Source organism: Podarcis cretensis (genome assembly GCF_951804945.1).
Source record: "Podarcis cretensis genome assembly, chromosome: 5".
NCBI lineage: Eukaryota > Metazoa > Chordata > Lepidosauria > Squamata > Lacertidae > Podarcis > Podarcis cretensis.
The window spans coordinates 29,998,305-30,284,352 of NC_137174.1; the positions used below are offsets into that span (position 1 = coordinate 29,998,305).

The following is a 286,048-nucleotide window of genomic DNA, read 5'->3' on the forward strand; positions in this document are numbered from 1 at the left end:
AGGGCTAGAAACTATTATTACTACTGATTTTCAGAAAGCTGAATTCTGTACTTTTCCTATGTGCTTACAAAAGAACAGGATCACTTTGGCTGTAAAGAGAAGCTGGACTCAAGGCATAGCGGCCCCTCAGCCTGGTTTTTTTTTTTGTTGTTTTTTGCAACATTGTGTGGACTTCTGAAACCATAACTGCTATGTGAACATCCAGTGGGCTAACCTGTGTTGAAAAGTTATGGAGCAACTTTCCCAATTTCCTGTTGCACTGTAACAGTGTAATAGCGCAGATGCATGCATGTAATTTTCTTAGAAGCAAGTCTCACCTGTGGTCAATGGGACTTACTCTCTAGTGAGCATGTTTAGGTTTGGAGTCTAATAAGACCATTGTCAGTTGAGCTGACTGCCAAAGTTAGGCATGGATGGCTGTAACGCTCCATAGCTTCCCAGGCAAGCTGTTCCGTTGTAAACCTTTGTGAGTGGTTGATGTGTTTGTTTATGTAAAATCTATCAATGAAAATAACGGTTTTATGTCCTTGGTCTGTTTTTCGGAGAATATTAGCAACAACATCTGCACATCCCAACCGCACAATTTCCTCTCCCAACTGGTAGTGATGTCAGTAAATGTTAGGTTTTGGTATGGAAATGCAATGCTGATAATCAAGTTTAATCTATTCACCGTGACCGCTGGCATACACATAGTTTTGCTGCTCTGAAGGAAAGGCTTTGTTTAATCAGGGCACAAGCCAGCCAAAGGTTATTTACCAATTAGTTGTATCAATTTCAATGAGAGAGTTATGGGGAAGAGGCTTTCTCAGTGACAGAGCACAAGGTCCCAGGTGTTCATCCCTGGAATCTTTAGGTAGGACTATGAAAGTTTTTCATTTGAAACCATGGTGAGATACTGCCAGTCAGTGCAGAGAATACACTGGTCTAACTTGGTATGGCAGCCTTCAATCATTTCTAGTATGCACATTTTTAGTATGCACCATTGAAATATAAAAAAGGATGCTTAGCTTTGGGTGGATGGTGTTGTAGATCTAATTGTTTATCAGAAAATAAGGCAAGGTTTCCTGGAGCATACCTCATCACATATCACCAAAAAACACACACTGCAAGTTACATGAAAGTTACAGCAAGAGGGTGGGGTTGGGGAGAGATAAGCGTGTTTGTTGATTAATGATCCTCGCTCTCCTTAATTGCCCCATTCTCCTAAATATGACGCAGTAATTTATAGGATCATGGTGTCTCCCCAACACAGCAGGAGTCATTGCTAGGCTGGCACGTTCTGTGTACAATTGCTGATGAGTAAAACCTGTTGAAAACATGCATAAGAGTGGGCTGCAAGTAGTTAAATTTGGTAGGGCTTCATATTGCATGGCTTTGCAACATACCTGCTCAACGTCTGTTGTAGCCTCAACATGAAGCAATTGCTGTGAGAAACCAGTAACTTGCACAAAAAACTCTCTCTAAGCCACAAAGCGACAAGAAGCATAGCCTATAACTATGGCCTTGTTCTTGGAAACAGCAGATGAGGTGATAACAGTTATCATGCCAGAACTGCAAAAGGGGCTCACATGACTAAATGATACTGCATACAATAAAAATCGGGGTCAGGCCAAGATGTTTTGTGACCTGAGGCACAGGAGAAGCTGGCATCCTCCAACGGGCAGAGGTCGGCCAGATTGGCAGTTGACTCTTTCTTCAACACTGACAATGAGACGGCAACATCCACCACCGCAGCCTGGATTGGTACACACAATTCTGTCCTCGAACACTTGGGCAACGTTCCCCACCTCCAGCTGCTGCCACCAGAGGCACCTGCCTCACCCTGCCTAGCAGAAGGGCCCTGGAAGACATTATTCCTGCACACAGAAAACTTGATACTGAGGGGAGAGCTTGGCCTTCTCCCTATCACAACCAGCTTTTTCCATGCAGAATTGTGTTTGCAAGAAAGAGCATTCCTTCACATAGTCAGGTGGGCGGGCTGGGGGAAGAGCGAGTTCCTTGCACAATATGTGTTATGTTCACTATGCATAGGATTGCCAGCACTTTAAATGGGGGAAAAAGCTGGTAACATGATGGGAGAGTGCTACTCAGGATGTAAGGCCGAGAACAGGCCCAGTGCTGGAGTCTAATGCAAATTTCTTGTCACAGGACAGAGCTCGGTGTTTAGGGGTGGGTCTGAGGGGGCCAGAGTCTCCCCCCCACCTCACCCCCATCCTGTTTATTTTGTTATCCCGTTCATTTTTGCTATTAAAGACCACTGATGGATGCCATTTTGCCACCATGACTATATGCACACAGTGCCTTGGAAACAATGCAAAGTCCCTAGGCAGTCTGGGTAAATAAAATGAAGGCCACCCTGTAACAGTTGTTGAGAGAAGAAGCTCTGCCACTGCTGGAGAAAGATGATCCCTCCTGCCCGCAAATGGTCAATAATAAAAAGTCAGTGTGGTGTGGTGCCATGCAAAGTGTTAAAACTAGGATTCAGGAGACCCAGGTTCAAACTGGCTAAAAAGCTCATTGGGTGACTTGGGCCTGTCCCTGCCTCTCAGCCTGACCTACCTCACAGGGTTGTTGTGGGGGATAAAAAGGGGAGGGGAGAACAATGCATATCTCCTTGAGAAACATGGAAGAAAGGTGGAGTATAAATGTAATAATAAAAAGTAAAAGTATTGACTTTGCTAGAGGGGCATGGGGTTGTTGGTTTGTGTTGTTTTTCTTCTTGTTTTTCTTAAGTGTTTTGTGTTTTTATTTTGTATTTTTAAACTGTGCACTACCCTGAGATCTACAGATGAAAGGCGGTATAAAAATTTAATTATTAATAAATTTGATTAATAATAATAATAGACGTGTATGATTTTAAATGGTCCCATTGTTGACTACAGATTTTCATTCATTTTGGAATGAATACTGACTGCACCCCTAGGATTTTTGGTTGCGTGGGTAGAATCTAGTAGTAGAGAGCAGAGGAAAAAGTAGTCTGTTCACCTAAATACTTTTGTTTGAACCATTAGAAGGCTTTTCTTTTTTTAACTGCTGCTGCTGGTGAAATGTGAACTTTGTCTTTTCTTTTCTTGGCAGCTGGGCAGAAAACTGAAATGTTATGGCTTGGTAAATTGATTGATTGACCGATTGACTGCTGGGTAGTTAGTTAGGCTTCTATAATGTGAATAAATTCTTAGAGGAAAAAAATATATCTGTCAATATATTAATTCTGGAGGAAGCAGGTGGGAATATGTTGACAGCTTTTGGCATCTCCCACGACAGTTTAACAGTTATACAGTCAAGACATGCAACTGAGGTAGCCTGTGTCCTCTGTCAGAAAGACATCTGTTCTATGATGTTTCATAGATTGGAACTGTGTGGAACAGCTGTTTGCTGTTGATTTTACAAATGTTTCCTAATTCATCTTACTTGTGGTTTTTAAATTTGCAGCTTTTTGAACTTTCTGCTTAAAACAATGTTGAGCTCCCCCCACCCCCAGTCATAGAGGATCATATGCTGAATTTCTGTTTAATATCTATAAGATAAGAGGGTCACAGTATGTATAGGCAGAATGGATGAATTTGTCAATTTCATTTTGTCTCTGTTTTTCATTCTTGCAATTATAAATTCAGTTTTCCACATTTCCACAGCAGCTTAATTTCCCCCCCTCAGTAAGTGCAAAGGACCACTCTGCAACCAGTTTGCACAAAAGATGCTTAGGCAAGCAATCACAAGAATCTGGCATCATGTATATGGAACTTTTTCTCCAAAACCCAAGTGTAGTGCAGGTAATGTTTTCTACATTTTTATTCCTCTGTGAAATGAACACCTCGTTCTCTGACCACCCGCAAGACTCCAACACAACAAAAAGCGTGCGTGTCCACCCACTCACTCAATAATGAGCATTTGGTTCAAACCTTTTTTTGCTTGGGTTTGCTAGGGGTGATATTGTAAGGGGCCACCAATTTGTGTCTTTGCCTTGGGTCAGGCTTAGCAGGATTGTAATGGGACACAGGACACACTGTCTTGGAACTGCAGTAGTTGACCTGCTTTTGACTGCAGATCAATAGCACTGATTCTAGCAAGGGAAGGGTCTCAATCTGCTGTTCATCCCTGCTTGTTCTAAATAACTTCAGCCTTTCCTTCTATTATCTGACAGACATTTCTGTGCTACAAGAATCATTGATCCGGATAATTTTGATGAACTTAGTCCGGAAGCAGGGCAAGTGTTGGATTTTACAAATCTCAGATGCTACCCCGACATTATCTATGGCTTTATGAAATACATAATACCCTTTGGCAACTCTTTACCCCCACCGTGCATGCAGTGACTACAGAATGCCTTTGTGTTATATCTGGCATATTTAACCTTCTGTATATAAATCATGGCAAACAAAATAAACCAAATAATTTTGTAAGCAGGGACCTGGATATTATTTCATAGGCAGGGAAACATTTTGAATCCGCAAATGCTTATTTGCTTATTATCAGCTACTTGCGAAATAACCCCAAGTATGCAGCAATAAGCTACATGTGCCTGCTTGGATAGGCAGAGTCAAAAGTATTCGCAGGAAAGAAATCTCTCTCCCAATTTTAATGCCTTGGAAGAATGCAAAGCTCTTAATCTACTTTCCATGTGGCTTGAAAATAGTGTATGCATGTTGGTCCAAAGTGTAAGAAAAAGTTACAGAAGAAAGTAGTATATTGGGCTAACCTAAATGTTGTGTTTCTCCTAGTAGGATACTGTGTACTACTAGATGATAATGACGGTGGTAATTTAGGAAAGATGATGAATATCTGGTTAGTTCCAATGCAACTTTAAGAAAAACAAAACAGCCAGTAGAGGCATGTGCTCATAGTTTGTAGACAGTATAATTTGAATTTGATATGACTGTATTTAATAATAATAATAATAATAATAATAATAATAATAGATAAAGCCATTTGATTAGGTGTGCCTTCCCCCAATGGGGAATGCAGTTAGTATGTAAATGACTTTGTCACTGAATAGTTGTGATTTGGGCCTCATTCTGTTCCAGGGATTTCCAGCCTCACACCCACAGGTGCCATGGAGCCTCATGCAGATGTCCCATACACTGAAAGTTTCTTCTTCTTTTTCTTTAAAAAAGGTAAGCCTCTAGCCATCCTAGAAAGAAAGTCACCCTTCTAAACAATTTATGTGAAATACGCAAGTCTGCCTGCTCCTGTCAGTGTTTTTAGCCAATGCAGGAAGTCAACACTGTGACTGATGAGTTGATTGGACCCCAGGCAATAGGAACTCCTAGAGACCTAAAGAGCTGCTGTTTCCCCTTCCACTTTAATGTTCTTTTTCCTGATTCCACCTTATTTTCTATGCAGAAATTGAATACGTTAAGCCTTTTATTGGATGGCAATACAACTGAGTGAGACAATACAGACAACCAGTTTATACCAAGTGGTTGAATATATACATCATGGTAATAATGAGTTAAAATTGCAAATGACCAAGCCATGTTTTGTTCTACAGATGAAACAGGCCTTCTTTTCTTTTGGTCATCATAATTATGACTTAGATACATGCTATAATGTGATAGCTTAGTTGGTAGAGCATGAGACTCTTAATGTCAGGGTCATGGGTTCGAGTCCCATATTGGGCAAAATATGACCCTTGTGGTCCCTTCCGACTCTATGTGTGCTTATGTTTTGATCTCTAAAGAAAGGGTTAAAGACAGGGAGGCAATTTATCCTTATGAAAAGATTACTGCTGTAGGATTACTGCTGTAGTGCAAGATAAGTTGTGAGGGATTTATCAACATCTTTGAGAAGAAGACACCGCTTTGAGGGAAGTGTTAAAATTAGATTTTGTCTGAGTGGCTATTTTGAACACACCTCCACCAGGAGCCTACTGTAGTACACATTTACAACTCATTTTTAAACTCTCTTTCTCCAAACTTAGGGCTATCTCATACATGACAGTTATGACTATGGCTTAAATTAGTATTCAGGAAAAATGTGCAACTTACATTGGCAATCATGCACATTAAATCTCTCTCCCACATCCTGGCCTGCTTGAATGACTTTTGCATTTGACCAAAGCAAAGCACAAGACATCTGGAAGCCCTTTTTAGGGCCAAATGACAAGATACTACTTGAATGTTTAGGATTGAAGTCTTGTGCCATAAAAGCTTTGAAACTGATGCTGTAAAAGTTGCTCGTGTGTGTGGTGTGTGTGTGTGTGTGTGTGTGTGTAAGAGAGAGAGAGAGAATTTGGGGTAACAAAAGAATGAGTGGGAAAGCCCCCTGCCACTTCTCTGTTCCCACTCACCTCCTCCTGAGGTGGCTTTTCCTGTGAAGTAAGAGCTACTTATTACACAAGTTCATGCCTAACGTACAGTTTGACGCTTAGTGTTTCATGTGAAAATGACTGTAGATTGGTTGGCAACCTTCTCTAACCTTGCTATACCCTTTATTGAGAATAGGGCCGTCAATGGCTACTATCCATGATTGATGTTCTCCTTTCCCTGGCAGACAGTATATGGTTGCTGGGGGTCACAAGTGGGGAGAGTGCAGTTGTGCTCATGTCATGCTTCTGTTCTGTTCTGATGTACTTGCAGCTCTGCCTCCTTATGAACAGTCTCTCTAATGGCTTCTTAATCATTTTCTCTCTTATTTGCCTTTCCGTCAAGATTATGTTCATCTACTCTTTGTACATGGGCATACAACCCCATGCTGCACTTTTGCATCCTATCACTGAGAGCACCTACGTAAGTGTAATTCTTGATGCATTTCCTGGTGACATGAAATTTATTGAAGACATCGTCATAACTTTATCGCTGCCCTCAAACATGTCATTCTGGTTGTTGTTATCATCATCATCATCATCATCATCATCATTTTAAAAGCCTTGTTTTGTTTCCCTCATTTGACTGCTTATATCTATGTTGAGAATTAATGGCTAAATAGAAAAAGGGAGGCAAGTTTTTAAACAATGGGACTTAGGTTGTGTGCACACTATACATTTAAAGCATATTTCTCCTCTCAAAGCAATCTAGGCACTGTAGATGGGTGACTGAGGCGAGGAATGAAAGGCAAACAAAGCACAACCCAGTCTGTCAAACTCTGCTCACTATTGTGAATGACCGCCAGAAGCAGAGTAGCAATGAATATCCAGGAAAAAACAGGAAACTGTGGAAGCTAAAGTGCCGAATGTACAGAGACATCAAAATCAGATCTTTATGACCCATTCACAATATAAAGCCTCCATATGGAAGCACCTTAAGAGTAGGTAATAGTGGGATTCATAGTCATACACAGGATAAGGCAGCTTCCTATGTGGTAATGATTTTGTGCCATTCTCTCTGACCAACCGGGATGTCCACAACATGCCCACTCCATTTTGAACCCTGGCTTCCTCTATTCTCAGCATTGCTTCTCCATAAAAAAAAAAAAAGCATTGCTTCTCCATTTGTTGGTTCCTATCCAGCCAACGCTTTAAGATCTTCAGTACCTCACAGGGAAAGATTTCTGGCACCCACCTATTTGTACGTGGGATAGAATATATGAGATGGAATATGGAGGTAGCTGTGAATTTGTTTTGTGACCTCATACTGGCCCAGAATATCACTCACATTTCCATATGCTGTAATGGAACACAGAGGATTTCAACTCTTCCCATCTCCTTGGGAATGTTCCTGTCCTCAGAATCAATGTGAAAGACTGTCTTGTTCAGTATTGTCTACACTGGCAGACAGTGGCTCTCGAGGGTTTGAGGCAGCGGACATTGTTTGGATGGAGTGACCAGCTTATTATTGGTAGGAAAGTTCTGTGTGGATTTTATTTCTTCAGTCATTTCAAAAGCTTCCATGGAAAGTTTGATAGTGATATAGTTAAAACACTTTCTGTGACATAAAGGAAGTTCCAGTAGATTGTGTCCTAAGTGCTCAGCCACAAAGTGATTCCATCAAACTAGCTACCCACTTAGGCTGATTATCGTGTTGTAACACGAAAGAACACCATAAAAATAGGAAACAGCAGGCACTCTTAACTGCTGAATGTATGGCCTGCCATTTCCTTGAGGTGTATCTGCTTGGTATTAACGTCACTTGTTAGAGGTTTTGACCATGATGCATGTTCAAATGTTTAGGAATTCAGATAAATGTGAAATTGCTTGGTGTGCAAAAGCATACTAGAATCATAGAGTTGGAAGGGACCACAAGGGTCATGTAGTCCAATGCCCTACAATGTAAGAATCTTTCACCCAACACGGGGATTGAACCCATGACCCTGAGATTAAGAGTCTCATGTTCTGCCAACTGAGCTATCCAGCTATCCCTTCACTTTCCTTAGAGTTTAATCTCTTAATCTTTACTGGAAAAGTTTGAAAAGAAGGAGGGGAGGTGGGAAGGTATTGATCACAGAGAAAACTCTTGAAATAAATGGTTGCTCCCATTCACATGTTCCTTGTGGCTTGCCAAAGAGTTGCTACGGTTTCTAATAATGGCTCGGGCTGGCTTTAACCCCCACCCTACAAAAAGAATGTTCCAGTTCATCTTATCAGCTATCCGGCAAGAAGTTTGTGCAGATCATTTGATTTGCTGCAGAAAGAATGACTGAAATTACTATGTGCTTCTGATGCTCTCTAAAAGTTAAAAGTATCTGTGAGGGGACAAATAGCTTTATACACCACTTTGAGGGGTTTTTTCTACAATCAAGCAGCATATAAATTTTATGAAATAAATAAATGCAACCAAAGATGGGTATTGTCAGACTTAATGAACAGTTTCCTGCGCAATCATTGGGTTCCCCACCCCCGCAAGCAGTGTTAGTACTGTATTCTGTTTTCCCAGTGTTTCCTTACCTAATAATTTCCCCGTCTTATATGATCTTTTACACAATGTGAACACCACTTCTATAAATGTGCAATCTAGTGCATGTCTAATGCTCACATCTGTTTTAATTGCTTCCAGACAAAACTCCATTGGCAACCCCGATAGCCCCAGAAAATTGTGGGGTGGAATTGGGGACCGTATCCTGGTTTTCTGCTCTTTCCCACGGTTTTTGTTGGTAAATAATGGGGAAACAAAACATATGTACATGTGCTTAAAGGGCGGGGAGTGGTGTATGATGATGTCACACCATGTCCACCAGTGTGAATGAAATTTAGTGTCTTATATAATTTAGTGACATGGTCAGATATCCATCAAAAAGCCACAGTTTCATAATGTGACAGGAACATTTGAAAGTGGGACAGATGAGCTGGCATTACAACTGTGCTAGCTCCCACCCTCAGACACAGTACTTGGACTCTCAGCTCAGGGAAACCAGAGAGCTTTATTCAATAAATCAGTATATGATATCAGCATTAGTTCAAAGTGCAGGACACATGATTCACAAGTCTATAAGCTTCTAAGATTCATGGCTAGGCAGCAGCTAAGATATTATCTCAACATTTGACATGTTCCTCCTGCTCAACTTTTGAAGTGGGGCAGGACGAGTAATTTGCATGGTTCTTGTCCCAGGCAAAAAAGACTACACTTGCAAGCATGCACTCCTGTGGGTGTGCTGGGTCTGTTCACACCAACACAATCATTGGCACATCTTTGACAATGGGGCCTGAGTTGGTTTCTCCAACTCAACTTCTGCCTCTGATTCAGCTGGCCCTATTCATTGGCCAGCAGCCTCCTTGGTTACCATGGGAACTTCACTCTCAAGGGTTGGGTAAGATTGACTTAGACAGTTTCCACTGCCCATCTCTGATGTCCAGTAACAAAGGGGTCAATCAATCAACTCACTGCTTGGCCTCTCCCCATCTCTGAACTCTGTATCCTTCTCCTTCTCTGCTACATCCTGCCCCAGTTAATGCCACAGTACCCATGACACTAACCTGGAAAACTAAAGTAATAAGATCCGTATGGTGCCAATATGGCCTGAGCTGCTTCTTGGAACTTTGGTTAGGTGTGTCTGCCCCATGGACAGTGCAGTAAATAGTGCAATACTATATATTTCTGTTCAGAAGCAGGCTCTATTGACTTTAATGGGACTTACTCTCGGGTAAGTGTTTATTGGATTGCAGATTAAATTACTGAAAAGATATACTCTCCCCTGTGAAGGAAACCAACCCTAGGAAGTTTTAGTAAGAAATAACTACTGCTCAGAAAAGAGAGAGAAGGATTTTAAAATATTTCTTTCTTTCTTTAAACCACCCATCATCTGAAACTCTTGTAGTCGCTTACAATATTTAAAACAAGCAACAGGATACTAATATTTAGTATTATTTATTATAGCTATATTATACTATAGTTATGGTATATAGACATTTAAAACATTATTGCTATTTGGTATTATTTATATATAATACTATAATTATGATATACTGTATGGCCATTATAAAACTGGTTGGTATAAAACTGGTTGGTAGATGCCCTTATCATTATAAAACTGCACCCTTAACTACTCTATATTGTATTGACTTGCTGTGTGCATAGATTCTGAAAATTATTTTTTTAAGGCTGCAATCCTTAATGCTAAAGACCCCCTGTAAGTTTTCTTAGAATGAAGCCTGCAATCCAGTGACTTTGGAGTAACTCCCGCTGAATTTGGTGGGACTTTACTTCTGGGTAGCCATGCACTGGATTGCGCTGTAACCTGTCAGTCTAGTTTGGGCAACTTCCTTCTTGTGCTGAGTGGTTTGAGAGCTGTAGAATTAGGGCTCCAGGTTTTGATGTTAGATGCGTCACTTTTCTGTGCTCAGGAAGTTGTGACGCAAGTCATGGGTTGGGTTTGAGGTTTTGGAAACCTTTTGTAAAGGCAAATCACTCTCCTTGCCCTTTTGCATTTGCAAAGTAGCAGTGACAGTTGGAGGATAACGGAGGCATGCAGGCCAAAATGCAGATGCTTGTCAGACATAACGGGAGGATTTTCGTGGCGCTTTGTGTAATCCTCTTTATGGGATGCACAGTACAAGGTAAAACCGCAAGTGGCTGTTTTCTCTTTTTTCTTTTTCTGTAATCTTCTTGTTGTGCTACGCAGCCTGATATAGGAAAAACAAGGCTAGTTAGTTGTGCAATCCTACACTTGTCTACTTGGAAACAAGTCCTACTGAATTCAATGGGACTTAACTCCCAAGTAACTGTGCAGAGGATTGCTGTCTAAAACAGAGCTGCTCCATGTCTTTCTCATGTGGATTTTAAGATTAGCATTATATACAACACCAGTCATGTGTTACTCCAACCCCACATATGAATGTGGAGGTAGCCATGCTACAGCAGAGCAATTTATTTGCATGGGTGGCTACACTGATGTGTTGCTTTTATTCTTTTGAAAAAGGAGAGGTGTCTGCTCCTGCTCCACAAACACAGGAGTACACTGCCTCTAAAGACTTAAATTAGAAAGGGCAGGGGGAAGGAAAATAAAAGTGACCTAAAGAAGGCTGACTGAGTTACTGGGCATTGCTTAAAAAAAAGGAAAAGGTTGTCTTCTTAATGCTCAATACTCCTTGTTTTGTTTTCAGTAGGCATGATGTGCTCTCCTATGCGTGAGTAGTGCAGTTGGGGAGCACGTGTATATGGGGAGCGGGGGGGGGGGGGAATATGGTCACTGAATGACATTGGTATGGTCTGTGGGGGGAAGTGTGTCACTTATTTCCAGTGATATCACAGACGCTAAAAAGTTCAACTATCCTCTACCCAGCACCTTACAATTGCAACGGCTATATGAGCTGTGTGCCTATGTGCACAAGTCAGTGAAGGGAATTCCATTTTTCACAACAATATATTATGGTTTGAGCACCTGGAAAATGCATTTGGCGTACTAGCTGGGAAAGCTGCTGTACTTGCACTTTTGTTATGCAGCAGCTAGTCATTAGGAACGTAGAACCTATTATAATTCGGCTATAAAGTACGGTAATCATAAGAAATACTTTCAACATCAACAAGTTCCAGTCTCTGTAAAGGTAGCAGAATAAGACACATATATTTGGAAATAAGTTTCATAAGTAAAGCTTAATAGTTTCCACCCTTACTTTAAAATGCTATTATAATTTTCAAATGATTGATGGTACAGTGGTACCTTGGTAGTTCAACGCCTTAGTTGTCGAACAAATCAGCTCCCGAATGTTGCAAACCCGGAAGAGGGGGTTCCGATTTGAGAACGTTTTTTGGAAGCCAAATGTCTGATGCTGCTTACGCGGCTTGCCTTTGTTTTTGAACTGTTTCTGGAGTTGAACGGAATAAATTTGAGAACCAAGGTACAACTGTAATTTAAAGCAACGTTTCCCAGGCTGTGGGTTGTGAGGCCTGTGCAAGTGGGCTTTAGAATCCTAAACGAGTATGATGAATGCCACTTACAACTTGTAACCAATCATGGGAAAGCCTCAAGTCTTACATTTGAACACTTGGGAAATGTTCTCTGTCGGTTGGCAATAGATGTGGTGACGGTTCACCACAAAGTGGTCATACAAGGAGTTGTTTTGAGTGACTATTACAGTTCCCCTCTGATGTGCAGGAAGATTCCCCCAATTAGGTGATATTGCAGTTAAAATACATGAAACTGACAGCTGCCAAATACCTAAGACCCAAAATTCATGTGACAGTAAATGGATGAGTCACCATACCAAGTACGTTTGGACTTAAGGGTTTGAAATTTGCTGTATTTGGTAAGTTATAGAAAATAATAATTAAAAATGATATCTTATTATTACTTTATAAATCAAATATTACCTTAGGTGTGTTTCACCTATGTTCTCTATATTATAATAACCAAATATGCACCAGGGAACCCAATTCTATGCAGGTCTATTCAGTAAAAAAGTCCCTCTGAGTTTAATGGGGCTTACTCTCAACCCTAAAGCTGCAACCATAAAGGGACTTAACCCAAGCAAACTTATTAAGGATTAAACTGTCAGTTCCACATACCGGTACTCATTTTTTAAGTCCTCTGAGCTGTTTCTAGTAACCTATTGTTATAGACAAAACAAAATAAAAAATTCCTTCCAGTAGCACCTTAAAGACCAACTAAGTTAGTTCTTGGTATGAGCTTTCGTGTGCATGCACACTTCTTCAGATACACACAAAAGCTCATACCAAGAACTAACTTAGTTGGTCTTTAAGGTGCTACTGGAAGGAATTTTTATTTTGTTTTGACTATGGCAGACCAACACGGCTACCTATCTGTAACTATTGTTATAGAGTTAGGGTAGAAGCCAACCCTGTGTTTGGTCCATCAGCACAAGGATTTCTGCTTGTGTAGTGGAATGTTCTCCCTTCTGATCCCCCATGTACCCCCTAAAATCTGTTTGAGGGGTCCCAATAACCACCTGCACCAGATTTGGGGGGCACCATTGGGAGGAACGAGAGAAGGGGAAATTCTATTGTAGAAATGGAAAGTTTGCACTGACAGGATGCGTTAGTATACTACCCTCGGCTGGAAAATGTAGACACTGTTTTTCTCTCAGCCAATTTCTAGGCGCCTTGTTGATTTTGTTTGATTGGTGTGTGGTATGAAAGAAAAAAACAAGCTGTTTGAAAAGGCATTCAGCTTCCTCTGTTAGGGCTTTAGGTTGTCTTGTGGTACAAGAGGAAATTTGTGTAAGTGTGAAGAAATTGAGGGCTCTGTACCTCAGGAGTTACCACACAGGATACATGAACAGCTAAAAAGAAATGCAATTCACAGTCCAATGATCTGGACGTATATATCCTCCCCCACACCATACATTTAAAGCACATGGCCTCCCCCAAAGATCCCTGGGAACTGTAGTTCTCAGGGTGCTGGGAATTGTAGCTCAGTGGGGGGGGGGTAAACTCTAGTTTCCAGGATTCTTTGGGAGAAGCCATGTGCCTTAAGCGTATAATGTAGATGTATAGCAAACTCATTCTATGAGTGATGGTGCTTATGTAGCCAACGGGGCACCATCCACACACAAGAGGGGAGGTATCAGCACTTAGGGGCAGAAATAATAAAAAAACCAAAATCTTCAGATTAAAAATCCCTAAGGGTGGATCCCTCACAAATGATTGACTGATGACTGAGCATGCTGTGTAGGCACAGAACACCGGCTGACTAGCTGACTTTTGGCAGGGAGAGGAAATGGAAATGGTGCAGAATGGAATAGAGTATTGCAAAGTACCATGTTCTGGAAGATGTCCTGAACAATGAGCACTTTACACTGCATCATTATGCTGTGAGACCTCTCATTTTCAAGTTTCCTTGGGATAATAACATAGTGCCACATGTCGAACTGTGGCTCATCTTTTGGCGTTTCACAGTAAGCATATATGGCAATATGTCCTCTTTGTATTCAAACCATTAAGCTCTCCATAGAAATGGCTAAATCTGTCAAATTCAGTTTATTCTCTGTTTCTCATTTACCTCATCATGAATTCAATTCTCCACATTTCCACATCCGTTTGTGGGAGAAATTGTCCTACTGAAAATTCACCAGCATTTTAGTGTGAATTTCTCCTAATTGACACCATTGTGCATGCAATTTTGCGTAATATACACCTTTTTGAAAAGCATTTCTCTCTATATATTGTTGTATGATAATTTCATCAATATATACTTTTTAATGCACACTTTACATGACTAAATGACTAAACAACAACAAACCCCAGTCCAATACAGTATATGTCTTTTTTCTTTTCAACACATTGCTTGATTGGAGAATCAATTCAGGAAAGTGTGATCTTTGAAGGATGCCTGTGTTTTCAGTTCATGTATTGTTTCGGAAAGGTTGAATTAGGTAGATTTGCCTTTAATGTTAATTTCTTCCACATTGCTAGCTCTGGCATCCAAAGAACTGATTTGGTTTACATAAGGGCACTAGCCCAGCGGATGTTTTGATTCTCTTTGAGTGGCAGGCAGCATGCCATACACACAAGCCGCTTTTGTAACACTCCTAGATTTAAAAACTGGCTGCTGTTTGAGCAAAAGAAGTGCAGAATCCCGCTTGGGCTGATGAAAAACAGTTTTCACGATTTTTTTATCTCCTTGTTAAACTGCTGCCTATGGCACTTTTTAAAAAATAGCTCAAATAAAATGCTGTTTGAAACTACTATACACAGGCTAAAGATAGCAATCCAAAAGTGTCAACAGGAAACAACTTTCAATAGCTACCCCCCCCAAAAAAAATTCCTTAATAAAACCAGTCTGTGCTTTTCAGAAGGCTAGGAAAATAACTTAGGCAAATTTTAAAGCAAGTATAACAGGAAAGACACTGCCATAACTTTAACTAAAGTTAAAAAGCAACAAAGGATGGACATAACTATAAAGCTTGCTATGTGATTAGTTAATACTATTAAAGAACAGGATGAAAGTTTAATTCCGCAAATTGAAATGCTTATTTCTGCTACTTTGATCTTTGGGTTGGGGGGAGGCCTGCACTGGAATGTGGTTAAGCTAAAACGGAAGGAGTTAAAGTCAGAAAGTATCTAGGAAACATCTGCAGTAACTATTTATCACAAGTGGTAAACAGGCCTTTATGAGGATTTAATCTATTCTTATTGCCTTTATCCAAACCACTTTCCTATCCTTTGTACTGTATTAATATACCTGTTGTTTCTGAACAGCGAAAACCCAGAAGTAAATGCTTCGGTTTTCAAATGTTTTTCGGAAGCCGAATGTCCGAAGCGGCTTCTGCTTGAGTCCAGGAGGCTCTTGCAGCTAATCGGACGCCATGCCTCAGTTGTTGAACATTTTGGAAGCCGAATGGGCTTCCGGAATGGATTATGTTCAACAACCGAGGTTTGACTGTATTCTGTATTCAGGCCCAGCTTACTAAGATTATTTTCAAACTGGTAAGTATGAGATTGTACCTGCCAATTCGAATATACTGAGGAAGAGGCTATGGAATTTTAAGGCTGATCTCTCTGTGTCTTCCATCAGCCACCAACTCTGCTTTGGTTACTCCCTGACTCGGAGCCTCCATATTTTTAAATGTTACTGTGCACATATGTTCAGTGGTGCCCATTTTAATATTAAGCTACTGATGGTTTTCCCATGAAGTGATATTTGTGAGAAGCTACTCATCCAGAGTAGGTTGCTAACCTTCAGACCTTGGCAAAAGACAACCCTGTTTGGAACTTGAATATTGAATTTTCTGTTCTGTTTTCCATAAAGTACAGTGATTGCATTAAATGTGAGGCGTCTGTATTAGTATTTAATGCAGGGTTATCTGTTGATATTTAATTGTTAAGGGTTATGAATACACCTGATTCTAACAAATGTACATTTTCACCAGGGGCTCCTGTTCAGTCCGGCCACTATGCGTGGGTCAGGTGCAGACCTGGTGCCAGTTCTGCAAATTGCATTGAAGAGCGAGGGCTAAGCTTTGTGATTCCTGATGGAAGTGCTAACATGATTCTCCCTCCCATGGCTGATCCAATGCTGTAAGGAAAAAAAAAACTTTTGTCTTTAGTACTTATTATGAGTTTTCACTAAGCAATGTTTACTAAGCAGTGTTTACAGGATGATGGTGCAAAACGCAATAGATTTTAGGCAGCTGTACTGATGCCATGAAATATTTTTCATTTAACCACTATACATCTGCATCCCCATTACTTGGATTCAAAAAAACCACAGGCAAATAGAATTGCTGCTCCTTTTCCCCCAGCAGGGTTCCTGTGCATTTTACAGCAGCCTGACAGATTACCCTCTGCTTCTTTTCCAAGCTCCTTTCACAGAGGTGTGTGTGGAGTGGGGACCTATTCTTTGCTAATGAAGCTCTGCAAAACACCATCTATTTTATTTCTTTATATCCTGCCTTTCTCCCATTATAGGAGCAAAGGTGACTCACAACATGAACAAAAACAGATACAGCTAAAAATATACAATCAATATACATATTTTAAGAAAATAAATAAAAAACAATTAGCCATATTAAGCACAGCACTGAAAATACTACAGTGGTGCCTCGCAAGACGAAATTAATTCGTTCCGCGAGTTTTTTCATCTTGCGAAGCACGGACTTTGGAAAAGCTTCAAAAATACCAAAGTCTTCAAAAACCTCAAAAAAGGCTACCACACTGCGTGCTATGAGTTGCTTCTCGAAGTGAATGCACGGTTTTAAGAAAAAGGAAACAAACTTGCAAGACAAAGGAAACAAACTTGCAAGACGTTTTCGTCTTGCAAAGCAAGCCCATAGGGAAATCCGTCTTGCGAAGCAACTCAAAAAACGAGTTTTGGGAGTTTTTCGTTTTACGAGGCATTCGTCTTGCGAGGTACCACTGTATAGCTATTTTAAAGCAAACACAAACACAAAAAGAATATTCAACACCCACCCTGCCTAGCCAAAGGTTTGTCTGAACATAAAACCCTTTGCCTACCAGTGAAAGGAAAGCAGAGAGGGTGCCAACTTAGCCACCCGTGAAAGAGAGTTCCACAATCTGGAAGCAGCCACTGAGAAGGCCCTCTCTTGTTTTCACCAAACGTGCCTGGGAAGGGACTAAGAGAAAGTCTTTCTCAAGATCTCAAAGCCTGGGAAGGCTCATATAAGGAGATACATCATATCTACTAGGGATGGGCAGGCATTAGACTTGTAGGATCTGCTTAATCTGCTTAATTTTAGAAGCCTGAGGTCAACTAAATAGAGGTGCAGCACAGTGTCTTGGATGTTATATGCAAGGAATAAAGGTTGCCTCTGGGTACATGCTCAGCCTAGGGCAAAAAACCCTAGTTTACTCCAGCTTTGTTCCAAAAGCCCAACTTAGAGTATGGAGGGGGGAGGTTGCTTTTAGTTGTTGCTATGTTTGGACTACTGGAAGTCAAACCCTAGCGGATATACTGCAAACCAGCCAGCAATCTTTCAGTAGATCCCGATCTACATTCTGCTCATACTTTATCTACGCATTGGTGGGGCTGTAAAGACCCCTGACCATTAGGTCTAGTCATGGCCGACTCTGGGGTTGCGGCGCTCATCTCGCTTTATTGGCCGAGGGAGCAGGCATACAGCTTCCGGGTCATGTGGCCAGCATGACTAAGCCGCTTCTGGCGAACCAGAACAGCGCACGGAAACACCGTTTACCTTCCCGCCGGAGCGGTACCTATTTATCTACGTGCACTTTGACGTGCTTTTGAACTGCTAGGTTGGCAGGAGCAGGGACCGAGCAATGGGAGCTCACCCCGTCGCGGGGATTCGAACCGCCAACCTTCTGATCATAAAGCCCTAGGCTCTGTGGTTTAACCCACAGCACCACCCGCGTCCCTTGGTGGGGCTGTATATGTAAACAATGAAGCAACCATGCCTCTCATTTATTACAGCAACCCTGTCAAGTTGCTTGGGCTCTGCCCTTAAGATTTTAGCTCAAATCCTCCAAAGTCTATGTTTCATCAATTCCATTTTCACATTTACTCCACCTTTCTATCAGAATCGACAACACCTGGAGTCCACCTCTCAGTTTCTTGGAAGAATACGACTCTCATCAGACTCTCCCTGATGTCTGGCTGTAAAAGGGCACTCTTCCCTAGCTACACAGCATATATTTCTGATGTAAATGGTCCAATCTCAGGGTTGGCCCACCCATGAGGCTAGGCCAAATGACTGCCTCAGATGGCAGGATGCGCTGGGGCAACAGATCCAGATGTAGATCTTTATTCTCCCCTTGTTGCCGATGTAGATCTTCACTCACCACTTCTTTCCTACTGGGGAGGGAGCACATCATTTTGTGCTTTGCCTCAGGTGTCCTGTCCTATCCTTCATTTCAACATCATTAAATTGGTTCAGTTCATTCCCAAGCTTAGTTCGGAGAATGAGGATTTCAAAGTTATATCCAAGGTTTAGAATAACTTCTTCTTCTTCTTCTTCTTCTTCTTCTTCTTCTTCTTCTTCTTCTTCTTCTTCTTATTTGGCTATCTTTCAGAATGAAGAAATTTCAAGACCACCCTGAACACTTTCTACTTTCTGGAGATGAGTATGGATCAGGAAATGAAATTGAAGAAGAATATGGGTCAGGCATCGAATTTGACACAGATGATGCCACTATTTCTGACCAGATCACACCTGATCCAAATCTGAAGTTTAAACTAAAAGATGAAGCTTTGTTTTTCCAAGATAACAGACTGTAATCTGTTATGGCAATTGCAATCTAATTTCTTGCATGCTTTTGTGTTTTATGATTAAGTGAAATGACACCCAGTCAAAAGTGTTATAAAAACTATCAAACAAACTATAAATGCCTTAATTTTTTAGTGCTTCTCTTTGGTATAAAATGTGCTGAATGCAAGCGCTCTCTTTTTTAAAGATGTAAACTCGCCTTCCAAAATTTGGAATTTCTTTTTAGTTGTCGTAAAATAGAATCTGAACATATCAACCATTTGTTCAAATAGCACTTGAGTTAGGGGGAAATACAATTTTTAAAAAGCAGCAACTTTGGTCACATCCACAACATATGTTTAAAGCACGTGACTATTCCCCAAAGATTATTGGGACCTATAGTTTTGTGAAGAGTGTTGAGAATTGCTGCTCTGTGAGGGGTAAACTACAGTTACCAGGATTCTTTGGGAAGCCTTGTGCTCTAAATGTCTGGTATGAATGTGAAACTGAATTAGGTAATGGAATGTGAGGTAAATTTCTTCCGAATGCCTCACTTCCTTTTACTTGGCTTTTGACTTAGGGATGGCTCACTCTTTTTAGCAGCCCAAGGCAAGCCAGCAAGAGTGTGCCCCATAGCCCTTGTGTGCTTCTCAATGATCTGGAGACACATTTTACATTTAGCCATGGAGTTATCCATGTAAGAAGCAGTGAAATAACCCAGACATTTCCACTGCTTCGGGTTTGGTGGACATCCTTTGAATTATACCATGCTACACAGTTTCCTAGGCTGTATAACACTTTTCAAAAGTTTCATTAGTTTGCTATTCTTTTAAAAAAAAGTTGACATTCCGGATAGTGGTGGAGAAATCTGTCAGTTTCTCATTCTTCCCATCTTAAATTCAGACCACCAAAATTCTGCCCCAGTTTGCATTAAAAAAGGGAAAAAACACTGTTACAAAATTTGTATGCATTTGCCCTAATGTGGTGTAAACGTTTTTTCTAATATACACATTTTTGCAAGCAATTTCACCTAATATAATGCATTTTGTATGCTATTTTCACTAATAAAATGTATATATTTTGGGGTACAGTACACCTTCCCTGGATATACACATTTTAAACATATTTTCGAGTTGGAGAACTGCATTGAAACATTTGGCGAAGTGGATAGGAAGTGAAGGATGGCTGTCTTTGCGTATTGTTTCAGGAAATACAAATTAGGTCGGTTCATATTCAAATGCAAACCAAACCAAACCAGATTTCTTCCCCATCCCTAATGCCAGACCACAAAATAATTATACTTATGTTCTATCCCTTCTGGAATTTGTTATTTGCAATCTGAGAAACTATACTGCTCTAATCACCCAAGTGTTCTTGTCCTGTTTCAGTTATATCATCATAATGTGGCCTTGTGTTTGCAAATCTGCACATCTTGAATCTTTTATTCATCTTAAAAGCAGCTACAGAACTTCTTTTATAGTACTTTAAACTGCTTTCTAACTTTGCCCTGATACTTGCATTTATTCAACTATTATTCTATTAAAATCTAGATGCAATGAAAGACTCTTTTATTTCTTCAGTAATAATCTAAATATTATTGGTTATACTGCCATAAATATGGTGCTAATGTTATCTAAGCTACAAGACTTGTGAAAATGTTAACGTAAAAGACACAAGAAAATCCACAAATTGGAGAATATACATATAAAATACATATTTCAGCAATGCTTTACATGAGAGAGGGGAAGTTTAGATTGTTAGATTATTATATGCTATAATGTTCTCTGGACAGTGTTACCACCCACCACTGCCCATTGCTCTGATTACCATTTGCTCTGTTTACCATAGGCGTATGGAGAACCTAAAAGCTTGCACACCGTTTTTTGATGTTCTGGTTGGCCTAATAAATATGGCTGCTGCAGAAGTGAAGAGTGATACTGGCTTAGTTTGAATATTTTTGCTATCCAAGACCTCTCTGATCTGGTCTGCCTCCCCCTTCAATGGTAGTGGCTGAGAAGCACTAACACTTGTGCTAAGCTAGAACTGTTCTAAGGAGCTGCCGCATGTACATACAATCTAGTGCCAATTTAGTGACTGTGGGTCCCTCCTCCAGCCACTTGACTGTAAGTAGGACAGTATATTTTGGAACCTTGTTGTGTTGCAGAAGTGCTGCCTGAGGTGAGACTTTCAGCCTGCATGACTCCCAGTACACACACTCTCTATCCCCACTTCCACCCATTCAGTAGATGCCCAGAACTGATGGCTTTTTACTGAAGAATAGGGATGCCCACTGTGCGTGCAGCAGGAGGTATATACTCTTTTCCATATCATTGTACAGTGGTACCTCGGGTTACATACGCTTCAGGTTACACACTCCACTAACCCAGAAATAGTGCTTCAGGTTAAGAACTTTGCTTCAGGATGAGAACAGAAATCGTGCGGCGGCAGCAGGAGGCTCCATTAGCTAAAGTATGCTTCAGGTTAAGAACAGTTTCAGGTTAAGAACGGACCTCCGGAACAAATTAAATACTTAACCTGAGGTACCACTGTACAGTCATACCTTGGAAAATGAACAGAATCCATTCCTGAAGTCTGTTTTACTTCCAAAATGTTCGGAAACCAAAGCTTCTGATTGGCTGCAGGAAGCCGCATCAGACATTCGGGTTCCAAAGAACATTTGCAAACCGGAACAGTCACTTCCAGGTTTGCAACATTCAGGAGCCAAAACATCTGAGTACCAAGGCGTTTGGGATCCAAGGTAAGACTGTACAGTGGTACCTTGGTTCTCGAATTTAATCCATTCTGGGAGTCTGTTTTACTCCTGAAACCGTTTTAAAACCAAGGCACGGCTTCCGATTGGCTGCAGGAGCTTCCTGCACTCGTGATAACTAGGGAAAGGGCCATAGTGCAGTTGCACAGTGTCTGCTCTGGCTGCATAAGGTCCCAGGTTTGATTTCTGGCATCTCCAAACTTCCTTTTTGAATCTCTGGAGAGCTACTGCCAGTCAATGTAGAAAATACTGAGTTAGATGCGCAAATGATATGACCCAGCACAAGGCAGCTTCCATCTTGCAAAAAAATTAATGAGAGATCCAGGTAGAGCTTCCATCATGCAGTGGACAAAACAGGTGAGAAATGCTTTAGTTTAGAGAGGACAAAGAAAAAATGGAGGGGAGACAGGGCAGAAGCAGGGACTTATGGCTTCCCTGAAATAATCTTGGGAACTGTAGTTTGTTAAGAGTGCTGGAAATTGCAGCTCTGTAAACTACCATTTCCCAGGATTATTTGGGGGGAACCCATGTGTTTTAAATTTTCTTTATATGTCCTGTGTGGATATTGCAGCCAGGCCTCATCTGCTGCACCCTTCTGATCAGGAACAAGAAACACAAGTTCCCCCGAGCATAGTAAGTAATATTTCTCAGTGCCCTCCTTTTGGCTACAATTGAGGTGCACCCACCATTTTGAGTTCACGGTTAGGAGGAGCAATAACATGGATGTGGTAGATGAGATTGGATTTCTGGTCCAAGGTCACCCAGACGTCCAGAACTCCTCTGTATTGTTATGTAATGTGGATAGCAAGCTTTTCTTCCCCTTCTCCTCCAAATCAGTGCGTTCCCACACTTTACCTTCTCCCAATCCAGATTTTTTCATACCCTTTCCTTTTTGAAATATACCCAGCATGCCCCCCGTTTCTCTGATGAAAATAGGGACGCCTCATTCCATAATGATAATTTTATTCTTTATACCCCACACATCTGACTGGGTTGCCCCAGCCACTCTGAGCGGCATCCAACATATATAAAAACATAAGAAAACATTAAACGTTTAAAGCAACCCTTCACTGTACAGGATTGCCTTCGGACGGCTCGGGAGTTGGATAACTCCATACCCCCCAACATTTCTCCATTGAAAATAGGGAGACCCTAAGAAAAAGAGATTGACAGTCATCCTTCTGGTTGGTTGATTGGTTTGGCTAGGAGTTGGATAATTGGTTAATTGGTGAGCTATGAGATGAAGGGGAGGGGCAGGTGCCTTGTCAATCCCAGAATGCCTTGTCAACCAGTCAGAGGCAGCTTTGTCAATCCCAGCAGCAGGTATAAAAGAGGAGGACCAGGCCCTAGTCTCCGGTTTTGGGGTTTTTTAAATTCCTTTACCACTCTTTCCTTCTTTCACTCTCTTCCAGATTGTGCAAAGTTTCCTCTTTCCTTCCAGCTCCTTTTGTCTCATGCTTTTACAGTTGTGAGCCCAAAAGGAGGAAGAGGAGGAGGATTTCTATATGGCAAATGCTTCAAAGTAGGGACTTCATCTGTAGTAAATCACAAATGGGACCTGCAACAAAAGGTTGCCGTGCATTCTGCTGCTTCTGTTTAGGGTTCCAGCCAGCTATTCCCTCCAAGTGCATTACACACAAACACACACACATCAAGTGCCAATGTATATTCCATGGTTTATTTAGCATTCTCAGTTGAATCATTATAGCTCTTGTCTCCCCGCCCCAAACATTTCTCTATGGAGGGCCTCAGTAAGAGAGGAGAAAGGAAAAATGGAGGTGAGGCAGGGCAGAGGCAGGGACTCATGGCTTCCCTGAAATAATCTTGGGAACTGTAGTTTGTTAAGAGTGCTGGAAATTGCAGCTCTGTAAACTACCATTTCCCAGGATTATTTGGAGGGAACCCATGTTTTCAATTTTCTTTATATGTCCTGTGTGGATATTGCAGCCAGGCCTCATCTGCTGCATCCTTCTGATCAGGAACAAGAAACACAAGTTCCCCCGAGCATAGTAAGTAATAGTTCTCAGTGTCCTCCTTTCGGCTACAATTGAGGTGCACTGTATGTTTTTAACATGTGCCAGAATATTGTTTCCACCTACCAAAATATATTTAATGGTATACATATTTTATTTATGTTGTTAAACTGTCTACAACGGGTACCAGCCCAAAAAGCAGGCAACGGGGAAGACGCCCGCGGCTACAACCCTTTATAAAAGTAGTTGGGAAGAAGCGCCATTGAACTCGGCGGGCCTTTCACTCCCAAATAAACATGCCTCGCATTGGGCGGCATGGTTAGCTCATTTGCAGAACGGAAGACGTCAGGAGAGGGCGGGACCAAACTTTCTGCTTCCGTGTGTGTTTTCAGCTTCGTTGAGAGAAGTAGCGCCCCCTAGCGACCATTGCCTCCCTGCCTGCCGGCGCCGTTCGCCTAGCCCGGCTTTCTCCGTCGCCGCCCGAGGGAGGGCTGGTCACGTGCTGGGGGCGTGGATCCGAACGGCGGCCTCTAAGGGTCACATGACAGGGGCGCGGGCCGGGGTTGCTACTGTTGCTTGGGGAGGGGGGCCGGAGTCCGACTGACCATGGTAAGTGAGCGGCTGCCGGGCTTAAGGCGGCGGCGGCGGCGGGGTGCGGGGAGGAGAGAAGCGGGGCTGTTCATGGCGGTGCGTCGCCTCGCCTGTCCGAGGCCTGCAGGACCGTTGTAGTATGAGCAGAGGCGGCGGCTTCCTCCTTCCTTCTCCTTGTGAGGCGGGTTGGGCCTTGGGGGGCTTTTGAGGCGAGGGAGGCCGGGCGAGCCGTTGGCCGTTCCCATGGATACGGCACTCTCGGCGCGAGGGGCTTCCATTCGATGCCGCCGCCGCCCCGCTTCCACCACGCGCTCCACCCCGCCTTTCTGGGTGACGCGGGCGGCGTGTGTTCCGCTGCTTCTTGAGGAGAAGGCAAAGTACGCGGGGAGGGGCGCTCTTGCCGCCGGTGCCCCGGGAAGATCAGGGTCTAGGTTTCTCACGGCGGGCTAAGCGAGCAGGGCGGGGTGGAGGGAGGGAGGGAAGTGGCTGGGATTTTCGTGGAGTGCGGGACACGTCAGTCACCTGGGCTGTCTCTGGTGGCAGTCCCGGGTTTGGCTTCTAAGAGGAGGAAATGTGGGGTGGGGGCGTAAACGTGTCTGCGGGTTTATATTCTCGGGGGATTTATTCACCTCTTCGCGTAGGGAGAGGAGACCCTCACCACACAGTTACTTACAGTGCGCTGTTACTTCACGTGTTGCCCAGCAGCACTGGCATGCAAAACCTAACCAGCCTAATTGGGTTGTTGTAGTTGTAAGGTTTAATTTGAAGAATGCTGTTAGTAATTACCAGTAGGAATGAAAGGTGTATAGGGAACCCAAGAAGGAGAACTGGGAGCAGGTTGTAAGGATTGGACTGTGAATGCTTCTTTGCTGATTGGTGTTTTTTTATTGGCTTTATGTCCTGCATTTCTGCCAAGACACTTGAAGTGGTTTACAAATTTAAAATACTATAATATAAAATGAAGAGTTGATAGAGCCCTTTCAGGCCGACTGGGAGTTGGTGGCGCAAGATCCCTGGCCACCTACCCTCCCTCAGGGCACACAGGTATTCCTGAAGCAACCCTAGGAAAGGTGTAGCAGGCACTATCCCAAATCTCTCAGGCCGCTGATGGTTCTATGAAGAACTGGGTGGTATGAAGACTTTGCCTGCACAACTGGTTGCAAGTGGTCAGGCTGAACCTGGAGTCTGCAGTACTCTAGGCATCACACTTTGAAGAAGGGCACTGACAAATGAGCATGTCCAGAGGAGGAGGGCATCTGAGATGGTGAGAGTTGTTGAAACAAAGTTATCTGAGGAATAGTTGAATGAAAAGGTAAAGGACCCCCGGACGGTTCAGTCCAGTAAAAGGTGACTATGGGGTTGCAGTGCTCATCTTGCTTTCAGTTCCGGGGAGCCTGTATTTATCCTCAAATAGGTTTCCAGGTCATGTGACCAGCATGACTAAACAGCTTCTGTTGCAGCGGAACACCATGACAGAAGCCAGAACGCATGGAAACTGTTTACCTTCCTGCCACAGCAGTACCTATTTATCTATTTGCACTGGCGTGCTTTTGAACTGCTAGGTTGGCAGGAGCTGGGACAGAGCAACGGGAGCTCACTCCGTCGCGAGGATTCGAACCTTCCGATCGCCAAGACCAAGAGGCTCAGTGGTTTAGACCACAGCGAGCCTATGTTTGGCTCACCAAAAGATTAAAGGGAGACATGAGAGTGGTCTTCAGATTTCTGACAGGTTTAATGAAGAAGATGGAGCAGGCTTGTTTTTTGTTTCTCCAAAGGGCAGGACTAGAACCAGTAGGTGGAAAGTGTAGGGAAGCAGATTTCAGCTAGGTTTAAGGAGAACATTCCTAATGCTAAGTACCATTTGACAGTGGAATAGACCACCTCCTTTGCTGGAGGTAGAAATCCTGTAGTTACTCCTTGCACTGGGCAGAGAGGGGGTTGGATTAGATTACCTCAAGGGTACTTTCCAAATTGCTAGTCATTTCATTCTAGCTAGTCATTTCATTCTAACATTTTTTTAAAATTTTGGCAGGGTACACTTTGTTCAGTGATTCCATCCAGGTGTGTACTGATAGGTAGCTTAATGGAACAGGTTGGGTATACTATATAGAATCCTTAGGAATTCTAGAACTGGTTTAAGACCTTCTTTATTACATATCCATCCATAACAATGCCTTAAAGAATCTGCATGTGGTCTTACACTCATGTAATAAAATGTAAATTGTTCAGGCAATATACTCTTGAGTCACTAGCAAAATAATATTTATATGAATCCTTAAGGTCAATTGATTAGAAGTGACTTATGTCTGTAAAAAGCCTATGGGGGTATTAGTGAGCTTTCAGGCAGTGGCTTAATATTGCAAATGGGTCATTCAGATCTGGTTTTTCTGTGAGCATGATTGGTATGAGTGTTGACACATATTTTCATAGGCATTATGTTTTTCCCCAACAGTGCTAGTGGGTGTTGGTGCCAGAATATTTCCCTGCTGTGTTTTCTTGTTCCTCCGCTGTATTAGTACTGCTTTGCTCTTCTACCTTTTCCAGTTTTAAATAGGTGCACAAGTATTTCTGTACCTGGGTACACACCTTTAATCCCCCCACTTGTAAATTCACAAAAGCAAACTTAAAAACCCTTAGTTATCATGTTTTATGACGTGTAAAATGGAGACTTTTGATTCTACAGGGTGACTCATTTCCATATTTTTTAAAAAAATATATAATAAGTCTTGTGCAAGACCACAGAGGAAAGTGGGAAGGTCTTGTGCAAGAAAGGTATTGCATAAGACCTCTATTTTTTTAAAGTCTCAATGCATGTACTACAGTTTGTCTCTGAGATATACCCTACATATACTGTGTGAAGATGTCTACCTTCTCTGAACTGGTTGGCTGAAATTTGAAGGTGTTCAGTGTATGGCAGTTGGTGGAAATAGGTAAATAGGCTGAGATAGTTTGGGTCGCAAGAAACAAAGTGACTAGGCTGTGTGCAGTTGAGAAAAAATGGAAGTAGGGGTGGCAGTAGAGACCACTCATCAAAACGTCACAACACATATGACTAAATTGCTTACCAAAAAAACAACATGGTAATAAGCGTCTGCACCAGGCGTGCCTGTAGCTGTATAATAGGTTGTTTCTACTTTCTTTTCTTTGCATAGTAAGGTGAAATTCAGATTAAACAGATTAAAAAGTCTTGTATTATGATACAGATGTCTTGTGGATGCTGTCAAATCTTGCATCCATGAACAGCACCTACTCCAGAATAAACTCCAGTCTGGAAGCACCCTGAGTCATTTACTTTTATATTTTAAGGTGGTGTGACAGTGCCTACAAGAATTATATATAGGGATTTCCTCAGTCTTCATAAGCTGTAGAAATCTTTGGTGTAGTTTGTAGGTCATAAAATAACTTTCAGGCATGGCTGGCTACCATTAGTAACACTTGGTCTGGACGAGCTGCTGTGAATTTAAACCCCATGACATGCCAAACCAATGTAACTCCCTCCCTCCTGGCCCCACATGCTGAACTTCTGCTTTTCATGCAGCTGTTAAAGGCAAATGAAGTCTTGTCAGACCCAAAGGTTGACAATGCTAATTTGCCTTTGCTTTACTAGCCTACTTATATTAATAAATTAATTATTGGATGGGTGGCAGATACTACCAGTACCTCTAAATGTTGAAATACTGAGGAGACATTTGCCATATATGCTCATCACTTGATGACTGCAACATCAATAATGTGTTGTGCACACTTACGAGTGTGCCAAGAGCCCAAACAGATAGATGTCTGAATAACTCTTCAAATACAGCCTTTACTCTGGGGGCCTTGCGCATATTCAGCTGACAGTCATTGAGATGGCTCAGATTTAATGCTAAGGTTTGCTATTAACGGGAATGAGCCTCCTAGGACCCTTGGGCTTACATGTTTCTTCCTCCCAGCACATGCTGTGATCCCCTTCCTCTTAGTATATGACAAATTTGCCATCTTGTCTAAAGTGACAAACTATGCTTTGTGATTGACTGCATCATGTTCAGTGCCTGGCTAATTTTGAACACTGCTGTACAAGCTGAATGGCCTCTGCGTTCCAAAGCAAGACAGGATAGACAAATTGTAGTTAGACTTAAAGTATGCGTGTGTGTGCAAATATAACAACTGTGTGTTGCAAACACACTCATTTTAGGTTTTGAAGGTCCCCCCCCTAAATTAATTCATTTTATTGTAGATCAGTTATGTAGTGTGTTAAGGCACTCAACAATGTTTTCAAGTTCAGTCAGAAAGTTCAGTTTGTTTTGCCTTTAATGGTGGCTTATTAAATTCTTGTAGGGCTCCTTTGAAGTCTGGACTTCCATTGTGCATATTGTTTGGATAGCTTGGTGTTTGCTTATTAGCAAGAATTGAATGCCATCTAGGTTTTCTTTTTTTACAGTGCTTTGAGGCACTGAGACAGGATACAGGTGGTCTGTTTTGCTTCTGTTCCTCCACAAGTCTCCTGGCCCACTCTCCTTCCCTGTTCGCTTTGGGGCCAAATTAAAGAGTCCTGCTGATTCCTGAAAGAAGGAAATAGGACAAAAGGGATCAGATAAGGAATGGGACAGAGGGCCTTCAGCTGAATCAGGCCTTTTAAGTACTTCAAGTATAGCCCAGGTGTGGGGACTGGGAACCTTTTGCCCTTGCTGTACTTAAGTTCCCATCAGATTCAACAAGCATGTTGATGGCTAGGGATGCTGGAAGATGCAGCTCAGCAACATCTGACAGGCCGAAGGTTTCCCGCACCTGGTAGGCAGAGAGTAGCTAACGTCTACTCAGAGTAGGCCCATTGAAGTTAAGAAATATGTGATCCATTAATTTGAGTGGGCCTGCTTTGAGTAAAACTTGGTTGAACGCCACCCATAGTCTCCGGACAATTCATTAGCAACTGAAATGCATTAAGCACTTTTTAAATGTTATTTGGATACCCGAAACCACTATTTCTAATAGTCTAATCCAGGCATGTCCAACTGGTCGCTTGCGGGGTGGGCGATCATGGTCGATCATGGGTTCCTGATCGATGGAAGTTGGTCGTGCTTGGTCTAATCTTTCCCTGAGTAGTGGTGCTTTTCTTAGATGAGGCACAAAAGATAGATGAGCAGCATCTGCAGCAATGGGACTAGGCTGCAAACTATTTGGGGGTTTAGGGCATGGGGCCTTAGCCTGTCATTTCCCCATTTTGTTCAAGTGGCCCTCAGACAAAACTAGTTGCTGATTAGATTTCTGTAATGTAGTTTTAATGTATTTTGTAGTATTTTTCCCTTCCATCAATGCAGAAACATATATGTAAGAATTGTTTTAAGTTGCTTAAACTTCACCCTTAAAATATTTTGATTTAAATTTATTCTTTAAGAAGTAAAGTTTTATAATTGTTATGGGGTAGCATGTGTGGTGGGGGGGCTACACTGGCACATAAGACATGGTGAACCTGTATGATGCTTGCTTTTCCCCAAATGTGACAATTCATAACCGTGTTCTGTTGCTATCTCACACCAGTTCAGTTTCTACATCTGAAATTTTTGGTAGAATTAATTTTTTTATATATGTTTAAAGGAGCAATTAAAACAAGGGCCAATCGAACCTTTTCTTCATTATTTAGCTACACTTTGTGGCCGCTATATTGAACTTGATAAAGTTGCTGTTTATTTTATCTAAGACTAAGTGAATTTGGTTTTTATTGCAGAGTTTTCTGGGAGGCTTGTTTGGTCCCATTTGTGAGATTGATGTTGTTCTTAATGACGCAGAATCACGAAAAACAGCTGAAATAAAAACAGAAGATGGTAAAATAGAAAAACATTATCTTTTCTATGATGGAGAATCGGTTTCAGGAAAGGTAAATTTTTTTTAAAAAAAGAAGTTTGTACTTTATGTAAGATATAGGGCAGAAACGGTATTAATGATATAACTGTTCCAGATAATCTCATAATAGAATCTAGATTCTAGTGTATAACAAATTGTTATTGTTGATGTTATCAAGTCAATATGTATATGTCAAAGAAGGACCAACACATTTATTTTGTTGCGGAGGAACCTCTTTCAGTGTTGGCACAGGAAATAATAAGTCATCTTCATTAATTTTTATTACACAAATGTTTGATAATGTCATATTAATGATCTATGGTCTAATGTTCTAAGAAGAGGCTTCTAGGATTAGGCCAAAGGCCTGTCTAGTCCAGCATTCTGTGGCACGGTTGTATTGAACTGTTTTATTCAGAGTAGACTCACTGAAATTAATGGACATAAGTTGGTCTTGTCTAGTCTAACACTGGATACAACCCAAAGACTCTTATGCTAGAGGTCATATATAACCATCACATAAAGTTGCCAAGGATGGGACGCAGGTGGTGCTGTGGTCTAAACCACAGAGCCTAGGGCCTGCTGATCAGAAGGTCAGCGGTTTGAATCCCCGTGACGGGGTGATCTGCCACTGCACGGTCCCTGCTCCTGCCAACCTAGCAGTTCGAAAGCACGTCAAGTGCAAGTAGATAAATAGGTACCGCTCTGGCAGGAAGGTAAACAGCGTTTCTGTGCGCTGCTCTGGTTCGCCAGAAACGGCTTAGTCATGCTGGCCACATGACCTGGAAGCTATCTGCGGACAAACACCGGCTCCCTTGGGCAGTAAAGCGAGATGAGCGCTGCAACCCCAGAGTCGTCCACAACGGGACCTAACTGTCGGGTCCCTTTACCTTTAAAGTTGCCAGGGATAGTTTTATCTTCTACAGTTTTTCTTAAACCCTTTATAACAATATCTTGAATCCAAAAATACTACCCCTGTTGTGATGGTTTTGAATTTGCCTTTAACACAATGCCTTCAATTCTGGCAAATGATTAGAAGGGAGTTCTGGTGCAATCCAGACCCACAGTAGGGGTTCTGATGTACAGAAGAAGTATTTGTAAAGCCTGAACCTGCCCCATCTTCTACATAGAATATTCTATTGGAATTCTCTTACTTATAAAATGGAAAAGGGCAGTGTCTGTGCACATTGCACATGGCCAGATCCAGCGCCTCTGTTCTTCCAACCTTCTGCTATTCATTGCCCCTTTAGAATGCTGGAATGGTGCCATATTTATCTCCATTCTTTGCTTTAAAACTTGTCTTTTCCTGCTTCTGTCATTTAATGAACTACTTTCACTCATTGCTAAACAGCTGCTTCACCAGTTTCTCTTCCCACAGTCCCATTTTTTTTTTTTAGTGTTGTAAATAATTGCATAAGGAGGAACTGGCAGGGCGCAGGGAGTGCTGGTGGCATCTAGCAAGTTTTAACCATTTTTGCTGTGAAAATTCAGTAAATAAGAGTTGGAAGAAGGAATGAAAATGCCATGTAGTCCAGCATTGTAACACAGGGCTGGAAAGGGGGCAATGAACCAGAACCACACTTCCTTTTGAAAAATACTGGTTTTATCAATTGCACCTATCTGTTTTTAACCGTTGTTTTATTTTGTTACTGATTATTTTTTATTGTTCTACATTGCATTAGCGTTGCAAATGCAGTGGAAAGGTGGAATATATATATATATATATATATATATATATATATATTGATCTAAAATAAGTTTTTGTACAAATGGATCATTACACTTACACCTTTTCATTGTGTTTTGACTTTTTCAGGTAAACATAGTCTTTAAACAACTTGGAAAGAGGCTAGAGCATCAAGGAATTAGAATTGAATTTGTAGGACAAATTGGTGAGTCTCTTAGAATTACCATTTGGTATGGATAGCTTTGAGTGCTCATAACCCTGATATAGGAATCGTAATCTGGACTGGTCTCTTGGTAGTTGAATACAGTGTTCAAAATTAGTCAGGCTCATTTTGCACCAGGCTTTTGACCTGGGCACCAGGATGTCACATGACATCTCCACCATCAGGAGGCACATTCTGGGGATCATTGTATCTGAACTGTTTTCACACATTATTACCACATCCTGTAGAATTCTATCAGTTAATTTTTATCTGCACAACCAGGAGCCAAAATTTTATTTCTATGCAGTCTGAGCAGGAGTGGTGAACAACATTATAGTGAATTGTTGCTTGTCTTCACTTACCCCATCCCACTGCCCTGCTCACAGTTGTAAAGAATATGGTTATGTTATGAATGGTCCATGTCACCATTAAGAAAAAGAGCTCAGAATAGGCCAGTATATATATGTGGACTGTCCCTGGGTCAAGTGACATTTCTTCTTTAAGTTCTCAAAGCTCTTAACCTAGCTCAAGGTTGTCATCTGAACTAGGCAGATGTTTAACTGAGAATCAATCACAGTCAGTCCATCATTTGAAGAATAAGACTTAAGAGCCATCTTGCCCCAAAATGGCAACCATTCTGTTTTGGCGACTATAACATTGGTTAAGGAGCCATTTGGTGCCTAGCTTATATATCTGAGTTTCCAACACTGGTTGTATAACAAGTATCCCGAAGATGTTTGTTTTGAAGTAAATAATGTTTGCTGTCTGTGATTCACATAAATTGTATCTGTGATATGTTGCCAAGCAGTAGTTACACAAACAGCATGCATCTTAAAAATAGTAACTATATTCTAGCTAGATCATATGTGGATCTTGAAGATTAAGATGCAACAAGTAAAGATGACGTAATTTATTGAGGCCACATCTTTGTATGTTCTGCTTTTGTTTTTTCTTGAAGAGCTTTTTCTTAAAGTTTGTATATTCTGTTTCATAAACCAAAATTTGTTCAGTAAATTCTCAGTAAAATTGTTCAGTAACATTTGTTCAGTAAATTCTCTCTCTCTGCTTATAATATGAGAATATAAAATAAAATGACACATTTTGGAAAACATTCTACTAACCTACCTTTTAAGTTATTGAATTTACTCCAACAAGTCATTTGCTTGTTTGTCAAACTGACTGTTGATATTAAACAATGGTGGGCTGTTCTGCAGTATAATTAACAAAACAGTTGTATTTTGTACTTGTATGGAGGATCTTTGCAATACAACTGACATACTGAAGGAGTTCTGAATTAGACCACACTGTAAAATAAAAATAATTTTTTTTTTAATTCACATGATTAAATGGAGATAGAAATAATGCCAATATTTTAATATCTTTCTATTTCTTTTCTTCTTTTCTTCTTTGACACTTGCAGCAGTCCCAAGTGTCAAGCCATTGTATACTCCTTAAGGAAAGCTTCTGTTACATTTCCTCTCTGATTCTATTCATTACTTTCTTAGAGCTTTTCAGTGACAAGAGCAATACTCATGAATTTGTAAACCTAGTGAAAGAACTGGCCTTACCTGGTGAATTAACACAAAGTAGAAGTTACGACTTTGAGTTTATGCAAGTTGAGAAGCCATATGAATCCTACATCGGTGCCAATGTCAGATTGAGGTATGGAAACTGAAAAGTACTATTTCTGCAGTTATGGTTATAATAGTTTTAAACTTATAGCATTATATAGGTATGTGTAAAAATATATTATAAATTGGTTGCATCAAAAGGGCCCATCTGTTTGTGGAAGGAATTTTGATCTAGCAGAGACATCCACAAAGAGGGAAGGGGTTCTTTTGCCAAATCCCCCCTGCAGCCTCTCTCATCCCTTAAATTGAAGGAAGGTGGTATGAGGGTTATAAGGGGAAAATGGTATCTGAGAAAGTCACCTCCCTTCGTTTCCGTGTGTAGGAACCTTTGCTGAATTGAAAGCTGTTACATTGCTGAAAGAACTGTTTCCATTAATGGAAGTGTACTTTTGAATCTAACCCATATGGATCCTTTTTCTTTCTGATCTGATGGCTTTGATGGATTTTTTTTCTTTTCTGGCCTTCAGAATCTAGATAAAATATCTTGTGAATCAAACTCCCTATATGCTCCTGCAGGCTGGTAGGCTATTCATCTGAGTAGTCTCCAAAGCTGAGATTTTATGCAACCTGTGCTCCAAAGACAAAGTGAGCAGTCTTGTGTATCAAACGTCACTCTATACTAAGAAACTTGTATCACTTGCTTAGAATAATTTCTTATAATAAAATCATTTTGCTCAAATCATTTTAAGTTGTTTAGAGTAATATCTGATTGTGGCAGGCCACTTTTACAACAGCTGTTTTGCTAGCCAGAGCCTTGTTTTGAGTGTAGCACAGCAGCTGAATCCAGTGAGAGAATTGTGCTTGTGAAACAAGTTGCAGAACTTCTTAGTGACAACTAAGCTTTTGCACTACTGATTGCAGAACAATGTTAATTCTCAAACTTATTCCACTAATGTTATGTTGGATGTTGCCCTTAGTTACATAGATTAATGTGCAGCTTTTGAGAGATAATTGGAAGGTATTTGAGCCAAAAGGCATGCAGTGATGGAAGACTCTGAATTTCTGTTCTTTAGTCATTATTAAAATACTTGATTACAGCATTGTTAATTTTAAGAAATACAAAAATGAAAACAAGTTGCAATAAAATGAAATAAATAAAAAATTCTACATAGTAAAAGTAATTAGCCATATAATAAATATGATTATAATAATGATAACAGGAAACTATATAGAAACGGTAAAAAAAGCTTTAGCAAGCAATCTGAAACACGAATTTGGATGTGCCTGCCTTAAAAATAATATGTAAACCTTAGATTTAAATGTAGGTGGGTCCTCAAAATATATTCCATCCTGTTTATAGAGCTGTAAAGAAATACTGGATTGAATCCTTTCAGTTTGCAGAAGGGATTCTGGTTCAGCAGAGACTCATGCTAGATTGAAGGAATAGATTTCCTCTGCAGCATCCCACCACATCTCCCATGCTGTACCAGAAGGACCTTCAATCATCTCAAGCCAATCTTCATGGAGAGCTGCAGGGGAGTGGGAATGAATTGCCTTTTCTCTTCTACCTGCTGAAGCTTTAGAGTTCTGCTGCAGGCATGTCTGGTTTCAACCCATTGTGCTAATAAAAGTTGGAATCACCTTCTCTCGCTTTAGGGAACACTCATTAAATTCTTATTTTGGCCTTGCAACAAAAGGAATTAGAATTGTGAGCATATTGTTTTAATTCAGATTTAACTGCTAATGCAGTTTATTAATCTCAATATAGTCTATTTCTGATGTTAGCTAATTTGATAAAGTTGGCCACTTCATGTATGTAAAATATTCTGTGTATACAATCTGTGCTAATTTCCTGTTTTGTAGGTATTTCCTTAAAGTTACGATAGTAAGAAGATTGTCAGACTTGGTAAAAGAGTATGACCTTATCGTTCACCAGCTTGCGACATACCCAGATGTTAACAACTCTATTAAAATGGAAGTCGGCATTGAAGATTGTCTGCATATAGAATTTGAATACAACAAATCCAAGTATGTACTATGAATAAGGGAATGTGTGACCTTGAAATGGGTAACCAGGGAAACTCCTTCAGGTTAAAAGTGTGGAACACATAGCAGTAATTAACTGGTTGCTAATGGACCATGTATAGGTATAGGTGGGTGAAGCTGATCTTCCAAAGTTGTTACACTTCAAGAGTATTATATTACTCTGTTCTTGAACCAACTGCCCACATGGAAACTTCATCTGATACAAAATGCTGCAGCTAAAATTATGATTACTATACCAGCTACTGGTACTGTACTGTGATTTTGATTACTGTACTATATTGGCTCCACTGACACCCAGTCTGTTTGTGAGCTCAGGTAGTTGGAGGAGACGCTGCTCTATGTCACATCAGTGTTTAAGATTGAGTTGCTGGGTATACATAAAAGGTCCTTTTTGAGAACTCTACCCAAACTTTGGAACTCCTTTCTCTGGGAGTCCAACTGGTGCCTCCTTGATGACATTTAGAAAGCAGGTGAAAACTATTCTGCTTTGGTGGCTTATGACGATTTCTTAGTCTTGCTTCCTTTAAAACTGTTTTGCTGGTGGCTGTTTTTCTGTGTTTCTTTTAATTTTGCTATTTTTAAAAAAATGTGCTCATTGTATGCCAATTGAGTGTTCTGTTACTATGAGTGGGATTCAAACTAAGTTAGTTGTACTTATCTAAAAGTTAGACATTACTGACTTTTCACATTGATTGCAGTGGACCTAAGTGCAAATAGCTTAGTCTGGATCCAATTCTACATGATGCAAAAGTAGGATACAATTTTTTTGATTTGTTATGGCATCAACATTTTGAAATCTCAACTTACCTTCAGTGCATATTGTGATAACTTGTAACAGTCTCTACTACTACTAGCACTTTCTGTTCATTGGGCTTTAAAGTGGCTTCTGAAAACAAACTGCCTGATTGAGGAATAAAACTGAGTAGCAGCTACAAACTTGAGTGTGGGTCTGCTCTTTGGTAAAATGAGTAACCCTGTTCAATATAGATAGTTCTGTTTTCTTATCCTTTTTCAGCAATATGAATACACAAAAGCATTGTAAAATGCTGTAAACTAGTTTTAAAATGTTAAATTCTGCAGTTTACAAGCCCCCTTCCTTTGTTTCTGTAAGGTATCATCTAAAGGATGTGATTGTTGGAAAAATTTACTTTCTCTTAGTAAGAATAAAAATTCAGCATATGGAATTACAACTGATCAAAAAAGAGATTACTGGAATTGGTAAGATGAATTTTGAAACTGTCATTAATATTTTTACTTTTAATTTGATGTGTTCTAGAACTATCTTTTCTGATATTTCCAATTTATAATAGTCTGTTCTATTTTGCATATGTATGTGTAGCTAGTTAGCTTCTTTTAGCTGTACATAGTAACCAATACTGGTTTGCAGGTAACTAGTTTATGCTTCACAGTGAATAGGTTCCTGAAACCTCTGCCTTCAACTGTGTATTTAGCAATATACATGGCAATCAGGCATTCTGTTCAACTACTTTTCAACTTCAAAGACCTTCTTGTACAATTGCTTTGCACTTCTAAATGTAGTAATATTTCATAATTGGTGTGGTGGGTAGGCTCCAAGTGGCAGATATGATTCACATTAAACTGGGGTAACCTGTTCAGATTTAAGACTTGGGTGACAGTTGTTTACTTTGACTAACTAATCATGTTGTTGGTCCTGATTAACAGCTGTAATCAGGGCTCATAATTCCTCTGAGATTCTGTTGTATTGGACTGAGCTGGGGAAGTACAAATATTGGATATTACTAAGAGGAGCTGTGTCTTGAAGAGCTGAGAAGTAGTGATATTTTCTCATTACCCGTGTAATTCAGTACCTATTCATGATCTGATAAGGTATAACTGCTAAGGAGCTTTAGTCCATAGAAATAAATGTATTCAACTAAATATGCAAAATTGAATTAAAGGACTTTTTAAAAAATATAATTGTTTAACCAGGACCTAGTACCACGACAGAGACAGAGACCATTGCAAAGTATGAAATAATGGATGGTGCACCAGTTAAAGGTGAGTTGGTGTTTGTTAACATTGTCAAAGCATTTTTATGTTAAAATATAGGTTGTTTCTCTAAATTGAGTGTTAATCCTATTATGGAATCCTATTATGGAATACATAATAATCCTATTATGGAATACATAAAAATTATCTCGAAGCCTAGACTGGTACAAAAAGAAAATCTAAAGCACTAAATACCAATTTTGCCTTATGCATCATTTAAGTGCCTTAAATGAATAAGGGGCTCCTAATCTGGGGCCTTCACTCCTTAATACCAATTGGATAGTATTAGTTGCTTTCATAAATTAGAAAACTGATTTCTGGTTTGTGCCAGGTCTATCATTACTTTTTCTTGTGTTCTTAAGAGTCAATAAAAAGAGTAGGGAAAACATGGACAAATGTGCTACCCCTGAACATAAGAAGAGCTCTATTGGATTGACTAGTTTAGTGTAGCATCCTCTCTCCCACAGTAGTCAACCAGATGCTTATCTTCTGCTGCTGTTCCCCAGCAATTGGTATTCAGTAGCAATTGGCTTGTCCCTTTAAAGCCATCTATTAATCACCCTGCATGTTGTGATAACAAATTCATATTTCAGCTTTGCGCTTTGTCTGTCCTGAATTGTGCTCCCCAGCTTGATTGGATGACAGAAATGGATGCAGAGCCATGCTCACATTTAAATATATAGCTGTTTTCCTTTTTAGAGGCTACTCCCGCCCAGATTAAAAGGCATGTTGAGATTTGGTGTGACTTGCTTAAGAAGAAATTCCCAGTCCCCTTCTTTTTAAATTGATGTCATGCCATTCCCTGTGACTCCAGATTATTCACTGTCGGGAACTATTCTAATCCTTTAAATGTTGAGGAAAGAAGCAAAACTAATGACAACTTCTTTTTATCTAAGGTGAATCTATTCCTATAAGACTCTTCTTGGCGGGCTATGATCCTACTCCTACAATGAGGGATGTGAATAAAAAGTTTTCAGTAAGATACTTCTTGAACCTAGTATTAGTTGATGAAGAGGACAGAAGGTACTTCAAGCAACAGGTATGACAGATTGTGCACTGAAGTATTGCAATGAGGTGGATTATTATTTATTTGTGTTGCCTTTTCTGTTAGAAAATATTCAGGGCAACTTTCAAAGTACTAAAGCCAACACCCAATAAAACAATAATTGGGATACTTAAGCAGAAAAAATGCAGTCCATTAAAACATCAGTAATAAAAGCAGAACAATGCTAATAAAAATCTTATCTCCCATTACCTGCTTAAGGGAAGGCTTTATGAAACAATGTTTTTATGTGCTGCCAAACTGTCTAGAGTAGGAGCAAAGGAGACCTCATGAAGAGAACTGTACAACATGGGCACCACTCCATGCTTCAGCATAACTTTCTGAAAAGGATTGTGGCTTTCAGTATCTAGGTTTTTTCAGAAGTTTATATGGAAATGCCAAAGGACGTGCGTGAGTGTTCTAGGAGAGATGCTTCTATCTGTGACATCAGTATGTTTAAAATATGAAGCCTCTAAACTGTACATTTTCTTTCACCTTAAACAGGAGATCATTCTTTGGAGAAAAGCTCCTGAGAAGCTGAGGAAACAACGAACCAACTTCCACCAGCGGTTTGAAAGTCCAGAACCACAGGCATCAGCAGAGCAGCCTGAAATGTGAACTGGGTGTTGGGAGTGAAAGAACTGTTGATAGATCAGCAGGTTAAAGGTGGCAACAGCCTGTAGGGAAGAAGGCCACCCATTTCAACAGTCTTCCTCATCTTACAGTGCTGCATTTCCCACACTACTAAAACATTCTTTAAGTAAACATTCAAGTGTGTACATACATTTAAAATAAGCGCTTTCTCAAACACTGGAACTTTCTAAAGCTATTTTATACTGCACATTTTACTTTTTGTCTGGTGTGATGCACTCAGATATATGCATAAAGCTTAAAAAAGTTACGTTTTCCCATGCATGTAGGCTGGTGCATTTAAGTTTTGCTTATCATCGATGGTAGACTAAAGCATTTCCTCTTCCTATACCACAGTCATATCATACATCCTTCCTCATCGTCTGCCTGTATCCTTCGAAACTAATAAATATATTGTTCTAAAATGACAAATTCAGGGTTTATAATGGGATTTTGTCCATACACTTGGAATAGTTCTCATGCCAGAGTTTTCAGACTTTGTCTCTTTCTGAGGAATGTATATAATAAAACAAGCTTCTTTCTCATACTAGCTTTATAAGAGGGGTGATGACTCTTCTAATTCTTTTCTTGGCACCTCCATCTTAATGATTCTATTATCAAATTGCAAAGCCCTTGAAGGCTTATATGCCCTTAGCGAAAATACAGAATTATCCCATTAAGCTGTGTTTCAGTGGCAAAGGTGTGTGAAAATGTAGCTTTTACTGATTACACTTTTGGAATTCGGGTCATAGGCACAAAATTCAGATCACTTTGCATTAAAATGCACACTTCATCTTACCACCTCAAACATTGGCTTGTAGGAAGGTCTGTGTATGTAAACCAAATTGAATTCTAAGTAGGCTTTGGAATTCTGTCTAGCAAAACACCCAGTCATTTTTAACTTTAGTGAATTTAGTCTTTGGACAACCCTTGTTAGCCTCCATCTATCCACAATTAAGCATGTAGTTTTCAGAAATGGAGTTTAACTACGGTCACAATATGGAACCTGCTGAATTAGATGGCTACTCATATTTGTAGTTCACTTGGCCTATCTACCAAGAATGTTTCTAAACTTCACTGCAAGTGTTATTGGTTACCTTACTTTATGAGTAAGTGAAATTCTCAAATTATACTTCTGTAAGAACTGTTTTACTACCATGGCACTTTGATAAAGCAGTCAAAGATGCTGCGTGCTGGGATATTTCTCTTTAGCATGGATGTCTATGACTGAGAGAACTTAACTCCCTCATGTAAGTGCCTATTCAGAATTTCAAACAAAAAATGCCAAATATTTTCATGGACACTTGCATGTTGTAATCTGGAAACTATTCCAATAAATTTTTGAAAACTGATTGTATTTAACCAGCCTCAAATTGTGCAACTATGTATAATAGACATAATAAACTGCTCTTTGAATTATTAAAAATAGCTGTATTCTCACTAAAATATCTAGATTGTGTCTTCAATTTTACATTGTGCTGTAGTGAATTTCACTTATAGAATTATTGAATATCTTAAAGTTAGACTTGGGATGTTCTTAAATAGCATTTAATGCATTGTTGGGGTGAAAGAAATTCTAGTTCATCTCAAGTTTTAGTGATCACGGACTACCAAAACAAAACTGGGATTCTCAATGGGTGGCATACTTTCCCTTTGAACCTGTTCATTTAGATATATTTCTTACACTGGCACAACAAATTTGGTTGAAGTGAATTGAACAGATCAGAGCATTGTAGGCAGCTAAGTGGTACCCTGGGTAGAAGTACTGAAATTAAGGGACCTGTTAGTCATGCCTATTAATTTCAGCGTAGGACTAATCCGTTTCTTTCAGTTAGACGTGTATTCTTGGAGATCAGCATTTAGTGCCATGGTGACTAATTATCTAGATAGAGACAATTTTCATATCTAAAACCAAGCCTTTATAGTTTGCAAGCCTATAAAGGAATATGCTGCCTTAGGATGTGGTTGATGTATTAAAAATAAGTGGCAGAATTATGTGGTTTTTAATCTAATTTGACTACACTTAAGAATATGTTTGAAGTCCTGCTCTCTAACACCATTTTTTTTTTTTTGTTCCAGCTTCTTGAAATTGATAAGGGCTTTTCTTTTGTATATGGATTTATAAAATGTTTTGAAGTGCAAAGCCCAGTCTCCTTCATTTTGTTGTTATCTTAAGGCTAGTTTAAGGTAGTAATTGGCCCCACCCACTCCTTAAAATTAGAATATGGCATACTAATTTAAGAAATAAATGAAAACCTTCTGGCCTTTTCTGAAAATATACTTTAAAAACACCTCAAATGCATCTACTCTGAGGCTTGGATGACAGTGCCAATAGACAATAATAACCTAATTACTGCAGCTTTATTCATGTGCAGATTTCTTTATGACCGACATCTATTTATGCAGACAGCTTTGATTATAAATGCTGGTGATCTGGGGTTTCCCAAGGCTGAGGGGAACGTTTATCCAACGGAGAAGGCTCAAAAGGCAGCGTCTGCCCTTAAGCGAAGGTCTGGAAGAACTTCTAATTCTTGAGGTGGAGCTTAATAATGAGATGGGGTGGAGACTAGAGAGCAGGACAGGCATTATACAGAGCAGCTGATAAAATTTTGAGCTTGGCGTGGCGAGCTTCGAGCATAAGGCGCTACCCGCATTAGCGCAGCATTATCACCACCATCCCCTCACGTGCTTACTGCACTTGCATTCTCGTGTAACGTCAATTCGCCCACAATCCTAGCAACCCAAGCCAATGCGCCTCACAGACACACCTCCGCCTAAACGCACGTGGCCGCCCGGGTGCTCGCTTGGCTGCCCTTCGTACTGCCTGCGAGGCTTCCCTTAGGGGCCCATGGCTTTGCGAGGAATATGGCGGTGCGGACGGCACTCCGAGTCCTTTCGCCTTCTAATAAAACTCCTCCTAAATTCACCTAGCCAACCAATGCCGTCTTTAGGCAGCTTTCCTCCGCACTGCTTTTCAGGCACTACGCCGGACTTCCCTGAAGACCTGGGCCGCTGTCGCGATGACGAAACAGGCGCGCGCCGGCGAGCTCAAGGTCCCCTCTTGCTCCGATGTCCGTGAGCCGGTGCGCGAGGCTGCTCTCTCGGTTGCCGGCTGCCCCGCTCCGCTATGGCGGCCTGTTTGCTCTCCGGAGCCGGCGCGGTGGGCCCAGCCGGGCAGCCCCAGCAGCGGGTTTCTTCTCCGACGGGGGCGGCAACGGCGCGGGCGCCAAAGCCCCGGACACTTCCTTGTTCGTGCCTCTGCCCGTGTCCCCTTCGTCGCCTGGCCCCGAGGGGGACGTTGGAGCCGAGCTCACGCGCCCGCTCAACAAGAGTAAGCGGCGGCGCCGCCGGGGGTGGGGGGTGGGACGGAAGGACAGGCGGGCCAACCGTGCGCGTTCGGCTAGGGGGCAACGGGAGTGCCCTTTCCTTGCCCGTTTCTTGGATTTCTCTGTCATCCAAACAGGTGTGGGCAGCGGGCAACTTGCGAGTCCCACCTGTCCCACAAGGGCAGTTTTAGTAGCCCTTCAAAATATACATTGAGGTAGCGCGTGAAAGGGAAGCTTCAACTTGCATAGTAAGCCCGTGAGAGTTACGTTCCGAGGATAGTGCCTAAAGCCAAAATTGCATATACAATGGTACCTTGGGTTACATATGCTTCAGGTTGCATACGCTTCAGGTTACAGACTCTGCTAACCCAGAAATAGTACCTCACGTTAAGAACTTTGCTTCAGGATAAGAACAGAAATCGTGCTCCGGTGGCGCGGTGGCAGCAGGAGGCCCCATTAGCTAAAGTGGTGCTTCAGGTTAAGAACAGTTTCAGGTTACGAACGGACCTCCGGAACAAATGAAGTACTTAACCCGAGGTACCACTGTACAGTGTCAGGGACGCAGGTGGCGCTGTGGGTTAAAGCCTCAGCGCCTAGGGCTTGCCGATCGAAAGGTCGGCGGTTCGAATCCCTGCGGCGGGGTGCGCTCCCGCTGCTCGGTCCCAGCGCCTGCCAACCTAGCAGTTCGAAAGCACCTCCGGGTGCAAGTAGATAAATAGGGACCGCTTACCAGCGGGAAGGTAAACGGCGTTTCCGTGTGCGGCTCTGGCTCTGGCTCTGGCCAGAGCAGCGATGTCACGCTGGCCACATGACCCGGAAGTGTCTCCGGACAGCGCTGGCCCCTGGCCTCTTAAGTGAGATGGGCGCACAACCCCAGAGTCTGTCAAGACTGGCCCGTACGGGCAGGGGTACCTTTACCTTTACCTTTTACCACTGTACAGTAGTCCAAACAGATTGGGGTGCACTTGTGGTGTTGTTGGGGGATTGCCAAAGGTCCCCCCCGACACCCGTCATTAAAAAAAATTTTTTGCCAAGCATGTAAAGCTGAGTGTGCACAAGTTAAATGGGCATATATTGTGAATGTACTGTGTAGAAAAGAAGCAATATTGGAGAACCATGTGCATTTTGTCATATTATGGCCTCCGCTAGTTTCTGGGAAATGAATGGGCCACAGATCTCTTGAGGGGATCGTTCAAGACACACGTTTATTCCACCCCTATGTCTGTGAACAACCTCTTATAATCTGTGATGCACTTTAGATCATGCAGAATTTATTGTACAACCTGACCATCCATGAGGTATCAGGCCCTCCCCTCACTCGCCCATCACTGTTTGGAGAACAGAAATTGACCATCCCTGATCAGATGGCAATTGTAAAGTTACCATAAAGGTAACTGTTGTTAAGATTGTTAGTCTCTATAGCAGATTTATAGAAGGTGGATTTCACAATATGTTTTTGGTGACTACTTTTTATTTTGGTGTATAACCCTTTCTTGATTAAATGCTTGAAGTGTATAAAGTATTTTTTTGCACAAGTAATTTGCCATTCCAGTTAGCTTGACAGTATCTGTATTTTGTCTTCTAGGCGAAGTCCTGAAAGTATTAAATAAATTTTACAAGAGAAAAGAAGTACAGAGACTGGGGGCAGAAAATGGACTAGATGGTATGCAATATGTGGTTCTAGGGATAATAGAATATTGGATGTTTCTACATGCTTTACGAGAAGCTCCTATCTGGACTTAATCTTTTTTTGACTCTTAAGTTTTTCTAATTCTACTTCTAAAACTTACTGCTTAAGTCAGTGCTTAATAAAATAGTGTGTTGTTATTATGATTTTTTTTGAATTTATATCCTCCCAAAAGAGCCCGGGCAGCAAACACATTCACTTTTTGTAAAGCACCCCAAAACAGGTTTATAAATACACTTACAATTAAAACATTTTAGAAACAGTTACAGTTAAAAACTTCAGTTCATCCAAGAGTTCATGGAAGTAGAATAGGCAGATTTTAGCTGATCACCCCTTTCCCTTGTCCCATTGAACAGCTTCTGAAAGTTGGAGACATTCTAGAATAGTGTGGGAAGCATTGCAGGGTTACATGGGGATTGTCAGGTATCTTAACATGATTTGAAATGTCTTGAGTGTTTCAGTGACCACATGCATGGGTATAATCCTACTGAAAACAAAGCACTCTGTAGTTTTCAAGCTAAAAATCTTGTTTTGTCATTAGATCTCTGGTCCAGTTTGTAGGAAGTGGAGTTTTGTGTGCAATACTGAACTTGCTTGTGTGTATTTTCCCCTCCTCTTTATAGCTCGTCTGTTTCATCAAGCATTCATAAGCTTTAGGAAATACATAATGGAATCAAGTTTCTTGGGTCCTGATGTGCACATTCTCCTAAATGATATATGTTGTGGTGCTGGTAAGTATATTGAACATTATTTCCCCCTCCCCTCCCCAATCATTCTTCTTAAAAAAGACGCTTAAATGTTATGGGTGATAAACTTATGGGTAAATAAAATTTGCTTTACCCTTATAAATAAGGAACTTAATGGGTTAGATTATAATATTTGCCAGTGTATCATAATGGCTAGGAGTGAGAGATGGGAGTGAGTGCTGTGAACCAGTAAATGGCCTTAGGCAACCCTTTGTTGAATATGTGACAGAGGTGTTAAGTGCTGTTGTTTAAACATCAGATACTGGTACATCACCAAGACAGAAGTGTGACTGCATTACTGTGTAGAACACAGATACAAACAAGTGAAAGATCCAAGAGTGGGTGTGCCCAGTTCCCAGGTAATGATGAATCAACAAAGCAAAATAAAGAGTATGCATTAAATCTTCAAATAAATTCCAACTGAGCAACTTCATGCTGAAGCCTCATTTTGAACCCATCTTAGACTCTCCTTGCTGGCTTCTGACTGTTGACATTTTAACATCTGGTTTGTATCCATTTATTCAGCTTGTTTCTGTTTTAGAGCTTATATCTCTACTTAAATGAATGGGCACAAGTGTGTACTTGTGTCTGCTGTGCACATCAACAACCTTCATAAGTTAATATTGTAATGAGAATGTTAGAAGATTATAGTAGGGACAACAAAGAGTGAAAATTATACTTTGTATTTGCTCTTATTTCTGGTACCAGTTCACTACACTGAGTTCATTAGAATTGACCCTAACCTAAAATACAGCAAATGGAAATGCCAAGAGTATAATCCTCCCCTTTACACAGAGGGCAAGGTGTGGATGCTCCTGATTAGCCTGCATTCAGCTGTTTCACAGGCCATGGCAAAGCAACCCAGGGGCCCTTTAGGACATTTAGATTTGCAGGTCCTGTACAAGGAGCAGAGTACAACATGCTAATGGGAACACCTTGGAGTCTCCCTGCTTCTTGCAAAGGAACAGAGACTAGGAAACTGGGCACCCAGAGAGCACTGAGAAGGGAGGCAGAGAAGGCTGCTCCAGGCTGCTCCTTCCTTCTTCCCTCCTGGCTCTCTTCCATGTCCACATGGGACATGGAATCCCTCTGCATGGGGAGAGCAGGACTCCAACCCAAATCTCATGGAAACCTCTTGATGGGGCTTCTTAATTTAAAACAAGGCATATGAGCTTTTGATTCTTGAGACCATGATTGAAGTTGTTTGTTTAGTGCAGTACTAGAGAAGAGCTGCTGCAAATGGGCCTGTAATACAGAAAAGTATGTGTAAATTCTCAAAGTATATTAGAAATTATTTAGTCCCCAAAAGACGATTAAAAAAATAATATTGTGAAATGATGCCAAATGTCTTAAGTTTAATTCTGAGTACTTGGGTTTTCTTGTAATTAAGAAGGTTATTCACAGCTAATAGGGTTTTAAGAATTGTCCACTGACATTATTTATATCACCAGACTTAGCAATATTATAATTATTCTGAATACATCACTGGGTGATGGTTTACTCCTTGTTGATTTTAATATACCTTTCTCCTTCCTTCTAGGGCACGTTGATGATCTGTTTCCATTTTTCATGAGACATGCTAAGCAGATTTTTCCTATGCTGGAGTGTATGGATGATCTGCGTAAAATCAGTGATTTGAGATTGCCACCCAACTGGTTAGCTTTATAAAATCACTTATATGTCTTCCTTATGATAATAACAATGTCAGTGCTGGGACAATGTGCATTTTATGTTCCTATCATGTCAGTTATTCTCACTGAAGTTGCCATCAGTGTCTTGTGTTACTTTTGAGTGTTTTTTTTTAATTGAAAAAATGTTATCAAAAATCACAGAAATTGAGGTGTGAGATTACATGGTTTGAAATCAACATATCTAAAGGTGTATTTAGTTTTCAGCTTATGTATATACTACGAAGTGAGGTGGTGTTTAAACAAACAGACTGCCAGGCTCAACTATGCATTTCTCTATGTATCGTTATAGGTATCAGGACGCCAGAGCTATCCAAAGAAAAATTGTATTTCATGCTGGTCCTACAAACAGTGGAAAAACCTACCATGCAATCCAGAGATATTTAGCAGCAAAATCAGGAATATACTGTGGCCCTTTGAAGCTTCTGGCACATGAGATCTTCCAGAAGAGTAACGATGCTGTCAGTATGTTAAATGTGTTTCCATGCTTCTGTGACCGTTACAGTCTGTGATGATGATTCATGATAAAGTATTGTCAGTGTACACAATATTTTTCACAGTCACATTAGCAAAAAAACAAAACAAGTACACCAGTAAGCGCATAATTATATTTTGACAGTGGGTGTGCACAATAGTGGAAGGGGAGAGAAGAAAGGAAGAGGTAAAAGAAAGAATAAGTGCAAATACAGTTTTACTAATATAACTGTAGCTATCTAGTGATCGTATATAAGTAGCTATCTAGTGATCGTTTTTGTTATGCTGCATTGACTACCTTTTTTTGCTTAAGACATTAGTAACTTCTGGAGTTCTGTAGCTGTCAAATGAGTAAACAGAATATCTGTAGCCGAGACAGCAGAATCCAGATCTTGCGGCTGCTGAATGAGTACCTCTGTCATATTTGAGTATGTGCTTTCTGCAACAATCTCAGTTAAAGGAAGCCAAAACAGTTATGAGCTGTTCAAAGCCTGTATTGTAAAGCTCAGCACACCCTAAACCAAATGCATTGAAGGCAGCAGCATTCAGTTACACTGCCGCACCAGTTAACATTACAGGTTCACGACCATTGCAGCCTTCTCCACCCATATAGATTTATTTGCCATCATATTTATGTATTTATCCATGATGGCTAGATAGGAACCTTTTTTTTTTTTTTGGTATTGTCGTATTTTCTGAGACTGAAAGGGCTATAATTCTTTGGTCAAGCACAAGGCTTGCTTTCAGAATACCCCAGGTTTGACCCCTGGCATCTCAAGGGAGGGCTGGGAAAGGCTGCCGTCTGCCACCCTCGTGACTTGCTGCCAATTGCTGTAGGCAGTTCTGAGCTTCTAGAACTTAAACAAATTAAATGTGTCTGTTAAGCCACAGGGACTACCTCTTAGAATATACTCTCCTGAAAAGTATGTCTATTCCAAGCTGCCTGTGGAGAGTTTGCCTTTCTCTGAAGCAAACCTGGGAATGTTAAGATGGCGGGGCACTGGCTGGAGAGTGACAGTGTGGGAGGGGTGGTTAACTTTGGCTGCTAGAGGCCTCCTTCAAGAACTTCTGCTTGGTTCCTCTTTCCTTGCTTTGGAGGGATGCTCTTTACATCTACCCTCTTCCTCTATTTGCATCCATTTTTTAGTAGCTCTTGTTTAAAACAAAAATGGGGGTGCTCAAGATTTGTTTTCTAAGATTTTGATTTCTGCACAAGATGCTTTATTGGGCTGTATGTTGTCTGTTTTCATATTTCAGTGTACAGTAGTATCCTTTGGGAGCTTAGGTTGGATTTCTCTTCCTAGAAAAACCACCTGTATCTTCTCTCTCTTTAAACCTTATAGAACGTGCCATGTGACTTGGTAACCGGAGAAGAACGTGTTTGTGTTGATCCTGAAGGCAGGCAGGCTGCCCATGTTGCTTGCACTATTGAGATGTGCAGCGTCACTACACCCTGTATGTAAATTTCTTTCTTTTTTGTGTGTTCTTCAAGGGTATTGAAGCATATCATGTTCTATTTTAAAAATTTGCCTCTGTAGTGTTCTGATATATTTCAATGTAGAATTTTTTCTCTGTTATAACAGATTAACAGGCCAGATAAATGACAATGTAGAAACCGTTCTTAAAACTTTGTAAAAACTGTTTAAAGAATTTATAATTGAAATTATTGTTTTCCTTCTGTCTTTTACCTTTTGAAGATTGTTTTTCTGGTCCCTTTTACCACATACCACCATTTTTTGTATTTTTAAGATGAAGTAGCTGTGATTGATGAAATCCAGATGATTAAAGATCCTTCCAGAGGTTGGGCCTGGACGCGAGCGCTCTTGGGTATGTTTTCTGCAGGTTTCATGTTAGTAAAACAAATTACCTTTAGCTACTGATATGCGACTTCTCTTTCATATGGACAGTGTAGTGCAGGGCTCCAGAACAGCCTTCCTTCCCCAAGCTGGTGCCCTCCAGTCCTGAACTGTTTCTCTGACCATTTGCCATGTTGGCTGGAGCTAGTGGAAGTTGTACTTGGTGAGGAAGTACAATAATATCTCCAGAGTACTTGGTGAGGAAGTCTGCTCAGGAATGTTAGTTGAACCTGTCCTATGTATGAGTATGGTGTACTGACACATTGAACTGTATCCAATTTTATTTAGATTTAAAATAAAAATAGCCAGTCTACTAAATTTGTAATGTGCATTTCGAATAGCTTTATTTCCATCCTTCGTGGTGGGATAGTGATGGCCGGGATCCAAAGAACCACTGAAGGCACACCCTTAGCAGACCATCATACAAAGCCAAGTCCCCTCTGTTTCAAAATCAGTTCACTGTGTGACTTGAGGGGTTGAAAAACAGGGTGTGCAGAACCAGTTGCAATTGTTTTGATCCTAGCACTTGCTTCCATCTTGGGTAGTTGTCGGACAATGAAATACTGTCCAAATTTTGGCATGGTTTACTCAGAAGTAAATTCCACTGCCTTCCCAGCAAAGTGTGTAACTTGATATGGATATTAGGGTGGGGTAAGTTATTCTCCTTGATGATATAGTTTTGAACAAGTGGCTCCACAGAACCTGCATAACAATTGAATGAGGTAGTTATTCAGATTCATGAACTGGGCAAGTCTTACTGGGCTTTGCTAGCTACAAACATCTGCAAGCAAAACATTTGATTGTGATAGCCTTATAGTAGCAATGCAAACCATATGTCTGTTTTCAGTATGTGTGATCTATGTAAACTGCTTTTGCAGTCCTCCTTTCTTGTGTACATTTTTTATTTAGGACTCTGTGCAGAAGAAATCCATGTTTGTGGTGAGGCTGCTGCTATTAACTTGGTGACAGAGCTCATGTATACTACAGGGGAGGAGGTTGAGGTAGGCATTGTCCATATCTATCTCTATAGCTACATACTCCAATTTTTAAAGCTCCCTTTCTTAAAAATACTCACTAGAGCCTGTGCATTAAAATCAGTGCATCAGTTGTGAAGCTGTTAATATGTTTCTGGCATTAGCAAGATTATTCACCAGGCCTCTTTTCCCTTAAGTGTCTCAGTGGGAGAAATGAGAAGCAGGGCTCATTCCATCAGTTTGCCAAAAACCCACCTCCATCAGACACCACCTACTGATGAACTGCTTCTATGCCAGCTGGTGGTTATATATTATACTTCCACTGCAACCAACCCCTTGTGTGTGCCAGTGTAGTTTACCTGATTGCTACCCATGTCTCTTATTGACTGCAATTCTGTGATGGTTGCAAGGGTAAATGATGCTTTTTCTCTCCAGGTGAGAAACTACAAAAGACTCACCCCTCTAAAAGTCCTGGATCAGGCCCTTGAATCTCTAGATAACCTTCGCCCTGGAGACTGTATTGTCTGTTTCAGTAAGAATGATATTTATTCAGTGAGCCGGCAAATTGAAACCCGGGGCCTAGAATGTGCTGTCATATATGGAAGTCTGCCACCTGGTAATTACTCTTTGATATGTGTTGGGGGAGTTGGGAGCGGTGAATGCTATGTGAATAATTAGGAAATTTCTGTTCAATATTTGAATATTGAAGTACTTGCAACATCATACCCAAGAATTCTGAGAAACCCCAAGAAACAGTGCAGTTTTGGAATCAGTAGTGAAAATCAGTGCAGGTTCAGTCCTCTTACCTTGATTCAAAATGGCACCCAGTTGTATCCAAACAAAGGAAAAACCTGTTCCTTCATCTTGGGAACCATCATGCAAAATTTGGTTATGATATTTTAAGAAGGGTCCAAATGCATAGTGAACAAGCAGCTGTCCATAATTTATAGTATGCTGGGTTTTTAAATGTGCATTTCTTTCTTTGGCACCTTGTCTTGGAAAATGTTAACTTGTTCATCTAGTACTTGTCTGGTTCACATATTCTTAGCAGGGATGGCCTTGATTACCATACACTATACAGGGGATAGATCTGCCCATACAGCTTTAATAATACACAGCTCAGTCTAGTTTTTAGTTCTGTGCTGACTGCATTTTCATGTACGGTTTGCATTTCCTGAAGTCTCCCTTCTTCTCCATGGCCACTTATTATTTCTTTATTTCAAGAATTTCTAAACAGCCCTTTATCCTGACAGATTCCTAGCAGTGTGCAGACATTTCACGTTGGGTATGGGCAGCATGAATGAAAACTTGCAAGTTGCCTGACACACAGGAAGAGGGGAAAGCAGTGATGATACTGTCTTAGGAGCTGGTTCAGTCATGTCAGAGGGGCCTACACAGTCATCTTGGAAGTAGGCAGAGTTGCCAGGGTGGGATGGAATGTGCATGGCACCAGAAGCTTGGGCAAAACTGGCAATTTAAGGTTCTGATGTCACCAGAAGCATACATGGCCACATATACATTGCTCCACATGGAGATACCAGCTCATGCAAATAGTGCTTTCATGTGAGCTCATGCCTGCTTCCAAGGTAATTTCAGTGGGCCACTGACATATCTGAACAGCCGCTAAGTAGTTCAGAATATTAACATTTTTCACTGTCACCTGCAAAACACCATTGTGGAATGGTAATTTTAAAGTATTTACAATATTTGGTTCATTTCAAACCAAACTGAAAACCATAAATGTAAATTGCAACATAGTCTACACTTGTCATTGTTTCAGGGACAAAACTTACACAGGCAAGGAAATTCAACGATCCCGATGATCCGTGTAAAATCATGGTTGCTACAGATGCAATTGGAATGGGACTCAATTTGTAAGTATCCTGGGTGGGTTGCAGATTCTATCAGAATGAGTTAAATGTGTTGGTGGTAGTTCTTGGCTTTTTCCAAAACAATATCTCAGTGCTACATATTCCCTGTGGCCCTTGTGAATAGGCAAGTACTGGTTTCTTAATTTAACCTGACTGGAGCAGGATTTCTAACCATTTTTGTCCCATTTCTCAATAGAGTGCTGCTTCCAGTGCAGAGACATTAGATGATGATCTAGATAACTAAGCTGTTCATAAGAGCCTGTCTGTGTGGCACTGAGCCTCATCATATCTCTTGTACCTTTCCAGCAGTGTGGAAGATGGAACACCATCAAAAGTTGGATAGGGTTGGTGCATTCACTGGGAGTTGCATTGCACTGGGCCTAGTGAGCTTAGATGTATAGGGGTAGAATGTTTGTTCCAGAATGGACATTGCACATCTAGCAGTCACCCACTACTATGTGGCAAACCTGAGACTGTGGAGATATCTGTGTTCGGAGTCATCTGACACCTTTTCCTGACAAACCTTTGGGTTTGTGGTGAAATTCTGCATTGTATTGATAAGGTTCATGTTTTGAGAATTACAAATCATAGCTCTTTGTTCTGACGTCAGTGTTAATCCACTATCTATGCTTTTGTTCTAGGAGCATAAAAAGAATCATTTTTAACTCCCTCATTAAGCCAACTATCAATGAGAAGGGTGAGAAGGAAATGGATACAATTACAACATCTCAAGCTCTACAAATCTCAGGCAGAGCGGGAAGATTTAGCACTGTGTTTGGAGAAGGGGAAGTCACCACCATGCATCGAGATGACCTTCCTTTGTTAAAGGAAATATTGAATAAATCAGTGGATCCCATAGTGGTAGGATATTGTTATCAACAACAACATCATATTGTTGGTGCATTTTTCAGTTGTCTGATAGTAGAGCAGCATTGGAGCATCTTAAAACGAGTTGATCAGTCATAGAAAGCTTCTCCCGGGTCAAAATTTCGTTTTTCTAGCTCAGTATAGTATTAATCTGACTTGCAGCTATTCTCCAGAACCTCTGAGAGGGATCTTTCCATCATGTGTTGCATACAGCTTTTAAGTGGGGAGTGAATTGGGGGCCTTAAATTTTATTGTTACCGTTCACATTAACACACCATACAGAAAAAGAAAATGAATTTCCATCACTTTTGGTGGTGATCATTAGCAACATTTACTAGCAGAACACTTTGGAAATGAGGAAATCCCTGCTCATGGGACTTACTGCTGCTTAATCAAATGAAGATGATAATGTATAAGCTGGTTCTCTGGAACTTTTTAGCTAAGTAGCTGTTACATTAATATTAGTGCAGTAAATGTTGCATAGGGCATATGCTGACTGGGCCACCTTGTTGTTTAGATGCTTGTTCTGATAGTCAGATAAAATAAATTTAGGAAAGTTTAATTCTTGTAATAATGAGACCCTTTTCTCCCCCCTCTTTTTTTCACCCAGACTGCTGGCTTGCATCCTACTGCTGACCAGATTGAGATGTTTGCATATCATCTTCCAGATGCCACTCTATCAAATCTACTTGTAAGAATCAGAAAACCTGTTAAGTTTTACATTTCTGTGTACAACAGTTTAAGCTTCATTATCTTAGCTAGAGAATGCTAGTTAGGATTTTGAGGAGCTGTTTACCAGCGTCTAATCTGCATAGCCAGGCTATCTTTGCAGTGTTTGCTTCTGCAGTTGATAGGGTTCCCTTTTCCTTTTCAAGTCTTAAGAAGGACTTGCCTCATTGGCTGCAGGGATGCTGCAGGAAATTGCTAGTTTCCTTGTGTGAATATTGATAGATTTCTATGGGGATAGTCAGGGCTTCATCTAACTAAGAGCATGTTTATCTTTCTTTAAAACAGGATATTTTTGTGAGCCTCTCTCAAGTTGATGGCCTCTACTTTGTGTGCAATGTTGATGACTTCAAATTTCTAGCTGACATGATTCAGCACATTCCACTGAACTTGAGAGCCAGATACGTGTTCTGCACAGCACCCATCAACAAGAAGCAGCCTTACGTCTGCACTTCGCTGTTGAAGGTAAGCGACTTGCCTCTCCTGTGTGTGTGCATCAGCGTGCATTTTTGTGAGAGTAGTCCGTGTTGTACTAAGTTGGTGTCAGTCTCTTCATCCATTTGTAGGCATGATCAAAATTAGGTGACCCAAATGACAAGTTGAGATGGTGGTGATCAGAATGCTATATGGATATTTGTCTGGTCTCCCAGCAGTGGTGCCACAGTTACATCCTGGGACAGTGAGGGGTTGGAGCAAGATGCTGGTAAATTTGGGTTGGCTTGGGCTCAGTGGTGGGTGCACCCGCTTGCTTCTGCTGGTGTACCTGAACTGCCCCAGCCTTTACTCATGTTCCATAAAGCATGAGGAGTTACTGAACATTTCACAGGCCGGCAAAACTGTATCTTATTCATGATTACAGAAGCATTACAACCTTCAGCCTCTCCTTTTCCAGTGCCTGCTCTGAGACACATGAGAAATTCGGGGGGGGGGGGGTTTGCATCCAAAGCATTTTAGAAAGTTTATATCATAAACTATTGTCATGGCTAGGTTTGGCAGGAAAAAAGTAGGCTGCTGCAAAGGGCATTTGGCAGTGTGAGAAATTTATGGTGGTATTGTAATGTTTGTTTATTCGGCTTTACGCCCATCATAAACCACAATACAATACAACAAAACAAATCAAATAAAACAGCGAACTCGTACAAACCACAAATAGTATAACACAGTTCACAACTCATAAGGACAGATACTAGCCATTCATAAGAAAAGTTTAAAATTAGGATTAAAATTAGGATTTAAAAATTTTTTGGCACTACACTAAAATCGATATCTGATGTCATTATAGAAAATTCTTATAGCTATCAGTAATCAGCTAACATTCCATTCCGTCTCTTGTACGAGAGGACGGCTGTTAGGAATTTAGCAACCTGTAGGGTGATATAGGGATCCACATCTTGAAGAACCCAGGAAAGCTGTAGGTCTACTGGTTTGTCAGCCGTAGACTGGATTATGGAGTTTAGTATACTAGCATGGACTGAACTGTACAAAGGGCAGATAAACATAACATGATGTAGAGATTCCGATGTTTTCATATCACAAGCACACATTGAAGAGACTTGGCCCTTAGTGAATCTATGTCTCAGCACGTTTGTTGGAAAGACATTGAACCTAGCTCTAATGAAGGCATATCGGTGAGACGCGGCCATAAGCGATGCAAAGTAGGACGGAGCGCGGTAGATAGGGGTTATGCCGAAATTTAACGGCGAGCAGGCTCCACCACCAGCTATGAAATTTTGGTATAGCTCCGCATCATCCAGCCTTGATTTATACACCTTTTTGCCACATTTAGATCCAGTTTGAGGATTATTATTGGTATTGTTCTTGGGGAAATATTCATTGCTTAATGCTTCTTCTTTTTCCTTTTCTAGTTTGCACGGCAGTTTAGCAGAAATGAACCTCTGACATTTGACTGGCTGTGCAGGCATATTAATTGGCCTCTAGTCCCGCCCCAGAATATAAAGGACCTTGTACACCTTGAAGCTGTTCATGATGTCCTCGATCTGTATCTGTGGCTGAGGTACTTGGAGGCTTGGTTCCTTCTTCCTCCTCTTCCTTAATGTGGGCAGCTTTGGGGCATAAGGAGTCCTCCGCTTTGGGTAAAAGCATGGTTCAGTCCTCATGTGAGATGACACCAATGCAGAATGTTGGGGGGGAACTATTGGTTTTAAAACTCCTCCTTGTTAAAATTTCTCAGCATGTGGAAAACACCCAACAGGGAGATGGCGTCTAATGCAGCCTCTTCCAAGATGGGTTTGCTTTCCATGTTCAGGGAGATTTTGAAATAGAGGCACTTTGAAACAAGCGATTTCCTGCATGGGTCTGGGGAAGGAGCAGTCCTGGGAGAGAACTGTACCATATCAGAAACTGCATATTTGAAGTGTTATTAAGTTGGGACCGGAGAGGAGTTGTTTACTGTCAGCTCTGCTAAGACAGAGGCTGAACAACCGGTTCTTTCGACCTATTCAGTTAATGTAGAAGAGAAACAAGATCTTTTTTGGAGGTGGAGAACAGATGAGGGACAGGTGAGGGGTGGGGGTGGGATGTAGAGCTCTGGACATAGATTAGGGATACTTGGATTTAAATCCATGCTCAGCCTAAGCTGTCGCACATGACTGATGCAGGTATAAAATGGGTAACCCACTGCGTGCTGCTGCCACGAACTTCTTGGAGAACTGTGGAATAAAACACAGCTATTTTATAGATGGTTTCAAACCAGAGTGGCTAACGGGTTGCTCTCCAAATGCTTCTGAACTGCAACTCCCATCACCCTTGGGGTAAACTGGCTAAGGCTGATGGGATTTGTAGTTCAGCGACACTTGGAGAGCCAGACACTGCCCTCCTTTCATTTAAAATATTCTATCTTGTCTACTAGGCTATACATAAACTGTGTGTGATATTAGCTTTTTATTGTAAGCCTTTTGGCTTAATGGTATTGCGTATTACACTTAAACACACCCACACCCCAGATTACATGTTTTTTTGAGGTATAACAACTTGATCAGTGGTTTGCTCTAAATTGCTACATAGTTTCATTTGTATCTTAACCCCAGAAACTTGAAGTGCATAACAGATAATATGCTGATCAGTTAATGCCCAGGACTACAGATCCCCAAAATGGGGTAGGGGGGAGCTCCAGAGCAGATCCAGAGAGCATGCAGGTGATGGGAGAAAAAAGAGAGGAAGTTCTGTTGCATGTGCAGAAGTTCTGCTCACACAAGTAGCTGGATTCAGCATTTTATTGATGAGGTCCCAAAGTGCCTGTTGAAGGGGCTGGGGGCTGATAACCTTTCAAGAATTCTTGGTCTGAACTTATCATACATGCATGTTTCCTTGTAGCTACCGGTTTATGGACATGTTCCCGGATGCTGCTCTCGTCAGGGACATACAGAAGGAGCTGGACGACATTATACAAGTCGGGGTGCTTAACATTACGAGGTTGATCCGAGTATCGCAGGCCGCTTCTGGGTCTGTCTCTTTACCAGACGACTTTCCTCTCCAGAGGGCTAGCATTGGCAATGGGATGTTGAATGCGGAGGACCTCCTAGAGGCTAACGGAGAGCTTTCCCCAAGTGACGTGAAGACCCAAGGGCACCGACGAGCAAGGGGATCCAAAGCGATGAACTATAGGCCTGCTGAATCACAGGGCCGAGCTCAGGGCGCTCTGGCTGCCAGACTAATACAGCAGGGACTCCTCACCCAAGATATGCTGAAACAGTTGGAACATGAGTGGCTGGCTCGTCGCAAGGGCGGTGCCACAGATGAAAACACAGGTCCAAACAAAGGGAAGAAGAGGAAATAGGATGCTGTGTCTTTGCAAAATAAAAATTATATTTAATAAGCTTTGGTCTTTTGATGTATAGGTTAGGAAGTGGGGAACTTGTTTCCCTGCAGATGTTTTTGGACTACAGTCAGCCCCAGCCAGCATGGCCAGTGGTTAGAGAGGACAGAAGTTGTAGTCTTAACAGTATCCTGAGTGGCGCATGTTTTCCATCCTGATGTAGGTATAGATTTTTAAAAATTCGTATTATAAACAGTAAAAGAATTTTCCAGTTGTACATTGCCTTAAATGGTGCTTTACACCAGAAGCAAGAAACAAAATGGGGCATTTAGAGTCTTGGCTTCCAGTGATTGTGAACTGCATCTCCCATCAGCCTCAGCGAAGTTAATAGTCATGGACTGAGAGAACTGCAGTACAGCACACCATTCCTGATTGGGGCAGGTGGGTGAGAACAGGAGGAGAGGAAAACATAATACCACAAGAGAATGTGAGTAAATGCAGCTACATGAACTTTATTGGGCTTGGAGCTGAAGTTGTAGGCGTCATTATAAGTGCAAAGTTTGCAGCAAGCATATTCTGTGAATGTTGTGCTACCCCAAACCATAACAATCCAAAGGGACCACACATCTTTGTTTAAACACTGAACCTCAGATAGCTTAATGCCAATGAGTCACATCACAAAGTTCATGCGTATTTTTCTAATAACGCAACCTACCTCTGCAGTTGGTCATCCATCTCATTCGACGAGGTACATAGTTCAGCAGATAAACAGATTAGTAGAAAGGTCTTTTGACTCGTAACACCCTCAGATAGGACACCCAACCCACACTTTTTAATTGTCCTTCACAGGAAGGAAATAGGTTGCATTATTTGGAAGAGTGCTTTGGAGGAAAGGTCATGATTCTATCTCACGGTGTCTCTTTTTGAAAGTAATTTTCCAGTACAGTGGTACCTCGGGTTACATACACTTCAAGGTTACATACGCTTCAGGTTACAGACTCTGCTAACCCAGAAATAGTACCTCGGGTTAAGAACTTTGCTTCAGGATGAGAACAGAAATGGTGCTCCAGTGGCGCGGCGGCAGCAGGAGGCCCCATTAGCTAAAGTGGTGCTTCAGGTTAAGAACAGTTTCAGGTTAAGAACTTAACCCGAGGTACCACTGTACGAAGAAAATCTATACAATATTTCTCTGTGAAAGGGCAAAATATATTTAGTGGAAAGTGCCCTTAGAATTGAGCCTTTCATCTCTGAACACTCGCACCCTAGCAGTTAAGAGGGGTTGATGCTGCCCATGTTGTAATACTTGCACAGAAGCAGACTTGGGAAGGGAGAACTTTGCTCCATGGAAGGGCACAGTGGCTACCTGAAGCTGATACCGTAGGCTTATCATTTATTGCTGTAGTATATATTTCAAGAATGAACTTGGTTGATTGCGGCAGTCAGAGTTGGCTGTGGCTCCCTTCCATGTGACCTTGAGATTGTGGCTGTGTGACACTTGAATGACATTTGAATGACTCGGAACATCCCGTAGACAAGAAAGCGCTGGAGCTGTGCGCTAGCAAGTACAAAACGAAATCTTGGGTTTTGAGTAGTGAGCCTTTAAGGAGCAGAGCACTAACTGGGACATTCTTTTGAATTTTGCTGAGATTAGCACTTCCTTTAATTTGCTGTGTGTTCCCATAGTGTCTCCATAGTAACTGTTATAATCACTCTGAAGTTTGCTCAAGCGTTTCTAAGGCTGATTTGGATGAAAGTTTACTTCCACGCTAATGATGTGGATACAATTAGACTCGATGAAGAGTTAACTGGGTTCACATGATCTTCTAAATGAATAGGGTGTACTACTGCACTAATCCTCTGCTAACAAGTTCTGGAGCTAGTTAGCTCAGGACAGAATTCTCCACATGTTATTAACCTGAATGGCATTTTAGGATTTAATAGAATTGGGGTGTGTAGACTGGCACAGTAGGCAAATTTTGGAACCTTGATTTTGCTGTGGGGGAGCTGAATGAATGCCAAGTATTTTGTGGAAAGGGGACAAGTAGTAAAGACTAAGCTCCTCTCCAAGGTTGACTGTGTAAGAAACACAACTTAACAACTCCCTCTTGAAATGATCTCCTGTTTGTAGTGCTAGTACAGAAGGCTTGCATTTAACTAGTCTGATCCCCTGTGGTGAGTAAGAATTGCCACCAGGTGACCATATGAATCACCATCCTCTCTTTTTGCTTTAAAGCACTCCTGTGGCCTCTTTGAGGTTATACAGGAGGTAAATGGGAGTGTCATGCACAGTCTCCTTATTATGTTCCTGAGGTCTGGAGGCTGTGTTTAAGATAGTGTATTAGCATGCTCTTGAATGTTATTGTTGGGTCCCCATCCAAGTTCTCCCTGTCTTCAAAAGACTTTGGGACCACAGAATAAGAGATTGGGCACAGAAGGTGACTGGAGAAGTGGCAAGAGAAGTGCCAAGGAACCTGCCTGGTGCAGTGGAAAGAGAGGAGCAGGGCCTGAACTTTTATGTACAAACCTTTGATAGGTTCGTAAAGTGATGTGTCAGGTGGGAAACAGCAACCTTGAGATGGTGGCAAGCTACGAAAGAAAACTCGGGAGGAACATATTTTTTGCAGTCTTGACTTTTACAGACTGAGAATTCTCCTGTAATGTAAATATACATTAGGGGACCCAGGTCTTAATTTTTGACTGCTATCATAGCCACCTTTGGTCAGGCAGTAGTGGGTGCCAACTCGTCCATTGAAGACCAGCATGTTTGAGAAACTTTTCTTGCATTCGTCTCCCCCACTGCCGTTTCCCCATCAGCCGTTTTCCAGGAGGTCATCCGAACAAGGATGACATCGCTGTGCTGCCATTGTTCAGCACTCTGTAGCTGCTGGCCTTTTAATTGAGGGTACAGGGGAACGGAGGATAATGATGCCACTGATGGACAATGAATCCATTGTTCTTTCTTTCTGTGTGCAATTGTGAAGAGGCTGAGAGCAGTTGCAGTGGAGTCTCCGGGTGTCAGTTGCTGGAAATCACAAGTGCAGAAAGTGCTGTGCTCCCCTTGCAGGCTTCCCAGAGGTATCTGGTAGGCTACTGTGAGAACCACATTGGTAGCTCAGTCGGTAGAGCATGAGACTCTTAATCTCAGGATCGTGGGTTCAAGCTCCACACTGGACAAAAAGATTCCTGCCTTGCAGGGGTTGGACTACATGACCCTCGTGGTCCCTTCCAACTCTATGATTGTATGAACAGGATTCTGCATTAGCTGGACCGCTGGCCTGATCCAGCAGCTCTCTTCTTATTTATAATGTTCTATACCATTGCATATGCTAAGCATCAGCCTGAGGGGATGGCGTTTCACTTACTAAGCAGAGCTAATCTAGGGCTAGGAAAGCTTTCTCTTGGGTACACCTTGTCTAGCAGCCACCCACTAGACACAGATCTAGTTCAGCTAGCGGCAAATTCCGGTAAACAAAACTCACAAGCTGTACTGGCGCCATGCTTTTGGGGCTCTTCAATTTGTTGTGAAGTTACTTCAGCTTTGGAAACTTCACCAGCTATAGGAGGCTGGGGATCGCTCATGTTGGAAGATGTAACTGAGGCTGCCGCTCTCTGGATAGATCAACTTCCTTGGTTATAAGCCACAGGATAGGTTGGACCTAAAGTCGAGTGTTTGTGATGTCCATTATGCCTCTGTCAAAGTACTACACAGCTCAGCTCTTTGTGTTTAGTGGACGATTTCCAGCAATAAGCAAGGCTCCTTTTGCATCTGTTGCTGTCCAAGATCTTAACAGCCATGTTTCTTCACTCTGCTATGGCAGCTCCTAAGCATCAGTGCATGGTTGAAAAATACATATATATATATATTTGCACAGCTCTTCCTTTCTCAAACTCTTTGAGATCTGGGGGTTGTGTGGCAGACGACTGGCACTTGAGAGCCCACAGGCAAATTATTGCGAAGACTTGCCTAGATGAAACGAAAATGTAGCAGACTGGGAAAATGCACTTTGCATTGCTGCAGAGTGCCAAGCGGCTGGGTGGCTGGGAAGGAAAGTGTCCTCTATTCCCATGCCGTTCCCAGCAATGTTTCTGAGCGATACAATGCCCATTGAAGTGGCTTGTTTTTACTACTTTTTCCCTAATGGAAGTGTGCCATGCTGTGGAAGATCGTGCTGGGTTTCAGTTAAGCAAAGAAGCACCCATAGCAACTGGTTTGTTCAGGGGTAGAACATTTCCAAATTGGGCCAGTAACTAATTGTTTCCTTTTCTCTGCTCTTGGCAGTTAGCCACCTGTTCAGTATTAGACTATACCAAGTGGTGGGAGGGACTCTGTGTGTGTGAGGGGGGTGGGGAGAGAGGGGAAGGAGAAGAGAGCAAGAGGCTGGAGATTAATCATTGAACCAACTACACTGAATGGACTTGTTTAGGACTGGCTGCTCTGGGGTTTCTTATTAACATCTCTGCTGGCAAATGGCCCCGGCAAGTGAGTTTTGCTGGCCTCATAGTATATGAATGAGATCTGGAGTTAGTTGCTCACAGCCGTTCCATCAATACTGAGGCATTAGAGAGAAATGTTTGCTGTACACTTAGTGTCGTTTTATTTCACAAAACTAAAAGAGGACCAGATCAAAAAGGTAAGAGTTGGCTGGGCTCGCTGTTTTGACATCAGCTACTTTAAATAAGAGAATTGTTTTTTGACTTGTGGGTTGTCATTAAAAAAAGAAGAAAGTTTTGTGTATGTAGTTACAACATACACTTAGCAAAAATTGGCAGAGGATGAGTTTGTTCAGCTATTTTTAATTTAATTGCGCACTCAGAGGTGGAAAAAATATCTAAGGAAAGGAATCTTGGTGCAAGCAAAGTTCAGAATCTGTGACAAGTACACCTAAGCTAGAATGGTAATTTTTAGATTTAACAACAACAGACTGTCCCTATTATGGAACTGTGCAAGGCTAGAGCTGCTAATCAGGATTTGCAGTCACATTTTAATACTAACATTTTATATGAGGACAAAGCTGCAGTTTTCTTCCCATGGCTAAACAGGCAGCAATAAATAAATAGATCTTCTTTTTAGAAAACACACCCAGGAAAATTACTGCTACTACAATAATTCTTTTAATAATCAATTGGGCTATAACTTAAACCTAGAGGTTTAGTTAAACATGGCATTAGTTATCAATCTGGGAAAGGCTTTTAGATCTAGTTCTGTGATATGTCTTTCTAAGGTCATGTTATGAGCCTTCCATCATTCTCTGAGACCTCTGCTCTTCTCTCCTGTCCACCTTCCCTCTATGGTGGAAGAATGACTTTTAGTCATTCTTCCACCATCATAAAAGAATTCCTAGAAATACGTGTAGGTTGTCACACAACATGTGCCCTAATCTCTTCAGACGATGTCTAAGTGAAGTAATTTCCCTATCTTGTAAACATGAGTCAATGGATTTGTTAAGAGAAAATGTGTACCTTAACATAAAATACGCTTTTTAAAAAACAAGATGCAGCCTTGATCAGTCCTGCAAAAATTTTTTTAACATTGATAGTTTATTTTATTACATTTCTATTACACACATTGACTGCCTGTGTCCCCTGCCCTGCGAAGGAGGCTGTCCCATCACTGGTGTCAAAAAAAGTTTCAGCTACTAGTCTAAGCAGCTTCTGCATTGAAATGGAGGAAGCTTCACTTTGTCCTTTGCCTCAGACAGCAAAATGTATTGGGTGGGCCTTTGTATCCCTTTTTCCAGCCAGAAAGCTACCTGAACGACTTAAAAAAATGTAATCGATAAAGGCAACCCCTTGCCCTCAGACCTACAATCTTAAAAAGAAACGACACAAACGGAAAAGGGATTGGAAGGGAGAAGGGGAAAAAGCAAATCTAGGCATTTGGTCTAAATTTGTAATGACCAGCTAGAATGTAAATATTTCAAGGAGAAGAGGAGCCAAAAATTGTGGGTCTGTCAGCAGAGCTGTTGGAGAGGCTCTGTGGTCCCATCTTTCTCCTTGGCATTGTCTATCACCTGATGGGACGGCTGCTGTAGATGACATTTAGGTCTGCCCCAATCACACATAATGTGCGGTCTGGATATAATTTATAGAAAAAAAGGGGGGTGCATGTGTATCTGCTATACCTCCCCTGCTTGACCACAGTCTACTCTTTCAGCTGCTTTTTCTGCTCAGCTGAACTCTGATCCTTGGCTCGGCAGAAAGATAATCTTGTGGGGAAGAGGCAGTGAGGAGGGTGCAGCCCCTGCAACCTTCATACCCTCTTCATGTGGTAAACATTAGACATTTCCCCCTGCTTGATATGCACTTCGGAGAAGGCCCCGTTTTCAACAAACAGCTCTGTTGCTGCCATGTGTTGTTTGGTCTTTATTAGCAGTTGCTTGCTAAACTTACAGCACCACACTGGAGATTAGTGCTACCTTCAAAAACACACGTCCCAACTTTTCCTTCTAGATAGCAGAACAAAATAGTTAATGGGAACATGGCTAATTTGTAATCCCAGATATATCTTGTAATATATTAATTATTACCAGCTTTGGGCCCTGCCGCCATCAATAAATAAAGGCTGCTGAGGAGAAACCCCAGTCTGTTGGTGGAGTAGGCCTTAAACATTTCCTAAGCTTAAAGGTTGTCAAGTAACACTGCTAAAATGTTCTATATTTTTTTCTTTCTTTCACTTTCTGTGGTCATTAGCTCAGACCAACTTAAAAGATCTTGTGGGATTTTTATATTTAGAGACCGTTGGTCTAGTGTAGCAAAAACGGCAGTGCAGTCCTACACATATTTACACAGAAGCCCTGTTGTGTTCAGTGGTGTTGTAAATAAAAATATGCCCTTTTCCCTTATGGGGTATCCAAGAGCCCATAGGTTCCCTATTGGTAGGAGAGAATAACAGAGGCCAACCAGAGAATATTGAAGAAGAAGAAGAAGAGGAGTTTGGATTTGATATCCCGCCTTTCACTCCCCTTCAGGAGTCTCAAAGCGGCTAACATTCTCCTTTCCCTTCCTCCCCCACAACAAACACTCTGTGAGGTGAGTGGGGCTGAGAGACTTCAGAGAAGTGTGACTGGCCCAAGGTCACCCAGCAGCTGCATCTGGAGGAGCGGAGACACGAACCCGGCTCACCAGCACATGACTATCGCTCTTAACCACTACACCACATTGACACTAACAGCTAGTAAGCTTGATCTTTATTGATCTGTTGCAACAGGGTGCTCTCCTCACTCGCAGGAAAGGAGGAGGACCCACAAAAATGCTGTGCAAAGGCTTATAAAGACTTTTGAAATTCCCATCCTCTAGATCAAGACCACCCCCAGAAACATTATGCAGTCTAAAACAGAACATTTGCATGTTGTTTTTCTCCTGTCGCAGTTTATCTCCTGTCTGGCAAGTTACTTGATTGGATTTCCTGGGGAGCCTGGCCATTCTTTTGTAGTGGTAAAATACTTATTTCCTGGGCCAGGTCACAGGCTCACACCCTATTCATATCTTAAATGTGTCCTTAAGACGGGATTTGTGAGGAAAGAGACAATGGGGAGACTTTTCCAGTTTGACCTTGCAGAGAAAACATTTGGTCAGTTTAGGAATCAAAATGGTTCCAGGTTGGTCTTCCTGTGCTGACCTATGTATGTGCGGTTATGAACATTACCATATATCTAAGACCATAAAACTATCACAGTGGGGGTTACTAAGTGGATATAGAAAACCCCCATTTTGATGGTGATGGTGATGGTGATATTATTATTATTAGTGCTGCCATCCACTCTGGGCAGCTTCCAACAAATTATGAAACCACAGTAAACCATCAAATATTAAAAATATTGCTTCGTCCATAAACTCACTATGTAGCTTTAAGCAAACCACCTGTCCTCAGTCGCTCCATCTGCAGTATGTGGTAAATGTGCTGACTTTTACAGCTACACAATGCATGTGAGTTACTTTGAACACAAAATACTTTACAAAGGTTAAGTGTGACTATGATTAAATCTCCCATTTCCATGTAAAATCTACTGAATGATACCCAAACTCATGCCTAGCACAGAATATCAATTTTGGTTTCTCTTGGTTTCACTCAGTTTCTCATTTTTTTAGTTGAAAGTTCAGTTTGGCCCCCCCCCCCCTTTGTTAACAATGTGTTAAAACTCATCAGAATTTTATTGTAAATTTCTGCCAATTTACACATTTTTGTATGTAATCTATGTCCACACTATTTAGTTGGAGAAGCACTAAATTCAAAGAATAACCGTGTTTAGGTTCACATGTGGTTTTGGAAAGGGTCAATTAGAAAGGTTCATGTTAAAATCCTAGCTGAACCAAATTCCTTTCCCATCCCTACATAGTGAATAAACTGTGGGATCTGGATACAGACCATTTTCAGGCATCTCAAACATAGCTCTGAAGTATAACACAGAAAGTGACCGCCATTGAGATGGCCCCCTTCTGGGCTCATCGATGCCATTTTTGGGTGGGATTCAACCCCATACCAGCAATCTGAGGTTGCAGAATTGCATTTGTTTGGGAGACCTTGTGCAACAAACCCCCTTCCCCAAAATATCAGACTTTTTGCAAGAAGGAAAGTGATTGGGAAATGTACCGGAAAGTGTGCAACAATACTTGCCTTGACACAACATCATCTAATTGCCTCAGAAACAAATCAGAAGAAACACTCGTTAGATAGCCAATGCTGTCAAACAAATCAGGATTAATGCTCAAGAAACAGCCTATCTGGAAGCTCCCATAGCTTGCAGCTGTGCACAGAGGCAATACATCTCTTCTCCCCAATACTTCAGTGACAACATCACTGCCTTATCCAGGGTCCTCCCGACTCTTGGCAGTGTCAGATAGGTTTCCTGTGTTGACATGGGAGCCAGGGAATAATTTCTGCTCATTTGATTTCCAAAGGGAACGAGGAAGGGGCAATATGTCCTCAAATGTGCCCCAGCAGTAGTCGCTGGCTGGCTGAGTGCGGAACAGACCTATTTGTTCAACACCCTTGTAAATAGAATTCCCTTCCCATTAGGTCACTCACATGGCTAGTTTTACTCATGCACCAGACTACCGTCTCTCACATCCATTCTACCTCAATGGTACTTGTAGCCGTTAAAATATAATTTAATTTAGAATAGATTGTTGATAAGGATTATAAAGCTATCTTTTCACTCTGACATGGTATGTTGGATGCTACACATTCCTAGTGCAAAGGAATTCACAAAATGGGCCTCTTTCAAGTCCTAACAAAGCAGCTGTGCTTACCTTTGGACCAAAGGAAACCCACAAGTCTGTGCCAACCTCTCTTGAATCAGACAGCACCAAAAACGTCCTTAAATTTGGCTAAATCATGTCTCAGTGGCTTATTTTCACTTTGCTACCATAGCACCTCACCATCCCTGTTGTGTAGACAGTCCCACGGTCTTCTAGCTTTATCATGTGTTTCCATTTTAATTCCCCATGGGCAGGACTTTTTTCCCAGCTGGAACTGTCCAGAACTCAGTTCCTGTGCCTCTCAGGTGGGCGCCATTGCCATTATAAGAGAACAAGGGAGAAGTTCATGGTGGGTTCTGGCACCTCTTTTTCTAGAGGTGCAACCTTCCAACAGTTTGACTTCACTCCCAAAGGTACACTTCTCCATTGTTTCCTGAGACAGACGGATGCCAGCAATGGTCTCTGTAATTTCCATGGTTAGCATAGCCGTTTTGTGAGTGCTAATCCTCTGCTGCTAAGAGGAAGATGTTTCTAAGATCCTTCATTGGATCTCCCTCCCCACTGCCATGCCTCCCAATAAGAACTGGATTTTCTGAATATATATTTGGAAATGAATTTGGGAGGGCGGTTGAAGGGAGGAAGGGAAGACAAAGCATTCTCCCTGATCTGACCTCTGTTCATTGGATTGGTCTGGTTATTTACCCAAGGGTTCGGATGTCAACAACTCAGTAAAGTGAGAAGCAGGATTATTGTTGACACAGATAAAAGCGACAAGATAGCTCAGTCAATCCATAAATGGGGGGAACGACCTGAGGGCAATAACCTCCATTAGGACCAACTGAACGGTCATGAAGAAGTAAGTTTCCAAGATAATAAAAAATGTGATGCATAACAGAAATAAGAGTGAGGAATAGAGAAAGAAAAACATATTGTCAAGGAGGTGCAGGGCCAATGCCAAACTTCAGTGTGATCCCACCTTGGGGCCACTGATGCCAATAAGTGCTCCTGCTGCTGTTGTTTGCCACTGCTACCAAGCCTCCCCTCTTCCTGCTTAGCCCCCAGACATGTTTTAGTGATGGCACTTTTAAATAGTTGCTAAGCTGCTGCTTGGCTCTTTGGAATGAAAACGTGTTTGAAATCTAGGGTTTCTTTGCAGCCTTACATGGGTGGTGGGTGGGTTAAAAGCAGGCGGTGGGAGAATATATATAAAAAACAGCTTATAAGCATCGCTGTTACAGTGCGGGATGGTAGCAAAGTCAGGGAACATGGACTTTGAAGAATGTCTAGTAACACTATATTGAACAAAAATATTGGTTTACACAGCTTGCTTGGCTCATGGTTATTCTTTTCAAAAGCAAGGGCAACTAACACAAGGAATTTCTTGCCCTTTCTGTTCCTAGTAGCAACTTGCATTTTGAAGTTTCTTTGGGCAAATATGGGTTGTTGATGGAGTGTACACCAATGAGATTACAAGCGCAGGTCTGTGTACATAGGATGTGTGCATGTATTCTTGCATGTGTGTCGCTACTAGTCAGTGCAAAAAAAAAAAAAAAAAAAGAGGCCACCCTTCTGCAAGGGAAAACTGCTTTAAGGTGTGTGGTTGTTTTTTTAAAAAACACACACAACCAAGCTGTGTATAAATTTTATGAAATAAACACATATTTATTCATAATAACAATTAGTAAAAAATATCTTGAACCTCTTGCCCCAGGTTGATCGGTACTTGTACCACATGCGTCTCTCTGATGACGTCCTCCTTGATTTGATGGCCCGTTTCCAGGCAGAGATGGTGAAAGGCCTGGCAAGAGACACCAATCCAACAGCCACACTAAAAATGCTGCCAACTTTTGTGCGGTCCATTCCTGATGGCACAGGTAAGCAGCCGTTCTGCATTCCTCCTGCCATCATCAACGATAGCAATGAGGCTATCGATGGCTACTAGCCACAATGGCTATGATTTGTCTCCAGCGTCAGAAGGCAGAACGCCTCTGGATGCCTGCTGCTGTTAATCACAAGTGGGGAGACTCATGTCCTGCTTGAAGGCGTCTCATGGGCATCTGGTTGGAGGATGTTGGACCAGATGGACCTTGGGCCTGATCCAGCAGGGCTCTTCTTATTTTCTTAATTTTAAGAGGATGGTTCATGATAGCGGCGCTGAGATTCCCCAAGCCAAAAGCAGAGAGCAAGGAGGCAGTGTGAGGGGAGAATGAAGCTGCCTATCTTCCCCTTCTCCCCTCAAAGAAATGAAATGAATTCCAGGATTGTATAAGTAGGCAGTTAAAGCACAATGAAGGAAAACCAAGATCCTGTGTCCTCTAATTTTGGGCAGAAATTGCAATGCACCAGAGTTGGAACAGGTACTTGCCTTTGGTTGCTGCATGCCAACCTGGGAGTCCAGCAACATCTGAAGGGTCACTGGTTCCCCATCTCTGCTCTAATATCAACCATATCGTACAAATACATTAGACGATCTGTAAGAACCAGACAAAACACAATTGTTTTTTACGTTGAGATTTCTGCATTGCATCAAGAATGGCACCAATGCCCATGTCTGATCTCTCTACTGAGACCCTGCTTGGGCTCTGATGCAGAGTTACCTGACGTTTGGAAGACCCAACCATTTCTACCTGTTGTTTGTGTTACAGAAAAGGGCGAATTTCTTGCTTTAGACCTTGGGGGCTCCCGATTCAGAGTCCTAAAGGTCAAAGTGTCTGAAAATGGGAAGCAAAATGTTCAAATGGAGAGTCAATTCTATCCAACACCTAAAGAAATCATCCATGGGAGTGGGACAGATGTAAGTAGTGTATCTTCCTCTGAAACATGCTCTCTGTGAAGAATGTATTCTAAGACATAAAAAGATCCTATTAGCCAATTTTAGTTTTAATATTTGCAAGCTCCCAAGGCATATAAATTTCTCCGGGAATAGTTATTCAGAGCACCTCAATGGATGGCAGCTGCATCTGGAAATGAGCATGGCTTACTAAAAATCAACCAAACCATGGCTGCCACATGCTGAGAATATGTATTAATCTTTAGCAAACCAGTGACAATTATGGGATGATAGATGCATAGGAAACTGGGGGATAATAGATATGCTGATATAGGATACAGAGGCTATGGCTGCATTCAGTCGCATTATTGTGTTAGTTTTATGAGTTATAGCGCTAGCACTTCTGCCCCAAATTCTAACTTTCCTTTCACACCACAATACTCTGTTGTGTTTTGATCACTATACTGCCATGATGTACTAAATTTTAAATGGCAGGAAATAACAGTATGCCAGGATACTGCCCCAAATTTCATCACATGGGTATCAGTGAAAACAACAGGGAAGCTACAGAGCACAAATTTCCCGAGGTTCTCCTAGTTAATATGCAAACAGATTTTATTTTTCTGGAGAAAATTAAGAGGGAATTGAGTGCTAAACTTCTGCTAGATTCCACTAGATTTCCAAAAGTGGGTTTTACATTGTGAGAAAGATTACACAAAACATGAAAACTGACAGGTAAGGAACTGTTGGGAAGATGAGATAAAGTACCCTCTGAATTAGGGTTGCTATATTTCAATAAGTGAAAATCTGGAAGCAAAGGTTATTGAGCTTTTTGGGCAAAATTGGAACAACAACAAAATGGACGTTTTTGAGCCGTTTTTTTCAGTAAAATTGCCAAAAATGGCACTGCCCTATGACATTTCTGCTGATTTCAGCCCAGATACTGCTTCCAAGAGCAATATTCCAAGAAATTCTGGACATATGACAACCCTACTCTGAATGCAGCCTGGTTTATGCTGACCTTGTGATAATGTACCTTAGGCTTTTTTGTTATCATATTGCATAGAAAATATAACCATTGTTAATTATAGGCATTGCATTACCTCCTATTCCATTTGAGCCATACAGAGCCTGCATTGTATTCTACTAGGTAATATATAATAACTCACACTTCCCCCCTATTTTGATGCAGCTGTTTCAGTATGTAGCCGACTGTCTTGCAGACTTCATGGAGACAAAGAATATAAAGCATAAAAAATTTCCTCTTGGCTTTACCCTATCTTTTCCTTATATACAGAGAAAATTAGAGGAGGTAAGACCAATGTTCTTTATGGCTTTGTAACCAGGGTGAATCTTCTCCCAAATTATTAACCAAGAGCTCCAGAGCTGAGAAGCTGCCATTAGCAAGCAGCAGGGGCTCTCCTGAAATGCCACTTTGCCCATGCTAGGAAGGTATAGAATTCGTTATGCAGAGAATATAGCTTTGCGAAAGCGTGCATTATATCTGCTGGCTGTGACACTAAGTATATAAAATAGGTATACAATTTTTGCTTCTAAAACTCAGGGGCTGAGAGTGTGATGGGATGGGAATAGCAGTTGTGCAGAGACAAGAATACTAGGACAAGGCACTGCATGGGACTTGGAAAGCTGGAAATATGAGTCCTGCTGCCTTGGGAAAACCTGAAAGTGCATAAAGATAGGCAAATTTGTCAATTTCAGTTTCCTTCAGCTTTTTGTTTTCCGAGTCAGTTCTCCTCATTTCCATTTTTTAAATCCTTTCGAAAATTCATCAGCATTATATATCTCCCGATGTACAATTTTTTGTATGCAGTTTTGATTAATGTTTTGATGAAGGGAGGCTCGCCTGGTGCCTTCATTATACATCTTTAGGTGCCAGGCGAAAGCATTCCTCTTCAACTAGGCCTTTGGCTGATTAACACCCTATATCCTTTTTCAATGTGTTCCAGTTTTTATTGTGTATTTTGTGCTTCTATCCTGTATTTTTATGCTGTGAGCCACCCTGAGATATTTGGATGAAGGGCTGTATACAAATAATAATAATAATAGACACATTTTTCAAGCGATTTCTCCAAAGATAATCAATTTCTGTATTTCCCCCAAAATATATGGATTTTATACTTCTGCCTCTTGGCATATCTGTCCAATCTGTCCAATTTAAAAATGTTTTAAGGTTTTATACACTGTTAATTTTTTATTAATATTTAAAATTAGAGCAAAACAATACATTACATCACGAACTACCGGTAAATTATAGTAAATATGTTACACCAGTCCATGCATAAACTAGAGAAAGAAAAAATAACACACACACACACACACACACACACACACAAATAGGCTCTCTCTTTCTGCTTTATATGCCACTCTTTAAGCCATGCTGCACACATTGTTAATGGATAATTGCTTCTTTTATTTTAAGGGTATACTGATTTCTTGGACAAAGCATTTTAAAGCCAGAGGAGTTCAGCAGACAGATGTGGTGAAATCTCTCCAGAAAGCCCTCAGAAAACACCAGGCAAGTTGAGATTTAAGATTTGTTTTTAATAATCTGATTGCATTAAAAAAAGCTGACATTTCCTAGCAGTTCTGGTGTACAAGCTGGGACATTGGCACATACCGTATGTAGCGCTCTGCAGGAAAAAAACCTGCCCAATTCAAACCTACAGAATTGTTATTGCAGAGCTTTTTCCTTCCTTGAAGTAAATGAAAGAACTTGGATCAGCTTGTACATTTCATCAGAGTATAATGGTCTGTCTGTCTGAAACTTCTAGGTGGTGGTGATATGCACCCCCACTTTGAAATTCCCATCTCTAGGTATTAAGCTGATTTTGTTTTTGAAAACACTGTGGTTCTTATTGACTGTAAGAATCTGAATATGTATTATTTTGACTTTACTGGTATGTTGCATTTGCCTCATTAGGACATTGATGTAGATATCTTGGCTTTGGTAAATGACACAGTTGGAACGATGATGACCTGTGGATACGATGATCAGCGATGTGAAGTTGGTGTCATTATTGGTAATTCTATATCTTTTTTTTTACCAGAGGCAGGGCCAATCTGTCTTAAGATAAAGTGAGTATTCTGGGAATATAGAACAGTTGAGCCCATGCGGCATTGCACAAGGCACAGAAAATAATTTTTTCTTAGAAAAATTCTATTTTATTTTATTTATTTTAAAATTATGATTATGTGTTTCTTCTTAATTAATTATGTGTTTCTTCCCCCCTTCCCTTCCCCCAACAACCTCCAAAATGAATCCGCTGGACTCAGGAACAGGCACAAATGCTTGCTACATGGAGGAAATGAGCAATATTGACTTAGTGGAAGGTGATGAAGGAAGGATGTGCATTAATACCGAATGGGGAGCCTTTGGAGATGACGCATCACTGGATGACATCAGGACAGAGTTTGACAAGGAGATTGATTTGGGCTCTTTCAATCCTGGAAAACAATTGTAAGTTTAGTCATCAGCATCTTTCTAGTATTGTAGATATTTAGGCATGTGCACAATCTCAGAACAACCATGAAATAACATTGGGACAGAGGTAGCATTGAATATATTAAGTGGCAGGCAAGTACCGTGAAGCGCCGTTGATACTATTTAGGAGGAGTGTTTTGGCCAAGAATCTGGTTAAATCCTAAATCCCCAGGGGTTTAGTATCCTTCCAGTGATTGTTTGGAGGAGGCGGGGGGACAGTGAGAAACTGGGCCCAAAGGAAGTGCCTTTCTCTCTGACCCCAAACACATTCCTAACTGTACTTTCACAGAAGGGTGCTGTTAAGTTGTGGGCGAACATATCAGATGACACAGCGATTCTTCCAAAGCAGCTCTTTATTTGTAATCTGGAACAGAACTGAACTGAGGAGCTCAGTCAGCCTGCTTATATAGAGCTCCAGAACAATGTAACTGTTGCCATTTTCTAAAACTATCCAATCACTGAACGTCACTTTCGATCCTTCATTTGCATACAAACTATCCAATCACTGAACGTAACTTTCGATCCTTCATTTGCATAACTATCTACAGTATCCCCCTGCTGGCCCAGGGTGAGAACTTCAGTACATAACACGTGCTGAATGGCCCATGTTAAATAAATTGTGTGTGGTGCAGTGTGTGTGTTCTGAGTTGGGAGTTTTTTCTGAGTCCTTCCCCCATTCCAGCAGTAACTTAACTGCAAAGAAGAGGAGGGGGCGGATAAAAGAATAAAGAGTCCTTTGCTGCCATCTTTCTTTCCACAATCCTTTGTGGATCTCTAGCAGCAGTAGTAGCAATAGGTAATCATGATAACAATAATGATTGTAATAGGGAGCGCTTCCAGACAGAGGATTAATATTACAAATGAGTCATTGGGAACACTGAGAGATCTCCTTGGGGGGGGGGGAATTTACTGGATTTCTCCCAAGAAATGTAAATCTAATTCTTTATTAGAAAGCATGAAATGCCCTTGATGCTTTCTGACAACAGCTTTCTGTTGAATTGCAGGTTTGAGAAGATGATTAGTGGTTTGTATTTAGGAGAACTTGTAAGAATTATCCTTCTGAAAATGACAAGGGAAGGTTTGCTTTTCAACGGGAAGTTGTCAACAGCTCTCTGCACCAAGGGCAAGATTGAGACAAAACACATTGCTGCCATGGAAAAGTAAGAGGCTTTAATCTGTCCATCAGAGAGTTTTCTGTAAGAGCAGCTTCCGTTCTACAATTTGTTCAAGCATTGATTTTGGGCAGCTACTCTGCCTTCAAAGCTACTCTGCTTTGGTGAGGCCAAACGCTTGCAGATGTTATTTAGGGCAGCCTCTTCCTCCTTCTTGCTCCATAGATCAGACCAGGTACGATGAGATTTCAGATAGGGTGGACAGTCAATCACACAAAAGCAGAACATGTTGCTGCAAAAAATAGGACACAGCTTTGCATGTAATCTGCATGTACTAATTGGCATGTATAGATGCACCTTTAGAAATTACCATGATTTAAATAGAAACATAGTACATCTCAGGACAGTAGGGATGATGGTGGCCAAGGGTCTGTTGACCAGGTAGAAACTGCTGGTGGGCAACTGCAAGGCCTCTGCTCTCTTTTCTTATGGTTTCTTGGCTGTGTACATTTAAAGCACATGACTTCCTCCAAAGAATTCTGGGAGCTGTAGTCTGTCAAGGGTGCTGAGAACTGTAACTCTATGTGGGGTAAGCTACAGCTCCCAGGATTCTTTGGGGGAAGCAACGCACTTTAAATGTATAGTGTATATGCAGTCTTTATCTTTAATTTGATTTGGACCAGATAGCCCTTCTGATAGAAGATGCCTTCAAATAGAGGACTGTCCTCTGCAAAGTAGGACATATGCCCCCCTACCTTCAGAAATTTCTGGCCTGCTTACTGGTTCCATACAGAAAGTGGTTCACTGCTGTCTCCCTCTCACTACTAAAAGCTGAAGTGATTTCCTCAGGCATGTTTCTGATTCCTTTGTTTCGGGTTAGGTATAAAGAAGGCTTGAGCAATACTAAAGAAATTCTGACAGAACTGGGCCTGGCTCCATCGGAGGATGACTGCATTGCCGTTCAGCACGTCTGCACTGTTGTTTCATTTCGCTCAGCAAATCTCTGTGCTGCAGCTTTGGCAGCGATACTCACACGCCTCCGTGAAAATAAAAAGGTTGCAAGGCTCCGAACAACAGTGGGAGTTGATGGGACGCTGTATAAGACACACCCTCAGTAAGTCACATCAAAGTAGGTAGGGTTGTCATGCCTGGGGAAATTATCATTGCTCATCTGCATATGATAATTAATTTAAGGGTATACAGTCATCTAGCAATCATGATGACTATGAGCCAAGTTGCCTTTGAAAAAGGGTCAGAAGAATTCATGAGCTGTCAACACTTATTGGCTGCGACAGCTATACATAACTTTAATGTATCCCATAATGTTTGTCCACTGATGGAAGACTCTTTGATCTGGTGGAGGCTTCCATTGGCAGAATGGAATTAGAGGGGCAATTTCCCCCCCCCTTCAGAAGCAACATGGAAGATGGTGTGGAGGCTGCGGTGATGAATTAGCAAAAATGTGCCTCCTTTGCCATTATAGTGACATAAGCATCTGCTGGATCAAAGAACTAACTGTTAGTAGAAGGGCACCAGTAGAAGGGATACAACTTGATACAGTATTTCTCTGGTTACCAGATGCTGTAGTCAAACTTGAGCAAATGGCTATTGCTATTAATGCCTAACTGATGAGCTTTCCACAGATATTTGGCTGGCCACTGTTTGATATTCTGATCTAGCAAAGCTTTCTACTTTGTTCTTGATTAAAACTGCCCTCAGAGGCACCGCTTGGTCAGCAAAAAACTAGCCTAAATAAGATCTCATGGAACTTCAGAAGAATGGTCTGGCAGTGGTTATTGCCAGGGAAGTCTGTGGACAGCTCTCCGTGATTCCGTTTCCCTCACACGTCCTGCTTTTGGCATGGATTTAGGGCGGTTTAGGTGGTTCCACCAAGCTGAGGGGGTGCAAAATTGAGATGATCCATAAGTAAGAAGAACCATTGATGGTGCCATATTTTGGCCTCACACAGGGCACAATTTTCTGAAAAATTATGGAAGTCTGCCGCTGCTTATGGACTTTCCATTGGCATCTGGTTGGCCAATGAGGGAAACAGGATGCTGAGAGGAGGGAGTAGGTAGGCCTTTGACTTGATTCATCAGAGATCTTTTGTTTTGTGCTCATGAACTGTGTGGACTTGAATCAAAAGGATTTCCTTGATCTGTGAAAGTGCTAAGCGGCTTAAGGGAGAAAGCAATTTAGCGCAATGGTGTGTGTTCCCTTGTATTTTATTGTGCACACAATATTTGTAAGCATTTAAAAGACCTTTTTGGCTTTAGGTATGCTAAGCGTCTCCATAAAGTAGTCAGAAGGCTGGTGCCCAACTGTGACGTTCGATTTCTGCTGTCCGAGAGTGGCAGTGGGAAGGGGGCTGCGATGGTAACTGCTGTTGCGTGCAGACTCTTATCTCAGCGCAAACAGATCAACGAGGTCTTGAGCCTCTTCAAAATAACCAAAGAGAACCTCATAGGTGTGAAAACCAGAATGAGGGCAGAACTGGAGTATGGCCTGAAGAAAGAAACGCATCCTACAGCCACTGTGAAAATGCTGCCCACATTTGTTTATGGAACACCAGATGGAACAGGTAAGGACCCAGAAAAGCTAATCTAAAACAAAGGGGAAGGTCGATGCAGATTGGTTTCACTTATTTGACTATGTTAACAGGGGATCTTCCCATATCCCTCCAGCTTCTCATTCTTTGTTATGGTTATACCATCTGATATTCCAGGAACAAGATTGTAGTTTGGTACATTGGTTTGCTATTATTTTATTTCACAACTCTGTATTTTTCTCTGTTACTGACCTGGTTTTTCCAGTGTTTACATGTTCTTGTACGTAACAAAAAATAAAATGAAAAGCTTTTAAAAAGAGAGAGAGAGGAGGTAATAAAAACAACAGATAAGTTCACAGGAACCCCAGAAAGCAGTGAACATGTTTGAAAAGTGATTTATAATTTTTTTGAACAAGAAGCTCAGAGTCAGCAAGTTTGATTTGGAAATTCCAGAAGCCTTTCTGTCCAGCAGTTAGGAAGGAAGACTTCAGTCAGATTAAAATGCTGATTTTTCTGTTGCAGAAAATGGAAAATTTCTGGCCCTTGATCTTGGGGGAACAAATTTCAGAGTTTTGCTTGTAAAAATCAGAAGTGGAAGAAGCAAATCAGTCCGAATGTACAATAAAATCTTTGCCATTCCTTTGGAAATTATGCAGGGAACAGGTGAAGAGGTAAAGTAAAACAAGCCACTTATTTATTTTTATTGAACCTGTGGAGGGAATGCGGTATTTACTTGCTTACTCTGTAATAACAGAACCCAATTCCCACTCCAGTGGTTCTCCTAAACCCTTGCCACTGACAGCATTCAGTCTCACTTATTCCTTCTGAACCCTTAACTTACCAATGACTATGGGGTACAGGCATGATACAAAGCCAATCAGATATAGATATTATATGTAAAGTATTTACGTTTATTCGCAACAAGATTATTAAGTGCACAAGCTTATCTGGTTACTTTAAGATAGTATTGTATATTTAAATGTATACACTTTCTTGTCACTTTAAATACCAACAGCTTATCTCCAGCTACTTTGAGTTTGACCTCACCCCAAAGGCGCACTCCTGCATTGTCTCCTGAGACAGATAGATGCCAACAACAACAATATCCAGCTATTAATGTTAAATTAAGATAGCTTTAAGGAAGCAGTTAGTTACCTTATGAAAGCGTTTAGCAAAACTGCCCTTTTATTCTCTCCATCCCAGTTAAGTCCCATTAATGCTATAACAGAGGACTCCCCCCCCCCAAAAAAAACCCCTTTACTGATTTACTGAAGTGCAGGTGTGTCTTGCTGTGTTGCTAATGAAATCTTCTCTCTGGTGATCCTGCCAGTCACCAGCGACCAACATGCCAAGCTGCTCCTCACTTCTCCCCGCCCCCCAGTGCAGATTGGGTCTTCCCTTGCCCCTTCAGCCTAAGCCAAACAATTAAGCTATCCCCAGCAAGCCTTTGGTCATTCCACCTGCCACTCAGACCTTCCTTTGACATTCCCCAGTACTTGTCCTCCACTACCTTCTTCTGACTCGACTCCACAAACATAAAGAACTCCAATAATATTATCTTTCTTCCCTTCTAGCTGTTTGATCACATTGTCCAGTGCATTGCAGACTTTTTGGAGTACATGGGCATTAAGGGTGCTCGACTTCCTCTTGGCTTTACTTTTTCCTTCCCCTGCAGACAAGCATGTATTGATAAGGTAAGGAGGGGAGCTGAGATTTGACATGCTGTTTCATTTCCTTTTTTAATTTGGGTTAATCTTTGCAGAATTTTCCATAGAAACATTTCTTTATTGTTTTTTTTTATTCCCTTCCCTGTGGACTGACAAGAGTTTTATCACAGGTTTTACCAGGGTGTATAAAATTGAATTAAATGTTACACAAAAAACAATCTCATTTGTGTTAAACAAAAAACAATCTCATTCTTACACGCACTTAGGCAGATATACTTTGGACAAGGCATGCTTGACACAAGGCTGCTGATGCATAGAGCAGCTCATGGAGAGTTAAAGCAAATTATTAAGGATGTGTGGAATAAAAAACAATTCAGATTGGGCCCAATGTATATGTTTTTTCTGCACTGAAAAACCACTTCTATATTGTCAGAGGCTTTCTGTTACAACAATAACAGAAGTGGCAGTCAGTTTGAATTGCATGACCACTTCTGATACCGGTGTTGCATCTCTGTCAGGGATGCTGATACAGGAAGTAATCAAACCATCCAGCTTTCTGTTTCAGCCATGGCCAGCCAGTTACTTATGGCACCTGGCATACCGTGAAGTACCACTGGTTTAAACTTCCCAACGCTAAGTATGTAACAGGCTGCCTTGGGAGTTGGCAAGCTCTCTTTTGCACGAGAGTGTACATTTGGAAGGGATCTTAGAGATAATCTTGTCTGGACTCTTGCTTGATGCAGGAAACCCACAACGACAGAGTGTATAGCCCTCCTGCTCTGTTCCCTGAAGCATCCCCCTCTATCAGAAAGGGAGCATTTTGGTATTTTAATATTTCCCCAAAATGCAATATGTTGAACCAAGCTCCTCTTGAAAGTGTAATCCAACTTTTAAGTGTTCTACCTGTTTTTCTCTTGGTGTAAGCATCTTTCATTTATTGATTGTATGACTTCCCCACTTTAGGGAACTCTTGTTGGGTGGACAAAAGGGTTCAAGGCAACAGACTGCGAAGGAGAGGATGTTGTTGATATGCTCAGGGAAGCTATCAAACGAAGGAATGTAAGTACCATTATGGGGAAATCTCCCAAAGGTTCAAGCACCAATCCCTTGCTATGACAGTAGTATAGAACTGAATCTCAGTTATCCAAATGTAGCTCTATCACTAGGTGCTGCAAATACTCTAAATGCTTTCAAAGGTGTTGGTTTCATCTGTGGACTCCTTCAGATATCCTTTTTATTGTGCTTTCATGATGATAGATCGTATAAAGCTAGTGCTTAGTGCACAATACATCGAAGGGCGTGTATGTGTTTGTTTGTTTTTCGCTCTTTGCACATTCACAAAATCAGTTTTTTATTTCAGGAATTTGATCTGGATATTGTAGCAGTGGTAAATGATACAGTTGGGACAATGATGACATGTGGCTATGAAGACCCAAATTGCGAAATCGGCCTCATTGCAGGTAAAAAGCAATCCTGTAAGACTTGTGTATGAATGTTCCAGGATGTGACAGAATAAGATTTGTAACCAACAGTGAAATGATATGCTAAAATCTTTTGGGAGATGGAATCTTGGTCAACTTGCTGTTTCTGAGCAAGGAGGGGAGAACCTTTGGTCCTCCAGATGACATTCGACTCTAATTCCTATTGGCCCCAGTCAGCATGGCCAATAGTCAGGGATGATGGAAATTATAGATGATGAGAATTACAGTGAGCCTTGTTGGGAATGATGGAAACTAATAATGTTATGAGCAATAAAGATGAGGAGAGAAAGGGAACCTACAAAGTGTTGCATGCCACCTAGTGGTATGAGGTATACACTGCACCCCAAGCTCTAATATGAACCTTAGTTCCCTAGATATAGGGCATAAAATTGATTTAGTTCGCATTTAAAGGTAACCCTACCCAAGTCACACTTTTTGAAACAATATACAAACCGAAACATAGCCGCTGTTTGAAATTCACACAACTTTGAATTTTGCAAAGCCAGGTAATGTGTACAGAAATGTAAATATTGCAGTAAAGTGTGTGTTTACCTGCATATATTATTGAAAAGAAAATACCAACATGCAAAACATAATGGAAACCTGCTTTGCAAAATTGTGTATAATAACATTGCTTACAAAGATATGTCTGTTATGAGAAATTCACAGTAAAATGCTGCTGAATTTTCGTGAGCACTTAGTGTGTTTTTTTTAAAGTGGGGAATTAAACTTAAGACTAGAAACATGTGAAACTGAGTAAGTAAAACAGAATTTGACAGATTTGCCTGCCCCTACTTTTAGCCCCTAAATTTTATCTCCCACTTAGAGAGAAAAAAATCAAACTTCTTCTAGGAAATGTTTTTTTCATTCCCCAGGTCTTTGTGCTTCTCCTGGTGGTTGCTTTAAAGGAATAAAATACACATGCCTCTTCCTTCCTTCCAGGGACAGGCAGTAATGTTTGCTACATGGAAGACATGCGTAATATAGAAATTGTAGAAGGAGACGAGGGCAAAATGTGCATCAATACAGAATGGGGAGGATTTGGCGACAATGGCTGCATAGATAATCTCAGGACAAAATATGACAAAGAAGTGGATGAGGGGTCATTGAATCCTGGAGAACAGAGGTAACAGTCTGTGTTTTATTGCTATTGCAATGCCTTCAGGACATATGTAGGAATGGCAGATAATTCTATTAGAAAAGGAGGTGGAAATAGTGGTTTGCGTGTTCATGTGTAGTCAGGAATAGAAATCACTCAAGTAAACACAGTTGGTATTTGTTCACATCATCATCACAGCTGTTTTTATGTCCACAAACAGTACAACAGTAATAACTTTTTTACATTGTTTTGATGTTTCCTTGACATTGAAACGAATGTAAGTTACGTAAAGTATGTTAAGTAGCAGACAATGTAGTGAATGTTATTACATTCAGTGGAAACCAAAGTACAGTGCAACGGAAACAGTGTTGATTGTGATGAGCACAGGTTGGAATGGAAATCACAGTTTCTTCCATTCCTAGGCATACATGAACTTTGAGTAATCTTTCCACTTAAGAACACGCCTGCTATTCCACTTTAAAACACCTTACAAAGCATGTCTGTTGCTGTTGTGTTTATTTCCATCCTAAGAGTCAACGCACATGTTCAGAAAAGGCATGTGGTATGTACAGACTATATCCCAGGCCCCATTTTTGCATACATAACTGAAAATGTGTTAAATGTTGTCCAAATCCTTTTTCTTTTTTCTGTATAAGGTATGAGAAAATGACCAGTGGAATGTATCTGGGTGAAATAGTGAGACAGATCTTGATAGACTTGACTAAGCAAGGACTTCTCTTCCGGGGTCAGATTTCAGAGCGGCTGAGAACAAGAGGAATATTTGAAACCAAATTCCTGTCCCAGATTGAAAGGTAAAACAATGTGTTGTACTAACAGAGTATTTTCCCCACTGCCTGCCACTTTCACACATATCAGACTAGTGAGAAGCAGCTGAATGTTTGCAGCTTTGTAAATATTTTAAACGCCATAAGAAAATAATACAGTTGGGAAAAAGAAGTGTTGGTTGACTGAGATGCTGAACCCTGTTACTTAGGGCCATCTGCAGTTCTATAGTGAACAACTTTACTTGGGTTTTACTGGGTGTGAATGAACCCAGTGTATTTCAAACATCAGTATCACACTGCTTTCAGCAGTAAAGTACTTCGTATCTGTACTGTTTGCACTGTCGCTTCATAAACTTTAAGTGATCCTTTCTGCTTTGTCCTCAGATTGGAGGGGGTGGAAATGAGCAGCTATTCCCTATGCCCTTGGATTGAGTGAGCATGGATGATGCTAATTTTGAAAAGTACATTTCACCCATGAGAGCTAAAATAGTAGCATTCTGCTTTTAAACTAGTGTCTGCATTCAGACAATTAAATCTTGGCTGAATAAGCCAAAGTATCAAGAAATGTTTTTCCCACTCAGCTTTTTCTCTCCTCCCTTTGAGGTGCAAGCAAGGAAACAAGGAAAGTCTTTAGTTATTTATCATAATTCCCTGTTTAGTCTGAACAGGGTAATGATGATTGCCACTTCGTAACATGACACAGGGCCGGCCCACCCATGAGGCAAAATGAGGCGACTGGTGGCTGTGTCCACAGGGGCAGCAGATCCTGAAATAGATCTTTTCCCCCCCACCTTGTTCCTGTCGCAGATCTTCACTCACTGCTTCTTCCCTAGCAGGGAGGAGGGGTGCCATTTTGTAGTTCACCTCAGGCACCAAAATGTCCTAGGCCGGCCCTGACATGACAGGATATTAAACCGTGGAGCAAACACATTTCCACAAAAGGTCAGACTTTTTGCAATACAGTCGTACCTCTGGTTACGAACTTAATTTGTTCTGGAGGTCCATTCTTAAGCTAAAACTGTTCTTATCCTGAGGCGCACTTTTGCTAATGGGGTTTCCTGCTGTGCGCACGAACCTCTGGCATGCAATTTCTGTTCGCATCCTGGGGCAAAGTTCGCAACCAGGAGCAGCTACTTCCGGGTTAGTGGAGCTCGTAACCTGAAGCATTTGTAACCAGAAGCGTTCATAACCAGAGGTACCACTGTAAAAGAAGTGATAGGGAAATGCAGCGGAAAGTAGAAGTGCCCCTTGTGATTTAGGCTCAGGCAGTAGGAGGAGTAGAGGGGGAAAACCTGTTCATCTATCAACTTATTTAGAAAAAGTAGGGGCATGGTCACAGATGGGAAGAGTAGTGCTGGAAAAGTGTGTCCCTGCAAAGGACTTTGTGTCTTCTTACACCAGTGCTGCCTTCCAGTACATTTGGCCCTAGCTCTGCATCCTAACCAGAAGTGCCTGTTGTGTTTTGGCTGAGTGCAGTGACCGGCTTGTCCTACTTCAAGTAAGAAGAATCTTGCAGCAGCTTGGGCTTGACAGCACTTGTGATGACAGTATCATTGTAAAGGAAGTTTGTGGCTCCGTTTCCAAGAGAGCAGCCCAGCTGTGTGGGGCCGGGCTGGCGGCTATAGTGGAGAAGATACGGGACAACAGAAATCTTGAGCACTTAAAAACCACTGTAGGTGTGGATGGCACCTTATACAAACTACACCCACAGTGAGTACACAGCATCACCGTTGTTCTTTTGCCTTGCAGAATTGACCAATTTTTTAAAGATAATATTCTGCTTAGTTGATGGGGATTAAAAAGGTTGGGGTAAAGAGAAATTGCCACAATGCTGTTTCAGTTAGCCCTATTACACTTGCTTGAATAAGATTGTAATAAAGAGCTGGGAAAAGTTCTGCTTTGAATGGGCTACAGGCCCCTCCAGAGAGATGGGTGATTTTCTGAAGGTCTTCTGCAACATGTCATTGATGGGAAGGGCCATAGCTCAGTGATAGAGCATTTGTCTTGCATGCAGAAGGTCTTAGGTTCAATCCCCAGCATGTCCGGTAAGGCTGGGAGATAATCCTGCCTGAAATCCTAGACAGCCACCACCAGCAAGTGCAGACAATACTGAGCTAGATAGCCCAATGGTCTGACTCGGTATAAGGCACCTTCCTATGTTCCTGTGCAATATGGACGCATTAGTGGTGGATTTGTACTGGACTATCCACACCACATTGAGCTTTATTAGCTGTTCTGTGCAGCTTCCTCAATGCTGCACCCCAGGGCTCCCCTCTACTTCCCCTCCCACTTATATTAGTGAAAACTTTCCATGGAGAAAGCTAAAGAGCTGTACTTGCAGATACAGTTGAAGTGAGAGAAGAACCTGCCCTCTTGCCCCTGATGCTGGTTGACTTACCTGTCGCTGGGAGGGGTACAAGGTGTTTTGTGAGTGCAGAGCATACAGAGAGAGAGAGAGAGAGAGAGAGAGAGAGAGAGAGAGACAGACAGACAGACAGACAGACAGACAGACACTGACTGGATTACTGTCAATCCTTACAATGTAAAAGCCCTCCCTCTGTATTCTCCTGTCCCTACCCATCATAATGACAGGCATTTTGCCAGTTAAGAAATAAACAGCAGTGTGCAATCATTGCATATATTTTTTTGCTTTGTTTTTCCTCTCTTTAGCTTTTCTAGAATCTTGCAAGAAACGGTAAAAGAACTGGCGCCTCAATGTGATGTGACATTCATGTTGTCTGAAGACGGGAGTGGAAAGGGAGCTGCCTTAATTACTGCTGTTGCAAAAAGAGTGCATAATGTTGCTGAAAATTAAGTGGTCATGCAGGCATCTGTGTGTAGCAGTGATTTTTTTAAAAAACCAACCGAAGCAGTAGTTCAAAAGTGGTGCACACTTCTGTGGCCCAGAGTTAGCCAATGTTGTGGCCTTGAGATGCTGTTGGAGTAAAACTCCCATTGTCCCTGGCTGTCGGGACTTGTCATTCAACAGTCTCTGGAAGGCACCAGGTTTGGCCACTCCTGTTTGTATCCTGATGGTTGAGCAGCTGTGCAAACAGAAAGCAGTTTTTCTTGCCAAAACTGAGGCAGGTGTTGGCGCATCTGAACATAGTTTTCCATAAGTTGTCTTATGTTTAGAGATACAACAATATACTTGACATTTCTGTGTTATGCTCATAATATAAAACAGCCAGGCCATATAAATGTAACTATTTTGTCAACTATTTTAAACATATTTATATGTTCTACTGCTCCCTTTCCCATCCATGTCCTTTCGCATTCACATCTAAATATCCTTTGTAATGTACAACTCATAATTTGGAAATAGATATTATGTCCTTGTATAGGTATTCTTGGATAGGCATGTGCCGAGAGCTGGCACTATTGTTTTACTTTTTATTGTTCCTTTTAGAAAAAGAAATTAAAAAGTCTGATGTGCAAAAGGTAATCAATCCATGTTCTTTTTCAAACAAATTGTTGTGTTTAATGAGTTGCTCGCAGTTGGCGCTGCTTGGGATGGAAATCTAGGCCCTTGTAGAAGGAGAGAAGAGAGATGGTCGGTCTGCACCATTCCACTTGGTAATCTGAAAATAATAATCTACTGACTGCCTCAAAGACTTTTTATGACCCCACTTTACACTTTAAAAATCAAGCTAAGGTGTTGGGCTTCGTGACTAGCTTTGGAGCATAGTCTGTGCACTTTAAAAATTAGCCTGTGGGTAGGGATGGGGGAGAGATTTGATTCAGTTTGCATTTAAAAGTGAATCTTATCAAATCTGCACTTTCCAAAAAAATATAAGTACTGGCACCCAGCTATCCTTCAAAATTCACTCCTATCTGAATTTTGAGAGGCAGTTCTCCAACCAATACTTCATATTTTAATAAGAGTCACTGAAAGTTGTGAGTGAAACAACACACAATACCACCTAAAGCAACATAAACATGCTTAGACTATGCCCAGAGTCTAAAATGCACCACTATTTTTTGTTCATGATATTTTTGTTTCATACAGAATTGTAGGAGTTGTAAGGGACCCCAAGGATCATCTAGTCCAACCCCTTGCAATGCAGGAATCTTTTGCCCAATATGGGGCTTGAACTCAGGCTCCTGAGCTGCAAAGGGTACCATCACTGCCTCCGCCACTCACCTCAGGCAACTTGGGTTACAGCAGATTCCTTCTTGAAATGTTGCTACTTAAAACATTGCAAATATTCTTAATGGAACTGCTTGGTGGGTGTTCAACCTGTCAAGAGGCAACCTGAAGTATTTGTTTAAAAGGGCCCTGTTTCCTGCTGCTGTCAATCCAACAAGAACTATTTCCATTTTTTTTACGAATGAGAATGTGCTTAGGGAAACACCTCTCTAGCAACTGGCGTGAGGGTTTGCATTGTCTTTTTGTATGTGGGAATCTGATTTCATATAATAAATATGGAATAAAAGGAGGACCTTGTATAATTGTTAATGACACGTAATTCCTTTAACACTTTAGAAGATACTGCAACAAGCTACTTTCAAACATATTTTGGTTCAATTTATGGAAATACGTTGTTGGATTAAGCTTTGTGGGAGGTGTATACATTACCAAATACCTAAAGCAAAGAAAGGAACGAGTGGACTTTAAAGATTTTCTGTTCTGTACAGATCCTGTTCTGTACATATTATTTATAAGAAATAAAAAAGCACATAGCTGGTGCAAAGTAAACTGGATTGTCAATGTATGCTTTCAATATGCTTTATCTGAGATTGGAGACGTGTTTCTTGTTTTAAACTCGGTGGTTTCCCTTTAAGATCAAACTTCACTTGTGCTTTCAGGCCGACTCTTTTGCAATTCACACTGTGTGGTCACCAGCCTCGCTACTGCATGCCAAAGCACAGCCACAGAACAATGGAAGGGTCTGCCACATGCCACATGCCAGCTGCAGCATGCAGTTTTGCTTAACTGGCTTTCTGAGCCATACTTACAGTGCAATCTTACACATGGCTACTCAAAATTAACTCCCCCCCCCCCATTCAGTGGAACTTACTTCCAGGTAAGTTGGCATAAGATCGCAGCCTTGAAGTGCTACAAGCCATCATACACTTACAATCAAACAATTGCCAGTGAATAAGAGAAACTAGCAAGGGTACATTCTTTCCAAAACTATAAAGGGGAAGATGTAGGATTTTATAACATACTGTTATGAGTTTGTGGGTTCCAGACCACTAAAATCTCTGGATCAAGCGAGTGTCAGAATTTAACTGAGGCTTAGGGTGCTGTGTGCTAGACACTTCTAATCCCATGGAATCAGCAAGTTTTAAAAGCTAATTAACCCAGGCTGATTTCCCACAAAGTTATAGCCCGGGTGATGGACCATTAAGAGAACAAAGCATCAAAGGGACTCCTGTAACATGGCAAATGGTTGGGGCCCCTCTTCCTCAACAGATAAGGGCATAGCTTAGGTTAGAATAGTTAAGAGTTAGGTGTTACATGACCTAGAGGTGGGGAAAGTTTGCAGGTTGGTAAAGGCTAGAGAGAGGGTCAGAGCACAATGGTTGATACCTGAATTAAAGGCTGCAGCTAGATGAGAAGCAAGATCCTCTTGGGGTGAATATGCTTGTGGTGATGGAACTCCTCCATCGTAGACACAGGGTATATACAGGGTGAATCCTTTCAAAGAGGCCCCGTGGATACAGAGTACACATGTTCCATGGGGCCTCTTTTAAAAGACTCACCCTGTATATAGAATCATAGACTTTTAGGCATTTGTGGGCAGGACACAGGATATCTTTATCAAGTTTATTCCCTACTGGCATTTCAGAAACTTTCCTGTTGCTTTCAAGTTTGTGTTTTCAGAGCAGCATTGTGCTTCCAAAGCCCAGGCAGTTACTCTGAAATTTAAATAACTGCACAGTCATTAAATTTTATACAAAAAAGGAATTGACTCTAAAACCAGCTACTATGTTATCATGATGAGAGCAATAGCAAAGCTATTCATTGCGGCAAAGCTACATTGTTGGAGAACATAAATCACAGTTATTGTTATTATTTTTGTCCCTGGAAGATTATAAAGAATTTGTTTTCGGACGAAGAGCTTTTAATTCAGCAAAGCAGATGGGAGCGTGCAGTAAGTAACATCCCCCACCTCACCCCAGACAAATGTTTAGCCTCTTTCATTGTGGCTTGCATGTGACAGAGAAGCCAGGAACAATTTACAGCTAGATATTCTGCTTGGTCAAGGCTGCACTATGCCATTCTAGAAGATGATACCATATCATCTTGAGTGTCGTGACACAAATGAGGATTATTTACGTCTAGCATTCTTCGAGAAGGCATGTTCTTGCTCCACACTGTCTCAGCTGTCTCTCTTGCAGATACAACTAAATCCTAGGTTTGTGTGGCAATGCCTTTGTCAAGGATGCTTGAGGGTGACACGTTGGTGTATAGTAAAGTAGGTACTTCATTGTTGTTACTTCGTTTTACAGGATTGGTTTTGCTTCATCGACAGGAAGTTGCATTAGCCCAGCCTTCACCAACCTGGCCAGAGGCTGATGGGAATTGTAGTCTAAAACATCTGGAAGGTACCAGGTTGGCAAAATCTGCAATAGACAAGAGGCTGATAACTGTTGCTATGTGGCCTGTTGATTAAATTAAATTAAAACAGATTAATTAAATGCATAATTGCTGATTTGCTGATTTTATGTGTATGTGCTAGTAGTATTATAGACATGGCCAATGGTCTTACCAATTAATATGCTTTACTGAGTGGAAAGTTTTTAAATGAAATTTGACTTTATCCATTCTTTACTTTTACAGACCTTTGGAATTATAATGTGAACCAGGAAGAGATGCTCCAGTGATGGCCACAGAAGAGGAGCCTGACGGATCAGACTATGGTTCTTCAGAATACAAAGTAGGTGACTTAATTTAGATGAATAAAAGCATCAACCTCACTCACTGGAAACTGGAAGGAGGCATGTCATTTTGTGTTGGGGCTTTTCTCCACGGTCACTAAAAGCATGTCAAAGACTCTTTTGGTTACTGTGTAAGAATCTAGTGTGTGTGTTTTTAAATGTCCCTTATCCATGTAGCTTGTGCACAAAGGAAGGGAACACGATATCTATGCTACTCTTTACCACCTTTTTAAAAAACTGAATATATTTGCATTCATGTGTAAGAGTAATATAGGGGTGATGAGTTCAGATAATAAAAATGATTGCAAACTAAAACAAAATGTTTATGTCGTAGACATTACTGGAGGACATGAGAGAGATTGCTGTGTTTATTGACTTAAAAGTAATCTGTCTCAATATGTGCTCCCACATTACAGGTTGAGAATTTGGGAGTACAACAAAATTTTGCAAATAATAACTTTTAAAGTCTTGGACAATGGGAGAGTTGTCCTACTTGTCACTAGTCACATTTTTAAAAATATATATCCAATAGCTGCTTGTGACACTTGCTCAACCATACTCCACAAAGTAACCACATAAACAGAGTGATTTGGGTGGGAGCAGGATAGCATTTTCCTTAGCAAACAATATTGTGGTGGAGTCCGTGGTTCGAAGTTGTGAAGGCCTAGAAGACATCATGTATTTGGACTTTCAGAAATGTTTTGATAACTCCTTATTTCCTTATCAAACCTTTACACCTAGGGCACCCTCTTTCTTATGCGAAGTTACCTTGGAAGAAGGGAAATAGAAATCAGATACAGTGGTACCTCGGGTTAAGTACTTAATTCGTTCCGGAGATCTGTTCTTAACCTGAAACTGTTCTTAACCTGAAGCACCACTTTAGCTAATGGGGCCTCCTGCTGCCGCCGCGCCCCCGGAGCATGATTTCTGTTCTTATCCTGAAGCAAAGTTCTTAACCTGAAGCACTATTTCTGGGTTAGCGGAGTGTGTAACCTGAAGCGTATGTAACCTGAAGCGTATGTAACCCGAGGTACCACTGTAGAAGGAATTATCCCACCTAAACAGACCAACCCTAATCCACACCCATGCCAACAATGGGATGATACTCATACATACAAAGGATCCTGGCCAGGGATCCTTTGTATTAAGCAAAAAATAGGAGCATGGTGAGACATGAGCTAAGGAGGTGCATCATGCAGACACATGTTGCCTCTTAGTGGGGTTTGCTATGTACTAGCACTGCTTTTATAGAGACATGGAATGGGGAGCAAAGTCCTGTGCTCCAGAATGCTAGAGTTGCAAAACTCTGCCAAAAGCTATATTCTAGGAATCGAGAAATGTCTCCATTTCTCCTCTTCTCATACAGTACTTGGGAGCATCCATTAGGTAGGCCCAGAGTAGCAAAGTCCGGTCCCAGGTTCAGCTTGATCTTCACACTTCACATCCGCTAGACCCACCCTGCCCCTTTGTTCTCAGCCTCTGTAAGAATAAAACCATTCACACAAATGTAACCTTTCTGCTATGTCGTCGCTAAGCAGTTGCTAAAGACATTCTGGCTTGGTATCAAGATTACTGCTAGAACAATGCAAAGCTTCATTTATGCCAAGTTTCCAGTCTGTCAGGGTTAGAGACGCTTAACTTTAAAATGAAAGGACAAGGGTTGAATTAAGAGGAATGAGAGATATTTTTAAAGCCTTATGTGTAATAAAGAATTAACATATAATAAGCACCAATTGATTTACTACGTTGCCAGATGCACAAGTTGACCATGGTGCCTCTGCTTTATTAGGGCTTGCCAACCGTTTTTGGAACCATGTTTATATAATACAAGGGAAGGCTGCCCTAATTTATCCTTCTTTTTTGTATGCATTTTTGGTTGAGGAAGTGTTTCACAAAACACTTGGGAACTGCAAATTAGGTAGGCTTGTATGAAAGTGCAAATGGAGAAAAGAATCTCCCTCTTTGGAGGATTTCTGTGGCATGTGCTTGGCTTTCTCCTTAAGAGATTAGCTTTCTACAGGAAGTGTGTGGTAATTCACACACATAATTTTTATGAACCCACAGAACAGCATATACCGTATTTTCCGGCGTATAAGACGACTGGGCGTATAAGACTACCTCCAACTTTTCCTGTTAAAATATAGAGTTTCGGATATACTGGCCGTATAAGACTACCCCCGCCTGCAGCAAGCACTGCCAGGGGCAGAGTGTGCACCCCTCTGCCGCCGCCGCCACAGCAGCCCGAGGCGAGGTGAGCGAGCCCCAATCAGCCGTCCAGCTGCGGCAGAATCAGCATTTGGTGGGGGGAACGAAACCGAAACCTACCACCCGGAGGGAGGGAGGCCGGGCCCGGCTCCCTCCCTCCCTCCCTCCCGGAAAAGGCCCTGAGCGGCTGCCTCGGCCTCCGCCACCCTCACCTGTGGGGATGCTCTGCCCAGAATGCATGCGGCGGCCAATGAACATGCGCTATGTCAGTACGGAAGAGGTGGGGCCTCGCGCTGCGTCACAGGAGGCAGGGACAGACGGTAATTCAGAATCCGCTTATTTGGAAGAACAATTGGCTCAAACCAGTGAAAGTTTTAAGATCGGCTTTTAAGAAAATTGGATGCAGAAGCTATTGGGATGGGGGGGATGTACACTTCATGGTCCCTTTTTCTGCAAAACAAATTTGTGTTTCCTTCAAGTTTTCCTCCAATGTATTATGTCTTAAAATTGTGAAGTGTGACCTAATAATATTCCCCCTGTGATCACTAGAGGGTGCTAGTGCATAAATACAGCTGTTGGATTCTTCACTACAAGTGGGCAAAAAACAGCTTGGCAGTTCCACTGTATTGTACTTGTCTTTAAGCTTTCATGAATATATACTTTTTTCTTCTTCTCTCAGTCTCCTGCCTCTTTACCATGGCTTACTTAGTAATGAAATACTTTCATATGAAGGGCTTAAACTGTGGCCTATATACAAATGCAAGCTTCACACCCTGAAAGATAAGAAGGGAGTGTCTTACTGATTGATTATGCTAGAATGAGAAACTGGCTTGGCCAAGGTCAGACAAGCAAAGAGTTCTGACCATTTTACCTGCATTTCACACTGATAGTTCTTCTGCTTTTCCTTTCCTGCTGTTACAGTAACCAACACAGAAGTCCTCTTATTTACATATGGTAACCAGAGAAACTCCTAACCACAGAACAAAGCCAATACAGACCTGCCCACAATCCTCCCCATACATACCTATGTGGGAGCACAACCCATTGAACTTAATCTCCTTTCTTCTGAGTAGGTACCCATAGGATTGTACTGTGGGGTACATTTAATTGTATTTTACTAATGACAGATGTGATGACACCAAGTTCAAAGGCTATTTTTTATGGATGCAACATTTCACTGATGAATAAAGTAATCAATTAAGACACTTTTAATTGATTAAAATGTGCCCTTGATTAATTGGGAAGCATTAAAAAATAAAAAAGAGTATGTACTTAAAAAACCCACAGAAAAGCTATCCAGCCTCCTCTCACTTTGTAGCACAGGAAGAAATACCTCTTTTAAGATGGAACCAACCACAAAACAACTGTGCATCATGCACAAATAAAGTTATACTTTTAGCTTCAGAGCTATAATTCTTACATGCAGATTTATTCAGATGGAAGAAATGCATTGATCAATCAATCAATTAAAATTCATGTAATTAACAAGCTAAGGCTAAAGCTATTTTTATTTATTTATACTAAACTTCACCAGCAGGGGTCTCCTTCTAAGAAGGGGTCACATACGTTTAAAATTCAGGGTGCTGCTAATTTGAATTTTAAATGGTTTCCTTAATTTGTAATGCAAACATATGGAAGAATGTAAATTTTATTACACATGTATTCGTTCTTCCAAGGAGGCCAGGAATACAATATGGTACCTCACAGGATTATTGAAATATAATGAATGACCCAGAATTACCTGGCACATTTTCTAGCTGAGTCAAAATTTGAAATCAAGTGTTCCCAAGCCAAGCCCAACCTTCTGTGTGATTATACTGCGCTATCTCTCACATGCATACATAAATGCAAACACATCCCAGGTAAATACCATGCAAATTCAGAGATATATTCAATTGAATGAGGCTTGCCTCTAGGTAACCATGCACAGAACACTCAAAGTTGTTTTAAGTGTAATGTGTGCAAAAGGCTCTCAGTGTTTGTCTTTGCTATGAACTTTTAATGGTCACACCTTCCTTTCACAAAGTTTTAGGAATTGTTTTCTGGAGGGTTTTTCATTCCCCCCCCAACTGGGAGTTGTAGAGTTTTTTTGGGGAGAAGCAGTGGTGTAGCATGGGGCGGGGGGCAAAGGGGCAGTTGCCCTGGGTACAAAATTGTTAAAGGCGCAAAATTTCAACACCTGGTGTGGCCTCAATACAGCTGCGTGCGTCTGTCACTGGACTCTGTTGAAAACGGTTTCTCCATGCAAACCAGGACGTGACCTCTCCAGACAATTGAATGACTCTTACTTTCTTTCTTGTGCAGCTGCAGTCTCCTGGGTGACTTGGTCACCATTAGGCAGTTGAATGCACATGCGTATTCCATCTATTTCCTTCTTTCCCTCCCACCTACCTTCCATGCGGTCCTGGGTGCTGGTAACCCATGCCACACCAATGGGGAGAAGTTACTAGAGTTGGGGGTGGGTGGTAAATATGCACTGCTTCATTACTGTATAGACATGCTCTTAAACTTTCTGATAAGTTTCTGAGGTAAAGTAAATAATAAGAAAGTGATTTATAGCAGAAAGTATGGTGCGAACTGTTAACATTTATTTACTTCTAGTTTTCAAGCACAGCAGTAAAATGGAGAGTTGTATATTTGGGGAGACTGAGCAGAATACACTGCAGTCTGCTTTAGCGATAATCGTGGTATCTAGGCCATTTTAGTGCAGTCATTTTTTTCATCCTGACATGCATCAGCCTCATTCCCTCAAGAGGTGATGTAAGTGCTGCTGCAACATTAGGCAGCAGTGGGTTCTGCAGCTGACACTGTCTGATGTCGACTGTGTGTGGCCTTCATAAATCCAGTCTGCTTCTAGAGTAAAGCCCGAGTGCAATCTCTCTGCGTCTACAGCATCCAACTAACCCATCTTAGCCCCTAGTTTGTTTTTGAAAATTAAGCTTTATGTATTTTTAGATCAGCTTGATGTTTTAGCGACATGCCTGTTGGCCTCTCCTTAATGTTATATTTCCTCAGTTTGCTGTTCACATTTGCCTTAAAAGCTCTTGCACGACCACTAGCTGGCAGGATCCTCTCCACCTTTGCTGGTGTCACGTTTCTCAGGAGAGCTACTTGCCCTTCACAAATGTACACTCCTGGTGTGTTATATGCCACAAAAATAGTTCCTCCAGTGAGCGCTGTTTTAAGCTGGCTAGTGTGTGACCTTTGTATGCGTTCAGAGAATCCCCTCAGGGCATTTACCCCTGATAAAATCTCCTAGTAGGGAACATGAGCATAGGCACCAAGGTCTTGCCGCACAGTGGTGTCTGTTTTTTCTCCCCTCTGCCCTTCAGTAAGGTGAAAATTGTGTCTAAATTCAAACCAGTATTTTCCTGCCATTTCCTGAGTTGTTCTCAGTTCACTGACATACATTACAAAGAGGTAAAGGCAAGAGAGAGTCATAAATCTGGCTCTTAGCATCTTACTGCCTGTCCTTGGGCTTTATTAGTAGCCCGATGCAAATAAATTTACCACAGCTTTCCTCCACACTTGGAGAAGATTCATCAGTGTAATCTTTCTGCTGGCCATGCCGCTGCTAAAGATACCGAAGCAGGGTGAAAAGCAAAGAAAGACCCCCCCCCCCAAGAAAGGATTAACCAACAATTTAGTTTTTATTTTTATTTATTTGTTTATTGGGCTTATATCCCACCTTTCCTTCAAGGAGCCCAAGGTGGCGTACATAGCTTTCCTCCTCCCCATGTTATCCTCAGAACAACACTCTGAGGTAGGTTCGGCTGAGAGTTAAGTCACCCAGTGAGCTTCATGGCAGAGGGAATGATTAAACACGCCAAGCAAGGAATACACAGTGACTCCGAAGAGGAATCCTACCAATATTATGACTGTATAATTATGTACTGATAAGCCTTAAACCTGTTGACCCTTCGGAGCCTTTTGTGGGTAGCCCACAAAGACCTTTCTGTAATTTGATGGTGGAAAATAAGAAACCACTCACTTTGTCGCTCAAAGATTAATGTTATGGCGAACAGAGTGTAGGGTGGGGTGATAAATGTTATATTGTTTGCAGGCTACTGAGGAACTACCTAATTTGCATTGATCCTCAATGATAGTATCTTAGTAGCTCTTGGGTAGTAGCATAAAGGTAAAGGTACCCCTGACCATTGTTAGATCCAGTCGCGGACAACTTTGGGGTTGCGCGCTCATCTCACTCTATAGGCCAAGGGAGCCGGCATTTGCCTGCAGACAGCTTCTGGGTCATGTGGCCAGCATGACTAAGCCGCTTCTGGCGACGCTGTTTACCTTCCCGCTGGAGTGGAACCTATTTATCTACTTGCACTTGACGTGCTTTCAAACTGCTAGGTGGGCAGGAGCTGGGACCTAACAACGGGCGCTCACCCTGTCGCGGGGATTCAAACTGCCGACCTTCTGATCGGCAAGCCCTAGTCTCTGTGGTTTAGACCACAGCGCCACCCGTGTCCCTGCGCCACCTGCGGTTTTTTGATGGCATAGTGAACAAGTAATAAGAAAATCTGTTGAGATCTGCCTCTTTCATAGCTGTGTAGTCTCTCTGGTAATGTAGCAACCCTATTTTACCCTTACATTTGGCATTATCTTAAGTCTAGCACCATTCATCATAATGTTGTGATTTGGGTCATCATCTGGAGCTATTTATTCAAACGTTCCACTGATACTACCACCTTTTCTCTGCTTCTGACAAATTTAGGCCAGAACTTAGTAAAGAATATGGCTGGTGTATGGTGCAGAGGATAGTTTTCTTATTCTGGAATTCAAGATGTGTGGAATGGAATCAAGGGGAATACATACTGGTATGTTGTAGTCAGGGTTTTTTTCCCGCCGGAACATTCTAGAACTCTGTTCTGGCAGAACCTCTCAGGTGGGCGCCATTGCCACTGTAAGAGAGCAAGGAAGGCATTCATGGTGAGTTCCAGCACCACTTTGTTTAGAAAAATAGCACTTAAGCAACATGAAATACAGTTGAACCTCGGGTTGCAAACGTGATCCGTGCGGGAGGCACGTTCACAACCTGCAGTGCCGCCTGTATGCACGCGTGGATTGTGATTTGGTGCTTCTGCGCATGAGCAAGTGCCGTTAACCCAGAAGTAACCCATTCCGGTACTTCTAGGTTCAGCACGGTGCACAACCTGTAATCGCGTAACCTGAAGCGTCTGTAACCCAAGGTACCACTGTAACATATTTAAAAAATGATGTTGCAGTGAGTTATAACTTGAGTCTCACATTTTAAAACTAATGTGTCCTGTAGCATCAATTATAAGGATTTCCCTTCTGCTTCTTCTGTTCATTGCTGGCTTTGGCTGCCATAATTGCAACCTGTCATCATTCTGTCTTCTGATTCAACGGGAGCAAGGCACACATGACTCAAGGCAGAGTTAGCTTTTGACAAAATGAAAGGTTCTCTCAATAGGCCTGTTCATCCTTTCCAATATATATATATATTTAACTCACTACTATAATTAGAAGAATGAGCTTTTCCTAAACTTAAGCTTCTCCTTCTTCATTACAATGGAACATTAATATTTTTTAACACCACACACTATGGTGATGTGCTTTATTATATAATCATGTTTTATTTCACTAGCTTTCCACATTTGGAACTGCAGGCTATTTACACATTTATACCCAGCTTTTTAAGGTGAGTTCACAAAATGGCTTACAGTAATGTAATGAATACAAGCACTGTTTTAAAAATAACAACCATTAAAAAACAATTTAGTAAAAGTAGTCTAACTATAATTACAGAAGCCAAGCAGCCGCTGTTAAAAATAAAACTTAGCAGCACTTTAATTAAAAAAGCAAAACTAAATTAAGATAAAACCAGCAGTACTGTAAGCGAGTAAAAACCCAGCTGAGCATGTTAATTAAAAGTGGACTGCAATAGAAAAGATTCCAAGCCAGTTTAAAGGATAATAAGAAGGGGCCATGTGTATATTTCATGAGGTAAAGGTAAAGGGACCCCGACCATTAGGTCCAGTTGTGACCGACTAATTTTGGGGCGCTCATTTCGCTTTATTGGCTGAGGGAGCCAGCATACAGCTTCCGGGTCATGTGGGCAGCATGACTAAGCCGCTTCTGGCAAACCAGAGCAGCGCACGGAAATGCCGTTTACCTTCCTACAGGAGCGGTACCTATTTATCTACTTGCACTTTGACGTGCTTTCGAACTGCTAGGTTTGCAGGAGATATTTCATGAGGGGGAGCTCCAAATTTTAGGGCTGCTACTGAAAAAGGCCTGTTTCTATTGCCTGTCAGGTTCACATGGGTCTAGGTGGTCCCAAATAAAATTCGGACTGGATTCTCTAGGAAGAGGGATTGATTGTTAAAGCACTTTGGGAATTGTAACTCTCTGAGAGGAATAGGAGTTCCTTAATAACTCTCACCACCCTTAACAAATGACAGTTCCCAGAATTCTTTGGGGGTAGCCATGACTGGTAAAGTGTCTTAAATGTATGGTGTGGTTATGGCCTTGTATTCCTGTCTCAGGATTTTCTGGAAAATAATGTGGGCAGTGCAATCCTGTGCAGGTCTACTCAGAAGTAATTCCTACTGAGGTCAAAGGAACTTACTTCCAAGTAAGTGGGTACTGTATCACGGCCTAGGTGTATCAGTTTGTCTAATGTAAAGGGAAGTTAGCTGAGGTGTTGGTTGTAGATTCCCCCACCCCCTCACGCTTAGCAAGATACTTCAAGTAAGATATTTGCATCACTGCCCAAGCTATATTTAAGCTTGCAGTGTATTCCCATATTTAGTAAGACCTTTTGTCATCCACTTAAGTGTATATGTGTGAATGTGCACGTAGCTTGTGAGGTCTGGTGAACCAAGAAATTAAGAATGGCTTAAGCCAGTGTTTTTTGGATTTTTTGAGCTTCAGTCCCACCCCCTTTCTCACAACCATTTTATATTTTAAAAAGCAATATAATGGGGATATTTTTAAAGGGTTGAAGCATTAGCACTGGGAGAGGATTTCTTTTAACCCTTTCTCTGATCTAAATTGTTCCACAAAGCTCATTAACCCTAGAGTGGCAGCAGAATAGGTATATGTGTAGGCCAATAGAAGTTTCAGGAGGGTGGATTTAGATTGTGAAGCCAATATGGGAAGGAAATTGACCAAAAAGGCAATAAAATAAAAAAGAAACCCTTGCCTTGTGCCACTGCTCCCCATTCAACTGAGAGCACTCTACAGCTACTTTTAAATAACAACAACAGTTGAGTTTGATCTGATCATGGATCTTTGATGTCACTTGTAGTTTGTACTCAAAATGTACTGTATGTCTCGGCCTTCCCAACCGAGGCTGGGATCTAAGAGAGCCATAGAAAGAGCTACAGATAGAAAAGGGGAATCCTTAAATTTCCAGTGAATTTGGATGAGAAGAGAGTACAAAACTTTCTGCATACCACCTATAGATTTTCAGAATTTATTATAGATTGACCAGATAACCTTTTTGGCAGATATACCTGAAGAACAGTGCTAAGGCAAAGCTATGTTGATCATAAATTGTATGTGTGTGTGCATTGGTTTCTGCAACACTGTACTCAGGATGAAGGGTAAGGCCTGCAGGCAAAGAGGAGCAATTCAAGGTGGGAACTTTAGTGGAAATTTCGATGTGAACACTGATGAAGCATCAAAGAGCTTTGTTTGGCACAGGACTGCAAAGTATAAGCTGGGAATTCTTTCAGTTCCTGCCTTGCACTCCTTTATTTGCAGTATTAGAGGGCAAATGAAAGAGCAAGAACATATTTCCCCCAATACAAAATTCTGTTGCTCCTTTTAGAACTGTTCAAGGCAAATTCTCAAGAATACTTAACTGCTCTGTGGTGTCCTCACTTCTACACAGCGTACACTTATCTCAGCTATGCTGAAAACTGCAGCTGCAGATACAGGCATGCATTTTTCCCAGCCCCTTGTTTATCTGCTCAGGAAATCCTGTTAATTTCATGAGTTTGGCCAGGCCAAGTGTAGCCTGGCTCCTTTTATCATTTGGGAAATGAATCAGGACAGAGCAAGAAAGACATTTAAAAAACAAACAAACCCTGCACTAATATAACCCACTTTCCTAGCTCCCACTGCAGTTATATACAGTACAGTATCTGAAAATATAATCAACATTAAAATGGCCATCTTCTCTGTTTATTTCATGTACCTGGTGAAATGGGCTCTTGCCAATTAAAGTCCCTCGTAATATTAGTTAAAAAGTAACCAGTAATATGTCATATGGACCCGTATGTTTCTTTCCACAAGGCAAAAACAGCTTGGGAGGTGGAATTTAAAATTACAGTGGAACCTCAGAAGCTGAACGATTTGGAACCGAAACGCTGAAAACCTGGAAGTAATTGCTTTTGTTTTTGAACGCGCCTCGGATGTGAAATGGCTTCTGAGGCGTGTTTTTCTTTTCCCTACAATGACTTTGCAGCCAGCCCATTGATCCTCAGTTTTCGAACTCTTCGGAAGTTGGAACAGTCTTATGGAATCGATTACGTTCAAAAACTGAGATTCTACTGTATCCAGAAAATAGTGCAGGGGGAAGGATTGATCTCTCCATCCTCCAATACTATGGTCCTGAGTTGATTCCCCCCTCTATCTTTCCATGTCATATTATCGTTGGGTCAGAAGATTTCTGATGCCATGGGCCCTTCCTAAGGTCATAATCCTATGTCTGGGATGTACCCTGTCAAACTTCAGATGAGGGATCACATGAAAGAATGAATGGAGGGACGGAGAAGAATCCTGGCTTGTACACACATAAAACCAGAGGTCCAGGAAATGCCTTTTAGCATGCCCTCTGACATCAAGTCTTTGAGGTAGAATGATGTTTTTCTATTTTGGGATGGAGTAACATTCCATCGCTTGAGCTTTGACTTGTAATATGAAGGGGTACTGGCAGAACCACAAACTCATGTTTAAAGCACATCCTATACACATTTAAAGCACATGATTTCCCCCAAATCCTCCTGGGAACTGTAGTTTGTTGAGAGCACTGGAGATGGTAGCTCTGTGAGAGGTAAACTATACAGTTTCTAGGCTTTATGCCTTGCTTTACAGGACAAATATGACAACTATCCTGTTCTCTGATGCTGAAGCTATGGAGGAACTGGCAGCTAGTGTGCCCTTGATATATGAGGGATAGCAAAGGAATGTGGCCAGGCAACTATTTAGCATTAACTAAGCGGCTAGTAAAAATGTCCTACAAACCTGCCAAGACCTGCTTCTCCTTGGAAAAACTGGCATATTCTCTTTGGACTTGCTTCCATGATCTTACAGATTTGGAGTCAGGATTTTATAACGAGAGTACATATATAGAAATGTACAGCTCCCAATTACTTATCCCACTCTTACAGCCGGATCCTATACGTGACTTAAAAAAATATGTACCCTTTGGGTACCGCTGTAAAATGTGCTGGTAGGGTTAATCTTACGCTTACGGTAATATATTACCGTAAAATGTCTTCTTTTTTGTTTGTTTTAAAGGTGCATATTATATCTCAGACACATTATGCTTCCCTAATGCAGCAAGGTCAGGACAAATAACGCTCTTTGATTTACCAGCTTCCAAACAAAGCAGGTCGAACAGCCCTTGTTGCAAATAGTATTCCGAAGGGTGGGAGAGAGCCGAGAAAGAAAAAGCCGAGAGGATGCTGCATCATCGGAGTCCTCGTCAGCAGGTCACATGACAGCGACTTGGGCAACGCCCACATTGCTCAGCAGACGGTCGAGTGTCTAGAAGTAGCGTGCGCGTGTCTGTCTTATCCGTTCCGCTGCCTGTTTTTCCCTTCGCTAATAATAGCAGAAGGCAAAATGCACCAGCCAGAGCCTTAGCAAGCGCTTGGGTCAAATATTGCGCGCTGCTTTCAAAATGCATGCATTTCTTTTGCAGTGACACAGCAGTTCCGCTGTCTTTTTTGGGGGTATAATTTATTTAAAGCCTGTTTGCTGCGTGCTTTCACAGTTCCGCCCTTGCGTGCTCAAGGCGTTGCGCTTTTCGGCGCAGAGATGTTCTGCCTTAGGAAAGCAATGAAAATGCATTGCCCATCTGTAGGGAGCTGACCCGAGCCTGGCGGTGGTCTGGATCTCTTTCTCCCGGAAGGTGTTGAGAGCGGGTATAGGCCATTAAAACACGTCTTGAGGATGCGTAGGGACGTGAGGAACGTGCACGGATGCATGCCCGTCCGGGGTGACCATGGCCATGCATCCTCCCCTTCCTGCACATAGAAGGCAGCGGAGGTTGTCCATCAAACCGGCAGCGGCGGGAGGAGGAGGGTGTGGAAATCGCTTCTTTCGCGACCGCTCCTTGAACAGCCAATCGCAAGGCAGGAAGTGGGCAGGTTTATAGTCGGTCGCTATCGCGTGGAGGGAAAGGAGGAGGGAAAAAGAGAGAGAGAGCGCGTTGCATTTTATATTTATATATTTTACCCTGTGAGGCTAAACCAAGGACCTCTAGAATCTTTCGCTTTGCATCCTTGCAAATTTCAGCTGCCCTCCCCCACCCCAATTGTGCTGGTTAGCAAAACCACCCTGGGAAAAAAGCTCTTATTTAACCAGACAGAATGATAGCTGCTCAGCTTCTGGCCTATTACTTCACAGAATTAAAGGATGATCAGGTCAAAAAGGTAAGGTACAAAGCGAACGTCCTTAAAAACCTGCAGGTTCAAATTCTTCAGTCTTGATGGGGGTGGGAGGGATATTTCTTTATTTATTAAAAAACCTATGGGGTGCATAATTTGTGTTTATATATACGTATGTACATGCATTTCTTAGCATCCAGAATATTAAACTGGCATCATTTATTTTATCTTTGAACCTCTGCCTTGATCATATAGGTTTTTTGGGTTGTTGTTTTTTTTAAAAAAAAAGCTTGAAAGATCCGGCCCATTGCAAGGTTTCCGAACGGGCTGCAGTGTCCTTGAAGCAGGATGTAGATGTCAGAGCAGCGATGAGTAACGCAACAATCATGGTTTACTCCCCTTCTCTCTCCCCCCCCCCCCTGCGTCTGAGTTGGATCCGTCTATCATGTGTTTATTACTATAAACGGCTGGTCATCCGCTAAGTGACTGTGGGAATTGTGGACTAGGTCTTTTATGAATGTGAGCATTCAGGGCATACTGAAATCGTGTATACAGAGGCGTGTTTAGGGCCGGGTAAAAACAGGTGCATTCTTTGTAACTCGCAATGATAAGCCTCTAGACACAAAAGAGAGCCTTGGGTTACCTGAATGACTAACAGGTTTCTTTTGTGGCACGGGTTTTTTGCGGACTAGAGCATAATCTGCGTCTTGAATCTTCCCTCTGGAATTTGTTACCAAGACAGGTGCTGGATTTACCTGTAGGTTGCTCTTCTGGGATTGGTAGCAATCGTAAGGAGATAGCAGGACCCCACAAAAGGGACTGATAAGGCTAAGCTTGTTAATTAGATTCCAAAGATGTAAATGGTTTGATAGGTAAAAAAGTAAAATTGGGCATTTTGCTGAGCTGGATTTATTATATTCACTTTGGTCCCATATTGCCCAGGAGGTCTCTTAAGGACACCATCCCAGAAATATGGGGGAAATATCTCCTTTTCAGGAGAGATGTATAGTAGGCCTCTACCTGGGCACTGGGCCAATATTTTAACATGTTAACTTGCCCAGTGCTGTAAGTTGAGCTAATAAGCATGTTTTGCAACAATAATATTTTATTAGGCAGATGTTAGTGTTTCTGTGTTTCAGAAATGCGTTGCTGATAAGGGAGGGCTCTGATTATCATGGAGAGGAAATAATAAATAATCCAATATAAAATTACAAGAAAGAAATCATCATAGATATTTTCTACTTTGCTTCAGAAATGTAGTTTTCTACCCTATCATCGGTGTTTTCCTATGGAGGCCTGTCATGATGACTCTATTGTTGCTTGCATGTTAAACAAAACTGTGAACTCAAAACAAGCTTCATTACTTACCATCATATTTCCATGTGTTGGTATTTTATCACTTTTGCAGCATGTGGAATTTTTCTGGGAAACTGATATTTGGCCTGTTTAGATTGATGAGGTTTTAAAAATAATGCAGATATCATCATCAAGCTCATAGTACTGAAGGCACACTTGAAAATGTGCTGGTCATTTTTTGCAAAAGCAGTAAAATAATAATAATAGCGAAGATATATTATAGCCAGACTGTGGAGCTACTATGGCCTGTATGAATCTGCTTCATGGTCTCTATTCCTCTTCTCTTTTGCATCTGCAATCACTTACAACCTGTTAAAAACTAACATTTTGCAAAACAGTCCAAAGGGGCTAAAACTAACCATTCAAAATAGGAAGTAGTATGCGGACAAATCTTTGTTTCACTGAGTTATTCTGGATTTTATTTTGTGCAAAAACAAACATATCTACTAGTATTAAGCTTATTGTGCAGAAAAGGCTATTGGGGTTTTCTGGGTAGGATGTTCATTCATTAGATCCCAGTGATCTTTTGCCACCCTGTACTGGAAAGGAGAATACTAGCAGATGGGGAAGGGCTGTGTGATTAGCCCTAATCTCTTGATTGTGATACACATATTCCCCAATAGTGTAGACTTGCATACCTGAAGGAAGTGGCTCACTCATTGTTTTGGATGTGGTGTGTATAAAGAGAGAGAAGGAAGGAAGCCAATTTAGTGGAGTAAGGATAGCCCTGGAGGCCTCTTGCTTATCTTGAATGGTGATGCTGAAGCACTGCCTTTAATGCTCCAGCAGTCTTGGTGAGAGTTGCTGTTCAAGCCATCCTTATATGTTTCTCCTTGTATTCAGAATCTTACGGATAGGCATCTACATTCATCCGCCTTACAGAAACATAAAAAATATGTACTCTGGTGTGTTCAGCAAACAAATGACTCCTAGTTTCTTAGATAAGCCACTTGGGGTCAGTAGCACAATTAGGGTGTGCCAGTATGGACTCTTGTTGTTGTTGTTTAGTCGTTTAGTCGTGTCCGACTCTTCGTGACCCCATGGACCAGAGAACGCCAGGCACTCCTGTCCTCCACTGCCCCCCGCAGCTTGGTCAGACTCATGCTGGTAACCTCAAAAACACTATCCAACCATCTCGTCCTCTGTCGCCCCCTTCTCCTTGTGCCCTCCATCTTTCCCAACATCAGGGTCTTCTCCAGGGAGTCTTCTCTTCTCATGAGGTGGCCAAAGTACTGGAGCCTCAGCTTCACAATCTGTCCTTCCAGTGAGCACTCAGGGCTGATTTCCTTCAGAATGGAGTATGGACTCTTACAGCCATGCAGAGTGCCAGGCAAGATGGGACTGGGGCACTGCCCACTTCAAATGATTATAGGAAACAGTTTATAGGAAAAAGTTTGGGTTTGAGTAAGGCACAAGAACTGTTAGCTATGGCTTAGTTTTGGGGGTTTGGAATTTCCCCACCCCTGCCAATAAGTAAATGCTAACTTGAAAAACATGTTACCTGCCTCTTTAAAACCATACATTTTTGTTTTTGATTAGCCTGAAAACTTTTCTTTCTTTCTCTCAGAAACTTTGTATGGATGTATCATTTTTATATGTAGCTTGTCTTTTTGTAATATTTTGTTTTAAGTTGTCTGTTGTTGCTTATGTTTTTTTGTACACTGCTTAGGTACTTAAGGTTTAGGAATTCTTACAAGATTTAGAGAAGGGAACTAAAATAAAACGATTGACATGTGTGGGCCAAATGAGTGCTTCTGGGAAATAATGGAAATTACAAACAATATCAAGACCAATACATATTGTCAAGGTCTGGCTTTATTCCTCAGTTCTTGTAGCAGCTAGTGGTATGTTCATCTAACTGGTACAGATTTCAAGGTGCTACATCTAGAATGGCTTTGTGATTCCCTTGGGTAAAATAAAACCCTGCAAGGCATGTTTTGCATCTTGGTATGTGATCACTCACCTTGTGAATATCTCATATGGTATTATTCTAGGCACGTGGGTGTGGTCTCACAACATTCCACTGGTACATTAAAGAGATCCAGTATGGTGTAGCTCAGTTGTAGCCAAGGTGGCCTTCTCCAGAAACTCGTAACACACGGGAGTCTGGCACCCACAAACTCCTTATAGTATCATAGAATCTTAGAATTGTAGAGTTGGAAGGGACCACGAAGACTCATCTATTCTCCACCCCCATCATTCAGTCCAGACACTGAGATCCACCTCTGAGGGCCTTTTGGCAGTTCCCTCATAGCGAGAAGTGAGGTTACAGGGAAGTAGACAGAGGGCCTTCTCAGTAGTGGCACCTGTCCTGTGGAATGCCCTCCCATCAGATGTCAAGGAAATAAGCAGCTATCCTATTTTTAAAAGACATCTGAAGGCAGCCCTGTTTAGGGGAGTTTTTAATATTTAATGCTGTATTGTTTTTAACACTCGATTGGGAGCCGCCCAGAGTGGCTTGGGAAACTCAGCCAGATGGGTGGGGTATAAATTATAAATTATTTATTGTTGTTGTTGTTGTTGTTATTATTATTATTATTATTATTATTATTATATATATTTATTACACCCTGCAATGCAGGAATCTTTTGCCCAGCGTGGGACTCGAACCTACAACCCCGAGATTAAGAGTCTCTTGCTGTACCAACCGAGCACGATAAGGACATGTTTAACTAAGAAACTGAAAGACGCAACCCATTTATAAGGCACCTTTTTGTGTAAAACCTTTAGATTTCTCCAGAAAGAGAAACAATTGTGTTAGCTTGCCTGCTGAAAGTTTTAAATTTTGATAGGCCAATGGTCCCGGCCAGCCCACAAGGAGCATGTGTGCCAACGTCATAGAATCATAGAGTACAACTCTATGGAAGGGACCCTGAGGATCATCTAGTCCAGCCCCCTGTGATGCAGGAATATGCAGCTGTCCCGTACGGGGGTTGAACTTGCAACCTTGGCGTTACCAGCTCTGCTGTGGGAAACAGTTTGATTGTGACCGACGAGCCATTCCTAGTGCATGGGTTGCTGCTGTGGAGAGCAGGTCTGGTGGTATTAGCCCTCCACATGTTGATCTGTGAGATTATTAAATTATTACATTTATATTCCACCTTTCCTCTAAAGAACTGAAAGTGGGATACATAGCTTCCCACCCCCCCACCCTGTCTTCCTTTTATCCTCAGAACAACTCTGTGAGGTAGGTTAGGCTGAGAGACTGCGACTCTCTCAAGGCCGCACAAGGAGTTTCATGGCTGAGTAGGGATTGGACGAAGTGTTGTAGTTCAGGGATGAAGGTGGCTCGTAGGCATTTAAGGCATTAAGCTCTTCCCACACCATTTGTCTGTAATATCTTCATTTTCGTTTTGTTGATGCGCTGTCTCAGACTGTGGGAAAGGTGGGTGTCCATGCAAAATGGCTGCTTCTTCTACAAACTTGTTCTTATATTTAGAAATTTGACCTAACATCACACAAGGAGGATGTTACAAGCTCAAGGATGTTGTATCCTTCGATGGTTGTTAAACTACATTTTTAAAGCCTGTTTGATTTCTAAAATTATTTGAATTTGTCAAAGGCAAAGTTTATCATTTTTGGATTATTTGTCAGGGGAATGCTAGGGAAGAATGTTGCAGGGCGTGTTTCAGAAATGGCTGTAGATAATAATAGAATCACAGCACGGGAAGGCCATCTAATTCATCCCCTTCTGAGCTCACCCATTCCCCATAGCTCCTAGAGGTGATTACTGTATAGACATCCCAGACCAAAGCAGAAATGAGATGACACTGGACAAAATGGTTCTAGAGGACTTGAGCAAGGAAGCTGAGTCTGAGCTTTGGTTTAAAAACACCTCGATACAGAGCAGCATCCTGTTCATTTGGAACTTCAAGAATACACAGCACTTCTGAGTGCTTTGCATCATCTCATAGATTTTTACAACAGCCCCGTGTGGTAGGCCAGTGTTGTTGTCCTTATTGCAGGTGGGGGCCAAAGTAGGAAGATGGTAGCTTGCCTGGAACTGCTTGGTGAATTTGAGTTCTTAAAACTGGAGAACTTCTCAGTTCATACTTAGGCAGCCTAGTCCATTCAGGGTGGTTGCTGTGTAGAACAGCTATATGTGTGTTTACTCTGAAGTAAATTTCAAGGTGTTCAGTGGACTTACTTCAGGAGACATATGCTTGAGATTGCAAGCGCAGAATTCCAGCACTACTTCTCCTTTCCCCTAGTAAAGGTAAAGGGACCCCTGACCATTAGGTCCAGTTGTGGCCGACTCTGGGGTTGCGGCGCTCATCTCGCTTTATTGGCCGAGGGAGCCGGCGTACAGCTTCCGGGTCATGTGGCCAGCATGACTAAGCCGCTTCTGGCGGACCAGAGCAGCGCACGGAAATGCCGTTTACCTTCCCGCCAGAGTGGTGCCTATTTATCTACTTGCACTTTGACGTGCTTTTGAACTGCTATGTTGGCAGGAGCAGGGACCAAGCAACGGGAGCTCACCTTGTCACGGGGATTCGAACCGCCGACCTGATCAGGAAGTCCTAGGCTCTGTGGTTTAACCCACAGCGCCACCCGCGTCCCCTTTCCCCTAGTGCTTTTGTGCAATTTCTGCCTTGTGGGTGAACCTTTTCAAATTGGGGGACTTGTCCCTTTTTGGGAACTGAAAAGGCTTGATTCCATGTGAATTTATGATGCCAAAAGTTGTAGTTAGCTGCTTATGTTTGCTCTGCTGTATCCACCCAGGTGCAACTTGCCTAGTGTTAGATTTCTCCTTGCATTCAGGCTGCTTAGCATCACATGACAGAGACACAGTTGGTAACATTATACCCTTCAAGCTGTCAGCAATCCTCACGCATAGAAGTTGCCAAAGTATTGCTTTATCTGGCCTGTGGTATCTGAGTCTAGGGGCAAGCCCAGGGATGTTGTTTTGTCAAAATAAGGAAGGAAAATAGACAGTTAGCTTCTGTAATTTTATCCTCAAAACATTTAGTTAACTGCGGCTTCTCAGTCAGTCTGAACTGGGGGTTGTGGTTCATGCCAGCGATGGTCAGCTTCAAAATAAGCCAGCTCCAAACTATGGGTTATGATGCTGGCTTGTTTCAACTAAGCAGAGTTAGTGCTAAGTTATGACTTCTGGTTCAGTTAGTGAAAGTGGACATAAAACCTTCTGGAGTTGTTTTCCTAGTCATGTGTGTATTGCATGCAAGGCAATAACAAACCACATCCTTTCGAGTTTGTTGGAATGTTTCATGATGGCAAATGTGGAGGATTGGGGACATGAACTTTGCAGGGGTTGCCAATGGGCACATTTGCATATCAGATAAACTGTTGTTGGTAGTACATATACACCACAATAGAATGTTTCTTTCAAGTCTTAATTCCAACAAGTGGAGGTGACCCTGTGGGTGCCAGGAAAGGCCCTGTGGGTGCATAGACACTCATGGGCACTGTGTTGGTGACCCCTGATATACAGCTACAGAGTCTGGGACTGATGGTCATGTGTACTGCAGAAAGCAGTAGGAGGCCATGAGCCTTGGTTTATTAGGATTATGCTGTGTTTTATCATATCAGAAGATTAAGCTGTACCTCATATCACATCAAAAGGGACAGTTGTGGAAAGTTATGCTTTAGGCAGAGTGGTTTTCCATCTTCAAAAATGTTTATTGACATGGAAAGACTAGAAGTTGAATTAATGACATGGAGTTGAATTAATGACATGGGGAGACTAGAAGTTGCTTGCAAAGCAGATTAAACAGCCATAACAGTTTCTGCACTTTCTAAAGATGCTGCAAAATTTTAAAATGTAAAAAATGTTTCCCTTTTTGAGGACCATAGGGAGCTGCCACATCCTAGATCAAACCATTGGTCCATCTAGCAACTCTTCAGGTTTTAAGATTGAGAATGTTTCTCCTCTTTGCTTCTCAAATGGAAGCAAATGGAATACATATCCTCATTTTTTAAATGGTTTTATTGGCTCCTTGTCTACTTCCGAGCACAATTCAAGGGGCTGCCATTAATCTTTTAAAGCCCTAAATAACTTAGGACTCAAATATATCAAGGACCGGCTTCTCTCATATAAGCCTGCCTATGCAATTAGATCCATTTCCAAAGCGCTATTAAGGTAAGACGGGGAATATGCAGGAGAATATGCAGGAGAAATGATTTTGAGGACATATGGAAGGTATTTGTAGAATTTGTCCTGTTAAAACAGAAAGAGGTCAAACCATCATCACAAGAGGTGTTTAAATTTTGGGACGTTGGATAGTTACAATGGAATGGTACAATGCACATTTTTACTTATTTATTACTTTGTCAGAAAAGAAAAAAAGGAAAGATCCATTTTCAGAGCTATTCTTGGAGTCCCTTCCCTCCTCCATTGGATGAATGGGGGGGGGGGGACACGGGACTAGGCAATAGGGCATTTTGGGATCTATGTTTGTAGTTTTGTGGTTGTGAGCATGTCTGTCCACACACATATAGGGCAGTTCTCAGAGTGGGTTGGGATGAAGCTTTGGGGGATGCTGTGTTGGTCACACCATTTGAGGACCACCTGCGCTCCTTTGGATCAAGGCCATGGATAGCTTTTGCTAGAGCAGAATACAGTGGTACCGCGGGTCGAGTACTTAATTTGTTCCGGAGGTCTGCTCATAACCTGAAACTGTTCTTAACCTGAAGCACCACTTTAGCTAATGGGGCCTCCTGCTGCCGCTGCGCCGCCAGAGCACGATTTCTGTTCTCAAGCTGAAGCAAAGTTCTTAACCCGAGGTACTATTTCTGGGTTAGCGGAGTCTGTAACCTGAAGCGTCTGTAACCTGAATAGTATGTAACCCGAGGTACCACTGTAGTGAAGAGGCTGGGCATAGCAGAATGCAATCTGAACAAGCTGTCTGTGCTTCAGGCGGGAGAGCCTGTGCCTGTCGGGGAACATTCTTTTCCAAAACTTGAAACGGAACCCATGACTTCTCCATTTGCAGCTCTGCTGCTGGTCGCAAATAGCATTTAATAATACCCACTTGGAGAGCCCTGTCTCTCATCGCCTTCAGCAGCTGAGCCGCACAGAATGTCACAATCTACTGCTCTATTGGTAGTTACTAGAGTATATCCCCAACTGTGACCCACCAGAAATCAATCCATTGTTGCCTTAGCAGAAGCCAGCACAAAGACCCTAGCTAGCACAATGGGGTTTTCTCCTCCCTCCCCTGCATGCCCCCTGTGCCTCTCCCAGATCCACTCTGGAGGGTCAGCAGAACCCCGAGGACAGTGTATTTTCCCTATGCATTTTTTCCTGTGTTATATTTTCCCTAATCTAATGCATTTTTCTATGTTGTTTTCACAAATGCATGCATTTTATGCAAACCTTAGCCATGTGTATGCATTTTTGTAAACATAACTTGGCTGGAGAACATGATTTCAAAATTTGGAGAAGTATGAATTTCAGAAGATGGCTATATTTTAGTTCACCTGTTGTGTTGGAAAAGTGTAGACTAGATAGGTTCACCTTTTAATGCTAACTGAATCAAATGCTAAGTGGGCTTTTAAGTAGAGAAGGACAAGAGGATGATGATAACGTTGATGACAAAATAATTTCTTTGTGCACAATTTCTGCCTATTGCTTTCTGGGCTCCATTCAAGGTGCTGGTTCACCGAACCCTAAGAGACTTGGAGTCATTCTATCTCAGTAATGGCTTCCATCCCTGTGTTTCATCATGACCTTTAAGATCAGCTGGAAACACCTCTTAACCTTGCCATTTATGCACCACCAGGACCACCACAAATACTTTTTGGTTGCTGCCTCTCGACTCGAGAATTGTCTTCCACGGAGGCCGAAGCCTAGGGGTCTTTTGGAAGCAGTGTAAGACCTTTTAATTGGCTTTTGGTGCCAGGGATAGGGTTGGGGCAGGGAAAGATGGTGGTTAATTATTTTGTAATTGGGAGCTTTGCAGCTAAAATATTGTTACCTGCCCTAAGCACTTGGGATGGAGCCAGCTGGAAATCAAATGACACAAATTAAGAATGTAGTTAAGTTAACACAAAACGGTGCAAGGTCTGAATGTTGTGTGCTTTTCTCTTATGTCCCCTCCAGATCGATAAATATCTGTACGCCATGCGGCTCTCTGATGAAACTCTGCTGGATATTATGGGACGCTTCAGGAGAGAGATGAAGAATGGACTTTCCAGGGACTTTAACCCAACAGCCTCAGTAAAGATGCTTCCTACATTTGTAAGGTCTATTCCTGATGGCTCAGGTAGGGATTATGTGCAGTTGTACTTCTTTAATAAACAGTTCTCTGAAACAAAACCAGAACAATCTCTTGTGACTATTACGAGCACAATGAGAGCCATTAGCTACACATGTATGCATAAAGTGGTCCAAGTATGTAAAACTAAAAGAAACTCTCAGCAATGTTTGTACCAAAGAGAAACAGTGTTTTTAAAAAGAAACAAACCTCAGCCTATTTCCCTATGGCCAGTAGCTTTGGCTCCTGTTGTCTTGGGGTCAGGGTGTGTTGCTTGTACAAACTTAAGAAGAAGACAGTGTGTTTGAAACCCAAATCAAACAACAAGTTGCAGTCTATGCTCAATACCTAGACACAGTGGCTGCATTCAGATATAACACAGGCCCTTCCTTCTTTGGTGCTGCTGTGAGGAGGTAAGAAGCTTCTGCTTCTGCCTTTGACTAAACACAGTTTAGTTAGCTATCCAAACCCTAAACTGTGGTTAATCTTAAATTCGGTTTCTGAAAAGCGTAGAACAAAGAATCCCTGTATGCCCCCAGCTGCCAAAAGATTCCATACATATGCAGTATAAAGTATTCAGTCAAATATTAAGCAGGTTTGCATAATAGTGTAAAACTGATTATACAAGTTACAGTTTTTAAGTGTCTTGTTGACTTGGATGTGAGTGTGCAGACAGCGTGTTAATTTGCAACATATCCCAGGGTGGACGTTTCTGAAGTGCTGCATTTGTATGAAGTGTATTCCATCGTTCAATTACTCTAGGGGGAAAAGGCCATCTGTTCTAGTGTGTGTTTTTCCTTTTTCCTTTTTTTTAAAAAAAGCTAATGGGGCTCAGTCTAAACTAGCGATGGACTACAGTGATAAAAGTCTGTTTGCACATTTTGCTTAATGCTCAGTACTTGTACAGAACAGTGATATTTAATTGGTTTTATCGACAGAATGGTTTAAAAATTACATTAGCTTCAAAATGATGCTGGTCCTGGATATTATGTTGCCCTAAGTCACTGAGATTATATATATATTTAATGAAAAATGGAGTGCAGAGCTGCTTGCTAAATAAATAAAATTATAATACACAATTTGGAGAGCCTTGCTGCAAACAGAGTATCATGGGTGCTAGTAATGATGCACAATGGAGCATAATCAAAGAGCCATGGCGGTGCACAGATTCTGGGATGCAGCTCCCAGATCTCATGCTTCTTCCTCGGCAGCCCTGAAAGTATTGCCTCTTGGATGCTTGTGTAGTTTGTTCTGCTATTTAGAAATGTGTTTTCCCAAACTGACAGATTTGGGTCTCCCTATTTTGGTGGCAAACAAGACGAGTCAATTTGTATACTCGATACGATTTGCATAACTTCGGGCAAAAACACTGCTGTAACATCATCTTGCAAGAGACTCAGAGTTGCCCTAAGAATAGCAAACTGATTTACCTCCTGGCCTAATTTCAATTCTTCATTGATTTCTTACCCACATGAGTGGACAGGCCCAAAGAGAGGCAGGTGAGAGTAAGGAATTTGTTGCCATTTTTGCTGAGATGAGAACATTGTTGGAAGAAAACCTTCTTTGGAAAGAGTAATAGAACACCTAAAAAGGGAAAATCCATGCTTGACATTTTATGTGGGTGTGATGTTAGTGCTGAAGACAGAAACAAGGCTGCTTTAGTGGGAAGTTACAGCTGTGTTGCAAGATTGTTGGGTGGGTATGATGTCCAAGGCTTATTTGTATGGGCGAAATTGATTGTGTCCAGGTGGCCAATAATGCGTTGGTGGTGATAAAGTAAGAATGATGTGAAACTGAAAGTGAATGGTAAGCCAGCCAGTGTCATAAATGATCCAACATTGTATTTTGCTTATTACCCCTCCTGCTTTTTGCCACTTTTAAAGCTTAATGAAAATTCAGAAATCAATGAAGAATTGAAATTAGGCCAGGAAGTAAATCAGTTTGCTATTCTGAGGGCAACTCCGAGTCTCTTGTAGGCTGATGCAGAGCCTGTTTTGAGGGTTTGAACATCCTTTTAAAATAGAGTAGAGGGTGTGTGTGAGTGTGTGGATTTGCATCTGCATCCATGTACCTGAACTTCAGTGTTTGCCTGTGCTCTGTTTACACACACTGGGTTTTTCTTTAATCTCGTTCCATAGGTTGTTTTAATTGGTAATCTTAGTCTCCAAACAAATAAAGGATTGTGGTCTTTGCTTGTCTGATAAGATAGGATGAGGCTAATCACTTGGGTTGATCAGATATATTTGCAGTGTTAAAAGGTGAATGCTGATAGTTTAACTTTCAGTACCCAATGCATTATTTTATGTAGTAGATGGCAAAGATTCATTGTGCACCCAGAGTGACTTGATGCTTAGGTGTTGATGTTCTGTTTCATCCAAAACAGAGAAAGGAGATTTCATTGCCCTGGATCTTGGTGGATCTTACTTTCGTATTTTGCGAGTGAAAGTGTCTCATGAGAAAAAGCAGACAGTGCAAATGGAAACGGAGATTTATAACACTCCCGAGGATATTATGCATGGCAGTGGAACACGGGTAAGATTGCTTCCTAGGAACGTTCTTGCAATATATGAGGGTTGTAAAACCTTTTTTGAAAAAGCTTCCACATGGTATTGTTTGGATTTTCTGATACAGTTTTGAAGGATAAAATAAAAACTACTACGTTGTAATTTTAATTTTTAAAGGAAGTAAAAGACTTACCTTCAAAATCATTTGGTGGAAAGTTAGGATGCATATTTTGAGGCCAACTTCTCTGTTGAGAATAATGCAGAATGCTAGGGTTTTTTAGCATTAGGAAATTGGATTCTTGTGATAATTTCTTCTAGTTTATTCATTGCAAACCAATGTTTCCTATACAATGATGACTTGTTGAATTGGAAGGCAGTTTAGAATCCTGATCCATAGGCATGAAAATGATGACCCAGTTGTGAGCTAAAATATGTATTGCTGTTTGTTTTTTTGGTTTATTTGTACACTTATTATACCCCTCTAACTTTGTGACCCAAGATTCATAATACAGCAGTTCAGCTACAGTCACAAACAACTTGCTGTTATCTTTCTTTCTCTTGCCCTTGCATATGCAAATTGGTCCAAGTATACATTTTGCAGCCAGCAACTCAGGCTGTAGAAGCTACATGGATGGTTGGTGAGACCAAGAAAGGCTGGAGGAGTTTCTCCTATTTCCCCCAGCAAAAGCTCCTGTGTAAGTTACAGGTATTGGAATCTGCTGTCACCAATGCTGCCATTTTTAAAAAAGCCTACCTTACCCAATCCATTGCCATTTATTTATCTTGCTTCCCCTAGGATGAGCCTTAATGCCTGGTTTCCTGTATGCTGGCAGCATGGCCGTTAAGCCTGAATGTCAGTAATTTGGCCGGTTAGGCAGAGGCACTCTGGGCATCTTCTTGCTGTTGCAGAAATTCCCACTTTGAGCCAGTAGATTCCAGGCTCGCCTGTGCTGTTCTTGCTATTTGGCTCTTGAAAACATCTGCGCAGTCACTTCAGCATGCGAAAGTGGCTCTCCTAAATGTCCCAAATGGTCTTGTTGGTCATTACTGAATGAGAGAGGTCAGTATCAGTCATACAGTAGTCAAAGAACCAAATTTCTTCTGTTTTATGTTTTGGGGAAAGTCTGTTGCATTCCTGCGGCCGACACCTTATTCTGCCTGTGGTTCAATAACGATGACAGTGCAAATACTCTTTCATAGTTATTTAAAATGTATTTGTATGTTTTTCAGGATCCTTCCAATATCCCAGCTCCATGACATTTCAGTTTCTTAGGCACTAGAATCGATTTTTTTTAATGAACCAGTATCAAAATGCTAAAGTGCCAGGGATGGGGGCAAACCTTACAAAATTTTGTCAGGTGTTTGGATTTCTGATGGCATGTTAAGTAACTTGTTATTGGACTCCAACTCCCATGAGCCCCAGCCAGCATATCAAATGGCTAGGGATGCTGGGAGTTGTAGTCCAGCAGCACCTGAAGAACTTAGGGACTTCCTCTGGCTTAAAAAGATAACACAAGCTGCTGTTTCCACCGCAACAAGTAAAATAAAGGGTAGAGGTTGGGCCCTAAAGCTGCACTGCTCTTGTCACTATTTACTGGCAGCTTAGTGATTTGAGCCCTACGCCTCTTCCTAGAAGGGATCCCGAGGGTCATCTGGCCCACCCCCCTGCAGTGCAGGAAGGGATGCATTGGCCTGTTCAGTTTTGGAACACGCATGTTGTTGCCAGGCTGTAAAAGTCAAATGGATGCCAACAACAGCTTTAAGGCTCACCAAGCTTTAGGCTTGCCCCCAAAAGATTTTGGAGATAAATGATAGGGCATTTTCTGTGATAAATGGGGAGGGTATAATGTAAAAGCAAATGGCTTTATGTAAAAAAAAACAACAACATGGAAGATTTTGGGTTTTTACTTGAAGTAAAGGCTCAAGCATCAGAGGAGCCAATTCTCTTGTTCTGTATCTAGCCTTGTTTGTGCTGTGCCACCATTTCCAGCTTCCCCATTGCAGCACTTGTCACACCTGTTCCATGGCATGGAAAGAGCTGCAGCACTGAAACTGTAATTGGAACTCAAGAGTTCTGCATCGTTTGCCTGCATAGTGCTACGTTAAAAAATAAAAATAAAAAGCTCTACATAAATTAAATATGAAACCAGTTCCAGGCATATGCTTTTAAAGAATGAGAGAAGACATTTTCGCTCTGCATGGAATCGGCATTCTGGTTATGATTCATCAATGCATTTAGGAGCTGCCAATTGAAAATGCTTGCTTGGGATAGTTCACCTGGAGAAGGAGGACTGAGTGGAAGAGGCAAATCGTGACTAGCCCCAAACTGAAAGCTATTTTCCAGTGTTGCAAACATTTCGTTCCAGAAAGCAATGGGCTATATTCAGATTTGCCACTCAACTGATGGTAAAATGTCCATCAGTGGAATGGGGAGGGTGATTTTTCTTTAAAGTTAGCTGAATGACACCATTGAATACAACTCAGTAGGTCTGTGACACCCGCAGTTCTGTAACTTTTAAAAGCAATTGTTTAAAAAGGGGCCGTTGGGTGTTGGGCTCCTCGGGGGGTGGGGAATTAAGGAGGAAGATTCTTCTAGCATTACAAAATCACCCCAGATTTAAATCAGGAATATTTGATTTAGATCATTATTTTTATTTGTGGTGTATGAGTGTTGTTTAGCCTTGTAAATAATAATATACTTGCTTGTAGAGGTTTTTAACCTGCCAAATGGGCATTCCTACTCTAAACCCAGTTGCTAAACTGTGACATGAAATGCATTGGATAATGTCTGTCGAGAGTGCCAGTCTAAACTTTATTACCCAGTGCAGAGGTAATATTTCTAATTTTGTAACTATGGTTAGGAGATCAGAAATGTGCTGCAGGCTCATGTTTCGTCCTTCCCTCTCCCTGCATGAGTTCCTCCCTGCCTTCCCTTTTCAGAGTTGACCATGGTTAGTATAATGTGTAACAAACCATGGTTAATTCAAACCAGATTGTGTTATAACCACAACTGAAGTTAACACTAAGGCCATCAAAAGAGCACTTCTGGATCAGGTCAGTGGCCCATCTGGTCCAGTATCCTGTCTTCACAGTGGCCAACCAGAAGCCTATGGGGAACCCGCAAGAGACTTGAACCCAACCGTGCTCTTCCCGCTTGTTTTCCCCAGTAACTGCCATTGAGAGGAATACTGACTCTGACAGTGGAGGCAGAACATGCACATCGTAGCTATCAGGGTGTTTCACAGAGTTAAAATGACAAAGAATTGGGGAAAGAGAGCTTTATGGAACAGGCTATTCGGGTTATTATTATTATTATTATTATTATTATTATGGCATAAGCCATAACTGTCAGGGTGTTTTCGACAGCTTCTGGCTGATTGCTCAGGAAAGCAGAGAGACAGAGAAAACACAGGCTTTATAGTCCTTTTTATTATAATTCCAGATGCCAAGGCAAGTCAACCAAGTACCTTTCAGTTTCTAACATTGCTCCAAGTGAAGTTCCACGTCCCTCCCTCCTCCGTACTTCCCTATTCATTAGACTCCTGCCCTCTTCTACAGTGGCTGTTAAGGGTCCCCCGCCTTTGAGCCCTTTGCTCTGCTATTCTCAGTGAACACCTGGTTTTAGGGCACAGGACGGGTTCTGGGAGACTCTCCAGCGACAGCATATCAGTCAGCTGTTGCTCGGGCCCTGTCTGCTCAGTACTACTTAGCTCTTCATCTCCCATTATTTCTCAACTTCTTCCCTCTTCTTCCTCTGGGGTGTGCCCTGTGTCAAACCAGTCCTGTAGATCTATGCTATCTGCCCTTTCCTCCTCTGGGATGCTCCTGGGGAGGTGGTCTCCACCACTCCTCTTCATCTGCCCAGTCCCTGACAATAACCTAGCAGTGACTAGAAGATCAGGAAGATGTATGCCTTCCTAGTGTCACAACATTTTCCGTACCATGAATTTCACTCTGACCTGCTTCTAAGGAAGTGTGTTTACGGTTGCAGTGACAACCAGTGAGAGTTGTTCGCAGAGAAGTCTGCTGAGCATTATGGCTTCAATGGAGGATTCTGCCCCCATGTATGAAATGCATACCAAAGGACTGGATTCAACAGTGTAGTCCTGCCAGAGGATGCTCGCACAAGGTGTTCTGCCGGTGCAGCAGGGCTTCTCTCCGCTCCCCTTGCACACCCTGAAATTGGCCTGGGGAGGTTCAGGAAACCCCCAGAACCTCCCCAAGTGGGAGGAGAGAGCAGATCATTCCTTCAGGCAAGCAAAAAACGCTTGCCCTGACTGAGTGATCTGCTTAACACTACATTGAATTCCACCCGAAAGCCTTACTTTTCAAATGTTCCAGTTTTATAGGACTGCCACCAAAATAGTATTTATTGGTATGGGATCACCTAATAATTTTTCCAGTAGTGGCTATGGGGATGAAGCTGCAATTATTATTTTTATCAGGCTTTTAAAATGTTGTCTTATTGTCCTTCCTTTCTCCTCAGCTTTTTGACCACGTTGCTGAATGTTTAGGCGATTTCATGGAGAAGCAGGAAATCAAGAACAAGAAGTTGCCTGTTGGGTTCACATTTTCTTTTCCATGTAGGCAAACCAAGTTAGATGAGGTAAGAATGCAGGCGGCATCTGTGTTGCATCTGAAATTGCTTTTAGATATGTAATTGTCTGAATCTGTTTTTATATATGTAACGGTTTTAAATTGTTTTCATATATACACTTGTTTTATATATATGTTTTTACGGTATTGTGGAATGGCTTTGGGATGCTTCATGGGAAGCGATCCATAAATACACAAATAACACTGCACAACTTTATTACTGTGCAGAAGAAACATAGGAACCTGCCTTACCCAAAAGCAGACTGCTAGACCATTTAGCTCAGTACTCTGTCTATGCTGACTGGAAGCAGTGCTCCACGGATTCAACTTCCCCAGCCCCATCTGGAGGTGGCAGAGATTGAACCAGGGACTTCTGGCAGGCAGAAAGAACATGTGCTGTGAATCTTCCCCAGCTGGTACTAAAGTGCCCTTTAGCTGATATGACTTGGTTCGACTGAACGTGCGTGGAATATTGTTCTTGTTGCAATATTGTGTGTGGAAACTGTTGGAAGACACTTGAATTAGAACTTCATCTCTCCCAGCACGTGGCCAGGAAGCATGCAGTGTTTTTGGATTTTGGAAGTATGGACCTGTTTAATGTTACAAAGAAGACCACTGAAAGCCCCATATAAATCCAACGTATAGAAGAATTTAGCATGTGAACTGTATATGCATACTGTTAAGCATGATTCCCTGGTTATGGTACCTCCAAAATGGAGATGTATAATGGTAGCAAGGGTGGGTAATGGAGTATGTGAGTAGATTTGTTCACCTGTATCATGTCCTCCATGAGAACATGAGCAAATTGATGCGTAGGAAATTCAGCAGTGTCACCACATATGAAAACTGATCTTCAACTCATTTTTTCCCCCTATGACACTGAAAAAGTGAGTCTTGACTCAGAGAAACACTGGGCCTAATATCTTTAGGCCATTATTTTATTTTATTTTATTTTTCATTTCATTAGGGTGTTCTAATAACCTGGACAAAACGTTTCAAAGCAAGTGGTGTCGAGGGAGCAGATGTAGTGAAGTTGCTAAACAAAGCCATCAAGAAGCGTGGGGTAAGATTATCTTTTTATATACATGTATAGCTTGATACATGAACTTGGTTGATAATGGAACATCTTTTGTTACTTGCAGATGTCAGGAATTGTGTCAGTCTTTTTCAGTGTCATTGTAGAATGATTAGATGGTTGCTAATTTCACATTGCTTTTAACTTCTAGTAAAAGTATTGAGCCAAGAAGATGTTCAGACTAAGAAACCAATTTCTTGGGGAGGGGGCTATATAGCATTTCTTGTTCTAGATAATATTATATACCAAACAAACCTCCATAGACTCAACAGCCTTAGATTCAAACAATCCTCTCTTAATATCACAGTGAAGTTTTATGCATGTTAACTTGGAAGTTCGTCCAGCTGAATCCCCCATTGAATGGGACTTGCAGCCAAGTCAATGGACCTAGAAGAGAAACCTAAGATAGTTTCAAGTAGTGGAAAGTTCTGTGTATGTAGCTGCATTTGACATGGATAGGATAGGTCTTTCAGTGGTCCAGAAGTCAATGAGTCTTTTTTTTTTTTTTTTTTTGGCTGATGGAGTTTTTGAGAAGAAAAGGATCTTGAGACCCTGGGTTAGTAGTAATAAGGGGAGAAAATATGAAACCACGAACAGCCAGCAGACCTAAACAATGTGCCCAGTAAATAACATTTACTGAGATTCTCAGTCACAGTAGCAAGTAGAATATGCCTATCAAAAGGTGTTTGTTAAAATTGCATATTAGAAATATTCCCTTTCATTTTGAAGGACTACGATGCAGACATCATGGCAGTTGTCAATGACACCGTAGGGACCATGATGACCTGTGGATTTGATGACCAGCGTTGCGAAGTTGGCTTGATCATTGGTATTGACATTTGATTCCTTTGCCAAGCATAATGCGTGTTGACATTTTTGGTTTGCGCGTGCGTGCGCGCTCTCTCTATATAAAGCCTGTTGACAAATCCCATTGCCTTCTTTTAAGGTACTGGCACTAACGCCTGCTACATGGAAGAAATGAGACACATTGATCTGGTGGAAGGCGACGAAGGGCGGATGTGCATCAATACCGAATGGGGAGCCTTTGGAGACGATGGCTTGTTAGAAGACATCCGGACTGAATTTGACAGGGAGATCGATCGGGGTTCCGTTAACCCTGGGAAGCAATTGTAATTGAGCTTCCTTTCTTCTACTGTTCTTGTTTTAGACTTTCTTTTAAGAATATTTTTTTATTAACCGACCAATCACATCAAATCAAACCAAATTACATAAATTCCAAATTACACAGCCGAATTTTAAATTTTTGTTGAGGGTACCCATATTTCAAGTTCCGGAGGGGATCCAATCAACTTCTTGCTTCTTACTGCTGTTTTAATGTCCACAAATCTAACCTTATGATGTTCACAGTACTATCCAGTCCTTTCTTATTGTTTTTCCACATCTCTTGTTGTTATTTTCATATATTTTTTCTTTCTCTTTGTGACCTCTGATAATCTCCGCAAGCTGGTTAGAACAGTTTGTAATCCTGCGTGGATATTATTTTTTTTATCCAGTAGCCATATCCAGACGTTTTCCATATAACATCACTTCCATACATCAAAACAGTCTTAGCGTCATTAATCTTCACCAATCTGCCTCCTTTCTCAAAACCTCTGAGGAGATTCACTAGGAATGCAGTCTGAAAACAAGCCCATTCTTCCTCCCGGCTATAAATCCTTTGGCAAGATGGCGACTCTGAATTAATTGCTGCGCCATTCCCAAAAGCTCTTATTGCTTCTCGATCTCCATAAAGCATACTTTTGGTTAAAGTTTATCTCCACACAGACCTTAATCATCCTTCTTGGGTCAGTTCAACCGACGATTCTAATGAGGAGGGGTTCTTGTAAATCACATAGAAGGAAAGTAAAAAAGGGTCCCCCCCCCATTCAGTCCCGTTGTTGTCAACATATCCAGCCTTTGGTGTATCTTCATCGTAAAATATTCCTGTTTCTCCAACCCGTCGTCTTCTTTCGCAGAGGTCACTTAAATTAGCAGACTTCACTCCCCTTCTTCACTTGAAATATGTGCATTTGCTTCTTTTGTAATTAATTATTCCAAATTGCTGCAGCTAGTGCGCGATCAGAAACAGCGTCCAGGAGAGCCGAGGTCCACACGGGGGCATTCTGCCTAGGGCCCTCACCCCCTTCTTTCGAATTAGGGGGTGATATATGGGCACAGCAGGCAAGGGCGGTGTTCCCCATTTCCTTGGGGCAACAAGGGAGGCTGCCCACTCCCATAACAGCCTCTTAATTACCCCGTGTGGGTCGGAGAGATGGTATTGTCGGCCATCTTCCAATGCGCCCCCTAGTGGCCCCCTCTTGTTTTAGACTTTCATGCCTGTCCCAAAGGTTTCCATAATTACCTGTGGTTGGGAGTTACACCTTAAGGCTTGGAACCAAAGATCCATGAGCAGAGCCTCCTTCCATTCTTGCCTCCTTCCCTTGTGGATGGTTTCAGGACTTTCTAGAATGACCTGGGGAACTAGCATGGCAGAGGGGTTCTTGCAGCTGGGAGAAAATTTGTCAGAAATTGGGGGACCCCCCTTGAGTGAGTGGAAGTTCCCTGCATTTTTGCTACCCATCATTCTTTCCTAATTTTATTCTGTTGGCAAGTGTGTGTGTGTGTGTGTGTGTTAGGATGGGTGGTCTTGGTTGAGTTCAGCTGAGAGGGAGAGTGATTTGCTCAGGATTTCCACACTGTAAACATGATGGCTAAAGAAGGAGTTGAACCCTAAGGATGCCTCCCGTCGGCACCTACTGGGAATTGATCTTGGGTAACTATATGCAGGAGCGGGCCACACGCCTATAAACTACTCGTGAGTGTGTCTGATTTGTGTTTCTGCCGTAATATCTTTCCAGGTTTGAGAAGATGGTCAGTGGCATGTACATGGGCGAGCTCGTCAGGCTGATCCTGGTCAAAATGGCCAAAGAAGGTCTTCTTTTCGAGGGGAGAATCACTCCCGAACTTTTAACCAAAGGGAAGCTAGAAACAAAGCACGTTTCTGCCATGGAGAAGTAAGTAGCTTTGAAGCTTTCCTCCTACGCTTCCAACCTAGAATACTTGTGTAATGAATAGGGGAGTGGAATATATGCAGTTGGATTCTAAGAGCAACTCCTGGACGGGCTTTGAAATAAAATAGGGTTTTGTCATTATTTTAGTAGGCAGCACTTTTCAGCTTTCAAATGACATCACATCAGTGTATGTATGTCTTCTGAAGCTGCAGCCTTTTGACCTGACATTTTCTGGCTTTGCACCATGTGGCCTATTTTAAAACAATGGCTTCCAGAATTTTACCCTTAACTGGTCCCGCTGATTACAAATGGTGCACAGTACGAGAACCCACCACCCAAATCCAGCACAGTGGAACTGAAAACCTCTGTGCTCTGTAGGCTCTTAATATCGCAGATTCTAATCTCAGCCTCCCTTCCCCTTCCTTTCCTCGCAAGATTTCCTTGGGACTCTGCTGCACCCATTCTCAGACTCCTGCAACACTCTCCCTTGGTGAGCAACCTGCCCATCCGTCAGGATTGTGTTACCTTATCGTAACTTTTTTGCGTTTTCTGTTTTTAGGAGCAAGGAGGGTTTGCAAAAGGCCAAGGAGATACTTGCCCGTCTTGGGGTTGAGCCCTCCCATGAAGATTGCGTCGCCGTCCACCACGTGTGCACAATCGTCTCCTTCCGCTCTGCCAACCTGGTGGCTGCCACTCTGGGTGCCATCCTTAACCAGCTGCGGGACAACAAGGGAGTGGGCCGCCTGCGCACCACCGTGGGGGTTGATGGCTCCCTTTACAAGATGCATCCGCAGTAAGAGCTTGCCAGGTTTCCATAATTACATCTTGGCACCTGTTAGGGACTGTCTCTTGCAAAAGGTCAGAGATGTAGCACATCCAGCTGACATTTGGCTGTGTGCTCTGGACTTGGGCTAAGTAAACAGAGCTCTCAAAGGAGGTGAAAGGGGGCTGTAAATATCACAGTCCAAAGGCAGCTCAGTAAGTTAGGCAGGAGGCAGTGCTGGCAATGCACATGGAGTAATAGAAGCTTGAAGGGACCACAAGGATCATGTAGTCCAACCCTCTGCAATGCAGGAATCTTTCACCCAACGTGGGCTTGAACCCACGGCGCTGAGATTGAGAGTCTCAGGCTCTACCAGCCGAGCTATCCCTCAGGATACCAGGTAGCTGCTTGCAGCAGACAATCTTTACAACTAGTTTTCTGCACATTGCAGTGATGTGCCCATAACATGCAATGGCCTGTAGTTTATCCCCCCCCCCCCGTTAATTTGTACCATACAGATGCAAGGGGGTACTTTGCAGTTACACACTCCAAACCACCCTGTGATTCTTGGGTGGTATAGAAATTTAATAAAGAAAATAAACAAGTGATGCCACACCATTGGAAAAGCAGCTGTGGAAGCTCGTTGTTGTTTTGTTTTGTTTTGTTTTGTTTTGTTTTGTTTTGTTTTGTTTTGGTGTTGCCTGGATATTACTCTTAACATATCTGCCTGTATGTGGAAGATAACTTGTCTTGGAGAAACAGAGCAACAAAGGTTTATATTGCTGGGGCTGGGGAACCTGGGCTCCCAGAGGCAAAATGTGGCCCTCCAAGCCTCTCTATATGTTTCAAAGCACATTCTGAGCCTAGGAGTTTGTTTTCAGTAGCAGAACTGAGCTGAGCTCACCATCTCTTTTTCACAAAAGTCGCTCATAGCTAGCTTTACTTCAGCAGGCTGATTTAAGCATTTTATTGTTGCCTAGCTCAGTTGGTAGAATATGAGACTCTTAATCTCAGGAACATGGGTTTGAGCCCCTGCATTGCAGGGGGTAGGACTAGATGACCCTTGTGGACGCTTCCAGCTCTACAGTTCCATGATTCTACAAAATCACCCAGCCAGTAGACCCCAATGGCCGTTCTCCCACCCACCTCTGGTGTTGGCTGTGTATGCGTGCATATAAGCAGAGTGGGTGTGGATCAGTATCTGTGCGCTAGGCAGGCATTCCCAGTGCCCCGTCCATTAGGCCTGCAATGCTGGAGCAGCGTGGGAGCTACTTCCTGTGATTATTTCTTACTCTGCTCCTGTGATGTCTGCAGAGAGGAACCATATGCAAGAGCTGGACGATGTGGCTCCTTCCCACGCTGGCTTTGTCACTCTCCTGGTGGTGGCATTACCAGTTTTAGAAAGAACCATGTCCTTTAGTCTTCCCACAGCATTCTCCTGTATGGATATTTCTGGTCAGGTGTGGGACTATGACACAGGAAAGTTCCTTGCATCTCTCAGATGGCATCGACTCTCAGTTAATGTCTGGATTGCAGTTATATGTGCTGTTTTTGCATCATTAGGAGCTCTGCCTTGTATCTATAAAGCAAACTGCTATTACACTAGATCAGGATGGGGAACCTGTAGCATTCCTGATGTTGCTGGACTACAACTCCCATCATCCTGACCACTGATGGGAGTTGTAGTCCAGCCCATCAGATGGGTCTGATGGGAGTTGTAGTCCAACAAAATTAGCTGGGACACATGTTTCCTATTTATCCACTGTCTAGACAGCTCCTTGGCCTGACCCAGTGATTTCCCCCCCACACCTTTAATTAAGGAAAAATTCCTATTGCTGAACCTACTGTTTCCCCCCCTCCTCAGGTATTCCCGACGGCTGCACAAAACCGTACGCCGCTTAGTGCCCGACTCAGATGTGCGCTTTTTGCTGTCAGAGAGCGGCAGCGGCAAGGGCGCTGCGATGGTGACAGCGGTAGCATACCGCCTGTCAGAGCAGCACCGCCTGATAGACGAGACTCTGGCTGAATTCAAGCTCACTCACGAGCAGCTGCTGCAGGTGAAGAAGAGGATGCGGATGGAAATAGAAGCAGGCCTCAAGAAGAAATCTCACGATCATGCCAAAGTCAAAATGCTGCCCACCTTCGTCCGCAGCACACCTGATGGGACAGGTAGGTCTTTAGTCCTTGGGAAGGGACCTTTGGAAGAGGCAGCCTAGTTTCCTCATTGCAGAGTGAGGCAGCTAATAATCTAAGGCTGGGAGCCCCCAGATTCTTTCCATGCATTTCTGATTTGCTTGTTTTTAAAATACTGAGGTGCTGCTTTCCCAGCATCAGTTCAAAGTGACTTAAGAACACAGAGAGAAAAATAGAGTTACAACCATATCAAGTTCACAGAATTAAAGAGTGGAATGCAATAACTTAAAAGCATATGGACCAGTGAGAAAAGTTGCTCTAGGGGGACATTTCAAATGAAAAAAGGAACGTTTTACAGCCCCACCCCCAAATGCAGCTAAGGAGACATTCCTCCATAACTGCCTCCCCACCCATTGTTCTTGTAGAATTCTGTGTTCAGAAAACTGAACACAAAATGCAGTTTCAGGTTGCTATCACTTTTCATTGGGGAAATGGAAATAAAATAGATTATGTCCTCAGACTGATGTCCCCCTCCCCACTTTGGAAAGCTGCAAACTGCTTTGTAGAACCAATTGATGTTGAAGAGCAGTTTGGAGAACCTGGGGGAAGCATTTTCTGAGGAGGCAACGGGGTGCAGAGGGTGTAGATGCCTGTTTAAATCTTGGCCTGTATCTAAAAGATGAACAGATTTTGAATTCATTAGCTCTAATAAATATGTGCCATGCCATATTGATCCTTAATATCAGTCCTACAGATTTATTTAGTACGTTTACAGTGCAGTTATGCATGTTTACTTGGAAGTAACACATACTGTGCTCAATTGGGCTGACTCCCCAGTAAGTGTATTTAGGATTTTAGCCTTAATATACCACTTTTCAGCTGATGAGGTTTTCATATGCTCTAGTCATCTCAATTCATCAGAAACAGAAAATCACAATTGTGGTCCAACTAAAATTTCCCATGCCTTTCTTCTATGAGGATGGCAATAAAAACATATCACTGCTCCATGATGAGCTAAGATTCACAATTCCTTGGGACCACTTTTTTCTTAGTTTGCCGACACCTGCCTGATTTGATTTTTGCTATGTCAAATGAGTCCAGTGAACATTCACGACCCATCTTTGCTCAGATTGTAGATGTGCTTTTGGAAGGTTTCTTAGGATGTGGAGAATTCCAGTTTGAAACCCATCACATCACATACAGTGGTAAAGGTAAAGGTAAAGGTACCCCTGCCCGTACGGGCCAGTCTTGACAGACTCTGGGGTTGTGCGCCCATCTCACTCAAGAGGCCGGGGGCCAGCGCTGTCCGGAGACACTTCCGGGTCACGTGGCCAGCGTGACATCGCTGCTCTGGCGAGCCAGAGCCGCACACGGAAACGCCGTTTACCTTCCCGCCGGTAAGCGGTCCCTATTTATCTACTTGCACCCGGAGGTGCTTTCGAACTGCTAGGTTGGCAGGCGCTGGGACCGAGCAGCGGGAGCGCACCCCGCTGCAGGGATTCAAACCGCCGACCTTTCGATCGGCAAGTCCTAGGCGCTGAGGCTTTAACCTTTAGCGCCACCTGCGTCCCATACAGTGCGTCCCATACACATCACATACAGTGGTACCTCGGGTTAAGTACATAATTCGTTCTGGAGGTCCATTCTTAACCTGAAACTGTTCTTAACCTGAAGCACCACTTTAGCTAATGGGCCCTCCTGCTGCCGCCGCGCCGCCAGAGCACAATTTCTGGATTAGCAGAGTCTGTAACCTGAAACGTATGTAACCCGAGGTACCACTGTACAGGTTCTGGTCAGGTTCGGTATTCCAGAATCAAGTGGAGATAAAATCAGTTCAGCCTCATTTCACCACATAAAAAAATGCCATTGGCAACGGGCAGGAGTCCTTGCTTTGTCACTTACTCATTAATTGAGTGGTCCTTTAGACTTCCAGTGGGTTTTTGATGTTGCACTCAATTGGTTCTTGCATTTCCTTGTCTCTCTTCCTGATGGCTCTCTGTAAAACAAAAGCTTGCCTTTCTTTGAAAGAGCACACCTTTTAAATGAAGATGGAGAAACATCGCCATCTGCTGGCTAATGTTCCATGTATGTATAGTAATTCATCCATTCCCAGCGAGCCAACTTCTCTTGCTTTTTTGAAGAGAATAATTGCATTGCAGTGTGTCCCCACCCTCCACCCTGTAGAGAAATCCTACTTGTTCAACCAAGGGTTTCCCCCACCACTGTCCCCATGTAAATAAGTTTCCTACGTATAGGGCTTTCCTTTCCCACACTGCCAGCATGTAGTGTTTTGTTATTCCAAGTTGTCAGCGTGAGAGAGAGACTAGTGAAAAAACCAAGCCTGACCACTAGTACTGCCGCCACCCCTGTTGGTCCCCCCCCCCATCCTTAGCCTAGGAAAATTCAATTTTTTTCTGGGTGTCCTTGGGATTCACACATATAAGAGCCAAACAGTTTATTCACTGTCTTTTGAGCCTCCAACCTACAAGTTACTCAGCCAGGTACAAGATGCCGAGCCGAACTTACTCTAAGAAGCCACCCAAGGTTAAATGCACAAATGTTTGTAAAAATAAACATGAGAACCCAATACCATAGAAGGTGGTTAATAAAAGGCTTAGAATGTAAAGATACCATTGGGAATTCAAGTACAGATAAAAAATAACAAAGCTAGCTTGTCTCATCCTCTATTAGGGTCACAGACCTCACTAACAAGCTGAACCCAGGAATATGTGGTTGTTGTGATTCACAATCAACATCTGAATAGGGGCCATTAGACCCAGGCCAAAGACCAGTTTTTATCAGAAAGGCAGAAGGGTAGCTTTTTCCATTAACCAGTCAGGGCCTAGGGGCATCTTTGCCCAGCACCAGGGGGTGTATATGCTGAAAGACTCAAGAGGATTTTTGCACAGTCATTGCGACCTTGATGTGATCTTGCATCAGGCAAGATGGACTAATTAAACGCGACTTCTCCCCTCAGTAAGACGGTTCCCAGAATCCTGAGCAGCGAGCCATTTAAAAATGAGCCAAAAAACCTTCCGGGTTGGCGCCATCGCCGAATGGCGGACTCCCTCCGAGCTCCGGAGGGAGCCTGCTCGGCAGGGGCTGGGCTCTACCGCGCCGGCGACGCGGGGACCCTCAAAAACCATGGGCGCTGAAACCCATGGGCATGGTGACTCGGCGGGCACCGTTTGCGTCCCCCCGACCCGCGAAGGAGCCTTTTTAAAGGCTGCGGAGCGGGTGACGGGGGGTGGTGGTGCTGTGAGTCCTCCGCTTCCCCTGCCGAGCGAAGCCGCATGCCATTCGACGGAGAGCGCTGACTTCTTCCATTGAAAATTTGGACTTTAAAAGAATAACCCGTGAGTAATTGGAACTTGGATTAAAAAAGGGGAATTTTTTTTTTTAAATTCGGAGTGAGCGGGGGAGGTGCAAAAAGGAAGTCAGCCTCCCCCCTGTTGTAGAGGAGCTAAAGCAAAGGATTTGACAACTAAGATCGAGTGCAACCTTTTTTTGATAAAATTATTAACTTCGCGATGGAAAATTATAAGACTGGGCTGGAGGAGAAAAGTGGAATGTGAATTAAAAGGCAACCCCCCCCCCCGGAAACCCCGGGAGCGATCCGTAAGAGCGCCGGGAGAGGAGAAATAGAGGTTTTGACAGCTGTCAAAGGAGCTGTCAAAGCGGAAGAACAAAAAGAGAACTTTGTTACGAGGACTTTGCTGGTCACATTTGTTACAAATTGGATATAAATTGTTTAAAACAAGGAATAATAAGTTACTTTGACTGTTGGGTGTGATGGGGAAGGAAACTGAGCTACTATAATACCTCTAGAGGAGCTGTGGGACACTACAAGTATTGTTGGCATCGAATTTGAATAGGACTTTTTATCTCCTGGGAAACTGCAGAAATGGAACACTATTTTGTCTACAGAGGTCTACACACTAAAGGAGACAATAGATTTATCTATTGAAGAATGGAAGGGACTTGACGTAATGTTTTGTTCCTGAATAACAAAGCCTCTGCAGAGGAATTAGAAGCTTTTTGGAATTAGAACATTTGTGCAGGAGAGCAGGAAAAAAAAAAAAAAAGAGGAGGAGAGAGAACAACAAGAATAACAAGAACTGGACAAAGTTGGAAGATAGACTCCTTCCAAGATTGGACATGTGAAATCAAAGATGACCAAAAGACGGCAAAGACTAATAAAAAGACGGCAAAGCGGACTGGTGAAGGACTGTGGTTTAGATGTGGGAGCTCCAGGATGACAGTAGATATTGACGGACATTGGGAATGCAACCGGGAAAGGGGGGAGGGAAATTTGGAATCCAAAGGGTGTTAAATTACATTTTATTCTTTTTTCTATTTTTCTGTTTATTTTAATCTGTATTGCATATTAAAGAGGGGAACTCATGGAAGGGAACAGGTCGATTTTAGGGGATGGGAAAATATTTTTTAAATTGGGTCAATGATAAATAATTTTAAAATTTGGGGTAAGAATTTGTTGAATCTATTTGAAAGAATTGGAATACAAGAGGGGGAGGGGAGGGGAAGTCCTGGAAGGATGCCAATGAAAATTAGGTTTTAAATTTGGATGTTTTTCTTTTTCTGTTATATTTGAAAATCTTTAATAAATATTATTTAAAAAAATAAAAAATAAAAATGAGCCAAAAAAGGGGAATACTCCTCTTTCAGTCCTCCTTTCTGCTCTCCTTCAGTTAACTACATGTGCTGTAAGTCATGTATTTTGAAGAAGTATGTTCTCACCTGGCTGCTTCTATTTTGTAGTAAAAACATTCATGTTTGTGTGTCCAGATCAGGGTCCCGTCCTGTTTTTTGTTGCTTGATTCTGAAAGTGCCCCTTTAAGGGTAAGTAGAATATGGGGCGGCTTTCAGCAGTAAACCAGCATTGGGCATTCCATTGCATTAGGCCGCTTTTTCACCAAAATAAAAGTAGCCAGGTTAAGCATGTTTGTTTAAATGCATGAATAACTTGAGCTCAGTGTAAGGATGCGTTCTCGTTACCGCCTCAGAGTGCCGTGAAGCCCCACCCACCAGTTTCACATTGCCTTCGGCATGGCTTCATTAGCGTCAGGTGGGTTTCTGTTTGTGTACACACCAGAGGGCATTGACAAGGCAGGGATGTGTTTACACCATGCAAAGGTGCACGTTAGTGTGTTGGCGTATCACACGAACGCTCCGCCCACGCTCCTCCCGGGGCTGGAAAGGTTTAACTTCCTGTTTGCTAGTAAAACTGAATTACTGTGTTGCAAAATGATGCATGTACAGTGGTACCTTGGGTTACATACACTTCAAGTTACAGACTCCGCTAACCCAATAACAGTGCTTCAGGTTAAGAACTTTGCTTTAGGATGAGAACAGAAATTGTGCTCCGGCGGCGCGGCAGCAGCAGGAGGCCCCATTAGCTAAAGTGGTGCTTCAGGTTAAGAACAGTTTCAGGTTAAGAATGGACCTCCGGAACGAATTAAGTACTTAACCCGAGGTACCACTGTATAAAAAGTGTGTCACCAACATAAAAAGTTGTGTAAACTCTTGATTAAAAACCCAGCACTGGAAACACAATGAGTTCACAGTAGATGACAGAGCTTTTCCTCTTGTAAAAGCACTGGGGACTAAAAGTTCGGAAAATTTAGATGCATTGTTCCTCACTTCCTACTTGGTCAAAATTATTTCATTGCAGAGAACGGAGACTTCCTGGCCCTGGATCTTGGAGGAACAAACTTCCGAGTTTTGCTTGTGAAGATCCGAAGCGGTAAAAGGCGAATGGTGGAGATGCACAATAAAATCTATGCCATTCCTATAGAAGTCATGCAAGGTACCGGAGAGGAGGTGAGCATGTAGTGCAGAGGATGTTGTGTTGTTGCTATTTTTCAGAGACTGCACAGTGCTTGTGATACACACTAATTTATTTTGCTTTTTCCAGCTGTTTGATCACATTGTTTCCTGCATCTCGGATTTCCTGGACTACATGGGAATAAAAGGTGCACGACTCCCCCTGGGCTTTACGTTTTCTTTCCCTTGCAAACAGACAAGCTTAGATGCTGTAAGTTATTGTTCTTATTTCTGTAATGAAACTTTTCCATATGTGTTTTTTAAGAGTGGATTTTCAGCTGCAGTTTAGCGGTTGAGAAGAGGTATGCAGGCAGACAAGTATGAGTGTGAGCTTTGCACATGCAAAGAATATTGACACAGTCAGTATTCCTTATACTGAGTTAAGACCAGTGGTCCATCTGGCTCAGAATAATCTACACAGAATGGGAGCCACCTCTCCAGTCTTTCCAAGGCCTTAATGGAGATGTTGAGGATTGAACCTGGGAGTTCTTGCCTGCAAGGCATGGGCTGTTATCACTGAGTTAAGCCCCACCGTACCTGCAGATTCTAGACTTAACTGCAGCATGCCTTTAAAAGTGATGCCGAAACAAGATATTGCAGGGGCATAGCTGGTTGCTATCAATCTTTGTTGTTAACCCATGTTCCCATGGTAACAACTAATGAAAGGAGATGCATGATGTCATCTCACTTGTAGTTTAGATATTCCCCCTGCTCCACTTCATTGGCTGCCATTTGTGCTCGGCTGGAAGCTGAACACAATGACATCACACCATTCATCATCTTTCAGAAGATGTTACTTGGATAATGTGGGCTAGTGGTAAATACCACCCCACGGTTTGGATCTCCAAGAACAACAGCTGCATATGTATTCATATGAGGAGCTCTTGATGCCATTGTGGGTTCATTAGCTGGTTGAGTCTGCTACTGCAGCTGGATGCCCAGGTGGTGATTATTTCTGGTTTGTTCTGATATTGCAATGAACTGAGTTTCTTGTTCCTTTTCTTAGGGCATCCTTCTGAACTGGACCAAGGGCTTTAAGGCTACTGACTGCGAAGGGGAGGATGTTGTTAATTTGCTACGGGAAGGAATAAAAAGAAGAGAAGTGAGTTCCCCCCTCTGTGATTTCTTAAAATTAGCAGATGGTGTTGATCATGTATTGTTTGTTTTATGAGTCACTGTTGTGTGTTCTTATTCTTCCTCTGCATTGCTTAAGATCCCCTGTTCTGAGGGTTCTCCTAACCTTCCTGAGCAGATCTGTGGATGGTGTGGTGTTGGGGAAGAAAAGGGTGGTTTTCACGTTCTGCTGGCAGAACTTGTTGCTCTGGCTTCTGCCAGTGCAACAACTTAGTTGAATCCAGCCCTCTGGACATTGGAATGAAAATTAAATTGCTATTATTTAAAACAGACCTGTGTTTTCCTGATTATTACGATATTTGCAAATGACAGGCATGGGCTTGTTTCCCTGAACTTCTAATCATTGGTGAATACTACTCCGCCGTGTTTCAAGAGAAGCAATTGTAGTATATAATTTTGTTACTTCTTCCAAGGAATTTGACTTGGATGTTGTGGCCGTGGTGAATGATACAGTCGGGACTATGATGACTTGTGCCTATGAAGATCCCAATTGTGAAATTGGACTCATTGTGGGTAAGAATGGGACTTGCTATTTAGTTTGGTTCATTGGGTGCCTCATTATTCTAAGACCCATTGCAGTAGGTCCTATAACTACCAGATGATTTTTTGTGTCCTTTTTTGGTCTATTCTGGTATTGAATCTGATTCTTTCACTGTTCCAGGAACTGGCAGCAATGCATGTTACATGGAAGAAACAAGAAACATAGAGATGGTAGAAGGAGAGCAAGGAAGAATGTGTGTGAACATGGAATGGGGCGCGTTTGGAGACAACGGATGCCTAGATGACATCAGGACAATCTATGACAAAGCTGTTGATGACTACTCATTAAACAGCGGCAAGCAAAGGTATTTGCGGGTGAAATGTTGGAAATGGGTGAAGGCTTGTGCTGAGGTGCTGCAGCAGAGATGGTTTTCGTCACATGCACTACTGTGATCACCTGATTGGACTTCAAAACAAACACACAGCCTGGGTGCACAGAGGCAGCAAGGTTGGTGGGTGTCTGAAAACTCCCAACATAAACAAGAGAGGAAATTGCATGTTTCTGCTGTGTCCAGAACAGAAATCAATTCAGCAAACATAGCTGCGTATTAATGCCTGCTGTTGCTTTCAGCCTGCAAACAAAATGTATTTGTATCTGTGCCCCCCCCCCCAAATATGCATTGTGTTCCCTTTGCATTGAAATGAATGGGGTGGAATAACATAATCGGGCTTTTCTAGATTAAGGATTAATCACCAGTAAAACTTTTCTCAGTTGTCCTTAACACACACACCCTTCATTCTGAACCCCTCTTCTGTCTGTGGTTTGCAGGTATGAGAAGATGATCAGTGGAATGTACTTGGGGGAAATCGTCCGGAACATTTTGATTGACTTCACGAAAAGAGGATTCCTCTTCAGAGGTCAAATTTCAGAGACACTGAAAACGAGGGGCATTTTTGAAACAAAGTTCCTTTCACAGATAGAGAGGTAAGTGAGCTTAGATGTACTTTTTCTCGGAAATCTTAGGTAATAATATCAGCATTATAATAATACTCCACAATCTACTGTGAGTTTTTACACAGTCCATATTTGTCGTTCTCTTTCATGGTTTGGTTTGGTTTGATTTTTACTTTTGCATTTTTTGAGTAGCAAACTTCGGCCAATCTTTTTTTTTATTGATTTTCATTTGTTTTCCCCAAATTGGTCACTAATTAAAACAAATTAAATTAAATTAAAACAAATCAACATTTCCCCAAATCTGAACAAATTTAACATTTTTCCAAATCTGACTTCCCGCACGCCCTCCTGGATGTGTGGATGGTTCTCCTTGGTGCTGCATCATATTCCCCAGTTAACTTCAAACATTTCGAACAATCTTATATTACAGTATACTTGCCGCTTGAGTAGCAAATGTTAGGGTCTGCCTCCTAACGTTGCTGTAATACTGCAACAGTGCTGTAATACCGCAGTCTGACACCAGCTGCCGCTGTAGTGCTTTTTTTTTTGCATCAGAATAGATGGAGACAGAAACAGCTCTAGAGCGGCAGACCACTGCGAAGAGCAGAGACAGATCAACTGGGGAAAGAATGGCTTCCAGAAGAGCTGGAAGTACAGCAGGGCAATGCTCTCCTGTTCTCTGGGACCAATACCTATTACAGACCCTGAGAAAGTGAGGATAGTTTGAATGCGGTGAAAAGGGGCTGCTCAGAGTGTGATGGGAGGCATTTTTAGCCATGTGGATTTCAATACCAGTGTTGTATTTAGGTGTCTGGAGATGACGTAAGTGGTCTTAAATAGGGAAAGGGCAGGAGTGCACACAAAAGTTTCCCTGGCTCCATTTGAGACTTTCCTGCATTCAGCATCAAAGAGGGTTTTTGTGTGGGGAGGACCTTTGCACTTAATGTGGACTGATTTGAGGTTGAGCTGGCATTCCAGCAGGGAGGGGGATGTTGGGTGCCTGCTCCTCCATTTACAGCCAATGTATCTTTAGCCTGAATGCCAGAATAGGGCTTCAGTTTTACACTCAGTGATGCACATGGTACCCAGCCAACGGAGTCTTTGACTGCATACACCTGTGGCCCTCCAGATGTTGTTGGCCACATTCCATTGGCCATGTTTGCTGGGCTGATGGGAGTTGGAGTCCAACAGCATCTGGTGCCCTTATCCCTGGTGTCCACCGAAGCAGAGGATTTTGGAAACGAATTCAAGCCTCTGTTTTCTCTCTCTTTCCCCTTCTCCTCTTGGGTCTTCTCAACAGTGACAGGTTAGCGCTGCTTCAGGTCCGTACAATCCTCCAGCAGCTTGGTCTGAACAGCACCTGTGATGACAGTATCATCGTCAAGACGGTGTGTGGCGCAGTATCAAGGAGGGCAGCTCAGCTGTGTGGAGCTGGGATGGCTGCCGTTGTAGACAAAATAAGGGAGAACAGAGGCTTGGACCACCTGGATGTAACGGTGGGCGTCGATGGTACGCTGTATAAGCTTCACCCACAGTAAGTACTGGGAAATTATGTGCTTTTGCTGTCTGTGGTCCGGGAAGTGTCTTAAAGCTTTGTGAAAAGCAGTGCTTGGCTTGTGAGAGATTGGGGATGCTCTGATGAAATAGCCAAGGGAGCCTTTTCTTCTAGCCTGCATGTTTTGTGGCTTACTGTGTGCTCACTTAATGAGTAGTCCCTGTGTACTCCACCATTCCTTTGGGCTTGAGCTTATGTTTCATTGCAGACTCCATAGGCATAGGTTAAGGATAAGGGGTTTCTAATTCTCATTTCCATAAAAATGAATGGACTCAGATGCATATTTCAGGTGCATGCCTTATAGAAATGACTGCGGATGGGTGTGTGAAAACAGTGAGAAGGAATTCCCTTTATATCACAGCTGCTCCTTGCTTCCTTCTGCGATCTCCTGCCATTTTCTTCTGTAAAGTCTGCATGTTGAGTGTCTAGCTCCGTTCACTGACATAAGGTTTAACATGGAGGAGCATAAGAAGAGCCAGCTGGATGAGGCCAGTGGCCTATTTGGTCCAGCATCCTATTCTCACAGTGTCCAACCAGATGCCTGTGGGAAGCCTGCAGACAGGATGTGAGCACACAAGCTCTCTCCTTTCCTGCAATTTCATAGGATCATAGAGTTGGAAGGGACCCTGAGGATCATCTAGTCCAACCCCCTGTAATGCAGGAAGATGCATGGGGATCGAACTTGTAACCTTGGCGTTATCAGCACCACTTTCTAACCAACTGAGTTATCCGTTTCCAGCAACTGGTATTCAGAAGCATTGCTGCTGAAAAGAGAATGAAACCTCCTTGGTAATCTTGAGACCTTATCGTGATTATGGACTGGCAGAGAGAAGCCCTCCCTCACATTTTCCTCTTTTTATTCCCCCCCCCCACAGTTTTTCAAGGGTCATGCACCAAACGGTAAAGGACCTGGCCCCCAAGTGCGATGTGACATTCCTTCTCTCCGAAGATGGCAGTGGCAAAGGGGCCGCCCTCATCACTGCTGTGGGATGTAGACTGCGTGACGCTGAGCATAACTGAACTCTGCACCACTGGCTCATTCTGCCTTCCGAGCACTTCCTTGCGAAAAGTAGCAGTTCCGTAGTCTGAACTGGCAAGAGGGGAAGCCCAGAGTCCCACTGCTGCTTTATGGAAGCGTTGGAGTTAAAAAATAAAAATAGGATACTGAATAGAGTGTGCTGCTGTTGCTGATAATATCTCCCTCCTCTGAACCCCTTGTCTGCATGTGTCTTTTTCTGCCCTATTTGGTACATTCCCCGTGTGTAAATCATTCAAAGGAGGAAAAAAATGAGGATCTATAATTTAAACAAATGTCAAAAATAGGTTTATTATTCGAAGTCTAAAATTACAGCCAAATGATGTCCAAGGACAGGAGCAGGTGGTTCTGTGTGTCAAGTGTATTATTTCCAGCTGCTACTACTTCCATGTTAAATACATATACCACCAACAGTGCTGAGTAGGACACAAATGCTTATGCTAAGAGGGCTTAGCAGTTCTTTTCCGAATTTCTAGCCAAATGTTTGATTCCCCGCACCCTTTTCCTTTCAGACAACTTTGAAGTTTTCACATCTGCTGAACTGCACTCCGTGCTCCTGTAGCAAGGTCTCCTTTAGCAGCCAGAATTGTCTTCTGCTCACTGAATTCAGCCACTAGGAAAGAAATAAGGGGCTCTCATGACATGTCTTAATATCACTGGCTTTTTCCGCTGCTTTGGTGAATGATGTCATGTTTCCAAGTAAGATTTGTGCTGTTCCAAAAGGCAAGCCTGTGCTAGTAAAAAAAACAAACAAACAAACAAAAAAAAACCAAGAGAAGGATTGACCCCAGAGATAATCCAAACCTCTGACCGTAGCTTTCCATGTGCCCTTCCCTTGGTTTGGCTAGATTCTGGTGAGTTGAGGATGCTAATTTTTAAAAGGGGCATCCTGGTCTCCCTTGCTGCTCTGAGAACCAGTGTAATGAGCCAAGTTCACGGACTGCCTTTGTGTAGCAATTGCCCGAGTGCTTGCAATGTGGGAGTGACATGGCTGCAGGTTATCTAGGGGAGTTCTGGCAAGTCCACGGCATGTATTTGCTTCTGGAAACGTTGTGCCGCACTGCAAGGCCACACCATTCCCAACATCTTTGACCACCTGCCAAAGCTGGAGTTAACCTGGCTTTTTGGCTTGCCCAGGCCTTTGGCTGTGAGCCTTTGGCAGCTGTCACTGGGAAGCTGCCATTTTAATTTTCCCACAATGCCCTTGTGCACCCAATGTAACATTGCCCTGGAAAGTGGTGGACAAATTAAAATAGCAGGCAGCTTCCCAGACACAGCCGCTGCCTCCTGGTATGTCCATATGTATGGGAGCGAATGGATGACCAGACCTGAGTGAGCAAAGTGGTGTTTGGGTGCTTTCCTAGGGAGCCCTCTAATCTGCATTAACAGCTAGTTCCCACATAGCAGCACTCACACGAGTGCTTAAAAAAATTACACTCTGAGTCTAGATAAATAATAGGGGAAGGGGTGGAATGAAATGCATCCTAATCGCCATTAACAGTGGGTCCTATGGAGGCCAAAATCACACTGATTTTTAATGGAGCTGAATGAAGCCCCCTGATGTTTGGAAGTATATACCTTTCCATGTGGTTTTAAAAGTGACATTAACTTCAGAACCAGGCTTTTAAACAGTGTTGTTTTTCTAGAAAAAGAGGTGCTGGAACTCACCATGAACGTGTCCCTTGTTCTCTTGGAATAGCAATGGCGCCCCAAAAGCCCTGCTTTTAGATATATAGATAGCAGCAGCATCTAACAATTAGATGAGTAAAGTTTCAAGGAACTGTCCTTGTGTCAATCCACATAGGGTGTGGGGCAAGGAATTCCAGGGTGCTTGGGAAAGCATCGCAGGCAAGTAACACCAAACCAGCCTGCTCCAAAGGTGCCTAAAGCAAGGAAGTTTCCAGCATTGGGACTAGATTCAGCTAGACTTGCAAGTCAAGCCAGCTTGCCACTCAGCAAATAGAAAGGGCTGGCAAATAGTGATGTGGGATGCATCCTGCCCCCCCCAGTCCCCGGTTATTTACCTTTCCATGGATCCCCACCCCCCTGGTTTGTTAAGATTCTTAGTAACAATGCATTTGCCCATTGCAAATCAGCCAAGCTTAGCAGATTCAAATCTTTTAGCTTTTTTTTTAAAAAAAGCAAGTAAAATAAGCATGCCAGATTATAACGTGAAGCTTTCTGGTGCAAATTAATTTATGCAAACTTGCCTAATTTGCACAGAAAAAATTCGCCGTCGCACGCAGACCACCCACATCACCTTTCCCTTCCTATTTGGAATTGCACAAATACAAAATTAGCTAGCTTGTCTTTTAAGTTTGGTTAGCCTGCAGTTAGTTTTCTGAACAGCTGCCGCAGAAGCGACCCACTACCATTTTAGATCTTTTTGTTCTCCGAAGTATGAATTGTTGTTTGTTCAACTAAATACCACCATTGGCCAGAAGAAAAGAGATTTGCAGACTTATTTTTCTTCTCTGCTCCTCAAGATTTGGATTCCCCATGCTAATAAACATTTCAGTATGCATTTTGGTGCACTGTGATCGAATGTTGTGTGGTAACACGAGTCACAAGCAGTAAGCTCAGCTTTGTGTGTGCGTGTGTGTCTTCCTGAAGATCTGCATGATTCCCTGGATTTGCAATGCTAGAAAGTCTTTTTACATTGCACCACTAGTAGCAGCAGTACTTACTAGTGCAAAGTGAATATTTGTGACAATATTAAACTTTTTTTGACGTGTGTTGGTGTTTGGTGATTCTTTCTGGCAAAGGAATGATTGGTGCTTTGGAGAAGGGTGGGGAAGATCCCTGTGTGTTTTAAAAGCAATGGAAACTGGGAATATTTAAAATAAAAACTCCTTGATTCAATTCTAGATTCCAGATATTTCCTGAGAAATGTGTGCCTCTAGCAAATGTATCTTTACAAAACAGTGTTAAAATGTCCCACCAGATTTCAGCCTTGAGTTGAACACACTTGCACACAAGAACTGCTACGTGTTGTGTCCTTGAGTTGAATCAGTTGAATCAGTGCTGGCTGATGGTTAATATTCTAGGACCAGGCTTTACTTCCACCCCACCCCCTTGCAGGTTCACCAGTTATAGCATAATGTATAATCTGATGGTGTTTGTGTAGCTTTTCCCTTCAGCATTGGTAGAGCACATGTGTTGCATGGAAGAGTTCTAGGTTTCAAAGACTCCACTCAAATCCTGGAGGGCAGCTGTCAGTCATTATATAGACAATGTAGAGCTTAATGGGAGAACGTAGTTTCCTGTGTTCTAAAAGGCAATCCAAGTGATACTCTAAAAACTGCTACTACTGTTAAAGTATACACTACAGATTTTGGTACAGTGGTACCTTGGTTCTCAAACGCTTTGGTTCCCAAACGCTGAAAACCTGGAAGTAAGTGTTCCGGTTTTCGATTGTTTTTCGGAAGCAGATCATCTGATGCAGCTGTCAGCTATTGTTTCCAGGGTGCCTGCACCAATCAGAAACTGTGCCTTGGTTTTTGAACATTACAGGAGTCAAACAGACTTCTGGAGCAGATTGTTTGGTACTTCTTTTTTGCTATTTATTTTGCCTTTTTGTTTTTGAGGCTTTTTCGGTTTATTTGTTTTTGTAACACTGGAATCCAGTTCAGCCACTGATTGATTGATGGTGTGACTGGGGAAATGGATAAAAGCCCCCCATCCAAACAATATCAGTGCAGGTAAGGGAAAAATAATAATTTTAATTTTTATCATCTACAATACTGTCTTGTTTATTTTATAGTACAGTACATTGATTTTGCTTTCATTTTATGGGTTAATGGTCTTGTTAGATAGTAAAATTCATGTTAAATTGCTGTTTTAGGGATTGTTTTTTAAAAGTCTGGAAGGGATTAATCCATTTTGTATTTCTATGGAAAAGTGTGTCTTGGTTTTGGAACGGACTTCCGGAACGGATTACAGTACATTTGTGAACCCAAGTACCACTGTATTTGAATTTTTAATGCCAGCTGATGGACTGGGGGAAAAAATGCCTTTTTTCTATTTGTTCTGAAGTATGCAATCTGCTCTGTGTGTACCACAGTCCATCCTGGACCCCTAAACTTGTCTGCTGCTATCAGGTGCCATGATGGATGCTGTCCCATTGCCAGCATTGAAATAAGATTCAACAGCTAGTCCAGTTGGCTTTTGTACATGGAATAGGGAGGTGAGCCACCTTGTCCTTTGCCTCAGGCAGTAAAATGTCTTGGGTTGGCCCTGTGGCTTTCCATAATAGTATGAGCGTATGGCGTTGAGATTATTTTCAGACACTAAGACATTCAAGCAATAACACTGATGGAGGAATTGATTGGTTGTGTTGCTGGTGTGAAGCACTGCAAAGAATACTCCCAAATCTGTCACAAGCCTCTGTGGTAATATTTTTAATCTGCAATGAAGAAACACGACAAGAAGCCATTAATCAAGCTATTGGCATAACAGTCAAACGACCAAATACATAGTACTTAATGGTACATTGTCCATATTGGTTGTCTGTGTTCCTGTGCTTGTTAGGTTGTTAGATGCGTGATCTCTCCAGGTCTTCTTTAAAGGCAATCGGGGAGTAAGGTTAAGTCTGTCTCTTTCCGTTGCTTTGATGCAAGGGCAGCACTGGAAAGCTATCTTGAAACCAGAGCGGAACCTGTAAATGGGTGCAAACACAAGCCAAGTGTTACATGGTATAGATGAGGGATGGAGTACCTCAGACTTGAGGGATTCCTCAAGTGTTTTGTCTGGGTGGACTGTGTCTTTGTAGGGTGACACCTCTGACAGGGTGGAGAGATAAATCTGTATAGAAAAACCTGACTTGTGTGTGACTGATACCAAAGCATAAGTCACATTGGCTGTTCTGTCTACTTTTGCCTCTGACCCAACAAGCACTAGCATGTGACCCCCCAGAATGTAGTCAGAAAAAGCTCCCCATCCCTTGTACAGTCTGAGAAGGTAGAAATTCTGCAAAACCCATTATTCATGAGGATCTTGCATCATGTATGCAAGAGTGCAGCCTCGCCCCCAAACTGGTAAGAATCAGTTTAGGAGGAACCTAATGGCCAATTGCTTGACAAAGGCACAAGGAAGTCTCCTCATGTACAGCAAATAACTTGGATTCAGTAAGTGTTTCCAAGGACTATGGTTGGATGAAAGAAGGTGAGGTGCTGAGGTGGCAGAAGGTGGTTGGCTAGAGAATGAATGGTCAAGATGACGTATATTTCCTTATATAGGGTGTGTGCTCTGACAGACGCTTTTGTACTCTGTCCCGTAACACATTATTGAATAAAGTCTGACAAATGAGGAATTTTGTGTGAGCCTCCGTATTGAACCTCCAAAGGAAATTTTCTCTCCAAAGGAAAATGGACTGTTTCCCTGATGGAATACAGAGGCTATCAAAGGAATGTGATGCACATTTAGAGAAAACTGCTGTTTTTTGTGGAATTTGTTAATACTGTGCCTGAGAGTAAGCACCATTGAACTCGGTGGTATTTGCTTCAGAGCGGGAATGTAAATGATTGCATTGTAAATGTTAGAGGTCAAGCTAAATATGATATAAGGATAAGCCCTGAGCGTAGGACACACTGAGCAAAATGGGCCAGTGATCTGAACTGGTATAAGACAGCTTCCTAGGTTCCTATATTTATATATGAGCATTTTTATCCTACACTTCAGTGATACTCCCAAGTTGCTTGCATCCACTTAACGCATGCACTACTCACTTTTGATTAAGGCAGCAATAAATAATTGGACTATACATCGCAGAGCTCATGGCAAGCAAAAATACCGCCAGGTATACTTGTTGAATGTACTTCTGCCTGTAAATGTCTTTCTGGATGTTCCCCAAGACGAAGTAGAGATGATAAGGGAACCAGCAGATGGCAAATGTGATCACGACTGCAACCATTGTCCTGACGAACTAGAAAAAGGAAAGAGAAATCTTTGAATGCTTTGTCATTCTTCTGGTCCTAGATTTGTGCCTGTGATGTCAAAGAGGCTGCTACCCATTTCTCGTGAAATACAGGCTTAGGGTGGGTACTCAGAAAGTCTGTGATGCATGGCTGTGCAGCAATTTGTGCCTGCAGTTTCTTATGAACCAAACCAGACAATATGTTAAATGCATAGTTGTATTAATGACAGTTTCCTCATCCCTGCAATATATAGTAGTAACTTGTTTATAAAGGCAACTGTGGCTGTGCAGAATGCTGCTGTGATAATGTTGCCGCAAATCCCAGAAACATGCACTTATTAGGATTGGGAAGTGACAGGTGGTGACTATTCAAGTTGAACCCCCTTAGCTAGCAGTATCTTGCCCTACTTGTTTGCTGCCAATGTATATAATGTTGGTTACTGGAACGCAGGTGGCACTGTGGTCTAAACCACTGAGCCTCTTGGGCTTGCTGATCGGAAGGTCAGCTGTTTGAATCCGTGTGACTGTGGTGAGCTTCCATTGCTCTGTCCCAGCTTCTGCCAACCTAGCAGTTTGAAAGCACGCCCCTGCAAGTAGATAAATAGGTACCGCCGTGGTGGGAAGGTAAATGGCATTTCTGTGTGCTCTGACTTTCGTCATGGTGCTCTGTTGCACCAGAAGCGGTTTAGTCATGTTGGCCGCATGACACAGAAAGCTGTCTGGGGATAAACATCGGCTCCCTCGACCTGAAGCGAGATGAGCACTGCAGCCCATAGTCACTTTTGACTGGACTTAACCGTTCAGGGGTCCTTTACCTTTACCTTTTATAATGCTGGTTAGAGGCATCATGCTGTAGTACCTATCCAGGACAGCAGAGGGCATTTGCTGAAACTTAGGTGGTAATTTGAAAAATCGAGACTGTACACATTCCCACAAACTCTGCACCTAATGCGCTCCTACCATTGGTTTGGGAACAGGTATTTGTCATGATCTGTACCTATCCTGTTGTTTTTAAAGAAATATTGCATACACAGTCTGAGTCTTAGCCGGAGGTGTGTCTGGTCTGTTGTTCTTGCTGATAACGAAACTATGCAGCAGTGAGATTTACCCCTGGGTTCATGTTACCACTGCGCTATAAGCAGCAATTATTAGCTCATGACAACTAACCTTTTTTTTGGCTGTAATCATATGCTGGTAGCTGAGAACATTAGTATGATCTCCAGGAACAGCATTATTCCACAGAGCCTTTCCTATTGCACTGTATGTGATAAACATCACTAGGAGAGGCAGCAGGTACACCAAAACAATGACTGTAATATGGTACCTGAAAAAAAGAGAGAAAGAGCTGAGCATGGATAGAGCTTGTTTCCCTTCCTTCAGTCCAAAAAGAACCTCTGTGTATTGGGAAGATCAATAAATGCTTTTCTGCCTGAGTTTCCAAAACTTTCCGGGGCCAGTGGTTTCCAGGGCAAGAGTGGCCAGAGCACTGAATGTAAATGGTATCTTTGTACACTGGGGTAGTTTCTACACACACACACACACACACACACACACACACACACTATTCTCCATCCAGGCAAGCAACAAGTCATTTTCAGAGTTCAATGTCATGTTCCAATCAGGCAAAAACACTCGAGGAGGATGTGAAGCAAGGCCGGTGAGGGGAAGCTATCAAAACACAATGTACCATTAATGGGCTTTCAAAAGTGATACTCTCAAAATTATAAACTGCTGTTTAGGGTGACCATCTGCCCTACTTTACCAAGGACTTGCATGGAGTTGGACTAGATGACCCTTGGGGTCCCTTCTAACTCTTAAGGTTCTATAATTTCTGCTGTTTTGAAAGTGACCTCTGTCAGAAGGCCTGACCAGATACTTATGAAGGGAGAGTAAAAGCCTTGAAGTTGCCCATCAACAGTTAACATGGGGACAACAGACTGGGCAAACCTACAGATCACCTGGTCACAGTCTTCTCCACTATGACAAAATGATAATTTATATTTGAATTATAGTGATTGTTTCTAAATTTGCAACCATACGTATAAATTAGCATATCATGTATACAGTGTGAATTTGTGTAAAATTTTGTGTGCCCCCCCTTTTTTTGGTGATGTGACAGTGGCCACAGTAAACCAGTGGCATGAAGACAGCTTGTCAGAAGGCTACTATTTGTAGAAGATGGTTAATGATAAACGTTCAAGGAGTGATGTTAACGCAATGCTTAAATAACCGTGCCTCCTTTCTGGAGGGAGATGAGAATTGTGCCCAAAGCTCCATAAATGTTTGGCCTCTTGAATTCCAGAACCTCATAAACAGAACAAAGGACTCTATGTTTTAGCCTTGAGTGTGGTTTTCCCCGGACTAAAAGGGGAAGAGGTGAGCCAGACAGAGGAAGAGATAAGAACACATGGGGGAAATCCTTCCCTTTGCCACAAATAGCAAGGCTAATCACTGCAAGGCTGATCACTGCAAGGTCTCAAGATATCTCTCCATTTCCCCCTCCTTTTATCTACTGGACCCAAGGCCTGCTTTTTGAGGTCACACCGCTTCCCCCTTCTTTTTTGCGTCCACCACATTGCCATGTTTTGACTAAACATTTTTTTCACTACCGATAATCAACTGTCAAAATTTCTCTGACAGATTTAATGGGACTTTTACTCTGTAGAAGTGTTGCTTCACATCACAGTGAGGGCATCCCATTCAGTGCCAGATTTTGTTTTGATATTTCTCAAACAGGAAGCATGGCAATTGTTCAAACAGACGTTTCTTGTTGATCCTTGTTTCTGTGTGAATCTCAATTGGGCCAGAAGATTACATACTTGTGCCTTTCTCATCAATTTCTTGCAACAGGGAGAGTGCTGCTGCTGAGGTAAGTTCTTCACTTTTTGTGCTGGGACAAAGGCAACCCACCTGCAACATTAATTAGAAGCTTGCTCCCTGTGATCCCTTCCGCTAAGCATTTTCTGTTCAATATGATGTTTCATTAGGAATGAATTGCCCCATATTTGTGACACTATGCTATTTTTCAGTAAAAAAAAAAAAGAAATCTAGTAATGAAAGTGTAGAGCAGGAAGGACTAATTAAAGGACAATTATAGGCTAAAGCAATTAAAGTTGGCAGCTGCAAAGAGGAAGCTTTTAGGTAAAGATACAGTAGCTCTGAAAAGCCTCAGGAATATTTTGCTAGAAAATACATGGAAGCTAATGTTGCAATTGACTTTTAAAGACAAGATGAGAGGGTAACACAGCCATCCCATAGCACTCCAATGCTATGACATTGCCAGAATTGTCCAGCAAAGGCATCTAAACCGATAGATGGGATCCCAGACTAAATTACTAGTATGGAAGGAATACTGGCATCACTTTCCCCCCAAGGATTTAAAAGTCTTGGGATGGTCCTGCCATTCAGTTAACTCGGATAAGTCTGAAGGATTTTTAATTGATATATGAAACCCTGTTTGAATTAAATTTGATCACCTTGGTCTAGAGTTCCTGGTTTCAACCCTTGTTCCCCCATCACAGAATGTCACAGCCTTCTTTCACTTTAGAAAACTGCAACTTCATTGAAATCTGTGGATCAAACACCCTAAATTGGCAGTATCCCTGATTACTGCATGAATATTAACGTGGTCACCTGTTTGCCTCCACTCTCCTCCATCAAGTGTAAAGAAGACATAGTAGTAACATAGATTCTGGCTGAAAACAGATGGTTAAGGCAAGATTTTCAGCAACATCATTCACATTCTCTCTTTTCCCCTTAAATCAAGAGTTCTCAGCTGCCAACATGTATTTTGGGGTTCAGGATTTGGGATGTTCTTACGTGATGAGATGTTTACGATGAACGTCATCTGGCCAGGCAACAACACATTTGGTCATTCCATAGTCGACACGAATTTGTGCATAAAAGAACTGTGGGAAAGCAAGTCCAAAAGCTACCAACCAGATTATTCCTATGACCACTTTGGTGTACCCAGCAGAGAGCTTTTGCCTGAAAGGGTAAACTATAGCCATATACCTGAAAGGGAGAGAGAGAGAATTAGGCTGCAGTTCACCCTGCACAAAATTGCAATTTCTAGCAACCATTTGCAAACAGCAGCACCCATAATTCTTTGAGGGGAAGACACTGCTCTGTGCTTTGAAGGTATAGTGTGTACACAGCCATATTCACAGTAAACAAGTCAAACATTGTAGAAGAGGCAAAGCATTATCCCATCCACCCTACTCTACTGTGTACATTTATGTGGAAAGAAATCTACAGATCTAAAGGACTGTGGGAAATGTTTGGTGTGTACAAATGAGTCTTCTGAGCATTCACTCCCAAGCTGATTCTGAAACTTGGGGAACTTCTGGAGGAACCTATAATAAAAAGCTGTGGCGAGGGGAATATACAGCTCTACTTCAATATTTGCATGCCTCCAAATTTTATAATGGAGTTCTCTAGTTAAAGAATGCATACAAATATGCATAGATTGGTGTAAATAAGGCCAGACTAATTAGTGATTTGTATGAGCTTTGTGAGGGGCAATCATTTATTTTAAGAAAAAGTCATGCTGCTGCCACAGGCCTGATTTGTTCACTGAGCAGTGGAAATGTTTTCCCCTCAGCTCTCTCCAACCCTTGCGCCTTCCAGTTTAAATGATACGTTGTGCATTTTATCTCACACCTGTTCTGGACACTCATCTCGGGTTGCTGACTGACACATGACCAGGAAGCCAGTGTGGCCTGCTTGATAAATGTGCTCTGTGATCGTAGCACACACGTACTGTAGGACACACAGAAAATGACATTTTCGACAATAATTGATGTTGCATGGCCAGTGTGGCTAAGTTTTTCCAAAATTGGTAGCTTTTTCTAACGCCAAGGATAGGATTTATGATCCCAGGGTTTTGTATACCTAAGTAAGTGGCTCTGCTGAGAAGAGTTATTTGTACAATGATTAATTCCTGCCTCCTTGTAGTTTGTTTACACTGAGATTGCAGGAAGTACAATAATTCAGGGCAAGTTATTCCATGGAAGTGCCATACCAATGGATGAATGAATGTCTCAGTTTTGGTTTCTCCAGGTTTCTATTTTTTTCCATTCTTAAATTCATCTCTTCATATTTCCACAGCAATTTGTGATTTAATCTTTTTAATGCCTTATGCAAATTTGTCAGCAACCTTGGTGCAAATTTCTCCTAATATACACCTTTGTCCATGTAGTCTTAACCAATATCTACATTTTAAAAATATACCTCCCCAATATAATGCATTTTGTATGTTATTTTCACTAACAAGCATTTTAATGCACACTTCCCCCCTAATATACCCATTTTTGAACTCGCTGGTTAGAGAATAGCATTGCAAAATTCAGTGAAGTGCTACTTTTGAAGTGTTTCAGTTCACATATTGGTTCAATAATGTTTCTCATTAAAAAGCAAACAAAATAAAATTTCTCCCCCATAGCTTAGTGATAGGGCACCTGCTTTGAATGTTACTAAGAATTTAATTATTTGTACCCCACCCATCTGACTGGATTGCCCAAGCCACTTGGTTGAAGGTTCCAGGCATAGCTGTCAAGTTACAGATTTGAAAATAAGGGACCAGCAGCCTTGAAAATAAGGGACCAGCAGCCAAAATAAGGGACTTGCAGCCTCACCTGTTCCAGGCACTCCAGTCTTCCTGTCCTCCTGCAGTGTGGTCAAGCTGGTAGCTTCGAGAACACTGTCCAACCAACTTTGTAACCAGAGGTTCAACTGAATAGAATCTGAATCACATGCACCACAAGGCCTATGCAGCCTCAACTTAAGATGGCTCCCCGGCCTGGCTTTGCACCGCAAAGTTTGCAGCAGCACGTGCAACAAAATGGCGTCCAGCATTCAAAAAACCCCTCCGCTTGCATTAACTAGCCACACACAAGGCATGCAAGCTCCACCCCCCAGTCGTTCTTAGACTTCTTATTGGGTGAGCAACACAGCCAAGCAACACAATTGGAGCCTCCCTCCTCCCTGGCCGGCAGGGAGGGAGGGAGAGGAGCTGCTTCCTTTGAAATTTAAGGGACATCATTTAAGGGACATTTAAGGGACATCCATCAATAAGGGACAGCAGCGGGACATGGCGCTGGAATAAGGAACTGTCCCTTCAAATAAGGGACACTTGACAGCTATGGTTCCAGGTTCCAGGTTCAATGCCTGACAACTTCAGACAGTGCAAGGGAAGAGAGCAACTGCTAGTCAGTACGTATAGACAATAGAACACAAGAGCAGTCCTGCTGGATCAGGCCCTAGGCCCATCTAATCCAGGATCCTGTTCTCACAATGGCCAACGAGATGCCTATGGGAAGCCTGCAAGCAGGGCATGAGTGCAACAGAGCTTTTCCTGGCAATTAGTATTCAGAGACATACTGCCTCCAACAGCTGAGGGAGAACATGGCTGCTGTGGTTAGTAGCCATCGCTAGCCTCCATTTTCCTAACGCTCTTTTGGGGCCATCCAAGCTGGTGACCGGGATGTGGGTGGCGCTGTGGGTTAAACCACAGAGCCCTAGGACTTGCCAATCAGAAGGTCGGCGGTTCGAATCCCCACGACGGGGTGAGCTCCCGTTGTTCAGTCCCTGCTCCTGCCAACCTAGCAGTTCGAAAGCACATCAAAGTGCAAGTAGATAAATAGGTACCACTCCAGCGGAAAGGTAAACGGCGTTTCCGTGCGCTGCTCTGGTTCACCAGAAGTGGCTTAGTCATGCTGGCCACATGACCCGGAAGCTGTACACCAGCTCCCTTGGCCAATAAAGTGAGATGAGCGCCGCAACCTCAGAGTCAGTCACGACTGGACCTAATGGTCAGGGGTCCCTTTACCTTTACCTTAAGCTGGTGACCACCATTACATTTATGTACTTTCTTCTTTCTGTCCCACTTTCATACTAGGTCAGTAGTGTGTGAGATAGACCAACAATCTGATTTGGTACAATGCAGCTTCCTATGTTCCTAATACAACTTGTGCAACAGTACTTGTCCTGTTCAATTGATATATTGTCTTGTCGCTTCTTAACTTTTGCACCTTTGAGTGAATCAAAACCCAGACAAAAAATATTCGCTTCCAATTACTTACTGCCAAGTTACGACAGCCTCTTTGCTTGGAAGATCTGTCCGGAGCTTTTGCAGAATGTATAGAATAAATGTTAGGGGTGCCAACTTTTTCTGGCATGGCTCCTGTGTCTTAAAAAGCCACATGACAAGCAGAAGTTTAGCAGGCAAAGCTTCCCCACATCTTAGCCGTGAAGGGAGGAAGATAACTTCATCCATTTGTCACACATGGCGCAGGAAAATCTGGCACCCCTAATCCAAACAGCAAGAAATGATGGCTTGTTTTTGTAAACTTTCCCAAGGAAGATAAATGCAGCCTACCTGTTTTCCTGAGGAATCTTTTATGACTAGCAGTAGTGTGAAGGGAAGAAAAACAGAAGAGGCAGCCTCCAAGGCAGGAAAAGGTGGCAGCCCAAAAAGGCTGAGCCGAGGCTGGTGTAAGTCTCTGAAAGGGAGCATTCTGGGGCATGGTGGGGGCAGGACTGGGAGGGTGGGTCTTAGGCTGGATCCTAAGTAGATCCTAAGTAGCCTAGTTACATGTGACCTGGCAACCCAGCACAGAACACTGTTTTAAAGACTTGTTTTTCCTCTGCCAGACATAGGCAGGGCAGCAGCATCCGCCTAGCTGCTGAATGGGATTTGGATCAGGTGTAACTTCCAGCTTTAATGCCAGCTTTATTTCCACTGGCTTTCTTTACACCAGCTTCTTGCACTTAGGGTAGCTCCCTAAAGAGTGGTGCAGTTATGGTTATGGTTATGGCACAAACCTTGTGCTTTATGAAAATGGAAGTTCAACTTTTCCTACGTAACTAATAAAAATAAAAAAGGCATTAGTTTTATAAGTTCTTCCCCAAGAATCCCAAAGTGGGAGATGTAGAGAAAATAAACTGATCTGGAGGACTGTTTTTTAAAATAAATTTGTGGTAAGCTCCAGATTACACAATGTATCTGTTACCAGCAGCCCTTGACTTCGAGCTGGAAAAAGCTACTTCTATTAAAGTCATTAATCTTTCCCAGAAACTGATTTATTTCTGTTTTCATGATCGACTACTGCTGTCTACCCCACCAAGGAGTGGGCTTATCTGCTTAATAGCACATATTGCTTGCATTCTGCAAGTGTGGATATATTTGGGTTGTACTGGCTGATTCAGGTTTGTGACAAGGAAACCCCTACAAGCCTACATTTTGCCCCATGAGCAGCTTGGCTTGCTTTCTGAACAATGCTATGCCTGGCTGATTCCACATTTGATATTTGCTTATTCCTCACTCACCTCTGCCTCCTGAAAGGAAATGTCTGCACAGTTCTCTTTTCTTCCTGTTTGGGTTTTTCTTTCTGTGGCTGACAGTGCAGCCCTATTAATATATACCCACTCTGAAGTAAGCCCCAGTTGAGTTTAGTGGGACTTACGTTACTCCCAAGTAGGTCTATATAGGCCGGGAGCCTCATATTGGTCCTCCCCTCCATTTCTTTCCACTTGTGCAAATCCAAGGGTTCACCAAAGCACACAGAGACCTCCTTATACAGTCGTGCCTTGGGTTAAGAACTTAATTTGTTCTGGAGGTCTGTTCTTAACCTGAAACTATTCTTAACCTGAGGTACCACTTTAGCTAATGGGGCCTCCTGCTGCCGCCATGCTGCTGCTGCACAATTTCTGTTCTCATCCTGAAGCAAAGTTCTTAACCCGAGGTACTATTTCTGGGTTAGCGGAGTCTGTAACCCAAGGTACCACTGTATGCCATATTGACAATATGACAATTGTCTCACACCCTTGGACTTTATTGTTAATAGGAATATAGGAACCACGCAGGCACTGAACATAATGGGGAAATACAATGTTTTACATCTGGTTAAAACTTGGGAGTTTATGAATTCTAAATTAATTTGAACGCAGGAGCTACACTGACATAATTTTGTATTATTTGTATTTTATTATTAAATAAATATTTGATGACTAGTATGTTGGGTGTTTCCCAGAGGTGACTTTTGTCCTGTTGACTCTAAGTGAAAGATGTTTCTGAACTGGCAGGATCTTGCTAACTTGTCCTTTTTTTGACAAGAGGAAACGGAACCTAATTTGCATTGTCCTCCTCAGAAATAAGGCATTCAGATATTTCCTGTATTGTAGGTTATGAGTCACTGTCTGTAAATGATGTGTGAACAAGGACTTGGTGTAACACTAAACAAAAACAGATAAATAAGAAGATCAAGTACTGGTATATTTGTAAGTCTTGCTGGAGACTAAAAAAACCCTAGGGAACAGAATGGGACTTTCAGAAAATGATCAAGATAGTAGAAGCTATGTAGCAGCCCGCTGAAACTTCTGTAATATCACCGTTTTGATTTGGTAGTGATAAACAATTTCCATAAAGTTTAAATTACCATAATAGGAATGGACGGCCTTTTTGTGTCCTGCAGAGTGCTTCCCTGCTGAATTATAAGACAGCCAGACTCAGCCAGACTCTGCTATGGTTGAAAACCACATTTAACCTTTGACTTAGGGATCTGCTTTTACTTTGTTATATAAGCTCTTTGATAGCATGAAGGGGTGGTACCTGGGTCTACTGGGTACCAAGCTGTGCAGATTTCAGCAGCTTCAGAGTGTAGCCCCTGATGTAGGCATCTTAAAGGAACCAGATGGAGCTGTTTGGAAGCTGGTGGTGTGCATATGAGCAAGGAAAGGGAAGTGTTTTACCAGTGAACCCTTTAAATATTACATCTTTCAGTGCAAAATAATAATTCAGGATCAGAATATAATGTCCCCTTTGTTCATTATCCCATGTTCCAAATGCAAGTTCCAAGTCATAGTATGGCAACTTGATTCTGGCTTATTTAGAAGTGCTGTGTGTGTGTGTGTGTGTGTGTGTGTGTGTGTGTGTGTTCGTTCCCAGGTATAGGACTGTTCCCCTTGACTACAATCTTAAACATACTTACTAGAGAGTAAGGATGCAATTCTATGCACGCTTACTTGGGAATAAGCCACCGTGAACACAAAGGGGCCTACTTTTGAGTAAACATGCATAGGATTGTGCTGTAGAACTCAGTGAGATCTACTTTTAAGTAAATATGCCTAGATTTGTAAAAATTCAACTGCTTTTCCAGTTTAGTTAGCATAACTTCTTTCAACCCAGCTTTTACAAGTTAACCCTTTAAAAACAAATAAGAATAGGATAACAAAATTTAGCTCAACTTCAAAACTCTTACCTCTCAGCAGCAAGAGCAGTCATAGAATAAATGCTCACGAACATTGCCGTAACAGGAATAAAGTTAAGAAACCGACAGAATCCCTCACCGAAATACCAGACGTTGTGGCTGGCATAAATAAAATTGAACACTGTGTTCAAGGCAGTCATTAGCAGGTCAGAAAAAGCCAAGTTAACAATAAAATAGTTGGTAACAGTCCTCATCCGTTGGTGAGACAAGATAATCCAAATGACAGTGCCATTGCCCACAACCGATACGATGACTATGAATAAATAGGTGATAGCCCAAAGTGCTATTTGCCAGCCAGGCTGAGAAAACGCGGTCTGGTTGATATGGTCTACGGAAATGTCATCCACTGAAATGTTGCTTATGTTTGAGGAGGAAATTGTCTTCATAACTTTCTTCAGCTCACTGTCGAAAACTGTGAAATGAGATTACTTTCTTACAGCAGTCCTAGCATTGTTGCTGTGAACTCGCAGTTTGGAGATCTTCAGAACATGACACACTGACTTTGATGTGCATCCCACATTCAGTTTAGAGATCTTCCGTGCACCACACAATGGTTTTCCACAGGAAGCGATTACAGCTCTTCTATGCTCATATCCACCACAAATCTGTTTGAATATCTGCTGGTGTTAATGACCAACAGAAATATGTAGAAGATCTGTGATAAGAAGAATCTTCTGAAGAATTGAAGTATCAGGTTATGGTAACTCTATTAAAATGTGTTGTTTTTTAAAAAAGAAGAGATCAAAAGATATTGCAGCATGGAGTTGCTGGACTTTAATTCTTCCTTCCTTTGTAACACTGAAACATTTTGGAAGCAGTCAAACAGGCAAAAAAAAAATCTACAGGCTTAACGAGAATTGTAAAGAGGTGGAGAGGCTAGAATATACAATAGCTAACGAAATCCAATTTTGTGACGCTGGAGTTCCACCCCTTGCCCCACGTTTTTGTAGTAATCTTCATAGCTCTGTTCCTCTCAGGTTTAAAGGGAAGAGCGTCAGAGATTTTACCCTATTAGGGCCAATACATTTACCCCTTGCATATCCACAACTCACATTTAATTTGGTGAGAGTTTCACTAAGAACTTGGCCTGCAGTGTGCCATAAATATTATTAGGAGGGTTTGCTAGAACAGTTCCAAAGCAACTATACAGAAGACAGTAAAAATGTTTTCAGGATTGTGAAATCCATCTTCTGCTGACTGCTGTGAGAGCTTCACAGAAGCTCACACACTTGACTGTGAACAGTGGCTGGGAGCTCAACTGCTGGGAACCATATTCTGCTCAGAGGTAGTCATTTTCATCCTATGAAATGCTCCCAATCTTCCTGAGAAGGCTCTGTGAAGCACAAGGGAATGCCACAGGAAGGAAATACCGTTTCTCCCCATCCATGTAAGTGTAAGGGCTTTCTGCCCATGCCCAGGAGTTGGTTGCTTGGATCCCATACATTATTTTCTCCTAATAAAATGGTATTTTATTGATGCAGAGAGTTGCCTTCAAAGTGTCTTAAAATATGCCTAACTTATCTATGACTACTATTTATTCTTATTACTATGCCTGTATAGTCTAAAACAGTTTCCTGAGATGTGCCCATTTATTTTTTTCAAACTTTTAAGTAATTTGCATCACACAGAGAACCATCTCTTTTACTGTGTATTTAAATCTTCGGTGGAAATTCTGAGATTATCCCATTGCTCTGAGACTACGTTAGATTTCCACTATATTTAAACTGGATTATTCAAGTCTGTTGAGAAATTTCTGCAGAACAGTAGCTTGCCCCATTTTTTTTTTAAAAAGCAACACAGGAAAAACCTCCGGTAATGAAATAGCTAGCATGCCATAGGTGTATAAGCACTATTTCAAGAATGTTTTGTTCAGCATATAAAATCATGTAGTCTACTACTTGAAAGCCAAAGTTATGAATCCAAGCTCTGACTAGTGTGCACCATTGCCAGAAGACTACATCTAATGTAACCTGTAGCACAAGACTTTGTTTTAAACCAAACAGTGTCCAACCTTGAGTCAACATTGTTTCACCCCAACTTCCCCAGCTGCTTATTTATATCAGTACATTTCCATATATCAGTTCACCTGTGCAAGTGTACCTATAAAAATTCCTGGCCTGCAAACATTTTACTAGCACATGAAATTACGTAGCCTTAGTTTCTATGCTGGCCACAGAAGAAAGGAAAGTTCTTCAACCAGTATGGAAATGTAGGCTACTACTAAGCCATGTAGGCTAGCACCAACCAACCAACCACAACAGTCAGTTGCCTTCTACCAAGGGGTCTGGCGTAGGTACAGAATAGTTTGTTCTAATAGTCTGTTCATAGCTGCATGGAATTCCTGGTGGCCTATGGCGACCAGGCAAATGGTTAAATACAAGGCTGGATTTGATTCAAGTTCTGCTCTCATGTTTCTTATCATCAAATACTTTCTGCTAGAGACACTTGAACATCTCTCTAGATGCTACTTAAAGAAAAAGGGCCACTCTGTATACTGTAGAACAGAGGCGATTTAGTTAGTGCTCTCTGCAAAATCTCCTGTCTGCCAAATGTGCAGTTATTAACAGGGACATTATATACCGTTACCTTGGGATGAGGTGAAAAAAGTACCGGACTATTTGAGATGTCCCAGCTTTATTGAAGATGCGCTTTAAACCTTGGATAGCTTCCAAAACACATTTAAATTGAAGAGGTTTAAAAGAGCATCAACTCAGAACTGACTTGTGTAAACAAGTCCTTAACGGATAAACCATTTTATGAATGCAATATTTAAATGTTAATGCCTGGAATATTCATGTGGAAAATAATCATGTAAGCCATCTTTGAACTTTTTAATGTATCCTCACATATTCCTGCATAGTTGCATTAAAATTCCAGCACATGAAAAAGGAGAAAGCTGAAACTATTGGACATTGTCTATGTGGACAAGGACAGTACTTCATTAGACCCAACATTACCAGTGACCAGTCAATTTAATGTTATACTGTACTTTATTTAAATTATTGTTTTGTATAAAACAACCATATAGCATTTCCAAGAGTACTCTGACAAGCTGAATATGTGCAATTACATTCTGTGTTAGTTTCACAATGGGAGTTTGATTCTCTAAAAGATGAATAAATATTTACACCGAGTATATATATGAAAGAGATCTGTTCCATTTTACTGTTAGATCCTTATAAGGGGATATACTTCTCTCTGGCTAGCGGAAAGGTTCTGTTCTGTTCCAAAAGAAAAACATGCTGAAAGGTCACTTGTAGAAAGCCCAATAGACTTTCAGGGAAATCACTATGACTTTACACAGAGGAAAACACAGCATAATTTAGCTAGTGATCTTAACAGTTTTAAGATACTCTTCATAAGAGAGATATAACGAAGAGCAAAATCTATTTTTTTTATTAGAAAACACAGGGCTTTATCAAAGACAAAGCGTAAAATTACATTGAATGCTTGTTGCAGAAAGCAATAAAACCTGAAAAACCATTGAAACCATTTTCATATCAGACACTTTCAGATTTCACAGCTTCTATAATGCAAATCATTTCTCCTCAATTCCTCCATTCATTCGCTTGCTTGTTGGCAAGTGGGCAAGAACAAATTCAGCAGTTGTTAGCAGTGTCAATGAGCTATTCTTCCTCAAGAAAATAGCTTTCTTGTGCAGGGCTTAGAGTGAGGCATTTCTTTCTTTTTCTCAGCTAGCTTAATATCAATCACATATTCTCTTCATGTTTGCTCAATAATACAGCAAAACAATTCACTTTTTTTTTCTTGCTAGTTGCCATTGGGAGAGTGCTTGAACTCACTTTGTGAGTCCTATAGCATCTTAATCTAATATGCCAACGTTAGATTCACAATGCTAGGAACAAAACCAGGACATCTGTATACAGTGGTACCTCGGTTTATGAACTTAATCCATTCCGGAAGTCTGTTCTTAAACTGAAACAGTTCTTAAACTGAGGCATGCTTTCCCTAGTGAGGCCTCCCGCGGCCGGTGCCCTTCCACCGTTTGGCTTCCATTCTTAGACCGAGGTAAAGTTTGCATTTGTAAACTGAATCATTTGTAAACAGGGCTGTTCTTAAACCGAGGTACCACTGTACTACAATGGAACATTTTTTCTGTTGTTGTTGTGAATGGATTTCAGCTTATTTGACTCTTGACAATCGCCCATTGCGTTTGTCAAGAGAAAGAGTGGCACCTTTGAAGGAACGCCCACTGATCACAGTCGCACCAATTCTCCAGTAAACAAGACAAGGGCGGGGGGAGCTCCTCCACCTCTTCTCTTTTTTCTTCCTAATGTAACCCTAATGTCTCAACAAATGAAACTGACCTATGGAAAATGTAACTTGAAAAAAAGAGACATTGCACATACCTTTGTAAATCAAGAAAACTTTAATAAAATATTATTTAAAAAACAAGAAGACAAGTGGGGTGGGGCTTTTACAGCACATTTCCACACATGCTTATTCGGAAATAATAATAATAATAATAATAATAATAATAATAATTTATATCCCACCCATCTGGCTGGATTTCCCCAGTCACTCTGGGCAGCTCCCAACAGAATATTAATAGCACGGTAAAACATCAAACATTAAAAACTTCCCTAAACAGGGCTGCCAAATGAGGCTTATTCCTAAGTAAGTAGGATATCTAACGATATCTAGAAGGGTACTTGTGTTAAGGCTGCCACCGCACGTGAAAGACAAATTTATTATGACATCAGCGCTTGTGAATTAAACGTCTGCTTCATCCGGTGCAATGGAGCATAGTAATCAAGTGTCAGAAACACACACACACGTGTAGACGCTGGAGCTCGAGGAGAACGCGCAGCCTGCGGCGATTCAATCAGAGCTTAAACAAGCGCAGCGGGAGCCCCTCCGAGGGCGCGAAAAATCCCCGGGGCTGCGGCTCGTTTTGAGGTGCGAAAGCGGCGCAGTCTCCGACTAGCTGCCGCTCCAGGAAGCCGGGGCGCCGTCGCTTTCTCGCCTCTCCTTTCCCGGCTGCCCTCGGGGACACAGGCAGGCTCCTCCCGCCGTCTGGCGCAGGCCAGCCGCTTCCAGGGAAGAGGAGAGCAGGCGCCGCCGCCGCCGCCGTCGCTCGCGGCCTGGGGCTCCGCAGGTGGCTGGCGGGCGGGCGGGCGGGAGGAGCAGGAAGCGCGGCGGCGGCGGCGGCGGCGGAGGGATTATTGGCGGAGGGGAGGCGCCCGGGCCGCGGCAGAAGCAGGCCGAGGGAGGAGGATGGCGCGGTCGACGGGAGACTCGGAGCAGGTCCGCTACTGCGCGCGCTTCAACTACCTGTGCCTCAAGTTCACGCTCATCACTTACTCCACGGTGTTTTGGGTGAGTGCGAGGGGCGGGCGGGCCGGACCTCCGTCAGGCGGCGGCAGCTCCCCTGTAGTAGGGTGGAGCCGCCTAGCTGGGGCAGGCAAGAAAGAAGGAAAGCGGGGCGACGAGCGGGGAGCTGCCATGGCGGGGGGGGGGGAGGAGAGAAGAAATGCCCCTCCGTGCCCGCGCGGGGTATGCCCCAGGGATGCCCTCCTGCTGCCTTTTGTGTTTTTTCTCACAGAACCGGGGCGACCTGTTAGCAACAGGTGTGGTGCGATGTGGGTAAGGCTGCTGGAAAGAAGCACCAGGAAACGCGCCGCCCGGCCGCAGCGTTTGGGAATCTGAGGGGGGGGGTTGTTGTTTAGGGAGTTGCGCACAGAAACCACACACACACACACACGCCGCCGCCGCCGCCGCCGCCTCCGAACACGCCGGGGCGGTCCGTCCAGATGCAAAGGTTTCCAATCCCACCCAGTGACGGGAAAGCAAACAGCTCGCTCGTTAAGCACGTGCTTTTATTTATTTATTTGTTAGTGGGAGGCTATTCCGTGGTTTAAAATAACGCCAATTTCAAAGTATGTAACGGAGGAGACCCTTCAGGGGTGCGGTCAGAATAGCTGTAGCTTGACTTGTGCGGGGAATTTAGCTGTAGGCTTTTAACTTGGCAAACTAGTGCCCTGACTCAGTCGAGGAAGGAAAAAAAAAAAGATGCATTGAAGTGGTTGTGACACCTGCTGGCTATCTCTAAAGCGATCATATGCTAGCAGTGACTATTAGAAAAGGTAGGGTCATATTTCCTTGTCATCTCCTCCTGCTCTGAAATTTTCTTCTGGTTCTGTTGAACTATTGATAATAAAATAATTCATTTTTGCAGCAAAAATTGTTTAAATAGAAATAGTCTCTGAAAATTGTACATATGCTTAATTTTTTTGTGTTGTCATGCACCCATCATTCTGCAACCAACATTGCAAACACACAGGTTTGTTAAGAAGTGCAGAAGAAGATAAAAACCATGCATTTATGTGGGCTGCATAGTTCTGAGTTCAAAGTCTCAATTTTTGCTTGTGGCACACCCCACATTAGTAGGGAGGCAAATTTTAACCTATAAGGAAATATTTAATGAATTAGTCACATGGATGAATTGATAAGAGCTTGCAGGTCTAATTCAAACAGCCTGTTTTGTTTACAATCGCCACCATTTCCTTCCCTTCCCTTTTCTCTCTCTGCTGTGTTGAATATAGACTAAACACCTTGGGACAGGGATCTTTGTGTGCTTGTTCCTTGTAAAACACTTATTACACAGTGACAGTGTAATATGACTGACTGATTGAATAATATTGCTCCCAATAAGACTTATTCCGGTAAAAGCTCCAAGCTTTCATGCTATTTGAAAGACAGTTCAGCTGTCACTTTGGATTGTATTCATACTTATACTGGATTAATTAACCATTAACACATGAGGATCTGGACTGGACATAATGTTCCCTGTTACTATGAATAATAGTTTATGAGGAGTGTTAGATCCACACAGACTCCTCTCTTCTGCCTTGCTTTGGTCTGGAGAGCCTGGTTTGTTTAAACTAGAGTTCCCTGTTTAGATGAAATAAGAGACTGTGGCTTAATGTTTGCTTACTAATCAGTACATTATTCCAGGGCCAGGAATTAACCTAAAGCTAAAGATGAAAAGAGGGGCTTTAGTTTAAACAAACCAAGATATCTGCACTGAATAGACTTGTAATGGGAGGGGCAAAAGAGGAGCATAAGGTTTTGACACTCGTTCTTGGCTTCATGGTTTATGAAGCTAGGAATAATTAAGTCTGAACTGACCCTTACTTTGTTCATTATTGTATCTTCAGATCTGTGACTGTCATTAAATCAGTACACAACACCACTTAATTAACATGTAGCTCAGTTAACACATAATGCCCAACCATGATTATGTGGCTGGGAGTACATTGCGAGTTTGCACATGCTCTTATTCCCTCCCCTCCTCTACTTCCTGAGTTTTTCTAGCTCACATTGCTGTGATGTCCAAATTGGCACCTTATGATTTGTGCTAACTTCTGAATCATGTTTTGCAAACCATCTTCAAACCAATGTTTCAAATTCTGTTTAACATCATGGCAAACTATGGTTAGTAAACATCAGGAAGTAGATGGAAGAGGGTAGATTGTGGTCTGTTGGTGAACTATTGGCCAATTTTGGGTGAACAACCTAGTTCAGGTGTGGGTAACATTTGTCCCTGCAGGTGTTGCTGCACTCCAACTCCCATCATGCTTGCCATTGGAGTTCAACCACATGTGGTAACTCAGAGGTTAGCAACCCCTGATCTTACCTCCTTTAAGTTGTGTTGTTGGGTTTCTTGCAAAAAATGCTTGACTAAATGCATTTTGATCTCTTAAGAAAAGAGTGCACATTTTGAATCAGTTAACACCTGTTCGTTGTGCTTTCATTGTTTAGAGGACTTGCATTCTGGATATGAACTCTTGCTTTGTAAATATGAAATATTTTGGTGGACCCCTGGGCTTCTTAAGAAAAGTAAAACAAGACTTGTCTTGTGGGTATCGTTAGTCTTTCATTGGGCAATAATGGCTGCCTCAACAGTGAGTAAGCTGAATGAGATGAAAGGTTAGGTAGTAGGTGCTCTGTCAAAATATTGTTCTGTTTCACTGAAGTGAGTTGAAGAGGTCGTTGGGGTCATGGAACTACTGTAAACTTAAGATCCAGTTAAAAGTGCGAATGTAGAGGCCTTATGATTGTGTTTGTGCATACATTGTAGCTTTCTGTGTATTAATTATAGGAGTCACTGCCAGATAATTCCAGTTTTCATCAGCATAATTCTACCTACATTGGGGGACGGAACTTGCTGATCTGTTTTATTAATAATGGTAAAAAACATTTTAGAAATATTTTGGCTATTTTTTTTATGGCTCAAATTTAGCTGGAACTGTTTGGATCTTCAGAAGGTGTCTTAGAGGATCCCGGGCTGATATCATCTGAAGGATTACTCACATTCTTCACTCTATTTAGGCATCACAGTTAATAGATCCTCGACTGAAATTCCACTGAAGGTTCATGCTGTTCTTTATCCTTATGGGGAAATTCCTTACTTTCGTGTGACGCTAGCTGATTTAAAGTTATCTGTATTCCAGGCGGCAAGGATGTAGGTCCCTAGTTCCCAGTTCCTTATTATTAGTTCCCAGTTCAACAGAGAGCTGCATGAGCAGCCTAAATGAGGAACAGAATTTCGTAACGTCTTGGCACCCCAAAATGAGATTTGGGGCTACCTCATACCTCACATCTCTATGACTGGGAGGCTGTTTCCTTCAAGATATAGCAGAGACATGTAAGGGCATTTCCCTGAACGTGCAAATACCTAAGTGTGGAGGGGGGCAGGGACAAATGTTTGAACCCCTGATGCTTCTCAGGATGACATGCATGAGGCTTTTGAAGCGGGGCTTGTTTGTGCACCCCGCCTCCCATCCACAGATACAGCGTTTGCATATTCTGAGAAATGCACAAGCATGCCTCCTTATTCTCTCTGGTCAAAAGCTTTGCTTTTGCACAACACACAATGCCACCTTGGTCACTCAGTGTCACATCATGAACTAGAAGCCATTCTTAGCCTTATGTTCTAACCAGTTCATATATGCCCAGGAAGGCTGGCACCTCTTTTTATAATGATGCACACATTCCTATTTATGGATGAAGGCTTCAACCAAAAGTCAGACTTTTCTAGAAAGAAGCGACTTAAGAACCTCAAATGGAGAGGCCTCTCCCAGCCAATACACTTTTGTCATAAAAGATTGGTGAGAGGATCACTCCTTCTTTCTCAGTTTATTTTAAACTGCCTTCTTTGGCAGTTTTTCTTCCTCAGAGGAATTTTTATTGAGGGAAAAGAGACTTTTTTAAAGCTATGCTTATTTTTAACTTTGATAAATGCAATGGTTTATATTTCTTAGAAGTATATTTTGGCACTGCTTTTTTATATATATAAAAAAAAGGATTTCCCCTTAGTTCCCCGGCTCTCTTGGTTACTGATGGGAGAAATTTTGAAGCTGTGTGTTGAGATATGGGAGCTCTAAAAATACAATTCAGGATTGGTCACTCGGGCTATATGGAGACAGGACTTTTCACCCCAGAGCTAATAGCACTGTGGGGAATATTTCCACCAAGATCATGGTTGAGGGGAGGGAAGGCTTAAACATCCCCATGTGCTGCAGTCCTGACAAATTTAAATACTGTGTTTTTATTAAATCTGTGTATTAAATACTGTTTATTTATTAAATCATATTCAATTTGAATTGGATGATCATGTAGCAGGATAAACTGATTTTCTCTCTTCTAAAATGTTGGATAAGAAGGCTGCTGAAAATAAGTAGACACACAGCTTTAAACAATATTTTCATTAGCTTGATTCAGGTAGAACAAGAACGGAAGAAATATTACCCTGGACCAAACCACTGCATCTAAATAGTCTTTAAACCTCTTTTGTTGACCAGCAGCATTACACTTTCCATTTTTAAGTCTGGAATAGAGTAGTTGCTTTGGAAGACAATAATCAGGCATCCACACAACACGACCAGTCCAACAAAGTTGATGTTGAAGAATCATTGCTTCGACACTGGTGATCTTTGCTTCTTCTAGTACACTGTCATTAGTTCACCTGTCCCGATTGAAATGCAGAGTTTTTGAGGACTGGGACATTCACAGGGAAACCAAAATGCTTGTTTACAAAGCTATTGTACTACCAACCTTACTGTATGCTTGGATGCCCCTATAAGGCCATTAAGACCAGAGTGTAAGGCTACCTCATGTACCACTATTATCAATAAAAACAAACATTGAGTATTGTGGCACTTGAAAGATTAACACAATTATCCTTTTAACAAAATGATATTGTTTTATTAGTATGAATCTTTTATGAAAGTGGCACAGGACTCTTGGCTGAAGTGGACTTAACACGGTTAGTCTTCTGGAAATGTATCGGTGGTATCAGTTCGACTACAGAACAGTTCAATAATGTTTTGGTTGTGACATGGCCTGTTGGAAATACAGTACAGTCTGTCCCTTGATTTAGGGACCAGACAAAATAATGCTGTGTGCTTGATGCTTCCAGTTTGCTGAACCTGGTTTAAGGGTTGTTGTTTTTTTTTTTTTTAAATCAATTCCACCTTTCAAGATTCCTGCTAGTTTGTACTTTTGTGAAATAAGCAGTAATTTGATTTTCTCTTTTTAATAAGTCAGTTTAAAATACAGCCATTGGTTTTGTTTGGAAAACAACAATAACAAACACTTTCTCTTTCTTTCTGTTACAGTTGCTAGGAGGATTTGTCTTAGCCGTTGGCATTTATGCAGAAGTTGAAAGACAGAAATACAAAACCCTTGAAAGTGCCTTTTTAGCTCCAGCCGTTCTTCTAATACTCCTAGGTATTATAATGTTCCTCGTTTCCTTCGTGGGTGTGCTGGCTTCCTTAAGGGACAACTTATGCCTTCTTCAAGCTGTAAGTACTTTTATATAAGTAGGAATCTACTTGTAACCTGAACTTGATGTTTATAAAACTTATTTTGATCTCTATTCTGTAAACAGCTTTAAGACAGCTTAGCTAATAGCTTCCTTCTTTGGATAAATAGCAGAGAGAAAGGAAAGTGCAAGATGGATTCTAATTTAACCAGTGTAAACGAAGTTGTCAAAGGCAAATGCTTTACTTTAGTGGCACTTAATCATGGTTTTAGAGAAAATGTGGGTGCAACTGAAAGAGCCTGCTTAAACAAAAGTAAGATTTATGTAAGAAAAATGCAATGTAAATTCAGGCATACAAAATGTTTTTATATTTAACAAATATTTAACATGTGTTTACATAGCTTGATGTTAAAAGCGGAGTCAGGATAAAATATTTTCATTCAGAAATGTATTTACTTATTATTTAAACTGAAGTCCATTGATTTACTGCCTCCAGGTTAGCAGAGCATGTATGCTTGAACTTTATCCATCTATATGGTTTTTTTTTAAATGTGTCATATTTTTATATGAAAAAATATTTATTTATGAAAAGAGCCCTTTGATCTAAAGTAGCACCATGATTCCTTTTGGCGTAGAACCAGTGATCGACATTTTCACATCAACAGTAAAACAATCAATATGCATAAAACAATCAATATGCAAATTAAATTTAGAGAAATGTTGAGAATGAAAAGTAAACAGCAAGAATTAATTAACACTACAGTGGTACCTTGGGTTAAGAAGTTAATTCGTTCTGGAGGTCTGTTCTTAACCTGTGTGTGTTTGCCAAATTGCGAGTTTCCCAAATAGGCTTACTTTGAATGAATGGTGTTGATGTGTCCAGAGGAGCCCGTTTTTTTTTAATTAAAAATACTGCCATCTCATTGCCAATATAATAACCTACAACAAATGAGCTCCCACCCCACCTTCAGGATACGCAAAACCATGATATTCTTTAGGGGTTCCTGTAGATACTCATTAGCATGCTATCCTGAGCTGTGCTGCTTGTGAAATGAGAGACTGAACGAGCAAGTGAGAGAAAAGGAGAGTGGTGTGGTGAACACAATGTGTTCGGCATGTATCAAGGAGCCACATTAATTTTAGTAACAAAGAAATTTAGTGCCATGCAAAGCAGGGCATTTATAAAGACATGCAGAATGCATTAAAGAAAACAGTAAACGAGAAGATCCTTAGTAGTACAAATAATTCCACAGGAGGAAAAGTTGCTGAGAACTTATTCCCCTTTGGTTTGGTGTCTTTGGTGATTTGCTTGGCAAAACTGCTGGATGTGAGGAAAGGGGAGGGAAGCCTTCTTACTGTTCCCTTTAAGAACCAGGAGTCAATAGTGGAGGTGGTGTGTTCCATTGCCAATCTCGTGTATGCATATGAATTGATGATTACAATATTAGAGCAGCCCACTCGCTCTGCAACACTCAGATGTTTATTAGAGTAAGCTGACCAAGGAGACGAAATGCAACGTATAAAATACAAAACCACAGCCTCCAAGAAGCCAATGATTTTAAAATGACAAGCTCAGAACTAAGAATCATAGTAGGCCTATGAGACGTTACAACATTCGGAAGTCTTGCCACCTGCTTAATAATAAACGTATTGATCCCCTCAAGGAAGAAACTCGGAAAGTTCTCTGAAGATCAGTTGGGAAACTGTTTCGTAAGTGAATATATTGTGTGCAATCTTCTGCTAAAACGACAGAAAAAGAACTGATGAGAGACCCTTTTGACCTCTGAGAGGTCATACAGAAAGCATCTGCCTAACTAAAGGGAACTAAGTTTTGAAGTGAAACATTAAGATGGGCAAATCAAATAGCTGTTCTGTACTTTGGCACCTAGCAACTACAGTGGTACCTCTGGTTACGTACTTAATTCGTTCTGGAGGTCTGTTCTTAACCTGAAACTGTTCTTAACCTGAAGCAACACTTTAGCTAATGGGGCCTCCCGCTGCTGCTGCCGCGCTGCTGCCACACAATTTCTGTTTTCATCCTGAAGCAAAGTTCTTAACCCGAGGTAATATTTCTCGGTTAGTGGAGTCTGTAACCTGAAGCGTATGTAACCCGAGGTACCACTATATGTGCTTGCATCATGCTAGCTGCAGCGTCCCCATGCCACAAGTGTCTCCTTGATGACCAAATGTAACAGGGAGAAGGCCCCTCCCCTTTCCGTTTGCCAGATTGCGATGATTTGTGTTTCCCTTCTAGTGAGTTGCCCTCACCAGCCAGTGCTGCATGTTTCGATTTCAAAGCCTTGCAAATTTATAAAGAAAAAAGGGGGAAGAAAGAAAAAGAACACCCCTCACATTAACCACTCAGTAAACTTCACTATATTCAAACGTGTGAACAGGTATCCAAACAAAATGGATTTTGTTTGTAAAAAGTATGTTTGAATGTAGCAAGGGCATTAAGGTCTTCGGTCCATTGCGTAATAGGGTCTAAAACAGGAGTGCTGCACAGACCTCAAGAGAGGAGGATGAAGGCGGCTTGGGGATCTGACTGTGGTGCCACGGGTCTGCCTTCATCTCCTGTGCTGTGCTGCTGCTGCTGCTGCCGCCTGCTGCTCATCCTTAGTGGTTAAGAGGCAAGATCACCCCCGAAGCACATGGGTCTCTGCAGAGTAGCAGTGGCAAGTGCTCCAGTGGCAGTGCCTCGTCTACAGCAGTTCTAAAAGTTGCTTAATTTCACTGGAAGTCATGAGTCATGATTTCAGCACTGAAGATTTTAGATTTTGTATGTTTACATAATATTTTTGAACTTCTTTTGCAGTTCATGTACATCTTGGGTATTTGTTTGCTCATTGAATTAATTGGTGGAGTTATGGCCTTAATGTTCAGGAATCAGGTAAGAAAACTGAAATATTCAAGAAAATGCCTAGTTTAAAAAAACTCCCCATTTGTTATGGAAAAATGGAACCATTACTCACTTGTCCCAAAGCAAAATTACTGATTACCCTGTTTTTCTGTCTATAAGACGCCCCCAATTTTGGGGACTCCGATTTAAGAAAATGGGGGGAATCTATCCATGTATAAGATGCCCCCAAATTTTGGACATTATTTTAAAGGAAAAAAACCTAGTCTTATACACGGAAAAATAGGGTATTATGGAAGAGTCACAGAAGATCATGTATTTGAGTGGCAAGATAGGAACAAAATCAGGGCTATGCAAACACTACTGTAATAAATAAATAAAATTGCATTCTGGCACTCCTGATTTTGTGCCCTAAGCTACTATGTAACTTACAGAAATCACGCAAATTTTCATAATTTCTCTTACTTTGTATAATTTATCCTGCAATATTCACTCTTGCCAGCTATACAAACTCTTTTTATCCTTCTGGTTTTTCAGTAGGTGTTTTCCACAGTTCAAAGTGTATGTTTCTTACCTTAAAAGGCTAAAACTATTACCATTAAAAAAAATGAAATATGAGATTCTTAGGAAGTTAGATTCAGTGCCCAGTACCACATTATATGTTCAGTAGACTGTGAGTTTAGTTTATTTGTATGTTGTTTTTTCATAGTCAGCTGTGACCAAAGCAACTCATTAAGTTATCAAAAAAGAAAGATGGTCTTTCCTTTCAAAAAGAAGGAAATATGTATATGATGCCTTGGACTTCCTTCAGTATTTTCAAAAGACACCCATAATTGGGTATTGGCAAAATGAACATTAACAGAGGCTAAAAGTCTGGTAGCTAATCAACTAAAAATTCTGTAATTGGTTGGCAACTCTAACATTTTGTCATAAACTGGGAATAGCTTTGAGTGTTGCCAGAATATAACTTCATATTGCTTTAGGAAGATAAGGATCAACAAGTTGTCTTTGGCAGTCTGCTACCCCTCTGAAGCTTCCAACCTGCCTGCTGGCCTTGCATGTGTGCAGTAGCATAAATACGATAGAATGAGACAACTTGCCTCTGTGCAGCCTGGATGCGAGCACAATATATAGGCATCAAATATCACTCAATACATTATTGCTTAGATTATGTTATGTGAAGTTTCTTTTCAGTATGGAGAAATGCAATAACATTTTCAAGATGTCAGATTACCTTGTTCGGAGATTTGCAAATCGGGCATCGTGGTACCACTGCAGCTTCACACTGGCTCTCTGCCTGTGGCCTAACACGATGCAGGACATTTAGGCTGTAATCCTGCACACACTCACCTGGGAGTAAGTCCCACTGAAGTCAGGAGGGCTTACTTTCTTCTTAGAAGTCATGTATCACATTGCTCCCATGCCTTGGGAAAAGACTTCAAACATAGTAAGTTGGTGAAAAGGTTGTATATGTTAAAATATACCAGTCAGAAGAACTGCGGAATAATAGCCAAATCAAACAAATGTGAGCAGAGGAAGTTAGCTCAGGTGTTGGAGGGCAACCTCCCTTCTCACATTATGTGGCTCCCCAGCCAACGATTGGAATAACCATCCCTCCTTGCTAGGTGAATCATGAGCTGTAGATGTGCCTCAAGCCCCAGTGTTCAGAAGCTTTCATTCAGGCATGCAGCTCTAGTGCAGAGAGCACTCAGCAGCACCCCTAAAGCTTCTTGCTTTGGATGATAACTCATGGTTGTTCCCTGCCTAAAAATGCCTCATGGTACCAGTCAACTGTTGTTTTTTCATTTCCTTCATCAGCCTGCACAGAATGCTTCAGAGGCGACTGGTTCCTGCTTGTTTGCGTCCACCCACTCACACACAACAGCTTGAAAATAGCTCTCAGCACTGGCAGATGGACCCCATTGACCCAGTGAGGGGCAGGAATATCATAACTGATTCTGGGGTGTGGAATATAGCTCCCCCCCCCCCCCAAAAATCAAGAGAAACTGCTTGACCACGCAGGAGAACCCAACTCGAGTCTCTCCCAAAGTGAGAGGGATAGAGCAGACTTGTTAATTGGACAGCAGGTTTTTTGCAAAGAGCAAGAGCGATTCATTCTGCGTAGTGAGAACTTGGAATTTCAGCAGCAGCATCCTTAAAAGTCCACAACTATTTTTAACTTGCCTGAGCATCAGTTCCACAAGGCATGGATAAAGACTTGAGAGCCTGCCCAGGCATAGAAATTCCTACCCACAGCACTGTAATGTCCCTTCTTAACTTGTAATAATGAGGCATACACTCATTCTGGCTAGGCCCAAAGGGTGGAGATGTAAATTACTTCCTTCCCCCAAGCTTCTCATTTTACAGGTAGGTTTCGGTCAGCCTGTTCCAAGAGCTAGTAAGCAATTCTGAGCCATTAGTGTTTTGGAGAAGCTTGGAGCTTGGTGTTTCCTCTTGCAGCACGAGCTGGCCTGACAAGCCTGTTTTGTCTCTTAAAGTTGACGTACAAGTCCTCTGATTTGCAAACGCTTGTCTACCTTGAATGTCTAACTCGGGGAAACTGATTGCTTGCTAATAATAGTGAAGTGAATAAAAGTTTGAGATAATAGGGACCCCCTCACACACATAATAAATTTTCAGTTATGATGTTGTACCTTCAGATGCCTTTCCTCAAAGTAGTATTTCTGTAGTGTGAATGTTGCATTTTCCCACCATTCAAACTGAATATTGTATCTATGTGAAAAGGAATGGTGCACCAATGGAGACAGGATTCGGCCTGAGCAGATAGAGATCTTGGGCCTCGCAAGTTGATTTTTTTTGGAAGAATTTAGCCATTACGGGGTGTATCCTGCTATTAGAATGATACTCATGTGGGAGATAGGTATTTTCTGGTTGGTTGGTTTGTTTTAAAGAAACATTTTATACTCCAGCATTAGATGTTGGGGACAGCAGTGCTGATTTGGGCCCCACACTGTGGGTGCCCAGCACGACTTGCCCCCTGCCGACACTGTGACATTATGATGCACATGCCATGACATCATGATGCATGCTGTGGTGTCATGACATCATAGCGTGGGGCGGGACACAAGCTCCAGCAGCACAGTGACAGGACTCCTCCCTCCAGCGCTCTCTCTCTCTCTCTCTCTCTCTCTCTCTCCAATTCCACGCTCTCTCTTCCACCCCATGCTTGATCTCCTTGCTCTTTCTCCCACCCTGCCCACACTCTGTGCTCTCTTCCACCCCAACTCTACACTCTTTCACCTCCTAACTCCACACACTCTCTTCCCCTCCTGCCCGAACTCCACACTCTCTCTCCCACCCCCCGCCTGAACTCGGTGCTTTTTCCATGCGGTGTGGAGCCTGCGTGCCAGCTCCTGCATTTTGCTGGTGCCCAGCCCCTATATGGGAAATTATCTGGGTGCTTGGGCACGCAGGGCCCCGGGGAGATAGTGCCTATGGTAGGGGCATAGGCAATCTTCAAATAATTTTCTGTGTGTGGACAAATTGGAGGAGAGGAGAGCTTGCTGGTACCCACCATTTGTTGAAGGGAGAGATTACAATCTCCAGATTGGAATGGTATAGTGGGAGAGTTTTTATCTTCTAAAGCAGTAAAAATAAAGAAAAAAAAAACCCAAATGCTACAAAATGGACATTGGAAGGATGTTTATTTGTTACTTATGATACATCGCAGGCATTGTCCAACAGTTAATAACCGTATTCCATGCAGCAATGTGAATGAGAGGAAAAATCACATTTTCCCATTTACAAAATACTCCAGTTGGTATGCTGGGAAAATGCAAAAATCCTGTAACAAAGCCACTTTTTCATTAAGTTAGTTCTGTGGATCCTACATGGTGGTCTAAGTAAGATGTTTGACATTTATTGCATGAAAACAACTATCAAACCATAAGCAAACATTTGCAGGAGTAGGTTCTTGTTTTCCTACAATTTTATATATTGACAGGGCCTAATACCAGACTAGTTCTTGCATATTGCTTATTTTTAGGGCTGTCAATCAGTTACACGTTCTTGACCCATAATCTGCCTTTGATTCTTACATTAAATTGTAGATATCATCATCATCATCTTTCTAAGATACCAAAGGAAGTGTGAGAACTTACAGCATGTTAAAATTTTCTCTTTTATTTCCTTTTGTAGCAGCTTATCAGAACTAAGAGTCTAAAAAGCATTACAATCATTCTCAGTTCCACTGCTGAATAGACTTGTTAAAACTTGTTGCCAGTTATGGATGGTATGAGTGCATGCTTATACTTTTTTCTTTTCAAATTATGTGTGCTTGATTTCATTAGTTTTTTTCCCCTTTAGACAATTGACTTTGTAAATGAGAACATCCGAAGAGGGATTGTGAATTACTACGATGACTTGGACTTCAAAAACATAATGGATTTTGTTCAAAAGGAGGTTGGTTTTTGGATGTCAAATTAATCAAACAGTAGTAAGCTATTCATTGATCCCATGTGCTACAATATAGCAGTAGCTTCCAGCTATTTGCTGTTCAGGTGGATGTGTTGGGGTGCTCAGTGTGGGGTGGCTTCCTTGCTGACCCCCGCCCACTGGTGGAGGCTGGCAGAGCTGGGCAGGGGTATCTGCTCCATTCAGACCCTCTCCAGCATGGTGAGCTGGGGTTTGGATGGCTCTGTTAATTGCTTACAAATTTGATGATTTAGTTTCCATGCAAACATTTTTCAGGCACTAAGGTGTTTGTCGGAACTTGAAACCCTTTCTGAGGGTAATAGGCCATTGAGAGTTAGAAATTGTTTTGAACCACGGCTGTGTGTTATGCCATAGCATGCTTAATTGACTCATTGGTTTGTGTTGAAATACTTACAGGGTTGCTTTTGCCTTGAGCTACAGAGATGTTAAATGAAACGGAAAAGTTGGATATTTTTTAACATACAGAGAACAGCATGTGTATAGATATATAGATGAAAACTCCCATCATTTAAAAGACAACTTTGACTTTATGGTGAAGATTTTGGACACAACCCAGAAGAGAGGTTCTTTTGGGCAAACTAAATTGAAATGAAGGGAGGTGTGCATAAACATTAATGCTCATTTCAATGAGGCTTGCTCAGAAGACCATGGTGGTGAATTGTGTTCCTTATAAGATATTTTTTAAAGGGGACAGCCTTCTTTTAAAAAAAGGTCAGGAACAAATTGTTTTAGGCATGTACTAATTCATAGCTTTCCAAGTTGCCCTTTTGTTAAATGTATACACAAAGTTTTAGAGTTCTCGTAAGTATCTGGTTTATCCTTGTTTAGGTCCCTGCCAATGAGATGTTTAGTTAATGCGTTAATGATTGATTAACAGTGTTTAGTTTTCTAGTTCTTGTTTTATAAATGAAATTACATTAGCTATTCTCTTTTACTCTGTAATGATACTCATAAAATCTGGGACGATTCTGTGGTGCGTAGTCAAAGCTGAGAAAATTTTGATGCGGCAAATAGAAGCTGAAGGTCACAAATGATGCAAAGGAAAGTTTAATCAATCATTTTATGATGCTTATTGTACATTGCACATCACAATCCAAATGTTTTTTGAGTTTGACCTTCAGGAGTGTAGTCATCAGCAGATCTCCGCTTTTGGCTGTGGCTGTTTTGCCTGAAGGAAGATGCTACGTTCAAAATGTATGGGGATTTCATGATATTTTAGCCATTAAATTAAACACACACACACACACACACACAAATAAATTACACAGTATTCAGAACTTTGGCTAGATAGCTCCTGCCCTTTTTGTTCCTATTTCAACCCTACACATTCATTCCTTTAGTGTTTTTCTTTCCTTTTTTGCAGTCAGACTAGACATCATATAGCATAAATTTAAAGCAACATATTGGTCAGCCTTTCCCAACTTGGTGTCTTCTGGATGTTTTGGACTATTAACTCACATCAGGTCCAGCCAGGGCACCAGGTTGGGGAAGGCTCCCTTATACCTATAATTTGGGGTTCTAAAGTGAATAGGGATTGCTTTGGAATCTGGTAGGATCAGGCCTTGAGACTTCCTCACAGAGTTCTTTACAGGCTCTTCCTGCCCCAGAATAGAGCTGCAAACAATATACAGTGGTGCCCCGCAAGACGAATGCCTCGCAAGACGAAAAACCCGCTAGACGAAAGGCACTTCGCAAGACGAATTTCCCTATGGGCTTGCGAGTTTTTTCGCTCCCCCCTTTTTCTAAGCCGCTAATAGCCGCTAATAGCCGCTAATAGCCGCTAATAGCGCTAATCCACTAATAGGGGTGCTTCGCAAGACGAAAAAACCGCTAGACGAAGAGACTCGCGGAACGGATTATTTTCGTCTTGCGAGGCACCACTGTACATTTTGGTGGTTTTGTATTCCATATGTTTAAATTGGTGATTTGTAAATAATGTTAGGCACCTCCACACATGCCAATAATAATAATAATAATAATAATAATAATAATAATGAGAAATTAGGATATGAAGCCTCTATAATAATCACAAGGTTTTATTCTTACTGATAATAAGGTTCTAAATTTCTGCAGCAAGGATTTGTCTTTGTGTAACACCTTTTTCCCCCTCTTCAAAGTTCAAGTGCTGTGGCGGTGAAGATTTTAAAGACTGGTCAGAAAACCAGTACCATGACTGCAGTGCCCCAGGACCACTAGCTTGTGGAGTTCCTTACTCTTGTTGTGTCACAAACAAGGTAAAAGTTATTTATTATTCCGGATTAATTTTGCAGTTACCTATTGGTTCCTCACATTTCACCAAATGATTTTTTTTCCATGAAAGAAAATCAGTCTGGCAAGCTAAAATTGCCACCAAGAATGGAGATCTGTACACGGAAGGGTTCGTTATGTGATTCATCTTGCTTGATATGATCCGTGCACACTTAGACTATGTGTAACAAATGGTAAGCAAGTGTACATTTTCCACACAAAAGCAGATCACCCAGAAACAACCTTGGTAAGGATAACAGGCTCTTTCAGTACAATTTACCAAAAGGAAAAGTTCTAGGAATCCTTTTTAAAATAAATTGGTTTATTTGTGTTGGTTTTCTACAGATATTTTAAGTACTGGATTCCCCTCCCCCCCTAATATTTTTTGAAGCAAATGAAGAATTATATCCGTTTTCTTCTAGGCTGTTTGTGGAATTAAAGATTAATTATACCATGTCACCTTTTCCTGACCAATTAAAAATAACCATTAAGAAATGTTTCCAAAGAAAGCCTAGTAATAACATCATATCAGTATGATAGAATAAAAAGCTCAACAACATTTGGGTGAATTAAAAATTGACGCTCCATTTAGATTTTGTGACAGAGAGGGTGATAATAGAACGTTGTTTAGCAAAATATTTTTGCATCTCTTTTTTCATTATTACCAAATGAAACCAGTAATGTTGCTATAAATAGTATTGCCCTTTTTAGGTTATAAGTGAACATGTTACCACGTATATCACAGAACAGTCCTTGAAATCTTGCAGCACCGTCTTGTTAACGCTCATTTGTCTGGAGGATGCCACACCGGCAGTCTTTAAAAAATAAATCAAGATGAATAAATCTTAGCCGCTTGACATGTTTCCAAAACCAACTTGGCTTTTGCACTGGAAATGTACAGATGTGAGCAGTAATTAGTCATTTACTCTCTGGTCATGGAAAAGTACTGTTAATATGTGAGGGCAGCGTCTCTATCTTTGGACAAATTTCATGCAGTGCATAAGATTCAGATACTGATACCTAGGTGTAAGCAGCTTCCAAGCTTGGGGGCAGCCCACAAATTTGCTTGCCAAGGAACTTTTTTGGGTCCAAGCGTGTTTTATGTTCTGCCACCTCTGGCATGGCACTGCTCATAGAGCCTAGGAGGGGATGCCTGGGCAGAGTCTGCTCAATTTCTCCTTCCACAGACTATCAGAGCTTGACAGGACTAACTCCCATCTGATGGGAAGGCAGGAATGGGAATAACCTGACTCAGTCCAGTGGCCTCCTCCCACATCTTAGCAGAACAGAGCCAAGGATCTTAAAATGAAAAGTTGGCAGCCCTATGTGCTACTCCCATATCCTGTAATTGCTTAGAGCGGTTCTGCAGATGGGCTGACCCTGATTAAAGAGCACACAGTCTTACCATTGCCAGAATGGCGGAGGCTGTTTTGCTGCTCTGCGAATGAACATGCATAACTTTCCCTCCAACCCCCTTGCCTAGTTCTGCAGGTGTTCAGTATGGTAGATCGTGAAAGGAGGAGATCTGCCTGTGGAAGAGCCTAGCTGGCTGGCAGCTTTGATGTCCAAACTCTAGAGCAGTTTTATGGATTCCTTTGCAATTTGTGATTATTATTTTTTTGCTTTAGGAGGCAAGTTAAATATACTTTATACGTGTGTGTGTGTGTGTGTGTGCGCGTTGCCACTTTGAACAAACCCCAAAAGGGTGGCTGATGGGGAAGACCAGAACTGGTGGGCAATCCAGTATTCAGCTATGTTCTGTGTACATTTGCAGTACTTGTGGAAACTGTACTGGCTGGGCATGAGCTGGGCTCAGCTGCAGTTGAAGAACAGACACTGCTGTTTGCGTGGAACATCTGTCACAACGCTCAGTCTCACGCCTGGAGGATGCTTTAGAGCAGTGGCCCTAGGGCAGCACCATCTTCAGAAAGATGACAGCCACCAAGAGTCACTGCTGAAGGAAGCCTGTGTGCAGCATCATTCCCAGTGTTAGGACATAGTACCTAGGAAGCCACCTTCTACTGAGTCAGGCCATATATATGTTCATCTAGCTAAATGCTGCCTGGCAATGTTTCCAGGGTTTCTGAGTCTTTCCTCGCCCTTCCTGAAGATCTTGGGGATTAAGGCTGGGACCTTCTGGGACAAAGCACAAATTCCATCACTGAGCTGCAATCTTTGTGGCTGAGAAAGCACTTTCTCCGCTGCCACTCCTGCCTTCAAGGAAGCATCTGAGGCAGCCTATTTTGTTGCCCTTAAAATGCACCTCATATTTGCTACCTGAGGTGAGACCTTCTGCTTAGCACTACCTATAAAACAAAAGGTGTTTTTTCTTCCAGTATGCTCAGTAACATGCAAATGTAACTGTTTGCACTCTGAAGTGGCTTGGCAAAGCTGGAGATCTTTAAAAAAATAAAACTACCTATAACTTAAATCATGACAGTTTTATTCAAAGGTTTTCAACTTTGGCATTGCCAGTTGGTTTAGATGATAGAAAAACAATTTAATGATTCCTGTCATAGTTTCCGATGACTTTCTGTCTTTATCGGAGGTCCTTCATCTTGCTTATTGACCCTTTGCAGATTTCTGGAGCACCCCAGGACACACCTCGCAAGTAGTCAGTGCATTTATGTGTTATGTATTGTGAATAGTAACTGAGAGCACAAGGTGCTGGGAACTTCTCTGTAAGCCACACTGAAATATGCCTCACATGTGACTAATTTCTATTTCACCTTTTCAATGGTAGAAGTGAATTCCATGCAAACTGTGTTTAGAGAGCTAAACTTGACAACTGCACACACACACTTGTTTCGTTGCAAGTATAGGCACTTGGAAAGTACAATTGCTGTGCACATGAAACTTCCTACAGGAGAATATAGGATGTAGTTCAGCAGAGATGACTGGAAATTAATTGAACAGAAGCACAGATTTGTTGTGTTCTGTTCTGTTTCTCCTTTGTATTTTTGTTTAAACCAATTCACAAACCAAGAACTTATATATTGACCACTAATAATAAACCATATATTGCAAATATTGCTGCAAAACTATTATGCTATTTTTTTGACATGAAAAGACTTGGCTTATTAATTTGTATCATTAAATATCCAAATTATCCTTGTTTATAAAACTCAATTAAAAATTGTTTAAAAAAGCAGCAGCAGCACAAATTTGTTCTTAAGTGATTTCTTCATTTGTTCAAGAGATGTTCCCAGTGGACTTGGTCAACAGTAGCAGCAGCAGTATCGTGTGGATATCCTTGTTCATGCCTTGGTTTCATAGTAAGGAGAGTCATGATTTATAAGTGGCATTCATGGGCAAGATTCAAGGCTCAAGCGCCTTAACAGCCCTCAAGGTTGGCCATTCTTGTTCACAAGAGAAACTGTGGCCTTGTGAAACATGTGAACGCTGAATAAATTGGGATATTGTCAAGGGCTGTGTAACTGCAAACTGAATTGTGAAGCTTGGTGTAAGTCTTTGAGCTTTTGAAATTTGGGAGATTGTAGTAATAATTGTGGTGGTAGGCAACTCATTTGTGCCAACTTCACACTTTTATGTGAAAGTACCTTCCAAATAGCATTGAAAATACTTTCCACAAGAAGCGTAGCAGGGGCTCTTAATGCTTACAGTCACTGTTGTTTTCCAGTTTACTCATGGTACTGTTTCAGGCCTGGTAAAATGAAGACATCCAAATATATACTGATTATTTCATAGTTTGCATTATCCAAAAATTGAAAATAAGCTATATAAATATGTTCATGTTACACTGTACTCATTTTGTGAAATATGTCTTTTCCCCAGACAGCAGTTATCAATACCATGTGTGGATATAAAACTATGAATGAGGAGGTAGGAACATATATATTTTTCCCATATACTTTAAGCTTTAAGCCATTTGAAATGATCTACTGTTTTGAGGTACAACTTGCAGTCTTGTGTCTGCACCATCAAGCATTTCTGTTGCAGACCCAGAAAAGGAAAACTCTCCATGTCTTATTTGTTCCTGTGCTGTTTTTTATGCCTTTGTAACCCACACATGCCAAGAAGAGCATGTGTATGATTTGTAAGGCTCCAGTTATCTTCATCACAAATAGATCTGTTTGTGGGCACACCACAATCTGCTGTTTAAGGCTCAGGTAAACAGATCTACTTCTGAGCAAATGCCCAGGCAACAGGGTTGTATTTTTTTTTAAATAAACACATTTTCTGTGATTTTTGTATATTATGGGTAATTCTGCATTGAGGTTACTGCTGACTTCACTGGAACAAAACATGGATGCGGGGAGCAAGATGAATTGGCTGTTCTGTAGACCTAGCATGTGAGTAACAGCTGGCACAGAAATACCAGTCTGTTGTTGAAGTTTCTTGCAATGCAAGAAAGCATTTTAGGCGGAATTAAATGTTCTGCTAAGGCGGCTGTTGCATTTGCAGTGTGCATTTCTGCTTGCAAGATGAACCCCCCCCCTTTCCTCCCATTTGGGGGTTCTCCTGACCCAAGCAAATCTGAGGAGGGTGTAGGGGTCACTTGGGGGACAGTGCCATTGGGCTAGGAAGACTAGTTGTGTTGGCTCCCACTAGTGCCAACAACTGACTTAAACGCAGGCCTGTGTCTCGTGTGGTTGGTTTGGTAATGTTGGCCTGAAAATAAGAATGAATTGCTTGCCATCTCTCCCATCCCTTTGAAACTTAAGATTGGGATAAGATGTAACCAATGGAACTGGAATGGCTGCTTGAACTCGAAAGTAATTTATTAAAAAATATGTACTCTTTCAAACCAGGCTCTAGGGATCTCTCGGGGCACCTAACGTTATATAAAAAATCATTTTAAAAATCCAATTTAATCATAACGCAACCAGTTTCCTCTTATAAACAAATCATCGGCAGTAAACTGCCCTGGCTGGAGGGGCAGTCTCTTTTGAGAGGCACTGCAGAAAAATCCCTGCTCTTTGGCATTAGTCTGGACTTTGACAAAGAGGGAATTGGAAGCAACACCCACTCAGATGATCTCAGTCCTAGTATCTGGGGAGGCGTAGTATATGAAGTAGACATTTTCAACCTGCCACGTAAAACCCGCTGAGATTCCAACAGTAAACTCTTTGGGTGAAATTCAATGGGGCTGTTAATACAGGACACATATTGTCTCAGTAGACAAATCAGGCTGTTTACTTAAAAGTCTCTGTTGTTACTTTACAGCGCCTGAGTGTTCAACACGTGATATATGTGAGAGGATGCACAAGCGCTGTACTGATTTGGTTTTTGGACAACTATGCCATCATGGCTGGCATTCTGCTTGGTATATTGCTGCCACAGGTAAGGCTGGCAAGACTCTAAAAGGAAATATTCAGGACAAGGCCTTGGCTCCTTCCTTCCTTGTTGGTTTGTGAGCCACAGTTTGCAGCTTTGATGCGTGACATGGGGGGTCAGTTGTTTCCTATATGTGTTTTGGGCTGTCAGAGAGGGTGGCAAACTTCTCTGTTATTCATCGGTCAGTTTGCAGTAGAGCTGGATCCCTTTCAGTGTGGTCCGTAAAGACAGGCAGTAAGACCTGTGAAACTTAAGTGCTTGGGCAAATATTTAAAAGACATACATATATATATTATATATATAAAATTATATATTGCTCTTACAACTTTTGAAAATCCTTTATGAATGATACCGTGGAAAACATTTTTACAACTGACTAAATTGCTTCATGAACCAGATTGGACAATCAGGCTGTCTGTTGACCAGCCTTGGTGTTAATGATTCTGATGACTGCCTGGATGATTCCTATGCTGCTGGTCTTGGAAATAAGTAGCCCTGGGAAGAATAACTAATATCAATGGTACAATATGTTGAAAGATTGCAGTTGGCAATGGTGATCGTGTCCTGTTGAATTAGTGTTTCTGAATATTTGTAGAAATGGCAAACATTGCACATCAAACTACATATGTTACACAAACATTACCTCATTTAAACAAATTGGGAGGGAAAGGGTTTACAAGCCCTCCTGTTTTCCTCTCCTTCCTTATGAAAATGCTATTACATATGTCCTCTGAGAAAGTATAACTCCCATGAGATTTTGGGGCTTTTCCCCATGGCATGCTAGCACGCCAAAGAGGGAAGGGAGAAATCTAGGGGGATTCCAGACTGCGATTGAATCCCACCTGAAAATACTCAAACGAGTAATTTGGGATGTACAACTGCAGTTGACTGGGAGGTTTTGTGCAACAAACTCGCTTCCCCCAGAACCGGACTTTTAAAGTGATGAGAAGATGCACTGGGAAGTATAGAGTAATGCTTGCTTTGGCATAATGTCTTCTGGAAGCAACCCCAATCTCTCTGCTTTCTCTTCTTGTGGCATTTGGAGCACCACTCCCACTTCCTCAGTGCCATCGAAGAAGTCTAAATTAAAGAGGAGGGGAGGAGGGCTTAGGAGGATTGTGATCCTGGCACCGATAATGTTTTGAGGATCGGAGTGGCTAGGAGGGAGGGAGATTTCTCAAAGTAGCTTGGAAAATGTCAGGCTGTTTTTGACCTTTTGGGAAATGCCTTGGCTTACTTCAAAGCCGTTCCATTTTGGTTTGGGGAAGGCTTGCTCTTGTCTAACCTTTGTCAAGAATCTCATTGATTGACTTCCTGGGGGATTATATTCAAGCATCCATCCTTTGGATGGTGTAGCGATTCATTGCTGTCAAGTCTTGCTTTTCCGAAAACACTTTGTTTTTCTGTGTGAAATTCCTTAGCTCAGGCAGCAATGGTCTGAGATCCATTTCTCATGTTTTTAGTACTTTGGGCACTGTGCAAATCATGTGTGAAGTGCACCAAAGTGCAAATTTCTGCACATTCAGAGGTATGGGTCCACACCTGCCTTTTCTGAAGGTTTTTAAGGGGACAAGTGCCAAATTTCAATATGCCTGAGTTATCCACACTTGTTGCTAGGTGCACGTTATAGAAGCATAGTTGTTATAGAATCGGAAGGGACCTTGAGGGCCAACTAGTGCAACCCCCTGCAGTGCAGGAATCTCAGCTTGTGTCCTTTGATATCTATCTGAGTACAAACTTTAAAATGAGAGTTGTTTCCCCCAAATGAGCAGGAATTGTAAACTGTTAGTGAATGGTGCTATTCTGATCATCCTCATCACTTTATTTTGCAGTTCCTTGGGGTTTTGCTGTCTTTGCTTTACATCACCCGAGTAGAAGATATAATTGCAGAACACAAGCTTAACGAGACTCTGCTTGATGGAGGGAGACGGAAGGCGGACATTGAATTTACTAGCGCTGGGTGCTGTATGTGTTATCCTGAGTGATTCCCAGGTATTCCTTTGAGAAAGACAAATGACTAACATCCCTTTGCATTGTGCCTTGACTGTAGTCAGAACTTAATGTGATTTGCAAACAACAGTCCTTAGGAAACAAACCTCCCAATTCTTTCCAGACCTTGATTAATTAATTTTCTGCTCCGAGCGTTCTTTACAGTTTCACTGGCTTTGAGCTTGAAATGTGTTGTCTCTTGTGGCATCTAAAAATCTAGCCAGTTTCCTGCTTTACGGTAAACAGTATAGCTAATCTGGGAGGGAAATGGTTGTGAAAATTAATACAATAATTATTGTAGCCAAACTATGTACAAGGGCTGTCCACGTTCCCTATGCAAGGATGTCGCTAACAACATAAAATCATCTTTACTTCTATTTTTCTAGTCATTTTCAGAACATGGTAGGATTACCAATGCAGGGGGCACAATCTCAAGTTCACTCTAAATGGATCTTTTGGTGACTTTCCCACCTCAGAACGATGGTTAGCTTGAAGTAGCCATTTCCTAATTTTTTCCAGAGGATATTTGCTACTTTGTTTTTTATTAGCTGACTGAATTCAGGCTTTTTAAAAACTTGAAAATTTCGTGTAGGTTCTTTTTAAGACTCGGGTCCTACCACTAGGCAGATTTATTCACGGCAACTGCAGATCATACTGGTTTGTGGGCATTTTGAGTGGAAGCCTGTGTAAGTAATGCTTACCTGTCCAAATTGTGTCATTTTATTGATTCCTAATGAATGAAGTATGTTTTTAAAATACTGTGCAATCATGTTTTGATGCTGCTTCTTATGGGTTAGGGAAAGCACTCTGGAGGCCTTGATTAATCTTTTGTGCCTTTCTACTATAAACCACTATCTGGATTAAGTCAGATAATGGCAGCTTGCTTTGATGCCAATTTAATTTCCTAATTTATATATTTTTGTATGATATTTGGTATCCCTGATTAATTTGAGTCCTGTATGTATTGTGATGTACTGTATTTTTCCTGCCTATTGACTGGAATTCTGGTGTGTACAGAGATGCAATTCTTTATATAGAAAATAAATTTAATGATTTTGTAAAAAAAGAAAAAACTTTTTTTAACTTCATAACCGAACAAAATGTTGTTTTCGTAATCATTGCTGCTAAGGTGAGGAACCAAATGCAAACCAAGACATGCATTTTTTAGTACCACTGAATAGTTTTTCAATCAACAGGTCACATTGACAGCAGCGTGGCACTTTAAAAATTTTATTTAAAAAAAATGTACAAAGAGGAGGTACATTCCTACTCTCTCATTCTTCAAGAGGAGCGTGACAACACCTATTCACAATCCCAATTGTTCATCCGTAAAAACATCTTAATTTGGCAAAGTCCTAATTTCATAAGATAGAGGAGAGACTCCAGCAGGGTAGCTGTTCTCCTAATGGCTCATTAATACGGTAATAATAATAATAATAATAATTTATTATTTGTACCCCGCCCATCTGGCTGGGTCTCCCCAGCCACTCTGGGCGGCTTCCATAAAAACCAAAATACACTAAAATATCACAGATTAAAAACTTCCCTGAACAGGGCTGCCTTAAGATGTCTTCTGAATGTCAGGTAGTTATTTATTGCTTTGACATCTGATGGGAGGGCGTTCCACAGGGCAGGCGCCACGACCGAGAAGGCCCTCTGCCTGGTTCCCTGTAGCTTTGCTTCTCGCAATGAGGGAACCGCCAGAAGGCCCTCGGCACTGGACCTCAGCGTCCGGGCAGAACGATGGGGGTGGAGACGCTCCTTCAGGTATACTGGGCCGAGGCCGTTTAGGGCTTTAAAGGTCAACACCAGCACTTTGAATTGTGCTTGGAAACGTAGTCTATTTCCAACGGTTTACTCTCAAGAGCTGCATGTAAGCAAAAAAGAGGAAGATGCATGCCAAGCAGAAGAGGGCCAGCTCATTCTCCCAGAAACCCCACGTGCTGTAGTCAATCTCTTGGTCCTTCATGTAATGCTCTCCAGGGACCCTGAAGGAAGAATATGGGAAGTAGGCTGCTGGTAAAGCCCAGTGAACCCAAACCTTCTGGGCATTGCACAGTACCCCCATAGCTAACAAGCAGGCAAACATTCTTGAGAAAAGCTTCTGGAATATTCCAGAATATAACTCTTACTTTGCCAACCTACATGTCATTTTTCAAAACCAAAACAAAAAAAACCCCACTGAATTGTCTTTTTATAGAAATTAAATTCATGGAAAATAGCTTGTAATGAGACCTATCAGCTGTGATAAGTGCAACTTCAGAGGCAGAATTCACCTTCCCACTCAACCGCAGGAAGAGAGGTTGGTATCAGTTTTGATTCACCATTTCTTGCTCTCAGCCATGGGATGCTTGTGGTTCTTCATGAGTGCAATGGATGTGGCCAGGGCCATTGGATTTCTCTTGGAGCCATCCCTCCTTCTCTACCCTTCCAATGGCAGAACAGAGGAGGGAATGCAGAGGTGGGTGGAAAGCCCCTTGGGCTCCACAGTATCCCATGGCCTTATGTTTCTCCAACACACCACTGACAAGGGAGGGAAAATGCAAGCCCTGGAGGTGGAACACTTACTTTCCCATCCAGCTGCTCCCAGCCCCAGCTTTTGGTCCTGGCTGGTGTGAGACCAGCAGAGCTCTGAATTTGCCAGCTTTTCTCTGTTTCCCATCCCCCATTAGACTGCTCTCCCCAACAGGATGGTTTTTACCTGGTAGAGTTCAAGTAGAAGACTCTTCCTTTAAGTTCATTGATGGTCAGAGCCTGAAATTGAAACACGCATTTTACAAACGCAAATTATTGGGGTGGGGGAGACATTTCTGACTGTCAGGTCACCCAGTTTCTGGGTGCTTTCATATTGCAAACCAGTTCAGGTATCTGTTGGTTTGCATTATGTTTTTTTTTTAAAAAAAACTTGGGTGGATTTTCTGCAGAAAGTAAATCTGGATTAAATTGGGGTGGGTTAGACATTTTGATGCTGATGCCACAGCTCAGGCTAGAGTGGATGTTACAATAAACTTGCATGAGCATCAGAACCAGTTCCAGAAGCACCCATTTGTGACACTTTTTCCCCCAGGTGCATTTTTGTCATTGATATTGTTTGCAAAAGGGAAAGAAAAGATAACTGGAGCTAGGTGTACAAAGCAGTGTTGTGAGATGGGAAGTGTCTGAGCATTTAACCCAGTGTTTCTCAAACTTGGGTCTCCAGCTGTTGTTGGACTCCATCGTCCCTGACCAGTGGTCCTGCTAGGTAGTGATGATGATACTTTGGTTCAACAACAACCCAAGTTTGTTAAACACTGATTTAATCATTTACCTACCCACTGATTCTCCTCCTGGGAGACTCTCACCAACCCCCTCCCAGCAGACCTCTTTCCAGACCTGTAGGCCAGTTGGGGAAATAACCTTTAAAACATCTTGGGGAGGGAGCTGCAGCTGGAAAAAAGTCAGTTCCTGTAACTCACATTCATGCCATATCTGTAGATACTAATCCATTTGATCCAGGACAGCCAGCTCAACATGGAATTGAGGTTTACAAGAAACCCACCAAAGACCTGCAGGATATAAGATGCCCAAACAAACAAGCAAATAATTAAAAACCACAGTAAGAACTTAACAAGTCCCAAGGGGTTCATTAAACAGTGACAGACAGTTTGGAAGCATTAGCTTTCGCTTTTGGTTAACCACCAATTGTGGTGACATTAGGAGTAACAAATGGATTAATTTTCAACAAGCCGAACTTCAAACCACGGGTTCTGAAATTGGCTTGACTAACCATGACCAACATTAACCACAGTTCCAGACTGTAAGGTATGCTGCAATTAGTGTAAGCTAAAGCTTCCAAACTCCTCCTTAGGGGGGAGTGGGGAGCAAAAGAGCTCTTTAGGGGACTGGGCTCATTCACATCTCGCTTAACCATAGTTTGATGTGACATTTTGATCTAGCCATTCTATAGTTTGGCTCGAAGTCACAGAAGTGAGCAAAGCAATGAGGGACAAATACTTGGTGCTTTTGGGGCTACTGTTTGTATCTGATTTCAGTATCTTAGTTTTGTCTTTTGCTGTAACGTCTAACTGCACCCTAGAAATTTCATACGCAGAGCTTAAACTCCAGCAGAAACTGTTCTGTAAGTAGCCATGCACGTTATTAAAAAAGGGTGCACCATCCATATTAATGTTTTGAAGAACTGAAAAACAGAACAGCTTACCATCATGAAGACATATGGAAGGGCAATCAAGAGGTTGGCAATGGCAAATGCATTGACACTGGCGCTCACTAGGAAAGCCATGCTCACTGCTGCAAGGTTAGTCAGGCTAAGAGACAAAACGTGCAGGAAGAAAGATTCTGCATCATATTTGAGACCTGGAGGTGGGCAGAAAGAGAAAAAGTTGCATGGCATCCTTCAAACCCTTAGTTTAGGGATGGGGAATCTTTGGTCCTCCAGAAACTGCTGTGACTCCAGCTCCCATCATTCCTGGTCACTTTGGCTAGGGTTGTTTCCTGCTTGGCAGGGGGTTGGACTCGATGGCCCTTGTGGTCTCTTCCAACTCTATGATTCTATGATGGGAGTTGGGAGTCCAAGAGCATTGGGTGGGCCACAAGTTCCCCATCACTGTCCTAGCTCATTTAGTGCTTCTATCCCTGCATCCATTTGGGTTCTCTTAAGTGGCCTTTGGTTGGTTGTTTCCCTTCATGGGTTTTCTGCTTGAGGAAATGGATTTGTGTCTTACTTTGGGCAAATATTTATGTGTTACTGACTGCAGGGCTGACACTCCCAAGAGAACAAAAAAGCATAGCTGATGATGGGCTATTCAAGGTTGTGAGGGGGTGGGGAACAGATCAGAGGCATATTTGTGTACAAAGACTCCTGCTGAAGAGAGATTTCCAAGCTTTGTTCATGTTTGGCAAAGAACAAAAGGCTCACAAAGGAAGAAAGAGAACAGTAGCCGGCTGGATTCATGCAGTCCATCATTCTCTGCAAGAATCCCAGCAACCAGCAGATCACGGTCCACTCCTAGATGACCTGTTGGAAATTGGTCTAACAGTGAAACATGGCCTACTCTCTGCTCACACTGTCCTTGATGTGTTTGCTGACCTTTAGAATTGTGTGTTTAAAAATCCTTAATTTGTGTCTTATTTCCCCCCAAAAAAGATTTGGACTGGAAGAAATGGCACACTCCCCACCCCTTATGTCACCACTGCCACCACCAGTTGATGGTTCAGATCAAATAACATAACACTTTACTCACCCATCATGAAATAGGAAATGGAAGAGAACAGCAGGACAGGCAGGATTCGATTGGGAACGAGATCAGCAAACACTTTGGCTAGAAAGTATGCAGATGTCCTATAGTAACCTCTGGCACTCTCATGGCTAGAAAAAGGAAAAGGAGGAAACTCAGGGTTGTATCTGGTTGTGTCTCCATACTGACAGAAAGCTCTTCGGTCCAGTTGACGTTCAAAGCAGGGAGAGGCTATTATAGTCGATTCCCCCTTCCCTCTTTCATGCAGCTGCATGAAAAATCTGCAGAGAACCCTCTAGGACAGCATGGGAGGAGAAATGCAGGGAGGGAGGGCCACAAGAGGTAAAAAAATGGATAATATTTTTCAACACCATCCACTTTCCTGGAACCCATCAGAGCCTTCGATCAGCAGAAGGACACAAAGATGCAACAACTCTACATTAATGTATTTAAAAAGCTGTGCCACCAACACGGGATTCAACAGGTGAACAAGGTTCTTAGGAAGGTGGATCAGAGACTGTTTTAGGGTAGTGCGACATGCTGCAGGGGGTGCCAAAACATTGCTGAAGAATGGAATGGGAGAGGTGCTGAAATTTGAGAGCCCCAAATCCACCACTGGGTGGATTTCCATTCCCACCTATAAAGAACAGTGTCACAATGGAACCAAAGTTCCCCCTGAAGCAAGAGAGTGGAATCATCTCTCTTGGAGACATACATATTCAGGGTCAAAATACTCTCGGGGCCAGTGGTTGAACCGATGGCCTTTCCCGTTCTACAATCCTATCTCAAGGTGCAAGGCTGGGGCATGGAAGGAACAAAGAGGGGGTGTTGTTGTTTTTACAGCTGATGATTTCAACCTTGCTCCCCCTTCTAATCCTGCAAGCAAATTTTGGAGAGGAAAACCTGCATTGGCTAGCTCCTTGATGCCATAATTACACCATTACACATCTAATTAAATTTGAGACTCTGCAGGCACAGTTTTCTGGAAAGGCCATGGCACTGGGCATGTCTATTACAGAATGGATTTTCTCAGAAGCAGGACTGCTGCTCACATGAAGAGCTTTCTGTCGTAGATGAAGAGCTCCACAGCTGACAAGTTCCCAAAGATCTGAGTGAGAACCATGAAAAAGAAAGCTCCTAGCCTGCAGCAAAAAAAGAACAGATGTACGAAAGAGGAATTACATATAACTCTGTGCATGCTGCAATTATGCAGGAGTGCAGACTGCGGTATTTAGTGCAGAATTCCACTGCCAGCCAGCCACCCACTTACACACTTGGCTTTCTTTTTAAAAGGGCAGGTTTCTAGCCAGTATGAAAGTAACAGCTTGAAAATGCATGAGAAATGCCTACTGATACTGGAAATGTCAGAGAGGCAGTTGAGTAAGACGTCCAGTGGTTAGAAGGGTCCCTTTCCACAAGTCAAGTTAAAACTGCAACTGTGCAAATTAGCAGTAACAGCATAATTCTTCTTCATTAAGAAAAATTATGCCATTTCATTTCAATTCCCTCCCTTCATTTACTGCACTCACATACTGTATGGATTTTATATCAATTAGGGGGTGTCTACTTTGGGTTCTCTCTGTATCTCATTTTTCCAGTCTGCAATCCTGCACATTTCCACATCAGTTTGTGATTCCTCCCCACCCCTCTCTCAAATGCTCATGAGTTTGTCAGCATTTTAATTCACATTCTTCCAACATTGTTGCATTTTCTTTATTATAATACATCTGGCATGTTATTTTCACTAATATTTGCATTTTTACGTACAACTGTCCCCCAATATACACACATTTATGTACACATCACTGCAGATGTGAATGTCAAAGGATAGCTGTGTTTTGGTTTGCAAATTGTTCTGAGAAGTGCAAATTATGCAGTTGTACATCAAAATGCAAACTGACCCTGATTTTGCCCCCATCTCTAATCCTGATGAGATACTCTATTCTCAGAGGATTGCATCCAGAGGAAACTGCCAGGAGTCAGTCTGGAAACATAAATAGCTTCTGGATTCACCCAAGCTACAATTTGCTGAGGAGGCCCATCAGGATGCTCAAAAACATTCCCATTGGACATGCTAGAACATGGGAACATGGGAGAAAGAAAGATGGTGAAATGCTGTGCTCTAGGGCCATCTGAGTAGGAATGAGCACCTTACCTGTTCTGTAGGGCTTCCGGCAGAGTGTCCGGGATTTGGTAGTAAATGAGCCCCACCAACAAGGAGAAGACCATGCCCAAAAGGATCTGGCCAATGGAGGTCTGAGGATTCCTCAGCAGATGCTTCACATTACGGCAGCTCACAACATACAACTAGAGAACAGTGTGGCATTAATAGCTTGACATGAGGGATCTCTCTCCCTACTTCTTGACAATTTCCCCCCTAAAGATGTTGCTATCTGTGAAAATGTCCACCTTCCCAGCAAAGTGGCGTCCCATGTTTGGGACAATTATCTGGAAAAACCAAAACAAAACAAAAAGAAACCTTTTAAGTCATAAACATACTAGATCCACTGAAATGGACAGACATTAGTTAGTTCAGTCCATTAATTGTTATGGGTCTGCCCCAAGGAGGACTTTGTCGGGTACCATCCTGTGATTGTGCTGCACACACAGCCTCGTTGCTCAGGGCAGGCGTGTCACCATCTACAACGAGCTTAATGATGTATCACATTCTTCATTCAAAGTGGCAGACATCACTCTTAGCAGTAGAACGCAAATCAGAAGCACTGCCGCTGCCCATATGGCAATACGTACAGTCACAGAGTTGGTTGCAAGCAGCAGAAGGCAAAACTATAGTAGCTGTTTATGCTGATGTGAGTTCTAAATACAATATTGGACACAGAGCTCTAGCTAACAAGAGTTGGGGGTGTTTTGGTCAATGATTTAGGAAAAGGAGGATAGCCCTTCCTTGGTAGTTGTATGGAGATTACTGTACAGAATCACAGAGTGGGGAGGGTCCTGCAGTCCAACCCCTGCAGTGCAGGAATCTCAACTGAGAAATGGCCATCAGAAGAAGAAGAAGAAGAAGAAAGATTTTTAATGTCCCCACATTTGGTTAAATAGGTAGAGAAAACAAAACTGACCTATGCAGATTGTAGCCCAGTTTTATTACAGGTTTATTTGAACGGATCAAGGCAAATGTTGTGCTTATTTGCGGATCCGTCACCCTTTCTCTGTTCCTGCCCCTGTTCCCAGCCCTTTCCCCCTTCACCTGTTGGGCGAATGAGGTGGCATAAGTGGCTTTTGGTGTGGTAGCATCGCAGCCTTGGTTCTGGAATGACTGTAGGTTTTTCAGATCTTCTTGCAGCTGCTCATAGTAGGAGGACTGATGGTAATAACTGGAAAGCGCGTTCTTGTCAAGGGAACACTTGCTGGAGAAAAGGCCATCCTTCTTGTTGCCTGCTTCAAACAAAAGGTAGATTTTTTAAAAAGAGACAGTTTATTCATCTTAAGATACAAGCGGTATGACCCAGTTCCTACCAGCCCAAGGCATTATATGTTGCCTGAGGCGAAGGACAAGATGGCAGCTCCACATTCTACATGCAAAAAAAGGACTGGACTGGCAGTGGAATCTTCCTGCGACAACAGTGATGGGGCAGCCCCCCACTGCACCCGTGAGTACAAGGCCCTGGGGGTGGGGTGCAGACCAGGCCACATCATTCTGCCCTTCGAGACCTTGCCACCACTTGCACACCAGCCCACTTGGCACCTAGTCAGCCATGGTGCCAGCATGCATCCCATGAGCTGAGCAACATAAGCGCATGTGTAATGCCTGCTGGAGGGGGTGGCCAGGTGGGATAACCACCACCTCCGGCCTGCTCGCTTAGTGAGGGACATTTCTGGCAGACTGCTTCCTCCTCACCCAGCCCCAGTTATCTGCTGTTTGAGGTGGCCATCTCAATTTGTCTAATGGTGGAACGTTCCCTGATCAATCCCAGCTAAAAACGAATGTGATTTCTGTTAGCTATCCTGGCATCAGGTCGCAATCCGTTTGGACACATCAGCCACCCATGCCAGCTACCAACAGAGCGACACTTGCAACACTCTGCCAGTGCAGACCCGCCTCACCCACCCGCCAAGCATGCAGGTGGCAGGTTCACCAGCAAGACGTCTCTTGGCGGAACCTTGCAGAAGGCTTCCAATTGTTCCAAGGGCAAAGCAGGTCTGGATCCCAAGCTATTCTTAAGTCAGCGCTGGCTGGCAAAGGGTCTGAGTCAGGCCCAAATGCTGCATCAGCCTGAAATGGACACAGGGATTGGGCCAAATTCGCTTCTGACCCACCACTTTTTACGGGTGCCACTGTGGCTAGCTAGACTGCAGGTGTGGCAGAAAATCAGAACCTCAGCGGCGGCAGTGGCAAATTACAATTGCTTCTGCCCAAAACTTTTTGTTTTTGACAAGACATGACTGCAGCCAGACTCAGGGCAATTTGACTAGGGTGCCCTAAAAATAGCATTGTAAAGGGCTAGTCTAATCTTCATTATACACTGGGAAGGAGTATCCAACGATCTTCAAAATTACCCATCATTTCAGTGTACAAAGCTCTCATTATGGCTCGTTTTCATGCGCCTGTATAGTTCCGGCTTGCGGGAGACCAGCAAAGGCTGATCTCAGTGCTATTATGGTGTTAGTGGAAAATTAAATTTCCCGAATGGCTGTATGCCATCTCCTACTTCAAGCCTGATGCAGACACATTAGTTTCACTGTGGGCTGCATTGCTTCCGTCTCCATTTATTAAAGGCTGAGCATAAAAGGCACAGGACAGAGTACACAGAAGGGATGGGAGCTGATGATAATTTGGCACTGTTAAATATTTGTTGGGTGGCTGGTTCCTGGGCTCAGCGATGGGCGTTTTCTGTTCTTGTCCCTGATAATATGTAGAGTCTCCTAATCCCACCATTCTGTTAATGGTGGGATAATTATAATTCTCAACAAGGGTGCTCAAATAGTTTCATTTATCTCATTAATTGTTACACCACTCCTGTATGGCAGGTCAGTATTAATATATCCATATTGCAGATGGAGGCCTGAGGCCAAGAGCATGTGGCTAGTCTGCAGCCAACAAGTACCTTTCAAAATGAGGGGAGATTTGATTTGAATCAGATTCACAGCTTACTCTTTCAGTCCCTCTCCTACCGTTGTTCTCAGGCTTACCTCGAAGCAAAGGTAGAGCAGCATTGTGAGAATTTAAATGTTGCCATATCTAATGGATGGTCTCTGTCCTTGGGAAGGCAGGCCCTGCTGTCTGAAAGTCAGGCTTCCATAACCACAACTACAACCATTATAGTTTGGGAAGATTACCCCCCCCCCCGACTCAGTTTCTCAAACTAAATAAATTACTGGAGGGGGAAAAACACTCACCCAAGTCTTGTTGAGGCTGGGACTGTATCACCTCCCCACTAATTACATCCAGAAAGAAGTCCAAGGGATTGTTAAACTGCTCACACTGATAGCCTGAAATTGAAATTCATGTGTGTGAGAGAGACACACAAAGACAGGCCTAACAGATTCAGTTCAGGGCATTTCCTGCCACAGCTCATGATGATTTACTGGACACTCTGAGAAGAAATCAGAATATTTTTATGTGCTGGCTTTAAAAGTTCCATCCTGTCTTTCTAAAGCTCCTCCAGAAGTCATAGATGCTTTTTGTTTCTTTTCTGGGAGAGACTCTTTTCTTCCTTACCAATGCTATTGAAGTAAGTTGTGGCTTCATTTGCTGCTCCTGCAAATATTATTTCTCCCTTGCTCATCAAGGTCAGATGGTCAAACAGCCTGAAGATGGAGTAGCGCGGCTGATGAATTGAGAAGATCACCGTTCTCCCTTTCCTGGAAAGTCTGCAAAGCAGATAATGCTTAGTTGTTGGAGTGAAAGAGGTCCTTAGCACATGGCTGCCACCAGAAAGCGCTCAGCAGTTGCTGAGTTCTAGCCCTGGCAGTGTGTTCCGAGGACGATGTGCGACTGCTGCTATGCAGATAGGTATTATTTCTGGTGGTGTGTTAAACGCAAATAAATAATGTGCATTCATAAAAGAAAAAATCGTATGCAGATGTTGCTTCACCTGCAGCAGATTTCTCTGCCATAGAGGCAAGCTGCTTCTTAAAATGGATGGTGGCTTGTCTCTTTAGCAATGGGGACTACTGCAGTAGAAGCTGCATGTTAAAGCTCTGGCTGTATGAACACTAGTTTCCCATTCATGCGTATCACTCCGTTGCCTCATTAGCATTTTTTGGGGCGGGCGGGTGTTGAGTGAGTGTGTGAGAGATCTCTGAAGACCTATTTGGGTTAAGGCGTTTTTATTTTTAGCAGAGACAGAACGCACAGAAACTCACTGGTGCAAGAGCTGCATGATGGCGTTAGCTGTGTTGGCATCCAGCCCTGTGGTTGGCTCATCCAGAAAGATCAGGGAAGGTGAAGTGATCAGTTCCATGCCAATGCTGCAGCGTTTCTTCTCACCCCCTGAAACGCCACGCAGGAATTCAGTCCCAATCTGACGCCACGGAAAGAAGCAGGGAGCATGGGAAGATAAAAGGATACAAAGGCTTAAAAAAATCCATTGAATTTACCTTCCACCAAAGACAAACCGTAACCCAGCCATTCTACCATTTCCTGTTTCATTAACATTCACCATTCTAAAGCAGATGCTAAGAAGCTTGGTTCTCTATGGAAATCAGGGACAAGACAAGGGGATGGGCTTCTTCTATTACCTTCCTATGTAAAGGGTCCTCATACAAGCACAGCCCTCATGCAAGAGCAGAGGAGGAAGTCCACCTGTGTCAGGGAATATGTAGAGTCTCCTCTTCACAAGGTAAGTGTGGAGCAGGAGCTCATGGGGCTGAATAGCCTCCAAAGAGGGAGACTCCGGCACAAAGAAATCTAGCAAGTTAGGGAGAAGAATAGGCTGGGACCCTGCTCTCCAACAAGCCAGTCTTCCATATACAGGAGAGTGTTTTATCATGCAAATTCCCACCTGCAGCTTGGAGCCCCCAAACAGGCTTTCCTGATTGTTTGTAAGAACTGGGCCTTCTCTAAGATGTACAACTCCAGATGTCCCGTAATCCCCGAACATGGACCATGATGGCTGTGGCTGATGGAAACTGAACTCCTACCAGATCTGGAGGGCCACAAGTTGCTCTGTGGCTTACCTTGGTGTCTGCACAGTCCTGTAGGCCCAGCTCCTGTATCACAGCATCAACCTTGACCTTCTTCTCTGTGTTGCTGTTCCTGTTCTGTGGCAGCCGCAAGTTGGCGGAGAACTGGAGGTTCTCCCGGATGCTGAGGGTTCCTGTCAGAATGTCCTCCTGCAGGCCAGGGAAATTTAGATGCCTTAGGAAGCGAAAGGATTCCCACAGGGGAAGGAGGACACATTGGATAAGAGCACTGACACCATGCTGAGCAACAGCAGCTTTTTTGGGGGCAAGCACTTGCTGGGTATCAGGCAGGATTACACATCCAATCCCTTTGTTTGCATGGTGGATCTCTTCAGTGTAACAGAACCAAGGCACCTAATCCCACCGTTATAACATGCTTACAACCACTTGCCAATAGATTCAAGCAGAGCCTCTTCATTTGAGCTTTTTGACATGAGGGAGCAAAGATTGTGAACCATACTGTGCAATAAGTTGGGATATACCTGTAAGCAGTGTTCACATTACTATACACTGAAATGCAACATAATATATGCAAATTGATTAATATTTAATTCGATTACAATAACCAATTGCAAAATAAAATAACCAACGAGCTACAATAACCAATGTCTGCTTCCTCTGCCCCCTCTTTCCTTTGATACAGCTGCGCAGGAAATTCAATTTCCATTCATCCATGGTTTAGCATTATGCTTGACCCCTAAACTGTGGCTGATGTTAAGCATTGTTGGTTTAAACAAGCCAGCTTCATAACCCTGAAGTTGACTTGTTTCGGACAAGCCGCAGTGAACACTAAGCTTCGTTTATTGGGTTCTGATGACACAACCAGCTGTGCCTATGCAAAAGCAGAAATAAAAGCTTCTAAAATCTGCCTTGCAGACATGCATTAGGAAGGGAGAAGAAGTGCGTGAGCCTGAATCTTCCTGCGGCTTATCCCCATATGGTTTAGTGTGAATTGCGCCAGTATCCCTAGAGGCATTTTTACTGTAGCAAGATCAGGATGCATCTAGAATACAAATTCTGTCCCTGACCATGATTGAGATGTTAACTGGGCATTACATACAAATAACATGGCCCTGACACCATCTCCTTTTCTTCTCCCCCCTCCAAAGAAGGAGCGGGGTGGGGGTGGGGCTTGCTCTAGGGAAGCAATAAGAAGGGAATTGACTCTTCCTTGACCTTTATTTCTCTACTCTGAAAGCAGAGATTTCAAATGGAAAAGTGGCTGGTCAGATGAAAGTGAGTGTCTAGCTTCTTCTGCATGTTGTTTCCATGCAAACCTCTTAAAGACATTTCTGTATATAAAGGGAACGCCTGAGGTGGGCAATAATACCACTGTGATTTCATGAGGCTGCAACTCATTTCTTTTTCAGTTTCCTGAAATTATGTTCCAGTAAATCCAAGGGGTTAGTATATCCATATCCAGAGTACACTTGTTCAGATTATTGGTTAACTTCAATTAACTATAAAATATGTGAACAGATACAAAAAAAGTTGCACATAAAGAAGAGTTTACCTGGACTACATAGGCAGAACACTGATGAAAATTGGAGTCTACCAACTTTCCATCCATAAATATCTGCCCACCTGTAAGCCCTTTGGGGTCTTTCCATCCTGCTAGGACATCAAGGAGCCTAGAGATGGGGTGGAGGGGAAGGAAACAAGTCATGGGCAGCTCATCACTCTGTTCCCAGGAGCTCTTGGAATAAAGAGGAAGGAGAACAAAAAAGAAAGGGAGGATGTGAAAAGCCTACAAAATAAAGGAGGAGAAGGAAAAAACAGGGAAGATTTTGAATGGAAAAAGCCAAGAATAAAGGAAGACAAGGGAAAAAGAGGGGTTTGGGTCTAAAAATAAAAAGAAGACCCCCCCCAAAAAAAAGAATTGTAGAGGAGATAAGGGGAAAGATACTGTAGAAAAATGATGCCAAGTAAAGGTATTACAATCCTGATTGAAGAGTTGAAATGGAAATAAAAGGAGGAAGAGCAGAGCATGATGTGAATAAATGTTTAAAAATATATATAGAAGCAGCAGAAGAAAAACAAGACAAATTACAGAGGAGTAAATTTTGAAGGACTTGTTTATCCATGTTCTGCTTATCTGGCTGCTTTCTCTTACAACCCCCTCCCCAGAATTAATATTCAAACTTCCTGTTATTATAACATACAAGGAAAGAAAGACAATGGAATTAAGAGACTACAGTGGTCTAGTGCCATGTCTATACTGAGATGTAAGTCCCACTGAGTTCAATGGACCTTACTCTCAGGAAGTGACTACAGAATTGCAGCCTGGTTGCAACCCTATACCCACTTCCCTGGGGGCACAGAAGGATTTGGCCGTGGGGAACTGCACTCAACACACATGATCCTGCAGTGCGGAGCCTCCATTTTAATAAGTGTCCCGCCCAGCTGCAGAAAACGCATTGGCTGCATCCAAATGCAAACATCGACCAACAAGAACTGTGGCTGGTTGCAGAAGTGGATGGCTGAGCACCTTCCACTGGGAATGTGCAAGCGCCATTGTCTGTGGGTGGAAGAGCTGCCAAGAGAGAAGAGTAGGTGGGCTGGAGGCAGGAAACTATTGCATACAGAGGGAAAAGTGCAACTGGGGAATGAGTCATCCCCAGGACATGCAAAACACAGGTATGAAGGACAAAACTTACGAAGTTTTCCCACTTCCGGTTGGCCCCAAGATGGCATTCATCCCAGGCTTCATAATACCACTGCAGAAATAGAAATGGGTTGGTGCCAGTTCCCAGACCAGACATTTCTGAACTGTATTTTGCATGGAATGAGCGTCTCCACCCCCATTGTTCAGTCCATACACTGAGGTCCAGCGTCGAGGTCCTTCTGCTAGTTCCCTCAATGTGAGAAGCAAAGTTACAGGGAACCAGGCAGAGGGCCTTCTCGGTAGTGGTGCCCGCCCTGTGGAACGCCCTCCCATCAGATGTGAAGAGAATAAATTTGATGTTTAGAAGACATCTGAAGGCAGCCATGTTTAGGGAAGTTTTTAATGACTGATGTTTTAATGTATTTTTAATCCTTTGTTGGAAGCCGCCCAGAGTGGCTGGGAAAACCCAGCCAGATGGACGGGGTATAAATAACTAATAATAATAATAATAATAATTTTTAAAATTATTATTATTATTATTTTCTAAAGTTACAAATTGCCATGGGTTTTTTTTTTAAGCGCTGAAGATCTGCCATGTGTCAGCAACAGTGTGAAAAATACCATGTTGGTGTGGCAGTTTTTATTTTACTGCCTTGCCAATATTACCTTTCTCCTCAGAAGACCTATCCTTCCAGCTTTTGTGATATACACACAACCGATTTCATCTTACAATTAGTGGCTGGAAAGATAAATCAGCAAGGATGATTTGGGCACTAGTTTGCCCGCTCCCACTAACTCCCAGTCGCCACCAAATGCATCTAATAGCCCAGTGCTGGGAAACCTGTGGAACGCCTGATGACGCTGGACTAAAATTCCCTTCAGCCCTGATCAGAGTGGCCAGTGACTGGGGGTGGGGGTTGCAGTCCAACAACATCTGGCAGGCCACACTTTCCCCATCCTTGCAATAGGCCAGCAATAGCACAATTCTTTCTGAGCAGACATGCATAGTCTCGCTGAGTCCAATGGCACTTACTCCCAGGTAAATGTGGAAAGGATCTTAACTTGAATTAGATAGAAACAGTGGGCGATATCCGACAAAGTCATACATGGCCGGACAGCTCAGTTGATTAGAGCATGGTGCTGATAACACCAAGGTTCCAGGTTCGATTTCTGTATGGGACAGTTGCATATTCCTGCATTGCAGGGGGGCTGGACTAGATGATCCTCAGGGTCCCTTCCAACTCTACAGATCTATGATTCTATGATCTACGATTCCATGGAGTAAACCCATTGAAACTAATGGATCACTGATTTTAATGAGTCTGCTCTTTAATACTGGATATCACTCAATGTCACTGAGGCTGCATGTACACCATATATTTAAAATTCACCCCTCCTTCCAAAGAATCCTGGGAATGTAGTTTAACCCATACAATTGCAAGCAACCTTAAACTACAACTTCCAAAATTCTTTGGTGTGTGTGTGCTTTAAATGTATGGTGGATATGCAACCTAATCATTTGTGAAAAGGACAGTTTGTCACTACCAAAGGTCATCTTTGTTTGCTGTTGGCAAATTATGTTTGCATAGTTGCATGATTTCTAGCACAGCAAAGCAGCGTGTGATTTGTGCTCTCCTGAGGAGGCTACATTATCTTCTGCAGCAAGTGAAAAACATCAGTCAGTTTTCTTGTTTTTGTTATTAAGAAAAGTGCATAATGTTATTCGAAAAAGAAACATCCCAGAAGCCAATTTTGCTTATTGTATGTGCAAAAACGTTTGTCGATACATTGCACTGTAACAAAGTGGTACAAGATTAATTTGCTGGTACAAATTTGCTTATTGAATTTCTGTCTCCAGTTGCCTGTTTCACCTCTTTGACTGGCTTGAGGCCCGGTCTCCAGCCCCATCCTGCAATCAACTTTTACTATCATTTTATCAGATTGCTGACAAGAGTTGTGCTATTGCATGCTCACAAAACAGCGGTGAAGAGGGGAAAGAAATAAAAAGAAACCCAACAGCCAGTCCCACCTGCATGTGAAAGGTGCAGCATCCGATCTGTGGTACATCCACAATATTTTGATTGTGGATAAGTGCCCTTTTATATTTCACTCAGATTCCCAATAAACCAAGCCTATGAGGAACAGTCGAGGGAGCTGGGGATGTTTAGCATGGATAAGAGCAGACTAAGAGGAGATATGATAACCCTATTCAAATATCTAAAGAGGATGGAGCCAGCTTGTTTCCTCCTGCTCTGGAGACTAGGACCTGAAGCAATGGATTCAAGATACAAGAAAGGAGATTCCGACTAAACACCAGGAAGAACTTTCTGACAGTAAGAGCTGTTTGACAGTGGAACAGTCTTCCTTGGAAGGTGGTAGACCAGGCATCCCCAACCTTCAGCCCTCCAGATGTTTTGGACTACAAGTCCCATCATCCCTGACCACTGGTCCTGTTAGCTAGGGATCATGGGAGTTGTAGGCCAAAACATCTGGAGGGCCGCAGGTTGGGGATGCTTGTGGTAGATTCTCCGTTCTTGGGGGATTTTCAGCAGAGGTTGGATGGTCATCTGTCATGGGTGCTTTAATTGAGATTCCTGCAGGGGGTTGGATTAGATGACTCTCAGGGTCCCTTCTACCTCTACAATTCTATGAATATTCAGCATTTATCTAGGGCTTTAGAGTGTTAAAAGCATTCCACATAACTTTATTCATTTATGTCTTCCTTGTAAGAAGTTATAAACAACTCAAGATATAAAATACCAGAGGGGTGTGCATTTTAAAACTTGAAAAGAATATACAAAACAAAATAAGGATAAACAGTAAAGCATCTTCAGTAGTATGGACAACGTGACTAGGTCAGACTACAGGGAAAGCTTGTGTGGATAACAAAGTTTTAACTCAGTATCTAAGCGCCATGACCACCCAGAACAGGACACCCAACCAATATGTATGGTGTTATGCTTAGAGCAGTGATGGGGAACCTCTGGTCCTTCAAATGTTTCTGGACTCCAACTCCCATCAGCCCTAGACAGCATGGCCAATGGTCAAGGAGGATGAGACTTCTAGTTCAGCAATGTCTGGAGGGTCACAGGCTCTCTCCCCCTGCCCCGGTATAAGCGTAGCGCCACTTGTTGGATGTCCAAACTACATGAAGCCGTGCTAAAAGTTCTGCTCTGGGTGGTCATGGAGTGAGCGTTGGAGCAGGGTCAAAAGCGCCTCTCCTGTGGACTGCAGGGACCTGGGAGTGGCTCTTCAAATAGGCTGGCCTCATTCTAATTATAGTTACAATTCCCAAGGCCTTAAACCTGGTCTTGTAGCATGCTGGCAGCCGATGCAATTTTTTTCCAGCCACAGGGCTCTATGCCGGTGATAGGCTGCTCAAGTCAGGAGACACCAGCTGCAGCTTCCAGACCAGCCTCATGGGTAGCCCCCTCCCCCTTATCTCAGTCCATCTTAAAACAACTCTTCAAGGTAGGCCAGTACTATCCCCATATTGCAGATGTGGCACCGAGGCTGGGAAAGCAGTTCCCATTGATTTCCGAAGGATCTGAATGGAACCAATTTAGTCCAGATCTAACCCCAGTGTCCAAGTACACATGTAATTGCCGTTTAAAATGGCAACTGGCTTACCTGACATCCCTGAGAACTTCCTTTTCTTCTTTTCCTTTGAAAGGTAAAGTCCAGCATGTGGTGACCAGGTAACTAATGTTCTGGAAAGCCAATGTTGGGCCATGGACATTCAGCTGAGTAACAGCATCCTGAATATTTGCAAGCTCCATTCCAGGAAGCCCCTTCGCGTCAGAATGGTGGGAGAAGACACAAAGGCTTCCCTTTTAGTCAGTCACCTGAAGGGAACAGGACATGCAATGCTTTACTCTTTTCACTCTGTCTTGCTTTGCCTCAGCTCATCCACCTTTGCTATCTCAAAAGCAATCTTACTTTTATCTATTACACAGGCTCGAAAGTCATAATTAAGACAAAGTCCTTCTCAGTCAAGCCTTGTGCAAGCAGAGTTTTATGAATAATGATCCAGTGCTATTTTTCCTAGAAAAGGAGGTGCTGGAACTCACCATGAACGTCTTCCTTGTTCTCTCGTAATGGCGCTGGCACCCACCTGAGAGTTGTCAGAACTGAGTTCCGGCTGGAAATAAAGCTCCGGATAAAATAGATCTCCGTTGCCCCTTGAGGAAACGTACATTCATAAAGGAACAATAATAGAACATGCCATAGCTGATCAATGAGCCATACAACTCAGCAGTCTACCTCTTGCCTAGGGTATGAAGGCAGCAGATCCACTTCCTGTTCTGAGTCCTTTGCATCTGGGACCTAGATTTGCACTATACTTGAGCGCTAGAGGTGTACTTTCGAATTTCATGGCTATTAGACATCTGCAGGTCGCTTTCCTGAAGTGTGGCTATCATTATGCAAATAGTGAAATGACATCAGGAAGTGAGTCATGCAGAAACGTTTACTCTTTGACATGTTGCTGTTTTTTTTAAAAAAAACAGCAACGATGGGGGAATCTACATGGAATGCTGGATCTTTCTGCTGCAGGTATCGCAGAAGAAGTGGTCCTGGAGCAAAAATCACCTGTGGAGTTACTCCCAACTCACCTTTCCCTTTCATGTGAAACATTCAACATGAGTATGGCTCTAATGACAGCCAGCAAGATGAGCCCAAGATCTCTGTGTACATTAGGAGTGTAGGAGAAATTCATTTCAGCCCCTGTCCAAATGAAAACCTACGTAATTCACACCTCCTCAAACACTATATGAACGCAAACACAGCTATCCCCTAGAGCTCACACTTCCTCAAATTTTACAATGCACTTCATTGATCAAATAACACATATATTAGGGGGCAACGGACCTAAAAGTACAAGTGTTAGTGAACATATAAAAATGCATTGTTATGAAAAATTACTTTGCAGAATGTGTGCATTAGGGAAAAAATGCACTCAAGTGTTGGTGGATTTTCATGGTCTTTAAAAAAGTTATTATGCAGGTTCCCAACTCCTGCATTAAAGATTTTTGAGTGGCCATCTGCAATGAGATGCTCTATTGCTGAACTTTAATTCCTTATTTTTCTTTTCCAATACTTTTTAAAGTTGCAACTTGATAAAATACTCGAAGCAGCTAACAACTAATAAAAAGCAAAATATCAGGTTAAAATAACGGTACATTAAAATGACAGCAATAAGTAGAAACTCAAATCAAAAATCCTATAAGAATCACAAAACAGTGCCTTTAGTAACACAGCCGATTCAGGAAATAGGAAGCAACTAAAACTTTGGGTTTCAGTGGTGTAGCAGGAACCCCCTCCCAATCATTCAGTTTGTACAAACTTCACACACACTCACACTCACACACTACATACACTACGCTTCTGTTATAAATTCATAGAAAATCAACCATACATCGGATTTGCACTGTTCCACTTTTAGGACTACAAAATGAGAAAGGTTTGATACAGGGCAGCCATAATCCTTGAGCATACCAGTACATACACAGGAGCCCTGCCCAGTTGCTATGCCAACCCTGATGGTCTCAGACAGAAGACCATCAACAACACAACGGACTGCATACACGAGTGGATTCAACACGAACTATAACAAAAGAACAGTGATTGGATTCCCCCTCAGGGGGCAGGAAACTGCGACTACCTTTTGTCTTCTGAAAATAACTCATGGGGAGGGGGAGAAGGGAACCAGCCAGGTGACAGGACACTCAGGTTACCACCACAACTCCTCCCTCAACCCCTCCTTTCTGTGATGTATGTATGATGTTTCTGGGGGTGATCTTGATCTACAGGGTGGGAATTTCAAAAGGTTTTATAAGGCCTTGCACACCATTTTTCTGTGTCCTTTCCTCTCTCCTGCAAGTGAGGGGAGCACCGTGTTGCAACAGTTCAATAAAGGCCAAGCCTACAGGCTGCTGATTTGCTCCAATTTACTCTGGTTTGTGTCTTTACTTTTTGTCCAAGGGAGCCCTCGGATTTTTCCGGTAACAGTTGGGAATAAATAAAAAATTAGACTTGGGATTTGAACTTCCTGTTCAAATTTGGATGTTTCATTTCCTGAGCCAAGGTGCCTTGCAGCACAATATTAGGCATTTTACTCAGTTCTCAACATGTTCAATGCAGCTTACTGCCCAGGAAGATTTTTTTTTTAAAGGGTCAGTAGCCCTAAATCACTGGAAGAAAACGAAGGTATGCCATTATTATACTTGGACAGCAGGTGGCAGTGTTTGTTCACAATTACCATTCTACAGGAAACTTTTCAAATCAGCAGTCAGCTTTGGAGGAAAGCATCTTACATAGTCGGAGCAGGAGGAGAATACATTTAAGAATAGTTTTCTGAATTTCAAACCCTAAGGTACCAAAGCTTGGAAGCTGGTATTCTACCATCCAAATAAAATACTTGTGATTTTGGAGGCCATGTGCTTCCCCCTCCAGCCTAGGAGAAGGGAGGGTTAGCACAAAGGTGTCACAGTGGGAAAACAAGGTATCTGGATGGAAGGAAGGGAACTCCATGTCCCTCCACAGAGGGAGGGACCTTCTCCCATCATTATTCCCAGCTGGAGGCAAGCTCAAACATACACGCATTTGTTCATGTTTGTTCCTTACTTCTCTGTTCTCTTCTTCCCCTCTAGCTTTTGCCTTTCCCACTCCTCCAGGACAGTAAGCAGAGATTCATTTTTTTCTTTACACTTACAAAACTCTAAAGCAGGGATGGAGCACTTACTAGCATGGCCAATGGAAGCTGGAGTTTCCAGCAACACCTGGAGAACCACAGTTTACCCATCATCGCTGCACCATGAACACCATGGCTTGCTTTGCCCTAAGTTGACTTAGCTGTGAACTGGGGTGAAACTCACATGCAGTCATAACAATGGGGGACGGGACGTTGGTGTCTTTTGCAGCAAATCTGTCCAGTCTGCAAGCAGTTTAAACACCTGTGTGTACAAGTCTGAGAAACCTGGCCAGGCCAGGCGTCAGAGATGTGGGCGCCCAAGTGTATAAATTCAACAGGCGAAAAGCAGCTGCAGAAGTTGCCATTTCTTACTACCATGGCAGGGGAGAAAAGACAGCAAACCAGCACAAATCTACATCTACCACTTTCTACCAAAGCAATTCTCCTTCTCTTGAGGGGATGAGTAACGGAAGGCATAAGTGGGAGCTGTGGCAAAATGCTGCAGTGACTAAGTGCTCCCACATTCTCAAATTCCAAGCCAGCCAGTCATGTCCAGGAGACTCCATTCTGTTCCACTTCAGTTGAAAAAGAAAAGTCAATAGCGGCCCCCATTTTCATTGGAACTGTGGCACATGGGGAGTGGGGAGTTACATTAAGGGGTTCTGATCAGACCCAGAACAATGTCTTATTCCACCAGGGATGGAGATTAGGGAGGAGTCCTCCCACTCGCTTTCTCCTGCAGGATTACTTTTTTCTTTCTTCTGTACATCCCACTTCTCCAAGGTGCCATGAATGGATTCCCCACCCCACCTTTCCACTTTACCTTTACCACAACCCTGTAGTTAGGCTGAGAGACTAACTGGCCCAAGATCTCCCAGCAAGTGTCATGGCCAAGTGGGGATTTGAACCCTGGTTTTCCAGGGCCCCAATCTAACATTCTTGCCACTACACTCTGCTGGCTACCAGTTTCTGACTTGGACAGAGGTACCTGGTGTGACTGTCTCTTCTGCAGGCTGACTTGACTGTGGGTGCAGAGATTCTTGGGTGCCTTTTCAAGCCTCTGTTGCTACTTTTCCCTTTGACTATTTTTTCCTCATTAAGCCTTCTAGTGCTACTTTTTTTGGGGGGGGGGGGAGGGAAGACACCTTTCTTTGAGCCCGCATTAATTAGTTTCAGCTGTCACCCGGATCCTGCTTTTTCAATTACTCTGTGCAGCTGCTTTCCCCAGAGGTTTAACCGCTTCCTAACTAGCACAACTCGTAGTTTGCAGAGTGACCACAAATGTCCACTTCTTTCAAAGGCAGACTTTATTCAGCGCTCTGAATGTGTAGAAGCTGTCTCGTGAATGGCTCAGTGCTCGCAAATGTTACCTGAAAGACCACCTGCCCCTGCACTACTCTAAGATCACTTGGATCAGCCTCTGAGAACCTGCTGTCTCCTATCAGCCAGCGCTGCCAATAGTCAGGGATGATGAAAGTTGTGGTTCTAAACATCTGGAGGTTGCCAGGGTGGTGAATAATGACATCATTTTGGGAAATACTATTCATGGTATCACACCCTACAGAATACTGTACAAGGGTGATCCTGCAATGGGACCTTCTCTTATTGCCCCTATGTGATGGAATGCCCTACCCTCTTGCCATAGGTGAAGCAGCAATCATCAGCTGCTTTGGGACATCTTGTAAAGACTTGTCTTTTTGTCCAGGTGTTCCCTGACCCATAGGACTGGACTCTTGATTTTATGGATTTCCTGAATTCCTGCTTGCATACTACGGCTTTACTGCTTTTACCTTTCGTTTCAATAATAGTGAAGACTGTTTTCATGTTTTAAATCTGTTTTGAGATCTAAAATAAAAATTAAATAGTTTACAAATGCTATAAATAAATGTACATGTGTATATTGAGACTTCATAGAAGCACCTTGCAAATCAGAAAGAAGCCATTTCTCGGTGGCAGAGAGCATGATTTGCTTGCAAAAGGTTCCCTGCTCAATCCCAGGCTTCTCCAGTCCTCAGGGATGGCTCAAACAGCAGGTTGAGTGAAAAACACTCTGCTCGAGACCCTGGGAAACTGCTGCCATCTACTTGCACTGTCAAATAAGCTGCTTACACAACATGCCTTTAAAGTGCATGCACCCCCCCTTGCCGATTTACAGGAACTGTAGTTTCTTATGGGTGCTGGGAATCATAGCTCTGTGAAGGGGTAACTACAGTTTGCAGGATTCTTGTTGCAGTTAGGTGCTTTAAACGTACGATAGCGTGTATGCAGCCATAGTCTGTCATCTTCTGATTTGCAACGCATGTTCTAATCACGATTTAAGAAAAATGCAGAATCTCTTATGGGTGTGCTCAGTTTCCCTTCAAATGGTTCAACTTCCCCTATTTCAGCATACATATATTAATTTTCAGTCTCTGGACTTTGGGCAACCTAAAAAAGTTGACTTGTATTGCCTTCCAAACATCAAATATAGCCAAAAATGTCCATCATCATCACCACCAGAATAGTCCAGTATGATTTAGGGATTCTTATGAAGCTAGAAAGCAATGGATCACAAGTAGTGTAGTATCTGGCACCTTGGAGTCCCAGTTTCCAGGTGTCCCAGTGTCTAATGCCCCCTTAGAATTATTAAAATTCCCAAGACAAATTGTCTAGGTATTGGGCTGCATTTCAGCTCAGCAAACTTCTAGTGGGGCACGTCCTCATCTCATCATTCCCCAACCTCAGCACCAATTAGCCCTCACCCCATCTTACGACTTTCACACATTACACAGAAGCAAACCCAGCTTTGCCAGCAAGGGCTTACTTATCAAAGAGTTGTGGCCAATCCTCCACCCTGACAAGTATATCCACATGATTGCAGATGTTTGCAAACATGATGTTGTCACATTATGCTTTTTAGGCATGTGAAACCCCCTGAAACGTAATGTGTGAATGGGCCCTTACCATTCAAGTCATCTGAAAAACTGCAATGTCCCTGCTCTTCCTCTTTCCTGTCCCTTCTCTCTCCCCCCCCCCCTCTGCCCCATCTGAAGCAACAGAAGAGAACAGCAGGCTAGAACCAAGTCACGATTGTTGTTGGGTGTTGGCGAGAATAAATGGAAAGAAAGAGGGAGAGTTGTGAAGAGGTCATTTTAGAAGCTCTTTCATTGCTTTTCTAACTTCCTTCTCAGTGGGAGGGGGTGGCAGAGTCCTCAAAGCAACATTGAAAGCAAGGCAGGATAATGTGTGCCTGGCTGAGGCAAGGAATCCCCGAGTGCAAACTGCAATGTCTTAATTATCAGTCAACAATTACTCCTTTCAGGGTGGAACATATGGTAGATGGTTTGCTTAAGAAAGAAAACAAAAATACTTTAGAAACTTAAATGATGTTGGGAAAATAGTCGAAATTGCTTTAAAGGGATTGCGAAGGGGGAGGCGGCATTGCTCAGGATGCAAGTCCCGCACGAGTCAGCTGGGCTAGGGTTTGATTTGAAGGCGTTGCTCCCACCGCACGCGACCGGATTCGCTCGCTTGCTTCCTAAGCAGGTCAGTTCTGGGGGAATGTCCTGTCCTCGCAGCCAGACCTTTTGAAGCAATGACAGGAGCAGCTCCCAGGTGGACCCGTGAACAGAACCCTCCATTTCTGCTGTGTTTTTGCTTATGGAGTACACTGGTGCTTCTACTCCAAATAGCTATACTGGCATAAGGTGAACAAATGAGGAGCCAGGTCAAGCCAGGGAACAGGTTGGAATTTCAGACAGTGGAACCCCACCATTTGTTTAAGCCAGCACTCATGCTCAAATCAGTTTGGTTTTGCTAATATTAAAATAAGTTTGGCGCACTTCCTTTTTGGCAGAGTTCATATGAAGAGGAGCAAAGGAGTGGCAGACATCCTCACAGAGAGTATTCAGGAATTCCAGTGTAACTACTTCTACAGGTGTTTCCGCCTGTTGCAGGAGGCAAAGCGTATCGTGACACCATAACAACTAATAAATCTGTTGTCTTTAAGGTGACGCAAGACTTAATGTTGTTTTTTAGAGGAGCGTTCAACTCCATTTCTGCCTCGTTCTGTCTGCAAACACATGAGAAGGGGCAGAGGTGAAATGATGCAATGCCTTTGGATTGTTCCTCATGGGAATGCAGTGTAGGTCAGAAAAATAACTGGCTAGTTTTGTGCCTTCCACAGCGGCTTCAGCTGCAGAAGTCAATGGGTGAAGGTTTTCACAACATGGAGAAAAAGGCTATCATCTTCTGCGCACAGGACTGGCTCTACTGTTAGGCAATATGAGGCATCTGTCTCAGGCAGCAGATGCAGTGGGTGGTGAGAAGGAACAGTAACTGCAGCACCTTAGCCATTTCTTCTTCCTCCAGCACCAATAGTCACTCAAAAACTAGGGGGGAGGGGAAACTACATGAGGGAACAAAAAAAGAACATAGCAGTAGCCCAACAAATTTATTTGCATGTCTTTCACCTGGAACAGCTGATTTTAAGAAAAGGAAATGCCACAACTGAGCTAAAGTCTGTTTGGAAGTTTTTGTCCCTCCTGTCCCAAATATATTGAGGCTAGAATTCTATGCACGTTTACTGGGTAGTAAGCCCTGCTGAGGTGGCACTGTGGTCTAAACCACTGAGCCTCTTGGGCTTGTCAATCAGAAGGTCAGCAGTTTGAATCCCCACGACGGGGTGAGCTCCCGTTGCTCGGTCCCTGCTCCTGCCAACCTAGCAGTTCAAAAGCATGCCAAAAAGTGCAAGCAGATAAATATGTACTGCTATGGCGGGAAGGTAAATGGCATTTCCGTGCGCTGCTCCGGTTTTGGTGTTCCGTTGCGCCAGAAGCAGCTTAGTCATGCTGGCCACATGACCCAGAAAAACTGTCTGCGGACAAACGCGGGCTCCCTCAGCCTGTAAAGCAAGATGAGCGCTGCAGCCCCAGAGTCATTCGCGACTGGACTTAACTGTCAGGGATCCCTTTCCCTTTCCCTTTACGCCCCGCTGAACAAAGAGGGGCTTGCTTCCTAATAAGCTCACACAGGATTGGTCTGAACGAGTGTGCCTGGTTTCCTGAGGGTGGGGGAAGAGAGGGAGAAAAATGAGATCGTTCCTCTGAGCCAGTGGTTCTCAAAGGGTGTGGTGTGCCACACTGGGGTGGTAGGAGAGGATGGCAAGTGTGGCAGGAAGATTCAAGGACTATTAAAGAAACATTTAAACATTTCAGTGTAGTATAAGATAGCATCAAAATAGTTTTTATATATAAAAGCAGAAACAGTATCCATGCCTGTCTTCAAGAGCATGGATTACTCTTCTACAGCTCTCCACAACATGGTGTGGTGAACAGGGAATCTCAACCGTGTCCAAGAGGAAAAATCAGGAAAGAGAAAGGCTTCTTTGTGTTGATGAGGAGATGAGAGTTCGTTTGTATCAAATAAGACCTAATGTAAATGAGATTACCCGGCAAAAGCCAAGCCTAAAATCCTCACCAATTATACGCATAAAAGAGCAGATCCAATTCAAGACCACCCCATTAAAAGAGAAGCAGAAAATTAAGGTCCAAAAGGCTTAAGTGAATAAAAATGCTTTTGCCAGGCATGCCTCCCTGGGGAAAGCATTCCACAAGTGGGGAGTCACCCCCGAGGAGTCTGTTCTTGTGTTGAAACCCTCCACGGCTGCCTCGGAAAGGGGCACATGGGGGCTGACTCTCAGGCCAGGCAAACTCTGTAGACCTAGCATGGCCACCTGTCATAGAGGCTTTAGTTGAGATGCCTGCCTTGCAGGGGGTTGGACTAGATGACCCCCGGGGTCCCTTCCAACTCTACAATTCTAAGAGATTCTATTGAAGTGTTTTTTCAAAGCCTGCCTCCCTTTAATGGAGGACACACAAGCCACCACCTGAAGTAGCCCGATGCATGCTCTTACCTGAAGAGTTAGCCCCATGTACAGCCTCTTTCAAAACTGTGCTTCTCCCAGGACCTCAGCAGAATGGTCTATCAGCACCAAGCAGTTCCACCTACCAAATATAAATGCACACACATTAATGCCTAAGTCATGCTCTAGTCTATGTCTGTATTATGTTCAGAAGCAAAATATTTCACCACTTAAATAAGGGCTGCATGCACCCCATGCATTTAAAGCACCCGAGTTCCACAAAGAATCCCAGGAACGGTAGTTTGTTAAGGGTGCTGGGAACTGCAGTTCTGTGAGGAGGGCAAACTATAGTTCCCAAGATTCTTTGGGGAAAGTCATGGGCTTTATATGTGCTTTGAATGTATGGGGTGTACGCAGATCGTGTACTTCCACTAGTCTCCGCCTCAACCTGCTGTGGGGCAAAATGACTTTGGACAGCTAATGGAATGCAGGAAACCAATGGAGCCGGAGGCACAGTGGCTCATTCAGAGCCTCGGCACATAAAAAGGTACTTGTTTTACGGATGTGCATGTGACATCCCAATACTTGTGCCTGCTTGAGGCTTCGCACACATCTGCTGATATCAGAGGTGGCTTCCAAACAACCATCATCTCTTTCAGCTGCTTGTTCCAAATTATCTCACTACTATGCACAGGCTGGGAACCGGGTCAAGAGAGGCATCTGCAGGCATGCAAAATCCATCTGCATGCACCTTGGGAGAGGTTGACCTTTCGGTTCCAGTAGCAGCCCCTCATGCACTGCTGTGGCACACATGTGTGGATGACCCCCATATTTCTACATGGATTCATTGCACCCACAAACAACTGCTGTGACACTGCAGGTCGATTGCTGCTGCTGTGAATTGCAACCCAAAGCAACTGCAGGGTCCCAGATTAGGCTGATGTAACAGGAGAACCATGCCATGCACACTTCTGATATGCCCCCATGACTCATGTGTGTGGCGGTAACTTAGCACAGGGTAGGGAGACTCTGGCCTTTCCAGTTGTTGGACTTCCCTCATCCCCAGGCAGCATGGTCAATGGCCAAGGATGCTGAGCATTGTGGTCCAGTGATATCTAGAGAGGCGCATGTTTCCCAGTCCTGCTGCAATCAATTGGAAGAGTATCACCAAAAGGGTTAGGATAGGAGTTTCCAAACTATGGTGCACAGACCACCATTTATTCAGGTGGTCTGTGAAGAACAGTGGGCACAGAGCATTAGATGTTCATATTGATTTTAACTGTTTTTATTGCTTCTTTTATTCCTTATATTGCATCCTTATTATTGTTGTATTTTGTATCGTACTCTGTAGAATCCAAATGGTAATATGATAAAATACAAATAATTGAAACAAAAGAAGCAATAAAAGTACAATTAGAAACCAGACAGCATCTAGTACAGAGCAATACAGTTGCAACAGCAGGCAGAAAATTTGTTATGCAATTTTCAAGAAGTCGCTGTGTGGGTGAAAGGTCTGGGAACCACTGGGTTAGGATATCTGTGTAACTGCCAAGACAATTTCATATTTACATGTCACATCTTTTAGTGCAGGGTGTTTTTTAATGGCTTAAATCTTAAAGGTTACACACAATAAACTATATCATTTGCTGGGTTTGACAACAGGCAAAAACTATGGCGTTCTTCATAGCTCAGTCGGTAGAGTCACGCGTTGGGCTAAAGATTCCTGTCTTGCAGGGGGTTGGACTAGATGACCCTGCAGATCCCTTCCAACCATACAATCCTATGATTCTACACAGATGCTCTTATGCTGGTGCAAGATGAGCTTGCAGTCTCTCAAAATCTGGGAGAGTTGTGTACAGCTATTAACCAAATGAAAAAGAACAGAGCCAGTGGACCTGATGGGATACCTGCGGAGGTCTTCAAAGTAGGCAGAATTGAACTTACACAACAACTTCACAAGCTCATCAAAAAAATCTCAGCGAGAGTGGAGATCCCAGCAGACTTTAGGAATGCCAAAATTACCACTCTTTAAAAAAAGGTGATAGAATGGATTGCAAAAACTTTCAAGGCATCGCTATTAGCTGCGGCTGGCAAAATTCTTGCAAGGATCTTAGCAAACCATCTCCTAACAATATCTGAGGCTACTGTTCCTGAATCCCAAAATGGTTTTCGACCTTCTAGGGGGACAGTGGACATGATTTTCACCGCTCGACAGCTTCAAGAAAAATGCAGAGAGCAAAACCAACCCCTGTATTGACCTGACTAAGGCCTTTGACATTAAATCATAATGCCCTGTGGACTGTCCTTCTGAAAATCGGCTGCCCAGATAAATTTGTGAACATCTTTCGGCTCCTCCATAACATGACAGCAAGAATTGCAAATAACAGTGGCTCTCAAGATGAACCATTCACAGTGGCATCAGGTGTTAAAGAGGGTTTTGTTATCACCCCGAATCTATTATTTTCATCACCATGATCCTACACTTTGTTGAAGGGAAACTCCCCACTGGAGTAGAAATAATTATCAAACAGATGGAAAGCTCTTTAACTTGAGTAGGCTGAAAGCAACAAGCAAGGTTACCATAACTTCCGTCAAAGCTTCAGTCTGCCGATGACGACGTAGTGTGTGCACACTCAGAGAATGACCAAACCATCCTAAATATCTTCACAGAAGCTTACAGAAAGTTTGGCCTATTGTTCAACATCCAAAAAACACAAGTGCTGCACTAACAAGCACAAAACAACCCCTCTGCAGCACCACAAATCCAACTCAGTGGTGTAATGTTGGAAAATATCAATCACTTCTCCTACCTGGGAAGTTCTCTTTCCACAAGGGCCGACACTGATGCCAACATCCAGCATCGCACGAGTTCTGCGAGTGCAGCTTTCTCCCGATTGAAGTTCAGAGTGTTTGAGGACCGGGACATTCTCAGGGACACCAAAATGCTTGTTTACAAAGCTATTGTACTACCAACCTTACCAACCCTACCAAGCTTGTGAAACATGGACCACTTATAAACACCATCTCCAGCTCCTCAAAAGATTCCATCAATGGTGTCTCCAAAAAAATTACATATCACTTGGGAAGATAGGTGAACTAGTGCCAGTGTACTGGAAAAAAACAAAGATCTCCAGTGCCAAAGCAATGACTCTTCAACATCAACTTCGTTGGACTGGTCATGTTGTTCGGATGCCTGATTATTGTCTATCAAAGCAACTACTCTATTCCAAACTTAAAAATGGAAAGTAATGCTGCTGGTCAACAAGTTTAAAGACTCTCCCTAGGCAAATCTTAAAAAATGTAGTATAAACACAGACAAATGGGGAACCTGTGAGGGCTCCAACTGGGGAACAGCCTTTACCAAAGGTGTCATGGGCTTTGAAGACGCTCGAACTCAGGATGAAAGGGACGCTAAGAGAAAGGCACGTTTGGCAAACCCTCACCACGACCAACTCCTACCCAGAAACCTATGTTCCCACTGTTGAAGACAATATGGATCCAGAACTGGCCTCCACAGTCACTTATGGACTCACTGTTAAGACCGGGTTCATGGAAGACAATCTTACTCGGCTACGTGTGATCGCCAAAGAAGAAGAACTCAATGACCCTGCTGGCCCCTTCCAACCATACAATCCTATGATTTTATGAAGATGCTCTTATGCAGGTGAGTTAAGGAAGGGGAAGACAACTGGGGAAAGAGAAAAGGGCAGTGGGGAGATCACATTTTAGGAAGGGGGAACCCGTGGTTCTGCATTGGACTGCAACTCCCCTCCAACCTAGCCAGTGCTCAGGGGTGCTGGGCGCTGCAATTCAGCAACACCTGCGCCCCCAGATTGCACCTAATTTTAACAGTGAGGATGAAACACGGAGGCAGATTCCCATGCAGCATGAGACAATGCAGAAAGTAACCCTTGCGATGGAACTCGTTTCCTCTCCCAAGCAAGCTCCCCGGTCTTCAGCGGTGCGCCCTCGCTAGGACTGCAGCCTGAAAGCAGCTCAGGCCTGGGGTGCGCGCACGTCGGGCGGGGAGAGGGGAAGGCAGCTCGCCGCGGAGGGTTTCGACGTGACTCACCGCGCTCGGGGTCCATGGCCAGGCGGGTCCGGGGCGCGGCCGAGCTCCCCTCGGGCCTGAAAGACGCCTCTCCCGGCTGGGACGCGGGGCTGCGGCTCCTCTCGCTTCCCGGGTTCCTGTCACGACGGGCCCACCTGCTCCGCCCCAAGCCCCTGGCTTCGCGGGAAAGAAGCCTTTCCTCCCCTCGGCTGTAATACGAGCTCTTGCAACCCGCCCTCTCCGACCGCCCGACTTGGTTTCCCCTCACGTGTCCGCCTTCGGGTTGTTGACACCGGACGCCGATCTATAATAGAGGGGCGAAGCGTCTGGGTTGCGTAGAGGCCTCGTGGAAGGCTCGCAATAGCAGCTGCGGAAGAGGACGCATGTGAAAAAAATGCCGAAAAAGATCCCGCCAGCACTTGGGTTATCTCTGCCTCTTGACTGCACTGGGCCAAAGTTATAGGCAACAAAAAAACTTGCAAAACGGAGCAAAGACTTGGCAAGTGCGGGACAGGATGCTGGACTAGTCGAGCCTTTGGTCTCTTGTGTTTTGTGCTAAGCAAACTTTAATGTTTTAGTTAAAATATTTAAAGCATGTTTTCCCAGCCTTAAAAAGGCCCCGGTGAGCACTAACAACATGAGAGGTTGCCTGCTCTGGATGGGGTTGCAGTCCCCCTGAAGGAGCAGGTACGCAACTTTGGGGGTACTTTTGGATCCTTTTTGCTGTCGCTTGAGGCGCAGGTGGACTCAGTGGCGCCCCTCTCTGGACAGCGAAACAGGGATAGCCTAACTTCTGCCATCTATGCTCTGGTAACCTCTGGGGTGGAATCTAGACCAGGGGTCAGCAAACTTTTTCAGCAGGGGGCTGGTCCACTGTCCCTCAGACCTTGGGGGGGGGGACTATATTTTTTTTCGGGGGGGGGGGTTGAACGAATTCCTATGCCCCACAAATACCCCAGAGATGCGTTTTAAATAAAAGGACACATTCTACTCATGTAAAAACAAGCTGATTTCCGGACCATCTGCAGGCCGGATTTAGAAGGCAATTGAGCCGGATCCGGCCCCCGGGCCTTAGTTTGCCTACCCATGATCTATTCTAGACACACACAAAAACGCTGTGAAAATGTTGTTTTTTAGCGTTTTGAAATATATATTGAATTTGCCATGAGCTCACCATCGCCATCTAGTGTCACACTTGTATAATGCTTTTAAAACATATTTGCAGCTCTATAGCTGAGTCTTAGGGTGAGATTACTGCAATGGGTTATATGTGGGGCTGCCTCTGAAAACAGTTCAGAAACTTCAGCTGTGCAAGCTCTGACAAGCAGCAGACCAATTTAGAGCTTTGATTGATAAGAACAACCAAGAATCTTGGGGCACCTTAAAGAATAGCAGACTTACTATGACATAAGCTTTTGTGAACTAGAATGCTCTTCTTCCAGCTGAAACGAAACCATGAAATCTTATGCCTTAATAAATCTGCCTTTAACGTGCCACAAAGCTATGTTGCTTATGGTGTGACACAAGCACAGGTATCTTTCCGAATATTCTCTTAACACCTTCAGTGTGGAACCTCTGAAACATGCAGCTAGTACAGAATATTTTTTTAAAAAATCCCATTACAGAGGGTTGAGTCGCAAAGAGCATCTGAACACCTGTATTCTAGGATGTGCACACTGGAAGACCATTCAAATTCCAAGACTGTTAAGCTAGAGCAGGGATCAGCTACGTGCAGCCCATGGGCCGGATGCAGCCCACGAAGACCATCGTACCGGCCCACGAACCGCCCCCAAACTGAGCTGCTTACCCATCTTTATCTCTCTCTCTCCCCACCCCTGACTTAAATGCAATTTCAGCACTAGCCTATCCAATATGGACCAGTGAAGCACCAATGATGCAACTGGTGGGGGGTAATGGTCTATGTAGCATAGTTGCCTTTCTGTATTGTGCTCCCTGACTGCATCGCCATTCCAATGTCTTGCTACATGGTCCATTCCCTCACAGGCCGCATTCTGTGCCTTAAACTATCATATAAACAATTCATGAAATAGCACACTGATCTTTTGAAGATATGCTTAAGGAACAGGCAGGAAATTATCATGCAGCACACATATTATTCATGGCAGAATATTCATTTTAAGTGCACTAACCTTACCCCCAAATACCAAGTCTGGGTAGTGCCCATCTTTCCAAATCACTGGAGATTTCCATTATCAGCCTGTTCATTTTTGTCACTTGAGAAATGTAGAACCCAAAATCCCTAGATGTGTTTATGACTTCTGGACACCAACAAAACCACTAGCTGGCATACAAAGTAGCTGATTTACACTTGCTCATGGGCAGTAGTATGGATGCGGGTGGCGCTGTGGGTTAAACCACAGAGCCTAGGACTTGCCGATCAGAATCCCCGCGACGGGGTGAGCTCCCATTGCTCGGTCCCAGCTCCTGCCAACCTAGCAGTTTGAAAGCATGAAAAAGTGCAAGTAGATAAAGAGGTACCGCTCTGGCGGGAAGATAAACGGCGTTTTCGTATGCTGCTCTGATTCGCCAGAAACGGCTTAGTCTTGCTGGCCACATGACCCAGAAGCTGTCGGCCAATAAAGCGAGATGAGCTCCGCAACCCCAGAGTCGGCTACGACTGGACCTCATGGTCAGGGGTCCCTTTACCTTTACAGGCAGTAGTAATTTAGTATCTTTTTCACCCCCTGCACTCTGTGGCACTATCTTTCTCTGTACCACCGCCGGGCTATTTGACACTCTTCGGTCACGGCACTTATTTCCCATTTGCCTACTGCACAGGTCTCTACAATCCATCCTTTCCTCTCTACAAACCACATGCTGATACTGTCTTCCGTCTGCATTATCACAGTTTCATCCACAGTTCCTTCTAGATCCCCACTTTCCCCAGGTTACTTTGCACATCCTGTTCTTTTCTTCTTCCTTTAGACCACGGATAGGGAATCTGTACACTCCAGATGTTTTTGCACTGCGACTCCTATCAGCACCAGACAGCATAGCCAACGGTCAGGGATGATTCGAGTTGCAGTCCAGCAAAATCTGTGCTACAGGTCCCTTACTCCTACTTTAGACAGACTCCAAATGACCTGTTTGTTCAACATCCATCCTGATTTGCTTGCACAAAAGTTGCATGCTAGTCGGCCTATGGCCGGTCTTTTTTTTTGAGCATTCATTCTGTTGTTGCTTTATTACAGGGTGGTTATGTGCAGGCCCAGTTGCTAGCTAACCCCCAGGCATGTGTGTAGGTTGCCCAGGAAGACCCCGGAGACCTTTCTCTCTGTAGACGGCACTGTTTTCTCCTACGCTTTCTTTGGGCTGTACACACAAAGGGCACTCTTAAAAAAGGGTCGAAGATTTACTGTGCCAGAATGCAACTGGCGGCGTTTTTATAACAATCCTTTGCAGCTTTTCCTATTCAGTGAATTAGTGACTGATTATTCCAAAGCATTTTCAAGTTAGCTGAGTCATTAATTATTTCCCTTTTTAAAAACACCATAGATCTTTCTAACCGTGTGTGTGTGTGTGTACACAAAGTGGGAGATGGAGAGAGAAAGAGTCGGGTAAGGAAAGGACATATTTTAAACCCGCTTTTCGGAGGCAAACCACATTGTTTCTTCTTGCGGCAAGCAACTGAGACAAAAAGGGGAGCTTTGCATATCTCACCTCTCTCTCCATTGGTTACATTGGAAACAAATAGGCCACTTCCCTTTTGATTAATGATCATTTCTGTATGAATGGGTTGATCTTGCCACTGATCTCCTACCTAAACTTAACTTGTGGATACGATTGTCTCTCTGCATTGGATAAATTTCACATCTTCTGTGCAGCAGTTCCCACTGAGGTGCTTCTAGAGCTGGGGTGGAGAGCCTGTGACTTTCCAAATGTCGTTGGACTCTACTAACAGCCCCAGCCAGCATGGCCAATAATCTTAAGTGATGGGAATCGAGTCTTGGGTCAGCTCTCTCATGAAGCAACAGCCTCGGGAAGTTGATTCTGGGGTAGGTAAAGGTAAAGGGACCCCTGACCATTAGGTCCAGTCATGGCAGACTCTGGGGTTGCGGCGCTCATCTCACTTTATTGGCCGAGGGAGCCGGCGTACAGCTTCCGGGTCATGTGGCCAGCATGACTAAGCCGCTTCTGGCGAACCAGAGCAGTGCACGTTAACACCGTTTACCTTCCCGCCAGAGCGGTACCTATTTATCTACTTGCACTTTGATGTGCTTTCAAACTGCTAGGTTGGCAGGAGCAGGGACCGAGCAACGGGAGCTCACCCTGTTGCGGGGATTCGAACCGCCAATCTTCTGATTGGCAAGTCCTAGGCTCTGTGGTTTAACCCACAGCGCCACAGTAGGCACCAAATGTTTGGGCATTTAATGTTTTGTTACTGTTTTTTTTAATGTCAGGGAGCGAAAATAGGCATGTGGGATATTATACCTGAGCTGCTGGGGGGAAAAAACCTCAACAGGCTTTGGGTGCTATAAACCTCAACTTGGGGAGAGGAGCCCGAGACAGCCCTACCATGAGGCAAAATGAGGCAGCTGCCTCAGGCAGCATACGCTGAGGGGTGCAGAGTAGACAGAGCTGTTGTGTGCCCTGCAGCCTGCTTTATGTCCCTCCCTGAATGAGCCTGCTGCCCTCAATTGCAGTGGAAGATTCTCACTGCCAGTATTGAAATAGGAGTCAAGTGCTGTCTAGCCATCTTCTGTACATGAAGCGGGGGACATTCCACCTTTTGGAGCAAAATGCTTTGGGTTGGGCTCAGTAGTAATCCAACCATATTTGTGGAGGTCCACAGGTTCTCCACCCCTGAGGTCACCAAGGGTGACCTGCTGAATGTCAATACAGGACACCTTCAGCAAATGCGCATGAACAGTTATTCAGATGTACTGTTTATGGGATGATTAACAGGTGTTGCATCTGCAGCCCCTCAGCCACTTGTACTATCTCATAGGGGTGGGGTACCTCCGCCAGAGGGCCAAATACGGCTCTGAAGGCCTCTCTGGACTTTTCCCAAGCCACAGCCCTTCTTCCCAGGCTCCAGAGCTCCCTGGTTCTGCTCCATGCACCCTTGAGTGCCTTGGCCTACTGGAAGTGTTCCCAAACTGTAACAATGTCCCTTGTTTGCATGGATAGAGAGGAATGTATAGCTTTGTGTGGCTGGAATGTTGCCTATTGTACACAGGAAAGCATCACACCTGTTGCTCCTCCCACTTTTACCTCTTTCCCCACCCACCACTGACAAGTGACCCCTGGAAGGTTGATCATGAGACAATGTGGCCCTCAGCTGAAAAATATTTTCCAAGGCTGGATCTAAACACAAAGAAGTGTTTCAGTTTAAAGCATTGTAAATTTAAACAGGGAAAACAAGTACAGTGGTACCTCGGGTTACAGACACTTCAGGTTACAGACACTTCAGGTTACAGACTCCACTAACCCAGAAATATTACCTCGGGTTAAGAACTTTGCTTCAGGATGAGAACAGAAATCGTGCTCTGGCGGCGCAGCGGCAGCAGGAGGCCCCATTAGCTAAAGTGGTACCTCAGGTTAAGAACAGTTTCAGGTTAAGAACGGACCTCTGGAACAAATTAAGTTCTTAACCTGAGGTACCATTGTAGAGAAAAATGGGACTCCACATTGCCATCTGGTGGCACAATGTTATATCGCATATACAACACATATAAATCGCTTTTTCTTTACCAGTCTGGCTGAGTTCCTATAGTCAATGCCCCTGACATAGAATCATAGAATCATAGAGTTGGAAGAGACCACAAGGGCCATCGAGTCCAACCCCCTGCCAAGCAGGAAGCCAAGCAAGCTGACAGAGGAAATCATTTGTGGACTGGTGCCATGCAGCACAATCCCATAAATACATCAGGGATAGATAACCTTTTTCAGCCCAAGACTCACGTTCTTTTGTGGACAACCTTCAATCCCTTTTTCTTTCCCCCTCCTCCTTACTTTTCTCAACTCTGTTGCACATGGATTATCCCTATTTCTATATCTCCCCCCTCCTTTATTTTGCAGCCCTCTTTGCAAACACACACACACACACAATGCCCTAAACCCCTGGCCTACCTGGTGGCAAGTCCGTATGCCAAGTTCCCAGTCCAGGGCCAATCCACATGTCCAAAGTCAAAAACCAAAGAACAGTCCCACAGAGATCCTGCAGGATCCGAGCCATGGCCCAACCATGGGCAGCTGAGCAGACACAGCACCTCAGCTCTGCTTCCCTTTTGTACTTTGCCTGCTGACTGCAGCATCTGGGCTTGACGAGGCAGATGACCCTCACCTGCTCCAAGCCTACTCCAGTTGAGGAATCACAACTCAGAGCTAATGAGTCCCACCTGGCCACCCAGGGAGCTGGGCTGTGGGCCCTTGACTGCCTCCGCCTCCTGGAATTACTCCCTACACCTCAGAGCCCACTGTGTTCATGGAGACAGGGGTTCCTCTGGCTCTGGTGATGGGTCCTGCTGCTCTGGTTCCTGTGCACTGACCCCCATCCCTTTGCCACCCTCTGTCACCCTGTACTCCTATCCCCAGCTTGCCCTGGTGTGTCCCAGTCCTGGCCACGCCCCTTGCCGCAAACCTCTTCCTCCTCCCCATCATCCTGCCAGTTCATGACACCTTTGCTCTGCAGGCACCTTATGGGCGGCACAAGCATCTGCTCTCTGCTTATGACAGGCTGTGATCTGAACTGCATACGTTGTTCTGGGGTAGCATGGTGGATAATGATACCTGATACTAAGGAAGGGACAAGTGGACAATAATCTCTCCAAGGCTATGATTTTGGGTGTCTACAAATGCTATGGTTTTGTAACCCAAACTGAAATCCCCAACGCTGAATGAAGCTGACTAAATTGATGAAAATCTGGATTCAAATCGGAGAACTCCAGAGAGATGTAATTTTATTAAGCACTGAAAAAGAATATATTTCCCCCCCCCCCGACATTTACTGATATCCGTGGTTCATAATTCAATATCCAGCAAGCATCCCATGTTATTTATCCATTTGCACCAGTGTAGCAATGCCAATAATTTGCTATGTGCATGTAAATTTTCATTTTGGTTTGTTTTTATATATTTGTAAACTACCCTTCAGCCAATGATTCCCAGGGCAGCTCATAACGCAATAAAGAAATAACATCAGCCACCAAATAAGCAAGAAATTAAAGATAGCAGAGTTAAAACTCAAAAGTCTGGGAGAATCCAAATATTGTTGCCCGAGGCTGAAGGGATAGCACTGCAGGTGCCCCGGCCAGCCTCTCTTGGGATGGAATTCCATAAAAACAGGGGAGGGGGCAACGCCACAAAGGCTCTCTCCCCAAGTGCTGGATTTATGTATAGGCAAAAGCTTAGGGACTGTAAATCTAGGGGGCTTTGCCAGCCCACCCGCTCCCTAGTGGGCAGTCTCCCCTCTCCCAAAACTGCAAACCCAAGACTTCTTGAAAGAGAAGGGCAACTTGGGCCTCTAAATCTTGTGGGCCTCGTCAGCCTGCCCATTCCCCAGCAGGCAATCTCCTCTCTCCCAAAATTGCAAACTCAAGACTTCATGCAAGGGCAGGGCAACTCGGGCAAAGCAACTATGAGACTCAGGGTTAGCCAGTGGGGCCCAACTGGAAGCAGTGGGGCCCAACCTGATTTTTTTTTTTTTTGTAGGACCCCAGTTCACAGCCAAAGTCTGCAAAACCTTATAGATATAAATAAAATCCATCTAGCTTGCCCTGGTGCAGGGGCCCCATTAGAAGTGGCCCACGGCGTCCAATTTGGCCAAATTGCTCCAATTGCCTTAAGGTCAGCATTGATGAGACTGTGCAGGGGTTGGACTGACAAGCTCTGCATCTTCTAGGTCCCTGGTGTCACCATTCAGAGTACAGACTCAGTGACTTGTTATGGAAATAAAGGGGGATGTCACTTATTGGAAATCAGTTTTGTCACCTCCCCCCCAAACCCCAAGACAATGAGCCCAGTCACCTTTTATTCACAGTCACATAACCACTGTAGTGTAGTGGTTAAGAGCAGTGGACATAATCTGGTGAACCGAGTTCGCGTCCCTGCTCCTCCACATGCAGCTGCTGGGTGACCTTGGGCTAGTCACACTTCTTTGAAGTCTCAGCCTCAGTCACCTCACAGTGTGTTTGTTGTGCGGAGGAAGGGAAAGGAAATTGTTAGCCGCTTTGAGACTCCTTAGGGTAGTGATATAGTGGGATATCAAATCCAAACTCTTCTTCTTCACTACAGCATGGCCATAAACCTGTACGTTTGACCGCTGAAATATACACTCAATATGTACCAATGGAGATTTATGTTACTGCTTTATGAATGAACACTGTGTTTTATGAATAGACTCTGTATTTTGTGAATAACCTGAGAGCCACCAATAGGGAACTCTAGAATCTGACAGCTAACCAATTGGGTACTACCAAACAGCAACCCCTATTGCTGAAACAGTTAACCAGCAGGGACTGGTTGACTGAACATGCTCTGCTGTGCAGATAACGGAGAAAGCTTGTAAATTGTATCCCTTCTGGCGGCCAGGGCTGGCCAGGCCAGTCTTCCTGTTATATACCTGCTGGGATTGGCAAGGCATCTGACCCTCACCTGAATCTCATAGCTCTCCTGACGAGTGATTTGGCCCACCAGATACCAGGCACTCTATTATTCAAATTAGGCCCCAGTGTTTTTCTTACAAGCCCCTTCTCAATGAATTAATCAATTTTAATCTAGCATGTAAATTCTCAAAACTTTCTTATCTGTTAATTCGAGCAAGTAAACTACTGCTCTCACTTCATTACAAACAGTATTTCTACCTGCAACACACTTGAACAAACCTACTAGTTGATTAATTGATTCGGCAACTTCCATGCACATGATGTGTGATGCTAATTTCCCCCCCAAAGAGTTAAATGATAACTCATCAGAAGCAGCTACAGTTGCAAATGGCCACAAAATATCTGTGAAAGGAGTCTGTTCTTTGTGTCTGTACTTTGAAAGTGACAAACTTAGACAAACAAGTTTTGATGAAGTTTTGGATGATTTTGCTATGAGGAAGGCTAGAAAATATACATTTTAGCCTTACTGTATTTGATGGTTGTAGTTTACTTCTTAATATGTACCGTATTTTAAAACTGACATTTTATTTTAATTATTATTTTAATGGCAACATGAAGTAGATTCTAAAAGTGCCACACTGTCAGGTGATCATGATCATATTGTTTACACTTCCCAGGCAATATAAATTGTAAACTCAAGGTGGTTTTTTAAATAATAACATTACAACTTTATTTTCCTAAAAAATAGCGCTTATTCCACAAAAGCTTTACAAAGTTCAGTTATTGCAAACGTTTCTCAGTGTTAATTTTAAAAAATCACCAGGTATTTAACAATAACATCTTAGGTCCTTTAGAGGAGAAATTGTGAATTGTAGAATTTTAAATACCCGTCATCATCCTTGGCTTCACTCAGTTTTGTTTATAACACCCTTCCATTTTCTTCTAGACGTGAGGGTGGGGGTAGCCAAGGGCCTCTCTTCATCTAAATCTGGCCCTGCTCTCCCCATTCATATTTTATAGTGTAATTTTATGTTGGGTAGCCCCCTGAGACCTATAACAATAGGGTGGTACAAATTTAATAATAATAATAATAATAATAATAATAATAATAATAATAATAATGCTATTTCACTCGGGTGGTGGGGGGCGGGGCGGGGAGCACCTGAAGAAGAACCTCATGGGTCTGAGACTAAGATGGTAATGGGTGTTCTTTCAGGTCTCAAACTGTGACAAGCCCTGAATCCAACAGCTTTCCAGATATAGAGTGGGAGGCTACAGAGTTGGATAAGCCACTGTGCCTAAAGCTGCCCCAACAATCCCTCCCCCCCCCAATGCAAACAAACCACACTGCAGCCAACAACAGACAACCAACTACACACTGTCCCCCCAATCCCTCTCCCTACCAAGGAAATGAAATCAGTGAATAGGAAGAGGACCTAACAAGTAGACACTGATGCAAAACCCCACATGTACACTATATAAGAAAATATGAGTCTCACCAACACCACCTCCCCCCCCCCTTCTTCCCCACCCTTATACTGTACAGTGGTACCTCGGGTTAAGTACTTAATTCGTTCCAGAGGTCCGTTCTTAACCTGAAACTGTTCTTAACCTGAAGCACCACTTTAGCTAATGGGGCCTCCCGCTGCCGCCGCACCGCCGGAGCACGATTTCTGTTCTCATCCTGAAGCAAAGTTCTTAACCCGAGGTAATATTTCTGGGTTAGTGGAGTCTGTAACCTGAAGCGTATGTAACCCAAGGTACCACTGTATACAACACTAATGTCTCATTTCAAATGCAACCGATCAGTAGAAAAGACTTTACAACCTGAAAAAAGAGGCAATGCACGTACTTTTGTAAACCAAGGAAATCTTTAATAAAAACTATTTAAGAAAGAAAGGCTATCTAGAGAGAAGGACCACCAAACCTCCTGCCCTTGTGCTGACCTGTGCTGACTTCTTTCTCTGTTAGGGTTGCTGACCTCACTTCCTCACATAGTAAACAGGTACATATGTCAAAAAAACAATAAAAACAACTGCATATATATATATATATATATATATATATAATTGTAAAAGTCATAAATATAAAAAACAGTTTAAAACAAAAGCAGAACATCCATGAAAAAAATTAGAATCCATCGTGGAGTAGACACAAACTGTGATAAAGTTTTCTGAAGGCTTGCTGAAAAAGCGACGTCTTTGGCTCAAATGGCAAGAGAGAAGATACTTGTCTGATATGCACTGGGATGAAGCACCAAAGGGGAGGCAGAACTGGGTCCCAGCTAATGAATTGTGCTGCTGCTGCTGCTGCAATCCCAAGTGCTCGCTGCTCAGATAGCTTGCACCTGCTGCTTGCTGCTCCACAGTGAGTCAGTTCACGGCTGTATTTATTTTTAAACATCTGCATGTGAAGTGCCTATATATATCTATATATCTATATATATATATATATATGAATTACTTATTTTCAAGGCAAATAAGGTGCATGGTAAAGTCTTTGGCTCATTTGGCTTCCCTCTTCAGGTTGCATGTGGGTCTGGGGCCTTTGCTGCTGCAACCTAGCTGATACTTCAGACGAGGTAGCAGGGTTGGAGTGCTTTTGTCCAGAGGAGGACTAATGGATGCTTCTTTCCTTCTGTTGATTTTGGGGGACTGCGGAGATGACGTGTGCATGCATGCATACATGCGTGCCATTAGCATGCCTCACAGCAGAGAAGCTCTTCTGTGTGAACAGCCAAAGTGCACAGGGATGAGAAAGATACAAAGTCAAATATGAGTCTTTGTCCAAGGCAAGAAACCCTCTAATTTGACTTGCAAATTTGCAAGCATCATTCTTCATCTCTGCATTGGCATTTTGCATTAGACTGCTTCAGGTGCTGCCCCTTCTCTCCTCATACCATAAACAGTGGTGGCACCAATTTGAATGAGAAGTGTTTCTAATAAATCCTCACAGAACTAGAAGACTGGGAGACTCTCTCTCTCTCTCTCTCTCTCTCTCTCTCTCTCTCTCTCTCTCTCTCTGTTTTCTGGTTCAGTCCTCCCCACATTAGTTTAAGGATTATTTTATATTTAAAAAAACTATAATCCAACAAATCGATTTTCAAACCAAATCACTGAACACAACCAACTCCAAACCTAGATACAGCAAACAGGCTTTAAAATAGGTCAGGTCTGATGGTTGTTGCACGGGGGAATAGAAAAAGAATTAACCTGGTGCACTTAATGCAGAACAATTTGCAGAGTGCCAAAATTCATCACTTGTTGTGATCAGATAATGGTGCTTGTTCCCTATTTTCTTAGGAAGTTTCCTATCCATTTTTTTCAGATTAACAACTGGATGTTTCTTTAGAAAGATGGAAGGTGTTTTGCACCATTATAGGAACTGTTTCTGGAACTTCTCCATCATTTTCCAGGTTCTTCTAAGGCAAGGTTGGGGAATGTGTGGCCCTCTAGTTGTTGATGGACCACAACTCCCATCATCCCTGACTATTGGCTCAGGAGAGGAGGGCAGTGGCCTGTGGGGACCTGTACCAGCCAGGAGGCAAAAATCAGAGGCAGAGCTTTAGAGCTGGAAGAAGAGGATGAGAAGGCAGGCCAGGCAAATGGACTGGGTGCTTCCCCAGCCTCCCCCCCCCCCACTCCTAGAACCAGGACAGAATTGAAGCAGGTAGAGCAGAAACAGCATCTTCCATACAGGTGTAGTCCCCAGCTATGTTTGGACAACCCATCGGGGGAAGGTACATAAGCCGGTGGAGGGGCAGTGGTTCCCAGTTGTTGCAACTGCTCTATAGAGTGCAGGCCTGGGAATAGATGCCTAGATGCCAGACTGGTGTGTGTTAGTCTCCAGAGTTGTGGAAGCAACTGTAACTGTTATCTCTGATGATAAAGAGTTAGCTCTCTACCGTGTGCATTCGTTGGCTGGGAAGCACCCATGACATTGGCCATGCTGTCTGGCACTGATGGGAGATGGAGTCCAACAACAGGTGGAATGAGACAGGTTCCCCATCCCTGTTCTCAGAGTGCCATTGAACAAAACACAATTTCCTTCATCATTATCTCTGGATTGCTTGGTGGGAACTTCAGTACCCCTTCCTGAGCATCGCCAAGTATCTTCCCCAAGAAGCTGGGTGGTCCTCTTCCTTCCTTTCCAAGAATTTTGCAGGAAGCCCAGCAAGGAGACTGACCAACAACAGTGAAACTCCAGTTTACCTAAATGGGTCCCTGCCTCCACCATGCTCCAGAACTGGCAGTCCATTTCTAACCTTGCTCTGTTTTGTTTTTGGCACTGTGTTTGCTCTTGATTTCAATACAAGTCCTCTGCTCCACCATTGCTAACAGAAGAAATCCATTCGCTGGCCATATTTGCAAACCAGGACCCCCCAATGAGATGCAACCCTGGGTCTCGCCCGTTATGGTACTGTTGGTTCCAAGGGGGATCCAAGTCTACACAGATAAAGGCACAGAAATCCAAACAAAATCAGGGCTGTCACTTTCTCACCTCCACCAATGCTATAATACATGGTCAGCATGTGGTGCTTTAGGGCAGAAGTCCAGGGCCTCACTCTGAAGGCTGAGAAGGAGGATCCCCAAACACAACCACCGAGGTTGCCACATTCTGGAGGAAGTGACGTGATGCACTAAAGAGCCATAAGACCATTAAGGCCAGAGGTAACAACAAGGATGGAGAACTTCAGGTCTGGGGACCAAATGTGGCCTTTCAGCTCTCTCTGTCTGGCCCTGGGGACTCCCCCAGAACAAACTCTCCATTGCCTCTACTTTGCACACCCTTTGAGAGTATTTAGCTGCAATGTATCCTTGAGCTCCCATTCTGTTTCTTGCTTGCTTGGGTGCAGGACAGAGAGAAGTAAGAAAGTGCATGTCAAAATTAGGTCCCTGAACAAAGGGGTAGTCATTGCTCCAGCCACTTTGGCCTCTAGTCTCTCCTTCCACTGGCATTCAACCACCTCCGTCCCCCTGCCAAGGTTGTCTAGACCAGAATGTGTCCCTGGGACAGGAAAAAGGTGTTCTCAACCCTGGTGATACCTGAGGAAACTGCACCAGAGGTCAGTTCCTCCCACTGTGTTTCTGGATGGAGATTGAGAACGGTAGCGGGTTGTTGATTGATGGCCTGAGCTTGAGCCAAAGAACTATCCATCTCCGAACAAGACCTGGCCTGGGATCCCGTCCCCGCAAAGCGCTTTTCTTCCAGAAGCTTCATCAGACCCCACACGAACTCAACAAGTGAGAGCGCACCACTTCCCAGCAGAACGTCTCTGTTCCAGACAGACTGAAGGCGCCTCTCCTCTTGGGATGGGTGGTGGGGGTCTTGGAGAGGGAGCTGCCTCCTCCCTCCTGGCTCTAGAGATGGTTTCGCTGCCCCCTTTCGATGGCGGGAAGAGAGCCATCTCTCCACTTTTGCGCCCGGCGGTTGCGCTCCAAGCAAAACCGCCTGGCGGATGAGTTAAACTGGGGAAGGTGGGAAATGGAGCGGAGGGGGAAATAAAGAGCATCTGTCGAACTGGACAAGGAAGCCCTTTCCTCGCAATCGAGGCCTTGTTCTCAGCCATATTAGCGGGGTTCTCGTTTGTCAACCGGTTGCGTGTGTGAGAGAGAGCGGAGGACGCCAAGAGGTGGCTCTCCAGTTATCTCTTCTGGGTAGGTATGTCAGGAGCGGCAGCTGTTCCTTCTGTGTGCCTTCTGAAGAGCATCCATATGTGGCGGCTCAACATATGGCCTCACAAATCACGGTTTCCAGCTAATGGTCTCCCCCACCTCCTCCTCGCCAGTTTCCTCCTGGCTTGGGGCGGGGAAAGAGAATGAGCGAGCAGGGCGCTGAGAAGTCTTGGAGGGCGCAACAGGTGTTGCGCTGCGCCCTTGTACCTTTCCCCGACATTGAGCGCAGCTCAGCTCCTCTCAAAGCTTCGTTTGTCCGCCGCTGAATGGAGAGATCTTGTGTGTCTCTCTGTGTGTATAGAGGGAAGCGGGGGAGAACGTGTCAGCACAAAGCTCCGGCCACTTGGACTAACCCCTTTCCCTTGTCTGGGTTCATTTTGTGTGGGGGGTTGTTTTGGGGGGGTGTCTATTTCCTTTCCCAAGTGTTCCACGTGCGTCTTGGGTTACCTCAGATGGGGACATATGGTCGCCCTCTCACCTCTCCAAAAATAATAATGGGGGAATGCCTTCTTTTCAGGGATGCGGATGAACCCGGTGCCAGTTATTCTCTCTCTCTCTCCTTTAATGGGTTGTGTGTTTGTGTGTGTGCGTGCCTAAGATTGTATTGACACAGTTTGTGTGGGAAAGGGAAGCCAGACGGCCCTGTTATCTCCACGAGCCCTCCTCAAACCAAACAGCGCGCCAGTTGGCCGCGGCAGCCTGCAAGAGGAGAAAGGGGAGGGGGAGGCCCAGATTGCACGAAGCCTTCGCCGACGCCTGGCAGGCGAAAAGGTGGGGTGCTTGGCTCCTCTGGTTACCATATGGTTTCAATAAAATAAGACAAATAGGACGGGGCGATAGGGAATTGCAGTAAACCTGTTATAAAGTAGCAGAAGGAAGGCCAATGTAAACGCCAGAAGGGCCCCAACTGGGATGGCCATTTAATGCCAGCGAGGCATTCAAGCTGCCCGGACAGGTGTGAGGAAGAAGCCAAGGCAGCGCCCCCCCACCTCCGGTCGATTTTTATCACGTTTGTGGTAATATTGCGCTTGTTATGCTAACTATGAGTAAACAGAAGCGACCAGCCAATTGTGGCAATTGGAGGGAAGTTATCGGGGAAAGCAATGGCACAAAGGGGGGTTGGGGAGAGGGAGAGAAGGTGATCTAACAATAAAGTTGCCTTGTTTTCCTGAGCAGGTGATGGCTGCCCCCCGCCTCATGATTAATGTTTCCCCAAAGCACTCCACTTTACAATCTCTTGTCATTATTTATTAAACGAAATCTATTTATTATTATTTTAGCAAACAGTGCGACCAGGTGGGGCTTTCTTTTCCCTCTTCAGCTTTTGTCTGGAGGACGTTTGAAGTGGGCAGTCTAAGGGGTTGGTAACTCGCTCACCAGATTTTTGTTATCCATTTGTGTGCAAGCAAAAAAATCTGCCAGGAGCCTATTCAGTTTTCCCTCGCGCCCCCCTTTCCCTCCTCTCGTCGCAAATCTAAAAAGGGCACACAAAATTCGAGAGGGGAGAAAAGTCTCTCGCTTCCTCCCCGCCCCCAATTTTCCTTGTGGGGGAAAAGACGGGAAAGTCTTTCAGATCCCCGTAGAGAAGAGACTCGAGCGGCGGTCGACAGATGCACGAGGCTGGCGTTCACCGACGCCTCTGCCCTGCGCTTTTGGAGACAGCCGTGCGTAAAAGGGGTCTCAGGGGGGCCCCGTGCTACCTGTCGCATGGAGCAAACCGCAGCTTGTCCGAGGTCACCCTTTCAGCTCTGGGAAAGGAGCTGTTTCAGCACCACCGCTTTCCACATAGGGATCTTTTACACAGATTCCAACGGCGATTCTAGCTGCCGCAGCCAACGGCCAGTGAGGAAATGTTTTTGGTGAGGTGAAACGGAACCCAGAAAACGCCTGCAAATCCGCCCTTTGGGGCTTGACAAAGATCTCAGCCCCACTCCGATTCCAGCTCGGCAGACTCCTCCAAGCATGGGAAAGGGCACCTCAGAGTTTCTCCTTCCCGCCCTGAGGTGGGAAAACAGACGTGCCAGAGCTTTCCAACTGTTTGCGTAAATTTCCCGGGTAATTTTTGCGCACAAAAGTGCCTCCTCCTTTTCCTTTGCTCGGGTCCACTTTCTTAAAGGAAAATCACATTTGGACCTTAGAGTTCCCACCACCAGGTCTCTTTGAAGGACCCCAGCCTTTTTAGAGCTCCAACCTCTCTAATTTTTAAGCACGGGGGCGAAAGTTCCAAGTTTCCCTTTAGAAAGGAAATTTCTTTTTCCCCTTCCCTTTTTTGCTTTTACTTTACTGGAGGGTTGGGATGGCGAAGTCTTTGGAGAGCCGCATCCCCGGTGCTGACTCCCCCCAAAATAATAATTTTTGGTCACCTAGTGGGGGTATTTGGCCATTCTGGGGCGCGGGGGAGACCTTGGAGCGACCCCTTACCCCTCTCTGATGGAGGGAAGGGAGGTCCTTTCCTCTGCGCGGGCAGCAACAGGTGTGCGCAAAGGAAGCCCAACTGTTGCTCCCGCGTGCCATTGTCTCCAGTCCTCCCAGACACGCTCTCCTTGGGTCTCTGGTTGAATCTTTTGCACATGGCTCGGTGCCAACGCCTTTGTTCCCTTCTGTGGCTTATGTGTGTAACTTTAAACACTTCCTGACAGTTTGCCTTGTTTGGCCAAAGCCTTTTTCAAAACAGGCCGTCTATGCAAAACTCAATCTAGCGGTTGCTTTTTACAAGTCAGAGGGAAAGACTGTTAAAAAAAAAAAAAAAGGGAGCAAATACACCAGTACAGAAGAAAGGGGAGGGGAGGGGAGAAAGGAACCAAGGCCTCTTTCCTCAAGAAAACTGGCCTCTTCCTTAGGGTCAATTGGGTGGCGGGGGGTGGGGAATGTTATGAATGACAACCCTTGTATGGTAGTGATATAAACATAAGATCTGCAAGGTTGGACAGAGCAAGGGCTATCTAGTGCAGCACTGTGGCTGGTCAGATGCTTCTGAGAAACTCAAAAGTGGAGGATGCAAATGATGGTGTGGGGGGCGGCGGGTTGGTTGTCTGTCCTCTACATTAGATGGTACTCAAACATAGACTGGCACTGTGCAGGGAGGTTCCATTTAGCCACCATGGCCATGGAGAGGTCTGCCCTCCCTGAATTTGTGCAGACTTTCCCCCCACTCTCCCCACAAGCCAACAAAGGCAATCACCACTTTTTGCACTTGCAAATCCCATAAACAAATTCATATCCCTGTGAAAACTGATTTGAGTTTGACACATAGCTAAGTGAACACCTCTCCCCTGCCCCAGGTTTCTAACACTGAGGGAGAGAGAGAGAGAGAGAAATCTCCTTTTCACTCTCAAACCCATAGTTCTACAAATCTCATGTTTTCCATTTTTCACCCACCCACTAAAGAGTCCATAAAAGACAGCAACACTTTACCCACCTACCTGTGAATGAGCCCCACTTAACAAATGGGGCAGCAACAGAACAGCAGTAGAACCAAAGGCTTTCCGGAAAAGAAGTCTTCAGTCCCCAGCAAAACACAGGCAAAGAGGGGCTTCCTCTAAGCTTTTGGTTAGTGAGTTCTGTGAGCTGAGTTCCACCACAGAGAAAATATGCATTCTCCCACATTGCCACCAAATGTGTCTCAGAGTTTATTTATTTGCGGACAAATATCATGCCCTTTCTGTGCGCTGCTCTGGTTTCGCCAGAAGCAGCTTAGTCATGCTGGCCACATGACCTGGAAAAACTGTCTGTGGACAAACGCCGGCTCCCTCGGCCTATAGAGCAAGATGAGTGTGCAACCCCAGAGTTATTCGCGACTGGACTTAACTGTCAGGGGTCCTTTACCTTTATCTTTTTATCATGCCCTTTCTCTGCCATGGAACCCAAGGCATTGTCTGTAAAGTCCCCAGGTACTGACCTGATCTACAGCTGCTTAACTTCAGCAGTGAAAGAGGTTGATCACCATGGATTTAGCCTGGAAACTGGTCTAAGCTATGCTGAGTGCGGAGGTGCTGGAAGGAGAAATATAACATTAAAGAAAGGCAAGGCAACTTGTTATTATCTATCAGTATTTACTTATGTATAGGGCAGTCAAGACCCCCTTTGCTCCATGCTGGGGGTTGAGTTGGGTGTGGGTGTCCCTCTGTCCAGCCCTGTTGGCCTCTGTCAGTCATCACCTCCACTAGTATGGAGTCCCTCCTTCCACTTGCCCAATAGGCAGGGAGAATGACTGCCAGGAGAATCCCTACCACCTGCTAGCAGAAAACCCTGAAATGTAGCTTTCTGGGGAGCAGAACTGAGCTGGCCAGAGACCCGAGCTCTCATGATGACACTGGTTCTGATTCAGGCCCAGTCACCCCATGAGCTGCAGGCTGGTGCAGTAATCTGCCTCCCCCCTCCCCATGTGTGGCACTGCCATTCTCTAATGCCCCGGGTGGGCTGGGTGAGGGGAGCTGGGATTACTCCCATACTAAGAGGTTTTGGTTCTGCCTCCCTAAGAGTCTTGAAGTGGGCTACAAAATTTAAAATAATAAAATCTCAATGCAATAAAATAAAATAAACGCAGCTGAAAGATAGGGATTAAATAAATCAGATACTGGAACTATGCACCAGCTGAGTACATAAATAAGTTTTAAGGAAGGCTGTTTCCTTTGTAGTTTATAGCTAGCTGGGCATCGATGCCAGCCAGAAAATACAAACTGGAATCAAGAACTAGGGCTTCCCTTTCTTAAACCTTTCCAGATTCTTCCTTTTAAAACAACTTTTTACACAGTATAGAAACCACTTTTGCCTGCTGGGTGCTCCAAGTTACAGAACACATGATGGGCACAGGACTGCACTGGGTTCAAATATCCCAGAGGACTGAAGAGACACAGAAGTTGGTGAAAGTGGCAATTTTTTTCCATTGGAATAGTACCTGACATTGGTCAAAGAACAAGCAAGCCTTTAAATGATGCACAACTCGTAACGGAGACTCATTCTCCAACAGACAGTGCATAGTGGAGAATGAGTCTCCGTTACGAGTTGTGCATCATTTAAAGGCTTGCTTGTTCTTTGACCAATGTCAGGTACTATTCCAATGAATAGTTACTCATAAGCAAGCCGAGATGCCTGCATTGCAGGGGGTTGGACTAGATGACCCTTGGGTCCCTTCCAGCTCTACAATTCTATACCCCACTGAATTTACTGTAGTAGCCTTAGGGAGTTTCCCTCTACTTGCACATAGCTTTGCTTTAGCACTCTGCATAGAAACAGAGGCACCGTTACAAGAGACCACTGGTGGCAGAGCTGACTTCTGATGTAGCGAGTAAAATGTTGGAATACTTGGGAGAAGCCGCATTTGGGGTATTATGTGGAGTGTGTGAAATGTCCTGTTCCCTTGCAGCAGGAGAATTGCAGCAAAAAACCAAAAGCAATGGAGACAAGAGAGCTCTCCTTTTGAGGCTAGTTAATTAACTATTAAGGGATGCGGGTGGTGCTGTGGTCTAAATTACAGAGCCTTGGGCTTGCCAATCAGAAGATTGGTGGTTCGAATCCCCGAGACAAGGTGAGCTCCCATTGCTCGGTCCCAGCTCCTGCCAACCTACCAGTTTGAAAGCACGAAGTGCAAGTAGATAAATAGGTACCGCTCCGGCGGGAAGGTAAATGGCGTTTCCGTGTGCTGCTCTGGTTCACCAGAAGCGGCTTAGTCATACTGGCTACATGACCCAGAAGCTGTACGCCAGCCCCCTCGGCCAATAAATCGAGATGAGCGCCGCAACCCCAGAGTCGTCCGCGACTGGACCTAACATTCAGGGGTCCCTTTACCTTTAATTGACTATTAGCAGTGCTACAGCTAGTTGTTTCTGTGCCTGGGAAAGGACGGCTACACCAGTTGCTAGAGAACTTGTGTGCCTCCAGATGTTATTGGACAACTCCTGACCAGTGACCACAAGTTGCCTGGGGCTTATGAGAGTGTGAAACAATACCCTAGGACCATGGGCTCCCTAACACCCTCCCAGAACTGACACCATAGAAATGACCTATACGGGTGCTTTAAACCAAAGTTCTCAACTAAACACGGGAAGCTGCCTTTAACTGATAAGTTGATTCGTCTGGCTTGTTACTGGTCAACCTTGGCCGACAACTCTCAGGAGTTTCAGATGGGAGCATTTCCCCCAGCCCTACCTAGAGCCGCCACGAATTGAACCAGAGACCTTACGCATGCAAAACATACGCTCTGCTACTGCGTTGTAGCCCTTCGTTATATAGGGATCTCAGATTAACTGCCCTTACTCAAAAGCTACTGTGCAGAACACCTGCTGTCTGCTGCTGTCCAATGGCTCATGGGTCTGTCTTTCTCCTTCCCCGTGTGCAGTATTCAGAGGCTCTAGGTGCAGGGGCAATGAGAACCTGCAATTGTGCCATTCTGCTTGGCTAGCTGCTTTCACTAAGCTGACATCTAGTTTGAATCTGCCTTCTGCAATTTTCTTTTCTTTTTTTAAATCAGCACCTCAAATGCTGAAAAATCTCATATCATGCTTTTGTTGGAGGGATGGTCCGAAAATGTAGCTATGTTGAGTAGAAATTAGTTTCAGACTAGGACCCGAGTTCAAATTTCCACTAAATCTTTCGGCTCGCTTGAGCTAGTAAACTCTTTCTCAGCTTCACCTATTTCACAGGGTGGCTGCAAAGAAGAAGGAGAGATGACTTTAGATGTGTTTTTGCAAGCAACGTTGCGGGCAGAGAATAGGTTTAAAAAGATTTTCCCCAAGCTTTGTTTCCTTTTTAGTTTCTAAGTGGCTTTTCTTTCTCAAAACAGACAAAATACTCAGAGGACCACAGGTTAGCCCCCCCTGGGGCTACTGCCTTCATGGGCTTCCCAGACTAGATATTAGTTCTGGAAACGGGGATGCTGTACTCAAGGAATTCCTTAGTTTGCAGGATGCATTTTCTACTGCGCATAAACCCGCTTGTAGCCCCTCTAAGAATCCACCTTAATTGCTGCACGTGCAAAGCAATCCTACACCCATCCACTTACTTGGGAGTAAGCCCCACTCAATTCAGTGGGCCTTACTTCCGAGTAGATACGTCTAGGATTGCGCAGCATGGGAGGAAAGATTCTAGAGTCCAAAGACCTCTTCTTGGCTAACGCATAAAAACCGAAGGTTAACATGCCATTAAATAAATACGTAAAAATATACCAAACTGTACCGAAAAGAAAAGCGGCGCGTGTGTTTTAGGAGTTTATTTGAAGAAGTTTTGCTGCCATTCTCCTTTTGAACCCCCGCCCCCCCATCAAGGCGGCAGCTCTATCAGTGCTTGGCAATCTTGCGCTTCTGCTTGCGCGCCCGCGCGCACACGCACCTTGCCGTGAAGCGTCTCTATTGCGGGGGAGCTGCTGCTGCTGCTGCTGCTGAGGAGGCGACAGGGGCATCTCCCCCCCCCCAAGGTCTTTGTTGGGCCGCCAGCTGTGCAAGGGGCTCGCGTGGCTCAGCCCGGAGGCGCCTCTCTGATTGGCCTCTTGCGGGCGGTAACGAGACAGGCACGCTCCGAGCCGGCCTGATAAGATAAAGCGTGCCAAGCTGGACGCGCTTTGGCAAGGTGGCGGGGGTGAACCGGACGGGGGGGGGGCGGGGAGGAGAGGGAGGAGAGGACGGGACCGGACAGAGAAAGCACCACACGCTGCCCAGATCAGGAAACCTTGCATTGTCTCTGCGCCCTATATATAGGGGCCCCCGAGGCAGTCGTGTGCCCGACCTGCAGCCTCCACTCTCCTGCCGTCGGGGAAGGCGCTATCCTTGCCTCGCGCTCCAGGTTGGGCTGCTCCCAAAGCGAGATCGTCGCCTCTGGCTCAGGTAAGAAGATTCCCCCTGTGGATTATGCGGAGCTGAATGCCTCTCATTGGAGAGGCGCCGGGAGCCGTCGATGATCTGGGCAGAGAGGTCAAGGCGCTTTGCATATGCCCAGAGGCTTCCTCTCCTCGTGCAGTCCTCTTCTTCTTAAGAGCTGCAAACTGGTTCGGGGGCTTAAAGAGCAGCTTATTTCTCCCAAGGGGGTGCAAAAAAAGAAGAAGTTGGTACTTGCCCATCGATTAATTATTTCAATGCCTTGCGTGAAGGCACATTTAAGTTCTTCTCCCACAAAGCATCGAAGCTGCAGCACCCAAGGGTACCTTCCCTTTAGATTCCCGGGATCCCTGCTTGCAGCGCACCCACTTTCTCAACCCATTTCCCCAGGAAAGGGTCGCCCCCGTGGATGCGCCACCGCGCACCCACAACCCTGCGCCATCTCCCCGGGTGCCTCCTTGCCACTAACGTGGCCCCCTCGCCCGGCTCTCTCCGCTTGCCTTGCAGGATGTCTCCCAAGACGGCCTCCTCTTCGCCAGCCTCGACCACCAGCGAGGGGGAGTCGCCCTCGTCAGGTATCTCCGACGACGACGCCTCCTTCGCCTCGTCTTCCCCTTTGCTGGGCGCCGGCGGCAGCCTGCCTTCGTCTCCCAGCCCCTGCCTGCTCCTGGTCGAGGTGGGCGCGCGGGCGGCGCGCGGCGGCCCGGCGAAAGGGCGTCGGGGCCGAGGGCCCGGCAAGGGCGAGGGGCTGGGCCCCAGCAAGGCCAAGCGGAGCCGGCGCATGAAGGCCAACGACCGCGAGCGCAACCGGATGCACAACCTGAACTCGGCGCTGGACGCGCTGCGAGGCGTCCTGCCCACCTTCCCCGACGACGCCAAGCTGACCAAGATCGAGACGCTGCGCTTCGCGCACAACTACATCTGGGCGCTCACCGAGACCCTCCGCCTGGCCGACCAGAATCTGGCCGGCGCGGGGCCGGGCCCCGAGGTGGGCCCCGCTTTCCAGCAGCTGGGCGCCGGCTGCGACAGCCTGGCTGCCTGGCCCGCTTGCTGCCAGTGGGACGCCGCCTCGCTGGACTCGCCCGGCTCGCAAGAGGGCAGCCTCAGCCCCACGGACTCCTTCCAGGCGCCCCCCGGCGGGGGCCCTCTCCGACTCAGGCGCCCCCCGGAGCGCGCGGTCTTCCCGGACTTCGTCTGAGCTGCCTAGTCTTGCCCGAGATCCCCTCCTCGACGGACTTCGTGCGCGCATGAACTGGGCTCTCCGACCAAGCGGGAGAGGAGAACGCTCTCCCTTCCACTAGATTCGCCTCAGCCTTTACCTTAAGAGGGAGAGCTCCCTCCACTTGGTCTGTGCAATTTTCCTGACAACGCCCCCCACCCCCCACCCCTATTTTTTTGGAGAAGCCAAGACAGGGCTGGGAAGAAAATAAGACATGGTAGCCCTCAGAGCTAGGGATCGGGACCCTGGAGCCTCCGAGATGTGGTTGAACTACAACTCCCATCATTCCTGAGCATTGGCTCCGCTGGGTGAATATGATGGAAGCTGAAATGCGACCGCGTCCGGAGGCACCAGGAGGACTCCCCTCTCTGCGCCAGAGACTTTCCAGATGGGGTGGTTTTCTCATCCGGAGACTCTGCAGCGGTCATATGCAGTGGCCTTGCCCCAGTTAGCATAAAACGTTAAGGGAGAACTTGCGTTTTCTCTAGGGCTCAAATGAAAGTACTGAATTGGGGTGGAGAGGAATGCCCCCCCCCCAGCCTCCATAAGCATAAAATCTGGGTGTAACTCAAAGTCACCCTTTGGAGAGTTGCTCATGACATCACTAGGCAGCTAATTCATACTGTACTTAAATAATAATAATAATAATCTGTAATGGGTTAACTGCACCCTATTGTAACAACACAGCAAGGTGCGCTCACTTAGTGTGGAATTCCAGCAAGGATACTCACCCCCTTTCCCCGTGCAGCAATGTCTTACCATTTCATGCCAACTTTTGCATCTCTTCCAATCTCTCCCCCCCCCCCCCATTTAGTTCTGGGTCCTAAAAGGAGAACACCTACTGATTCCGACCTTTTATGTTTGTTCTGGTGGGATTGCCCTGTATTGGAGGTAGTGTGGACAGCGGGCTAAATCAAAACACAGGGCCATAAGCGCAAGCACAACTGTTCTCCACTGAAACCAATAGGACGTAAGGTGCTTCACTAGGCTGCATTCCCCACTGCCCCAAGCCCCAAATATCTCCATACTGAATGCAGTTGCTTAGAAACTGCTGCTTTCAGGGGGACCTTGCTTGGACATAGGAGCTCAGCCTTTTGCTTCTGGGAGGATGAATCTGGAATACTATCCAGTACAACTCCAGATTGATTGAAAATCTCTGTGAGCATGTCTTGAAGAGAGGGTATACCTGCTCTTTTAAGCCACCCTCAAATCACTCACGGGGGGGGGCGATACATATTCAAGAGCACTTAATATATAGATTAGTTGCCCTTCGCTTTGAACCACCCTGTGGTTGAGTGGTTGTGGCTGTAATCCTATGCCTTATTCCCTGGGAGGAACACAATGGGACTTACTTCTGGGTCAACATGTATAGAATCAGCCTCTGAGAGTGGGATGTATGGGCTTTCCTTACCCAGTTTTCAATACGCGCTAAGGGTGGCATAATTTATGACAGAGCGTACGTTCTAAGAAAACAAGAGAAACAGTGGTGAGCATAAAACCTAGAGTGGTAGTTGCTCTGGGTGAATCAAGCAGCATGCAAAGGTGTGAACTTGTGTGTGTGTGTGTGTGTGTGTGTGAATGCAACTTGCACAGGCAGGTAAAATCTGTGTGGGGTTTGAAGGGGGGAGGTCAACGTAACCTTAAAGGGGATGTCACTCAGTGACAGATGGTCCAATTGGCATTTTCACTACAAGCCTTAACCCCTGGGAAACCACTCTCAGAGGAAACAGCCCTGGGTGGGATGGCCGGCTCTGCCATTAGACAGAATGAGGCAGCTGGCCAGGGCTGTGGGGGCACAGTGGCAGCAGGTCCCTTTTGAGATTCCCATGCTGTTCCCCTCTATTGGAGGACAGAGCTTTGCACATCACCCAAGCAGCTCTGTACATTCCCCCAAGCTAGCCCACAACAGCCCTTCGCTGTGGCACTGTCCTGCCACGAGTGTTGAAGTAAGATTCAGCAGTCAGTCTGACTGGCATCTGCCCATGGAATCTTATCCTTTGCCAGCAAAGCCAGCAGCAGACGGACCGGTGGCCCACCTCAGCATACAGCAGCAGCTTCCCATGCCCATACACTCCTCTAAGAAAGAGAAACAGCAAACTTATTTGCAATTAAAATTGAATTGAAAGCAGAGGGATTCACTGTGACAGTCCCTCTGAAGCGAGGACTTTCTCTACATGGGGAAGTGTGCATGTGTGTGAGGGGGGCAGAGAGAGAGAGTGTGTGAACATGTATGTGCTAAGTACACATGCATTTAATAAAAAGTCTCTGCCTTTTGGTACATTTCAGACTAAGACTGAAATACTATACCCACTTACCTGGGAGAAAGCAGCATGGAATCCAGTGGGATTTCCTTCTGAGTAGACATTTACGGAATAGCACTGCAAGCTCCTATTTTCCTGTAAAATGGTACCATGCGCGTAAGAAGCATTGATCCCTTCTTTTTGTACTGAAGATAATAATTTATAATAATTTCTCACTGTTTTGTATTTATTGATTATATTTCAGAACAAATTTATGAATATATGAATATATTATATATACAGTATATATGTTTGGTACCGAAGATTATATTATATACATGTTGCGGAGTTACAATGGGGAGAATTAAAATGACTTTGCTGGTGGTGGGAATTAAATTTTCTTTGGGAAAAAAATATGGAAGTGGTCTCCTTTCAAACTTGATAAACACAGAGAACTTTCCAAATGCACATGCAAATGATAAGGATCCACCAATCGTCCTGAGGGCACCTTCACATGCAATTTAACACTGGAACATTCTGCCAGCAAATCCCAAAAGGAGCAATCACAGTTTAGCACTTACTAAATGGAAGATACAACATCCACAGTAGGTCTGTTCTGCACCTGATGGCAAATGTAATTTTTTAAAGGAGAGCAAAGCCACTGATGATGTGGCCAAAGGATAAACTATAAAGTTATTGCTGCACAGATCCATAAACACAACATGACAAATACGTGTGTATCCATATTTTTGTCATATCAGAACAATCTTGTTTGTTTTAGCACCTGTTTTCCCCATTTCCATTTTTTTAAACCAGCTATGAAAACTTGAAATTTTGTACTTTTTGTATGTAGAGGCACTCTCATAATCTGAGACTCTAAGATGTTGTTTACTTAGCTTGCGTGCAAAACTGGCACTGAGTGGCTCAGTTGGTTAGAGCATGGTGCTGATAATGCCAAGGTCACAGGTTTGATTCCTGTGTGGGTCGACTGCATATTCCTGCATTACAGGGGGTTGGACTAGATGATCCTCAGGGTCCCTTCCACCTCTACAGTTATATAGTATCAGAAGAATCGTTATTTGCATCAGCCACTAGCCATAGCAATAAAATAAAATAATAAAATAAAATAAACTGAAGATAGAGGTAAAAACTTAACTATACAAAATACACTCCGGAGGTTTACATCAATAATCAAATAATAGATCTTATTTTAATCACCCCTGCTAATTTATTTTTGCAGTTTTTGCTGTCACCTGATTATCTTGATCTGTTAGAAGAAAGGACACAGTAGCAATGGTTGAGCAACCCGGCATGGACAGTAGTAGAGGGATAATAACCTCACTCCTCAAATCTTTATAAAGAGTGCAAGCCAGAAGCAAATGAGCCACTGATTCAATACAGTGGTACCTCGGGTTAAGAACTTAATTCATTCCAGAGGTCCGTTCTTAAGCTGAAACTGTTCTTAACCTGAGACACCACTTTAGCTAATGGGGCCTCCCACTGCCGCCATGCCGCCACCATGCAATTTCTGTTCTCATCCTGAAGCAAAGTTCTTAACCCGAGGTACTATTTCTGGGTTAGCGGAGTATGTAACCTGAAGTGTCTGTAACCCGAGGTACCACTGTACTGCCATCTCCACATGGACATAACAATTTTTCCAGTGGAATTTTAAAAAATCAACCCTCAAGTACAGCTGAAGGCAGCCTTTTAAATCTTGCTTAAGTGAAAGCGCGTCTGTATTTTAGAATTGTTAAATTTTGCAAATAGGGTGCCAATGTGTCAAAATGACTAGGTGGAAAATAATCATACCATGGACAAAATTTCCTTATCTTGACCACATTATTCTGTCGCTCAATATCATATAAGCACAGTCTGATTAAATTGTTTGCTTTACTGAAGCCTGGTGTTAATAACTGTTGTGGTGGTAAACCAGAAAAGTAAAGCTTTTTTGGGTTGACAATTTTAGTCCAAGCGCTCTCATGACAATCTTGCAATACTAAGGGCAGTAGATCAGTGGGGTTTTAATTTAGCCAAAACCAATAATTAAATGTCCTACACCAAGTCTGTAATTCAACGGAGGGGAGATTAGCCTCCAGGCATAATGAAGCAATTGGAACACGGGATGAAACAGGGAAAAAAATGCCTTAGGAACTTAGATTGAACAGTTTCTGTAGATCCAAGGTGAGTGTCTGTCCAGATCTGAGCCCTGTATAATAACTGTGCTGGGGGTTTAGCTTTAAACACTTCAAGTGCTGTTGGTATGTGATTGGCACCTTTTGGATGGAAAAAGCATGTCAGAATTTTGGCGCTTTGAGACGCTTCTTCCTTTGCATATTTCTGATGTGCTCCCTATGAACCTATTGACTGAAAAGTAAGGCTGAGGTGTTTAAAGACTTTAACTTGTTCGATCAACTGATTTTCCATATGCAATCTATGGGCCCTATAGTTTCTTGAAAACAAAATGATTTTAGTTTTCTTGTCATTCACAGCCAGCTGTTCTCTTTGGCAGTATCCTGAGAATGCCCTCATAAATCTTTTTAGGCCCATTTTTGTCTGAGATAGAAGTACCGCATCATCTACGTATAGTAATATAGAGATGACTTTTGTGGCCAATTTAGGGGCATGATACTCTGGGGATGTTAAACTCTGAACAGTATCCTTTATATATAAATTAAATAGAATGGGAGCTGGGATACAACCTTGTTTAACTCCCTTTGTGGCTGGTATGGATCCTGTGAGCTGCCCATTTGTAGAGCAACACACTTTCAGCACAGTGTTTTTATATAAACATTTACTAGAGTTATATATATATGTCTAATTCCTTGTCCCTCTCATCCAGAGATGGGTGAGTTGCTGGCAGATTCAGAAGTCTACAGGACTGGAAACCATTCACTTCTGTTCTCTCTGCCCAGTGGCTTCCAGCCCACTGAATTCTAGCTTCCATCACATCAATGGCCATTTGACCATAGCTTTCAATGTAATTTGAAGAACACCCAGAGAAACCTACAGCCCTGCAAGATTGGGTGGCCTTTTAGGAGAACTACCCAGTGGCTGCAGTTCTGGCAATATATCTGCACATTCCTCTCTTCCTCCAAGAAACACAGTCACCCATTTGTTGGTGCTCCTCAGCGCACAAGCAAACAGCCTCCTGGCTCTACAAAAGCTTCCCAGTTTATTTCAAAAGTGATATATGGCCCCTATCAAAACCCGGATGAAGGTTAACTAGCAAACACACAGATGAAGGAAGGTGTTGTTTCATTCCTGGGGTTTTGACTGAGTAGCCTGAGATTAATGCGTAATTGGTGGTGTTTTTGCAGAGCTCGGAGGAAGAGCAACGCTTGCACCTGGAGCTGCAGGTGGAGCTGGTTATAGGCAGCAAAGGAGGCCCAGCCACTGACGTTTCACAAAAGCCTCTCCAGTGCACCAAAGCTCTCCCAATGTGGGGGGCATGGCTGATATTTCAAGTGGATAATAGTTGTTGTATAAGGTTGCCTCTTGGCGTTTCCCATGGGACCCCAGGAAGCTGGCAAGAAGTGTGCTGCAGACAGTGAACACTGGAACTCCGAGGTGTCCTGCTTCTATTCTGTCTCCGCCGTTGGACACAGTATGCCTTTGGCTGCCAGTTTCTGGGAATCAGAAGTGGGGAAGCTGCTGTTGTGCTCCCATAGGCATCTGGTTGTCCACTGTGAGAACTGGGTGTTGGACTAGATAGGCCATTGGCCTGACCCATCAAGGCTTTTCTTATATTCTTATGCTGGCGGAAGACAACTAGAGACTGGGGCACTGCATGGCACATGCTGGTATCTGAAAGTCCTGGGTATTTTTTAAAAAACAACCAAGCCAGAGAAATTTCCCTTTTCAACTACAGTCATACTGTATCTTGGTTCTCCAACGCCTTGTGACATGAATGTTTTGGCTCCCAAACGCCACAAACCCAGAAGTGAATATTCCAGTTTGTGAACGATTTTTGGAAGCCAAACGTCCGACGTGGCTTCCATGGCTTCCGATTGAGTGCAGGAAGCTCCTGCAGCCAATTAGAAGCCATGCCTTGGTTTTCGGAAGTCGAACAGACTTCTGGAACAGATTCCATTTGAGAACCAAGGTACAACTGTATGGGCAATTGAAGACAGGAATTATATTTTAAAAGTTGGGGTGTGGGGATAGATTCTCAGATCAAAATTTCCACGCTCAAATGTAATAGTAATAACAGTCCATAGACTTCTAATTTGATGCCTCCTGCAGCATCTCCAGTCATGGGTGCTGTTGCATTTAAGATTTTAACAGACCAAACTAAAACCTAAGCATGAAAGTGTTAAAATTGGCAAGATGATTCTGAATTTTATTGCCTTAAAAAATCATCAAAATATAAGCCTCAATTGTTTCCCAATAGAACTCTAAATGTACTAACCTTGGCTAGGATGCCCCCTAATTTCAAAAAAGCAAATTTCACAGTCGACACAGTGGGAGGCAGCGACACTCCTGAGCACCATGAAGGCCACTGGAGGGGAGAGTGATCATGTGCTCAAAATGCTACTTGTGGGTTTCCCACAGGCATCTGGTTGGCCACTGTGTGAATGGGATGTTGGACTCGATGAGCCATTGGCCTGATCCAATGGGACTCTTCTTACGTTTGCTGAATTGGTGGGAGATTTCATTCCAATTTTCTAGAGCTAAACAGCTTGGTGGGTGTTGGTTCTTAAGTACAAGTTGGATCAAGGTCTAAGCTTCAGGGGAAGAGTGGGGTGTGGAAACAACCAAACATTATGTGTCGCTGTGCATAGAATGGAGTGGGCAATTATGGCCCTTAAAGCCATTCTATTTGGCCTTCAGCACTCTCCCAAGGGCTACACTCCTTCCTTAGCCATACCACCACTTGTCAGGCCATACCAATCACCAGACATGCTTGTACCCTCCTTGAATTTTTCTGTCTGTCTGGACTGTGTCTGTGAACTCTGATCATGCCTTTTGCTTCCCTGGATGGAGGTAGAGAATTTTTCTGTCTGTCTGGACTGTGTCTGTGAACTCTGATCATGCCTTTTGCTTCCCTGGATGGAGGTAGAGAACAGTACATGAGTTTTCATGGAAACTAGCCTACTGTACCAAGTTAACATTGACATTTATTGCTCTGCCTCCTTTTGCCTCTGATCTTGCCTGAATGGCCTGGCCCATTTCACCACCTAAGGTGGAATGCGAAGGTGCAGCCCCCTCCCTCTGCTGCCACCCTTCCACCGTTGTCTGTCTCAGGAGACAATGGAGGAGGGCGTCTTCAGGGGTGAAGTCAAACTGTTAGAAGTTGCAGCGCCTGCTGTGGCTGTAGAGTCTGATACGGGAGAGGCATGCTTTGTTGTAGTCGGGGCGGGTAAAGGCTTATGGTTGTGCTGCTGCAGATTACACCATGATATTTCTTCTGTCTGCGCTCCTCCCAGCGGTCATTCCTCCTCTGGTCACTGCTGTGGATACACAACCTGTCTGTCTGTCTCCAGGCACTGTGGTGGTCTGCAAGGGATTTCCACACAATGGGGTTGATGTTGCCAGCCTTCATGTCATGTTTACAGACATCTTTGTAATGCAGAGTTGGTCTGCCATGGGCCTGGTGGCTGAAGCCCTGTAGAGCACACTTCTCCACCAAAGCTTTGCTTATCGGGGTCGTGCAGCTGAGGCTTCTGCATTCTGCTGAGATCTCGCAAGAGGTCCACAAGATCTCACCGGAACCTGGAACCTGCATTCCTTACCCTTCTTGCTTCCCCGGCACTTGCTTCTTCCACCACGGAAGAAGTGAGAAGTGGAAGTAGTGACGAGATGTTGTGTGAAGCCACCGCTGCCCCTTCTCCTCTGGCAGCAGGGACCCACCGGATTCTGCCACTTGAGGCAGCTGCCTCAATCCGCTTCATGGACAGGCTGGCCCTGAATCCTAGTATGTGACCCTCTGATGGATGCCTAGCATGGAATGCAGCTCTCACACTGAAAAAGATTCCCCATCCCTGCTACAGATTATGACATCAGGGAGGGCCATTCTTAGCTGTCTGGAGAGAATGACATTATCGGGAAGCCGGCCTAAGAATTAGGTAGCTTACTGAAGGCCAGAGTTGCATGTGGCTTCAATACACCTTTTCGCATCACAGTCTGGTGCATGTTGTCGAGCTTTGAGTGGGTTGTGTATAGAGAGTTGGTCTCTCTAAAATATAACTTGGGTAGCATACAGTTTGCTTTCACTCAAAGTACAGGATAATTTTGCAAGGCCAATCCAAGGGATTGTCTTACTGCTCTCTTTTTCTGCAGAATCATCTCCATTTTATCCAGGGATTTTTTGAAAAAGGGAAATTGCTGCCTGCATTGCAGAGATTTCCCCCTTCTCCATCCGAGAGGCTTTGTCTGGGTTAAAGAATGCCCAGCCTAAAACCCATGAATCTTGGAGCTTCCCCCCTCCTTCTTCACCCTGTCCTCCTCCTCCTCCTCCTCCTCCTCCTTTTTCACCACCACCACCACCACCTCCTCCTCCCCAGACTCAGTTTGCAGGAGGTAGATTTATGGTGCCTCCTTTTTCTCTCCATTCTCCCACTGCCTCTTTTGCAATGCAGCCCATTAACAAAGGGAGGCTTCTGGGCCAAAAGGCGATTGTCATGCTAACTGATGTCAGCAGGGGCCCATTTGCCAGCCAGCAAAGAGAGGCTATTGAAGCAATTTGTAGAACAAAAGAAATTTGGTTATTGGGGGACAAAAGCACATGCACTTCGCTCCCTCCCTCCACCAACCCTGCTCCAGAAGAAAAGGCAATGCTTGCAAAACAACAGCCCAAGCTGGGATCTCTGCAGGCCTGGGATTGTTGTGGACCCTCCGCTTGGAATGACTTTCACTTCTCAGCTCAGAGCATTGATTCTCCCTGCCCTGAGGGTCACGTTAAATGAGGTGCCCTGCTTCCGAGGGTGGCCAGGGTGACTTTCTGCCCATCCTCTTAATCTGATGTGTGCAGGAGACGGTGGGCCTCAGCCTCTGAAGTCAGGAATTCAGCCAAAACTTAATGAAGAGATAGACGCTTTATGGGAGGAGATGTAGGACTCGGACTCCGTAAACCCAGACTCACTAACTCGCCTGAATGGGTGGCATTTGCTTCCACGCACTGCGATTGGTCGGTCATTTGGGGAAAACAGCTCAGAAAAGAGAGGGTTGGACCCTATGCTTTGGCAAGGCTTGTCCCTGCCCCCCATTCTCAGTTTCTATCTGAATGGCATCCTGACCCCTACACACATTTACTGAGAAATACATTCCATTGAGCTCAATGGAACACATTTCCAAGTAAGTACTTTGGCACTGGGGCTTTTTGATAAAGGCTATTTAATTAATGAATGGATCCAGCAATGCCTGGTGACCTGAAAAAAGGTGAGTCATAGGGTCACCGGTCATTAACCCACCTGCACATACCCTAAAACGTCCTTCTCCCCAGCTTTATAGATGCTTGTCAGCTCCTGCCAAATCCTTAGATTCTTTTTATTGTGTTCTCTTGCACCCCTCCTTTCCTAATCCCAAATCTTCTTTCTTTCCTGAGCACCTAGACTATGGTCTAGGGTGGCCTCTAAATCTTACTCGCTCCCCCCAAAACAAAATCCTTTTAGGCTGCAATCCTTTACACACTTGCCTAATAGTAAGCCATGTTGAATACAGTAGGATTTGCTTCTGAGTGCATAGGATTCAAATATGCATAGGATTGCACTGCTAAGAGTTTATTTCATTTGTACCTTTTCCTCTAAGGACCTTCAGGTGGTATATGCTGTTCTTCAAACTCCCATTTTATCCACACCACTACCTAGAGATGTAAGAAGCACAGGAACACCAAAATACTATGCTGTCCACCTAGCCCAGTGTTGTCTACTACTATGACCAAAGGGGCTCTGAGACAGAGCTCTTTTCTGTCAACTGCTGCCAGATCCTTTTTTTGAACAAACTGGAGATGGCAGTTGGCTCTCACCTGCACTCAGCTCTCACCTGTGGCTGCTAGAAGCTGTCAGCATGCGACAGCAGCCACACCCCAGGAATGGCTTTGACTGGCTAGCTAAACCAGGTGGGGGTAGTCAATGGGTGTAAAACCCTCGGTGAGTCTGGGACTTCCCCTGCATGTGAAGACAGGCTCCAGTGGGTGGAGTGGATGAGTGGATGAGACCAATAATGGGTCCAATGGCCAAGAAGGCATTTTCTGCACATGTTGTAGAGGTAAGTGAGAGGTAAATGGAGCTCATAAACTTAGGAAGGTAGGCCATCTAGGAGAAGGAAAATTCTGACCCAAGACCTCCGCTGCCTTGCAGAACATCTTTGGGAGAATAAAAGTCTAAGGAGTAAACCCTGCACAAATCTGGAGTAGAGTCCGTAAGACAGTTGGGTGGTACCCTGTGCACCGTCTTCTGGCAACTCCTGCAGCCAAACATTACCCCTTCTTCCTAAACATAATTCAATATTCAGTTTTAGTTAGATATAAGTTTCTATACCATTCTCACTATAATCTAAGGAATTATTTAGTTGTTGCTGCTGCTGCTGTAGCAGCAGCATTTTGAATAGCATCTGTGCCTTGATGCCTGCCACATTCCTGCTGCTTAATATGCTTCCTCCTCCTCCTCTCTCTCTCTCTTTGGCTTGCCACAACAGTAAAGCACCAATCACCTAAAAATATGAACTATTAGTAAAGAGGCTAAGGCAGGAGTGGCCAGTGTGGTGCACTTCTGATGTTATTCAGGGACAATGGGTCCAACAACCTCTAGAGGGTGCCATGTTGACAACCCTGGGGCATCTTTACCCAACACTGGATTATAGAGGGTTCATGCGGGGCACAAAGGAAGCATCAATATGAGAGATTTTTTTATCTCGAAATTGAGTTTAGATATCTGGTGGTGATTTTGAACTGTCTGCACCTTCTGCCATGCTATTTGTTGAGAGATGCCATATTTTGCTTGTGTCTTGTTATGCCAGCAAGTCACCTGCCATCTCACCAATTCTAGGATACTTATATAAGCTTCAAATCTGGTGGAAAGAAGTGCTCCCTCCCCACATCTTCCAGCGTCTCGCCGCAAAGCCCTTTCCTTCTCCTTTAGCAAAGAACCTCCAGCCAATTATTTTGGCAATGAGCAAAGCAAATGAAACAGAGCGGGTGCATTGCCTGCACATTGCTTTGGCCCCTGAGCTTAGTACCAGCTTCTCTGTCGTTAAGGAACACCACAAGTTTGTGTGGTGCTGGGAGAATCTCTCTGCCAAAGAATGCCAAGTGTATAAAGACCAATTTGTGGAGCAAAGGCCGTTAGAAGGGAAGGGAAGCCACTGGCCATGGTGCTGAAATATGAGAGCCACAGCAAGGAGCTTTCACAAACTACACCAGACTGCTGTGGATGTGTCAAGCCAGTGCCACCAGCTGCCCTCCCAGTTTCTTCAGCCACTAGCTGGTTATGCTTGTTTGTAATGACCTAAACCAGAGGTTTTCAACATTTTTGAGCCCATAGCTCCCTTGACCAGCTACATTCTTTCTGTGGCACCCCATTTGGGGGGCGGGGGCTCAGGAGCCCAGTTATGTCACCCCTTGCCTGCAGTGATTTTTGAGCACCCTACCTTGTGGAGTGTTCCCTCAGCCTCCTCTCCTCTCCCTGGGAGTCTTCTGGGCAGCAGCAGCAGCAGCTGCCCCTGGTCTCCGAGCTACCCCCCTGCCCCAAAGAGAGGTGCCTCTTCACACTACTCCACAGGGGCTTGGAAGCACCCCCTGGGAAGCACCTCCTGGTCAGCACCTGAGGCACCATTTGCCTGGGGAGCTTGTAGCCAGGGCTGCTGCAACAAACAGCTGTTCAAGCCTTAGGGTGGCAGAGAAGCAAAAGGGCATCAGAGGAAGGAGGGAAAAGAAAGAGGGACAATGTTGCCTGCGGCACCCATAACCATCTTTCAAGGCACCCCAGGGTGCCATGGTGCACTGGTTGAAAACCACTGAAAACAGTTGTTGCTCAGTGTTCATCTGTAATCTGTGTCACCTTTTCCTTTTGGGCACCACAAACCCAAGCTCTGCCAGCCACCAGCTACTGATTGTAATATATGAAGCTGTTCTAAGCATACCTGTTTAACATGGGGTGCATTGATTATTATACAGGGTTAATATCTACTCCTTGCTCCCTCAACTGTTGATGTTTTATTGAAGCTGTGAAGCTAAATTCAGGTGAAATAGACTTTTGTGTGTGAAATACTATGCATCTGGGCACCTGCTAGGTGGGGAAAGTGGCTCATCAATTCATTTGTGTTTCACATCCCTTGTCAAGCAGAAAAGAGATTTATGCTGGGGTGGGATCTCCCCACCCCCACAAACCTATGGGGTCTTTAGCACCAGCTATAAAACCCCTGGGCTGTCCATCACACCTACCTCACCTCCAGCTAGTTCTGTTCCCATCTGTTCCATCTATATCCCACATATAGGATATAAACTTCCAAGAGATGCTATGGTTCTAGCTCCTAAACTGTATGGAAACAGAAAATATCTGAATCAGGGATTGGGAACCAGGGATGTAGCTCTATCTTTCTCACCATGAGCCCTGATCAGGCTGGCTAGGCCTGGAGAGACTTGGAGTACAACCACCTCTGAAGGCCACAGGTTCCCCACTTCTGTAGCCTGCACATTCTGTTGTTATCTGTGGGGACCATGATGCAGCTTGCAAAAGGATGGAAGTTCATCCTAAGACCAAAACAATGGTTTGCTAGAGTGTGAAACTGGTTTAATGGAAAATGTAACCTACTGTCGTCATCAAAATAAAATACCGCCCCCCTCAAAATCATAGATACTTTAGGCAAATAATTATCCTTTTGAGTAAAAGAAAACGGGGCCATAAAGAATGGAATCTAGCAAGATGTAGATATTGCAGAGCTCAGAAAAGTTGTTAGTAAGTTGTTTTTAAAAAGAAACAACTTTAAAGCTAGTTCTTTAAACGTATTCACTTAAGTGGGTTTTACGGCACTGCAGCCTCCTTTTTGAGCCTTGCTCTGTATACTGTGGGGAAATTTACAACTTTTAGAGAAGCGGATAATGTTTTAGGGTTTTGAATGCATCTCCCAACCCCCACCACTTTGCTTCCACATTATTCGGTTAATCATTGCTTGAACTGGTTGCTATGGTTTTGGCAAGCCCATGGAGACTTTATAATGAAGACTGAAAGACTCTTCCATTTATCTCTGCTCAATGTTTAGCACATGATGGTTTCATTTCTGTTCACCAGGCAGCTCCAAAGCCATCATTACAACCAAGGTTTCTTTTTGCCCTTTTCAATGTCTAATGAAGTGGTGACCAATTGGAACACTTCCATTTCTGTGGGTGTACAGAATACTGCATCCATGCAACACTTTAAAAATTACACAGCAGCTTGTTTCGAAAGAAAGAACAAAAGGAAATTCAGAAAATAGCAAACCCTTGTCAAAATTGATTTAAAAAAGAAAATAAAACCTCTTGTACCCAATGCAGCTAAAATTACTTGAGTCTAAGTGCCATTGCCTTTTATGGGATTTAGTCATGGCCAACTTTAGCTGGGACCAGAGTCAGCCTATATGATTGATCTCTGTTATATCTATTCGGACCAGGATCTAGAGCAGGCATGGAGAACCTATGGTCTTCCTAATGCCATTGAGCTCCAAGCCACATCTGTGGGATATTTACAATGCAGTCAAACCAACAACGCATGTTTTCTAGATAGGCACATGATAGAAGCTGACACTCACAGAGTTTTCTTGTATATTTGCTAGAGAGAACTCTGTGAGAGACAGCCCCACTGTGCCCTAACAGGGGGAGGGCATAGTCATATATATTGTCCTTACCTGCCTGGGCACATCCTCTTTCTTCTCTTACTCCTACACCTTCATCGTCAAGCCAGAAATGTGAGAACAATCTGCATGTCTGAGCTCCAATGCTCAGACACCATCTTAAGTTAGATTTAAGCATGCCTATGTAACTGAATTACCATTTGAAGCCGGCCTTAACAAAGCTGCTGTATCTGTCATTCTGCAGCAGTGAGTCAATGTTCTTTTTACCTTTCACAAGACTGTTTGTGTGATTATTGTTTGAAGGGGGAGGAAAGGGGGAAATACCAGGAGAATCCATTCTGCCTTAAAGCATCCTGGATTACTTAAGCTAAAAGGCTAAAAACAAATAGCTAATAAATGTATCCTCTCCTGGCATCTGTACACATCCCTACACCATCAGCCCCAGCCAATATGGCCACTTTTTTAAAAAAATAATATTTATTAAGAGTTTAAAGATTACAAAAAGGAAGAAAAAGAATTAAACATGACAATATAATAAAAAACAAAAAACAAAAAACACTACATGAAACATTGAATTAACAAAACAAAACAAAAACAATTAAAAACACTTCCAATATTTTCAATCTTAACTTTCATTCACTTGTTTCATTGACTTCCTCACGCCTCCCTTTTTGTATTCTACTTCAATTAACTGTTTCAGCAATTCCTTTCCATCTTCCTCTGTTTTCTGTCCTGTAATTAATCTTAACATATTCTAACCTTATTTTTTCCCTTCTAACTGTACCTAGTTCCTTATGACATTTCTGCCAAAGCCATATAACTTCAGTCCACCATTTTTCTATAGCTCATTAATTTTACAATATTTCTGTAAATAATCTTTAAATTTTTTCCAATCTTCTTCCACCAACTCTTCTCCCTGGTCTCGGATTCTGCCAGTCATTTCCGCCAATTCCATATAGTCCATCACCACTTTTTTTGGAATGATGGGAGTTGTAGTCAAATAAAATCTGGAGAGCAATAGGATCTCCATCTGTGACCTAGAGAGATCTGTGTACACACACACACACACAGAATTTCTAAAAGCAGATGGAGGTGTATGACTGGTTTCTCTGCTGCTTAACATCCTTTTACATCTTTTTGGATGTTCATCAGAGGATCTTTGAGGAATTGGGTGGGGGGAGGCCTGAGAAGCTGCTTCTAGAAGATGAAACTGAGAAGCCCCAGTACACATATGTAACACCACACACAAAGCTTAGGATCTTGGCTATAATGAATGAAAAGTAGCGACACTGAATGGCTTCATTACAAAGCGGGTTATTGATTTTACAACACTGGGAGAAACAGCTTTTCTACTGATCATTTGTTAGGAATTCTTTATGATGAATAACAGTATAGATCATAAGAAACACTGGACGTCTATTCAGCCCACTTTCTTATAGGCTAAGACCTCCTCTGCTCACCCTGCTAGTCTCTGTTCACTTCCATGGAAGGGATGGCTGTGTGCCTCAAAAACAGGTATGTGCAAAGAGATGAGTCTGCAAAGCCGCTCTCCATTGCTGTGAATGGGGAAGCATATTCACACAGATGCTTTATGTGCGCACACTGGAGTATATGTGGGTTAAAGCACCTCTAGGGGGCACTGTGCAAGAAGGAGAACCCCAAAGCAGCCATGTTGTTATTAAAGAGTTCACAGCACTGAAGCAAAGTGCCTTTGTTTCATACCCCAGTCAGCAGGGTACATCACTTTAGAAAGTTGACAGTTGCAACAAGTACAGGGTTAAATTCACACAACTACTCCGGAGTCTTGAAATGGCCACCTGTCCATTGCAAGACAGATATTTAAGATGGATGCCAGGCACCAGTTTCATGTTTCTGCATGCCACTGGAAATGGCCCTCCAAATAGGCTTGCTGCACCATGCAACCTCTCCCCACTTAAATATTGTTTGTGGTACCCTGCTTGCAGGCAGGCAGCCAAAACATCTGGCTACTTCAGGGATGGTGTGAATTAGCCATAGCCCATGTTCGGCAGCTTTTCCATGGAGCAGCAGTGTGAATTATGACATAAACTGGGCATCACCTGGACTGCTTCAGCTCATGAGAAACTCTGTGAAGTTCCACATGACTCCCATTGTCAACATATCAAATTGGGAGTGGTCCTAAATTCATATTGCTACAGCTCCTCAACTGCTGCTGCTGCTGCTGCTGTTGTTGTTGTTGTTGTTGTTGTTGTTGTTGTTATTTAAAAAACCCATTGCCACAACAATTTCAAATAATGCAGTGCCATTCTCCATGATGCAAGGAACTCCAATCACATTTGCTGTAGAAATGTAAGAATTGGAATTCTTTCACATGAGCAGATCTCTCTCTCTCTCTCTCTCTCTCTCTCTCTCTCTCTCTTCTTTTCCAGCTTATAATGACAATCCAAAGAGTTCCTGATAGGGTTTTAAAAGATGCTTATTCATTCACTGTCCACCAAGCATGAAAATCCAGCTCATTTGTTTCCTTTCTTCATGCAAACGACCTCACAGGGTTCAGTTCAAGCTAAAGCCAGTTGCTGAAAACTTGTCACTCACACATTTAACTCCTTTTTGTTGGCCTCTTTCTATTTTTGTTCTTCTTGGTCTCCGCCTCCTCCGCAGCCCCGCCCACTCCAGCAGTCACAAAAGGAAGTCTGGGAATCTCTTTAAAGCAGCAGCGCCTCCCTTTAAAAATTAATACCAAACCAAAACAGTAGCTTGAAAGGAAATGGCAAACATGTATAAGATAGAAACTTCCGTCTCGTCTGGTCAGCGGTCTACATGCTGTTGAATTTAAAAGAGGAAATAGTTGGGATTGAAATCTGAGCAGATATGACAAGAGGTCTCTGTCTGTCTTTGGGCATAAGTCAAGTGTCAGCCCATTGAAATGAAGTGCCTTTTTCTTACCCTATAAATGGCAGTTTGCAACTCACAATAGTTGCATTGAAACCAGCTATTTGGGTCAAGGAGTCGTGTACAAACTTTACAGACCAACACCCTCTCTTTCCATATTATATCTGCGAAGGGCTCCTCCCATGATTAAGTGGACGAAGGGGCAATGCTGCCACTGGCCTCACCCCAACAGCATGTAGCTCCTCCCCAATGTCTGCACATTGAGCATGGACACCTGACAACAGGAAGCCAATGAACACCGAGCTCTATGTGCATAAGCTTCTGTGTGATCTAGAATGCCAATTGCTCAGGGTTCTAGATCATTTGGAAGGTTATGTGCACAGCCTTGCCCTATTCAGATGTAAGTGCTCAACAAGCAGATATTGGGGGTCAGGAAGGCACATGATGATATTGGGGGCAGGGCCAGACCCACTGCCCCATTTCTCCTTAATTGTGTGGAGCCTTCATCATGCATATTGATATTTAGAAGATTTCTTACCAGTCCATCGCCATAAGGTCTCAGGGTAGGTTACAATAACAATATCCAAGATGATAAAAAGAAATAAAACCATTACAAATGCAACAGAGCAGAATAAGTACAACAAAGGTGGTGGAACCCCGCACCTTAACTGCAGAAGGTCATCTTCAGCACACAGCAAAAGCTGGACAAGCAAGATGATAGATGCACCTATATGGGGATGGGGTTTCACAATTCAGGGGCTACCAAAAAGAAAGCCCTCCACTTCTCTGCTGATTGTATCACACATAAAACATGTGAAGTGAGACTTAAGTTTCAGTATGAACCCCCCCACACTCAGGGGATATACCATATTATAATGCATTTTGTTCCTTTTCTCTTTCCCTCCGAAATGGATGTGTGCATGTGTGGAAGGAGTTGGGTAGGTGTTCAGACTTCAGATGGTTATGTTTTGAAGCATACAATCTATGCTTCATTGTGATCTTGTAGAGTTCAGGGTAAATAGCATGTTGCAAGGTGTTTTGTCTCTTTCCTGACTCCTGGGGAAATGATTGTGGAAGTGAAGGCCCAATTTGAAAAAAAGGCACCAAATTGTGCCCTATTTGTGCATACTGAATTTTATTTTGAAATCTCAGTGTTGAAAAGAGATGTTGGGCTGCAATCAGAGAACACCAAACTTTGATGAACAATAGGGTGCTGAGTGGGACATCAATGTGGCTAGACAAAGAAAACACAAATAACTGAAATGGATAATTATTGAGAAATGCTCTGGTTATTCTGCTTTCCTCTTGCCAGACTGTTCATATAGCCACTGAAGATGACAGAGGGAATGCAAGGCTTTAGGAGTCAAGCCAGTTAGGAGCAGTCCAAGGGAACATACATTATTTCCCTTAATATGTCGCTGAGATCCATTGTTGTAACCATGAATTGTCTGAATAGAGGAAGGGGAGGAATTTTTGTTAACTGGTATGAGCTTGTGATTTGATGAAGCAGGTCCATCTTGCCTCTGCAGCCCTACTCACAAAGCTACAACTCCAATCTCTCATGATGATCTATGCTGGACAACCCACCTAAGAGCCAAGCATTTGATTCAACTGCACAATCAGGAATTTCCCTCTCTAAGTGGGGCAGGAGGGGGAGATTCCCATCTCTTTTACCTCCCAGGTACCAATCCATCATTCACAAATACTTCAGAAAACCAGTCCTATCAGCTTCAGTTGCTTAGCAGCAGCAGGTACAGAGAGTGGAACACCACCCCTCTGATCTTGTTCAGTCTTTTTGCCTGGTCAGCAAATAGCCTGCCTAATACAGAGTCCTCGTGTGCCGGGGTCAGGAGATTAATGAATTAAAACAGGTGTTTTGAGCCAGGAGCTGGAAATGCCACTGATAACATTTCAGTCTGAGATATGGTCACATCTGGCCGTGCCCAGGAAGGGGAGGGAGATAAAGCACAGGCATTCCTCTTTGGCTGCTGCTGCTGCCGCTTCTGCCAGCTCTCTGAACTATCTGCCTTGCTCTGTGTTTTATAGACATTTCACCCGCATGAACAGTCAACAAGTGTCTGTGTTCACAGTGGCAGGTTTATGGTCTGTATGGCCCTGTGCATGACCCCCTTTTTTTGGGGGGGGGGACTTATTCGATCACTTAAATAAATAGTGACTGCTGCATGGAGCACAGAGAGAAGAAACATCATGGTGTGTCTGCATCAGCACAACTGGATGCCTTCATCTGCCTCACCTGCAATAAAACATATCTCTCCCATATTGGTCTCTACAGCCACAGCAGGTGCTGCAACCTTCACCCCCAAAGGTGCACTCTTCCATTGTCTCCCAAGACAGAAGGATGCCAACAATGTCAAAACTAAGGATGTATAAGATGATAGTAATAATGTTTCTACCTTTGCACTGTGTTCCTGCCTCCCAACTTGGGGTGATCCCTGCTGCAGGTTAGGCAGGAGGAAAAGGTGATAATAATGTTGTCTCTGAAATGGGGGCTCTCCCCACAAAGGGGAAAAAAAACCCTGGGAACAATCAGGGGAAACATTTGTCCCCATGTCAGTTTCAGTTTATTGGTTACTTTTTCTAATAAAGCTGTTTCCCATACTATTTGATACCATTGGTCCATGCTTACTCCTGACAGGTCTCTCCAGTGTCTGGCTATGATGCTTCTGGCTGCTGAGAGTAGGTGGGTTATGAACTCTTTATAATGTGAATGGGCCTTTGGAATATGTTCAGTAGGGCTAGTTCTCGGGTGACTTCTAATACTTGCTTAGTTATTTTGCATATTTTTTGTATATCTGTATGATGTCAAGAAGAGTTGAATTCTGGGACATTCCCACCACATGTGGAGATATGTGACTTCAAACAGTCTTGAAATGTTTGTGCAGCTTCTGTTCCAGCTCACCACTGCAAGTCCAATACAATATACGCAGAAAATAACATGTTGGAACTGGAGTCCCTCCAAACACAACCATGTGCTAGATAAGTTTAAACAATGAAGAATCTTGTGGCACCTTAAAGGTAAAGGACCCCTGACAGTTAAGTCCAGTTGTGAACGACTCTGGGTTGTGGCGCTCATCTTACTTTACTGGCCGAGGGTGCCGACGTTTGTCCACAGACAGTTTTTCCAGGTCATGTGGCCAGCATGACTAAGCTGCTTCTGGTGAAGCCAGAGCAGTGCACGGAAACGCCGTTTACCTTCCTGCCGGAGCGATACCTATTTATCTACTTGCACTTTGACGTGCTTTCGAACTGCTAGGATGGCAGGAGCTGGGACCGAGCAATGGGAGCTGACCCCATCATGGGGATTTGAACTGCTGACCTTCCAATCAGCAAGCCCTAGGCTCAGTGGTTTAGACCACAGCGCCACCCGTGTGGCACCTTAGAGACTGACAAATCGATTATGGCACAAGCTTTTGTGTACTACAGTTCACCGCAGTTGTTTAGTGCACAGAGATTTATCGTTTTGGACACATCCAATATTTTTGCAACTGCGCATGCATGCATTGTGCCATACTGAGAAGTGCCCAAATATGGCACAAAAAGGGGCAGGGGTGGCATGAGCTGTTTGCAGGCTTTTTTAATGGGTGTTTCGATTATACGCAATTTCACATTAGCACATGGTGCCTCAGAATGTAACCCCAGTGCCCATTGGTCATTGCCTGTATCTTAACAGAAATTGAAAATATAGTTTTGCTTTTTTGCAAGATCGCTTAATGGTGTATCGTGTTTTCAGTGCAATGATGCTTCTTGAAATTGTAAAATTAGTTCAATGACCTTGTATGCTCCCTTCCTCAAGGCTACTTGGGTTGATAGGAACATGTGAGTAGTAGATGAAGCGTTTATGTTTTTGATGAGCTAAGAGAGCCAGGGTGGAAAGGGGTGCAATATCTCGGTGCCAATTGAAGCCTTTGCCTTTCACAGTCTGAATGCATATGCATCCTTGGGAGGCCTGTAGGGTTAACAGTATCTTCCACTGAGAACAACTGCCTTTCTCCCCTCCACCCACCCTCCACAAAGCGCTCATACAAACAAGCCAAGAAAAAGGTCGATTTAGACCTTAATGTGAGGCAGACGGCTCGGTGTCTGACCTTGTGGCTCTGGTAATGATTTAACAAGACATTCGCAAACCTGGTGTGTGTGTGTGTGTGTGGTTCTTCCTTGTTGCATGGAAGCTCTAGCCAAGCACTCAGTCTGTGGAGGGTGGGTGGGGGGAGAGCGGAGGACAGAAGGGCAGACCTTCAGCTTGTGCTCTGTCCTACTCCGTGTCCCCCCCCACCTGGCCTCTCTTCAGCCATCTGCTGTGGCTGGCTGGTTCTATTGATCAAATGCCACTCAATAGCTCATCTTCCCCCAGCTAGACCAGGCAAAGCCAAGGTTTCAACCTCATTGTCCATTAATAATTCTACAGGGGCTGCTGCCTTTAAATTTATTGCTTCTTCTTTAAAAAATAAACAATTCTTCACGTGCTTCCCCCTTTCAGCCCATTTTAATGCTCCGGTATTTCATCACTTGGCACAATGTCTTTCAAACACTCTTCTCTTTTCTCTGTTTGGTCAATCTAGGGCTCCCCTACCTTCCCCCCAATAAATGATTGCTGTCTCCCTTTATATTTCAGTGCCGTTTGCTGCAAGCGATTTCTCTTCTCTCATTGCCTACCAAACCCATCCCTCTAGCTATTGCTTTTATGAGGGGGGGGGGAGTATAACTGCTTTGGAAACCATTGTCTTTTAAGAATATCTGGCAAATATATATTGTGAATAATCACCCAGGGGGACATCACCCACAGGGAAACTGTGTTCACATTAGTGCGCCACCCCATGAGGATTATTTTATGCTGCTGGACTCAGTTCTGTCACCAGTCTCTGCTTAATTATCTGTATGAAGCTGTTGCAGTGCCAGATTTAGTGCAGTGAGGATGGTTCCTCTGCACAGGGCATTGGATTGCACTGTAAGTGGAGTGCCAGGATTGTTTCCTCTGCCTTCTTTTTTAACCCAAAGCAGCCTTACTTTGAGCCCCAGTTGTAAAACTGCTCCTCACTAAGATGGGCAAAATGCTGAAAAAGCAGCTTGCGGGGGTGGTGTGAGTAATTTTGAGCTGAAAAACAAAACAGTGAGAGGAAAGCAGCCTCATTCCCTTGCCCCTTCTGCTCCTAAATGTAGTCTATCCAAGGCTGAAATAGTTTTTAATTCACCATTCCAGTGCCCCCTATGGTGATGAACACACTATCTTAGGCCACAGTAAACAGTGGTGTAGCATCGATTGCTGGCACCCGGGGCTGGCATGCACACATGCTGGGTGGGGTGCTAGCCCAGCCCTCACCACTGATGCTGCTGGAGCGACCACACCCCCACCGGAGCAAAGCAGGGTTGTGCTGATCCACCTGCCCATCGGAACAGGGGGGAGCCCGGCCAGCCGACACAGCCCTTGGAAGGCGGAGAGCAGCACTGGGCTAGGCCGCACTGGGGGCGCTTACATGGGATTGTCTGGTTTGCAGCCACTCAAAAATTGTGCACCCAGGGCCACGGCCCCCATGCCCCCCCGCCCCCATGCTATGCCCTTAACAGTAAAGACAAAGGAGGAATCACTAGGTTAGCTTGGGAACATCACTGTTCTCTTGGACAAAGGCACAAATGTGTTGGTGCATATATCACAAGACTCTTGTTCTGTAAAACACTGGACGACATAAATAGAGCGATTTCTAAAGTTTGAGGTTTTCAGTGTTATTACCTCAAGAAAACTTTTTGAAACATATTTGTCTGCTGTGAACAGTTTTACTTTGCAAAGTTCTCTCAGTATAGCTTACCCAATACTGAGATTTACTTTTTCTTTTTCCTCGAAGGACCCCTCTGCTTTTAACAGCGGCAAAAACAACAACAGTGGCCTCATTTCCCACCCCGGATTCTTCTTTATTGGAAAAGCTCTTCTTGCTACACTTCTGCCTTGTATGGATTTGTGAATAAACTATGTCTTGCACATAAGTAATCCATAACAACCATTATGAATAGAATTACCAGCTGACCGGGGGGGGGGCGGGAGTGGGCTAGCCTGTTGCTGTTTAGCATCTTGATCTGAAGATAAGCTTACCTCACAATGAATGCAGATTAAGCTGCTATTAAGCTGTTATAAAGGCACAGGAGCAGGGGCCAGTATGGAAGCGGGTAACCCTGGGCTTAAACCTGGACTGCAATTTGACCATGATGCAGAATCGGGACCTGGCAGTGCTGGGCGAACAGGGAAAGTAAGGAAGTCAAGTAAGGAGGAGGTGCATGAATAAAGCTGGCTACGTATATAGCACGGGAGCTGAAGCACTGAGCCCAGGGTCTGTAAGAACAGCAGTCACGGCTTTTGCCTGGTTGATGTGTCAGACACATCTATAGAGTGTAGTGACTAATTGGAACTGAAAGGGAAGCCGGATAGTCTCAGGAAGGAGCACGTTGCAGGCGCTAACTTGGCCATCTAGTTTCTAACCTTTTGACCTTAGAGATGCTGTTCGGGAATCAGAGTTCATTCATTGGGTTGGGAAAAAAGAAGAAGAGATCCTTTCTCTCTCTCCGCTCCCCTTGGTTTCCCCCCCTTCTTCTTTCTTTTACGCCCCCTTCGCCACCGCCCTTTGGGGAGAAACCCTTGTTTGGTCCTTCCAGAAAAGGAGAGTTCAATTAGCTCAGTCAATCGTCAGGAGAAGAAAAGGGCACAATGTGTGGGCCTCATTCAGGCCTGCAGTGGCTTTGAAGATATGATTTGCTCAGCCTGGGGAGAACCAAACAGATGCTAATTCACCTGCAGTGTGCAGAGAGGGCCGAGCAAATGCCTCTCTCCCAAGGCAGCGGTTGGTTGAGCAGGCTTGTTCTGAACTGACAGAGTGACTAAAAAGGAAGCCGTGTGTGTGTGTGTGTGTGTGTGTGTGAGAGAGAGAGAGAGAGAGAGAGGGGGGGGGGCTAAGATTCCTTTCATTTCTTCTCCTCTCACCTCTCTCTCTCTGGTTTTCTTTTTCATTGAGTTGGGTGTTGATAACAGTTACTCTTCCTCTTCATGCTTTGTTGACGGGAGACGAAAGGCATGGCAGCTAAAGGAAATCTGAAAAACTCTGACTGGAAAATCGTAGAGTTGGAAGGGTCCATGAGTGTCATCTAGTCCAGCCCCCTGCGAGGCAGGAATCTTTTTGCCCAACAAGACCCTGAGATTAAGAGTCCCATGCTCTGTGGACTAAGCTAGCCACTGTTGTGGTCTTACTGAAAGTTTTGTGACTCTGAAGCACAAAATGCTAGGGATAGTCTTTCTCACTCTTTCTTAATCCCTTCACTCTTTCCCTCACACCTGCAGTTGAAGTGCCAATTTCACCCGGTTCAGGCAGATCAGATGAGGGGATAAAACTGTCCCCAGAGAGAGCCACTTCGGTGTGGGCAGGTGAGGGACTCCATCACTGAATGCTGTTCCAGATTAAAAACAATCACAACTAAGGGCTGGCTCAAGCCATTTTACTGCCAGAGGAGAAGGACAAGATGGTGCCCTACCCCCCCCCCCCAATTTTACATACAGAAGCTGACTGGACTGGTAGCCGAACCTAGTTTTTGATAGTATTTGATAGTAATATTAAATAATATTACTTGTAAGTATGATATGGATGATATTATATGAAGATACATGCAGAGAGAAGATTGATAGAAGAGATGTTTGTGAGAGACAGAATAAAATGGTTTTTCTCAGAGTGTGAGGCTGAGAAAGACGGGAACTGGGAAGACATGGAACTCTGTGAATTGAAGATTAAGATAGAAGGTTGGTAGAATATAAAATTTTGTTTTTGTGGGGGTGTTTCCCCCCACTTCTCTCTTTCCTTCTTTTTATTATTTTGCTCTCTTTAGATGTTAACTTTGTTCGGTTTTTATTGTATTATATGTTGAAACCTTTAATGAAATTGATTTTTAAAAGAAGAAAGATTTCCATATTGAATTCAGCAGAGCTTTCAAGGCAGTTTACAAAAACACCTCACAACTTCCTCTACCCCAACCCCCATCCCAGCATATGCTGCCTAAACTGTCCAACCACCTTTCTCCAGTGGTAGGGCCTTAACAACAACTCACTCTGCACAGAAAACTAGGCACTAGAGAGAAAAGTTATGGCTTGATATGTTAATTTTATTCACACAGAAGTGTTCAACCATGGAATTTCCCAGCTGTAGCCTGAAGTAGTGGAATCCAGTCTTGCTATCTCATCTACTGTTGAAGGTATATTGGTCTCCAGCAGAATAAGAGATTTGCGTAACTAGACTGCTCAGATTGGTGCTTCATCTCAGTGTGGAAAGACTTCTGAACTGGGACTAGATTGGCCAGAAGAACAGCAAAGCGAGACAAAAAAATGCAATGCCCCCCCCCCCCAAAGCAAGTACAAGAGATGTAGCTAACGGCTTGAGAACAGGCCTGGATTAAACCAAGTGGAGGCCCTGAGCTAGGAGACCTTGAGAGGCCCAAACTTAATAGCATCTGACCATGAGAAACAAAACATTGTTCTCTTTTTTATGTACACAATGAAAGTAGAACATTGTGGAAATTTTAGCACTGATACTAAGATTGTTTATAAATTTATAACCTTTAGTAAGTTTACAGAAGTGTGGGATTAATGAAGATACACGGAACATTCACGGGGGAAACTCAGCTTTGTTATAACATTACACTATGCACAAAGTCAGAACAGTTTCTTTTGAGCTCTTTTGGATGCAAATTACCAAGTAGATAATTAAAATCAGTAAGTCACAGTTTATCATTTTCTATGCAGAGAATATACATATGAATATATATATATATATATATATATATATATATATATGGGCTGAATTTTTTTTTCAGGGTGCTCTTGTTTGACATGCATGTGGAAGTGCAAGAATTCATCAACTAGACTAAGCTCCACATCCTTTGGATACTCTTGCATCAAATTTAAAAAAAATGCCAGCTCTTCTGTCTAGGCTGGTTTCGAGAGCATCCATAACAGGGATAAATGAATTTACCCTAAACTTGTTTCTTGGAAAAAGTTTGTCTAAGGCTTTGGGTGCTGTCCCATCCTTGGTGCCCCCCCCCCACTACTTTCTGCCTTCTTTTGGCAGTTTTGTGCTCAGGATCAAGTAAATTTTGCTTGCTGTTCAATTTCATCAACGTTAAGCCAACGTTAAACTGCAATAGTGTCTAACAGAGAAAGACGTTCTCCAAGCCAGTGTGGTCACTTATATTCACACTGCATCCGTTATGTGACTCGTTTGTGCATACCCTTAGTGACACTTTCAGGTGAATGTACGAACTATCTCCACTGGAAAAAATATTGTGTTTGAGCTGACATACATGGCTCAGTAACTGGGCCAGTTAAAGAAATAAAAACAAACACTTTCCCTAGTCATTGTTTCTCATGCTCAATATACTGTAGTCCTTCTGCCTTCTGTGTCATTTTATAAAATTTATCCTACATTCATGTTACAATATGATGGTGCGTTTCATTTGCCCTTGAGTGCTGGTGCCCCGAGAGAAAATTTGTGGTATTCTTTAGGAACCACTCTTCCATGAAGTATCATTCAGTCACTAAGTCTGCACAAGGTCTTATGTGAACAGGTGCTGAGATTCTGGAGGGATAAAGAGCTGATGTTTGAGATGTTACAATAATCACTTTAGTTATTGGTCTTCAGTGGCCTAGAAATCCTTCACATTGTGGATCCAAGTTTGTCTTTCCAATAAAGCGAAGGAATTTTCCTCCAAGTTCCCTTCTTAAAAGCATGACCCTTAGCATCTGTCTGGCTCCAAACCAGTGTTGTTGTAGTGGGCGGTCTCTCCTATAGGCTGTTTCTCCCTCTGCCGGAACGCTGACCCCATTGTTATCTGCCCAGTATCCTGTAGCCACAGAGACCCCTTCCAGACTTTGGTTTGGAGAGTAGTTCCACGTCTCTTCACCCTCCCTCCACACACTCTCCAAGTTGAATGGCCTATTAGGGAGCCCCTTTGTGATGTAATTGGATTTATCCTCTTGTTAGTTTGCAATGAAAATGTCATCTAGATCAAGGGAGGGGCCCTTTCATTGCAAATTAAATTCAGTCATCTCTTTGGTGAGCTGTGAAACTTCACGCTGCAGGAAGCAGCTGCAACTGGAGGTGCCCTCGACAAAAGCAGCTCTGTGAGCAAAGCCCACCTCATTCCTGCCAAGTTGGTCCACTCTCTTCTGCAAGCCCTTCCAATCCAGAGAAATTAGATGCCTGGCTTGCCCCAGTTTTGATATGGGAGCCGTCTCCGATTGCCATATTTTAAACTGGTTCCAGTACAGTCTGGTAGGTCTTGGAGGCTGGGTGACAAACCAGGATGTCCTAGGTTCAAATGTCACCTCTGCAATGAGCTGACTAGCTGGCCTAAGGGAAGCTGTTTCTCAGCCACAATACTCCCATCCTGTATAAAGGCAATAATACTGACCTATCTTACAGGTTAGTTAAAAGGCTTATAAGATAATGTTCATGTGAAACACTTTGAAGAACCTCAAGTGCAGTACTTTACAAATGCTAAGAAGAGAGGTGGGGAGGCATGCCTGTTCTACTTTGGTTTTTACGAAAACTCCAGGATCCAGGAACCAGAGCCAGGAACAAAGGACGTACAGTTAGCATTAAGGAACAGAGTGCCTCTGAATTCATTGTAGACTAGGATTTGTGTTTGGTATTAAAACTGAACTGAGCTCACTACTGTTTCACACAAGACATCCACTCCTGCACAAAAGGCAAAATTAATTGTGAACAATGTAGTGACAGAAGAGTTCAAGATTGAGAAAGGGACACGACAAGGTTGCCCAATCTCTCTATTACTTTTTATATCGGTCCTGGAGGTTCTGCTAAATATGATTAGAAAGGACCAATTGGTTAAAGGTATACAAGTGGGAGCTAAACAGTACAAACTGAAAGCTTTTGCTGACGATTTGGTATTGACTTTACAGGAGCCAGAATCTAGTACTAAAAGGGTATTGGAATTGATTCAAGAATTTGGTCAGGTAGCAGGTTTTAAGTTGAACAAGACGAAAACTAAGGTTTTAGAGAAAAATCTAACTGTGATTGAGAGAGATAAGTTTCAGAAGGAGACAGGATTAATATTGGTTAAGAAAGTGAAATACTTAGGGGTAAACATGACTGCCAAGAATGTGAATCTATTTAAGGATAACTATGAAAAATGTTGGACTGAAGTGAAAAAGGATTTAGAAATATGGTCAAATTTGAAGTTATCATTGTTAGGCCGAATTTCAGTGATAAAAATGAATGTATTGCCAAGGATGCTGTTTTTGTTTCAAACATTGCAAATTCTAGACAAAATGGACTGTTTCAAGAGGTGGCAGAGAGATATTTCTAGATTTGTCTGGCAGGGCAAGAAGCAACGAATAAAATTTAAGATATTAACTGATGCTAAAGAAAGAGGTGGATTTGCCCTGCCAGACCTTAAGCTTTATTATGAATCAGCTGCATTTTGCTGGCTGAAAGAATGGCTGCTTCTTGAAAACACTGATGTGCTGGATCTGGAAGGTTTTAACAATGTATTTGGTTGGCATGCATATTTGTGGTACGACAAGGTTAAAGCACACAAAGCGTTTAAAAACCATATTGTTAGAAAAGCACTGTTTAATGTTTGGATGAGATACAAGGATCTGTTAGAAAATAAAACCCCAAGATGGTTGTCACCAATGGAAGTGAAGGCTCAGAAAAAACTCAATATGGAGGCCAAATGGCCGAAATATTGGAAAATTTTGGAACAAGATGGAGACAGAATAAAATTGCAGAGCTTTGAAAAATTAAAAAATAGAGTGCGAGATTGGCTCCATTACTACCAAATAATGGAGGTATATAACACAGATAAAAAACTGGGCTTTCAGGTGGAAAAATCAAAATTGGAAACAGAATTGTTAGATCCCAAAACTAAGAACTTGTCAAGAATATATAACTTGCTGTTGAAATGGAACACTCAGGATGAAATGGTGAAATCTGCTATGATTAAATGGGCACAAGATGTTGGACATAACATTATGATGGCTGACTGGGAACAGTTATGGACCACAGGCATGAAATTTACGGCATGTAATGCCCTAAGAAAGAATTTAATGAAAATGATTTACAGGTGGTACATGACACCAGTCAAGCTTGCAAAAATTTATCATTTGCCTGAAAACAATTGTTGGAAATGTAATGAGACTGAAGGTACATTATTTCACCTTTGGTGGATGTGCCCAAGGATTAAGACATTCTGGGAAATGATTTATAATGAAATGAAAAAGGTATTTAAATATACCTTCCTGAAGAAACCAGAGGCCTTTCTCCTGGGCATGGTCAGCCAATTGGTGCCAAAGAAGGATAGAACATTTTTTATGTATGCAACAACAGCAGCAAGAATACTCATCGCAAAGTATTGGAAGACTCAAGATTTACCCACCCGGGAAGAGTGGCAGTTGAAGTTGATGGACTACATGGAATTGGCGGAAATGACTGGCAGAATCCGAGACCAGGGAGAAGAGATGGTGGAAGAAGATTGGAAGAAATTTAAAGATTATTTACAGAAATATTGTAAAATTAAGGAATGTTAGAAAGATGTTGGAATGAAGTTAAATGGCTTTAGCAGAAATGCTATAAAGAATTAAGTACAATAGATTGTAAATGGATTAAAGGAAAAAATAATGTTATAATTTGTTAAGTTAAATGATAGGACAGAAAATTGAGGAAGATGGAAAGGATTTGCTGAGATAATTAATCGAAGTGGAATACAAAAAAAGGGAGGTGTGAGGAGGTCGCTGAAACAAGTAAATGAAAGTTAATAACATTGAAAGTATTGGATGTGGGTTTTTTTCTCTTTTTCTTTTAATTGTTTTTGTTTTATTTTTGTATGTATATGTAGTATTTTTGTCTTTGTATTGTATTGTATGGTTTTGTTATGTTTAATTCTTTTTCTTTTCTTTCTGTAACTTTTAAAACTTTAATAAATATTTTTTTTTTAAAAAAAAGACATCCACTCCTGCTTAGCTCTCTTCATTTCAGCCGCATTATTTAGGTGGAATAAACAGTTTTGTTGTTGTTGCTACTGTATTGTTAAAACTACTGGGAATCAGAAACCCTTGCTGAGCTACTGCAAACCACTAATTTACTAATTAAATTAAATCTACTAATAAACTTCAATGCACCTTCTGGCCACTCTGATATACAATACACTATGATTGCCAAGGGCACTTCTGATACAACTGCTTGTCTTAGTTTATAAAATATTGCCTGTAAATCTCTCTCATGATGAAAGCCATGGTGCCAGCCAGAAGAGCTAAATCTCTGTGCTTACTTCTGAGCTAGGCACTTGCTCAGTCCACTTTTAGCAGTACCTCTGCCTGACCTGTAAGCAGAGCTAGAGAGGCGTTAAGAGTTGCAAGGATGAATCAATTTAACTGGAAGGGGAATCAAGTAAAGTTTTTATTTATTGGCTATTTAGGGTACAAATGTTGATTAGCAGGGGCAAATATTAAACCAGAGGGCTGAGACTGAAGGGAGTACTTCTTTTTAAAAGAGAAATATGGACCTGGGATAGCTCAGTTGGTAGACCATGAGACTCAAGGTCACAAGTTTGAACCCCACATTGGGAAAAGATTCCTGCATTGCAGGGAATTGGACTAGATGACCCTTCCGACTCTATGATTACAAATGTGTGTGTGTGTAATGAATATTTCAACACACCCCAAGACTTCTCAAAACAGTTAACATCACGTTGAGGGGTACGGCAGGGGTTAGAGAAAGTGAACTGAAACAGCACAATAAAATTTCACAGTAATTCCTTTTGGTACAGTTGCTTTCCTTATGGATTTTCTCAGTAAGCACCTATATAAATATAGGTTTTATTTTTGTCATTATTAATATTTTGTACCTCCTCAGCTTGTCGCGTTGTGCGAGGGAACGGTCCGCGCTGCCCTAAATTTGTCATCCCCTTACTAACTTGATCAATGTTGGCAGAACCTACAATATAAGTGAGCATTCAAGTACAATTCAGGCATCAAGATTATATTTTCTAGAGCTGCATAAATGGTTTGAAAACTGAATCTCAGGAGGGGCTCTCAACAGACCAAACGGCGTCTTGACTCTTTAGCATTCTAGTCAGCTTTAGAAGTGAGAGGTATGGGAGACTTAAAGTGCTCAAATGTGTTCCTGAAATGATTGTATTGTTTCTGAGGCATAGGGAGGGGATTAATGTTGCAATCCCAAACTTTGAGCCTGCTTTCCCTACTTTTCATCTCCCCCCCATTTAGCAAAGAAAGGCAGCCAAGTGTTAAAAGGATTAGTTCTGTCGTTCAGGCTCACAATGTGGGCCTACAGCAGTGCGTCTTTGTTAAAACTTATTTTGGGGTTTGTTTTGCTTCCCCCTAAGGAGGAGATGTATGCAAAGGGAGACCCCAAGAGATGGTTTTGCACTGGTGTTTCCATGAAGCAGAAACAGGCTTCACCTAAACGAATGAGAGATATACTGGGACTGAGAAAAATTAACATGCCCTCATGCCCTTACTGTTGATTCCTGCACATGTGTAGTGAGCAAAAAATGCACACATGCAGGCAAAGTTCCAGGTTGCCTGAATTGTACTGGAATCCCTTTTTCCCCACAAAAGAAAAAGCAATGGACTTTCTACCAGGACTTCATTTAATCCATATATCACTTGAACCATTTCTGATGCCCACCCCTCCCCACCAGCTCTGGTTTCTGAGAAAAAACTGTAAATGCATTGACTATATCTGCAGAAATTGTAGACTTTGGGTGGTATTCAACATTGGTACTAGTGCAAGGATTAACTCCAGTGCAGCAGGATTCCCCACTCTCCTCTTATGGCAACTGGCCCATGCCACCCCCAAATCCACTCCAGAGGATTAAGGGAACTCTGAGAACAGATTTAGGGGGCACAGAGGGGAAGGAGAGGGAGAAACCATTCCATTGTGCAGGGGCGAAACTAGGCTTTATTTTACCCAGGTCAAAGACCCAGTTTGGCACACCCACACACATTTGCATACACACCCACACACGGGCTGGGAGTCTCAATGGTGCCCCCCTGGAGGCTTCACCGTGGTAAAAAAATCTGGCTAGCCACCCCCCCCTACCTACAGCTCTGCATTGTGAAAGGATAGGGGGAAATGGAGCAGATTGATGCAGAAAAAATCAATCTCATATTTTATGTAACAAAATGTGTCAATAAAAAAAATTGCTTTATCAATATTTGCTAATCAATATTATAACAGCAATCAAAAGAACAATTAAAGTTAGACAATAATGAGAATATAATGACATGAGTGAAAAAATGGGTTTTGTATCATTCTGCCCCACCTACGGGGCACTTTGAAACAGTGGATGGGGCACTTTGATACAAAGCATAAATTGTATGAGAATGGTAAATTATTGTAATTTATTTACAAAATTGTAATTTATTAACAAAAATTTAATGAAAAAACAATTTTTATTGTGAAAGATCATAATCAGCCTTACAATTCGTTACTTAAAAACTAAATTACGTATCAAAACTAACAGTGTTTCACATATATCATAGACCATGGCAGGTTTTCTTACCAATACATCAAAACTTATATTAATCTTTCCTCAAACCTGTTGCAATTCTCTCTTCTACCCAGCGGTTAAAGGTGCAGGGGGAGCCCTGCCCTGCTTTTCCCCTTTTACCCGGGGGGCGGGCGAGGAACACGCGGCCATCCCGACGTCCAGCCGTAGCCCAAACATCTGGAAGGCCCTGGTCCAGCAGAACTTCCTGGCGTCCGCCAGTGCCAGCTCTCTTGCCGTCGAGCAACCTGCAGTTCACGGAGGGCGCCGGAGGAGGGAGGTGCTCAGGTTTTGCAAATGCTTCTCGCCGCAGGATCTTGCTTTGCGCCTCTCCCTTCCCTCTCCTGCTTGCAGCTTCCGGCGCCGACAGCCTGTAGGAAGCTGCCAAGCTTTAGTTGTGTCACAGTCGAGAGGAAGCAGCTGGAGGAGCAGCAGCCGGAGACGTTTTGCACCAGCCGGAGGGGGAGAAAAGAGGCGAGTGGTGCATCTCTAACTGCTCCTTCAGCCCTCCCACCCCGCCGCCAATTTTGTTTTGCTTTATCCTCTGAAAGGGCAGCTCTGTTAGAAACGCAGAATCCTAAGATGCAGCCGAAGAAATGCGGATCCCCTTGGTTAAAGCAGGGCAGAATTACCTGCCAGGATTTTGTTTGAGCCAAATGCAGCGTGGGAAGTTGGTCCCTTTATCCGAGGGGGTTTGGGTGTCTGCCCTGGAGCAGCTGCAAGAATAAGCAGCGCTTTGCGAGCATGTGCAGAGTGCCCGTTTCCTTGTCAGAAGGGGTGGCTTTCCTCCCAAGGCGAGGCTGGGCATTCTAGAGCACCTCACTTTTTTTTTTATAAAAAAAACTAAGCTCTGTTATCATAACTCGTAGCAGTGAGTCCCTTAATTCTGCTACCTGTGTTTTCTGCTTGCTTGTTAACTCTTACCCATGCGAGGTAGGTCAATATTGCAACTGTAGAGCTGAGCCTGACAGAGAGGTAGCGTGTCTAAGGCTACCTGGTGAATTCAAGCTGTAGGTGAGAAATTTTAACGGGTCTGGGGATTTTTCTAGTTTATGGCTTAATACTGTGTGAATCTGCCTGAGTGTTTTTTAGGGGAACTTGGATGTTCATCTCACTCCTGAAGTACATTATGTTGTGCTTTTGTGAAGCTGCCTTAAGTTGCCTCTGGTGAAAGGCGGTGCCTGATAAATAGAATAACAAAAATAAAAGATATGCATGGGCCATCAATCTGTAATGGTCCTCCTGACTGTAGTCAGGTCATGTATGACACCAGCATCAGACTGTCTTGCACCATGGCATAACTGCTTTTATGGGACTGTTTCCCAGGTTTGATTGAGTGCTTAGAAATCCATATTCAGATGCAGCCCTGGGGTCTAATCAAATGTGTGGAGCTTTCTCTAAAATCTGCCCTTTGTGATTTCTGTTAATCGTCCAAGGAATTAGAGACAGACTTTCACCTTTCTGTTTAGATATCAGGCTGCAGCCATTTGTCAGTTAACTGGATTAAATGATTAAAAGTCTTCTGACTCATCAACTGTGCAGTCCTGTCCCTTCTTAGTCTGAAGTTAGCCCCATTGAATTAAATGGGACTTGCTCCCTGCTGACTGTGCCTAGGGTCACTGCTTGAAATGGACTGTGATTAATTGTTCTTCTCTCTCAGCTAGGAGGGATTAACTTTTCCAAGATGGTGTCTTGCGACAAATGCATGCATCATCTAAAAGCAAAGCATGCTTTTCATTTTCATTCTTACAGTGTGTGTGCCAACTTAATCGATTAAAGAGTCCTGTGATTAATCCACTTTAACTGGATGATGATGGCTCTACTGTACAGGAGTGTGTGAGTCAGCCTTTCTTCTTGCTAGTCAAAGGGCTTGTCTGGTTGGCTTTTTTTTGTAATTTGCCCCCCCCCCCCCGTGTTTCTATATGAATGATCCATGGAATAGATTTTTTTTGCGTACAGTTTAGGATTGTGTGAAAAGTGTGATAAGTATTCCAATCTGCACTAGCCATTGTGACCATGAAAAGAGGGGGGGGGGTCAGTATTAATTGTGGAGCAGCTAATAGAGAGTATAAAAATGTGCCTTCATGCAGTGCTTTTTTTCTGGGGGTACGCATACCCCTAAACATTTTGTGAATCTAAGTTTGGCCTCATTGAGGGGTAGTATTTCAATATGAGTAGGAAAATAAGAGAACCCCTAAACATTTTTATTTTTTTTAAGAAATAAAGCACTGCCTTGATGTATATTAATTTGATATGTCCTAGCTTCTCTAAACTGCGCTCCTTTCCCTAAGACAACAGTTGGAGCTTGTTCAAAACTCTTTTCTTTTTTATGTTAACAAGGGTGGCAAAACAAATACCACACGGCCCTTAAAGATGGTGCGGATTTTGGCCAACGGCGACATCGTACAAGATGATGACCCTCGAGTGCGACAGAGCACTCAGAACAGAGGAACCTCCTCTCGGCCGGTGAGGAGACGACCTTTTTGTGGTGCTTCACTTTTGCTGAGAATTATTATGTGAGGAACTTGAAAGGCTTCAATATTCCTGTCGCAAATGGATGCTTAATTCTGCAGTTTGGTCGATCTGTTCAGATTACCCTTTTAAGTACATGTGCATGTTTCCTCTAAAGTAAATCTGCAAAATTGAGCCAGGATTGCTTCCAAGTAAGCATGCACAGAGTTGCATTTGGGCACTGTAATCTGAACCACCTTTGTACTGAACTTGAGATGGAGAGGGGGAGTTGGACTGGACCACAGTTCCTAACCCTGCCAGTCACTGCCCATGTGGAGTTCCCTATTCCATCTGCAAATATGCAGGCTGTCCGGTGAGATTCCTGAGGTGGCAGCCTGCAGAAAGACCCAATATGGGGTCCTCCAGGGGCAGGAAGGAGAAACTTGCTGGATCCTGAGTCGTCCCCACTGCCGTCACTGGTGCAGCAGATTTGCCCACCCTTCTGGCCTGACTGCCACGATCAGCAGGGCTGTAGATGCTGTAGGGCCTATGTTGCTGCCTAGCCAGGGTTCACATGGCAGGCTTAGTTGTGAATCATCAATACTAATAGGGGTTTTAGTTCTCTGAAGGCCAGTCATTGCATATCAAAAACCACACCATTCACATTCTAGAGGGGTTATCAACAGACTCAGGGAAACACCAAGGTTTGTAGATGTTTGCTCAGAAGAAAAGCCTTGGGTGGGTGGGGTGGGAAAGATTAAGGGGGGGGGGAGAGAGGAGGCCAAAAACAGTTTGGTGAGTACTGAGTGTGCTCACTAGTCATAAAATACTGACTTGATTATTTGGAACAGGAGTAGGACATTGGCAGAGGAGTTTGTCAGTCCTTCTCCACAGGCAACCCTAGAAATTTTAGTTCTTTGAGGGAGGAACAGCAGCTCTCAGCAGCCTTGATGAATTACGATTCCCATGATTCTTTGGGGGAAGCCATGACTGAAAAAGCTGTATGATACTGCTTCAAATGTATAGTGCAAATGAAACCAGGGACAGAACATGAGGGAGGAATGGGAGGAGGATGGGATATCCTGAAAACAGGAGTAATCCACACTGCAGCATTTTGTTTCTGGCTCCATTTCTGTGTAGGCGGGGAGCCTTCTTTGGCATCTTAAGTCCAGCTGTCATAGATAGGATTGTAGGCTTACAGTTTCTTAAACCATGTTGGTTTTTTTAAAAAATTAAGTTTTCTGGTGCATTTTAATGCCTTGCACTATTTTTAAGGATGAAGTGGAAATTAAAAATATTTTTAAACGTCTGTGGAATGTGCTCACTGAAGAGGCTTGTAAGTTTTTGTGTTGTCTCCTCATTTCTCAAAACTCTCTGTGGTAGTACCTCCTCTTTGGAATCTATGAACCACCCGAATGGCTGCATTTCCGGCTCTTTCTGGCTTTTACTGTATCTGTCAAACTGGATCCGGCACCATGAATTCACTCTGTTTCTCTGGGGTTCCTCTGCAGGGGTTTTTCAACATGAACGCAGGACCTGCTCCACAACAACACTACCGCCAACAGCAGCAGCCGCCGCCTCAGGATGCAGCAAGGCCAGGGGAGCGCTCACTGCTTTCAGACATCAATCAACAGTTGGTGAACATGGGATTCCTCACGTGGAACCTTGGAAACCAGGTGGTGGAGCCAGTCATGTCTATCCTGCTGCTGCTCCTTCTCATGATGGTCGGCGTGCGTGGCCTACTCTTGGTGGGCCTCATCTACGTTGTCTCTCACTTAAGCCAGCGATGACAGGGACTTCTCCACAAGCCATGACTGCTGCTTGGCGAATGGAGAGCCACATTTCCTTATCCGGTGTGTGAGCGCATGTTAGAGAGAGTGGGGGGGGGTGTGTCAAATGTGCCCCCGTTGTGTGTATGCATGCCCATATGGGCTCCCACCCTCAAAATGTTATGTAAATAGATTTTGTAGGGAACAGAAATGAGTTGTGGGGGGAGGCAGTATATGGAGTGCGAGTTTGTGAGGGTACAGTTTTTTCTACTTCAGTTGGCTTCCTGCGGAAGCATGAAAAATTGCTTTATTTCAGTGGCACAAGGCTCACTACATTTTTTCTCATTGTGCTGCTCAGATTGTAGCAGTTGGGTGTGGAGGCAATCTCAGGGTTGTTGGTTGAAGCTTAGTTTTTTGACTGAAGGGGTGAAAAGGCAGCAGGTGGATCTCTCAATTGTTCTCTCAACAAAAGCACTTAATGAACCTCGTATGTAAAAGGCAGTGTTATGAGATGACTAAGTAGGCATTGTTTATTGCCCTTAGAGAGGAGGTAGGTAACATGATAACTGAGAAGGTATAAAGCAGAGGTGGGAAATGTGTGGCCCTTCATGTTCAGATGGACTACAACTCCCACAATCCCTAGCTATTGGCCATGCAGTCTGGGACTGATTTGAGGTGGCATCTGGCAACATCTGGAGTGCACCAGGTTGTACAAGGCTGCATTACACTCATAATCTGGGAGTCGTAAAATGGATTGGGTTTGGTTTGGCACTCTTGGTCACGATCCGACCTTGAGCCTTTGCTTCCTTTGGTTGGAGGGGAAGATACAGGCCCCACATCTCTGCTGTAAAGCAAATTATATAGGTATAACACCTATTACTTTTGAGATGTGTGTCCAGGTCTTTTAAAGACAGGCAATGAAGATTGATTGAAAACCAAGCTTCTTAACTCAGGTCAATCACAGGATTAAAATACCATCTCCAAATGGAGAGAAGCTTGGGTTTGTGTGGAAATGTTGATCATGGAACCACACTTTGCATAGTTGATAGGAGGCCACTCTGTAGCTAATCAGCGTACACGAGGAAGGGCAATTCTGAGAATTATTTTCCATGTTGGGAGCTGTATGTGTGGCCTCTGTACTTTGCATTGTCGCATACACAGTCCCCATGCTGGAGGCAACAGTGCTGATGAATGGTTGCCTCTGTGTGAGTGCTGGCTCCTGGGGTGCTCACTTGGGGTCTGCATTAAGCACGAAACCATCCATTGTCTCATAATGTGTGTGTGGTTTGTGTGTGTTGCAGTGGGGGAGCCTTACTAGGTGAGTGTGCAGTGGGCATGTGTAACATGGTTCTCACGTCTGTTAATTTACGTGAATGGACATTTCTGCATCCTTGCAAAATGACCTGGTGGGAGAACTCCCCACCCACCCACACTTTTTCCCCTGCTAGTGGTGGCCTCCTCTTGAAAACAGGAGTGGAGGAATCTAATCCAAGCAAAGGAAAGCTTTGTAACCACCTCCCTCAATTCTTTGTAATACTAGTTGCAAACTGTTCCTTAATACACATCTTTTGTTCCTTTCCAAATGGCTGTGGCTTCCATTCCTTTATGTGTTTGATCTTGGGCTGCTAATAATGAATGCTGCAAGCTTAAATGAAAAACTGGCTATCAACATAACCTATATTTCAGATTTATCCTGTGGACGTAAGGCAAGTTACAACAACATGTTTAAAACCAAAAGTATTACATTAAGCTGTAGAAATATAACGTCCACAACACTTTGAACACTCAAATGACTAAACCCTCCCATCTGAAGCTACACCAACAGCTCGACAGTGGCTGCTATAAGCTGATATAAACAAAAATACCTCTGTTTGCTTTTGGAAGTTGTTTTGCCTTGTCTAGATGAAGGACAGATCTGAACAGGACAGGCTGTGAGTGGCTTAGAATTTATTTCTGGGGTGCCTTTCAGCCGAAAAGCCCCCCAAAATGGTTCACAAAGATTTGTCCGTTCTTTAACCTCAGCATATTCTGTAATTTTAAACAAATGCAAACGGGGAAACTTTGCTTGTTCAGGTTAGTAGGGTAGCATCGCTTCCAGCTTTTCAGTCACTCACTTGGTTAGCAGATTTATCAAAGAGCAGGCAGCAGCACTGGCTGGGATCCAAAAAGCCACGCCACTGGTTCTGCTCACCCAGGGGCTGGAGAGACAAGCTTGGAGAAGTACATGGGGAGATGCTCAGCCTCTCCGTGCTCATAAGCAGTTTTAATGTGCAAGTTAGGAGCTCACAGGATGTGGCTGAAACAGCTTCTGGGGTCTTGATTGCTATGATGAGGATGATGAGAATTTTGTTATTTATATGCTTGGCATGACTGGGTTGCCCCAGCCACTCTGGGCGGCTTCCAACAACATATTAAAAACGCAGGAAACATCTATATCACTAACTACTGGGTTGGGAAGCTGACCCGCAATAATCTGTGACCCCCCCCCCCCAGTATGTTCTCTCACTTGGCTTTTATTCACCCGCATTCGTGGATTGTCTGAATTTTTGAGGGAAACCCCTGTCAGAGGTGGTCCTTCAGTGCCGGCAGCCACTATTGTGAGTTCAAGTAACAGAACTAATCCTGTTAGCAGCTTGCTCCTGTGCTTGCTGTAGAGGTGATGCTCCCTACAATAACAGAACAATGGGTTTAAGTGGAAGGGGGGGTGGCCTGTCCTCCGGGTGCATTAATCTTCAATCCTAATCTCTTTAAATAACCATGTTCCCATGGGATGTTGTATTTGAAACATGTCTGCTCAGACTTGAGGGCCGAGCCTGGCTCCTTGAGGGTATTTGCCTGTGTCTGGAGTGGCAAATGGCGGCAGCAAGAGGCCATGCTGGGCCTGGTTGGTGATGAGGCTACAGTCCCACTCCCTGTCCCAGAATGACCTGCTTCTAGGCTCCCTTAATACTTGGGTTTTGGAGGCCATTTTGTAAACCCATTACTAATACCTTGACATGGTACTATCTGCATGGGTGAGCTTCACAGACCGTGGGCTCACCTGGTGGTAGGGAAGCTGCTATTTAAAGTGTCTCACAGTGCCCAGGGCATTGTGGAGAAATATAAATGGTGACTTGCGGACCCAGCCACCTGGTTTCTGTGGTCCGGCTGGGGCCTTGGCAGCTGCTGACACCAGGCCAGTTGTGATGGCTCATTCAGCTAGGGATCCCTAAGATTCTCCACTTCAATCCCAGTTCCTGACATTTCTGTTTCCTTGGGACCTTGAGCTTTCACCTTTCCTGACTAACATGTGCTGTTTGGGCTGGCCAATATATGTGTGTGTAACACCACAGAAGCAGACCAGTTGTGTGTGGTGGGGTGTGTTGTGGGGAGGGAGCTGGGGTTGGAGAGCTCTTCTGAGGCATTGTCAAGAGCGCCTCCAGTTGCAGCTGCTTGCTGCAGCATGAATAGCTTCACAGCTCACTGAAGAGATGACCGGCTTTAATTTGAGTTGAATGGGCTCCTCCCTCGATCGAGATGACATTTTCATTTCAAACTAACAAGGGGAGAAATCCAATTACACCACAAAGGGGCTCCCTAATAAGCCATTCAGGCATGTGGGGTGTGGGGCTCGAGGAATGGGTTGTGGAGGGAAACCCCTCAGGCCATCCATCAGTCACACAAAGCAAGGCCGAGGGAGGGAGGGAAACACTCAGCCCAGCTTTGTACGTGCGGGACTCAAAAGAGAGCATCATTCTGAAAAGTTCAAGAGATGCAGAGAGCGAGCAGTGCTCTGCCAAGAAGGGGTTTAAAGTGTCACTTCCAACTGGCTGGTTTTCATGAGTGCATGTTTACACTTCAGCCACTATATTGATCAAACATGGCTTTGTGAGTCCTAAAGTGTTGGGTTTGGAAAGCCCAGGATGTGAGAGTCTCTCTGAGTGTTTTCACAGGTGATGTGAAGGATGCTTCCTCTCTCTCTGAGAGAGTTAAACTTACATTACTGCACCACCCATTCTTGTAACATGGGAAACATGCTGATTTCTTAAAAAACTAAAACGACAGTTCCTGGAAATGTGGCTATTGACTAGTGGGTTTCAGATGTATGGCTGCTGCATGTTTTCTCCACTTCTCCACCCACCCTGAGGTTGGGTGGGGGCATGTTGCAGGAGACTGGGAAGGTGGCATGTGGCAGTGCCACTCTTCATATACTTGATTCTGAACAATCTGGTTTTCCCTACTCCTGTGTACAGGTACCAGACTTAGCAACATACATTCTTGATCTCCAGTTGCTATAAGAAAATGTGGCATCTAATATCTCCTGGGTGTTTGGAAATAACAAACTTGGTATTTTCTAAAAGGCTCCCCAACATTAACTTACTGTGGGTTTAGCTTTAAGAATTCAGAGCAGCCCTGGATCAGTTGCTGTTTCTGACACCAGTCAAACTCATGGAGCTGTTTAGGGAATAAAAAGTGGGTCGAAGGGGGAATAAACCTTTACCAGCACTAGGTATGTATGTATGTATGTATGTATGTATGTACAGAAAACTGAGGGTGTTGGTAGCAGAGGGGCTGGGGATCACAGCTGGAGATGGAGGGGAAATGGAATGGAGTATCCTGAAAATGGACATGGCTCCTTGCCTGAAACCCTGAAGGAAAGCACTCCACAAGCCAATGTCACGGGTCCCACATGTAATTGTTTATTTTTTTTAAAATGTATTTTATAAAGTGCATTCCTGGCCCAAGTCATTAATGAATGACATGCTATTATAAAACAGCTGGTATTGATCCTTAGTGCAGAGAATGAAAGGCAAAACAACAAATCTGGGCCCATAATTATTGGAACGCTGTGAAAATAACCACTCAGGGGGCAAATTAATTTGTAAATTTAGTGTAACTCATCTATATATCTGGCAGTACCCAGGAAAAAAAGTAGCAGGTCTTTTGCCCAAGTGGGACTTTAGAGTACTGTAGGTGTGCCACCTGGTGGATATTGTGCGGCTTAATGTTTTTTCTGCCATAGTGTGCTTCTGTGTATCTTTGCATCTTGAAATACCAGAGAATCTTTGCCCAAAACTGTAACACTGAATTCCTTGCTGGTTGAGCAAATTAGTCTCTGGCTGAGGAAGTTCACCTATCCCTGAGAAGCAACCAACTAGCTAAAGACCAACAACATTCCCTCTTCTTTTCCTGTTCCCTCTTCCTTTTCTTTCCTTTCCTTTCCTATTCTTGTTCATGTTCCAAAAAACACACTGCATTTGTGTCTCACATGGTGCAAAATGACTCAAGTTGCTGTGCAACCCAGCAATCTCATAATGACCATTGGCTGAATAAGCAATTAATTTTAAATCCATGTGAGCCAAGGCGGGGCAAGTTTGTGTTTTCATGTTATCTCCACTAGATGGCACTGACCCCCTGTTAACTTGCTCCTGTGGATGAGAGAAGAAACAACTTCATAGGAAGACAAGAGAGCTCAGCTGAGGAACGAACTATATTTGCAAATGCGAAAAGGAAGCCAGTCGCCTTTCAGCCCAGTCCTATGTGGGAAAAGCCTTTTAATTCCAGCTATGTTTGGAAGGTGAAACCAGGCTTGTTTTACTCAATTCATGGACAGAAGGAGGGGAGGGCAAGTGCAATGAAGAAACACACACACACACACACACACACACACACACACACACACAAGATTACCCACCCCAGGGCTTTCCCAAGACATTTTGCTGCATAAGGTGGAACAACAAATGGTGCCCCACTTCTCACCATGGCTAGTGCCCAAGGTGGGTCAACTTATTTGGAACCTGAAGAAGAAAACACCCTAAGTTCCTCTTCCCGCCCTGTCAGTGGTTGTTGTTGGCATCCATCTGTCTCGAGAGATAATGGAGGTGGGGGTGAAGTCAAACCACTGCGTTATCATCACCAAAGTGACCTCCTTGGGGCACAAGCCTGGGCAGTGTGTATGGAGATCCTGGGCTGCCCAGATGACAAGGAAAAACGAGCAATATGTTAGGCACCAGCTTGGCTGCAGGAATTGCCGGAAGGAGGCGCACAAGGCACCATCCAACAGTCTTATTCCTTAGCTTTTTCTTCTCCCAAAGATATCCTGAAAGGCAGAGGAGGTTTAAGATTAGAGTTTTCCTTCTCTTAGATGGGCTACCTTCCCAAGTGGATGAGCCACATCTGCCCCTCACGTCCCTCTAAAGCACTTGCAGAAACCACCTTCTTCCCTGTTGAAATCAATGGACTCAACTTACTTAACATTGATTGTAATAGGTCTATGCTGAATATGCCTTAGTTGGATATCTCTCCCCCCCCCCCGCCATGGCCAAGAATAGAAGATTACTGAGCAATTTTGAAAGAGAAGATAAAAAATATATAAAAATAAAAATTAGGAGAAAGCTGCATGGTATTTTAGGATTTAGACTATGCTCCAAATGCCAGTCCAGTATAAGTGAACAAGAACTCTGCCAATGCTGTAGCCAATACAGGTGGCACACGGACTCATGCTACCCATCTAGGACTCCCTGAGGAAGCAACTATAGAGGAGGAAGCAGAACTGTCAAGTTGTCCTTGAATGTCATCTTGATGTCAATTCTGAATGAGCAGTCTACTCCTCTTTCCCTGATGTATGTATGTCTAGATTAGCAAAACATTGCAGTAAATGCAATTTAAGGCTTTGTTAGTTTTTAAACAAGCTACATCCTCTGTCTCATATGCCCGAGGCAGGTTGCCATTTCAGACGCTGTGTCAGAAGCCTTTCTTTTGTTGCAGCTGCTAAAAGTTGGGGAAAGGGGAAGAATAGGATCCAGGGGCTCAACTGCTGCTGCCCTTGCTGCTGCCTTCTGCTCAGCATGGAGGAGGTCAGCAGTTACTCTGAACCCAAGTCAAATTGGGAGTGAATTTACCTATATGGAGTTAGAGTGCTCACAAATTGAGAATACACCCATCTCACAACTCGAGTTACATGATCCCTACGGCATGCTCCAAGCCCTGCATGGGTCCACTCAAGCCACAGTCTCAACATACACATCTTGCTTTGTGACACTTGGGTCTCTCCCTTGCCAATCTATTTCAACTATCTTTTCCCTGGCTGTAACAATACAACAATAATCAATAACCAACAATTTGCTGCCCTTTCATGACACCCAGAATTGACCGCCTGAGGCAGCTGTCTATTAGCAGGGCCAGCGTCCTGTCCTGGAAGCTAAAGGGGGTTGGATTACAAAGTATTAAACAGAGATTAAGTACATCACATACTTTTTGGTCCTTGTATCAAATTGCTGTCACTGAAAATTCGAGATGTGTTTTTTTCTGTAGACTCTAAATCACAGCTGTAGTTGTATGCTGACAATCTGATGGACCCTGGACTCTCTTTTCCCCCCTGTTACTGAAACAGACTATGCACCATCACTTGCCAGTCAAACCATTTTGTGCCATACAGGAACACAACATTCATCCAGCCTCTCCTTTAGGACTTATAATGTTTCTAAGTGTATGGGGGAAAAGTAACATTTTAGTATGCACTCTGTGTGCTGTTACAGTGTGCAGATCCAAAAACTACAGAAACAAATTACAAGCAGCCAAAATATGATAAACCGTTTCAGCTTTCCTTCATTATGGTGAAGTCCAGCTTTACTGGATCTGTTGTTAGGGAGCGATAACTCTATCAACACATGTTTTCTGCTGATGCCTAAATTTATTTATTTATTAAACTATTTATATTCTGTCTTCCTGAGACAATGCTTCATGTGACTCACATTTTAAAACAAGAATAATTAAAAAACAAATGAATTCAAAGTAAAAGAGAGTGAGAACTACACACACACAAACACACACACACACACACACACACACACACACACAATCTCTTTAACTGAGGGGTGGGGAACTTCTGGGTCCTGGGCCCAATTAGATCTGTCATGGATCTCAATTTGGCTATGAGGCTATTTCCATTCCCAAACCATGACTGCCTGCCCCACACCTGATGTCATATATAATATCAGAGATAGGACAGGTAGAAATGTGGCTGTCAAGGAAACATCAAGAGCTTTCAAGTGCTCCTGATTGCTCCTTAGCAAAGGAGGATTGCTGTTGGCACCAATCAATTGATTGGAAGCGACAACAAGCTTGCAGTGACTGACAGCACTATGCAGTTTTCCCATCAGGACCTTCATGGCACACACAATCCCACTGGGCTGCCTGTAAGCGACAAACAGGTGATGTGCAAAAGCTGACCAGACTGACTGACTCACATTGACACTGGCAGTGGGACAGCATCCTCCACGTCAGCTGAAGGCAGCAAGGCACACACAGCTCTGTCTACTCCCAGCCCATCAACATTTGTCGCAGGAGGCAACTGCCTCACTCTGCCTAAAGCAGGGCTGGTCCCGATTGGAGAGCTGAGCAACTGAAGTCAGTGACAATAGTGTTGTCCAATGGTTTCCCTGCTCCGGTGGAGCAGCTTGCAAATGTCACTGTTCTTTCTACACTTAAGGCTCAATCCAGCACTCTTGTAGTTGTTGGCATGACAAGGGTAGGGTCATGTGAAACTTTCTGCCAAGCAGGATGCAGGGTTTAATTTGCCATCTTTAATAAGTAAGAGCAGGAAATGAGAAAGGAGAGGTTAACCATAAAAAGGAGTCTCAGTGGACAGTTCTTAGCTTCACGAAGCATCAGTGTTGCTTTGAGGAGGCCAACATACTGTTCCATTTATTCACCTTTCCCTTGGCAGAGCACAGCCCTGGAATATATGAGAAAGCTACAGTCTTAGGCCCAAATCCTTCTATTCCCACCACATCTGCTGATGCTAAGAGGGAAGACAGATGTAGCATGTAGGGAGGGGGCAACCTGGAAGCACACCCACTGTGTTCAGTCGATGGATGCCTATCACTCTGAAGGGCCAAGCTAAAAAATGAATCAACCTATTAATCAATAATTTCCTAGAAGTTTGCAAAAGATGTCAGCTATGCATCATGCTAATTAACAAAATCCTTTAATCCCGTAATGCCACCCAAAACCTCTCCTCATTTTTTATAATGATGATGATGCAACGAAGAACTGGGAAAATGCATCAATGGTTATGTGACATTAAAGAGAAGAACAAAGGTATATGACCTGCATGAGGTGAGGTGGGTGGGAAGATTGATGGCTGTCCCAGCATCCGATTCACTGGAATGTCTGTCTGAAGTTGCAGTTGTAAGGCTGGGCTGCAATTATTGCCAAAGAGTGGGCAGTAAGCTCCTTTCCCCCTCCCTTTACAGCTATTTTCGCTCTCATTTGGATTATTACCAAAAATCTCAGGAATATCTCTTTCTGTTCAGCAGATCCCAACATGGACCGTTGCCTGATTAAGATCCACCTAATTTTACACACGGTCAGTGATCTGGAATTCCCCCTGGGAATCGAATGACTTTTTCATCAAGAGCAGGATAATTTTGGAGGCCCAAATAATTAGAGGAGGTTTTTGAGGAGATAATTAGGAGCAGAAAGGTTTGGGTGGGTGTTTCTTTTCTTTTCTTTTTGTTCCTGTGCCTTTGGAAAAATCCACTTCTCCTTCAGCACATCACATGTTTGTTACACAGAAACATCCATAACAATTCTGGGATGGCCAACGAAGCATTGCACTTTCCTGGTGTTTCTCCATACATATATTAATAACTGTGATGATAGGCAAATGCCACAAAGCGTAGATAGAATTGCATTAAAAACTGCCTGTCCTTCTCATCAGGAATCTGAGTTTTCGGAATTCCCTCTTCTACTCCAAGAATCTTGGTGGAAGAGTGGTAGAATACACACTTTGCATGCAAAAGCTCCCAGGTCCAGTCTCTCCAGGCTAGGCTGGGAGAGACACTTGCCTGGAACTCCTGCAGTCAGTGCTGGCAATACTGAGCTAGACAGAGCAATTATTTCCCTTGGTGTAAGGCAGTTCCTGTGTTCCATTTCTACACAGGGTGCCTGCAGACTTTCAGTATTTTGCAGAAGGGATTGAAGCACATACAAGAGCTTCAAGTCTGCACAATTCAAATGGATAAAATGCCCTGTTGCCCTAGTGCAACAAATCCACTTTACACACACACACACACACACACACACACACACACACACACAGAGGAGTTTTTGCAGTTTGGCACGTGGTGGTGAAACTCACTGGAAAGTTTAGAATGAACCAATGAATAATAGAAAGATGTAAATGCCCTGCAAGTAATTCTGGATGAATGCTCGTTGTTCATACAACTTCTCAAATAAACCAGAACAAATGCTCAATAAGGGCTGGACATAGTCTAACCACCACACAAGCTTTGTGCTAACAAATCAGGATGAATGCAGAATAAACAGGCCATCCAGGGGACCCCCCAGCCATACCAAACTTGGTTGGAGCGAAACTTGTGTATACAACTATCCATGAAAGAATCACAACCACTGTATGACAATTGCTTTTGTGGCTAACTTGAAACCAGTTTGCCTGCTTGTAGTCATCTAACAGGATGTTTAGATAACAAATACTATGGCACACAGATTGACACCAGTAATTTTGAAAAAGTTGGTTAACATCCTCTGACACGTTGGAGTATAACAGTGAGAATTAAGGAACTTAAAACTATTATCAAAGGAAGTTTTTAAAACATTGCCTGCACCACTAAATTCCACAAAGTCCTTTTAAAGACTATTTTGTTTTTATCTGACATCCTGTTTTTTAAATCTCTTTACGCTTTTATATTGTTTTGTGTATTTATTGTAAATTTCTTATTTTTAGTGTTCTTAGCTGCTCCAAGAGGTGTTGCTTTTTAGCAGAAAATCAGCTTAAGCACACAATCCTATACATGTTAACTCAGAAGTCCCACTGTGTTCAATGGAGCTTGCTCCCAGGGTTGCAGCCTAAACTGTGTAAGCAAAAGCGAATTTTGTGCTCTTTTTTTTTGCACTGCCTGAATCATAGAGGAGACTCTATGGAAGGGACATTCCTTGATTGCCTTTCTGCTTTTCCTAAATGATGCTCTGGCTTCCTGGTGACCCAGTGGGAACCTTCTTGAAATTTGAGTGCATTTTCTCTCTCTCTGTCTCTCTCTCCCTCCCTCCTGCTAGTTAGTTTCATTCCCCTGCGATGGCTTGATGAGAACCAGACTCAGAGTTAAGGTTCACATATTCTCAACAGGGTTAACTGGGTTAATTTTTGCTTCCTGTGTGATGGCCGTGAAGAGGGAGTGCCACAGTGGAATCTTTGCCTCTTCTGCGACAGGGTTCATGGATATTAGGAATTCCCCAGTCTCACAGAATTGACCTACTATATGACTGTGGTGACTCTTCCCACATCTGTGTTGTCTCAACTCCCTTGAGCACCAGTCAACTGTGAAACAAACTGTAAGTCCAGGAATTAGGAAGTGCATAGTGCTTTTATCATGGAAGATATGCAACCACAACTCATGAGACAAACTTGAAAAGTACATACTGCATCTCCTTGAAATCAGTGGTAAAGCTTCCATTAATATTAGCAGGTCTAGATCACTCTATAAATCCAGGAATTATAGTGATTTGGAGGTTGAGCTAGATAAATCTTTGTTTGTCTTAATAGCACTGTTGTATCTTACCATGGCTGGGCATCCTGGCTAATATAGCTGTTCCTGTAACAGCATTGGATCTAGTAGTATAATGAGAACTATTGATGGTGGGACCTTGTGATTGATCTTATACACTGTAATCCAGCACAGCAGTTTATGGGATTGGACTGTTATCAATTCCTTGCTTTATGTCCAATTAAAACCACTGCAGCACCGGATCATTGTAAGAAATTCAGACTTCACTCTGAGCTGGAAGTTAAAAAGGAAAAGTAAGTAAAGTTCCATTGTGCAGGGGGAATAATTAAAAGTCAACAGCATTGCTTCTGAAAAATAATGTAGTTTTTAGGCACTATTCAGATTTAATCCTCCTAAGTGCTATTCATAATGCAGGTTAGAGCTTTTCCTTTCTTTTGTAATCCAAATTAAAATCCGTTTTTTAACTACGACCCTCTCGATATTGAAATGGCACAATCTCCTATATTTATTTATGGCCGGCTGCAAAATGATTTGCAGAGCAACTTGGGACTCCATCACTGCTGCTACTGGTTTTGTAAATGATGTCACTTTTCAGCAAGAAGACCACAGACAGCAGGAGGCTAAGAAACAAATTACGTTTCCCAGGACCTTTGCGAATGAGATGGATCCCTGGGATGATAAAGGAAATTTCGTCCTGCGATTCATCAAGATGAGATGAATTTTCATGGGGAATGGGAAAATTTGTTTTCCACTGCCTATAGCCTCAGATCTTTCCCAGGGAAGTTCCCTGCCCCTTCTAGACTGAAGGGTGCCTATTGAAGCTGATCTGGAGGTGTTGATATAACACTGACTGCTTGATAGTTTGAACCTCTAGTTAAAGCGGAGAGTCAGGGAAAGTGTTTGTGTAAGGGGAACTTATTAGACCATGTTGCTCTGCAAAAATATGCCCATATGTTCTTTTGCAGTTTCCTGGCTCTCGGTTCTCTCTCCTCTCTGCCACGAAGGTGTAAATTGTTTCCATGAGGCCTAGAACCAGGGCAGGAACCCTGTCAGTTCCTGTCACAAAATGGAGCATTCTCACTGACAACTGCTTGGTTGTCCCAATACAGTGCTGCCATGGCAACAGCAAACTTCACCTCAACCTCTTCATTGCACCCGTGCTTCTTTCTGAGAGACTGAGACAAGGGTTAGCAAGGAACCTGAGGGAGACAGGGATATGATTTCATTTAATATCTGTATGCCGCTTTCGCAACAACAACACTGAGCTCAAAGCAGATGCAGATATATACAAAGTACAAAGTATTTCTGTTGCTCCAGCAATTCACGATGAAACACAGACCCCGACTCATGCTTCCGGTCGGACTTACTCATTTCACAAGACTGGCCCTGACACACACTGAGCTGATGTGCCTTAATCACTTATATAGATGGCACTGGGCTGTTGCCATAGCAACTGGCTTGGCTGACCTTGCACCTGTCGGCTTACCTAACACATGGGGTGATTTGGGCTCATGAAGGAAATTAACCCCCTCCTCCATGTCCAGTTCCTCCAAAACAAGTGACAGAGCAAAGAGAGATGTGGATAAACCTGTCGTCTCTGTGTGGGGTTGTGGGCAGAACAGTCCGTCAGTTTGGAAATGGCATAACACATGAGGGTGCTGGAAGAGGTAAAGGTGTGCAGCCTTTGATCTACATTTCTATTTTTTCAAGGCTGATCCAGTTTTGGTTGAAACTTTGTCATTGTCCGGATTGTCCCTAGCAGTTATTTACACTGGACAAGCAGCTGTGGAAAGCATTTAAGGTGAATGCAGTGTCTGCTCACGCTGCATGCCACAGCAACCTCAGTGAGCTTGTTAAGTATCTTTCACATTCCTTTTCTCCATTTTGTGCCTCAGGGAAGGAGTTGGAGCAACCTCCCATCTGCCCTCCTAGACACTAGCTTGCTCTTGCCCATAAATTATATGATAAAGATTTAAAGAGTAAAACGGGAAAGCAAACATTCAAGTGGAGCTTATGTATGTACCTGGGAATCGGGCCATCTCTCCACTCAGATGCTCTTTCCAGCTTGGTCTGAAGTGGGAGGAAGAACTCATCTGCAGAGGACATAGAAAGTCACACCATGAGCCTGGAGGGCTATGCAGGCCCGGCTCTACCATTAGGCAGCATGGGGTGGCCACCTCAGGCTGCTAATTTTGGATGTCCCCCCAAAATGGCAAGTTATTACTTTATCACTTGCTTTTCCTGTATTTTTACTTCCAGGGAGAGGGTGTTTGTGGGATTTTTCTGTCTCTAGTGCCAAAATAACTTGACTAGCCTTAGGTACAATGCACCCACTCTTGGGGTTGGTGGGGACGGGGGTGACATTTGCTGTTTGGACTCAGACAGCAAATACTTGTGTTTATTATTTGCATTTATGTCCTGCCCTTCCCCACAGGGGCCCAGGGTGGGTCATGAAAGTATAACAATTAAAACAGGTACAGTTACAAACCATAAAAGAAAAACCACAAGAACAAACCATACTGGAATACAGTGGTACCTCAGGTTACAAACACCTCAGGTTACAAACACTTCAGGTTACAGACTCTGTTTACCCGGAAGTAGTACCTCAGGTTGAGAACTTTACCTCAGGCTGAGAACAGAAATCACACACTGGTGGTACGGCGGCAGCGGGAGGCCCCATTAGCTAAAGTGGTACCTCAGGTTAAGAATGGTTTCAGGTTAAGAAGGGACCTCCGGAACGAATTAAGTTCGTAACCAGAGGTACCACTGTAATAATTCAGGAGCACAAAACAGTCGTGCAAGGAGGAGGCTAGAGATCCACTCTACAAAAAGTCTGACCAAAGCATTTAGGCTTATCATATTTGGGCAGGCCTGCTATTATTATGAGTATTGTTGTTTTCTTGTGACCTTGCTCCAAAAAGCTCAGAGCAGCATTTTTTTAAAAAAAGCTTCACAACAACAGCCCTGTGAGGTAACTTCATCCATTTGTGGTAGTTGCCCAAGGCCAAAAGGGTTTTGGCAGCTACAGAAAAAAATATCTTGGGACTCATCTGACCAGTGAAATAGATATTTAAAGAGGTTGTCCTTATAGTCGTTTACTTTATTAACTGTAGACAACACACTCCACCATCGCTGCTTCCGGCAGAACCCCAAACGCTTCCACCTGGAACAATTTGGACAGGCCCTATATAATGAGGGAGCAGAAAGGCTTGTAAAGAGACTGACAAACTGACGTGTTGGCAGGCGTATGCTCCACGTCTGAGTGGTCTCTTCAAGGTTGGATGAGACATCTAAGGAGGCCTCTCCCACGCTGAAATTTCTACTCTATGCCCATCTGGACATTTCCCCTCAAATAAGTCTCAGGTGGCTGCAAACATGCCTGTTTAATCTTGCAAGA

The 286,048-nt window shown here is 43.2% G+C and overlaps 10 protein-coding genes across 24 annotated transcripts; 8 read left to right on the forward strand and 2 right to left on the reverse strand.

Annotated features, from left to right (window-relative positions):
- Positions 1-1,679: 1,679 nt before the first annotated feature.
- Positions 1,680-19,125, forward strand: SRGN (serglycin). 3 transcript variants are annotated; one of them, XM_079976510.1, is made up of 5 exons: positions 1,680-1,969; positions 3,633-3,770; positions 5,022-5,111; positions 16,196-16,343; positions 18,813-19,125. In XM_079976510.1, the coding sequence occupies exons 2-5, from the start codon at positions 3,695-3,697 to the stop codon at positions 19,015-19,017; spliced, it is 519 nt and encodes a 172-aa protein (XP_079832636.1). In that variant the 5' UTR covers positions 1,680-1,969; positions 3,633-3,694; the 3' UTR covers positions 19,018-19,125. The 3 variants fall into 3 exon arrangements, with proteins under 3 accessions (XP_079832636.1, XP_079832635.1, XP_079832637.1); XM_079976509.1 differs by lacking the exon at positions 1,680-1,969 and adding an exon at positions 2,219-2,634; XM_079976511.1 differs by lacking the exons at positions 1,680-1,969; positions 3,633-3,770; positions 5,022-5,111 and adding an exon at positions 10,574-10,924.
- A 4,781-nt stretch (positions 19,126-23,906) lies between these two features.
- Positions 23,907-40,770, forward strand: VPS26A (VPS26 retromer complex component A). Of its 5 annotated transcripts, none has more exons than XM_079976461.1 (9): positions 23,907-24,337; positions 30,024-30,173; positions 31,953-32,028; positions 33,531-33,687; positions 35,460-35,624; positions 36,754-36,860; positions 37,593-37,661; positions 38,549-38,691; positions 39,199-40,770. In XM_079976461.1, exons 1-9 carry the CDS (start codon positions 24,335-24,337, stop codon positions 39,310-39,312), a joined length of 984 nt encoding a protein of 327 aa, XP_079832587.1. In that variant the 5' UTR covers positions 23,907-24,334; the 3' UTR covers positions 39,313-40,770. The 5 variants fall into 5 exon arrangements, with proteins under 5 accessions (XP_079832587.1, XP_079832586.1, XP_079832588.1 ...); XM_079976460.1 differs by lacking the exon at positions 23,907-24,337 and adding an exon at positions 24,372-24,415; XM_079976462.1 differs by lacking the exon at positions 23,907-24,337 and adding an exon at positions 25,385-25,583.
- Positions 40,771-42,367: 1,597 nt separating this feature from the next.
- Positions 42,368-57,374, forward strand: SUPV3L1 (Suv3 like RNA helicase). Its single transcript, XM_079976275.1, has 15 exons — positions 42,368-42,655; positions 44,236-44,313; positions 44,961-45,068; positions 46,624-46,738; positions 47,064-47,232; positions 48,589-48,700; positions 48,995-49,072; positions 50,011-50,102; positions 50,511-50,691; positions 51,856-51,949; positions 52,588-52,807; positions 53,424-53,504; positions 53,828-54,004; positions 55,405-55,553; positions 56,873-57,374. The coding sequence occupies exons 1-15, from the start codon at positions 42,394-42,396 to the stop codon at positions 57,333-57,335; spliced, it is 2,379 nt and encodes a 792-aa protein (XP_079832401.1). The 5' UTR covers positions 42,368-42,393; the 3' UTR covers positions 57,336-57,374.
- Positions 57,375-61,199: 3,825 nt separating this feature from the next.
- LOC307216236 (hexokinase HKDC1) lies at positions 61,200-84,326 on the forward strand. 3 transcript variants are annotated; one of them, XM_079976259.1, is made up of 18 exons: positions 61,200-61,945; positions 68,224-68,386; positions 69,158-69,306; positions 70,475-70,594; positions 71,723-71,818; positions 72,224-72,323; positions 72,577-72,760; positions 73,789-73,944; positions 74,777-75,010; positions 76,173-76,477; positions 76,967-77,115; positions 78,019-78,138; positions 79,075-79,170; positions 79,472-79,571; positions 80,535-80,718; positions 81,348-81,503; positions 82,953-83,186; positions 84,147-84,326. In XM_079976259.1, the coding sequence occupies exons 1-18, from the start codon at positions 61,883-61,885 to the stop codon at positions 84,289-84,291; spliced, it is 2,754 nt and encodes a 917-aa protein (XP_079832385.1). In that variant the 5' UTR covers positions 61,200-61,882; the 3' UTR covers positions 84,292-84,326. The 3 variants fall into 3 exon arrangements, with proteins under 3 accessions (XP_079832385.1, XP_079832387.1, XP_079832386.1); XM_079976261.1 differs by lacking the exon at positions 61,200-61,945 and adding an exon at positions 63,187-63,582; XM_079976260.1 differs by lacking the exon at positions 61,200-61,945 and adding an exon at positions 65,007-65,240.
- A 3,955-nt stretch (positions 84,327-88,281) lies between these two features.
- Positions 88,282-138,553, forward strand: HK1 (hexokinase 1). 3 transcript variants are annotated; one of them, XM_079976257.1, is made up of 18 exons: positions 88,282-88,363; positions 110,580-110,742; positions 113,117-113,265; positions 117,724-117,843; positions 118,801-118,896; positions 119,638-119,737; positions 119,855-120,038; positions 121,767-121,922; positions 122,479-122,712; positions 124,547-124,851; positions 130,508-130,656; positions 130,751-130,870; positions 131,666-131,761; positions 132,207-132,306; positions 132,455-132,638; positions 133,103-133,258; positions 134,529-134,762; positions 135,659-138,553. In XM_079976257.1, the coding sequence occupies exons 1-18, from the start codon at positions 88,310-88,312 to the stop codon at positions 135,801-135,803; spliced, it is 2,745 nt and encodes a 914-aa protein (XP_079832383.1). In that variant the 5' UTR covers positions 88,282-88,309; the 3' UTR covers positions 135,804-138,553. The 3 variants fall into 3 exon arrangements, with proteins under 3 accessions (XP_079832383.1, XP_079832382.1, XP_079832384.1); XM_079976256.1 differs by lacking the exon at positions 88,282-88,363 and adding an exon at positions 100,982-101,206; XM_079976258.1 differs by lacking the exon at positions 88,282-88,363 and adding an exon at positions 110,277-110,348.
- A 1,226-nt stretch (positions 138,554-139,779) lies between these two features.
- TACR2 (tachykinin receptor 2) lies at positions 139,780-152,954 on the reverse strand. The gene is made up of 5 exons (XM_079976520.1): positions 151,993-152,954; positions 145,553-145,747; positions 142,901-143,057; positions 141,546-141,742; positions 139,780-140,476 (listed from the first exon to the last, which is right to left on the reverse strand). The coding sequence occupies exons 1-5, from the start codon at positions 152,385-152,387 to the stop codon at positions 140,278-140,280; spliced, it is 1,143 nt and encodes a 380-aa protein (XP_079832646.1). The 5' UTR covers positions 152,388-152,954; the 3' UTR covers positions 139,780-140,277.
- A 3,586-nt stretch (positions 152,955-156,540) lies between these two features.
- On the forward strand, positions 156,541-179,670 carry TSPAN15 (tetraspanin 15). Of its 3 annotated transcripts, XM_079976480.1 has the most exons (8): positions 156,554-157,341; positions 162,645-162,830; positions 165,606-165,680; positions 169,974-170,069; positions 172,220-172,336; positions 176,145-176,192; positions 177,537-177,653; positions 179,480-179,670. In XM_079976480.1, exons 1-8 carry the CDS (start codon positions 157,240-157,242, stop codon positions 179,630-179,632), a joined length of 894 nt encoding a protein of 297 aa, XP_079832606.1. In that variant the 5' UTR covers positions 156,554-157,239; the 3' UTR covers positions 179,633-179,670. The 3 variants fall into 3 exon arrangements, with proteins under 3 accessions (XP_079832608.1, XP_079832607.1, XP_079832606.1); XM_079976481.1 differs by lacking the exon at positions 176,145-176,192 and having other exon boundaries at positions 156,549-157,341; XM_079976482.1 differs by lacking the exons at positions 176,145-176,192; positions 177,537-177,653 and having other exon boundaries at positions 156,541-157,341.
- Positions 179,671-181,201: 1,531 nt separating this feature from the next.
- On the reverse strand, positions 181,202-211,556 carry LOC307216249 (broad substrate specificity ATP-binding cassette transporter ABCG2-like). Of its 3 annotated transcripts, XM_079976292.1 has the most exons (18): positions 211,227-211,556; positions 207,206-207,296; positions 198,692-198,802; positions 198,252-198,466; positions 194,674-194,733; positions 193,530-193,647; positions 192,011-192,166; positions 191,198-191,355; positions 190,551-190,702; positions 190,229-190,321; positions 188,079-188,269; positions 187,026-187,177; positions 185,923-186,012; positions 184,877-185,001; positions 183,835-183,989; positions 183,092-183,181; positions 182,338-182,390; positions 181,202-181,624 (listed from the first exon to the last, which is right to left on the reverse strand). In XM_079976292.1, the coding sequence occupies exons 4-18, from the start codon at positions 198,398-198,400 to the stop codon at positions 181,477-181,479; spliced, it is 1,890 nt and encodes a 629-aa protein (XP_079832418.1). In that variant the 5' UTR covers positions 198,401-198,466; positions 198,692-198,802; positions 207,206-207,296; positions 211,227-211,556; the 3' UTR covers positions 181,202-181,476. The 3 variants fall into 3 exon arrangements, with proteins under 3 accessions (XP_079832418.1, XP_079832417.1, XP_079832419.1); XM_079976291.1 differs by lacking the exon at positions 198,692-198,802 and having other exon boundaries at positions 181,206-181,624; positions 211,227-211,555; XM_079976293.1 differs by lacking the exon at positions 198,692-198,802 and having other exon boundaries at positions 181,211-181,624; positions 188,079-188,266; positions 211,227-211,554.
- A 22,042-nt stretch (positions 211,557-233,598) lies between these two features.
- Positions 233,599-234,506, forward strand: NEUROG3 (neurogenin 3). Its single transcript, XM_079976202.1, has one exon. It carries the CDS (start codon positions 233,665-233,667, stop codon positions 234,451-234,453), a length of 789 nt encoding a protein of 262 aa, XP_079832328.1. The 5' UTR covers positions 233,599-233,664; the 3' UTR covers positions 234,454-234,506.
- A 34,717-nt stretch (positions 234,507-269,223) lies between these two features.
- Positions 269,224-272,727, forward strand: FAM241B (family with sequence similarity 241 member B). The gene is made up of 2 exons (XM_079976515.1): positions 269,224-269,390; positions 270,887-272,727. Exons 1-2 carry the CDS (start codon positions 269,298-269,300, stop codon positions 271,163-271,165), a joined length of 372 nt encoding a protein of 123 aa, XP_079832641.1. The 5' UTR covers positions 269,224-269,297; the 3' UTR covers positions 271,166-272,727.
- The last annotated feature ends 13,321 nt before the right edge of the window (positions 272,728-286,048 follow it).

What these genes read in the sequence shown, in the direction of transcription:
- SRGN (XM_079976510.1), top strand. Translation starts at nt 3,695, where the DNA reads ATGCTTAGGCAAGCAATCACAAGAATCTGGCATCATGTATATGGAACT. An exon ending in AAAACCCAAGTGTAGTGCAG is followed by an intron (nt 3,771 to 5,021) that starts GTAATGTTTTCT and finishes ATTCTGTTCCAG; the next exon opens with GGATTTCCAGCCTCACACCC. An exon ending in CTTCTTTTTCTTTAAAAAAG is followed by an intron (nt 5,112 to 16,195) that starts GTAAGCCTCTAG and finishes CATTTTCACCAG; the next exon opens with GGGCTCCTGTTCAGTCCGGC.
- VPS26A (XM_079976459.1), top strand. Translation starts at nt 28,182, where the DNA reads ATGCTAAGGTTTGCTATTAACGGGAATGAGCCTCCTAGGACCCTTGGG. An exon ending in GAGAATCGGTTTCAGGAAAG is followed by an intron (nt 30,174 to 31,952) that starts GTAAATTTTTTT and finishes TGACTTTTTCAG; the next exon opens with GTAAACATAGTCTTTAAACA. An exon ending in AAAAGAGATTACTGGAATTG is followed by an intron (nt 36,861 to 37,592) that starts GTAAGATGAATT and finishes TTGTTTAACCAG; the next exon opens with GACCTAGTACCACGACAGAG.
- SUPV3L1 (XM_079976275.1), top strand. Translation starts at nt 42,394, where the DNA reads ATGTCCGTGAGCCGGTGCGCGAGGCTGCTCTCTCGGTTGCCGGCTGCC. An exon ending in TCCAGAAGAGTAACGATGCT is followed by an intron (nt 47,233 to 48,588) that starts GTCAGTATGTTA and finishes TAAACCTTATAG; the next exon opens with AACGTGCCATGTGACTTGGT. An exon ending in ATTGGAATGGGACTCAATTT is followed by an intron (nt 51,950 to 52,587) that starts GTAAGTATCCTG and finishes CTTTTGTTCTAG; the next exon opens with GAGCATAAAAAGAATCATTT.
- LOC307216236 (XM_079976259.1), top strand. Translation starts at nt 61,883, where the DNA reads ATGTTTGCTGTACACTTAGTGTCGTTTTATTTCACAAAACTAAAAGAG. An exon ending in GTCCATTCCTGATGGCACAG is followed by an intron (nt 68,387 to 69,157) that starts GTAAGCAGCCGT and finishes TTTGTGTTACAG; the next exon opens with AAAAGGGCGAATTTCTTGCT. An exon ending in TGGAACACCAGATGGAACAG is followed by an intron (nt 76,478 to 76,966) that starts GTAAGGACCCAG and finishes TTTCTGTTGCAG; the next exon opens with AAAATGGAAAATTTCTGGCC.
- HK1 (XM_079976256.1), top strand. Translation starts at nt 101,144, where the DNA reads ATGATAGCTGCTCAGCTTCTGGCCTATTACTTCACAGAATTAAAGGAT. An exon ending in TGCATGGCAGTGGAACACGG is followed by an intron (nt 113,266 to 117,723) that starts GTAAGATTGCTT and finishes CTTTCTCCTCAG; the next exon opens with CTTTTTGACCACGTTGCTGA. An exon ending in TTAAACAGCGGCAAGCAAAG is followed by an intron (nt 132,639 to 133,102) that starts GTATTTGCGGGT and finishes TGTGGTTTGCAG; the next exon opens with GTATGAGAAGATGATCAGTG.
- TACR2 (XM_079976520.1), bottom strand. Translation starts at nt 152,387, where the DNA reads ATGAAGACAATTTCCTCCTCAAACATAAGCAACATTTCAGTGGATGAC. An exon ending in TGATTACAGCCAAAAAAAAG is followed by an intron (nt 141,743 to 142,900) that starts GTTAGTTGTCAT and finishes TCCTTTTTCTAG; the next exon opens with TTCGTCAGGACAATGGTTGC. An exon ending in TATTGCTGCCTTAATCAAAA is followed by an intron (nt 140,477 to 141,545) that starts GTGAGTAGTGCA and finishes ACCCATTTACAG; the next exon opens with GTTCCGCTCTGGTTTCAAGA.
- TSPAN15 (XM_079976480.1), top strand. Translation starts at nt 157,240, where the DNA reads ATGGCGCGGTCGACGGGAGACTCGGAGCAGGTCCGCTACTGCGCGCGC. An exon ending in ACTTATGCCTTCTTCAAGCT is followed by an intron (nt 162,831 to 165,605) that starts GTAAGTACTTTT and finishes CTTCTTTTGCAG; the next exon opens with TTCATGTACATCTTGGGTAT. An exon ending in TGGATTTTGTTCAAAAGGAG is followed by an intron (nt 170,070 to 172,219) that starts GTTGGTTTTTGG and finishes CCCTCTTCAAAG; the next exon opens with TTCAAGTGCTGTGGCGGTGA.
- LOC307216249 (XM_079976292.1), bottom strand. Translation starts at nt 198,400, where the DNA reads ATGGAGCTTGCAAATATTCAGGATGCTGTTACTCAGCTGAATGTCCAT. An exon ending in GTTCTGCCTATGTAGTCCAG is followed by an intron (nt 192,167 to 193,529) that starts GTAAACTCTTCT and finishes CCTGGCCTGCAG; the next exon opens with GAGGACATTCTGACAGGAAC. An exon ending in AGGACTGTGCAGACACCAAG is followed by an intron (nt 191,356 to 192,010) that starts GTAAGCCACAGA and finishes CCGTGGCGTCAG; the next exon opens with ATTGGGACTGAATTCCTGCG.
- NEUROG3 (XM_079976202.1), top strand. Translation starts at nt 233,665, where the DNA reads ATGCGCCACCGCGCACCCACAACCCTGCGCCATCTCCCCGGGTGCCTC.
- FAM241B (XM_079976515.1), top strand. Translation starts at nt 269,298, where the DNA reads ATGGTGCGGATTTTGGCCAACGGCGACATCGTACAAGATGATGACCCT. An exon ending in GAGGAACCTCCTCTCGGCCG is followed by an intron (nt 269,391 to 270,886) that starts GTGAGGAGACGA and finishes GTTCCTCTGCAG; the next exon opens with GGGTTTTTCAACATGAACGC.